The 253,359-nt window shown below is 42.8% G+C and overlaps 2 protein-coding genes and 1 pseudogene across 12 annotated transcripts; 1 reads left to right on the top strand and 2 right to left on the bottom strand.

Moving 5' to 3' along the window:
- Positions 1-29,118: 29,118 nt before the first annotated feature.
- Positions 29,119-108,895, bottom strand: LOC135254198 (peroxidasin). Of its 2 annotated transcripts, XM_064334226.1 has the most exons (23): positions 108,579-108,895; positions 84,417-84,488; positions 82,638-82,709; positions 77,003-77,074; positions 73,510-73,581; positions 72,109-72,180; positions 70,090-70,259; positions 67,737-67,854; positions 67,079-67,248; positions 64,568-64,840; positions 64,087-64,203; positions 57,542-57,700; positions 55,835-55,947; positions 55,071-55,227; positions 52,787-52,895; positions 49,463-49,620; positions 45,390-46,896; positions 44,487-44,621; positions 43,457-43,665; positions 37,613-37,733; positions 35,673-35,805; positions 33,962-34,075; positions 29,119-32,949 (listed from the first exon to the last, which is right to left on the bottom strand). In XM_064334226.1, the coding sequence occupies exons 1-23, from the start codon at positions 108,761-108,763 to the stop codon at positions 32,824-32,826; spliced, it is 4,434 nt and encodes a 1,477-aa protein (XP_064190296.1). In that variant the 5' UTR covers positions 108,764-108,895; the 3' UTR covers positions 29,119-32,823. The 2 variants fall into 2 exon arrangements, with proteins under 2 accessions (XP_064190296.1, XP_064190307.1); XM_064334237.1 differs by lacking the exon at positions 77,003-77,074.
- Positions 61,755-62,748, top strand: LOC135254204 (elongation factor 1-alpha, oocyte form-like; annotated as a pseudogene).
- Positions 108,896-112,403: 3,508 nt separating the features above from the next.
- Positions 112,404-249,280, bottom strand: myt1lb (myelin transcription factor 1-like, b). Of its 10 annotated transcripts, none has more exons than XM_064334158.1 (24): positions 249,015-249,280; positions 207,974-208,106; positions 197,151-197,241; positions 196,859-196,892; positions 182,310-182,372; positions 164,782-165,206; positions 159,373-160,437; positions 153,072-153,209; positions 148,749-148,839; positions 146,309-146,416; positions 143,403-143,617; positions 140,276-140,526; positions 137,014-137,238; positions 134,399-134,520; positions 133,813-133,875; positions 133,205-133,273; positions 130,032-130,094; positions 129,323-129,406; positions 123,596-123,817; positions 123,237-123,328; positions 121,154-121,257; positions 119,624-119,767; positions 116,701-116,763; positions 112,404-115,066 (listed from the first exon to the last, which is right to left on the bottom strand). In XM_064334158.1, exons 3-24 carry the CDS (start codon positions 197,239-197,241, stop codon positions 114,926-114,928), a joined length of 3,873 nt encoding a protein of 1,290 aa, XP_064190228.1. In that variant the 5' UTR covers positions 207,974-208,106; positions 249,015-249,280; the 3' UTR covers positions 112,404-114,925. The 10 variants fall into 10 exon arrangements, 6 of the variants coding, with proteins under 6 accessions (XP_064190228.1, XP_064190219.1, XP_064190264.1 ...); XM_064334149.1 differs by lacking the exon at positions 249,015-249,280 and adding an exon at positions 248,484-248,630; XM_064334194.1 differs by lacking the exon at positions 249,015-249,280 and adding an exon at positions 248,484-248,630 and having other exon boundaries at positions 119,720-119,767.
- Positions 249,281-253,359: the final 4,079 nt, after the last annotated feature.

The following is a 253,359-nucleotide window of genomic DNA, read 5'->3' as shown; positions in this document are numbered from 1 at the left end:
GTATTAAAGACATTTAACAAGCTCATTTTCTCCAAGACCACATTTTTGCTTTCACCATTCATACTGCAGCAGTTCCAACAACAATGTTTTGTATTTCCATTTATAGCTACAGTATTTTCAGTGCAATCTGTTTAAGAATCAGTTATAGTGACTATTTGTAGTTGTCTATGTAGTATTCTGCATGAGAGAAATCTCGGTTCTCAGATCTCTTAGTGGTATTTCCATGCAGTACTATACAATTCAAAACAATGCAGGTCTATAATCGCTTTATAAGTTAACTTCCCCCTCTGCATACAATTTGTTCTGTCCTTGTCTTCCTCATTCATTTACTTATTGTGACACTATAACATCCAACTGCTTCTGATTTAGATAAAAAGGGGCTTCAAAAAAACAACAGCAGGAAGCCATTTGAAACCATTGTTCAACAACACAGTTAGCTAGTTACAACAACATTGTTCAGTTAACAGTTTAATTGTTGCTATTATTATTATTATTATTATTATTAATAACATGCCGAATGAACCCACAACATCATCGAAATGTGGTTGAGGACCTTCTTAAATTTCTCTGAAGTTCCATTCTAATCCAAATGCTCTATCTTCTTTGATCTCAGTGTAGCAGCTGATGCTATTCATCACTCTGTCCAAACTGATAGATTTAAAGTTGGGTCTCTAGAACTGTACTGCTTGTTCTCTTCTTACTTGTCTTACAGAACATTCTCAGTCTCAGTTGGTGATTATGTGTCCTTATCAGCAATAGAAATTATTACAAGTGGTGTTCCTCAAGGATCCATCCAAGGATCCTCAAGGATCCATCCAAGAGGTCATTACAAAAGAATAGCTAAGAGACAGATGTATTTCAGCTTTTATGTACTATATTTATGGATTTTAAGTTGGTCAAACGTTTACATACACTTTGTTAATATTTGGTGCTATTGCCTTTTAATTGCTTAACTTGAATCAAATGCTTGGGTAGCCTTCCACAAGCTTCTCACAATACTCACCGGAATTTTTGACCATTTCTCCTGACAGAACTGGTGTAACTCAGTCAGGTTTGTGGGCCTCTTTCCTCAGACATGCCTTTTCAGTTCAGTCCACAAATTTTCTATGGGATTCAGGTCAGGGCGTTGTGATGGCCACTCCAATACTTTCACTTTGTTGTCTTTAAGCCATTTTGTTACAACTTTGGAGGTATGCTTAGGATCATTGTCCTGCTGGAAGACTTTGTTGCAACCAAGTTTTAATTTTCTAGCTGATATCTTAAGGTGTTGCTTCAGTATTTCTTGATAATCCTCCTTCCGTATGATACCATCTATTTTCTGAAGTGCACCAGTCCCTTTTCCAGCAAAACACCCCCACGACATGATGCTGCCACCCCTATGCTTCACAGTTAGGATGGTGTTCTTCAGATTAAAAGCTCAATTTTTGTTTCATCTGACCAGAGAACACCAAAAGGCTAGATCTTTGTCTTGGTGATGTTCAGCAGAACATCACTGCGGGCTGCAGAGAGGAAGTGGAGGAAATCCCGATCCTCTGATGACCTGACTGCATGTCATACCTTGCTGGTGACTTTCACATCTGCCCTCACATCAGCTAAAGCCTCATTTTTCCAATCTAAGATCAGTACATGTGTCTCTAACCCACACAAACTATTCTCCACCTTCTCTTCCCTCCTCATTCCTCCTCCACCCCCATCTCCCTCTTCCCTTTTCGCAGATGACTTTCTGGCCGCCTTTGAAGGAAAGGTGGCTACAATCTGGAACTCCTTTGCCCCAACCCCCCGGGACAAACCCACAGCTACACTGACCTCCTTTGAGATGCTGGAGGACTCTGATGTACTGCAACTCATAACTTCTCATCGTGCAACCACCTGTCCACTTGACCCCATCCCATCTACAGTCCTCCAATCCATTTCCAGCAAGATCCTTCCCCATCTGTCCTCCATTGTTAATTCCTCTCTTACCTCTTGTCATGTCCCCGCTGATTTTAAGATGGCTCGCGTTACCCCACTCCTCAAGAAACCCACCTCAGACCCCTCTGATGTAATGAATTATCGACCCGTATCGCTTCTACCCTTTCTGTCCAAAACCCTTGAGCGAGCAGTACTTAAACAACTAACCTCTTTTCTCCATCAGAAGAAACACAACCTGCACAACCTGCTAGACCCTCACCAGTCTGGCTTCCGATCTGGGCAGAGACACTCCTGGTTGCGCTTCTGGTTGTGACGGAGGCACTCGCCACTGCAAGAGCCTCACACCTCTCCTCTGTCCTGATCCTTCTTGACCTGTCTGCAGCATTCGACACCTTCAACCACAAAATACTCCTCTCCACCTTGGCTGAGATGGGCATTGCTGGGACTGCCCTGTCTTGGTTCGCTTCCTATCTTGCAGATAGGTCCTACCAGGTCACCTGGATGGGGTCTGCCTCTGCTTCTCATCCCCTTGTTACGGGAGTACCGCAGGGATCTGTACTGGGTCCTCTGCTGTTCTCCATATACACCAAATCTCTTGGTTCAGTTATTAATTCACATGACTTCTCCTATCATTGTTATGCAGATGACACGCAACGCTTCCTTTCTTTCCCGCCCTCAGCCTCACAGGTCGATGATAAGATATCTTCCTGCCTGGCTGACATCTCCACCTGGATGGCTAGCCACCACCTGAAGCTCAACCTCAACAAAACTGAGCTGCTCTTCTTCCCATACAAGACCTCCTTACTACGTGAGCTCTCAATCATGGTTGATGGCACCACAGTGACTGCCTCTCACTCTGCTAAGAGCCTGGGGGTGGTCCTGGATGACCAACTGGACCTCAAGGAGCACATCAAGGCAACATCACCCTGCAGATTCCTTCTGTACAACATCAGAAGGGTTCGACCATACCTGACCACGCACTCTACCCAGCTGCTCGTCCAGGCTACGGTGACCTCCCGCCTTAATTACTGCAACTCTCTCCTTGCAAGCCTGCCAGCTTGTGCCATACAGCCACTACAGATGATTCAAAATGCCGCCCACGTCACTCCTCTGCTGCGATCACTCCACTGGCTACCGGTCGCTGTCAGGATCTGGTTCAAAGCCCTGACCCTCACCTACACTGCAGTCAACAGGACAGCCTCTATCTACTTGCAGGACATGATTCAATCCTATATGCCTGCTCGACCACTCCACTCTGTCATTACATCCATTTCTGGAATCTTCCAGACTGTATAAAGAGATATTCAACTTGGTGTATGTAAACTTTTGACCCACTGGAATTCTGATATAGTGAATCTGAAATAAATCTGTCTCTAATCGATTGTTTTAAAATGACCTCTTATGTGAACAAAATAGATGCCCTAGTTGACTTGCCAAAAGAAATGTATGGTAACATGAAATATGCAGGGTTGTGAAAAACTGAGTTTAAATGTATTTAGCCTAGGTGTTTGTGAACTTTTGGCCTCAACTAATATAGGATAGTAGGATTATCTGACTGGTGGACTCATGGTTATTAGCTAGCTAAAGCTAGCCCATATGAGCTGAGAGAAGTGAATTGTGTATGCTCTCGCCTTAATTTGTTATGTCAGGAGGTAGCCTGACAGCTGTGCCGGATTCACTGGGGGATTGATTATTGGAGTCTGGGTGCACATGCAGATCGGGGCGTAAGCCGATTCGCCGGTCGCGGGAGTTGGGGGTGTGGCGCAGCTGTTTTGTGTTTGTCCTAACAACCTTGCAGGGATAAGGAGGCAGGTGAGAGGGAGAACACGAGAGACGTCGGGGTGGATGTTTGGATCCTCAGATGAGGATTTTTCCTTCCTTCTTTTGTTATTGTTATTTCTGTTTCTCTTTGTTTGTTTGAGCTGTCTCCCATCCTGGTGGTGGGCTGGCGGTCCCGGATGCTGCAATGGTGCCACGAGGAGCGAGCTGCGCCCAGACCAAGTGGAAAACGTGGTGGGATCCGGGGAGGAGCGGACCAGGACCGGAGACACCAGGACCGGAGCCGGCGCCGACTCGCTCTCCAGCTGCAGGGCGCAGCAGGGACTCTGCGTGGTAACCAGTAGAATTTCAAGAACGTGCAGCGGACGGCAGAGTGGTCCGGGGCGCCACCCAGCAGCCCAGAGACTGACGTGGACAGTGGGAGACAGTAGACCTTTGGGGGTTTTATTTTTTTCTTTATTTTTTTTTTGGATGTAGAGTGGCCCAGCATTGAGGCGTGGGCCAACTACATCCTTTCTTTGATTTTGATTGTTTGTGGTGTGTGTGTGTGTGGGAGTGAGAGGTGTGAGTATGTGTGAGACCCCGCCTGTGTTAGTGGCTCCCCCCGTGAGACGGCAGGGTGAGGTCTCCCCCCTCCGGAAGCGGGGCTGAGGCGCAGGGGGGCCAGAGTGGGTACACTTTTTTTTTTTTTTTTTTTTTGCTGAGTGAGCATGTGAGGGGAACCCCAGCTGCTTAAGTGTGTGGCGTGTGAGGGGTGTCGCTCTTACCTGCGTCAGGGCTCTGTGGAAGGGAAGGGGAGGGCCAGAGTGGGGGAGTGCTAGAGGAAGCCGGGGGGAAGAAGGAAGGGCGGGGTTGGTGCGAGATTGTGGCGTGCTCTGTTTTTTGAATTAACTGTTAAATAAGTTTCCCTTTTACCTGCCTTGTCCTGATCTCCTGGTGGTGGGTGGGTTCCTGGAAAAAAAACATTGTTAGGTGGCGGGAGGCAGCGCGGGGCTGCTCCTGACTCCCGACAGTTACTTTGTAAAATGTCGGACCCACAGCAAATTCTTAGGCAATTGTGCTAGCCAGCCAACTGCCAAACATAACTGAATTTAGTTAGCTAATAATGGGAACTATCTAAAGTTACCAAGTGCTGACCAGCCACCTGGTTGCTGTTAGGTTTGCCACCAAGGTGACCTTATCACTCCAGCACTAACCCAGGTGAAAATGCACCACTGCACCATTTTTTCCCCCTTCCGTTCCTTTGGCCACATGCTTTTTAGATAGAGCCCGCGAAGAAAAGAAAGTCAGGTCCAGAAACATCCTAAACACTTTTTAGGATAACAAATACAGGCAGACAAGCATGGACTGGGTAGAAGTAACCAGAGACACAGATTGCTAGTGCATCATAGTAATGGTCAAACATGGTTGTTTTATTATATTTTCAAGGTGAAACCACCTTTATCCAAAAAAAAAGCTACAGCAAAAATGTACAGAATTAACCTCTTCATCACAGGAAACATTATTTATGTTATTTATTTTTGAGTTACTGTGTCTTTGTGTAAAAGAACGGCATGCACACAAAGTGGTTTCATGTAAATAATAAAACGAGAAGTGATAAGCCATCCAGGAAAAGGGGTCCAAGGAAAGGGAATCTGAGCGTTTAGGGATTCCCCCTTCAGTTTTCTTTCCTTTCTGAAACTTCCATTTATAATATTCAACAACTGTTGGTTTCCAGTTAAACCTACTTGTGAAACTCATCTGGACATTACTGGAGGTTACGATGCTTTGTTATACATTAAACTGAAAGATCATTCATTCGCGCTTTAATTTTTAAATTTATTTTTGTTGGGAGACGAAAGCCTCTGTAACATATGTGTGCTTGTTCCTCACCATTGTTTTTCCCATCATAACTGTCTTTTCAATGGGAATGATTCAAGCATGTTCAGATGAAGCACATAAATCATGCGTGAAAAAATGCCCAGACACAATAAAGATAAAGCAGCACCTGTGTGTAAATAATTGTACACACACAAACAAAAAGACACACACACACACATTAAGAAATTATTTTAAGATGAATACCTTCATAATACCATGATATTGATTTTTGTTTTCCCAACTGAAAATATTCAGATCTTGATTGCTGTATTAACTTTTAAACTGCAGAAAAATTGATGATTATCATAATTTCTGAACCGATAGGATCCTTGTGGCAGGGTTCTATCTGGGAGAGGAAACTGGGGCAATCAGACCACTGTTGTGTTACTAATCAGTCCAAGTGAAACTAACATCCATTATACCACACTGTAGACAAGATCTTGGCGAAGATATACATGTAAAAATCTTGTTGTTCAAACTAGTTTTCCTGGTGACAGCCGCTAGGAAACACGTATAACGCTAGTAGGTTACCTTGCTGTGGCATACTATTCTAGGGGATTCACAATCCAAAATGTGGAGCATGTCTCCTTTGCACCGTAATAACAAAAAACACCCATTCGTAAAACAAAAATGCTATATACCACACATGATCTTGGTGAAGACTTACATAAATCTTGATGTTCAAACTAGTTTTTCTGGGGAAACCCCTCAGGACACTGGCAGCAAAGTAATGAATAATTATCTGTTTTTAACAGTCAATTCTAGCTATTATGTATTATTTGTAATTATATTTGTCCTGTATCATCAACAAAGTAGAAATTGTGCCACTTTATTCTGTGATACTTGTAATTTATTGTTTAATGTTGTTGCACTGAACCAAAGTGTAATAGTATTCTAAGTGTGAGAACACCAAAGCTTTTTTGCCTTGCTGAATTTGATTTACATTTTTAACATCTATTTTATTGCAAGACTTCTTTCCCATTTTTGCTAAAGTTGTATTTGCATACTGTTATTAGTAGCATATAATTTGTAATTACTAGTGCTCACGAGGCACCAAGGTGGATTTTACTAAACACCTGAAAATGGCCTTTTATGCAACATCTGTTTAATGACTTCTTAGAAGAAAATTTTCTAATTTGCCTGGTAGCTGATTTACAATGATGGGAAATCCTCAAGGACAGGGAATTATCTCTAAACTCGTGGGCTGTGTCCGAATCAGACTCCTAACTACCGTGTTCTCAAAATGTGTGCTGTCTAAGCATACTGTGGTCTAAGCATACTGTTTAGTGTGTATGTTTAGTAGATCTATGTGATGTGCAGTATACAAATGAATGAATAATAATAATAATAATAATAAATATCCTCCACACCATTTTCCAACTGTACCGTGGAAGTGTTTTAATGTTCCACCCTTGTGTGGCAATGCTCATGAAGGAAAATGTCAGTGAAGCTCATTTTAAAAATGAAGCTGCATGCCATATTTATGGGACCAAAATGGTTGTTTACTCCTGAATAGTATGTTCCCAAATATGCTCAGCATAACCCCAGAAATAAGTACGTCATCCCGGGAATTTAAGTGCAACATATTTACAGGACATTTTGTCTACTTGGTAGCTGTCTCATCCAGTGTGTTCAGCCTGCCTACTCAATGGTGGGCAAGTGTGCTGATCTCTCAAAATCATGGTGAATCTGCATGACATGCTCAAACGATTTTATATGAAAGATTATGCTTTGAGCTTTGTTGCTTAATCACTGAAACAGCATGTAATTATTTTGAACCAGCCAAAGCTTCTAAATATTTGGAATTTTAGACTTATTTGGCTCCCTCTAGCGGTTTTGCCTGATGAAAGTAATTAAATGAATCCTTGTCATCAGAGCTTAGAGGTCCAGGAAACAGGATTGAAATTGTGGTTATATTCCCCAGAAGTGAGAATTTATTGTCTTCCTAATATTTCTTTCAAGCTTTTAACCAAATTATAACCATTAAATTGTAATAAACACTATTATATTGTTGGGCAGAGTTGGCCTGTATCCTGCGCTCATTAGCATTCATATTTGTGAGACATGTTTTATGTAAACCATTCTACATTGCTAGCTAAGTTAGAGCTGGTTATAGCAGTAACCTTACACTACCAGACAAAATGAATGAAAACAACATAAACTAGGCTTTGCCATCATATACTGTAGTTAAACCTGAAGATCATTCAATGTGTAATAACGTTGAAAACTAAGCTTCTGTACACTAACTATAGTAGTCTAAAACTACAAACATTACACCTAAATAAAGAAAGTCTTTGATTCCAGATCAAAGCTATTTAATTAACGCTAGCAAATGGTAGGCCTACTTATCGATCCACCACGTTCTGCAACAAGTTCCAAATGAAAATGGGCACTGCAAATACTAACATTACAAGTTATTGTAATAGTGCAGTGCCTGTGGGCTCCAGAAATAAAATCCATTTCTTGTAAGTCTCTTCATGTTTGTTAAAAGAAAAAAGCATATTGCTTTCTCCTCATTCAGAGAAAGGGCAATGATTGCGCATTTTCAACTTAGCTTATCTTACCCACACATACGTGGTAAGAGCATCATTTACAAATTACAAATAGAAAAGATTTCACTGGTTTAATTTACTTGTGCTCTATTAACATTTATCATTTGCATTTTTTTTTAAATCAGGTGGTAACTGTGCACTGACTCTTGAAAAGTAGTATGTCCTTTTCTGATCCTAGAGAGAACTTCAATAAGAGAAAAGACAGAATCAGGAACTTAAACAATTAAATCAATTAAACCCCTGTCCTTAATGCGAAATCTCCACATTGCGAAATTAACACCATATGGGGGTTTACTTTTTGAACAGTTTTATCATCACAAATTCATTCAATGAGCAACATTATTGTGACTCTACAATGAGCCTTGATTGCAATGTGCAAAAACCATTTTTGAACATTTAGAAGCAACCGTATGCCATTGCTGACACATTGTGTTCTGCTGTTAAACAATTCTTTGATAGGTGTGTTTTATTGTTTGTCAACTTTCTGCCGAAGCTATCCAGTAGTGTGTTTCCTCAAGGTTAGTTAATTTCCCCTTACAGCCACAACTAATTTTAGAGAAGGAACTTCCATGTAGATTCTGGCCATATTGCAGGGGAGACAAAATGGCCCTTGGAAGAAAAAAAAAATCAAACCAAATGAAATAAAGTTCAGTCAAGTAATATCTAACTTAAGTGATATACGCAAAAATAAGCATACCAAGTAGCTACAACCATCAGGATTGGAAAATGACTTCTTGAGAACAGACAGAACATATTTAGAACATATTTTTCTGTATGAGTAATTTTTGGCTTGACTGTACATACACAGAAAATATTCTGCTCACACAACACCAACAAGCAATTTTAGGATAATTTTAAACATGTTTAAACATACACATTTGGTATTGCACCCATATCAGCCCTTTCTGGATAAGATTTGACACCTCTGTTCTAGATTGATATCAGACATACTTTTCTTTTTCTGTGCTGCTATTATTTACCACCAGGTGTCACTGTTGATGAAGAGGATGTTTAAAAAATGCACCAAGTTTGGTAAGCTTTCCCAAATCTTTTAGGAAGTCTCTCTTTTGTTTTCATTGAAAGACTAGAACAGTGTTAGAGATTGGCTGTCTGAAATGGCTTACTCGCCTACTATTGAGTATACAAGACACCTGTATACTCAATAGTAGGCCAGTAAGCTCTATTGATTCTCTAGAGGTTAATGTTGATCTATGCATCTGCTGAGGTATTTTAACTTCTAAAATAGCTTGTGAAAAGTATTTCTGTCATATTAAGCTTATCTTTTCAGACACCTCTGTTGTAGCTGGGCATATGTTTTAGGCCAGCACTATGACAACTAATTAACGAATCATGGTCTTGAAGATCTTGATAAGTAGGATCAGGTGTCTAGGTGCTGGGCTAAAACAAAAATCTGCACCCACATCTGCAATTTTTGTATAAGATAGGATACCCCTGAGCTAGAACACAGCTTATCTTACAGATAAATGGGTTGAAACAGGGGTGCTCTTTGTATTTTTAGTAGCCCCTCCCCCATAAGAAATGTCTGCATTAATAAGACACAATGTTTAGGGTTAGATGCGGAGCTCTGCTTCGATCAGGCTTGTTTATTGTTTTGTCAGAACACGAATCAAAGAATAGAACCTGTTTCCTTGCCAACATCACAGGAAATGAGCACTGTGAAGCTAATCATATTTAATGACATTTTCACCAGTCAAAATCAAAGCAAGCACCCAAGACACGTGCGCTACAGGTTTCTGAGAGCAGAGCAACAGCCTCACGGCAATAACACAGATTTTCATCACCATGGACTATCAAATGTGTGTAGGATGCAAAGCTCAGTCCAGCGTTTGATGCCGTTGGCAACATGATGTTTCGCTGCGCTTGCTGCTTTTAAAAAGGCACTGTTTTTTTGTTCTGCCCTACACCCACTAAAATGGGAGAACAGGATGTTTTTGAAGGACACGGTTTCAGAAATCCAGCAACATTGCGAAGCCTTGAGCCGCCGCCAGTCTTGGCAGCAGCAGACGCAGGGATGTTTTCAAAACAATTTTTTTTTCACAGCATCTGTAATTTTAATCCTTTCATTCTTCAGGCCAGTGATGGGATGAATGTGAGCAGTTTAGTTTCATCATCGTCCCCACTTGTAAGGGGGGGGGGGGCTTGCTGGCAGGGTCATGAGGACCGGACATGAATACCAGAATCATAACAATAGGTCTCACTAATTTTCCCATTTTTGGCATACAATACGTACCTTTGAACACTATAGGTCAGACAGTTTCACTGTACATATTAGCAGGCCTTTTTGTTCTTACACATAATCAGACAAACCTGGAAATGATAAGAGGCACATAAACCCTCTCTTTAGCACACAGTAGATATATATGCGCCACCTCAGGCAGAGAGCTTTGAAGTTTACACCTTACAAGCAGATGCCAATGAAGGACCCTTTCTGACCGCGCCGGTTCTGACCCTGGTCACGGTAAAGCTGACTCAGTGGGGCCCTGACCTGGGGCTCTGGGACACGGGGCCCCTCAAATCCCAGCGACAAAAATGACGGCCTCCCGCCCCTCTGCGGACAGCCGGACCGAGATCCGGTTACCTTCAGCGACCCCCTCGCCGCTCCCCGCTCCAGCCCTCCGGCTCCACGGCTCATATAAGCACAGGAAACCCCACACGACCCAGACAGGCGATAAAGGCCCGAGCGCTCTGCTCCTTCTGCAGGGAGGAATGCGGCGGAAACGGCACGCTGGGGAAGGCAGCAGCGCGTCATCCGTGCCCTAGTTTCCCCGAACGCGCTCGACAAAAACACAAAATGGAGAGCGGAGAGGCTCCAAAAATGAGAATCGTCGATAGTCGCCAAAGAGTTGTCATTTTTCCGCCAACTCTGGCCTGGATTTATAAGAAGAGTCAAGAAGACAGAGCGCAGAGGTGGTGACCCCCCTCCATCCCAGCCTCCTCCCGCATCAGGAAGCACTATAGGTACGTGATTGACCGGTTGACCTGGCAGCACGAGGCCTGTTGCTGGAACATCTGTTCTCTAATGATTTGGGCTGTGGAGTCTCCAGAGCACTGCTCAAATCAACTAATCACCAGAATGGCTTTGCCGTTCGACAGCTTCTGTTCATGGGCGTGCATGTGTGTGCGTGTGTCTGTGTGTGTGTCCTCATCTTTCCCAAGAAATATGATGCAGAATCAATGTGTTTCAGCCCCCCCCCCCCCATTTCCTGTTGAAGAATACAGCGGTCATGGCACACAATCACATTTGTGGATGCGAATGTATCACATTTCGGGAGTGAGAGGCGGAAATTGGCAAGATCCTGCCCAACAGCCAGGGCTCAGGAAGAAAGGGACACCATCTTTGATGCACGCTGGTAGATAGCCCAGATGATGATGTCACACCTCTTGAGATCTCAGAGCTGATGGTCTTCCCATGACCGAATAACGGCGGCTCAAACGGAGAGTGCACGCTCTGAACAGAAAATGCCTCACAATACATGTTCTCAGCCAAAACCAGCCATTCCTGCTGGAATCATGGCCATTCGCTTTCAGCCAAGAATTTTTATAAGACTGGGGAGGATGGGGTGGAGTGGGTGTGATTATTCTTCAACAGTCAAATACTTCAAATATTATTCACCCGTTCTACTTTATTTCATTAACATCAGGCACATTAATAACAGCCAAAAACTAACATAATATATGACTTGATATTGTTATTAATAAATTCATATACATGATTCAATATGTTATATTAAATTATGTTCATATTATTAGTAATTATAAGAGTGATTTAAGAAGCACACTATATTTGTTTTTAAAGTTCTCTCAAAACTTGGTTAAGATGCAAGTTATGTCCTCTACATGTTTTAATATCTTAAATGACTTTTATTACTAGGTCAATAAAAATCCTACTAGGCAGTGGATAAAATCATATAATCCATTTAGTAGTATTTTTCAGCATGGTCGAACCAAAATTTGCCTTTAGCCACAAAACCTCTCGCAAGTTACTCTACTCATCCAAATGAGAGCCACCGCCCCCACCCACTGGTGGGTGACAGAAGTTAATGAACGTTCACCTCAGGGGTAGTCTGGATGAACGCATGTACTTTCTGTGGCAAAAGGGAGGAGCTTCCCAGCGGCAGCTTCCCTATTGGTTAATCGAACTGTCTGTCTCAGTGTGCCGGTTTTCCCTCCCCCCCGACACTCCCACTGTTCCGTGTGTGCTGCAAGTCCCAACTGAAACACAACAGCGAAACGGACAAAGCTATCGAGCTAACCCAAATTATCTGCTAAAAACAGAATTATGGACAAATTTAAATTTAATTGTTATATCACAGACTTGCCGAATACATGGCGTGACTTCGTTGAAGGACCTTCAGCGTGTATGTTTGGATTCCCTGTTATCGAACAGAGATGTACTCGCTTGCAGAGGTGGGTAACCCGGCTTCAAAGAGTAAAAAGACTGACCATGCATTTGCTCCAGCACCATGCACTAAACCAGCTGATTCTAATTAGCATAACTCTTCAGCATGATGGGAGAACTAATTATTGTGATCAGCTGGTTTAGTGCATGGTGCTGGAGCAAATGCATGGTCAGTCTTTTTACTCTTTGAAGCCGGGTTACCCACCTCTGCTCGCTTGCTTGCCTACAGGATTTGGCAAAAGTTTAATTTTTCAATCGTGGCCTACGGTATGCAGTCTGCTATCAAATAAATACTCAGAAAAATGGCCAGAGGAAGCAATGGTTTTGATTGTTTGCCCATTACAATCAATACAATCATTTTCCCCAAATAGTGGCAAACTGATGCGGATCTGTGGAAAAATTTGCCTCCGGTAATGTTTTCCGGTGCACGTTTCAGACCACGCTTGGCCAAAACACTCTGATTGGTAGGATAAATACAACTATCCCGGGAAGGTTGCCTCCTTCGTTTATGCCTAGAACGTCAAGGCATTGGCCAGGCTCTGTTGAACGAAGTGAAAAAAGAGCCTGGCTCGCGAGGCTACCTCAGGGTTTACATGGTTGCTATGCCTTTATTTTATTAATGAGGTAATCCACCGATAAGCAACAATGCATCAGCAGCAGCAAGTGAACAGTAAAGTAGCCCTATCATTTTGCTGTAATTTCAGCAAAGCCATAATTTCAGAGAGATGCCAAAGCCTGAACTGCCATCACAATGAATGATTACTCCCTCCAAACATATCTAATGAAAGAATAGAAAAATATTTTGTCCTTTTTCAACCTGTGCTCTTCTAATCATGGAAAGGGGTCAAGAGGACAAGATAAAAAATGCCATAAAGCAGGGCAGAAATTCAGAACGTGAACCGAAAGTCAAAAGATAAAAAGGCATTGTAGTGAACTGGGAAAACCTTTCAAAAGAAATGGCTTTCACAGGAACTGTAACAGATCATGCCCAATTAATCATTCTCCAGGCGATTTGCTCTTGGGAAGACGAATCAGAGTAACCCATGGCTAGTAAAAAAATAAAAAAAATAAAAATAATCACAGTCTTTTTTTAAAGATTAAAACAGGCAATGGCGCAGACTTAAACTACAACAAAATAATTACCACTGTTTCTTTGAGCCAATCGTCCTCCAGTGTCTGACATTTGTGTTGTTTATTGATCATAATATTTATACAGCCGTTGGCAAAAGAAAGCAATTAATTTGAATGAAAAGTCAAAAATGAGATGGCATGCTCAACATGAGTAAATTAAAACAGGATTTCTTAATATTATTAACCTGTGTGGCACAAAATTATTTTGATCAGAACGCCAAAACATTATTTGCAGCTTATTTCATCCTGCTTCTGTCATGAATGGCATAATAAAATTATGAACAACATACATTTATTGTGTTATTATTCTGAGTTGTCAAATTGTGGCAAAAATAGTTGGATTTCAAAAAAAGATGACGGGTAGCCTATATGAAAATGATACTAGGCTAGTTGTTTGTATAAATATGGTCAGTGGAACAAGCAAACCAAATAGATATTTTAGGAATTTAGACATCTTGCCTGGATGGACATTTTCAGTCCCAAAAAGAAGAAATGCCAAGAAAAAAGAGAATATTTATATTTATAATATTTATATAATATAGGCCTACACTGTGAAATAAAAAAAAAAGTCAGTTGCTAAACATTTTATAATTAGCTTTTACATGCTAATTGCAGGCTGCAGCACCACAGCTAACAAGTCAATAGGAACATTGCTTACAGCTGGCTAGATCTTTGGACACTTGCTGTGGCATTAACACAGCAGAAAAAATAACTAGCATTTAAATGTCTCAGTCCATCGCTAAATTAATTACAGCAGGTGCTATTGTATATATTTATTGTACCTGCTGTAATGAAACTTTGGCTGCAAACACCGAAGTCACGTGTTCAGTGAAACACTGCATGTTGCGCCAAAAAGGCAGCTGGACTAGTTATCAGACTAGCCAGCCTATGGATCATACTTTACTGGTTCCACGACACAGGAGGTGCTACTGAGCCGATATTCGTGGAATTACACGCTATTATGTGCAGGCGGGTGTAGTGCAAGAGCTGCAGCTGCCAGCCTTCTGTCAGTGGTGTGGGTGCGGTGCTGTGGCTATCCGTTACCTTAACCTTTTTCACGCTGGGGCCATCCTGTGACTGTTTTTAACAAAAGTTAGAAATTTTTGATTTTGAAGAATGGCTGCCTCCCCTGTTGTCTTTCCTTTCTTTAATTTGCATTTAGGTGTCCCAGTTGGTCAATCCATAGCTCAGATAGGCAAGCAAGTTAAGGCGTTAAGGATAATTAAATCCAAGCGGTCACTTGCTACCTGCCATTAATGCTTTCATTGATTGGCTACTTCATATCACTCACCACAAACCAAAACACATTTTTAATCAATTGCAAATTACTATTGTTTACTGTACTGTCATCGGCTTATATTTATGATTTCTTGTTGTTGCCATTTTGTATTTATCTTTTGCTATTTTGTTGGGGCCCTTTTTGTCGTGGGGCCCTGGGCATGTGCCCAGCTGGCCCGTGTGCCAATCCATCCTTGGCCACAGCAGCTTTGACTCCACTCCATGCCACGCTATAGTCAACACGGGCTCGCTCTGACCTTCGGCTGCCGAGCACGCTGGATCTGTTGTCTCTCATCTTTCAAGAGGGCCCTCGTAAAGGCGATAAGAGCCCTTTATGAGCACGAGGGTGGGTATAGAGTAGGCTAGAGGTTAAACCAGAGATCCGTTCAGATCCCATTTTCAAGGGCAAGTGAGATACCATCTTCCAAATGGCTTGGTGCTTCCTTTAAGCGGTTTACAGAGCTGGCTGTTCACCACAACCTTTAGAAAGAAATGGCTCCCACCTACTTTATGACAAGCCCTGAGATTCATATCAGCTTAATTATAACCCACTGCACATGACATAGGGCAGATCTCTTAGTATCCAAAATTCCACATCCATCACCACTAATGCAATATTGCATGAATCAGTTCTTGTTCTCATCCTGAAGCAATTGTCTTTCGTACATGGGCCAGGAAAATGGTGTTCCAAGAACTGTTCCTATGTCATTTAAAACAGCTACCATGAACCACACATTTCACGTTTGAAAAACTGATCTGATTGCCAGTTGGAGTAGTACATATGTCAGACATGTAATTCACCATTTGGCCATTCTCAGCCATAGGAAGCTTCAAAGTTCTCAGCCAGCATAGCCTAGAGAAAAGACAGAGCAGGAACTGGGGGGTTACTATCTGAGGGTGAATCTGTGTGTCTGTGTGTGTGTGTGTGTTAGAGAGGGTGTACATGCCCCTGCCCCCTCCTCTTTTTCACCAGTTAAATATGCTGCTTTCTTTTAGTTTTTAGTTTGGGCAACTTGGAAGGAGGTAGTTTAGTAACAGTTGGAAGTGGGCATCTGAGTCCTGCATCTGAGTCCTGCATCTGCCATTCTACATTTCACCTCTGGTTCTTTTGGACTATTCCGCTGTCTTTTGGTTTTTGCACCTTGGATTACTTTGGAACAAAAGTTGTGTCTTCTCTCATTCATTATCTGTATGACTGTCCATGTCTGTAACCTTTGTTAATTGTTTTAAGGTGCTTGAACCTTCTTTAGATTAGATGTGAATATTTGTTGTCACTTATAAACTTCTTAATTTTCACATGGTTTTGAGTTGTACGTTTTGATAAAGATTGATACAAACAGTTTGCTCTGTCTATCAATTAATTTGGCAATTTGATTGATAATTTATATCTTTGATAATAATTACCAAATTAAATCAAATAAAAATATTTTTTATTTTGGGTAAGTGATGCATTTTCACTATTGATGCACCTGTGTTCGGGATTCAGAGTGCCGGACATCAACGAGAGTGTTAACGGTTAGAACTGCTGGGTTCTGAAAATTAAACATATTTCAATTAATCCTCATCCTTGTTGACACATAGCTGTCCTTAATTTCAACCACGGAGGGAGGGTTTCAGTCAGCAGGGCATTCATTGTCTCACCATGGGTTTGTGGCTCGTCAGTTGATTGAGCAGCTATGGGTGGTCTGTTCCAAATTTGCTTATCAAAATGGCAGTGTTGATTAGCTGGTGGACTACAGAGAGAAAAGATGCCTGCCTTCCCCCTAACCTGGCTACACTGACCACGTTTCGGAGCATGCTTGTTTGTATGTTTCCCAACCGACAGGATGTTGCAGTGATGTTACAGTACTATAAATGCAACTAGGCTTTCCAAATTTGGGAGAAAAGGAAAAAGAAAAACATGGTACAAAATTTTGTTAAAAAATACCCTGAAAACATGTGCTTGCGCCTAGGTTTTTTTTCGGACATGAGCACAGTGTGAACTGAGGTTCTGTTTTAAGCTGTGCCAATTTTCTTTATAGCAAAATCTCTTAGTCAATGACTAAATCCCTCCTGACAACCACAGAAAACAATAACAAGAACATAAACAATCACAAACAATGTCTAAAGGAAGTGACTTGACTGCACATGAGAGGTAAGCATTTGAAAAACTGCCCCCTTCCTCAAGCTGTGCCTCAGTTTCCTGGGGAGAGGGAAGAACATGTGCAGACAGGGACCTTCTGCTTCTGGTACAGCCTCCGCTCCCAACTGCACGTGCGTCTGCAACAAAGACTCAACCTTATGAAAAGTACAGCAGTTCAAACCATCATATATTGCCCTGTCAAGTGCTGCACACCTTCACATGCACTGGCTGTATCTTATTTTCTAAAGGTTTTTTGGAGAAACTCTGGTGTTGATATTGACCTGCAAAGCAGCCTGTTTTCCATTCACCACCAGAGGTCCCTCATCTGCACTCAAGTTGAAAAAAATGACCAGAATACTCTCTTCTCTCTTTAATATTTACTGAAATGTTTTTTTCTGTGGGGGAAAAATCCACCCCTGGGGGCACACTTTTAAAAGCGTTCTGCTGAGAGAAGCAATTTCTCACTGTAGCGCTCTCTTCCCTGGAGTGGTTCTGAGGTACAGTGAACCATGTCATTTGCGAGCAGGGTGTTCGCAGAAGTCAGCCAGGACACAGGAAGGGGGTCAGCTTTTGAACGCCTGGACAATTTGTGAATGCATGAATAATTTTCACAGTTACTCAAAGCAAACTTTGGGGGGGGGGGGTCATTCCATCATGCAAATTCCGTTTCTCCTGAAACCCTTAGTTTGGAACATTTAAGGGACAGCTCACAAGATCCAGCTACTTTTTGTGCTTTGGCCCACCTGCTTCTAATTTGTCAGTCAGGCCCAATTACTGCTGACCCCCACTTTATCCAGCCGTGGTTCCCCGGTGGATCCATGGCACTTCCTAGCCATTAGTCCAACGAGGCCGCAAACGCAGCTTTGCCGCCTTGACCGAAAGCCTCTGGGATGTAGCAGGTGCAAGGCATACCCAAGAGGGCCTGCTGCAGACTGATCCAATCCAAAGGGTTCACCAGACAGAAAACAGCTGCAGTGGCTTAGGCAACAGAGGGACCCATCAAGAACCACACTGCACCTGGGAGCCGAGTCAAGGCGTCCATTCACAGCAAAGTGGAGTGCCGGGCCATGGGAATAAGAGAATATTGCCAGGTTTTGTTCCCTGCCAGTTAGCAAGGATATCCAGCCCTGTGATCTTTGACTCCATTGGCTGCTGGATGTTACTACCCTGTGCCAGTTGGAAAGCAGTGAATAGAAAAAATCGAACAGGCCCCTGAATTTATGTGTGTGTTCAAGCGACTTGATCCTGGAAACATTTAGCAGGCATCCTGTATCATTATGTTCTCCATTCCCATTTTTCTATGATTTACAATTCAGTTATTTGGTAGATGCTTTTAGCCAAAGTGGCTTACAAGTGACTTAGCTTGGCTGTAATCTTTGCTTGATGAAGCTACACTCCAGACTTGGGTCAAATACATATTTGTTTTGGATTCAAATAATTTTCTACACTTTACTGATCTTGTCTGGTATATTGGAACCAATGAAATGCTCTCAAAAAGTGCAAACCCCACCTTTTGTCCTATTGGCAGGCTCAATTACACCAGACAAGATCAGTAGTGTAGAAAATTATTTGAATTCAAAACAAATATTTGACCCAGATCTGCTACACTCCATCCACTCAACACAGAGGCTATCCACACTCTGTTCTGCACAGGGGATCATGTCACTGGCCATCATTTTCCCATCTGTAACTCCTAAAATAGATTACACAGGACATACATTCTGAAAAATTATAGCATCTGAAAAGCTCTGCCGGGCACAACGTACTCCGAAACATATGCCATCCTCTTTTCCTTCAGGATTTGATGTATATAAGGCTATACTCTACCAATATAGATGACTATTTGCTATATACACACCCTGTGAGGGCAACTGGCCTCATGGAGGGTTTGACATATTAAAATCAGAATAAAACCATGTACATGTGTATGTATTTGAATTTACTATTTTTGGTTCATGCTGTGCCAGTGCCACGAGCACCAAATTATTTATCAACAAAAACAGGAAGAGGCAAATAACAGTCCCTGTCTCATTACAAGTGCCAATGGAAAAAATGACAATTTCCCAGTCTATTTTCCACGGAAATGGAAGACTGTTCCAAAAAGGCTTTGTGTGGGTCCTAGACTCATTCCACAACAGAGAAGCCTGTAAGCAGAGGCAGCATTGGCTAATAGAGGAAAGAGAACAGACAGTTCTGACAGCAAAGGCCCTACAGGTCTTTTCCTTTTTCCTATGCTACAACATTGCAACTAACATCAAGGATCCATTAGAATAATAGAACAGAGCACCCATCTTCTTAATTGCTCCCCTTTCTCAGTGCCAGGACCTGTGAACAAAGGCTAAGAGGCCTCATGTGGTGGGGTTTTAAGGCCCTCTCCGGTCTGCTAGCCCCGTGCAGAGAGCCAAGCCCAGAGGAGTGTGGGGGGCCAGCGGGGGTGGATGTACAATTGGGAATGTCCCACGCACAACAGGCCCACCAGATGGGCAGGAACTCCACAGCACATGGCCTAATTGTGAGACTTGGCAGAGGTCCCAGACAAATCCCAAAGAAAAACATCTCAAGCAAAGGGACCGTTTTCCCTTCTTGAGCCGACGTGACATTAATACAATCTTCCCCCTTTGTCTTGGGGTTAGGGGGTAGTGCCCCACAATCTTGCCCATAACAGCTCACTTTGCAGAATGCTAAAAATTTGTGTGAGACAGTGTATTCTTTAGTCAGTCACAATAACCATCTCATCAGCACTAAAGAAACAAGTTCTTCAATGTCAGAGCTTTCAGAGGTGAATGGACACTTAACAGATGTTTCAATGGAAATATGGCCCCAACAGGCAAACAACCACTGTCAGGCTTACAGAAACAAGTTTCTTTCCTGTCTAACTTTATCTTAACCCTGTATCGTTTACTCAAATATTTTTAATTCCAAAGTCATCATAGTTCTCCTAGACAAAAAGACAGAACAGTCAACCATACATTATACATTCAAATGTATAACAGCAGATGAACACAACTGATTTGAGGCAACATCTGCTTGTGCCTGTAAAGCACAATTGAAGATGGTGCTGCCATCTTCACACCAGTTTGCAAGTTGGGTTTACACACAGATCAGTCAGAGGAAGAACTGCATGTGTAGCTCAACAGATAACCGCTGAATGAAACCCACCCACCCTTATTTTGGGATATTATGGCTCATTGTGCATCACCCTGTGAGGGTGCCAGCCACAACTGGCACTGGTATAATCTGGATTCGATACCAGACCATGGGGCCCATTGATGGACCACAACAATGGCTTGACAGAATGAACCACCTGGCAGCCCCAGGAACGGTGCCTTGACATGGTTTGTGGTTATGTTTGAGTGTGTCATTGTGGGGTTCAACAGATTAAATACCTCACACAAGTATCTTCAAAGTTCACTTCACCAGGCCATCATAGGTCTCAATATCTTGGTGAACTTTTAATTCTCACAAAAATATGGACTACCTTTGAGCAAAGGTGTTATAATGCACGTTAACTTAATCACCATGTCACTATTTCTTGTGGGGCTTTACCCAGCCAAAGAAAAAGTTATCACAATGCTACTACAAGTCACTACAAGGCAGCAACATTGGGAAAAAGTTTTGTGGTTGCTGGGTTGCGATCAACCAAGCGTAACAGACTCCGCCCCTTCTGGCATCATGTATGAAAACCCTGCATTTAATGGAAGGCTTGGCTGTTTGGCCTATTAAGACCATTTTGTGACAGTGAGAACTTCTTAAGATACTTGGCAGTGAGGAGATTATTTCAGTCTCTGACTGCACCCTGCTGGGGTGGACCATTCTTCAGAGAAGATTAGCTCTTTCTCCTTAATGACTTTGCACTCGCTCCCTCACAACCTAAATGATGGTAGTATCTGATGGATCACCCAAACAAATTGCTTCCATTCAGCTGACCCAGATTTCTTTTTATCACAGGATATGTTCTGTTTAGGCAATCAGGATCAATGACCTAAGGACATTGCCTTGGCTTTTAAATTCAGTTAGATTCACAGCTAACATACTGTAGGATTGGGTTATGATCTGAAGATACACTACATTATCAAACGTTTTTGTGGACACCCATTCTAATTAGTGGTTTCGGTTATTTCAGCCACACCCATTGCTATCAGGTGCATAACATTAAGCACACAGCCATGCAATCTCAATGGGTTGTACTGAAGAGCTCAGTGACTTTCAACGTGGCACTGTCATAGAATCCCAGCTTTCCAGCAAGTCAGTTTGTCAAATTTCTGCACTGCTAGAGCTGCTTCAGTCAACTGTAAGTGCTGTTGTTGTGAAGTGGAAATGTATAGGAGCAACAACGGTGAAGTGTGTTGCCCGTAAAAATAACCTGTCCTCAGCTGCAACACTTACTACAGAGTTTCACACTACCTCTGGAAACAACATCAGCACAAGAACTGGTCGTCAAGAGCTTCATGAAATGGGTTTCCAGGGCCAACTGTACACAAGCCTAAAATCATCATGTGCAATGGCAAGCGTCGGCTGAAGTGGTGTAAAGCAGACTGCCACTGGACTCAGTGGAGCAGTGGAAACGTGTTCTCTGGAGTGATGAATCGCGCTTCAGTATCTGGCAGCAAATAAATCTTGGTTTGATGGAATGCATAATGCCAAATGTACTGGCCCAAATATTGCCAACTGTAACTTTTGGTGGAGGAGGAATAATGGCATGGGGCTGTTTTTCATGGTTTGGGCTAAGCCCCTTAGTTCCAGAGAAGGGAAATCTTGATGCTACCGCATACAATGACAATCTAGAGAATTATGCGTTTCCAACTTTGGGGCAACAGATTGGGGTTTGCAACAAATGGTTTGCTGAGTTTGGTGGTGAAGAACTTGACTGGCCTGCAGAGCCCTGACCTCTACCACATCAAACAACTTTGGGACTAATTGGTATGCCGACTGTGAGCCAGGCCTTACGCCCAACATCAGTGCCAAACCTCAATGCTCTTGTGGCTGAATGGAAGTGAATCCCTGCAGCTATGTTCCAAAATATACTGGAAAGCCTTCCCAGAAGAGTGGAGGCTGTTATAGCAGCAGAAAGGGGCTCCACCTTCATATTAATGCACATGGTTTTGGAAGGAGATGTTCAATAAGTACATATTAGTGTCTAGATACTTTTGGAAATGTAGTGTAAATCTGAAGAAAAACACATTTCCAACATACAAAAATGCCAAGTTACTCACACATACACTCACACTGTCTATAACTCATTAATTCAAAATAGTAAAATCTAGGCCTGCCATTAAAAGCATTGATATAAAAATTAGGCCAAGTTACAAGATACAGTGTGGGCTCTTAGCTCACACAAATTAAACAAACTGTTTCCCAAAGGAATGCTACCCACTGTTTCCTTAAAAAAAATGTCACTCGTCCAAAGGTTCCATTGGCAAACGCACTACCCAGCTAGTGGCAGCTACTCCACTCCACAAGTTTTTTTATTTTTTTTAAATGTGTGTACTTCTATATATGTCCATTGTGTGCATGTATCCATTTTTATTGGCTGGTGTAGCTAAATGTCCAATGGGGAAATGTATTCTTTGTGGGCCAGGAAGATGATGTAATCAGCAAATTAGGAATTTTTATTGGGGTTTTATTGTTCAGATGTGTGAAGTTGTTTGTGAATTCTGTCTGTTGACATGAGGTCAGAAGGTACAGAAATTAAGGTTTTTAAGAGCTGAGAGTCTGTGGTCATCTGCAGCAATCCCTAAAAAGTGCCAAACTTTCGGTGGTGTATAGGTATGTGCCAAGGCATACCTTGACAGGATGGCATACGTGCCATCCCAATCTAATGCAGTAGTAACCAACCTTGTTCCTAGAGATCTACCATCCTGAAGGTTTTCATTCCAACCCTAAAAAAGCACACCTCATTCAACAGCTAGACATCTTGTTAAGCTGCTAATCAGTAGTCAGGTATGCAAAATTAGTGTTGGAATTAAAACCTACAGCATGGTAGATCTCCAGGAACAGGGTTGGTCACCACTAATCTAATGGAACAAATACTGTATGTTATGCATGAAGCCATGTCTATTACTACAAAGGCTGGGTTTCTATGTCTATGCAAACAATCCTTTTCAACCTTTGTTCACAAAAATAAAGTTTCCGCAGGTAAATATCTAATGAATTTACTTATCCGCATGCTGATTGGGACATTTTGAATTGCATGCTTGCATACAGCGTATTTGTATATTTTATAGTATTAACTGCGAAGTACTGGCACATCCAAGTATGTGGGGGTGCAGAACAGAATATATTGCTTGGATATGGCCTGCCAGGAACTTTATTATAGTATTCTTTAAAAACCAATCAATAGTTTGGTAAACAAATAGTTTGGTAAATTATTTTGATAAAACTAATATTCTATACAAACATTTGTCAATCATTGCCTTCTTCTGTGGAATCTGAATAAGTTGTAATACATAGCAATGGCTTCTGGGAACAACAAGTGAAGGCAAAGAGCTTGTCAATGCATACTGCAATTCTGTCATCTCAAATATGTGAGAATGCATCCAAGAATTTTTCATGCATTCTCATGCACTTGAATTTTAGGCCAGTACTTGGTTCATATGCAAACTTCCATACTTCTATTAATTCTAGATAGGATGCAAACATGTGTTACAGCCTCTTCTCGAATTACCATGGTGGGACTGCAACTGATGATTTAATTCAAACAATGATACTACATATTGAATATGGCCTTTGGGGCCATATATAGGATTGTTTGTTTGTTTGTTTGCTGAACAGGTTACCCTACAGGGTTGGAGTCCTGATCTATGTGGCCACTCCTGGCACTACGATCTTTACTTCACTCTAGTGTGTTTTTTCTGCACCTCTGCAACTTGAACTGATGCACTTGTTGTACGTCGCTCTGGATAAGAGCGTGTGCTAAATGCCTGTAATGTAATGTAATGTAATGCAAGACTCAATGACGTATGAACTTTTACTGATTTTCTCTATTGGCATTGTTTTTGTGGATTGTTTTAAATAGTTTGTTATTCACGTTCATATAAATGTGCTTAGTATATGTCATGCAGTCTCCTAAGAGACCTTTATTTTAAGCATGATTAAAAGATGAATCTATCAGGTTGTTCTGTTCCCTTCTCTTCAAGGAATTGCTGAGGGAATGGGTTGCCATGACACAGCATGTCAGACATTATAATTGAGCTATTTTTTTCAACAATAACGAAATGGAGATATATTGCGTAGTTTGTGCAGCTACGTGCTGCAACAAATGACTGCCTCGCAGCCCCCAGCGGGAGCCGAGCATGTTTTTCTCATAGCAACACTGGAAACAAGGCAGGCATTCCTGCAAATGGTGAGCAAAGAATTTGCTCCGTGGAGAACTTGTCATCTAAATTAAATTCTGGGGATGATTAACAGCATAACTACCGGTGAATGCCGCGCAGCTGTAATACCCGCTACCTCGTTTCACACCGGCTGCCAGGTCTGGAACAACGCTCGGCACACTTACACAGCCCAGCACCCTCCTTTACCAATACCAGTAGGACCAATAGATTCAAGAACTCACTTGCCCCTGCTGCTGTTGGCCTTTTGAATAACCTTATGTAATTCTATGTTTTTTTGTGTGAATTGTTTGTGTGTTGATTGTCGATGATGATTGTATTTACTGCTGGCTGTGCAACAAATTACTCCTCGGGGATAATAAAGATTACCTTACCTTAACCTCCTTCACAATGTAAACACACAGTTTTAGTGGTATAACAGCACAGTAAAAAACACATTTCTGACCCAGGGTTGGACAGTCTGGCTAAAAACTTATGAGAGCTGTAGAGCTTCAAACATCTCTTTAGGATCATATCACAGCAAGAATGAAAAACTCCTGCCTTCTTACCTTACCCATTTGTACGTTGCTGGAAATGATGTTGGTCTGGCCTTCACCACCATGTCCACTGCTGGGAATGTGCAGCAAACAAGGAGCCGGCTCAAAAAACAAAATCACCAATATGGGTTAGTCAGCTGATATTCAGCCAATTTAGAATTTTCTCGCTTCCTTGACTGTGGTCTGGTCTCCATTTGTTCTCCAAGTATTTGCCCCCTTCCTGATTTACTCTGTTATTGCATATTTATCACACTGAATGGTTTCAAATCTTTTGACAAAATTTAATATTGAAAAAAAAGGAAACTGAGTAACACCAAAACAATTTTTTTCATTCATTAAAAAACATGATCAAACACCCATGCCACGTGCAAAAGTAATTGCTGTCTTAATTACACAACCAAATAACCAAATTTAATTGATTAGATTCAGCTGATTGAACACAGCCAGGCTTGATTGCAGCAAGCCTTGTTGAATCTAAACCTCACTCGAATTCAACCTTACCAGAGTGAAGTAGTCACCACAAATCTTCGACACACACTCTATGCCATAATCAAAGGAAATTCCAAAGGAGATGAGTTTAAATATATCAGGCTGGAAAGGGTTACAAAGCCATTTATAAGGCTCTGGGACTCCATTGAACCACAGTGAGAGCCCTTATCTTCAAATGGAGAACATCTGGAACAGTGGTGAATCTTCCCTGGAGCAACTGGCATGAAAGATTTCTCCTAGGGTGCAGTGATAACTCACCCATGAAGGCACAAAAAATCCCAGAGCATCCAAAGAAGTGCAGGCCTCTCTAGCCTCAGGCAAGGTCAGTGTTCATGACTCCACAATAAGAAAGAGAATGGGCAAAAAATTGATTAATGGGAGAGTAGCAAGGTGGAAACCACTACTAACCAAGAGATACATCAGTACCCTTCTCACATTTGTAAAAAGGCACCTGGATGATCCCCAAGTCTTTTGGGATGATGTTCTGTGGACAGGCAAATTTTAAGTTGAACCTTTTTGGATGAAAAGGGTTCCATTAGGTCTGGTGTAAAGCAATTACAGCATTTCACTGAAAGGACATCATACCAGCAGTCAAATATGGTGGTGGTAGTGTGATAGTGTTGGGATACTTTGCTGCCTCGAGACCTGGACAACTTGCCATTATTGAAGGAACCATGAATTCTGTATCAGACAATTCTCTAGGACAAGGGGAATGTCTGGCCATCTGTACGTGAGATGAAGCTGAAGCGTAATTTGTTATGCAGCAAGACAATGATCCAAAACAAAAAAGCAAGTCCACATCTGAGTGGCTGAAAAGAAATAAAATTAAAGTTTTGAAGTGGCCTAGTCAAAGTCCTGACTTGAACCTAATAGATATGATGTGGCAGGACCTGAGACCTAACAATTTGTCTGAATTAAAGCAGTTCTGCAAAAAAGAGTGGGCTAAAATTCCTCCACAGCGATGAGATGGACTGATATCAAATTATGGGAAGCATTTGCTGGCAGTTATTGCTGCTAAATGGTGCAACTAATTATTAAGTTTAAGGGGGCAATGACTTTTTCACATGGGTGATACTGTATAGGTGTTCAGTAACTTTTTTCAATAAATTACAATTAAAAAATATGTTTTGTGTTTACTCAGGTTCCCTGTATAATATAACATTTTGTCTAAAGATCTTAAACCATTCAGTGTCACAAATATTTTATACAGATTTTCTTTTATACTTTCTGCATTTACTTACCTAGCACAGATATCCGGGGCACATTTGATATATTTTTATTTCATTTACAGTACGTCACTCAGTATTTACTAATTTGTTATTTAAGCAAAACAAACTTGGACAGACAAAAAGACTTGGTTGATTCAGCTATTCTTCATTTCATCGTGACATACAGCATTGGTGTTAAATATCTGCATAAACAACTAAATGAGAGAAAGGTTAAGCAACGCTGTGAATTTCTCCATCCAAATGGTAATATTTCAGGCACCTAGGACATCTGGTGAATGTGTTCTGTCTGTGTACACAAATTGTGGGGGAAATCCAGACAAAGCCAACAATGACAGAGATGCAACTTGTTTCCTGATTCCGCTCGGCATGTTTGTTTATCTGTTTCAAGCAGGATACTGCAATGCTGATTGAATGTAGATTACAGCACCTGTGTAAAAATATCAGACGTCAAGTGTAAAACTGGCAAAAGACCACGGCAAAGACTTAAGATAAAGCCCACATGCTTTTAATGCGAGACAAGGCAATTTGAAGAAAAGTAAAGTTTTAATTTCAGATTGCTTAAATAATTTTCACCATCAGTGTGCCATGTAAATTGGCTGCAGTCATAGCTCCAGATTCATCCCATCAGCACTTTGTGTGAAATCCAGACATGAACCAAAGACTGCCTTGATGATGATCACCATTCAATTACTATTACTTACTATTCTACAAATGAACCAAAATATGTATCTCATGTCGTCATTGACGTGTGCATGTCTGTCCGCAGATGTATGGAATCCCATGTTTGTAGGAAACTACATTAGGTCACTTTTTTCCCACTACAACTAATTTACTTTCATGTTAGGAAGAAATAGATTTAATAATCTGGCTCATCTGTTAGAAAGTAGGTCGTCATCCAAGTCTAAACATTGCCAATCAATAATCCAATTTAAAGCTACTAATCCACAGTTTAACACCCAATTTCAAAGTTATCCCAAATGTCCCATCTCAACCGAACAATTATCCAGTTGCCAATTCATTAAGTCACGCATCAGACTTTCAATCCAGGGCATTTTTCTTCTTCTCTGACCTCAATTTCCTCCAGAACATTCCATTTGAGGGGAAGTAAGTATTTCTCTCCCTGTCCAAATGAACATACTTCTGTATTTGGAGACAGTTAGTGGGCTGGTGGGAGTGAATATGTATCATTCCACAGACAATTCAAAACAAACTGGGAAGGCTGAAAGCAGCCTGGCACGCAACCTCAAGTGACAACCACCAGTGGTGCAATTCCATATCTGATGCACTGCGTTGAGCCGCCAAATGAGGTCATTCAGATTCATGGTGAATGATGTGGAAAAGGCGCTCACCCAGCATGCACCGGACCTCATATGTCCTGCAGTTCAGTACAATGCTAGCAGCAGAAGCAGGGAACAACAGCAAGACCACAGGTACAATACTGCTGAACAAATCAAAACACTCCCAAAAAGTAGACAGTTTTGCAGACTTTAGGTAAACCATTAACACAACAAAAAATTACTTCTATGGTGGATTAGAAAGACTAAATTTCTTAACCTCTCTGTGTCTCCCTATACTCGGATCAAAAAAACCAACAACTTATATAGCATGCTAACAAATGGCAATGTGCATGTTCACAAAGACAATACCTACAACCGGTTGGCACAGCTTAGAATCTGCTAGGTACCACTTTTTACTTTCTGGAGCGTTCATCACACAAGAAAAGCACAGACGGATGCAAACCTAAACTGGAGGACCATTAGCTCACAGACCCTTCCTATTAACAGGCTTTGCAATGACTTTCAGCCATTCATTATCAGTTCTAGCCAAGCAAAACAAGATGACATTTGCCATTCATTTATCTGGACGTTAAACATGTCTGCTGAAATCTCTCACATGGAAGTAAACACCGATGTGAAAACCATACATTAGCCTTTTTTTTATGACAAGCGTTCAAAATTTCAATGAGTATAAAAGTAATGTAAGGCAGGTGGTATACTAGATCCACCCACTTTCTCATTGATAAAACAAAATATTATATTTATATATTGTTATAATCACCACTTTATTACAACTCCTAATATTACATGAAATTCCCGTTATCCATTTTTGTATCAGGGGTGACAAATCCAAACGTCCGAAAGGTAATTTTTTGGCATCCTCTTCTTTTCTAACAGCAAAATAAAAATAAAAAAATCCTCAAAACATGGTATAAATCTTACAAGAACATACATTATACACAGAGGTCGAAGCTGTTGTATTCGATACTATGTTTACAATGTACCCGATTACTGGATTAATCAACCCAATAATCACCATGCACCATGCAATAATCACCATGCAGCATGAAGCACAAAGACACTGAAGGGTAGGTTTGTAGGGCACCATTTGCACAATACCCTTCTATACCCAGGCTCACAGCCCAGTGGAAACAACTTTCAAGGGCAACGCATTCACGCATGCACAAAGAACAAAAGGCACAGTAGTTTTTTCATATTTTATTTAAAATGTGGCCTATTTAATTTGGTTGAGAGGCATACATTACAGTGCAAACATTTCTTTGGCAAACGTAACGGTTCGTACAATACAAAAGGTCAGCGAGGTTTCTGCTGCTGAACGCTTGCTCTGAAACAGTGTAGGTAGAGCGTGGTCAGGCCGGCAGAGCAGTGCGTTTCCCTTGACGGTGGGGCAAAGGGTTTCGGGGCTTGAGACGAGGGGTTTAGATCACAAAGGGGGGTGTGTACAAATATTCAGAGAAGACATACGACCGAAAGAAAGGATTGCCTCCTCCTCCATCTCCCTCTCCCACCAGTACATGGTTTATTGAGAGGAACGAGGAGCGCAGAAAAAGAAGCCGTGCGATTGAAAATTAGACAAATCTGGTCCGTGCTCGCTTCGACATACAGCATGCACTCTGGTGAAAGGTGAGCGAGCACGAGTCTGTCTAATCCAGGAAGGCTGCCCAATTAGGAAAGGGGAAAAGTATGTCAGTCCAATCGAGAAAGGCAAACAAAGTATCTGTCCAATCGGGAAACTACTTTATTCAGAAACTGCTAAATGAGTCAACACAACAGAGCTCGAAAAATTACAAGGAAGGTGGAATACCACTAATGCTGGAGGAAATGAAATAAAATGGGGAGGATGGGTCAGGTTGTCTTTATGCATCAAAGGCCAAATCAATGCGCCTTAATCACCTAATGCTCTTTATTGTATTCTTTGAAGTTGTTTTCTTTTTTTTTTTCTTGGAACCTGAACTGCTCCCCTAACACCTGCAATGCTTGTCTAATATATACTGCATGTTACACATTCTGACCTCTGGCCTTGTTTGAGTGATGCCAAATGCAGTGAGAAAAGAAGTTACAGTAACTCTTAACCACTAATGAGTGCAGCCAGCAGTCACAGTACAGCTGAATGTCATTTAAAAAAAAAAAGAAAAAAAGAAACATCAACAACAACAATTAACAGCAGTCAAACACTTCAAATGGAAACTGCAGCTCTACGGACTCATTCACACAGCACAGTGCATTCCCACAGTGACTCCGAGCAGACGAGCGAAGCTTCGCCGCGGGCGGGAGCGCGTTCTCCACACGCAGCAGACGCCCTCCTCGTCCGGATCACCGTGTTCAGTGTTGGGGCAAAATAATTCAGTATGAACAGGTAGTTCCGTGAAAAAGAATCTGCGAATATTGCTACGATGCCTCAAAATAAGCAATGTGCTGCATCTTCAGCAACGCATGACTTCTTTTGGCGAACCATTTGCCTTTTCTCTATGCCAGCGGGCTTTCTGGAAACAAAAATATTTGTGTAAAAAAAGAAAAATTAAAAAGGGGAAAACAAAACAAACAAAAAAAAAAAGCAAATGAGCAAAGAGAAGCGATGGACGTCACCCATCATATGGCTTTCATTAGCTTGTAATTGAGGGTTGAGGGGATTGAACTTTGCAGTTGCATAGGATAACGTCACCGGCACTTGAATGTTGCCGCAGGCTCAACAATGAGAGACAAATACCTCACCCTGAAGTAAAGTGTGATGAATATGGATTCGTTCAGGAGAAAAAAAAAAGGCAGTACATGCAGGCCTTGAATCCTGTGCTTTCAAAACTTTGACTTTAAAAACATAATTTCTACTGGGACTGTACTTTTCTCTCACAAACATGGCTTGGCGAGATGACTTTGGTGATGCAAGCTGAACTGAAAACACGGGCAAACATTTGATTGGGAGTCAATGTATCATGACAGAATCCACATTTCATGAGAAAAGGTTACAATGTTTTAAGTGTTTCAAGGAGGGGGGGGTTAGCTGTGTCTTTCTAGGGCACTGTCCAGACTAGGGAGATGGACGTCCTGAGGATGTGACTCACTCACAGGGTCGTGAGAACTCTGAGAACTGCAGCTGAGTCACTGTGGGTTTGACACTATAACCCAAAAGCTCTGGAGGCAAAGACAAGCTCAGTAGCAATGGGAGAGCAAGGCTTCACCAACCTGAATGGGTGAAGCTATACATCATTGACTCTGCGATCTGAGCCAATCGTGGCGTTTCGTTAAAGAGACCCAAATCTCAATCGACTGAAACACATTAGTTAGCTGTTGCCAGGAGTCCTGTGAGGTGACACGTGATTGGTTGCACCTCAGCCCATTCAGCGAGGTATCCTTCTGACACCAACAGCCAATTGGGCGGCTGCAATCCGCTTAGGCAAGTAGCACAGTTCCCTGCAGTTTACAAGGTGGTGGCTGGCTGTGCCCTCTCAAACTGAGGCGGGAAGAAAAAAAAAACGAAAAAAAAAACAAACAGTTCTGTCAGGAAACCGATGGCACGCGTTGGCTGCACCCATCCCGCGGCTTGTGAGCCCTCGCTCTCCCATCTGTGATGTCCTGAGGCAGTCTTGTTGCTGAGGTATGGCCAAAAATCCTTCAATGCAGATGCGAAAAAAGTCCCGTCCCAGATCAAGAGAGGAGCTGTGACTCAACTCCCTCAGACCTCTGGAATGGCTGTCGGGTTACTGCTGAAAACTCAAACTTTGGCACGCGAGTGGAAAAAAAAAGCTTTGAGCCAAAGGGGGAGAGACTGAACCATTACATCAGTAAATAACCGCATTCCTGTGTTCTTTTTTAAATGCAAATAAAAATGGAGGGAAGACAGGTGGGGGGTGGGGTGTGGGGTTCGCCTCTCCAAACTCGGTGGGTCGTCGAGTCAGGTCACGCAAAATGGGAGGTGCCACCCCCGCCCCCCCCCAAAAAACTTTTAAAACTGCTTAAGTGACACATAAAAATGAGCAAGAAAATAAAAATAAAACCAAAAGAAAAAACAAATCACAATACCAGGTGTTAGTTAACCAACAGTTGCCATTGGAGAATACACATTAGGTAATCAGTAGACTTTTTTTTTTTGCATTACAAAAGTGATTTTTTAAAGTCTTCACATTATCTTCATATGTAAGCAGGTAATACAAAGGGGAAATATATATTTATAATATGATATAAAGCACCATGAAAGTTTAGTAAAAGCTGAAGTAACTCTATTCATTTTATTTATAAAATGTCTTCAGAGTAATTAAAAAAATTCTCTCAAATGTGATTTAAGATTAAAAGGCACATATTGAATGTATATATGAAGCTTTGCATATCGTAAAAAAACAAAACAAAATAGAAACAATACTTTTAAGGTTGTATTTAGTAACTAAATTGTTAATGGGAGGGAAAGTAGCACCAGTTTTTTTTTTTCGTCATCTCTAACCTGAGAAAGCCTTGTAACACAACATGGCCGAAGGTGGTCTTATCTACTTCCCTTTCACACTCGCTGTAGTGGGATTCCTTCTTCTTCGGACCAAGCGTTTGGGGTGCTGCGCAGCAAAAATGATGCGTGCTGGAGGACACTTCGTGGCTTCCACACACACACACATTTGTGCCTCGATGGAGGGGGGGCCGAGGGGGTCCTACGCACACCTGTTTGGAAGCTGACATCTCACGCGTTCCTGTTTTAGCTGACTGGAAACCCAGGTAGTCTTAGGCCGGTAGCCTTAGGGCCAGGCGAATCAAGATGAAACCAAACCGAAAAAAGGAATAAAAAAAACCAAATAAAAACATGGAAGACTTAAAAAAAAAAAAAAAATGGGGAAGTGTTTCGCTGGAGACCAGAGTGCCAGCGGGGTCTTTGTGGAATACTGAGCGCGGGAGGTGGGCGGGGTTTCGTTACGCTCCGCGGTGGACGCGTGCCGGCTGGGTCAGGCACATGGGACAGCACGCTCCTTTTAGCTTCACGGGCTTGGGGCACGTCGCCGGGGGACAGGTCTCCACGAAACACGTCACCTGGGCGTCCTGGGCGATGGGGAAACAAGGGCGGGGAGGCGGGTAGAGGAGGCTTGTTACTAAGGTCAAGATTTCTAGAACATTCTGAGCCCACAGCAATCACTTCGCATAAATTTGACGAGGAACGGAACTCCATAAAGGGGAGCGCACAACACACTTACGAATGCGAGTACGTTTCCGCTGATCCGACCCATTGAGACGTAGCCTTACAGACGTTCAAACGTGGAATTAAAATGGAATGTTTCTCTATACGTGGAGTCAAACTACCGCAGCATTCGTAACAGTGCTGTGTCTACTTTAACAGGTATGAACGTCTGTGGTAAATGTGTAAAGATGGCACAAGAACGCAAGCTGCTGAATCGGCGTGCTAGAAGAAGGCTTTATTTGTCACGTGCATATACATGTACATGCAGTGAAGTGCGTCCTCTGCATTTAACCCATCCTAATTACTTGGGGGCAGTGGGCAGCCACAGTGCCGCGCCCGGGGACCAACTACAGCTCCGAGGCCAGTGCCTTGGTCAAGGGCAACGGCAGGAGTACACTTAGGGGCAATTTTAGACTCTCCAATTAACCTAACCTGCATGTCTTTGGACTGTGGGAGGAAACCGGAGTGCCCGGAGGAAACCCACGCGGACACGGGGAGAACATGCAAACTCCGCGCAGAAAGGTCCAGGTGGGGCTCGAACCCAAGACCTTCTTGCTGTGACATTACAGGCATTTAGCAGACGCTCTTATCCAGAGCGACTTACACAACTTTTACATAGCATTTTACATTGTATCCATTTATACAGCTGGATATATACTGAAGCAATTCCAGTTAAGTACCTTGCTCAAGGGTACAACGGCAGTGTCCTTACCCGGGAATCGAACCTGCGACCTTTCGGTTACAAGCCCAGTTCCTTACCCACTGTGCTACACTCCGCTGTGAGGTAGCAGTGCTGCCCTCTGCGCCACCGTAGCGCCCCGGCTAAAGGGCCCGGCCCGGTGGCGGGTGGCGGATGGCGGCGGCGGCGGTACGTACCCGGCACTCGCACGTGGTGCAGGCGTTCTTCTTCCACCTCTCTGTGCTGGAGCGTTCCCGCCCCTCCTCGTCTGTGCAGTCTGTTTTGCTCAGACGGGCTTCAAGTCTTTTAATCTGTTGGAAGGTTGGAGGGAAAGGGGGGGGGGGGGGGGGGGGAGAGATCAAAGGAGGCAGTGAGACACTCGACAGATTAGACCCCCTGGAAGACCCGTCTTGACACCTGAACCAATTAGGATTTCACACAAACGCCAAAGGAACAAAATCATGCATTGTGTGGGCACGCCCTCCCGAAAAAAGCCGTTCCCCTGCCCCCCTGAGCATAACGCGAGTCATTTGGCCGAGGCAGACTTCATTAAACCTGCTCATGCGACATCCTGTAAGCTTTCAAAGCGCAAAAAAAACTGAGAGATGATGGAAAAAGTATTCTTGGAAATTAGGAGTTGATGAAATCCTTAGCCCCTCGCTGAGAATTGGCCCACGGCAGTGCTCAACTCCGTAAACCTTCAAAATTTGTACCGTGCGATCTGATAAGACTGGATATCCTGTCTGATCTGCGCTCACGTTAAAAACCTGTGTCAACAGACAGGCCAGGGATCCTGCCTCGAAAAGCTTTCGCTCTGCAGTATGTGGGCATGTCCTGACCTGCAGTCAACAACAGAGGCTGAGGAGACTCACTTTGCTACAAACTACGACCTCACTTCCTGTCTTGTCCTCCACTCCGCCCCCACCACCCCAAGGGAGTACCACAGAACTGCTTGGGGGTTTGGGGGGGGGTGGGGGGGTGGGGCGGTTGAGGGAGACAACAATGCTAAGCACAACAGATGGGGTAAATGCTTACTGTGAACTTGAAATAGAGTACATTATTACGTGTGTGTGTGTGTACGTGCGCGAAGAGAGAGAGAGAGACAGAGAGAAAGACAGAGTGCGCAGGGCTGGGTAACTGTTTGTGTGCAGGAGCGTTGTGCCCCGAGGCCGTCGTTTCCACGTCCTCTTTGTGCAGGTGTGAGACTGAGCACCTGACCACACTCACCCTTGGCCGACTTAGTGACCCTGTCCTAATCTTTGCATTTCCCTGCCTTGTAGTGTAGACATCCAGGCAGAAATGAGACTATATAAAATCAGGAGCTAAAGCATGCTGCCAAAGTGGATTATGTGCATTTTATTTACAGGCTAATGCTGGAAACACTGGGTACATTTGGTTTAGAGGCCATGCAGTGTAAATACAAGTATGTGGGGTGGGAGACTATTCTATAATAAACTATTATAAGCTAAATGGTTTAAAAAATAATAAAAAACTCACTTCAGAACTGACCAATTGCAGTTAGCCTTCACTGCTTCCCCCGAGATGAGCATGTGAATCACATTATATGTCTGAAACATTAGGCTTGTTAATAAAAGCATGAGTCACAAGGGGTCCTGGTATATCATTAACATGCCAGACTTTGCTTTGTTAGGCACACTGCACAGATCAGAAGACCTGTAACTGGCTGTTTTTAAATACCTTTTATTCCTCCGTTTTGTGTTCTCTCAAAATTTCGACTGCCTCATCTCTAAACTCTATTATCGTCCCTTCCTTTGACGCGATGGAGGGACAGTGCCTCCCTGCCCACGCACTCCTAAAGTGTGTGCAGCCAGTCTGTTCTGTGACGGGCGGACAGCACTCGGGCATTGCTGCTCTTGGATTGGACGAGGCAGTAGGTAGGCAGCTCACCTGCTTTCGTAAGCTTGAGATAGTCTTCTGCATGTCTACTACAAAGTCTTGGAAGTCATTCAGCGCGGGTTCAGTGCTTGGTTTTGTGGCGAGAGTGACGTTTGCAAGCCTTTCGCTGGGTTCTTCTGCAGTGCTGTTAAAGAAAAGGGCACAAGTCAGGCAATGCAGCGATTCTGGTTTTTGATATTTTTCTCACCACTCCCAAAGCCCCCCCCACCCCGGAACCCCAACCCCCACATGCTTTAGGTTTCACAGGGTTTCAAAACCCAATCCTGGACAGCTGCAGCGTCTGCTGGTTTTCCGTGCGTTTCGACCGCAGCGATTCATTCAGGTCACTGAATCGTTAAAGAATCCACACGCCTTGTTCTTAAGCCCTTAAAGGGGAATTCCACCGTAGTATGGGAGGATTTGCTGTCCATCTGATTAAAATGAGCTCTCAACCAGCTCTCTGCCTGTAGTGAGTGCAGAGATAGCCCCAATCTAACAGCACATGCTCCAGGTACCTGCTCTGCCAAAGACTACACTTACAGCCCATGGGCGAATGTGAGACAGTGCCACTCACCGGATGCCACTCCTACTAAATACAAACGGATTGCACTGCATTGGTTTACCTAGGATTTGAATAACTGATTTATGCTGATGACTCATAGCAAGCTATTTTAGACACGGTCAGACACGGAATATTTCGTTGTCATAACACATCCAGCAAGAATAGACATTTTTGCAGAATACCGGTGGTGAGAGAGAATGGGGGAGAGAGGATGAAGGCATTAAGCCAGGCAAGGAGGAACTGAACGATAGACATCACTGACATTCCCTCATACGAGAGGTGATACAGATATTTTCCACATCTGCACGTTTCAATAAATTATCTGACATAAATATATAAATATAAAAGCTTGGCTCTTCACTCATTGCTGCTTTTTGTTGCTTTTCTAAACCATGCATCAGCAGCAACAATACCTGCTTGACTTGTCAATTTTGAGAAATAAAGACAATTGAGAAATCAATTTGCAGTAGCCTATTACCAGTTCTACTGCCAGTTAAAAACAAAATGTTTTCAGTGTAGGGTTTTAGTCAATACACATGTAGTAAACTGTCAACAAGGTTTGGGTCAGTTACCTCAATTTGCACGGTCATTCTACCGCAAACATGGACTTGAATGTTTGCCTAGTCTCTGCATTGTTCCTTTTAAAACACATACTTCTTGAAGCTAAGTAGCTCAATGTTTATAGTAGGTACGGGTAGTTATGTACAAACAGAAATTAACATTAACTCACTGCACTTCAAATAATATTACTGCAAGTAATAGATAGATTGTACTGGCAGCAATATGTTGACAGTAGCCTACATGTTGCTATATAATGTGTGTATGGTAGATGGCATAGTGGTAGTAATGTGATGCTGAAACATAACAATGGTGTTCTATTATATGTTGGCGTTACCTAGCATGGCATACTGCAGCAGCAGCAAAACACAACTAGCAATGAGCTAGTTAGCCACCAGAATAAAACATGGTGAAGCTTGATAGCTAGCAATATAACTAACAATAGTACACATTTGTACTATCTCGTCAAAAAAGGTCAGAGTCCACTACACGAGCTAGCTCAGAAACTGCTGTTTTAACTGAAAAATATGGTTTACAGTTGAAACAGCAGCTACCCTTAATCTCTTTTTGACATGAGCTCGGTCAACGAGTTTGGTCTGCTCTCCTGTAGCTTTTCACTCCAACCCAAACAAAGCACACCTCATTCAACAGCTACAGTTCTTGTTGAGCTACTAATTAGAAGAATAAGGTGTGCCAAATTAGTGTTGAAATGAAAACCTACAGGACTGTAGATCTCCAGGGACAGGATTGGCCAGCCCTAATTTAGGGCATATAGGTTAAAGTACTGTAATTAAGGTACACACGCAGGGTGGCTGAAACTGCGGCGCATTACCTGCGTTTTTCCCGCCTCTTGGCGCGACTGGCCGGGTTTTCCTCAGCGTAGCTGTGCTCTGCCGACCTCCGTCCTCTGAAGTGGAAGGACAGGGCATTGAACTGGCCCTTCGTCCGGCAGTCTGCGGAGACCAGAGACAGGAGCGGGTCAAGACAGAACGGTGCCCAATTTCATCAGCTTGCCCTGCCGCGCGGTTTCCCTGAAGCTACAAAACCAGACAGCGGAACAGACAGAAAGAAATTCACAGAGGAAGAACCACCCCCCCACCGCCCACCCCCCCAAAGGAAAGGATTCCTGTTCTGTGTCAAACTGGCTGTGGCGGACTGAAAATCAGCACACGTCTGAGAGGCAGCTAATGTCTTATCGTGTCTGTCAAATTACTAATAGATTACACAAATAAATGAAGAAAGGGCCAGAGGTAATGGAAGCCCACCTCCATCCCTCACACTAATGCTGTGGCGTATCAGCTCCCAAAGACTGGCCAAAGTCCTGCTGCCGAGCTTCGCACTTAACCAAACCGTGCAGATGGCAACCTGTCTGTCCTGCCCCCGTTGCTGTGGCAATGCAGAAGGAAGAACACCTTGCTGGGAAGAGGGGAGCGGTCAGGCATCTGGGTCAAGAGTCCAGCCCTCGCAATCAGGCAGATGAAAGGCCAGCCCACAGGGCCCTGTCATTAGCCGACAGTTTGGACGGGGCCACAAGGAGGGCGGGACCTCAGGACAGTGCTGCCACACACTGCGAAGGCCCTAATTAAAGCTGGGAGGTGGGGGTGTTCTTTGGGGTGTAGTGCCATTTAACGCAATTAAAACCAATGGCAAAAAAAATCTACAGAAGTCTCGGCCTTCAGAACGCGGGTCTTGGTTTGCCAGTGATTTACGAACAAGCCAGGCGAAAATGTTTCTTGTAAAAACACTGTAAAAATTTAAAAAAAATGTACTCCTCTCATTTTTCCACCTCAGAGAAATGAAAAGAAAATAAGCTTAACTGTGATATCAAGCTCCTCTGTTCCGCTCCCCAGAGATTAATACGGCAAATTAGAATCTGTCCTCAAATCGTTGGCCTTTGGGGGAAATGAGGCATTAAGACATTGTCCGTCTTCCTGTCCTTTCAGCGATCTGTGCGCAGACAGGATATTCAGTGTTTATTAGCTTTGGTTTTCTCATGTTCGTCTCTGAAAGACAGCATGAACCCGGGGTCTGAATATTAAAGGATTGGGGGGGGGGGGGTAGATAACGTACAGCCGAATGAGCCAATAAGCTCTGTTTATTAAACGTGCGGTTGAGCCCTGTATTTCACGGCAGGAGCGTTCCATCTGGGTCCTGAGCACCTGGGCATTCCCCAGCCTAGTCAAAGCAGCCGTGACTTCCCCATGAGGAATTTAGACCTCGCCTCAACGGCAGCGCGAACAGGCGCGGGTATTCATTTTTATAACTGTGCCCCCCCCCGCCTGCCCCGCTTACTGCGGGAACGCCAGGATCATTACAAAAGTGGCTCAATACACACAAATCCAAATCCATTTTTAATAAGCTCCAATTGAGAAGGCAGCTTACTTTCTGTTCGCTGTATGTGAGCTTTCATCAAGCGCAGTGCTGTGCCCCTCAGTACTAAAAATGATTTAAGGGTGAGGTTTGAAAAGTGGCCGCTGGAGAGCTTTAACTTGCACACACAAAAACGTTTTTCTTTTTTTCTCCAATGGCATGTATTCCATGGTATCTGAGCACTATGAACTAAGAAGTACAGATTTATACATGGTTCACCACAAGCTGTACTTTGTGTACACAAGCAGGAACAGATTTCATGTTTCTTCTTACATGAAAAATAATGAATGAATAGAAAAAACACCATTTAGCACTTAAATCTAAATAAATCCCCCTTTCTAATAATTTACAACAGAAAATGAAGGGACACAAGGCTTATGGTGGGTAACTGCAGTGTTAGCAAACTTAGCATTAGTAGCTTTAAAGCTATTTGGCAGTCAAGATTATATTGAACTGGAATCCCTGCCACTGTAGGCACATCCAGCTTGTTCAGCAAAACCCTTCATCCTCCAGTACATCCAAGACCGGAGGTGCCACTGGAGGGTGGTAGGAGGCCACAAATGCTTTTCACATGCTTCTCTCATTCGATTTGTTTTCTTATGTCGTGCTTTCTCAAAGAGGAACATATTTCACAAAGTGCATTCCCAGTTCGTTCATGGCTGCCTTCAAACTGACTCCACAAGCTGTTCTATACCCAAACTCCCACTGTATTGATTCCCAATGCGTGGTTATTGTTACATATGGTAGTAACAATTAAAAAAAGTTCAATCGCCAACTTTCATTTATGACTTGAGAATGCAGAAATGATACTGCTGTGGTATCAGTTGAAAAGTGATGGCCAAAAATTAAATTAATTGCAAGTATTTCTTGAAAAAATGTTAATCAAATACATATAGCAATAACCGTTCAAAAACAGTAATACCAATATTTTCATATGACAAGAGAACAGTTCTAGGGAGGGGAAAACTCATTCTGACATCTTTTTTTATGGCACGTTTCTCGTCAGTGCCTAACCCAATCTCATGAACAGCTCGGCAACAGACAGAATGTGTTTTATTTGGGGAGTAAATGGGAAATTGTCTGTAATCACCCAAACTCACAGAGGGTTTGTGTTCTCACCCTGGCAACCCAGAGGAAGCTGGGACTGGCCTTGAATGCCTAGCAGGGTTAAAAATCAAAAACCCCTAGGCACGCCATCCAATTAAAGGCAGGCGCACAATGCGTCATCTTCAGTACGAACGCTCGCCCTTCCCTTACCCTTTAGTGTTGCGCCCTGGAATGAAAACAAGCACGAAACCGTGCAGACCCACGGCGCACCTGTACAAAGTGTCATGAGTAAAACTTGGCGAACTATATAGCTAGCTAGCTATGGCATGTCCTCGCCTCTGTAACGTTATTTGTTGTCCTCCGTGTGTCCATACATCTGTATCGGTGGTACGCGCTAAGTAGGTTAACTAAAGTAGGCGAAACGCTAACGTGTTAGGGTTAGCTAAAGTAACGTTAGGCGATAAAGCTGTGCTAAAAAATCTCGTGCCGTTCAAAGTGATTTTGGGAGATGCACCTGCACATGCGTCCTACTAAACGAAGCACCACCTGTGCATGCGCCCCACAGGTCGTCCGTGAGTGAGTGAGGGAGTGAATGAGTGAGTGACCACAATTTGCCATGCATAGCCCACGGGGGCAGTTCCTGCACGCTGTGGGAAAAAAGCCGTTCCTTATGGTGTCGGTGGTGTACAATACGCTTGTAACGGGGGAGGGGAACTCACAGCGATACATCTGTTTAACATGCTTCCGCGCGTGCGGGGAAACAGCGCTTTCCTATCTGGGCTAACGGAAAGAGTTTGGCCGCGTGCAAAGCCGCAGGAACATCAGGTTAGTCGCGGGAGGGGGGGGCAGGGTGGCACTGACAACGGGCTCAGGTTCTCGTGGAATGTAAACCACGGGGTCTCTGGCGAGACCCCCTGTCCGCCCCTCACCCGTGTAATCCCCTCTTATTTGGGGTCGCAGAAACAATTCCGCCTGACCTCTAAAAAAAGACATCTATGAACACCCACTCCCAAATGAGCTCATGGATATACAGTTACGACAGAAATCTTGCCAAATCGACTGAGATTAAGGGGAGGGCGAGCACAAAGAGAAAGGTGAGGGCGTGCACAAACAGGAGAAAGCTCAAAGTTTCATATTACAACTGTGTGACCTGGCTGGATTACTGATGACATGATGAAACGCATTGTAAGTCTGCTATATGACTGTATCCAGCCCATGCAGTAAGGAAACCCTTCTTTTCTTCCTTGTGCTGGACAACATTCCTCTCTATAAAATCTGCAGATTTTGACCCACAACTGTTCATATGTTAAGCTGTGCAGTCCCATGTTAACGGTAATCTATTGGATTTCATCAATTTAGTGATGTGAGAGGAATGGAACTGCAATATTTTTGCAGTAACAATGATCCAACTAATCATATCTTGCCACAAAATACTACTATTCTACTAATTTGCGGTGGAATTTAAGACTACGATACTGTTCAGTGAAAATAAACTATTAAATAAGATAAAAGATAAAAAATAAAGCTGACTGAGTGAGCTGACTGCAAACATTTGTTTCCAGCTTGGATGCACTTCTTCTGTCCATTGTAGGAAAATGAATGTCACATAATGAAGCTTTACAGCTTTTTGCCACCATGAGGATCTAATTCCCCATCACTCACACAAACAATGAATTAATTCATGTTGGGAAATACAGGGGTTGGACAAAATAATGGAAACACAACATGAAAAGCGACTCTGAAGAAACGCAATCACAACTACAAAGGCAGCTACACAGGTGAGCCCCATTAAACTGAATGTCAACTAAGATTATGTGTCAGTTATAAAAAAAAGGTCTGACAATCAGCACTTTGATATGCGAGTTCCCAAAGCAACATGAGGCTTCACAAAGTTGCTATTTGAGGCAGGCCCGCCATTTGGAACCTGCTTGTGTTCAAGGTTAACGTACAAAGACGAATAACCTGGAGCACGAAACCTGGACCCCACGGATGAATGGAAAAAAGTAACAAGTCTGGTAAGTTGTCCTTTGCTCTTTCTCCTACACTTGGACACGTTTACATTTAGAAAAAGCCAAAGGAAGCCTTCAACTCGCAATGTCTGTTTCCAGCTGTTCCACATGGTGGCGGATCTGTAATGGTACGGGCAGCTATCCGTCTTGGGCCAATGGGATTGTACTGCATGGTCACAGCCAATGGCCAAGCACTATGTCGTTTTCTAAAACAGGAGCACCCTATGGTGCAGACACTGTTCCCTTGTGATTGAGCCGTTATAGGAAGTTCTTGAGTGTGGAGCGCAATGGAGAGTTTCACCTCTTTCATCCCTCAAACACCTGGAGGCTTTCCTTCTTAAATGGTACTGTATCCCACTACGCAGTTCAGAACTCGCATGACAGCATTCCAAGAAGGATTGAAGCTGTTCTGAAGAGTTCCTTAAGAGTTACTTGATATTCGTATTATTAGGCATTTCATAATTTGTTCAACCCGTGTACTGTAGTTATTTTACTTTTTCTGTTTACTATTTTTTTATCATAAATTTGGCGCCCTCCCTAATTTGGAATGTCCAATTGCCTGCACCCGCAGTCGCATACATGTGCGAATTCCATTACATTACATCACAGGCATTTAGCAGACACTCTTATCCAGAGCGACTTACATTGTACCCAATTATACAGCTGGACATATATTGGAGCAATGCAGGTTAAGTACCATGCTCAAGGTGTCCTACCGGGGAATCAAACCTGCGACCTTTAGGTTACAAGACCAACTCCTTAGCCATTATACTAAACTGCCGCCCACTGAATCCATGCTGATTCAGGAGTGAAGACATCCAGCGTTCTCTTCCGAAAAACACGGTGCTTCTTTTCAGACTACAGACTACAGCTGAGTACGCACAGAGTCCATGGGCACCTGAATGACCAGTAAGGGTAGCTAGACAGTGCTGAACATGGACTCCTAACCGACTGTAGCCTCCCAAACTGCATGGGCGACATGAAATCGCCAATTTTGCGTCGCCCGCAGTTGGCACTGGAATGGGGTGGAACTGACCCGAGACCGCGGGGCTCCTCCGGGTGCTACAGCCTGGTGCCTCAACCGTTTTCACATATCTTTGTGTTACACTTGATTGATTTCAAATTTCACAGAAAGTGAAAAAGTGAAAACTGAAAAAGTTCATTGTTAGCATTGTGAACACAGAGATTTGTGAAAAGACGTAGTTGCGTGTTCGGGGGGGGGGCGGCGAGGGGGGAGGGAGCATTCTCACCCTCGCAGCAGTCCTGCCACATGCGCAGGTCCATCTTGGGAACGTCGTCGCAGCTGCCGTAGCCGTGGGGGTACTCGGCCACGAGGAAAACGTCGGACTGCACGCGCGTGATGTTGTCCCCGTTGTCGCAGAGCACTCTGGTCAGCGACGTCTGCTTCAGCTGCGTCAGCTGCGCCGGGCTGAACACCCCGGGGTTCTCGTACCAGAACCTGTTGCGTCGCGGAAAAGGGGGTGGGCGGGGGGGACAGTCAGCGTATTTATTTAAGGGTGGGAAGACCGCATATAGCGTCCTGAGTTGGGTGTTCTACATGAAGGCCTAGAACAGAGGTTCCTCATCCCTGGACCTGGAGAACCACAGGATCTGCTGGGCTTTGTTTTCACCTCAAAATCAGCAGCCAGTTTAGAGCCCAGCAGCTTCGTTCATTTAACTGCAGAATAAAAACCAGCAAACCCTGTGGCTCCGGAGGAACCGGGCAGGAGATGATGTATTTAAATGTCACGGGACAGAACGAACGCTGATAAAGCTTATAAGAGCCTTCTAGGGCTCTGAAACGACTCAAAGCCTTGCTTAGGTAATGCCATTACATCTACTGAATGGAATCTCTCGCTTTGGGTTGGGATGGATGGTGAGGTAGCTCTCTACTTGCTACATGACCTCTGCATTTCAGCAGGAGGGAGAGAGGGGGGTCTTTCTGGTGTGTATGTCTGGGCCGCGTCTCCATGCTTGTTCGCATGCGTCTGTGCGTGTGTGTGTGTGTACATGTGCATGCACTTGCATTTACGCGTAAAAGTGCAAGAAACTGTGCGTTGGTGCAAGAAATGTGTGGACAAGTACATGTATGAGTATACATAGGTGAGCATGCATTTATGTGTATGTACATGTGTACTTTGTGAGTGTATGTGTGTGTGTGTGTGTGTGTGTGTGTGTGTGCATGAGTGTGTTTGTGTGGGGTGATGTGTGTATGTGTGCGGTAAGTGCTTGCTTCCTATGTCGGCGGGGTAGGGTAGGGGTGGGGCTACATGGTCATACCTGTCACCGTCCCGCAGCCGTTTGAACTGGGTGGCCAGCAGGCACATGAGCGTGGGCCCCAGCCTGCTGCCGGGCACCACGTCCTCAGCCATCAGCGCCGGGAACAGGTCGATGTTCAGGGGCGTGCCGTACAGCCTGCAACCGCAACGCTGGTCAGTGAACACGGCACTGAACACTCAGCCGCCCTCGCTCAGTCTCTCAGCCGTCTCAGTCTCTTGCTCAGTCTCTCGCCTTCTATACAGCCTGCCGTCCTCACACACCTGCTCACACACTTCTGTGTACCCCTTCTCACAATTTAACACACACGCGCACGCGCTCCACCGCGCCCTTTCACAGGCATACACACACAGCTTCATGCAGGCACACATAGGCTACCTCATAGGCACAGTGATACACACACGTACTGTATGCACGCCCAGCCAAACAGACTCAATAAGTCTCAATGATCAACGCAATAGCCATTCATTACATTATTAGTAACCATTAGCTATCACCCTTCCTACATTTGAATAACAGTGGACTGTTGCAGTTAAGAAGGTTGCTCATTGTTAATGTCAATTAGTAATCACCTTGAGTAGCTTTCTACCTCCCTGATAAGCAGAACATAGTACAATGCTTGAGCTCATTTGGCACTAAGCCGTTGTGACTAGACAAATATATTTTTTACACAATTCACTTGCACAGCAGACATCTTAAAAAGAGCGTCTTACACAACTTACATCTTAAGGCACTACCCACTTTTGCAGCTGGGTACTCGTTAATTCAGGTTTAATACTTGCTCAAGGTTTAATATTTGCACTTGGAACAGTGGGAGTACCCCAAACTGTAGTCCGACCCCATGACCCGAGGTACGATCACAGTTCCCGGACCGCTACGGCACCCTTACGCCGGGACGGGGCTCACCTCCGCAGCTTGTCCCTGACGCCGGCGTCCCGGATCTCGTTCCTCAGGTCCTCGAAGGTGTGGGCGGACGTGAGGTTGCAGAAGACGCGGTAGTCGTTGTAGGGCGGGATGCCGTGGTCGCGCCCCCTCTGGATGTTCATGGCGGCCAGGTCGAGCGCCACGGCGTGCGCCATGGAGAAGAGGCGCTCGGTCAGCTCGGTGTTGAGCAGCTGCGAGGTGACGCGCATCTTCCCGGCCACGCCGAACAGGCCGCGGAGCAGCGGGTCGATGCCGCCCTCGTTGACGATGCGGAAGGGCGAGAAGAAGGCCTTGTGCAGCGAGATGTGGCCCTGCGGGATGGGCTGGAAGCTCTCGTCCAGCCGGTACAGGACGGGGTTGATGAGCGTGTGGCCGAAGCGGAAGGCGGCCGTGGCGAAGGCGTTGACGATGCCGGCGTTGACGTTGGGGTCGTAGCCCCGGTACTCGCCCAGCAGCTTGGCGCCCGCCTCGCCCAGGATCTTGGGCAGCCAGTGGCTGTAGGTGATGTGCTGCATCTGGGCGCCCACGATCTTGCGGGCCTCGTGGTAGATGGTGTCGCCGTCCCAGTGCGGGTTGAGCCGCAGGAGCTCGGTGGCCACGCGGTTGTGCTCGCGGAACCAGAGCGTGTGCATGGCGGTCAGGCCCAGCTGCTCGTTGGCGCGGTGGTCGCCGGCCAGGAAGCAGGGGATGGGGCTCTCGTTCTCGTCGCGCATGCACTCGGTGGGCGGGCCCGTGGCGAAGGGGAGGAGGGGCTTGCCCGAGCGCTGGACGATGCCCTGCCTGAGCAGCCCCCGCTGGCTGGCCAGGTCGCGGATCTCCTCCGACTCGTGGGACGAGCTGCCGTAGACGTTGGAGGCGTCGATGTAGGAGGTGAGCTGGTTGATCTGCTCGCGCGGGTAGACCGAGTTCATGAGCAGCGAGGTCATGCCGCTCCCGCACACGGGGCTGGAGCGGACGAAGAACATGCAGCGCGCCCCGCCGCTCCGGGCCTGCCGCGGGTCGCCCGGCGGGAACACGATGGGGAAGCACGGCGGGTCGTTGGTGCAGACGGCGCTGCAGAGCTGCCCGTCCGAGAAGCGCGACTGGCTGAGCGCCGCCACCGTGGCGTCCAGGTCGTGGTCCAGGAACTGGCCCCACTGCATCAGCATGTGCGTGTAGCGGTCGTCCGGGGTGATGGTCTCCGTGCCGATCATCGACGTGGAGACCAGGCGGGGGAGGGGCAGCTGGACGCCGTTGTGCTGGCGCTCGGTGGCGCCGCGAGGCAGGTTGAAGCCGTTGTCGTAGACGGACTTGACCAGGCGCTCGAAGGCGGTCAGCGAGGCGCCCCACATGGGGTGCTGCAGGTTGTTGCAGGTGCCGTCGTGGCTGCGGTACTTCTGGTGGAAGCAGATGTCGGAGCAGTTGTTGAAGCGCCGGTGCGCCGTGCAGCCCGACAGGTTGGCGATCATGTCCAGGAAGCGGGGGGACACCAGGTCGTTGTAGCGGAAAGCTGGGTTGAGGGGGTGTGAAGGGAGACAGTGTTTCAGAACGAGACGCTTCAGCCAAAAGGAAATTGAGAATTCCTGAATTCATCTAGGAATTCATCTTGCATCTTCCTATTCCTTGCCCCACAGCACTTATAGAATTACTTTAGGACTGTCTGCATGCTTTCTGGTTTTGTATTGGATGTTAGCTGCACAACTGATGAGTTTTATGTGTTATTAAGCATTTGATTTGTATTATATTTTGCATTATTACTGTTCTTGGTTGGCATACAGGAACTTCTAATTTAATCATTTTGCACACATCTTTTGTTTGTCTGGCGAAGTGGCTCACAGATCTCAGTTGGATGCACTTATGTCCTCTTGTGTTGCAAGTTGTTCTAGATAAGACCTTCTGCTAAATGAAAGCAATGCTATTCAATGTAAATGTAGAACTGAGTCCATCTGAGTTGCTTTCCCTTACTCAAGACCTTTATTGCTTCTCGTGTGAAAACCATTCAGGCCAGCTGCATAATCCGATTTTCATGGTGTGTATCACTATAAAACCATCACTGAATTCAAATGTCACAAAAACTAAGCTAAACTGTTATAAATGGTTTCCCTGCTAATATAACTGAAATATTATCATACAGTATGAACCGATGCATGTTTCTAAAGAAGTGGCCCTTGGTGCTGTGACTGTCTCATGGTCCGGAATGTAGCCCTGTCAAGGTCAGTTCTGACAGTGGCCTGCAGGGGGACCCGCATTTTGGTATAACCTCTTCATTGTCATCACGCAAGAGTGGCTACTCCAGTCGGCTGAGCCCTTGTGCTATAGCTGCACAGCTCATCTCAGCTGGTGGATGACAAAAACTGAAGAGGCAGAGGCTCGAACAGTCCTCAGCTATTTAGGCAGGCTAAGTACAGTACAACACGCGAGCCAAGCAAATCTAAACCCGCCCTGAATTTAGCGAGGTCCAACAAGACGAGCAGCCTATAACTTCAGAATTACGAGCAGAGGAGAGAAACCCTCCTCGCGTGTCACAACAAAACGTGAGCCTTGGAAACATGGGAGCGCGAGGCAGGATACGCGGGCCCGTTCTAAAACTTCCTGTCAGCAGTCAGCTGGCTGATGAATTGCTTCTGTCATTCAGTCATTGGATCTAGCCAAACACAACACTGGGGCGTGAATTGGTATAAGTGGGGGTGGGGGGAGGGGGGTGGTTTTGGGGGGGGGGGGGGTGCTCAGAGGGAGGAAAAGGAAAAAAAACCCAAGGGATGGAAAGATAATCCGAACGGGCCACGTCGTTTTGCTGACGGGCCAAAAAAAAAGGCTCTCTGCTTTCTGTCAGGGCCCACCGCAACAATAAACGGCCCGGCTGTTGTCATAACCAGCGAAAACACGGCTCCCGCTCAACAGAGGCCCAGACCGCCAGCCAGCCAGCCAGCCAGCCAGCCAGCCAGTCCAGTCAGCCAGCCAGCCAGCCAGCCAGTCAGCCAGCCAGCCAGCCAGCCAGCCAGCCAGTCCGGTCAGCTCCCTGCAAAACAATGCGCCCTGTTCGCTAAACCCTTCCTCCTGCCGCCGCCCTGCTGGGTTTCACGGTGGCTGAAATTTGCCCCCCGTCGCTTCAATATGTTTATGTGCGAATGGGGGTGGGGGGGAAGGAAATAAATAAAACAGGAGAGAAAACAATGCCATTACTGTGTGTTTTAAACTGCATGTACTGGGCTGTTAACGGACTACTGTGCCAGTTAATTTCTATGGCACTTAAACTGTGGTTTGGGTTCCTGGCTCGTTTTCCAACATAATACAGAAACTCATTCAGTCCTGTACATTCAACCAACGTGCCGCAGTGCCACTGGCCATTATAACGTCTTTAAGCATGATGGTTTATTAGCTGAGAATGGGTCCTTGTGCATTTCTAATTTCAGACTCCCAATGGGAAATCGTCTTGGATGTCAAACATCCAATTGAATTAAAAGTTTGGAGCCATGTGCGTAGCATGTGCCTTCAATCTCTCAATTGCAATTTGGTTCAGATAGAACTTAACTTAATCATGATGGTGTTAACCGACAACCTAGACCACAATGAGTTATTTGATTGGCTGTGCCTCCTGTCTGTTGTGTTCCAGATGGTGGAAAAGCATGCAAGTACTAACTGCATGCAGCACTATGTTTGTTACCATGTGGGTAGCCGCACCATCATGTCTCCTTAGAGCTTAGATGGCTGTGCTTATGTTGCCTTGCAAGCACCAAGGAAGGGACTGAACCAAAATGTCTGCTGATGTTTTCTTTCTTGATTTCTGCACAATTATATTTTCACTATGCTAGCAATGTGAAACAAATATACAGTATACTTTAAAATAGAACAGCTTTATCTCTGGAAGGCGTATTGCCCTATTTCCTAATTTCAGACTACTGAAGTAAAAGACAATATGGAAACACATACAAGTCTAATTTTTATCATTTTGTCATTAAATATTTTTTTTCTTTCCATAATTCTGCATGAAATCAGTGATATGCGTAAGTTAAGGACAAACATTCACAGAACCCCAGGCCTAGCGTGTTACTGTCAGTGCGTCCCCTGTCGCTCACCTGTCCCGTTGGTGTCCACAGTCAGGCCTTGGTTGACGTGCCTCTGGATGAGGAGGAGGGTCTGCTCGAAGATCTCGCCAGCGCGGGCCTGCTCCACGGTGTACGGGTCCCTGGGGTAGCGGAATAGGGCCAGCAGCTCTCCGGGGGTGCGGGGTTGACTGGACATGGGGGTAGCATGAGAGGGGTGGGGGGGAGGGGGGTAAGAGAAGAGGGAGATCAACAGTGAGACACGTAGTAGGAGGAGGTAGGAAGGGGTGTAGTAGTGTGAGAAAGTAAGCGAGAAATAGAGGTATGGAGTGAGTGAGAGAGAAGATAACAGATGCAGAGGAAAAGAGTAATAGGGAAGAAGAGGATGGAGAGAGGGACAGGGAAAGAGACAGCGCCAACGGAGGGGAATAAGGGCAGGAGGTAAGATAGGAGACGTTATGCCTGCTCATCTAATGCAAATATCTCCCTCAGACAAGGACTCAGAAAACCTGCTCTGTTCTGGTTCCAGACCGTATTTTGTAAAGAACTCATTTTCTCCTTAAACACCATCCACTCAGTCCTCCACACGCACTGCCTTTCTTCACGTGCGTGTGCTACTTCTGCAGGCCAGAGAGAGAGACAGACAGCCAGCAAACCCGTTTGCCAACACACAGTGCCTTTCCTTCCTTTAAGATAAAGGCCCTGCCAAAACAACACAGATTTCAACTCCCTCCGTACAGCCTTCCCAAGCCTAGAGCCAGCTTAAGGCCGGACTATTTTGGAACAATAGGAACCATTCCTTGACTTAACTGGCCCACAAAGAAACAGAATCCCTGGCAACCTCCACGCAGACAGTCGAGCTATCTCTGACACTAGCAGCGGGAGACCGCAACTTCACAAATATGTGCGGAGCCAGCATGTTCGTGGCGAAACATGGTTTTCAACCAATCGTGGAGTTTTTCTGTAGAAGGAAAAGTCCTTTGGTTGGACAGCACACAATAGCAACACCAATGACGTAATGCATATTCCCATCAAACATTCAACAGGCTTAACCACTGAGATAACACAACCGACTGCCCAATCAACATGAAGGTAACAGAGGGCTAATATCTCAGGTAGCTTGCAGACCATGAAACCTTAAGAGTGATAGCCATACACATGGCCCACAAGATAAACTAAAGTATACATTTCCTGTTTGGTCCCGCTTACAACAAAACAAATTCCATATCCAAACTCAGGGCTCTTGTGCACTTGTTTTTGCATTACCCTAAATGGCCAGAAGGTCATTGTGGAAAAACAGCATGGTGACAGCTGTGTAATTTATCAGGTAGCTTTGACGCAGCTTTTTAAGTATGTGAAGCACAGTGGTGGTGCTGGTGCTGGTGCTGCCAAAGTCAACAGCGTTTGGGCACTCTGACAGGCTGGAACACTGGTGGCATGGGTCCAGTGGAGTGTTTTCAGGCCCACCACAAAGGGACCAAAATGGCTGTCAAATAAACTCAGAAAAACACTGGCCACTGTAGGTGACAACATCTCCTTCACAGCCTGCATAACTTTGCAATCACTTCTGACCATCTGTGCAGCGTTCCACCCAAGATTCTGTAAGTTTGATATTATTACACCCAACTTCATCCATCCATCCATCCATCCATCCATCCATCCATCCATCAATTTTCAAAACCACTTGCACCTGGTCAGGGTGGGGGGGGGTTGGAGCCTATCACTGGCATCAGGAATTAGTTGAAAGGCAGGAATGGTCACCAATCCACTGCAGGGCACGCTCACCATTCACTCCCACATTTAGGCCTCAAGGCCAATTTAGACTCTCCAATTAGCCTAACCTGCATGTTTTCAGACTGTGGGACAAAATCGAAGTATCTGGAGGAAACTCACGCGGACATAGGGAGAACACGCAAACTCCAGAGAAAGTCCATCAGCTAGGATTCAAATTAGGTACCTTCTTGCCGTGAGGTGACAGCGCTACTAGTTGCATTATTACACCCAACTAAAAAACCAAAACAAGCTTGCCAATGACACATTTTCACATAAGAGTTCTAGGGTTCTATCAGCTGATCAGTTTTAACATAAACTTAATATTGTTCTAAGTCCCCTGTCACAGGGTTGTATTCTACTGCATCTGTGTTAGTGTTCCTAGAGTTTACCATGTTGCATAGCAAAAAGTATTTCTGCATCAATAGTAAGATTTTGACAAAATGATATCTCGTCAGCTTTGAAGCCCTCTTCACACACCCCGCCTGGGACGGCTTCTTATCCGTCCCTCCGAGGCAAGGCTTTCATTTCCACCCCTACTCCTCCCTGTCTCAACCTCCCGTCATGTTTACATGGTTGCCCTGGTTACGGCAACAACCCATTTTGACAGGTTGGGTGATTGAGCCAGTGCTGTGCTGGCTGGAGCCACAGAGGTCAAGGAAGCCCTTGAGGACACGTGCTCAGAGAAAACCCGAGGAGGTCAGCTGGGGTGAACCTTGGCTTCCAGACAATCAGCGGCGACTTCCAGACAAATCAGATTAGAGGCAAATTCATTAGAGCAGGATGAATCTTTTGGTAGGGGGAAGGGGGGGGGGTGGTCAAGTGAAAGGAATTCTCCCTGGGATGCAAGAATGAACCGACTGTCTAGTACGCTGTGTTTGATGTAAGTGTCCTGAGTGGATTTCAGAGACGGATGAATTATTGTACGTCCAGAACTTCCTCCTGGACATGGCTAGCACTGCATCACACCCAGACGGGACCCAGGCAACACTGATTTCAATTCCAGAGAATGGACAGAGGCACAGAGAGAGACAGAAATACCTGCAACTCTTAATAATCTGTCATACTGCAAAGCCTCGGTTAGATTACTCCAGAAATGTCCTGAATTGGGAAACCACAGGGAACAGATAGCGATCTCCTGTGTCTGCCATCACACAGAGGCACATGTAAATGTTGACACCCTAAGCCCAAAATCCTTAAACTTATTATCATATAAATTAAGAGCTCGGAATAAGAAAACATTTTTAAAAAATCAATTAATCTAGCATGGAAAAGAGTTTTGTAACAAGAGAAGACCCCGCAGATCTCGCCTACTGACTTAAAAATGATGAGATAATTTTAAAAAATTACCATAGAAGCAAAAAAATATATCTTTTCAAAATAAAAGTCAAAGTGTAATCCACAAGTGAGGCCTCCAAATCCTGGTCCCTGACAGGCTGACCGCTGCTTGTCACCATGCTACCCAAGCGCAGCTGGTAAAAGCCAAATCGACACTAGCCCTTCTGCCTCTTCAACAACGCAAGCCCTCATTGGAGATTCCTCTGAGCTGACGCGGCACGGCGGCGTTCAGCGGCGGGGGAGGCCTACCCGTCGAACAGGTGCCGGCGGGTGGAGTCGATGGCGCTATCGACGCTGCGGATGGCCTCTTCGAGGGACGTGGCCACAAACACGTCCCCGGTCCTGCTCACCTGAGGGACTTAAAGAGACGCTCTGGTTACCATCCGTCACGGTGCGGTCGTCAACCATATTTAAATAGCTTCTTTTTTTTTTAAAACAGAAATTGAATCTTTTTTTCCATCTTGAAAGAGTTTCTGTGTTAATGTTAACATGCACTGTGTTGATTAAAGATAAATTGCAGTTCATATCCTCCATTTCAGCACCTCACTCACCCTCACCCATTGCATAGGAGGCATACTCATATATTCATACCAACTGCCACAACTATTAACTTATGACATCATTACTATAGCAGACGTCTTCACTCTGGGTGACTCACATTCCTCATGGTGCCACTTTATATTCCTTAAGCAGTTGTAAGTACACTGCGCAAGAGTACAACAGCAGAACCCAAAAAAGGATGTGCAAGCTTCACAGCATTCACCAAAGCATTTACATGGCCACTAATCTCTCCTCATGTCTATATATCAGAAGGGGAAGTACTAAACTGCAGAGGTGCAGTAGCAAAATATTTCCTCTGACAAACCACGCTGTAAGCTCCGATATAAGGGACTGCCAAGACCGAACGAATTCTGTTGCAGTTTTGTTCGGAATTTTCCAGAAGCAGATATTTGTCTCTGCTGCACTGCTCCGATCCTACTGGGCGCAACGCTCGCTTCTGCAGACAAACTCCTCGCCGCTCGTACCGCTGCAATCTGACCCGGAGGCTCCCTGCCAGCGGCGCTCATTTGCGGCTGGTAACGGGCTGGAAACCGGCCACTAAGGGGCCAGTGCTGGCGGTGAATGGCCTGTCAAACACAGCCCCCCCCCCCCTCCCCGGCCTCCATGCTATGCTCACTTCAGGTCTCCACCAAGCCCGCCTCCACCAGGGACCGTGTCCAAGTTCCCCAGCTTGCCACTGAAAACAGGCGGCTCTGGACAATGGAAGTATATTAAAGAGCGAGGCCTGTCCAAAAATAACCCATTGTGACACGACGGGGTCCCCGTTTACCTCCCTCCCCCCACCCTTTCTCTGTGGAACGGGTAGAGCGTGCAACGCTGTAGGGCACGGTGCTGAGTGGCGCAGCTGCCTCTGCATGAGACCTGGAACGCTGCCCGGACTGGCGTGGGAAGTTGGGCGCCGTGCCAACCCGTGACAAACGCGGCTTTACCGAAATCGAAGGCTCTCATGACCTCTCACGCCACAGACACAGCGACTTGAATCTGGCTAAAGCTACAGCGCACAGTGCGACTGCAGGTAAACCCTCTGCGACCAGGTTTTAAAAGGTTCTGCGACCGTTCACAAGTATCTGTGTACAGCCTGAGGACAAAGTGAGCTACTGCTCCACAGCTGAATTACACACAGTTATGTGTTTGTGTTACATGTAATCTCAGAACCGGAAATGGAAGAAAGATAAATTTAAGCAATGAATGAAATTAGATTTGCAATAAAACTCCTTTCCAATTCAATTCCAATTTCCAATGGTTATAACAAAATATTTAAACAGACGTTTTTCTTTTAAAAAAACAACAACCACTTTTTCAATTATTCAGACAGTTGTCAAACTGTTATTTATAAACTGTTTTTAAAAGGGCTGACCAGCAGATGCTGGTAGAGCCCTCATTTAGGAGTCAAACCCATGATGCATTTCAAACCCATTTTGTGAACCTCTAAACCACCTATTCACGAGAACTGAAATTTTCAACCGTTTTGAGGCATACTGTACAGAATGTAAACTGATTCCAATGATTTCTCAATGATACTGCAACCTTGGATTTACAGTTTCAAACTGCTAGCCAGAATATTTAGTAGTTAAAAGCATTGTATAACATGGTGGGGATTGCATATCCCGGTCTGACTGGTCCTTGATTGTTGTTTTCTGAACTTTTCACCCTGGGAATATAAACAGCTGGGCCTGTGGCAACCAAACTATATCGAAGGGCCTTGAGCTCAGGAGGAAACATTTCCTTAGCCCTTTATTTTCTCATAGGAACACCCTAGCTGCCCGGTAAGTATAGTGATAAGAGAAGAGGAAAGGCATGACTCAAAGGGAAAGTCATAATAACAGTTCAATCACTTCTTGCACACAAACTGAAATGTAAGGACAAAAGGAGAGGATTATCAAGACGTTACTGAGCGTTCCTACTCAACAGGATGACAGAGCCCCTTGCTGTGTCCAAGGGTTCGAGTGGGGGCCCGGTGGCCGCTGCTTACCCTGGACGGTCAGGACCATGCTGGCCGAGGAGTAGCCGATGCTGTTGCGGGCGACGCACTCGTAGCGCCCGCCGTCCGCCAGCCCGGTGTCCCTCACCTCCAGGAAGCCCTCCGGGCTGATGTGGAACTTCCCGCTCTCAGTCACCTGAACACCATCCTGGGGCAGGGCCAAAGACGGAGGCGGAGCGGGGCGGGGAGGAGTCAAACAAGGAAGGATAAGAGAATGATGACGGCACAATCCAATCCAGCGCCCAATCAGAGCTCTGGATCTGCTTTCCACCCCCCCCCTCCCCCCTCCCCATTTTATTTTCCTTGACATGACCCATTTGAAGATTGTTCAAACTCACATCCCTGCCAAATTCACGTTGGCTTTCACTGAATATAAATTCCACTATATCCAGGATTCAGTCAAACTCAGTTTACTCTTAATTACGACTGAAAACTGAGAAATGTAAAAAAATAAAAGAAATGGTTTCCCAGTCTCCACTGATTTATTGCAGTCAGGTTATATTGACCCAAGTTAAACCGGGTAAAGCTAAAGCCAAACGAATCTGTGAGATCAACAACTTCCTGGAAAAAAAGACACGAAAGAAAATGAAAATGTTCCAAATTCAAACAGTTAACCCTCCCCCTCACACACGTGCGTGCACATCTCCCGCGGAAACCAGCTGCAGACAAGTCACTAGTCTGAGTAACGAGCACGGTCCCCATCTGGAGGGGGCGGGCAGGAGGTTGCCGCGGCGACTGAGTGACAGGTGTCTAACCTTATTCCACGTGATGACAGGCTCGGGTTCTCCCTGAGCGCTGCACGGAATCTGCGTGTCCGTGCCAGACTCCACCGTCATGTCCCTTGGAGCATTTGTGAAAACAGGCGTTACTGATGATTTAAAAACATGTGTTAATGATTACATTAAGGCTCGCAGTGAATCATTTTCAGTGACTTTTTTTTTTTTTTGTCTTTTTTGTCATCCAAATGCCTCAAGCTTGTTTCAGAAACAGATTTGCACGACCCGAGGTTCTGTTCTGCGATCTTAATATGTCGGCTCCGTTGAAACAGCTGACCAATAACAAGAAGAAACACAAACATTGAGTTTTTTCTTCATCTCAGGTAGCATTTAGCGAGTGAACTTTCCTTGCATTCACCGATTTGTACCAGAACTTCACAGCAGGATCTCAGGTGTTTGAGTAAATTCTTAAAAATTGCCCCAACCACACTGTTCCCCCCCCCAGCCCCTCTCCAAATCCCACTGCAACACCTCTGGCCGAAAGGCAAATGACATTCAACCCCCAGCCCCCGCCCCCCACCCCCCCACCGAGCCATTAAACCAGGTCTGGCTGCAGTGTACTCATTATTGCATGACAGATCAAAACAGATTTGAAATAACCCCAGCTGATATCAAAAACATTGTTACTCCTAAACCCTTTTGTCGTTATTGTAGCTGCAGATTTTCGTGGTCACTTTTTCACAAATGTTTCATGAAATCCGGTGAATGCATTAAATCAGGGGAAGGCAGCTGCGGTGGAGGTTTATGAGTCAAACAAAAATCGCCTGAGGATTTTCTGCTCTGAAGGCAGCTATTACTCAGCCTGTGTTTTAGCATTGTGCTAATGGTTAATGACCATTACTACATGGAAAACATCATGTCATCAGGGAATTACAGAGTGACAAGCTCTGACAAGAAAGTGGGACCTGTAATTTAACTGGAGAAATAAAGAGGGAGACCAGGACACCTTTCTGCAATTTGCGCTCTTTATACACACTAGCCATAATTTACAGCTTCCATGTGTGTAATGAAAAATTAGCTGAAGGGCTCAAGGTGGTTGTAGTGGCCCCCTGCTCACCATTTCAGTGTGCCCCTCCTTTTCAGGAAATGTTTAAGTGTCATAAAAATACATGAACAGAGAGTTGATTCAAATCCACACGTAGCAATGTAATACATGTAAAACAGAAGTCTAATTATGGGAAGATGGACTCCCATTACACAAGAATTTTGTTAAAACCCCCCAAAATGTTACTGAACCACACACTCACAAATATATAAAGAGCTAATACCCTTTATACGAGTCATCAGGCCTACCTTTATAATGGGCTATTATGTTCAATCATGATATTGGCAAAATAGGATTGGTGACGGTAAAAAAGTACATTGCCATTGTGCTGCTGTATATAATGAACAGCCAATGGTGTGCTTGGATAGTCAATGGCTAGAATTAAATGGGGGTATTATTGACTCAAAAATAAATAAATAAATAAATAAAACTGATCTACAAATAATGTAGCGGATCCATAAAAGACATTGTAACTGATCCATGGATAAATGTAGATGATCCACAAATAAATGCAGTCGATCCACTGCATTTATTTGTGAATAAGTTACATTTATTTATTTATTATTGAAACAATAATACCCCAAATAGAACTACAGCATGGTGTGAACAGGAAGTGGGATGGAGGAAACAGGAAACGGTACCTCTCTGCTGGATTGCGAGCTGAACAGCAGTCCTGACGGTGCCCACAGGGCTAACAGCCTGGCACTCATACTGGCCCTGGTCGTGGGGCGCCACGAGGGCAATGCGTAGGGTGCCTGTGGAGAGGACCACGTGGCGACGGTCCGCGGGAAGAGGACTCCCTGTAGCAGAGGAGAGATGGCCGTCAGTATGCCCACCGACCCGTTCTGCTCATTCTTGGTCAGTGAGACCACTACGGAGACGGTTACAGACATCCACACCACATTACCTTCACCCCAAAATTTCAAGATCCCTGCAACTCCACCTTTTGTAGTGTTCAGGAAACCAGGTGAAACAAAATACAACATGGGATTAAGATGCAGGAATTAACACTAACCTTGCTTTCTAATGTCAGATTAGAAAGCAAGGTATTCCTGTCCTGAATTCCTGAATGCCGGAAGTCATTCAATTCCAACAGAAAGAGGGCGATAAGATGTGATTCTGCCGGTGTCACTGGCAGTGGTGCGAATTGCGCACTATTAGTTCACGTAAAAAACAATTTAACTTCCACTGCATATCGCTGTGTACATCCAGTGCGGAAACCAATCCCATGAAAGGAGGAAGGTCTTCTAGAACCAGACCTGCCATTCAAAATGGTGGTGAAATTAATCCTCACAGTCCCAAAATTTACAAGATACAGAGACCTCAAAGAAAAAAAATGTGGCATATATGAAGATCAGTAACATTGTGGGCTTCCCTGATGAATCTGCTTTTTACCATGATGTTCTTTTCATACATTTCATAGCCATACAGAAGCCACCATCGTTCATAGTTTGTCTCAATTTCTTCAGCTACTGATTCTTCCATAACTATTTTACTTAACAAGTTGTGTTCCAGCTTGCATAGCTAGCTAGCTTGTGACTAACACCAGAAGGAAACACCCACCTTACAAACTTCACTGCTGTCATTTTCAATACCAGTGCTACGTACCTGCAACACTACGTGGCAAAACGCTTTCAGTGTGAATCCAGCATAAGTGGAGAAGCGCTCACAAACCAGGCAGGAAAATGCATCTCACACCATTACAGAAGTGTCAGAACCATTCACTTTTGGAACAAGCCCTTGGCCTGTAGGCTTCTTTAGGCGTGCTCCACACATGCATTTGTTGAGAACATAATGAATGATGATTCATATGACCATATCACATTTCTCCACTGCTCAGTAGTCCACTGCCTGCACTCTTTGCAACACATTTATATTTTACATTTCTTATCCAGAGTGACTCAGAGCTACATACATTCTATTCAGACAGCTGGACATTTACTGAAATAATTCCGGTTAAAGTACCATGCTCAACAACTGCAATGCCCAACCTTGGAATCAAACCTACAACTGGTATAATGAGTGGCTTGTGCACTACAACCTGATTACAGTAGGGCTGTCAAAAAATATTCTAAGTTCGAAAACTATTCGAAAATCTTTTTTTTTTTTTTAAGTTCGAACCTAAATTTGAACATTCGAATTATAGTTTTGGATCCATGAATATACAGGCTTTAATTTCATGCGGCGAATCATGTTCATGCACGCAAAGTTAATTTCCTGTGCTAACGTTACTTCCTCTGTCAACCAAAAAACATTCTTCCCTGGACCCAGAGCAAGTGGATCGTCTGGTTTTCCTTGCCAATAACCTCCGGTGATACTTTCAGCTCCATGGACACCTAACGTTACTGGTCAGCTAGCCTCGCGAGCCAGTCTCTTTTTTTCCACTTCGTTCAACAGGTCTGGTCAGCTAACAATAGGCTAAATAATGTACCCATGGCAGGCTATGTTTCCTTTCTGTTCTGAAAAATTTGATAAAATTGGATGATGAAAGAAGTTAAACAAACTAAACAGAGTAAGTCATTTATTTTGTTTTAGGCTACAGGTATTAGCCGTTTGAATAGTTTTTGTGTTAATAAATAAACAGGGATTTCCTATAAACAATCATTTCCCTATTATTGTGATTAATAAATGCCGAGTTGTGGCAAATTACATCCAAGAGAAAGTGCTTTATTCATTTGCGCGTTAGGCCATAGAAACTGCAGGGGGCTCATTTATAAAATGAACTTGCGGGCATACGCGAAGTGAAGACCTGACGTAGAGCCACAACCGTTTCCACGGTCAAATCAAGTCATGTTGAAATTTTATAAATCACTACTTTGACGTGATTTTCTACATACGCGCCACAAAGTTGATCTAAAATACGTTTTATAAATGAGGCCCCAGATGTAGTAACCTAGTATGAAGGTTCAACGATGTCCTCTATTCTACAGCCCGCTTGTGGAAAATAACGCGCAGGCCAGTTTAGAGGGAGCGTCACGTGCATATTGCGCCCGACAATAAGCGGCTCATTTTTGTGAATTATAGGCAAATGATATTCGAATATATTCGAACTCTAACTAATTACAAAAGCTAATATTCAAACTCAATTTCATGGCACTTTTGACAGCCTTAGTGTCCTGCTGTAGAGTAATCAACAGACCGTTCTTGATTAACGTGCCTGCTGAAGCCCTTGATTGAAATTTGCAGTCACCAGTCTCATTTAGTATGCTTGTAAGATCACCTGTTAAATTAGACTAATGCACAGACATCACAGGCAAGGAGTATGTGCTTCTGACCACATCTGTTGATGGCCTTTGTTGATGACATCTTTCCCTCCATAATGACATAATCTTTGATACTGTTTCTCATGAAACATCAGTAAGTTGAGCTGACTCCATAACTGAACCTCCTGCCAAAAGTGCCCCTCTGAGGTTTCGTCTTTTAGCCATGCTAGCCATAATTATAGGTCACCAGGCCTACCCAGCATTTTTGTACATGACCCAGAGTATGCTGGGATGTTAACTGTGTAACTAACAGAGGAACCATACCAAAAAAAAAAGTAACTACTAATAATATAATTATAAAACCATCACCAATAAAAATAACTATGGAACTAATGAACAATAACTAATACACTATTATTGCTGCATTAGTCAAGTGTATTGCAGCATTAGTCAGTAGTTCATGGTTGATTTTGAGGTACGTTTTGGATCATTATTCAGAATATGGTGCAAATGTAAAAAGGTTGCAAATGTACTCAATCAACCATACTATACATGTAGATTAGGTTTTGGATTCAATACAGACATAAATTTAATTACTTTATATAAATCTGGATGATCTCAGCATGCAGTGCATGTAGAAGACCTGATAACTTCTTTATCTGAATATGGCCCTAACCAGAATTCCGAATAATGATCCTTATTCTGGTTAGGGGCACATTCAGATATGCACATTACATGTGTCATGAAAGCAATAACCCAATCTTAGTAATGTATAGATGGGTATCTGCACATACCTTTTGTGTCCTTCATTCAATGCTAAGGGATGGTGTCCTAGTAATTCTTCTATGAGCATGAAGTGTTTAAAATTTGTCAGGTGTGAACCACTGGTAATATTTTGTTTCTACACCTTAAAGTTAGGAATGTTCATGTTAATGCATTAACTTGCGCCATTTATTTTTAACGATTAACATACATTTTCTTATTTGGGCTTAATCGAATGAGTTAATGTTGATAGCCCTACTTAAAATATATTACTTTCAGGGTCTTCCGCCTGCGTGTAATTTCTGTGGTTCGACAAGCCTCTTCAGCCTTACAAAAATCACAATTTTCAAGGTTTTCAGTTGTACACGTTTTACACAATGTTTAATTATTTTAAACATTGTGAGGGTTTTGCGTTTGCCACAACATTTTTACAGTAAACTAGTTGGCTGACATTAAGACCCAAGACAGCTTGCGAATCTGCACGTGTAGACTGACTGTTTAAACGTTTTTAAGGTGTTTACATGACTTTCATTTTGTGGATTATTAACAACACATACAATGCATCTTATTCAGATTCTGTATAGTTGAAATAAGGGCTTAAGTTGTTTCTGTTTTTTTGGAATAAGGAGTTTACATGGGCTGTAACAGGAATACTTGAGTTTTCAGAAATAGATTGGAATAATGATGTGCATGTCATCGTAGTCAATGTCTTCACTAACTCTGAGACATTAGCTTCTAGGATGTGTTGATATTTGTGGTTCTTTCTGTTACCTGGTTAAAGGCAGCAGCTGTGACTGAGTGATTGTGTAACACTTAAACAAAACAAAGTAACCTGGGTAAAGAAAAAGATTCACATTAACAACATGGTCATATTCCTGCGTTTTTGGACTAACTGACGGCAAAGCGTGAGCGTGGTGTCACCATTGACATTATCCACAGGACGTTTGAGATCAACAAATACTGTGTCACCATTATCGATGTCCCTGGTCACAAAGACTTTGAGTACATGATCAGTGGCACATCATGACTGTGCTGTGCTGATAGTGGCTGCTGGAATAGGTGAGTCTGCGACCGGCATTTCCAATAAAGGAAAGACCCATGAGCATGGACTCCTGGTAGTAAAAAACAAGATAGATTCCACACCCACCTCCATTTTCCTCCCTACAGCAAGAAGAATTTTAAAACCAACATCACACCTACATCACAAAGACTGGCTATAACCCAGCAACTGCTGCCTTTGTGCCCATCTCTAGTAAGTATGGAGATAACAAGCCGGAGGCCAGCAGCAATACGACCAGGTTCTAGGAATGGAAGTGCGATTGCAAGAAGGGAAGTCCCAGCCGCACCGCCTGGCTTGAGGCCCAGGAATCCATCCTGACCCTTGCCCCTTCCCAACAAGTCCCTGTGTCTGCCCCTGCAGGACGTCTACAAAATAGGCATTGGAGGTATTGGAACTGGACCATGTAGAGACAGTTTTATTGAAGCCAGGTATGGTAGTGACCTTTGTTCCTGCCAACATGACTAATGAGGTGAAGTCAGTGAAAATGCACCCTGGCTGAAGCGCTGCCCTATGGAAATGTTGGCTTCAACATGAAGAACATCTCTGTCAAGGAAATTTGCCGTGTCAACGTAGATGGAGATGGTAAGAGCAAACCTCAGAGAGAGCTGGGAGCTGTACCTCGCAGGTCATCATCCTGAACCATCCTGGACAGACCTGACAGCATTACAGCCCTATGTTGGATTGCTACACTGCCTGAAAGTTCCTTGAGCTCAAGGAGAAGATAGACTGTCGTTCTGGAAAGAAGCTGAAGTCTGGAGACGCTGCCACTGCCAACATGGTCCCTCAAAAGCCCATGTGTGTGGACAGTAGAGATGGAGAGAGATGCCCCTATTTGTATTTGTAAGTGTGAGCGGCGTAAACCGAAAGTGGATGGGGTTTAACACAGAAGCTGTATTAAATGCCAAAAATGTCAGATTTTTACAATTATAATCACTGGCACTGCTATTGTTGAGATATTAAAGCATTAGTCATGATTTTACAATGACATCGAAGAACGATAGCCTCGCTCTGGCCTATATAGTGTTAAAGGAAACTCTCTCTCGCTGTCCCTCCGCTGTTGTGTTTCTAATTGAGAAACTTGGTGCTGACTTCTGAGTGAATCGCATCAAAGAGATGGGAAAATAGATCCAAATCTGAATAATATTTGAAATATTCTGGTGGATACATTCGGGGAGAACGGATTATACGAGTGTTGCCGAATATGGTATTTGTATTCGGCACAATCCCTAGTGGAGAGCTTCTCTGAATACCTCCCTGTTGGTTGCTTTGCTGTCTGTGACATGGGACAGACCGTTACGGTTTGTGCCATCAAGGCTGAGGAAATGAAGGCTGCTACCACTGGCAACGTGACAGGCTGTGCAGAAGGAATTCCAGAAGTGCAAAGAAGATCGCAGGAAAGGTTTTCTTCTGACAATTCTTCAATGCAGATCATTTCTGTGTAAGCAACATTGCACATTGGACCGATGTACTACTACTCTGGTGTCAGCTAAACCCTTCAGCAGGTCCTTTGTAGTGATATATGAGTTTTGTTCTGAATACCACACCAGTTCTATCAGATTTTTCTCAGTCCTCCAGATCTTGCCTAGACTTCAACAGTTCCCCATAATTCTTATAGCCATCACTTGCTTTGTAAGAGTCAATTATCTTTATTTTCAAGTACTCAGTCAGCTGCTTGGAGGAGCCCATTGTTGGTGAGAGGTTAGAAGGGTCAGAGTACTTATAAAACTATGAAATTGTCCGCACCAAGCTTAATTTAAGGCTTAACAATCAATCAGTTTGAACACCCCAAAAAGATCAAGATTATAGATAAATGTATAGTCCCTAATTTCCGGCCACATTTTTTCACACTGTTAACTTCAGAAAATAAATAGTAACTGTGCATTAAAATGTACAGAAACTGCATGTTCCAGCCTACAGAGGTTTTGCTATCATTTGCATACCATTGTATATGAATGTTCCTATTTAACCATTCTGTTCATTTAATTTCACAGCAAAAAACAAAACAAAAGAAAAACATGCATGAACATAAAATTAATTGAAAGTATACAACACTGATTGTTTCTAAAATAACAGCCAAATAAAGCAGGGTATTTTAACACAACTGGCCCCAACTCCACACACTACTGGGACAAGTTTGGCACAGAAATGAAAGGTTCCTCACCCCCTCGAGTCCAGGCAATGACCGGCTGGGGATACCCGGTAGCTTCACAGGGAAAGTCCACTGTGTGACCCTCCAGAACCGACTGGTCCTGAGGAGTGACCGTGAACTGAGGAACCGCTGAGGAAGGGAAATGGCAGAGCTTAGTTTTTGTTGTTGTAATGTAGCAATGTCTTCTGTATAGACAAGTGCATAAATCACAGTATCAGAAGGAATGCTGGCTATGCAGTTACTGTCTCGTTAATGATTTTGTTTATCTATTTCGACATAATATTTTTTAAGCTTTATATATTTTTCTTCAGAAAATTTAACTAGACAGGATAGATTATAATCTAGTTAACAATGCCGAAGTTTGTTATGATAAAACAAACACCAACTTTTATGACAGTGTGCAAGTTTGTTCAGACAAGACAAACACGTATTGGCATAGCAGTACTGAGGTTTGTTAAAACAAGACAAACCCTAATCTATGTTATAACCCCACCTTGAACGATGATGTATGCGGTGGCGTGGATGGTGTCCACATTGTTGCTGGCGAAGCAGGTGTACTGGCCCCCATCAGCCTGGTGGACGTTTTGGATGTAGAGCCCCCCCGATGGAGTGATGTTGATGCGGGCGTCGGTGGGCAGAGGGGTCCGGTCGCCCTTGGTCCAGGAGACCCGGGGGTGGGGCTGACCTGTGGCGCTGCACTCCAAAGTGACACTCTCCCCAACCAGTACCTCTGTGTTCTGGGGCTGGATCACGAAACTGGGCCGTGCTGAGGAGGTACAAATGCCCCAATGAGAGAAAGGGAGGAATGGAGGGAGGAATGAATGAAGGGAGGGAGGGATGGAGGGAGGAAGTGTTGTGACACAGGGAGCTGCTTCTGTTTAAGCACTTAATTAATTTGAGATAAACCTCCACCTAAAAGCCTTTTTCAGGGTATATTACACTGTGGGACCAGTGACTGTTAAAGCTAGCCTTAAAAAGTAACTAACAACAATCAACAGCTGTGAAAAATCAGGAATGAATAAAGGAACATTCCATACTTTCACAGATCACGGGGGGACACTCATAAACATGTCACCTTGCGACAATTCATTTCAGACTAGAGAGCAAAAGCTCCAGACATACATACACCACCAACAGTAAATTAGAACTACATTTGCAATACAATGGAATGAAAAGTAAAGCCCTGATTTTCGTTAAGAACTGGAAACATTGTGGCTTTTAAATTTAAGATTCAGCAAGACGTGTTGTCCAGTTTGTTGGATGTGTTTTGTAGATGACAATGTTGACAGTTAAGCGGATTCCAGAATTTGCACGGTTAAGGACACTAGGAGTGTTGCCATACTTTTTCTGTACTATTGCCCTTATGGCACTCTGGATGAAAGCACATGCTAAATTAATGCAATATACTGCAATGGGAAGTGGGCCCAACAGTCTGAAATCCTATCTTCTTGGCTTTCTGGTTTCCGTTTGGTTTCTGAGCTGTGATTCCGATTGTGGTGCTTTGAGTCCTAACCCGAATTGAACCTTAATCGCTTGTTACCTGGGACACTTGCACAGAAGGGAATTCTTTGCACATTTTCAGGAAAATGGAAAGAAAATCACATAAGCATGGGAAGAGAGAACATCTGTTACATCTTACAAAAGAGGCTGGCTCACAGGCAATCTGGCATTTAGACATAAATCAAAGGTTAGAATTGACTGAGGAGCATGGCCAAGTCACTGTGAGATAAGCACAGAAGCAAAGAGATGTGCATTTTAATGAATTTGATATTCAAATATTATGTATATAGTGCAACCTAATAACAATACAACATTTTCTGGTAAGCACTGTCCAAAAATACTGCAAATATTCGCTTACCCTATCAAGAAGAAAAGTGAGAAATATCCATTGGCTGCAATAAGTGCAGCTATAGCCAACAGCTGCCACTTCAAGTAGAGTTCTAAATAGAGTTTATTTAACCTAAAATTAATGTTTTAAGCAGGAATAAAACAGATTGCGGCAATCACAATCTGGTTTCCCCCAAAAATCTGGAAGTACATTTAAAAACTGTGAAATACGTAGGAAATTAATTGTGGTATTAGGTCAACTGAGGACTTCCGGGGGCGTGGCTTTGGCTGCTGACCCTGTGCTTCACTGTCTGTGATACTATGGTGAAGCCAAAGCCACAAAAGTGGACAATAAAGTATATATATATATATATATATATATATATATATATATATATATAATTGTGGTGTTAGGTCAGTTAAAGAGAATTAAAAGAGCAGAATTTTCACCAGAATTTTTCAAGTGATTTTGTGAGCACTTGTCACGAACATATTGTTCTCCTCGCAATGTCTGCGTCGGCCCCCCTGCACCCCTCCGGGTAACCTCAGTTCCCCTGGTTGTTGGAGGAAGATTTAATAGCTATCAAGAATTTATGCATTCCACCTGCAGTATCACTGGAACGCTAGTACACGGAAACACAGCTGCTTGCTCTGTTTTCACAAGTTATATGTTTGGAGCTTGGAGAAGTCCCAGAACAGTGAACTGGAATGTATGGAAAACAACTAATTGAAAACACAAACTGTCATTTTACAGTTTACACATATCTAAAGTTATCACCTGTTTTCCCATGTTCTGCAGAAGGTGCATAGCTTATCACCTAATAATGTTTCTTCAAAGCCCAATGTGTCTGAAAAACCATGATGTCTGAATAAAAATTTTTTAAATTCTTTGTGCGCCACAGGATTAAACTCCTTGGACATAGCTCAGGAGGTAAGACCGATTGTTTGGCAGTCGGAGGGTTGCCGGTTCAAACCCCGCCCTGGGCATGTCGAAGTGTCCTTGAGCAAGACACCTAACCCCTAAGCCCTAACTGCTCTGGTGAATGAGAGGCATCAATTGTAAAGCACTTTGGATAAAAGCGCTATATAAATGCAGTCCATTTACCATTTACATACTACTGTAAATGTCCGCGTGAAATATGACGGAGCGATGTTGAACATGTTCGTTCACACTCACACGGCGCCCCAAAGTATCGCAGGGTGACCTCGCTGGTCTTCACCTCCCCGGCCACGTTCTTGGCCATGCACTGGTACACGCCCTGGTCCGTCTCGCGCGTGTCCTGGATCATCAGCGTTCCGTCTTCAAGTAAGTTCAGGCGAGAGTCATCGCGCATGTTCAGAGCATTGCTAGGGGTGGAGGGGGAGTCACATTAAGAACACACAGAAAACATTACACAAGGAAACTGGGCTTAACAGGAAGGGGGTGAGGTGGGCTGGAAGCACTGGAACTCAACATCATGAACTTCAGGCTTTAAGGGTAATCTTGCTGAATGCTTGGTATTGCACAACCAGCCAAACACTTTCCTCGTGCAATTCTCTCCACTTTCAAAAGTTTATTTTGGAAAAAAAAAGGGTAAAGGCTGATTTCAACTGTACAGACCTATTTTTAGCAGACTTATATGCAAGTGCTAAAATAAGTAAATAAATAAATTAATGAATGAATTAATGAATGAATGAAAAGCAAGGAAGCTAAATCAAAGCTTTACGTGTAAACCTGAGACACTTCAAATCCAATTAAAAACAAAATGGAAGCACTGCAGCAGATCTCAGATCTGGGCTGGAATGGGGCTGCTCCACTGAACCCCAAAACTCCCAGCCTAAGACGAGAGTCTTACTTGTTCCTCAGCCAGATGATCTGGGGTTTGGGGTTGCCCTCGGCCCTGCACGTGAAGTAAACGGTGTTCCCTGAGGTGACGTCCACGTCCTGGGGCTCGGAGGTGATCCTGGGGACCTCTGCGGTGCGGGACAGGAGAGGAGGGAGAGGGGTGTGCGGAGAGGGGGGGAGAAGATGTTTACCAGAGGGGAACAGCGGCGCGGGCGGCCGGTGGCCCGGCTCCAGCGGACGGCGGGGTTATGCGTTTTTGGTGCCAGGGCCGGCGCCAGGGCCAGCTGGAACCGCCCAGGCCCGGTGGAGCCGGGGGGGGGGCTGGCTGCCTGACAGGGAACAGAGGCGTCTCGGCTCCTCACCAAGTCACAGAAAATGCTTTTAAATAATTTTACTGCTGTTAAATTTGCTTTAGTTTGTCCTGAGGTTTGGCCAAATGATGTCATTCTGCATGTTCTGATGAAGTCAGATCTGTGCTGTTTTGATCAGAACAATTATGTCCCCCCGTAATCACCATTTAGAAACAAGTACAGGGTGCTGCTGTCTGAACAGCAAAACCAATGATTATTTACCACAGGTCATAATCCAGGGACAATGAAGTACATGGCATTCCATTCCTTAAAATGCAAGGAGGGTTTTCAAAAGACAAGATTTCCACAGAGAATTAGTCGACCGTTCTCCAAGGCAACTAATTCAGGTTCGTCTCGGTTGACGCAAGGGGTAAATGTTCCGGTCATTCGTTTGCATAAATCACAGGCTGGAAAAATAGCGAATCCTTTCAAATGCGTCGGTGCACGGGGGAGCTCGGGCGGCTAGCACTGTGGGATGATTTCTGCTAGCCCCTGCGCAGGACAGACGCCCCCCCGTGTGCCCCCTCCCACATATGGCGAGCACATTTGAGGACGCTTGAGTCATTTTAGGATTGTCCATAAACCTCCTCTCTCTCCCGCATTCTATGCTTGCACAGATCGCACAGGCCATAACTTTTGTTCCTTTGTGCCAACCTTGACCGCAAAGCTGAAAAGAATTCTAAACAGATCAGACAATGCAACTTTGAGCAACTCAACAAACAGCCCCACGACCTCCTTTACTCTCCTTCTCCACATTAAATCTCCACAGAAAATAATAATTGGGATGTCCTTGTTTGACACACACACACACACACGCACACACACACACGCACACAAACACGCACGCACACGCACACGCACACACACACGCGTGCGCACGCACACGCATACATGCACACACACACACACGTGCGTACACGTGGGGGCACACAGAAATTCAGCTTGCTGGTATTAAATGTAGCACCTTATCGAGCTTGTTTTGACAGCTGTGGACCAGTACGTACTTCTTTCATTTTACAGGGAGAGACTGTAAAGGTTACACAATGTTTAAATTAGACATTCCTTTAGTGTGCCTCCTAGGAGACGTTAGAAGACTCATTATTGAAACCACGCAAACAGCCCATCAAATTAGCAAAGAGGTTTGTGGTTTGTTTCAAGTAGTAACGACTGAATGCAGCGGTTTTCACTTTAAGCCTTTTGCTCAATAAAGTTTTTCCACTGATGCATAAGTTCATAGGGATAATTACAAGATGTAAACTTGAGGGAGTAACGTGAATCCATAATCACGTTCCATAAAGATCCCTGAAAAGTCAGTGGAGTTATACTTCTGCCAATAGGGTCGCCTTGAAATGCCTCCCTGAGGACTTAATCACGGTTTCTAGGTATCTGTAGCTGTTGAAGCAGAGACTACAGGCCAGGTCATAAAGCTGAAGAGCTCAGGGCCTCCTCTACAGGGCTCCACCTGGGAGGCAGCCCTTGATCTTGACTCCCTCCCCCCCTCTTCAACACGAAAGGCTACGGGGTCAGGCTCCTAGGTCCGGATCTTTACCGTAAGGCTCTCCACGTGCACTGCTTTGGCAAATACCGACCGGAACAAATGCCTGAGTGAAATGTAAACTATAATGGCTACATAATACCCAGAGCAAAGGGGGTGTCCACCAAGCGTGTAAATAATTATAAAGTCTCCAGTAGTGCGTCTGTAGGTGTGTGCGCATGCACGTGTGTGAGAGGGCTGCCCTACTTTCCTTATATGTTTGCATTTCATTTCTAAATAAGAGACTTCCACTGTACTGCACTATTTTCCGTTAGTTCATATTGGCAGGCTTTTGAGGAGACAGGTAATCTTTCCTGGAACCAGATATCCACTGGTCCAAATAGGTCTTTTTGATTCCCCAACAAAAATGTCCGTCGTGAAGCATATCGGCCTTTGCAAATGGCACCATGCGATGTAGAGCCCGGTTGATCGGTTGACTGAGTGAGTGCGAGAGAGCCCCTAGAGGGCAGCGCGCTCACCGCAGTTGAGCTCCTGGGCGGTCAGCGTGGCCACGGACCGGCCCTGCAGGCGGGCGGGGTACTCGCAGGTGGCGGCCGCCTGGGCGTTCCCGGACTCGGCGTACTGCTTCAGCAGGTCGGCCAGCCACAGCAGCTCGCAGTCGCAGTTCAGCGTGTTGGAGTCCAGGCGGCTGCGGGTGCAGATAGGGCGGACAGGGTGAGGGTGAGGGTGAGGGACGCCGCGCGCGGCCTGCGGCTCCCGCAGTTCTGACGCTACCGTGCGTTTATTGCCGCATGCCGTTATGAATTTGGGACTTCCGAATGGAGTCGCAAGTCGGGTGCAAAGCAAATTTCTGTAAACAACGAATAAATCCAAGTTAAAAGTTAAACTCCTGCTCTTCTGTTGGTCTGTATGGTCCGTTACACCTTCACAAAAAGACACTGCGAAGTACGCATTCTTTATGTTGGTAATATTAATGCAAATTTACTGTATTCAATTAGCGTATTTTCTGTAGAGAACATGCATGCTTGATGAGCTGATGTAATTCTGTGTGCCCCACAATACAAGATGCACGTATCCTGTCTGTAATAAATAAATAAAGAACAATGAGAGCAGGATGCTATGTAGAAATGGTTAACAAACAGGATACATGGATTACATTACAGGCATTTAGCAGACACTCTTATCCAGAGCGACTTACACAACTTTTATATAACATTTACATTGCATCCAGTTATACAGCTGGATATATACTGAAGCAATGTAGGTTAAGTACCCCTGCTCAAGGGTACAACGGCAGTGTCCTACGAATCTGTGACCTTTTGGTTACAAGACCAGTTCCTTACCCATTATACAACACTGATCTAACGGATGTTACGTTACATTACAGGAGGCAGATGGTCTTATCCAGAGCAGCAAACAGCAGTGGATTATGCCCCAAAACCACATGTATTAGTACTCAGCATGCTGGAGCTGATTTGGGCATGTAGGGGGTCCACAAGGCCATCCCATATTCTCTTTCACCCGATCTAGAGGACTACCCTCCTAGACCAGGACAACCCGGACCAAACCAAAGAGTGAAGCAATAGCAAAAGGATCTGCTGTATCCATTTAAAAGCATTCATTTATGTTACGTTATTACGTTATGCTACCATAACATTACTTTAGCAGACAACTTAGAAGGAAACAAAGGAAATACAAAGGTTTCATGAAGAGACCTTTGTATTTCCTTTGAGACATTTTGCCAATCTAGGCCTTTAATTGTACAGGTTTAAAACACAATCTATAATGTTAGAGAGAACATTTAGCAGGGGGACCAACCCATTCTTGCACCATTTCTCATTCAACTGAAAATATACTTAACTTAACGTGTAAACAAATTTCCCTCGCTCCGCAAACCAACAGATTAAGTATGATATGAGTATATATGAGTTACTCATAACACTGTGCGTCCCACTCTTTCTGCCTCTACAGGAGAACCACGCTGGCCTGGGATCAGAGGAAAGCTGGGAAGTCGCCTCTTGCCTCCGGCGGGATGCTACGGAGTTAGAATATTATAAAAAAGGGCCAAATATTGACTTTTCATTTACTGGTCGTATATACTAAATGGGAGCCTCGGCCTGAGGCCTGTGTGCGGGCCGCCTCAAGCGGCGTTTGCCATCCATTTTGCGTTTATGGTTGAAGAGTGTCAGGCATACTGATGTACATCTCCGCTAGTATTTAATATTCCCCACCGCGCGCTTTGGAATCCTCACTCTCTGGCCAGACCTCTTGGATAACAGCACAGCTGTCGTTGGTTTACACAAAACAGGGAGGAAGCCGGGGGGAGTGAGGGAGTGTGTGTGAGCGAGAGAGAGAGAGAGAGAGAGAGAGAGACCAAGACACCAAGTAATGCAGAACAAAATACATAAAAGTTATAAATTCTGTGGACCAGCCCAGGAATCTGAATTTTTAATATCTTCCGTTTTGGGATCGCAGGCCTGTCTCATTACTGAAACACCCTCCATAAAGACAGCAATAAACAAGCCTTCTCTACTTACAGGCGTTTCATAGACTGCAGATGGGAGAAGGTACCAAGCACAAGATGCGTTATTCTGTTGTTGTGCAAAAACCTGTGGGGGGAAAGGAAAATTTACTTCTGATAATATATTGGCCCATTTCACAACCCAAAACCACAGCACAGGAAAACATATAGTCTCATGCATTTCATAATGATTCTTACACTCATGACGAAAGCACACTGGGTTTCAATGGTTCCAAGGGCAAAACCTGACTCATTTTTTAGATATCTGTATGTAAACAAACTGATATATTTAGGCATGCACAAGTACAATAGGTTACTGACCTATGGAAACAAGTATGTGGCTATTTGCTGCTGAATACACAAACTGACATTCAATGTGGATATCGCTTACAGCGAAGAGAGAAAATCTCTTTTATGCCTGCTCACCAAGTTAATCCGATTTGACATGTGGGTATGTTTTTTTGGAAGACGTTTCTTGAATAGTTTTTTTTATTTAAATCTGGCATTAAGTAACACGATGAGTTCTCAGGCGTGACAGGCTGCATCCGTACGTCACGCGAGGCGTTCCCCTGGAATCTCCTGAATCTCAAAGAATGACGACGCCGTCTGGTTTGGGGTTTTGCGGTTCATGCGGCGAGTGCGGATGAACTCTGAGGGAAAAGGGAGTACGTGCCGGAATGCTAGGGAGGCAAGATTTCCGGAAATCGGAAAGCCGGAAACGAGCGGCGTCGGGGCCGCGCGCGCCTTTGGCTTTTGCTGCGGCGGTAGCCATGGAGACCATTCCCGGCACCTGTGGGAGCGGAATGCCTCCTCCGGGAACCTGCTGTACCTGGAAACCCGGCCTGGCCTGCTCGTAATTCTCCTTGGACACCGGGGCCGTGCACACCTGCGCAGGTGACTGCCCAAAGGGCAGGGGGGGCGTGAGGGGTTGAGGGGCGGCCCGTAAAAGACGCGAGATGGGAAATCGTTCGTGCTGCACGCTGGAAGGTGTGGCGCGAGACGGGAGGGGGCGAAGGTTGCAGCTGCGGCGTACGGAACCCGCCGCCATCGGTAACACGTCTTCGAAACCCCGCATTTCCCCCCAGCCCAATCTATTTTAACAGACTGTAACCACCACCGACAGAAACCTACTTTCAAATCAAAACAACTGGAAAGATCCGGAAACCCAGGAAACTGTTTCTCTTGGACAAACTGCAGATCGGCTGGACCGCAAACGACCGCTGATTTTTTTGCACTCTGCGTTTGAAAGACTCACTCCTCACGTTGTTACAGATTGTTTTCCCCAATGTAAAATAAGCTTCATTTGGATTCCGGTAAATGGTAACGGTGAGTAAAAGTAGTGACAGTTTTTTAATGTTCTGAGAGACCTCAGACAACCTGGAATAAGCAGCGTTCAGTGACCTGCTGAGGTACTCACAGTCTTTCCAGCCTCGGGAGGTGAGTGAAAGACTCTGGCTCTAAGCTCTCAATATTGTTGAAATGGAGGTACCTGCAAGAACAAGAAATATTGATATTTGCAAAAACACCATTGACACATTGACTATTTACCTCTGAAATCACTTGATCTCAGAACAGTTTTTCTCAACACAAACTGGCTGTAACATGAGGCAAGACAGCTAGGCTCCATGACCAAAGACTGAAAACACCAAAACATGTTCACAGTAGAATGTGTCATGTTGAGCGTTTGGCCATTTCCACATTTCATCGACAGAGTCAGATAAAATGTTCCAATTGCAGACTTAAGGGCAGTGGTATTGATAAAAATGCATTTGCACAGGACAGCGGTGCTGTCCTGCGGTCTGATCTTCTGTCCCCACATGGGAATGCCTTTTACAGACCGGCCCCATGGTGGGGGCAAAGCCAACTGCGGACCTGTGTGGAAGCAAATGTGATAAATACAATGAAGCTGTGGAAAGATGGGGAAAAATAGAAGACAGAGCGGTACAGGACAGAACAGAGAGTCAATAAAATGAACTAGCTTAAATATTTGTCGAGCTTAGCTACAGCAGCAGGTTCTTTTGCCTAAATATTTGTAAGCACAGCAGCAGCACCAGGAACGTCTGCGTCCTTTCTCTCTGCTGAAGGGAACAAACTTTTGGGCAGCTATCTGAATGGTTTGGCTGTTTTGTGTTCCACAGAAAGAGAAAAAACACTAATGTGCTGATGCAGGAACGCATCTTCTTATCTTTATTCTAAGTGCCTCTTCAGTCTGAAGGGGATCTGTAGCTAAAATCAGAACCCAATCTCTCTGGCGATTTCTACTCGACAAGACCTTTGCATAAGCTGCCAGACAGAGCCTTGGACGAGCGTAACTGAGACTAGGTGCATCTTATGTGAAAGAGAGAATGTGCCATTTTCTACAGTAACACAGAAATATGACATTCGTAACCATATAGTACCTACAAACTTATGAATCCCAAGTGTATCTTCTAGGTTCAGTTGGGCATAGAGAGGGAAGCTGAGGCTATACAAATACAGAATTGAAAAATAAATGTTTTTGTCTAATGTGTCAGAGGACGGCATACTTCTGAGAATTTACTCGGATGTTATGTCAATAATTTGCTTAAATCTTTCCTGGAACATGAGCATTTCTTGAACAATGGTTCATTGGAAGGACAAAAAAAAATTAAAAAAGGATATTGCCTACACCTTTTCCACAGGTAAATGACAGGCCAAAATAACATCAAGCTCATTATAATTCAATTAAAATGGGTGTGTGTGTGGGGGTGAACAATGTGGCACTAATTTTGCAGATAGTGAAGATCATAGCTAGTTTCCTTGGTGAAATTTCAATAATTAAATCTGTGGGAGGGGTGACGGCCTATATGTTAAAGAGCTGGTGTGTTAAGTATGCATACTGTATTTCTGCCTGACACACAATTTGGATATTTATGGCTGAACCTCAATAAAATCACACACGGCCATTATAGGAGGAAAAACTTGTACTCGGAACGTGTCACACTAATGAAGCGTTGTTTCTGTGAGGGTATCTAAATTCAAAACAGCTGGATAGCAGCAGCCTTCTTTTTTATGAATAGTCACTTGTTCAGGACGTAATGTGGGTTATTGATAAACTGAAGCCATTTTGCCAGGGTTAACCACCTTTTACTTACTGTGTTACTGTGGCAGGAAATCACCTTTGCCCACTATTTGTTTAGACAACCACATGCTAGCGTAGCTCTGAGGAAGTAGGAGAGGTGTGATGTCATTTCAGCCATGTGTCATAAAAAACACACCCTTTCTACATCCTGGAATACTGCAGGCTGATACTTAATTACATAAAGCCTACATTTGTTTATTTGTTTGACTGTTTGCTTGTACAATCATACAGACAAGAGCACAGACAAGCACGAGTCCTCCGAAGCAACTCCGATCACTGCTTCTCATCACACCGCGGTGCACAAGCCAGGCTCATACAGACTGGCTCTGAACAAAGGCAGTTCATGCGCAGCTTAACAGGCAGACCTGTGAGCGCCCGACTGACCTGCTAGAGCCACTTCTCCATTGGCCTGTGAGGCTGCTTGCCATATTTGGCACAGGCACAGTTTGCAATGGATACCTGCCCACTGGACCCATGTGAGCACTAAAACTGTGTTTTAAAAGGGCCACTCAGCAGCTTTATTTACTTATTTATTTATTCATCATTATTAGAATTATTATTATTATTGTTGTTGTCATTATTGTTATTATTACTATTATTATATTACACATGCACACACACATCACTCCTGTTAAACACATTCTTGATTTCAAACAGTATAGTTTACATCCATGCAAATTTCTTCAATGCAACCTTTGAATTAACAATAATATCAAGTCTTGACACATTATAACGTCACATTTCTTGGCATTATTCCAGGTTTTATAAAAGCCAAAAATACAAAAGATTCTAATTTTGTTAAACATTTTATAGTATTTTGATTAATCAGCAAGAAAGCAGCTTCTTTGCAAAACTACATTAAGTCCTGGCATGCAATTAATACCCTGCTGTGACTTTGTTCTGTATGGGAGTCTGATACACTGACTGACACAAAAAATGGGTTTAGAAACAGATAAATCTCTTTGGAGACAAAAGAATAATAGGTGACCAAGTATGTGCAATTTGTGTAAAGAAAAAAGAAAATGTTTTTGTTTAAAGTGTTCTACCTCATTTAAGTAGAAAGCTACAGTAAATATACTGACCTACAATTACAAACTATAAAAGTCAAAATAAAGTGTGTCTGCTGTTTGACCTCAATAAAAAATACACCCAAGCAATGGAAGATACCTGCAGTCTTCACAAAGCAAACACTACTGAATCTTCCCTAGTCATGTGGAGAACACCTATCGCAGAACAACAACTCCATCACATACAAGTCTAGATCGTTTCAGTAGCTTGCCAAAGTAATTAGTTTGGGTCTTATAGGAGGGGACATTTCTAATTAACCATGTTTCTTTGCTTAGCTTTAATGCAACGTTTTAACAACCAAACTCACATCTGAAATTTCAACAAGAGGCAAGCGGACGAAACTGCGGGACGCAAACGAGAAGCCATAAAAGAGGTGAGGTGAGGAGGGGAGGATAGTAGGGGGTAGACTAAGCACATTTACATGAACAAAGGACTGAGGCCACTACTGTCGTGTGATAGTTCCATGCTGTAGCCGCTGCCCCCCGCCCAGCTTCTCGATGACGAGGCAGCGCTCTCGAAGCCATGGCAACGGGGCATCGGGACATGCTGGGCATGCGGGGGGATGTGGGGGGCGGGGGGCAGTGCTAGCACATGGGAGCGAGGTGCAGGGAGGGGCAGGGGATGCACTCACGACATGCACAGTGGCAAGGTGACACAAGGCGCTCAGGGTTCGAGTGGGAAGGGACAGGTATTAGCACTTGGGAGGTGGGGTGGTGGGAAGGAGGAGGAGTAGGTCACTTACAGTTGTTCTAGAGACACAAGTCCCTTAAATGCTTGTCTGTCAATTGACTGGATTTCATTCTTGTACAAATAGCTGAAAGAAGAAATAATCAGTAATATTAGTAAACACACAGGGTATGAATTCGGGAGGGAGAGCTAAATTAACTGCTCTGCTAACACATTCTGCTAACAAACAATTTACTTCTTATGGCCAGGACATGTGACCTGCGACACAAACATTTATAGTTCTAATTATGTGGCCATTGTTTAGGATGCTCTTCAGCTCCGTTTGGACAGCTATTTAAATCAGCCGCCTGGAAGTTAGAGATTTTTAGTAGCAAATACAATAACAGTTTCACAGAAATCACGTTTATGAGCACATTTTGAACATAATTTTTAGACACTTACTGCAAGGGTTTAGACTCACAAAAGCAGTGTTCCAAACCAAATGTTAGCCAAACAAGGCATCACAGCTCAATCATATTTAATTACAAGCTTGTTAATCTTACAGGTCCATAAAAAATACTTAACAGTTTAAAAAGCTCACACTTAGCATTCAACATATATGTTAAATATAAACATTAAAGAGTACGGACAAAAATAAGAGCATACAAAATTTTAAATATTTACTAAAGCCCAGTTTATCAATAATGGTTTTCAGGAAAACTCTCTGTTTTTACTTTTGTCCTGTAAGAGCAAAGAGCATCAAAGCTGGGAAATTAATCCTCACCTGTGCGTGAGGAGAACATTGTACTAATGATACGTAAGGCCTTGTTTCTGCAATAATTTTCTTTACACCCTCCCAAAAGATTCGGCTGAATTGCTCACCAGCAACCATGGCAAGCTCCTTAAGCATCATTCACTGACATGTTATAGAGAGTGATGCCCATACTGCAAACTTATGAGATCTGCTTGGATGAACAGCTGCCCAGAGTTATCGAGTGGTCAGGCATTAAGAAAAGGCTCGGAAGTGCTCGGTTCAGTGTAAAAAGTGTAAAGCGTCAACATGACTGGCCATATGTGCTCCAACCAAAAGTATGATCCATTTGTGGAGCAGTTACCAGAATTCCTGTTTCTCATGAGGGAGGGAATGCTTTTGTGCAAACCCGAAGAGGCTTCTTGTGGACCCATCTGTCCATATTGCACTTCAAGGCTTTCATTCCCCATAATTGGTTCTGGAGAGCCAAAGGTCTGTGGTTTGTGTTGTTGCTCAGCACTTAATTAGTCAATTAAGGCAGTTGATTACATAGTTAAATCACTCCGACTCATTTCAGTGGGTCAGAATTTGTTGCTGATTGCAAAGTGAAAACTAAATCAAGCAGATTCCATGGATCTCCAGGACGAAAGTTGACAAACTGCTTCAGGCATTTAATTTACAGAATTTCCTGTCAAATACCAATTGGATTTGATTCAACTGAATATTGGTTTTCCATACAAAAAATATTCCTCCTTCGGACATAACATCCCCTGATGTAATGCAAATCTGGTTTATGGAGTTCCTATGGATTTGGTTTGAATCTTTCACTGCCCAAAGACACAACAGAACAAATACTGGTGACAACATTAAGTGGGCTTCTGGGTTAAATTGATATTGATCCAGGCTGACTAGTCAAGTGACTAGATAAGAGGATGTATAATAATATGCAACGTAAGTGCCTTGCTATGTAACAACAGTAACAAGCAATTAGCTATTAACAACCCTGGTTCATTGTAGTCAGATTTTGAGTATACACTGCAATCTAGGAGATCGGTCATGGTGGAAGCAGTTATGTCAGGGGTCACATGACAGCCGTAAAAAGACACTGATCGCAGCTCAGTGCAGGGGAAGCCAGGGAGTGAGGCAAGGCACGGCCCAACCGGCAATGACAGGGCAGCAGGTAATGATCACAGGGGTGGGTTTTAGTCCCTTACTTGAGGTTAGCTCCAAGCTAAGAGCACCTTGCCTTATAATTCAGCTATTCAAATGAGCCAGCCATTTTCTAATTATAGCATCTCCGGGGGCGGAAGCAGTGGAGATTAAGGGGAAGGGTCTAAAACAGCACCCTGAAAGGCCAGTCTAAATGCAAACACAGACAACTTCCTTTTCTACCAACAGGAACGCTCCTATCAATTGACAGGCAAGTGCAGGAACCTTTATTTGCCTGCGATATTTGAATTGTTCAAGAAAAGGCGGCACCAAAAATCGTTGAAAGGATACTATTAAAAGGGACATGCTCAATATAGCTGGAAGACAAACTGACCTGGGCTGCTGTGTAAATGTGTACCTGTGACATCATTTGCACTTCAAGGCTTCAGCTGCCAAGAATGTGGGAGGGAGGACCTACTTTGTTTAAAGGACTCCTGTGGGCAAATGTCAAGCCATTACATTTTCTGACCGCAATCCTGAAGAGTTCATCTTCATTATTATGCTGCTTGTTTAGTGAAGTTACATTTTTTTCTCCCTTTTAAAATTCCTCTATTCGTTAGTGAGTGATGAGACATGGGTGTTCAACTAACTGAAATCCTGGGATGACACTACAGCCAATGAGGTACTGCCCATCTGGCCACAGGATGCTCTGGCATGACCCAAATTCCACAACAGACTATGGGTCCCCACCCACGCACTAGAAGAGACCCTTAACACAACTTAAGTAAGCCACAAGGCAGATTTTTACATTTAAGCAATAAAATCCCAATTAAACACAAGCGTAAACTAAATGCTGGATGTTGACATAGGAATTATATTATTTTTGACAGTTCTCCATTTTTCCCAAACCTTGATACAGCAGTGAGATTCTTGATAATTTATGACATTTGGAAAAAGACAAATCTACTGATGTTAGCTAACAGGCATATGAAAGTATCAGAGATCCATGTTCACCACTCAGACACGTAGCTGAACGATGCTTATACAGCTCACAGAATTTAAAATAAATTGTATCAAAATACAGGATATATTGTGTCCTCCAAAATGATTCATGCCCTCAATAAAGATGACTAAAGTATTACCATCCTGATAGGGGGAAACCAGGTTGTTGGCCAAAATGCCATGGTCTTATGCTGGAGTTCATAATTCCACTAACTTTGACAAGAGCCTAAGGATGAACAGATACAAAACAGCCCCATAACATCAACGATTCTCCACTATATTTCACTGTAGGCGCAAAGTACTTCTCAAAATTAACATTCCTCTTCTGACACAAAGTCCATGGTTTGTGTGCATGGCCAAAAAGCTCAATTCTGCTCTTACCTGACCTAAACATCCAGCCTCAATCAAAGCACTTGGGGCAACATAGCTCAGGAGATAAGACCGATTAGCTGGCAGTCAGAGGATTGCCGGTTCAAACCCCGCCCTGGGCGTGTCGAAGTGTCCTTGAGCAAGACACCTAACCCCTAACCCCTAACTACTCTGGCGAATGATAGGCATCAATTGTAAAGCGCTTTGGATAAAAGCGCTATATAAATGCAGTCCATTTACCATTTACCACTTTCTGTCCCCAAGAAGCAACAAGTTTATGTAGATATTTTACCGTGTCCCTTGAATATTTCTGCCTCCAAAACAATCTGCCTCACTGTGCGTAGGGCCGACATGCACTTGTGTCCTCTTCCAAAGCATGTTTAAATCTGTTCCAATGATTTTAAACATCATAATTATTGACCTAATAGTGGAGATTTATCTTCAGTACTTTATAACAATATCCAGACATGCATGGATCAACAACCCTTTGTCTTTCTTCTGGGAGTTATTTGCCTTTTCTCATAGTGATGGATGAAACAGGAACAAACAGTTCCCCAAGACCAAGATGAACTTAAAGTAGCATGCCAAGGCAGATTTATTCTTGTTGGATAAAAATATTAAACAAAATCATTTTTTTCTCATCTTTATCAAGGAAATGACTTTGGAGGGCATTGTATATTCTTGCACACTATTGTTCATTCACCTGCTGTCTATACCAGCTTATACAGTACTAGACAAATGCCCTTGACTAATACCTTTCTGTGCATGCTCAAAAGAAGTCTGTACCCTGCATATTCACTTCCTGGTAGCTTGGTAAAACTTTGGCAGACGTTTCTAGAGAACGGCAAATATCCAGCCAATGCATCTTTAAAGCACATGTTATAAACTGGTGTGCACTGCAATAAGCAAAATCAGCAGAGTGAAGTTTTATGAATGTATGAATACAGTTCCTTGGACCCCTGCAGTGAAATGAGAGGGTGGTGGGCTGATGTGAATCAGTCATCTTGTTCTGCAGACCTGAAAGAGGAAGGCGAGGCCGAGGGTGACAAAGTCTTTAAGTTGAAAGGAAGAAGGCAGAAAGCAGCCGTTTCAGACACACCGATCGCACGTAAATGTAAACACAGACAGAGCTCCAACCACCTCAGAGGTCTCAGAAAGGGGTTGTGACTAACAAAAGGAAGGACGAGCCAATATGAGCAAGGGGAAAAAAGCTGTTACAGCCATTTCCATTACCCCTGGTGCAAGAAGATGTGTTTTTATACGGAAGAATTCAGAAATTAAGAGTGCCCGATTTACCTCAAAAGCACCACTGAGTTTCCTACTGCACACAACAAAAAACAGTAGCTGTAATTTAGGCTAAACAGTTTCTCTGTGAATGTTCAAGGAATGTTAATTTTTCACACATAAGAACAAAACCTCCCAATTTTCCTCACTGTTTAGTTTGTTACATTCCTATAGTGGGAGCGGGTCTGGCCTGTACATTGTTTTACCAGGGCGTCTTTCTTTCAATATTCCGTCAAGAAGCTTAGTTCAACCAAAGCAATCAGAGGGTCAAACATGAACCCAAAATGGCTTTGTCTATCATACATCATACATTTTGCCCTGCATTGACATATTTGTTTTCCTTCAACTTGACAGTAATGAACAGCGATGACCACTAGTATTATACAATAATACCTATTCTGTTAACATATTTTATTTTAGGAGCTAATTATTGTCCCCCCCCCCAAAAAAAAAAAAAAACATAAATAAAAGAATGTCACTTTGTCCTTAAGCTGAAATGGATTGTTATGACCATACATTGCACTGACAATTCTGTATTAACAGAAATCAGCTGTGACATCCAGTCTGCATTGACAAAAGTGAAAAGTTGCCCACAGAGTGTATTTGGGACAAATATTCTTTGTTTATGAGATTGTTGCTAGGAAACATAATCAGGCAATTTTGCAGTACTGAGGAAAAGTTAATTGTGGAAAAATATAAAAAGGCTGCCTCACATTGTAGCATTCACAGGAGGGCACAAAATAATGAGGTGCTAGTTGAATTCATCTAAACACAGAAGTGGCACAGACGTCAGTGCATGTGTTTACTTGTATTTGAAGCCACCCGACGAGTATCCCTTTATCCACCTCTGAATTCCTGCTTTTTGCTGAGGCCCTCTCTGTGAACCAGGGGAGCGCGAGCGACATACACGGAGTTGAAAAGTTGTTTCGCAACGCTGCTTCACTTGCTTTCCGAAAAACTGCTTTTAATCAGGGCGACGTGGCTGACAACCCCAAAGATTAATTGCTAGCAGACAGGAGCTAGGTTGCATCTTGTTTGTGGAATTAATCTGCTTTGACGAAAATACCCTTCCTCCTCCTCGCTGGCTTCAACAGCAGACAGGAGAGTGGCCGCTTTAATCAAGGAGAAAAACAATGCTCGTTTTTTGTACACTCACAGATATTTCAGGTTTTCTAGATCTTCAAAGGCACTTCTTGGGATTCTTCTTATTTGATTATTATTCAGGAGCCTTGAAATAAAAAAAGAAGGTTAATGAGGCCTGTTGCTCATGTGAAAAGAAACATTGCAGATCTAAACAGCACAGTATTTATTTACTTGGTGAAATCATACCAGTGAGTCTGCTGGTATGCATTGTCATACAGGGTACAACGTGGTACGAAAGCCAATATAAAAACCTTGTATACAAACACACTGTCGTGCAGCGGTCTACAGCGCCGCAGAACTTAGCCCAGAGGAGCTCTCAATTTAATTCCTGAACTCTGACGCAAACTGCTCTGCGCTGTTAATGGCTATGAAAACAACTGGATAATCTGGAAAACATAAAAAAACATCACTTATGTGTTTTTCTTTTTTCTTTTCAAAAATGCTCCAAGGACTGTTGCATGCAAGTATCCCTGATTAGACTCAAAAACCATATTTGCAGAAACTGTGTGAATTACAGATGAATAGCCCTAAATAAAATGAGAAGAACCTAAAATGAGGTCTCACCGGTAATCCGAATCGGTCTCCAGTGTTTAGCCACAATTAATAACACCCAAATCGACTTCAATTTGAGATGAAAACACATAGAAAGCCATAGAAAGGACACCAGATGGGAATCTAGCAACCATGTGTTTTAGTTTGCCCTCTTTGCTATTGAGCAGTACTGAACCAGGTGTCCCTCGTAAGAGCTTCTATATTCTATATAGATCCTAAGGGATTTTCCAGCTAAATAACAGGGCTGCACAATGTATTATTTTTTATTGCCATTGTGATATGAATTTCCACAATACATGCAGCCCTTTTCAGTGTGTTCTGGATAAGAGCGACTGCAAAATGTAATGTAATGTAAAATAATTATATATTTATAATATAATAATATAAATAATAAAATGCAACTGCTGGTGCCCACAACAGTTTGATGGGACGCCACCACATTGACGCACTCTGCTGAGCACTGGGCGTGGTATTCAGAAACTGATAGATTGATCTGATCTAACTGATCCTGCAGATTAAATTCTAGCTGACATCACTCTCCAGATGGAGGCAGGGCAGCCGAAGGGGCTTTCTCACAAGTGAGATCCTCATACAGCAAAACTGAACGTCTGGGGATGAGGTCTTCTGGTCCTGGGCTTGGGCCTGCTGGCTTCCGTTTTCACCTCCAATTTGGCAGCCAATTCAGACCCAGCGAGCCAGGAGGGCGGCAGAGGGGTGCCAAATTTAATTATGAACATGGTAGATGGGCTCAGGCGCAGTGTATCCTAATTCTACTCCTAATCGTAATACTGAACACTCGTTATCGGTGCAGTTATGTGCCCTACAGTCCTGACTGTGCCAGCATCAAAATGTAGCCTAGTGTTTTCAAAATAAATAAATAAATGAATGAGCTGGATATTACAACTGTAAGTTACAGATATGCCAGTGAAATACTGTTGTGCTGTAGGGTGGACTATGATTTAACCCTTTCTGAGCGAAAGCCTACTTACAGGTCAGTAATGTGATAGATGGTACTGTGTGACCTACATGTGTGAACCTATGACAGAGCGGAACATAAATCCTTCGCTCCATCAACAGGAGTCCGAATGGCTTTCTGCAAAACCAAACGTGCGCCCTGAAATTGAACGCCACATTCCAAGTTCCTAGAGGCAACTTGTGCAAATTCGTAAACTGAAATGACACTGCTCTAGTTTGTGAACTGAAAACCAAAAAAAAAGTCTAAGCTGATGATGATACTTACAGTGTGTTGAGATTTTTTAGTCTTCTGAAGGAGCCAGGTAGGAGATCCTTTATTTTGTTGAACCGCAGATCTCTGGGAATGAAAAAAACATACATGAATAAATCAAACATAATCTGCACACAATCAACAACATGAGAACTGCTTAGGATGCAGATGCTATCGTGGAGACTAACGGTGGGGGCATCGTCAGTACCACCGCAAACATGCGTCACCCCACAGACACGAGGCCTGTCACCGGTGGATTCCTGACAACAGTCGCGCTGCACAGCTGCAGGCCGAGTCTAATCACAGGTATGACAAAGGGCAGCTCTGTTTTGTTGCTGAAGGCACAATAACTCAGGCATTGACCAGCCACCGCAACATTCAAGTTCCAGTCTTCAAAGATTCCCAGTGCCTGAGTCACATAAGCGGTTTACAGCCCAACTGCAGCAATGGCAAAAAAGTTACAGTCAAAACAATGATAGCATTATCTTTGAGGACACGCAAGATACAAGCGTAAACCACAGGCTCCGCTGCATGAGCTCTGATCATCAAATGTCCTATCATCTTGAATGCTGACTAACGCTTAAACACAAGTTAGCGGTCCGGTCCATGTAAACATCAGATGACTGAGCAACAGGCTCGTGCATTTGACTACAGGCCAGTGCAGTTCTGCTAAGAAATGGATGGTAGAAAGTGGGCCTAGGTGTGGTTGAAGTGCCATCTCTCAGAATGTCTTTTGGGTTGGACAATTACAACAACCTTGTGAAATCATGGAATACAGCAAAAGCTTGGTTTCCAGTCCCCTTATCATGAAGAAACAGTTCACATTTTATTCACTAAACTCTTAAATTCTCTAATGTTACTCTATTAAATTAAACATGTTCTGCTTTGAACCACAGAAACAATATCTCTAAGGACCATCCATGAAAACTACATTCTCTTCCATTTTTTTCCACGAAGATTTTGAAGTACGCTTGAATGAATTAGGCTAATTTACAGACAAGCCACATTTGTTGCTCATTCCATGTTTATGGGTACCCAGGGAAGCAATCCGCCAAAAAGTACATAGCATGTGGGCCTTATTATATTACAGAATACTTTGTGATGTCATTTCCTTTCTTGTGGAGGCAGTAGGGACAGCTGTGCGTGTTCCTGCTTCGCGTTTCCCTTGATTTTCGGGAAGCAGCTGTTCACCATTTTCTTCTGTCTCACAGAATGAATATCTTGAAATTGTAAACACAGTTTCAAATGACAGTCTCAGCACACCAAGCGAACTGTGGCAACATTGAGCAACAGCTTGCCCCTCGCCTGAAAAGCATGATTAAGGGCTCTGAGTGATGGAACAGTTCATGCTACGGCCCAAATTAGATTTGGACAAGAACTGAGGAGGGGAGTCCCACAGGGAAACATATAATGGCACCTATTGTGTTTGTCAATGCAGGAGTGTTTCCAGGCCTCAAACATTACCACCACCACCAATACAATAGCAACAGCAAGCAACACCACCACCACTACAACAGCAACGCCACTACCACCACCGCTACAACAGCAACACCACTACCACCACCACAACTACAACAGCAACACCACTACCACCACCACAACTACAACAGCAACACCACAACCACCACCACCACTACAACAGCAACACCACTACCACCACCACAACTACAACAGCAACACCACTACCACCACCACCACAACAGCAACACCACAACCACCACCACAACTACAACAGCAACACCACAACCACCACCACCACCACCACAACAGCAACACCACTGCCACCACCACCACTACAACATCACTACCACCACCACTACAACAGCAACACCACCACCACCACCACAACTGCAACACCACTACCACCACCACCCCCATCACTACTAGAACAAAAGCAAGAACACCACACTACCACCATCACTACAACCGCCACTGCCACCACCACTACAACCGCAACAGCACTAACACGACCACAACAGAAACAAAGCAAACACGCAGCAAACACATGCACACGGCACAACACAGCACCCACCACCACACAACAGCAACAGCAATCAACGTGACCAGCATTGGACAGCACTGCCACCACCACTACAAAAGCACCAACACCACCACAACAGTGTGACTGCAACAGCAACAGCACTGGCAGCAACATCAAAAGTTTGAGCTTGTCCTGGTCTCAAAAGCTTCCAAATGGCCGCATTATAGGAGTGTCTTCCAGCTGTATCCCAACAACAGGGAAATGCTACAGTCAAAACACGAGTAATTAACATTAATCAGTCTCTACTGCAGGGGCTGGGGTCAGTAGACTTCCAGGTCCTTCCAGGTATTTCCCACCTCATCAGGGAAGTGCCTCGTGCTTAATATGGCTAATACAGCAGTTACGGCTTCTTAGGAGGCAAGAGGACTACCACACAAAATTATTTTTAGCATATCATTGATGTTGTATGGGCCTATTGTAGGGATGCCAGATTCCCAGTTTGGACCGGAATGTCCATCTTTCAAAGTATTTGTACAGGTCCAGTGTTTTGTCCAGTCTGATTAATTCATTGAAATTTGATCAATAGTTCATAATTAATTTCTTCCATCTCTCTTTTTACTCCCCCCCCCCATTCCGCAAACAGTTCCAACAGCAGTTCCCCCTCAACCCACCAAGTCCTCGATCTGTTTTAACAAATTCTAAATCTGGCAACCCAAGCATATTGGCACATTTTGCACAAATCCCAGGTCTGGCACATTGCAAATGTATGAGACACATTCCACAGACCACTGAACAGGATTTGAAAGTTGTGATGTTTGTAAGGCCAGGACTAATTAGACAAGTTAAACATATTTATAATACTGTGGTTGCACTTGCATTTTAAAAACTGAGAATATTTTCTCAGTATAAAAAATCTTTGCGCCATTATTTATGGTCTTCTGCACAGTGAAAAATTCCTGCAAAGCAAACAAAAATACATTGCATCCAAAACCTCAAACAAAGTCCTGCATAGGCCTACAGCAAGCCTGACACATATCACTGGAATTCATTGAAAACTGAGGTGACACTGTTGTGATGGAGTAAAAGGAAAGGATGCTGACATGCTTTTTAATCAAAAAAACAGATTGACCACAACAACCTCCTCCATGTTCACTCCTCACCAGGGTGCAATTAAATCAAAGGCAGATCTTTTTCAGAGCACGTTATTCTCCTGAGCTTAGCTCATCCCTTGCAGGGAGATTCCCAAAAGCCCATGAGAATGCAGCGAGAGGGGAAAAGTTGTTCCTGCCTCTATTTTCTTTCTGGGGACACCAAGCCAAGACTTGTTTTGGTTACATTCTGTTCAGCGGGCTGCTAGTGAAACTGAATGGCGCTCTGAGGTTCCTTCCCTCCCCGCTGCCGGCGTTCCCACGTGGCAGACGGCCGGGAGACGGAGGGCCTGCCTCCCGCAAAAGTCGGGGCTTCCGGCGAGGCCGTGAAACTGGAACCCCAATGGCGCTGCAGAGGCATGCTGGGACACAGGCTGGCCACCTCTGGGCATTTCCACTGAAGTTCAGGGGCCCGCGCGCGCTGGTTCAGGCAAAGCCTAAGGTGCGAGTGCGGGTGCGGGTGCGGGTGGAGGGGTGGGGGGAGGGGTATGGGGGGTGCGGCTTTCTACATTCTGTGGAGATGGGGGCACCTCTGCCTGGAATTTCGTCTGGGATCGCGGCACCGAGATAAATCCATACGGCGCAAACTGGCTTCTGTTGCCGGGGCTGAGCCCTCTGCGGTTAACTGGCCCCTTGACTCCCGGGAGGGAGCTCTGTGGCCACCGTGCTGTGGAGCTACGGAATTTACCTCAAGAACGGCTTCAGCTCTCAGCTGCTTAACTGCAAAATGAGCAAAAAGACGGTGGCGTAATCACAAAAAGCACATTTCAATGAAAGGGAAAAGTCACTCAAAAGCATGACACAGCAACATCAATGATTGCTGAAACACCACCAGGCCCACTATTGCAGTGAATTCTCAAAGCAAAGCTCGGATTTTCAGTACATTTTAATCATAGAGGAAAGGCAAAGTAAGTTGATGGGAGTGACTTCAGCGTTTAGATTCAATTTCAGCTTCATATTGGATTCTCAACAGTTCCCAGGCCAGGCAGTGGGCTGCACGGCCTTGCGGGACTGGCCAATGTCACCTCCCACACCCAAACATGAGTGGGTCCACAGGGCTTTGCATTGGCCTCATGCCGGTCTCATTCTTCGACCCGGCTTAAAAAGTGTCACAGAACAGACGACTAAGGAATTGCCCAAAGTTCCTCTGGGGACATTCAACTCTGCTGAAAAGGATTAAAATGAACTGGAATTCTGTTCTGAGGTCATTTTCTTCTTGGCATTCGATTTGCGAAAGAATAAAGCATTTTGAAATGAGTACCATTTGTAATAACAACAATGTTCAGAGTAGTGGTGGGGGCGCAGGACTGGGAGAAGAACTAGTTCAGGTCTAGAATGTCTGGAGGGAACTCCTTTAGGTTGTATTACTCAAAAACCTCAGGTAATAGGCTACATAAAAGTAAAAGCTAAGCCTTTCACCACATTACACCCACCATTGACTCCTCTGAATGAATGCCGCCATTGTTCTGACCTCAGCTCTCTTATTCAGTCACGCATACCCTATATGTGTGCGTGCGCCATGTGTGTGTGCACAGATGTAGTGTGTCACAGTGAACTGGTTTCCCAACTGCACAGATCACCTCGCACTCTAACACATGGCCCAGTGAGATCAATCCCATGATGCAATGAGCCAACTTCAGCCCAGACTAAAGAACGCTGAAGTAATGTCACAGTGTTACTGCGCACTGTGGCAATGCAGCAACAGGGGCATGATTCGTCTGCCAGCCACACAGTTCGCAAATGCAAAACGACATATCTGAGAGCTCCAGCAGAGAGCATCACACACGAGATGCGGCTGAACTGCATGCATAAACTAGGGACATTCTGACCACAGGGTTCCCCCAACTACAACATCATGTAATCCCTGACGGATCTATTTATAACAGCAGCAAAGGCATCTGTAGATAGCTCCATGGTGAGAGTGATGTGACCAATGAACTGCTCACGGTGTAATACAGGAACAAACAAGGAATTCATCCTATAAACACCGCAGGACTGTGTTTAGAATTCCAGAGCTAAGATCTTTTCATCAGAGGAGGTCGTTAGGGCAGTATGGAGGCAGCTTGTGCCCGTTCAGTGATTCTGAAGATTTCAGCATTCATTGATTCAGTCCATTAACTCATGTCCTGTGCTTTTATTCTCCTCATTCAAAAGTGTTTTCAACAATTCAGTCAAAACAAACACGTTTCTTTTTTTTTGTTCACATTTTCCTCTCCAATATGCTAACCGTCCATTATCGGAGCCATACAGAGTGCCAAACTGTGGAAAGCAGTAATAAAAACATCTTAAGCAATCTTTAACAAGTCATTCACTGTAGGAACCTGATATGTCTCAATACACGCAAATAGACTAAAAAAACTTCCACTTCAAGAAAAGATCTATGCGCTTCTAAACTTTTCTTGAAGTACAAGTTTTTTCAGTCAATCGTGCGTCTTGGAATGGTATGTGTGCCCTGCGATAAATTGGCAACCTGTCCAGGGTGTATTCCTGCCTCTCGCCCAATGCATGTGGTGGTATAGGCTCCAGCACCTCCGTGACCAGGATAAGCAGGTGTAGACAATGGATATCCATTGGATGGATGTCTTGGCTCTGAGTTTATGCAAAACTTTCATGCAACCATTTTTAATCAGTGTTTATATGTTGATATAAAGTACACACATACGCATAGCCACTTCAAGGGATAGGAAATGACCATGATACAAAATGCATTAAACTGGAACTTTTGAATTCTGTGATTATTTACAGCACCAGACAAAGCAAGACCTGCACATTGTCTTCTAGAGAGAGACTTGAGGACCATCCAATAACAAACTGGATAGTGACAGAGTTTAACTCTAGCTTTAATTGATGTCTTAAATACTATTTGCTTAGTGAGCCCATATGCTTTTTATAGAGAAATGCATCTGGAAAAATACAGCCGAAATTGTTACCCTTCCTGGGTTCTTATACTTTCAGCACTAGTCCTGAAAAGCAAAAAAAAATGCCCCTAAGGATAAAGTGAGTCAGCTGCAATTCAACACTAACAAGCGCAGACACATGCTTGTATAATGTGTTGATACAGATAGGTCTATCTGTTAAATTTGCCTGTCTGTGGGTACGTGTGGTTTAGACTAGTCTGTGCGTACGTGTGGTTTAGACTACATAACGAATCGCTAAGAAACTGACAAATCACGAGGCCTGAAAGAGAGACATTAGCAACAGAACAATTATTTCTGTCTGAGACAGAAATAGAAAGAGACCAAACCTTGTATCTGAAAAATGCTTAAGTTATTGGAGTATAAAAGTGCTGGGGGTACAAGCTACGAGCCAGCCAGCTTCACACAGACAGACTACCCCAAGCTAAATCAGCGTATTTGGTCTGATAAAGTCTCATAGCACCATTTTTGTTTTCAGTTATCTTGTAGCGTGAACCCCAGCACTCTACAGGAGTTGTTAGACTATTAAAGCAAACACGTTTGAAATAATGTTTTCTTTGCTGTCTGATCGCACTCACTGATCCTTTAACGCGACTGAAATGCTTTCATGCACAGTACCATTCTCTGAGCTCACGTCACTTGCAAATTGATTTATCTACGTCTAATTTATCTCTCTGGTAAGTTGTACTGGAAAACCGACATACCATCAATAATATGAAATGTATATTATCACTGTATCGCCCAGCCCTATTTCAAATGCTGAAATGAATCAAAAGCATGTTTAATTCTTTCAGAACAAAGGCATGTGACAGCACATGGGAGAATTGGCCTTTTGCCTTGGCCTACAGCTTTGGATAGACACACTTTTTCAGCAGCTAGCCTATTGCTACTGTGTTCAGTAAAAATGTATGTGCCATTATAGTAAACCCATGATTAGACTTAACAATGCCCTTTACAAATAGCCAGCAACTAGCTGGGCTTACAATTTCACTTGGGCCATTAAAACAACAAATATGTACACACAGCATCTTAAAGCAGTATCTCCAGCTCACATGACATTTTCTAAAATACTCCAAACTGCAGAACAGTCACAGAAGTCACAAAGACATTAATTAAATGATTTTCTTTTTCCCTGAAAAAATATCAGCCTTCAGCACTCTGTACATGCTAGGTTGGCCACGTTTATTCCGTGCAACTATGTATGAAGAAATTAGTATACAGCCCTTCAATTTCTTCCAGCTACCAGCAATGCTAGATTAAATAGACTGAATCTGTCACAGACTTTCTTTGTAACAGTTTCAGTTGTGACGTTCATTCCATGACAACCAGTCAACACTGCCCTCATAAATAAAGCCTGCCCACATGAGCAAACTCCTGCTCCTTTTCCCACTGTCTCTTAGGCCAAGCAATGTGCAGGTGAATGGTTAAAGTGCAGCGATTCAGATAACAGCAAGGCTCACTGTATCACACAACTCTGCCTTAAGCACACCAGCAGCCGTTTTGGCTATAGGTGGGAGCTAACCAGCATAAAGGAAAGAGCCTCTCTCAGACTTAAACCACAGTGGTCCAATCTCCAGGTCTTAGGCTAGCCCGGTTGGCACCCCGGCCTGGTTCTGCTTGATAAGGCATCAGCTCCAGCAGTGAAGCAGTAAGTGCTATACACAAGGGCAGTAGGACTGTAAACCACAATGCATGGCTCCTTCCTTAGCCCTGTGAGGTTTTTCACCATCTTAGTTATATAGGCTACATACTCTATAACTGTCTGTGTCATTGTTTAGCTTGCGAAAGTAGTATTGTGTTGAACTGTTTAGAAATCTGTCTTTTTGTCTACAAACCTTAAATTTATGTAAAATTATGTTAGTTTGCAAGATCATTTAAAAAGTGTAGGTCGTTTTCATATTGAACAGAACCCATGATAAATGCATGTCATTTACAGTATGCACTGAGGTCAAAACCCAGCTGGGAACTCCAGTTTATAAGTAGCAATGTGAGTTTAGCAAACTGGTACTTCCTCATTGGTATAAAAGGCCCAATGAAGGAACTCACTTCCAGGCATAGACAAGGGCACACAGGATCTCAAAAGAGGCAAAAATATCAGGATGTTTGCCAACTAAAGATGATCTCACAAAGTGTTAATACCCTCCAGTTTTCCAGGCATGTCCGGTGTGTGAGTCGAAGCGCTGCTGTGACGACGTGACAAGCCTAATTGCTGCAAAGGGAAACATCAAAGCTCTGGGGGGAGGGGGCAAATCGGAATGTTCCATACATCGCTGCCCTCTTCTGCAACCCACATCAGTGCATGTTACTGTCCACAGTGTGCTGCTGCTTTTCATCCAATACAAAAAAAAAAGTCTGTGGAATTCATGCTCCTGTTATCTAGAGTGTCATTTCAAGTTTCAGCACGAAAAGCCCTGCATGGCAGCAGGCTCCCTGGCCGTGGGGCAGCATGCTTAAATGTCATAGCCTTGAGGGGCAAAATTAAGGGGCACCAATTTAGGGGGAAAGATTTGCCTGATCATTTAGGCTTGTTATAGCTACAGTACCTTTTTGTTGACAAAGTCTAAATTCACTGCCATGGGGTTCTCTAATCACAGCCTATAATAGGCTGCATTTTGCTCTTAATTTCAGTGTTTTGATGCTCTTGGAAGCAGCCAACATGCCACTGGATGGAGGGGGGGGGACGCTCTGATAACATCTTGGTGCCTTGGTTTCTGCGCAGCAGGAGGCCTCAGGGTTAACCCGCAAAGACAATCGCTCCTAAATCAGGCGGATGACAGTGAACACTCTGTGGTGTTGGATAATAGTGTGCAATTTACCTGCACGGAGTCAGAAAGCTAAAAATGAAGAAATTGAACAGCTCTGATTCATCAGGTTACTGGTTTTACAGCATGACAACACAATGTGCGCCTGAAAATCTGATTTTTGTAAATGTATAAAGATATAAAAATGTAAAAGCCAATTTTCAATGACAATTTTTGTAAAGTAATCTTCAATCTTGAAAATATGTATGATCCCTCGTTATCACAGCCTACCCCAATAAATTCAATATATTTTCAGTGGAATGCAAATGGGCCAGTAAAATTGGACTGAAAGAATTTAGCTAATTTGGCACTGTTATACACACAAACAACTTGCACAGTTAATCTGTTTAACAATTTAGAAAAGGAATGTTCTGGAAAACCCATCACCAACAAGGGAGTAAAAATATAAGTTCTTACACACGGTATAGCTTAAACATTTTTGTTACACGTGGAATGACAACCTGTAGTGAAGATCTGAAAAGAAATTTTCAACATAAGTTTCTGTTCTTCACAAAAGCTAATTTCTACAAATACAGGTCCAAAATCAAAAATGCAGGTAGCACTAGCCATATCAGTATAACCCATACTTATCTGATTGAAAAACAGACAATAAAAACACAGTGAAAATGTATACAGCTTGATTGGTAATTTGGTTCAATTCAGGGGCCTTCCTGACTAGCCAATCAGGGACAACAATTCCTAACAGGAAATGCCATTACACAATGCCCACAGTGATAAGAATGCATGCTATGGCAACGCTGCCACTGTGTACCGTCACTAGGTGTAAGTGAAAAATGCAATTTTCATTTGCACTGGCTGCTTTTCACTTGGAAGCACCAGAGTTGGTTCTGGAGAGTCTGATGTGGAAAAAATATGTTTAATGCAAATGGGCTCATTTAATGGTTCAAATTTAACTGAGAACACTGCCTTCCTGAATTGTTCTCACAATGCAGAACAGCATGCAGTCTAACTGCCCAATGATTTTTAATACCTTTTGCACTGTTATGATTTCTCTTTCTTCTCTCATTATATGGGGAATTTTCTTTTGACTGGATCACACTGATTTTACTCGTTCTGACAGTAGCTGTGTTTCCAGCCACAGTCAGAATGATCAAAATTAGAGTGATCCAGTCAAAAGAAAATTCCCCATATAATGAGAGAAGAAAGAGAAATCAGCCATAACGATCAGGAGTCACAATGTTCATTCTTTAGAGTGAGTCTTCCTGGTGTCACAGTGCACAGAGAAATATCATAGATTCCAAAGCCTCACAGCAAATGGCTCCCAAATCATATATAAAATCTGAAGATCAATGTTCAATGAACAGCTAAATACTTTGTTACTAGTTATGGCGAACACAAAAATGAAAGTAAAAGTATGATTTATTTATTTTAATAAAGCCTCCACTGCACATGTAGCCTATTAAAAAGTAATGCTATTGTTGCATACCTAGAGTACCCATAAATGAGAAGACATTTTGTGTTTAAACAATTTCAAATTACAAATCTTCACTTGTCTATAGTATATCTTATTTTATTTGTCTACATCAAAATAGAAGAATAATAGAATAATTCAATAGTTTAGTATAACGTGGTTGCAGTCCCACACTGAATAATAACAGACTCATTAAGACACGGCACCAGGTGCATTGCCCTATCTGAAAGATTATTTATGTTGACACATGCCTGAGGAAGATATCCAAAGAACTCAGAATTTTTGTGTCTTTCTGTGTCACAATCAACGAGAACACGGATATAGGTCACAACCTTCCTGGAGGCAGAATAGCACCAACCAACACCAAGACGGAGAGATAAATCTGCAGCTCATTTATATCAGTCTGCAGGAATCCTGCAGGAGTCCTCAATAGGATATGGATCTCTCCCCCCCCCCCCCCCCAAAGTAAAATGGGAATCCTTCAGCTTTGAAGAAAGAGAGAAACCCAAAACCATATGGAACAGAGTATGAAGACAAGAGCCATCAAAACACAGACAGTACTAATGCAAGTGTGCTTTGGAAAAAAAGTTGGGAGGCACTCCAGAATAATCTTCAAAAGGCTTTTGTTTCCGCACCAATGAATCTTACATCACTAGAGCCAGACACCACAAATAGGCCTTGCCTTTTTCAAGAGCTATAAAATAGCTAGAATCACATCTACACAGAGACCAATTAACTCTTAACAGACTATGAGTGAGAACATGTAAAACTGCAGAAAAAGCATCAGTGAGAATGGACATAATTATCTGTTTTTTCTACTTGTTTTGTCCCTGTTTTTTTAAATTTAATTAGATACCCATTAGTTCAACTGAACTACACTTCCTGGGTTCATATGCAAATACATTACAGATTCATCCCAATCTAAGTAACACATAGTAATTACATGAAGAAGGCAACTTGCAAAATGTAACGTCCCTGTGAGGACATTGGTCAACCAAAGTAACTTATGTCGCAAAATTAGGCCCACGTGTTTTTTAAGGACCTTCCAAGTACAGTTTTCACATTTAAAAGGGCCTTATACGTAAAATCACATTTTGACAAGCTTCAACAAGACTGTCATTACATTAACAAGACATTTATATGATTGAAAGCATAACATTTAACAGTGAGATTTTGTAAATTGGAGAGCAACACCGATGTCACACAACACAGGAAATGCATTTCTATAGGAAAAAGGTTCTTAAAATACATATAATAAATCAAAAGCAAGCACATTCAAGCCCTGTTTGCACAATTCATCAAAACCAAACACTATAACGTTATCAGTAACCTGATTCATGGGAACTACGAAGAACTGAAGATACAGTTTGTGATGCCAGCAGATCTTGTAAACCATCTCACACATAATATTTATTTATTTTTTTTGGGCTTTTCAGCTTTATTGGACAGAACAGTGTAGAGAGACAGGAAGAACAGGGGAAGAGAGAGGGAGAGGCGTGTGACAAAGGTAGCGCAGTCGGGATTCAAACCGCCGACGTCGCAGCTCGTAATGCGCATGTGGACAGTGCTCTACAGGTTACGTCACGAGACACCCCTACACATAATATTTTAAAGATAATATGTGGATTTAAATAAGATAAAACAGAGAACCCTGCATATTGCAGTATAAGTTTGCAACTGAGAGTTTCTTTAAACAATGCAATGAAGACCACAGATGCTCTACACTGACCAGCTCTATATTCAAACAATAGAGCCTGAATTAAGCATCCTACCTAGTTGAAACAAGACTGTGTAAACGACAACTCATCCATAGCACATTGCTGTCATTAACACAATACTTGAGCCTCCAGGATCACAGTTCTTGCCTAATCCTTGAGTGAATCCACAAAATGCAACACAAACATAACCGCTCTTGCCACAGCAGAATAGACAGTTCACAAAGGGGGAAAGCATGTGAAAGGTCTGGTCTGGTGTTTATTACAAAATCCATGTGATAATTATGACTTCTTTTGAATCATATAGCCTAGTATCTTTGCAATATAGGTGGGCATATTTAAAGACTGATTTACAGGTGAAATTAGCATCCTATATATAAACAACACATAATTTGTCTGCGGTTATCAATTTATTGTTTTTAAGTAATCCAACTCAATTTAAGGTTTGTCTAAAAACTTTAAGCAAACAGCAGAATAAGTTGTGATTCCACATGATTATTTAAAAGTAGTCCATCAGCAAGTTTCAATAACAGCATTTTCAGATGATCAACATCACAGGTTATCTTTAACTTATCCACTGTGGTAACATTACGTGTTACGTTCATGCATCAGTCTCAGAACCAGACACGGTGAGGGGTGTGGCACAGTCCACAGGACAACTTATGAGCCATATTTGCATGCCTGTGTGGGAAGGGGTTCAATCCCTGCCATGACACCTTCTGATCTGTGATCCCTCCTCCATCTGTAGCCCTGTCTGCTGTCTCCCTGGCTGAATAATGAAAAAAATAAAAAATAAAATACACAAGTAGGGCAGACGGTTTGCCAAATTCAATTTTGTAAATCAATGACCCCTTTGACGGGGCATTTTTAGATTCTCAAATGGTAAACAGGAAGGAACGAGGAAGTCGCTCGCTTGCTCGTCAAGTTATTTTCTCCATTTAAAACAATGCAGCCTGTCAACGAAGTCAAACTGACACATGAGCCTGACCATTCTGTAATTCTGTCTGCCAACAACATCAAACTGTCAACAAACATTTGTCAGTCTGATGACATAGGCAGAGGGAATTAGCCTACAAAATGTTCAAGCTCATATAGAGGACAGAAGGCAGTCACAGTAAATCCAGTCTCAATGCAAAAAAAAAAAAATAATAATAAAAATGATTGCATTTGTTTATCATATATTTTATAAACTTAATTTCTATCAATTGGTCAGTGCAATGTTCCAAAAGTCCAATGTTGCACCTGTGCAAATTGGCAGGCTCCAGACAGCTCCTCATGTACCACTGAACACTAAACAAAGCCCTGATCTGTAGTTATATTTTTACTGTACAAAAGAAATGACATCATAAGAAGGACATCCTCCATCCAGTCACACCACACAGTCATTTCCCTCCAATCTTACAAATAACAGAATAGAATAATTATGCACTTTTAAATGGTGGATATTACAATTAAAAAAAATGTATATCCAAGTATACACATCTAAATACAAGCTACAAAAAACAGTGAGTTTCGTCGGAAGCAAAGGTGCTTCAGATAGAGCTTGATATTTAGCCTACATGAAGAGGTGGTTGCCAAATCAGCTTTTGGTAACCCAAATGGACAAGACAAGGTACTACTGTGTCAATTTGAGCATGTATTTTTTTTAAATGAAACCTTGGAAGTCCATCTGGGCTGATATTCTCTGTGAGAAACCCTGTTCTATTACCTCTACAAACAGTTGCATCAATTTTTTTGGTTTGAGTTATTATATAGCAAGTGAGCTAGTAACTACTGAAAAAAAATTGTTTTTAATCTTGTGATGCTATTTCAGCCAATACAACACATGCACATTCTTATATGTAAAAATAGTATTTCTTTCCAGTGTCCAGCAGCTGGCTACTATGAACACATATTATTGGTGAAGCACATCTGAACTGCCCTTGCTTAGCAGGTATAGACCAATGTGTGGAGCTGACAATTGCAGGACTGAAGCATTTCTCGATGACGTGGCTGGCAGGAAAAATTAAGAAGAATAATCTGATTAAAAATAAATAAAGACAATGTAGCAGAAAGAAAGAAATAAAGGAAGAAACAAAAGATAACCAAGATTTTGTACTTTATTGTGTGGCTATGTGAAGTTGTGTCGGAGTACTTTGGGTTTACATGGGGTTAAAGCGCAAGAAAGTAAGAGCAGTGGCTGTCGTCATTGCAGTTACCTACAATGTGGTGCTGTCTGGGTATGGGGTACATTCCGCCAACTGGTAACTTGGGGGATAGTACCCAAATATCTTATATGACTCATCACCACAAAGTGTCGCTATAGAAAATACTTCAGAGAAACACTCTCTACCATATGGATTAGTCTAGCTGAGGTTTTATTTACATTTCAGCTTCAAAAACAACCTTGGAAGTGGGATGCTGTATTCCTGCAGCCTGACCAGAACGGATGACCATTGTGATGCAGTGCCGCTGGGCAGTTCTGCACAGCTGACTTAATGATCCACTGTCAGCTGCAGTCACCTTATCACAGGTTTTTGACTTAGGCTACTTGTATTTAGGCAGGATGGACAACCTATGTGACATGGCTGCTACATAGCAGTAGGATGCCAACGCAAAAGGTTGTGATTATACACCTTGCTGAGGGGACGGGAGTTTTAAATTAAAATAAATGATGCGGAAATGGTGGGGGGTTCATAGGTGCCCTAACCAGTTAATGCTATGTAATGCTGTCTAAAAAGTTGTGCAAGTCACTCTGGATAAGAGCGTCTGCTAAAACGCTCATAATAATGCAATGTAATTTAATGCAAAGCTCTAGGTCTTGAGGCAGTGGATTGAATCCTAGCCATGCCAGGCCAATTGGAGTCCTCTGGAGTGAAGCACGCTTTGCTATATGCTCAGAAAGGGAGGGCTACAGTGGGAAGGGTTCTCCACCTCATTGCACAAAAACCAGGGCATGAATTGTAAAAAAATTGCCTATTAGCAGGTACTCATATCAGCAAAATGTAGAAGCGCCAGTACGGTCCGTTTTGGTACTACCCATTTTTGAGCTAAGCTTTGAAAAATAGAAGAAAAAAAAAACATGCGGAATCATGAGCGCAATCTCACGAACGCAAAAACATTATGTGTCTTTTTGTACTACCATAAGGCGTTAGAGGTTAGGACTAATAGCTACGACTAGGGATGACAAATTATTTCACAGATCGCATAATGTACCAAATCGATTTCTAGCATGGGGAAGAATCTAGCCTATAGGCTATTTAGAACACACCTTGACCAGGCTGCACCTGTCGTTGTATGGAAAACAAATGCATTTATAGGCTAACAACACACATCAATACCCAAGTTTTCCCTTCATAATAAAGTATTAATGCTTAACTTATTGTGTCAATAAATAAAGTCAGTGTGCAATATTAAACAAAAACAAATTCTCAACCCACAAGTGTTGCGTGCCCGCAAAACCAACATACCACAGCTGGCCTGAACATAGGCTACTCAATTCTGATCGCATATTGCATATTTTGAAACAAGTGTTTGCATTACAATTCACTGAGGTAGTAATTTCACCTCAGGAAATTTCCCTCAGTCCAGGGCATTCAAACTGCAAAATACTCAGCCTCTCGGACATATACTGCTTTTTGTTGGTATGTTGACATACTATACTTTTTGTTGGTATGTTGTTGTATACAACAACATACCAACAAAAAGTAGGCCTATAGCCTAATTGTAATAAAAACATGCATTTCCAAAATATAGGCTACTGCACGCATTTCAAGCAAAAGCCATCTAATCACTCATTTGTGTGAAGAAATTCAAAAGAGGGAAAGAAAAAAAAAAAGTGAGGAAGTCACAGATTATGCTGATAGCAAATGAAAAGACGACGTCATGCTTGCTCCAGACCGTGAATGAGGCTTCATCAAACCAGAACTGCACCGGGCACCCGTATAGCGATAGGCCAAAAAGACACTGGCAAACTGCCACTGCCATCTCCATCAGCCATGCCACTGTGATGCGTGCTATGCTAACATGCACCACGCACAGCAGGTAGCTGGATCAACAGGCACCATCATTTAAATAGGCAATTTAGAAACCAGTGAATTGACCAATAAAGATGGAAGGGAAGGCTCATCGATGAAGACAGCCACAGACTAATAAGATCACCAAAATCAATAAATTAGATTACAATTAAGTGTGGACATGTAACATAAAAAATAAATATAAATTTTACATTGTTAAAGCATTTGAAATCAATACCAAATTAAAGAGGAGCAACGGGATTTTGACTCCAAATTAAACTATGCAATAGGCAAATATCCTCTTACATTCATCTCAAGACACATGCTGGGTAAAACAGGGACATTAACAAGACTAGTCTAATCCCTTGCTTATATTCTTCAAGAGAAATATTTGTAAACTTCTGAAGGAGTGAACTCGCTTGAAAATGTTTGAAGAAGTGAACCAAGCATTCATAAAGATGCTACATGGCTTAGCCTGAGCACTTGTAAAACTTATTTTACAGATCCATAGTGAAGTGAAATACTCCACAATAGTAAAAGTCAGAAAATATGATTGCAGCAATGAGTAGACACAGTCATATAGCTGCGCGTAATTTACGTGTGTGCGCACAGCACTAATAAACAACTTTTTACACACCACTTAGAGTCTGAGCACTGTCCACCAGACAAAAGGCCCAGTGTTGGTGCACTTTTCCGGGACAATCCCGTCATGCAACACAGGAGCAACGTTGGGGCAACCTTGGAACGCGGCAGAAAACTCTCCCCTCTGCCATCGGAACAGGAAGAGGCCAGGGGTGTTCCTTTCAACAACTATCTCTGCCCGAATCTCCCTGTGCAAATTAGCAAAGCTTTAGGGATTTCTGGCTTTGCATTCCACAATACCACAGAGAATGAATGCCTGACAAAGCCTGACTGCAGCAAATTCCACACAATGGCACCTCTCTTTCTCCCCCTCCCCAGAGCAGAGACTTGCCTTTTCTCTCTCTATCTTTTTTTTTTTTTTTTCATTGGGCTGCCCACTTTGGAAACCCAAAAACGAAAAAAGGAGAGAAATAAATGAAAATGATTGGGGGGGGGGAGGCAGCAGCCAGCCCCGTCCCAGGTAATTAAAGTGACCCCGTCTGCCCTGCCCCCCTGCTCGTGGGCCCTGTGACCTCGGCCACAAATCAATCTCTCATTAGCAAATGGCTCCCCGCCTCCCCCCCAGCTGCTCCCCAGTTTAAACGTCTGGCCTGGGGGCTGCCAGTCCCCCGCTCGTTAGCGAGTCATTTGGGCATCGGAATGACGGCCGTGCACCCCAATCTGTGCCCCGAACAGGGATGAGGTCTATATTGTTGGCAGTTCTGTTTGTGGTCCCCGACCGTGACACCGCGTTGGGGGCCACCTTTATTTTAGCAGCAAACAAATGACGCAAACAAAGCCAACAAACAGAGCGGCAGTCGTAGAGCAATCGGCGCGACTCAAATCTGCTGCATCGGGCAGCAGGCGGGCACATTTCTGTTTTCGGATGCCAAGGAGGGCCAAAGACCACGGAACTGCAGAGCGCTGGGAGCTCTCGGATGGAGCGTGTTCATTCTCTCATCTCCGATTCCGCTTCTGACTGAAAAGGCACTGTTCTTATTGCCCGGAACTCTACAGCCAGCTCTTGTGTCCTTTGTCCCTAGTGATGAAACGTCGCTGTTGCAGGAGCTGGTCCCATTAACACTGGTAATATGCTGTCGTTAAAATTATCGCTTGCATTAGGCTACTTTGTGCGGCTTAGTGAGGAATCCTGCGGTCAACATATCAGCTTCTTCCAGTCACAGCCAGTCATTCTTCATGAAGGCAAATTCATCAGAGGATATCTGGAAACTAACTGCAAAACCCACTGCTTGGAAAATTCATGATATCCAAGCAAAACCAGATTAAAAGATAAATCAAGGTTGGATATAATAAATTATTTTTGTTTTTTTTACATTAAGGGCAAATTCACACTTTCTCGATGGGTTACCACCACACACATATAAATTAAATTCTAAACTTTAAAAAGGAAGTCACATCATGCTATGCACCCCCAGAACAAAGTAGGGAAACTACCTCAAGCTTTAGTTCCCCCCCCCCGCCACCATATCCTTGGAAACAGGGGTATGTTTTTGACTAATGTTTTGCAAGCACAGCAAATTATTTAAAAAAATAATCCCCCCAAACTATACAGTTCACATGAGCATCTCTATGTGTTGCCATAGCACTTTCAATGTGTTTAGAATCAGACTTGATCTTTGCTACTAGCAGAGACCTACAGCATGTAGAATGTAATAAAATATGGTCTGTGCTTCAATTTGGGCAGACCGAGAGGCACAAGGCAAGGCATTATACATACTTATACACACTGCACAAAGCATACAAGGGGTCATCGGCTGTTTTTTCAGGCTCCTCAACAATATGGTCTACACATGACCTCCATAAATCAGTATTTAAGAAAGTTCTGGAAATGACCACATTATAGCTACAAATTATGTGCTGTAGTCTTTAATCTCATCCAACCCAAACAATTCTCAGTCTCAGAGAGTAAAGCAGAGAGGTCAGTTTTGCCTGCAGCTGGATTCTAAGAAAAGTTAAGACAGTGTATCCTTAAAAACACCGATACCAAGGAGCAGATGACGACTCACGTAGGAGATTCACGTCTGTATCAAAATTAAACTAAGAGTGAACGTAATCGCTTCTCCAGCTACGGAAATCCCAAAGCGGGAGCGTCAGTGAGGGAAATAATTTACCGTTATGGATAAAGCAGAGCCCTCGGAGAAAACAGCTGAAAGAATAATGAAGAAAACAAAAGTGGAGCAAAAAAAAAAAAAAAAGACTTCCATGTCGCTGTGTAAGAAATGAAAATATTAAATTTCAGAACAGACGTCCTTCTCAGACTCCACTGGTGGGAACAGAGATTCTCTCCATCCAGATGGGAAACTGAAGCTGAGGCAAAGACTGCTATGCTGTGGCCACCAACTAACTGAAGGCTTCCTCTTTCCAAGAAGAAAAGAGCAGAAATGGCACTGGCAATTCGGTTTAGATCGGGCCGAGTGGACCTTGACCCTGGAGAGCCCCGGTTTCTCCCAGCTCTTCATTCCAGCTGCAAGCTCACTGATCGGATCGCTTTTAAAAAAGGAGAGCAGGACAGTCCATCCTCATTTTGCATTTTCTGCTTTATACACACCGGACTGAACCCCCACCCGTGCGAAAAATCGCACTTGCCCGAGAATCGGCTGCCCGACGGACAGCTCCACGTCTCGTCACTATTCTAGCCCTTGAAAAAAAAAAAAAGGCTTGAAATCCTGGTGATTGCAGCTCACCTGGAAAGAAGCCGAGTTGACCTCGTTTGAATTACAATACCAACCGAAAATCAAAAAAACGCAGTGTTAACCGATGCCTGGGTCGACATCACAGCTGGCCTCCAAGAGTTGGCCAGGATTAAACCCGCACCTGCGATTCACAAGAGACAAGCTGCAAAGGCACGACTATATTTACTACAGAGTGCTCGCTCTAAGATAGACCCTTGGTTTCCACTGGTCTGTCACAGCTGTTCGTGTGAGCATCTAAAATGACCGAATATGGCCGCACGCATTTCAGCTTACTGAGTTACTGTTTCCTAAGGCTAATGTTTATCCCAGATTTCCTGTTTTTTTTTTCCCTTGTTGGCAATACGCAAACTCATTCACAAGACGCAATGTCCTTCATCAGCTCTGCAAGCACGCATTCTCCTCCAAAGGAGGACTGCACCAGCTGAGCTGTGTATCTGGAGGAGTATAGCCTACTTCTTGCAACAGACAAAAGGAGACTCCAGTAGATTCACTGACTAGAATAATAACTCTTGCAAAACAAAACCGCAATACCCCCAGTCACACTGTCCCACAGGGCTGCTAACCACTGTCAGCACTGGTACTGTAGGTTCATGAATCAAGACCATGGGACACATACTGCACACTGCATACTCAGTCCATTTCAAAAGAGATCTCAACAAAAATATTTGGTAAACTTGATATTCAGCCCAGGAGTTAAAAGGACTGTTCTTTTACAGTAAATATCATCATCAGATCATGCTACCTAGCATGTAGGTGTGCACCAATTGATCGACTGCGGAATCGGTTGGTTTTTGCTCCATAACACGCAATCGGTGACCGGAAGATTCATTTTTATTTTGGCCGATCTGTACTCCGGTTTTAAGATGTAACAAATGTGAGCAGAGTCCATGCGCAAGCTGCATTAGAAAGCTTCTGCAATATCTTTCCCAAAATGATAGCTGTCTGAAAACTAAACAAAGCACGTGAAGCCGACATTAAAGATTTTTCTTTTTTCAACCTGGGTCTTATTTTCATAATATTTTTTTATCAATCCATCGATTCAGATAGTATTTTACGTAACTGCTTCATTGTCAAGTTTTGGCTTTTTAGACATTTTTTTCTCTACGACAGCAGCTTCACCACAACACACAGATTTTATTTTGTTCTTTGTCAGTGCGTTCTGGTGGCCATCAAACTGAAGAGGAATAATTAGCTAGTGCAACATGTTCAGGATCTGGATTTTCAACATTATCTATTAAAAAGGTAATCCACGTTAAAGGTAAAACATGTTGACTCTTGCAACTTTTGAGGAGTTTACTGTGAAATCGACTCTTCTGCAGCGACTGCGGCAGATGTCATTCTGTCCATTGTTGCATTGAAACGTATCCTAAGATAAAGGTGCAGATCATGGCGTGAAGCCGTCAAAACGCACTTTTCTGTTGAGAAAATTTTCAGTCATATTGAATCAGAGCTCAGTCAGTGTGGCTGCAACAACAATATAACAATAATGCTGTTAATAATAATAATAATAATAATAATAATAATAATAATGAACGTATCTGAATGTATTAGTAACTTAAAGAGCAAATAAACAATATTATGTTTTCTTTGTTACCTGTTACTTTTAAAATATTATTTATTAAACTTTGAAAATTGACTATCTGAATCCGAAATGTCTGATTTGGCTTTTTAATAACCGGACAACCGGAATCGGCCATAAAAATTCATGATCGGTGCACCCCTAATAATTTGGCTAACAAAGCTCCAGAACAGCCGGCTGTCATCATCTTTTTGTCATTGTGTTTGCAAAAAAATATTGCTGGCCTGGGTTAATATGCTGTAAGATCTCCTAACATAACATAACATAATGACGAGAACAGGCCATTCAGCCCAACAGTGCTAACATTCTAGCCTGAGGCATAGCTTATCAATGGTTAAGAAGGGTGAAATGGAACACGACTAGAGGTGCATAGAGAGAGGGAGACAGAGAGAAAGAAAGGCGAACAGACAGAGGGAGGGAGAAAAAGAGAAAGGGGGCAGGACATTTGACTAAATGTCTTCCAGGGAACATGTACCGCCTTGGAACATCTGATTTCACTCCGGTGATGAGGAATTTCCACGTCAGAGTCGAGACGGCAGCCAGGGCAGAACAAAGAATGCAGGGCGACTCAGACCCGGGGGTTAGCGAGCGTGAAGGCTGACTCCAAGAACTGAGCGCTTAAGGCTGACTCCAAGAACTGAGCGCTTAACCAGCCCACAGGCAGACATTTACAGTCACTCCCGCCACCAGCAGGCTTCAGTCAGAATCAATACGGCCTCAAGCACAGAGGCCGAGAAAAGCAAAGTTTTAATTTATTGCAGGCTTTAGCAGGTTAAGTGCAGGGGGGAGTAGCACAGAGAAAGACAAAGGAAGCTGCTATGTCGTACAGTTCACAGAGGTGGTCCGCAAAAACTTTCAGGTTAACTGCTATTATAGGAAGGCCACCCCTGGAAGCATTTTTCACTTTACCTGCAAAGCGTTCTCTGCGGAATCACGAGCAGCTCCTGTTCACCTGCACAATGAGCAGGAGTCAGAAATATGACTGCTGCAGTAAATCACCATGCTTTCTGCTGCGAGACCCTTACTTTTCTCCCCGATCAGGCTGCATTAGCGTTGAGAAGCAGGAATGTGCGGAAAATTTACACAGGAATAATTACAGGCCAAGACGTATGACGACTGAGTGAATTCGTGTTCCAACATGACGTTTTGGGGGTGGGGGGGCCAGCAAAGCGACAGGTGGTTGCCTTAAACCGTGAAAGCATTAAAAGCTCACTGACTGAAAGCATACTTTGCTGTTTGTCCATAGCCCTCTACTGTGATTGATTGAGAACCATCCAGCACTAAAAAAATTAAAAATACAAAAAGGCAAAACTCAAAACAATAAAAAAAAAAATGCTTTTGGTACAGGGCTGTTGCATTAATGGTGCTTTGGCCTCATTCGCACGGCTGCTTTGTGGACGGCGTGGCCGTCGTATGTCACTAGTCCCCAAAACTCTTAATTTTGAACACACTGCACACATCATCGGGGCTGAGTCGTTCCTTTGTGTCCCCCAGCTGGGTCTGAATGGAGTTCTTTATTTGCATAGATGCTTACAAGAACACATGTTGCAGTCACACGGGTTTATTAGGAACAGTGGGCACATGGATGGCCAGATTCTGGGTATGCTTTCCCGCTTAAGAATCAATTCCATGCCAAACCACTTGGGATTCCAATTCCAGGTCCCAGGTGTTGGCCACAGTCATTGGGGTGACCTCCCAACATGCTCCTGGAGTTTTTGAGTGCCTCTAGCCTCACAGGTGTAGTTGAAGAAAACTCTTCCTTTCTGGGAGCAAAAATATCATAGTCCTGAACACCAGTTTGACCTTTTACAGGCTGTCTAGGCAAAGGGACCATTTGCCTCCCCTCATTTTCTCTTTATTGAGCTGCATATTGCACAGAAAACTATGCTATGGATGTTCACAAAATTCCACAAAGCCTTAGTACCAAGCTGCATATGTCAACATTACCTGGATTTTCAAGTTCAGTCTGTACCCCCTTAAGGCCTTTGCATACAAGTCAACTACAGACAATGAGACACTGTTGCTCAATCATTCAAACCATTACTACTACTACTAATAATAATAACAACACCAACAACAACAATAAGGTACATTTTCCAACTCTATCATGGCTCGTCATTTGCTGGGAGAACTCTTGAAAGAAGTGTGCTGGCTATAGGATCTTTGCTCAGTCAAAAGAGAAGCCCTCAGGCATCAAATTTTATCAACCGAGAAAAATAAAAACGTTCTGTCGCAAGAGCTTAACTCCAGACTAAGCAAAATTGGCACCTGAGGCTCGGGAATAAAAGTTAAAAGGAACATCTCCCTAAACACGGTGTAGCAAAATTAAGGCTGCTAAATTGTGGCAGTTTGGGGAAACGACTAAAAGTCAGAGTAAATATAACATTTATTCACTACAATAGTTGAGAGGAGCACCCTTCCCGCAAATATCAGCCTCTTCGCAAGCGAATGAATCTTGAAAGCTTTGTATAGGCTAATTACAAAGACGAGATATTTGGAAGGGATGCTGCCTGGAGTTGAGGTGGTTCGTAACAATTCCAGTTCCCACGCGGGAGGAAAGGTCAAGCGAAGCAGTGAATTTGGCACACAAAGCTCACACACACGTTAATTAGCGTTTTTCCTGAAGGCTAATGACTTGCACCCTCTGAAGCGTTTAACAACCAAAGCGGGCGTCGAGTCGACAAAATTGCAGGTGACAATGCTACTCAGAACCCGCTATAAGTTCCAAATTGCATTACATTCAATTGCATTGTGCGAATTCCCATACTGAAATCTGTGCGGCGACACGGATGGTTTTGTGGTTCCTTTCAATCTAACTTCAGTAGGCTAGATGGCTCAGATTCGCCAAGTTCGCTACGCTTCTGGGAAACAAAGGCATGGCAACGAGTAGGAAAAAATCTCTTCAGAGAAGTAGTGATCAGCATGAACTATACCCATGACGTTTGTGCAAAAATAACGATCTGCAGCACATAATGCATAGAATGTATTCCCATTAGATTAAATGCATCCACAATAGAAACTATCTAGATTATTAGCCTGCTTACTACACTCGTTGCCATGTCGTTAGCCGAGTATAGCTACCCCCTAAATTATGCTGTCAGTTGTAACATTTCTCGCAAGCACAACTTTGTCACAAGGTTTAAAATAGAAATTACCAATATTTTGAACAATCAGGAAACACGATTGCAGTCGTTCAAACTCCCCATTGCATTCATTTCGTTGTCCACCCCTACAACACACCCGTAGCTAACTTTTCAAGGACAGTAGGCTACTTACAGGATGGTCGTTTGAGGAGAAACGGCAGGTACAGTCTCCAGCATTAAATGCATACATCTGACGGTGGTACGAAAGCACAAACAGCGGCTCGGGCACGAAAGCACGGGCTGTGGGCCACTGGCGATCAGAACAACTCCAAATGTTAGTAATAAAGAGGAAAGGGTTCGGCCGGTCCACAGCGCCATTGCAAGCTAGTCAACCGTGCTGAGAACACACCGCCAGCAACTCCTAGCGCCCACCAACTAGCTAGCATCTGATGTTCTAAAACTTGGAATTCAGGAGCACAGAACCCACTCCCTCATTGTACCAAGAACTAGGGCAGTGTTACAGACTCTGATTGAAAGAGGCGTGGGCCAATCAAAACACTTCTTTTCATTTTCAAAAGAATGCCGGTTATGTTCTGGTGAGGTTTTGACATGGTTCATCTACCTATAATTAACCACAGAGTTGCAATTAGTTTGAGTGACTCCTGTTAACCTCTTCGATTTAGGATACTGATCCATTGGTATAGCTGAGAAACTAAATTTACGTATTAACATTGAAAAATAGTAAAAATATCCACACTAGTTTTTGTCTAGTCAGTTTTTGTTCAGTGTAATTAACAGTGTCACAGAAAACAGTGATGTGGCGACATAGTTACTGAGAGGCACTGCACTGTAAAGTTTTTTATTTTTTTATTTTTATTTTTAACATTAACTGATGTCCATAATCATATATGAATCAGAATGGTTAAAATGTTTCCCAAAATAGTGCTATCAAGCCTGCTATGACGGACATTTTATAAATTACTTACCATAATGTAGTCATATTCCTATTTAGCCATTCACAATATTTGCTGAATAATTGAACAATCTTCAATCCATGGCCTAAATTATACAAAAGCTATATCCCAAGCCTCACAGGTGGCTGGGCTGTGGTCAAATGGTACACACCTGTGCACAATAAGGCTCCCAAAAGTGCCTGTGTTCCAGAACAACATTTATCTACAGGAGTGTTCATCTAGTTCATTATATTTCACAAGTTGTTTTATGGAAATCGCCTGGAGTTCAAGGAATCAAGTAACCATATTATATAAAGTATTATGAAAACGCTTCAGTACATATACAGATTCAGTGAACACGCACACACACACACACATGCCCACACACACACACACACACACACACACACACACACACACACAAATGACGTAAATGAGTAAAATATATTTATATAAATGGTACTGCATGTGAGACATTTCAATGTTCCAGTATTAATTACTTAACATGTATCTCATCTCAGACATGCTGAACTAATCTTTGCAAATTATTCATATGGGTGAACAATTGTTTCAGTGATGTCAACACAGCAAGATGTTTCCTATATACAAAACCTTCTAGAAATATGGCAACCAGACGAAGATTCTGGCGGTCAAAATGTTGTTCTGATTCACTTTATTAAATACTTTTGGGAGTATTACGACATTGTGCGAGTATGCATCGTTTCACTAAAGTTCAGACTATGGTCTAAGGTGTACCACAGTTCAGAGAGCACCTACAATTTGGCATTTTCTCCTATGTTTGTCATTTATGCATATCATACAGCTGGCCTTCATGAAACCACTGAACCATTGTTGTATCTTCCTGTCATTCGAGACTGATGAGGTAAGAGTCACAAATAACCCCTGCTGGGACTGAAAAAAGAATAAGATATTTAAGAGGCCAAAATTAATCCCTGCAGTCTACATAACAGTGCCATGAGCACATTGGTAGTTTGCACTAAATTGACATGCCTCCAGCGCTTTACTTACTGGTAAACAGCATATAAATGGAAAAAAACCTCTCATGCTTCCAAGTTGTAGTACAGTTCCTAGAATGGTAGGTAAACCATCCAAATTATAGGATACACCCCATACCTATAACCACTATGTTGTTTTTCATGTTGCAAAAATAATATCAGTTAATCTTTCTTATAGACAGAGTTTTTGTCTCAGACTGTCAAATAATAAACTCTTATGAGCAGTTAAAACATATATGCCACTGTTTCAAGATGTAACTGAGTAATTACTGTGATATTTGAAGTGCTTCGCTCTTTCAAGCCTGGGGTGTGTGACTGCACACACGTATACCTGTTTTCCATTTCACAGCTACTGCCAACCAAAACCATGACTGAATGTGCCTCTGATGTAAATGTCATGGCAAAGGAACCCCTGGCAAATAAATGACCTCTCTTTTCATGCCCCCATCGCCCCCTACATTGCTTTAACTGTAGTCCCAATTCACGTTTTCTTGCAACAAAGTAACATGACCTCTTTCACACTTAACCGTGGATGTATTTAGAAATTTCCCAAGTGATACAAAACTACAACCCTAATAAGGGATTTGTGATGCTGAATTTACTCATATATTCTGTGAAGTATTAATTGTGTGGAAATGAATTTTACATATTTTACCTGCTTTCCAACAGTGAGGGATGAGACAAAAAGTACAAATAGCAACATTAATTACTTTTAAATATATTATTTATATTTTTAAAAATAAATTTCCCAATGCTCTTCCTTTCTGAGAGTGTACATATTCAACTATTATCTCTGCAACATCCCATCTCTCATGTAATGTTGTCAGTCTTTTATTTAGAAATCTACACTGCCCTCTGCTGGACTGTTTTTGTGTCTGTGTGCATCTTGTATATGGATGTGCTGGCAGGTTCTAGGTGGCAAAAAGGCTGATTATGGATATTCATTATGTGTTTCAGGAAGCGAGCCGTGGTACAGGGACAAGCACTCACCTGAAGCCAGGTTCAAGGAAAATATGTTTTTCTTTTTTTAAATCATGTTCATTCTGGACATAGCATGGAGTTGTAAGTAGCCATTGAAGAACTCCCGTATAACTTTATACCTTTGTGATGTAATGTATTGATTTCCACAGTACCCAAGGCAACAGGGTGATACCCTCCCAAGTATGAGCCATAAGTAGTGTGCATTCTATGCTAAAACTCTATATGGCCCTGACCACCATCTTACCTTCCATAAAGGTGGCTTTCTACTTCGGTCTCCACAAGGCAAACAGCACCAGGCTAGGAAGTGGTCATACCCCTGTGTACTTATGTATCAGCATGACATTAAATATCAATAAAATGAGGGCTCCACACAAAGCAGTGTCACAATGGCAGAGTCAGACTTACATAGGAATTAACAGGGTTAATTCCTATGTAAGTACACCTCATTGCACAGTGAATAAATGGAATATCTGATTACCCACATTCAACAGGAACATTTATAGCAAGTTTAGGCTTGGGTTAAAGTTTGAGCCAGAAATGAAACCAGATAAATACTCAATACTTAGTATGTTACATAACATGTTTTATGGCCCAAAACACAGTGTTTGAGTTCAGGTCCCAGGATGTGAGGAGATCTCAACGGAACAGCCTCATACACAAATCATGTGGGAGAAGGCCAAAAGGTCACCATTTTTTAACAGCTAATGAAGTCACCCATGGCCTTTGGGAACTACATATCTTAAAAGGGCACCAGGGCAGGTCTCTGGGGAGGAACCAAACCTTCTCCCCACTTTACTGATATAATTTTACATTGAAATATTTTTTGACTTTGAAATACATTTAGGATTTTCTATGAAAAAATGCACAAAGGTTTATGAAAATCAACCTAAGACAAAGTTTTTAGTTTGGTGCATATACCAATCAATTTAATCAATGACCTTTACACGGTCAAGTATTAAATAGGTATTATTTGCATCCCTTTTCTTGCTTTTCTGTATTATCCTACCTACTGTTAAAATGGTGCTATTAAAAGTGCTAGGAAATTAACTGAGAGACCAACAGCACAGCTATCTGGCAACACAATTTTTCTTTATTCAGAGTAAGATGTGTCAACATCCAGCATGACAAAAATTGTACAAAGTTCACAATTTAAAAATGAAATATCACAGCAACTTGTGATCTCACACATTTATAGCAAAATTAAAATGTCAACAAATCCATGCCGTGTAGTACAAAAATAAATCAAACTTCAGTTCCACAGAGAGCACAATAGTTTATACAAAATCCTGTCTTCATTAATGATTACTTAAATCAACTTCAAAAATGAGTAAGTTAGAATAAATAAACTCTGATGAATTCACAATAATTTATATGAAAATTCAGCATTCTAATATGTGACACCTTTTTGCGTTCCCTATGTAAATAGTCACAGATTACTTTTTTGATTTGATATTATGTACCAACAGCAGATCAGCAGCAGGTTTGTGCTTAAAATCCCCTTCCATTGTACTGATAACGATAATTAATTCAAAAACCGATACTAGCTATTACTCTACTGAAAGCGTTACTATATTGGCAAAAAGCTGCAGACACGATGCTGTGTAAAACGGCATATGCAGTCATGGAGAATGTAGCCCTAAAAACGGACATAAAGTACAATATATGTGATCAGGTGAACAACAAGCACCTTTGCGTTAGCTTTCAAAAGGCAGTTTTGAACATGGTAGCTACAACTAAGCACAACAGAAAATTGGGGGAGAGGTGGGGGTGGGGGAGGGGTGGGCTTAACAGATATTAGACCACAATACCCGACCCCCACCTCCCTCCCTCGAAGTTAAACTACAGAGTTCATTCCCCAGCGATTGAGTCTGTTAGGAAAACTGGAGTCATCTTGTTTTTTAATCATCATGTTCCCCCATTTTTAATTAGTTCTTTTTATCATTTTGTACAGTGATTAGTTATAAATAAAGTGCTGCTGGGATTCTTCTTGTTCAAATAATATACCAAAAAGAAAAGATCAAATAAACATATTCATTCATAATGGATATTATTACTGATAGTATTATTATTAATATCGTTTTTTGATTTTAAATTCCCTGTAGTTTCCATCAATGATACTGTTTTAATTGCCCACAGTGGCTCCCAACAGTTATTGGTTCCAATTGTGTGCCAAAGGGACACCTGGACATTGCACACTTCCACATGTTAGGATACTGTATATCTATAGGACAAGTGCAAATAGTCTACTGGCACATATGTGGGGACAATGACCCTGTTCGTCCCGCTCTCATAAACTATATATATATTTTTTCTTTACAAAACCATTTTCCTTATGTTAGGCTTCCAGGTACTGCTTTAGTTTCTGTAAAAACATCAAAACATGGAAACAAAGGTGTTCTTGTGCAAAAAATGTACGTAAAGAAAGTCAACTGATAAAGCCTCTCTCATATTCTAAACTGAATGTCCATGTTTCATTTTTTTTACTTTTTTGTATTAAAAGATTTATATAAAAATTAATATTTTACATATAGTAAAAAGATTCGTTGTTCACTATGTTTATAAATAAGAAATTGCATATACCCAAACTGTTTATGTAGATTGCATCCCATATCTATAAATATGCGATTTATTCATTATATATTGCTAAAACATTGTCCAATTCTAGCTACTGAAGATTTAAGATTGAAAAGAACTAACGCTAAAGCTAGAATGACGCCTAGATTTTCTATTGCCGTTGAACATCACCGTCTCGTTGATTGAATGACAATGGGTTATTTAACAACACAGAATGCTTAAATTTTTTTAGTCATAAAATAGTCCTTTCTAGATATTGGGATTTCCACCATTAGGTTTCCGTGTCATGATGTTTACATTAAAACTGTAACATTCATACATCTATTCGGTTTCTTTAAATTCTTAAGTCCATCATCTTTTTTAAATGCCCCCACCTACCACTGCCAACATTTTTTTTTAACAAAAGACAAGGATTTTCTCAAGCATCATTCAAAAATAAAGAATTTTACAACCAAGTCTTGCTATTTAACAATCTGCACAGAAAGAAAAAAAAAATCAAAGCATTTTTTAAAATTCCATAAAATCATCCAACGAGGAGAAAAGATAATTCAAAAGTGGTCTTCCTATTTTTCTTTTTTGATTGTTTTTTTTTTTTTTGCTGTCCAGTTCAGCTCTTGAATCTAAAATGGTTTGTCAATAAGCATTAAAAAGAACTTATATGTTCTCTATTGTCCAGCTCACTTTTGAGAAATATACACTAAAAATGTCCATACATTAGCAGCTATAAACAGTACATCGCACTATGTCAGCTCATATGAAAACGTACAAAATGTGAATGTTTTCAAAAACTATTCTGCTGTCAACTATTTCCAAAGCAAGACAAAAAAAGAAAAATCATTATGAAGGTTTTCGATAAGCATAACACTTTTTTTTAAAGAAGGGAAATTAATATTTAACACTGTCTGATAAAGTACAGCAGCAAACCATGAGGCCTCTCTTATTTTACGTTTTCTCTCTCCTTTTTTAAATTGTGTTCGCTGTCCTTTGCGGACCAGTTCTGTTGTGATGTCAGCGGGCTACACTTGGATCCCTTGTACCGCTTGTTTTATGTTTTCCAATAGGGCCTTGTTCTCCGGACTCTGGTACTGATCCTGGTTTGTATACATGTCTGTCAATGTGGTCACGTAAGCGTCAAAGTTTTGCTCGTTTATCGGCTCCTGTGGAACATCGGAAAACACAAAGGTCATAATTAGGTGAAGCTCCTTAGTGGACGATAATCAGATTAGACATATGACTGTAACATTTTGGCTATCATCCTTTAAGCTGCTAACAGTAGCCTTTAACATTAGACACACACACACACATACACACACAGGGCTACAGAAAAGTCACTTATAACAGCAAGCAAATAAGGTGTCACATATCATTGAAGGTTATATCTACTCCAGAAAGGCTTATATAAATATATTTATTTTAAAAAAGAAAAATAGCCTGCATGTGAGACTTTATTTTTAATCTTTAAAGGGAAAGCACTACAGGAGTTGTAGTTTTAGAGAAGGGTGAACCACAGAATAAGGTGTCATGCAATGAGATTCACACTGAGGGGGAGAATGACTGCACACACTACTATGGAAACAAAACTGGGTCATGCTAAGTTATGCACCTTAACACCTTGGCACTACTTACAGGCCATTCCTGGATGGTTTTGGGGAAGGTAACTTGTTCATTTCAAAAAATATTTTTTGACTGATAAAAGTCAATTATTGCAGGCTCTTTTTGTGATAAGAATTGTAAATCCCTGATTAGCCTCCAAACTACACATACAGTAAAAACCTTCATTATATACATAACTTTCACTATCATAATTTCAGTACATTGGGGTTTAGCCTTGTACATTTGTTCAGTTAAAAAAAATAGTTCCAAAATAAGCTAAATTTCCCCTCATGAAACCACATTAAACCAGGGGAAATAGCAAAGATAAAATGAAAAAAGAACAATATCAGGCAGTCTTCATTTACTCTACATATAAACATTTCTCCTCAACGACTAACGCACTTTAAATAAGCGTGCGTCTACATAATACAACTGAGTCTAAGTTGTACCCAGGCAAAGCTGAAAAATTTTATCCTAGCAAATGCATTTTCTCTTTTAAAACAAGCTTTTTCCATTCGAATAGATGTTGATAATGTGAGTGTAAAAGGGTTCATTCGGGGTGTGGGAAAGATGGGGAGAGAAACAGAAAAACAGGGAGGAAAAGATAAATCCGTGCAAACAAACACAGGAGGAAGTGGATGAGGGAGTCCAGTGGTGATGCAGTTCTGTGTTTGTCTGTGGACGTCGGTCTACACGTGCTTACTGTGCGAGAGAAAGCCACACTGTTGCTGTGACGTGAATGGTGGATAGGATAACTTGTTTCCTTTAAAAGAAGCCTGGTGTCACGAGTGTATAACCTGTTACGGTACATCACTTTAAAGAGTACGCCATGCTTGTACCTCAGGGCTCTAATTGGTTACTCAGTCATGATCAATTTTAGCTACAGTGGCACTTAAATGAAGCTTCTGCTGAGCTTTCAGTTCTGAAATGTCTTGGTACTGTATGTGTCTGACAATTATCTTGACAAATGCTGTTCGTTAGCCCTCACTCAAACAGATACATCGAGCAGGTTTAGCTGAAATGTGTGTGTGTGTGTGTAACTGTATGCTAAAACAGAAACTGAACAGTTTTGGGCATAGAGTACATGTGTGTACCAGACACATTAGAATGCATAAATAAAGAGAGAGATTCAAAGGGAAAAAGAAGGCGTATAAAGAAAAAAAAAGAGACAATCAGACTATGAAAATTATTCTCTTACTCTCTGATGCAACTGCAAACAGCTGTTATTTCTAATGGGCACCTCTTTGTGTGGCAGCGGTTTCTAAGGGGGAAAGGCGCAAAACAGAGTGCTATTAGCCTGCTGTGCAGAAGGGTTGCTTTATCCACATCTCAGAGGGTTGGGGTGGGTGGGGCAGAGTTGGGTTATCGGGGTGATATTTTAAGCAACAACCTCTAGGGGGCACTGTTGCACGCAGAGTACCAAGAGCATCTGAACAAAAAAACCAAACGAGATCTGTGAAGAGATACAGAAACAAAGAAACACACAAAAGGCAAATGAAGGAGACTCGACTCAGCACTGAAATCTGTCTGAGAGGGCGTGGTGCGGGGGAGCCCATGCCTGAATCCAGCTCATTGGTATGTCGGCTCTATCTCGCCCTGAAAAGTGAGTCGGTCCTTTTTTCTCCTGGCGTGAGCTGAGCAAGCCAACAAACAGGTCAACATAGATAAAAATGAAGCGCTTTTGGATGGCGTAGTTGGGAAACGGCATACTTTTTTTTCAGACATCATTCCTCAACCCGATTAGACTACATTTTAAAAAATGGCACTGCTTGTTTTACTGGGTTTTTTTTTTCCACAGTAAACGAAAGTTGGGACTGCACTGTTTTGGTGCTTTCTCAGTTTTGATGGCATTTCGATATATAGCACCGAGCCAAATCAGTTACCGATGGCATAATGAGAGAGAGACCCAATTTGGAGAAGTTAGGTTGTTCCCCATTTATGGTAGTGTACAAACTGATTACCTCCATTAGCAAACTCCTTGCGCAGGCAAGAAACCTCAGTCCGCGGGTAAGACCCCGGCCAATTATGGAATACAAATTACTGCACTACACACTGCTAAATTATGTATTAATGGAGAAAGGACTGCAGAAAGTTGAGCATTAAGGTAATTTATGTCTTCAGTACATCCAGAGATGTTTAGCAGTTGCACTGCAATCCCACCCATAGTATCCCTGTTCACACTGACTTGGTGTTGCTGTGGTTACTGTCCATTCTGTGGGGGAGACTCGCATCCTTATCTATTTGCTCGGAACCTGCCATGCTAATATTTTTTCCACTGTTTTCTTTGTTTCTGAATTTGAGGAAATATAAGGAAAAAAATAAAATGAATGCTTATGGAAAAAAGCTGTTTTGTCTCTCATGCCTTCAAGGGTAATAGTTACATACAGAATAGCAATTACAAAACATAACACAACATTGCATGTGCTATGAAAATCCGTGAAAAATTCGCAACAGACAAATTGGTCTTAAATTAGTTGGTTTTGGATTTTCCTGAGGATGCACATACCACACAATCTTCAATTGAGTTCAATTCATTTTGAACCTTTGGAAATGCTACACACAGGGATTTGCTGTGATGAAAAGAATTTAGTGATTAAATATTTGCAACGCTGGCTGTTGTTCCTGACACTTCAGCTCCCCACAGAGCTGCAGCAATGTGCTCCCTGTCATGGAGGAGGCACAAATGCTTTCTTGTATATTTAAGCCCACGGCCCAAGATGGACTCCTGACTGCCAGTACAGGCTTCTGCAGTGATTCCCCTGGATTGGCAGATCTTGGCTCATATTGTAGCATGGCCCAGGCAGGTACACAGTAAAATGCTCAGTGTTAATTCAACTGTAACAGTGTTAAATCAGCTATTAACAAATAACATCTTGTTCCACATTCCAGAATGGGACCCAATGTAACCTGTTAAGAGTTGAATTAACACTATTAGAGCTGAATTAACACCGGAAGATTTATAGTGTAGGGTTTCAGCGGGCAGGGCGTTCTCCTAGCTAACCGTGGCTCCCCCTGCAGTCTACTGGTGCCAGCTGTGTGTGAGGGCTGAGGTCAGTCCTCTACCACACCGGCTGTGTGACCCAGCTGGTGGATTGCAGACTAAAATGAACTGGAAAATCAGTACACGTGTTTCACAGGATTTTCAAACCAATGTACACTTTTACATAATTCCAAAAAGAAGAATTTTACAGAGATGGTCAAATTTAATGTGTTAGACATGCATGAAAAATTTTTTTGTGTACTTTTCACACCTATCATAGAGGGTTCCATTAAAAACTAAAAAAGTTTTCCCTCTGGAGACAAGCCAAAGAATTCTGTAGGCCACTGACCCACTTTCAAAACAATAGTCCCTATATCCTTAAACACCTACCCACCTTCAAAATGAAAGTACATAAAATTGGCACAAGGGTGTTGAATCATGCATGCTAATATGGACCCATTCCATATCGCCACGTTCCTGTACTTTCTACCAATTACTTTTTGTGGCTATCTTTCTTTGTGATTTTTCCCTAAATGAAGAGTTGCATATTTAAGCAAGGAATACTGTTTTCAAATAAGTACACATCATTTCTAAATGAATGTCCACGACTGCTTAAGTTGAAATGTTCTGTAGGTTGTGAACAAAAAATATGGCCGTAACTTAAATTTGTTACTGAAAGTTAAGCCACTGATTGCAATATGTGAGCTAGTTCAGTGGATCTCTTCAAGGCAAGGCCTGTTTAAGCACTACAAAAAAGGGACCTAGGCCACTTCCCCCTGCTTTCTGCTGGATGTGACAACAGCCTCATATTTCACTCTCATCTCTTCAACACAGCAAGATCTCTGCATGTAGAAATCAACCCACACTTCCTAAAAATGAATCTCATCGGTATACATCTCCCTCCCCCCTCAGGTATACTGTCAATGTAAAGTGGCTACTTTAGGTTACACCCACTTCCAATTAACATTTTAATTACTTTAATTAATAGAGAGAGATTTGCACACTCATCACATTGACTGTTACTTATTCAGCATGCAACAATCAAGAGCAGGGCCTGGAGCCTCATGTCAACGAAAAGCCATGTGCTATGTTCTGTTACGTTCCATAACTTGCCCAGTTTGCGTTCCTTGATGGCCCTTACCATATGTGGGAGCTGGATATTAGCTAAACTGTTTATCAGTGACTGGCTGAGGTTGGCCAGCTCATGCAGGAGAGATTCATTTTGCTGTTCAATCACCTTGTTTTCTTCCTCTATTGACTTCAGATTAGTCTCCATTGTGGTAATCTACAAAGGGCATAAACACAAGAAAATGAACTCATTCAAGACCATGATACAGGCTACATACACCACAGGGCACCAACATTCCACACACTTACAAAAGTATAAAATGTTAACATGCAACACTGTAAGACAGTTGTTTGACCTCTGGTACTCCCACTATATGAAATAATTACACTATTCTTCCAGAGAAATGATTGTCCGTAATTAAAAAAAAATTGTATAGGTATATGGTGTTGTTAGCAACAGGAAAACAGGGAAAATGAAACGCTCATAGACCAGGAGACAAAGTCTGCTTATTATACTAGACTGCATAGGCTACATTCGGATCAGTTCGATGTCGCATCCTCTCCCCTGTATCTGTCTTAACTCCCGGGATCTGCAAAGCTCGTTTAATCCTCCGATTTGGACGTGCGCCGCTGCTCCGAATCGCAATCAGTCTGACGCGGAACGATTCCCGCCCTGGAACGTTCTTAAGAGGAGCGTTTCTTTTCCTCCTTCTCCTGCCTCTAAAACCGTGAACGGGGAGTTATTTCTGTTTCGCATTCTCTTTCATGCCTTTTAAAAAAATGTATTTATTTAGCCGTAACACGTCCCCGCCGCCTCTCCGTGCTGAAACCGCGCCGATGAGCCTTTTTTTTTTTTAATCGCGGGGCTTTTGAAACGTCGCGTCGGTTTCTCTCTAACGGCTCTACTGCTGAGGTTTGACGCTGCGCTCCCGTTTCCAGTGCGAGAGACGAAGTGCTACGCTCCGCAGCGAGGCCCCCCACAGGGGAAGCTGCATTATAATTAGGGCTGTCCCACTTTTTAAGAGACCACCTTTTCCAAGACGCAAAGGGTGCTGGGACGCTTCCCGCCGCCGTTTCCTGTCGCTATTGGAGCTTGTCACTTGCAAAGAGTAAGCCGATTTTGTAGTTCTATTTTACCCGTCATGCTTCCTGGGCACTCTTCCTCAGACAGGTTTATCCCCTGAGAGAATAACTCTCTCATTTAACTTTATGTATTTTTCATCCTCACATATGTACATAGAGAGTGAGATTTGTAGTCATTCTCATATGAGTGGGAGAGTTCAGGACTGTGCTGTATAGGGTAGTTAAGCTAAATGTACTGTGCAAATGTACTGTGCAGCTGAACATGACATCAGTTATTGGAAACAACACAGTGCAAAGTAGAACAAACCTGACCCCAGGATGTCAGCCAAACTTGCTTCTAAGAAGTACTTTGGGGGAAATAATATCCCAGAAGTAATGAATGTGCTTGGATTCCAACAATATTGTTATGAGAAACGCAAAGGTGTATGCTATTTCACACACGTACACATACAAAAGTAACAAAGAGTGTAGGGCATTAATAACATTATGCCCAAAGCGCTTGAACTCTTGAACCTCGTACCTGTGTTCTAAGTTTTATCATATCTGCCTCCACTTGTGAATTAGATTCATTTAAATCTTTGATTTCTTCATCCAGCTGTTTGATTTCTTCATCATTCTCTATCCCTAGAAGATGAGAGAAACATGCATTGTGACATTCCAGAAAGATATGAGAGTGTGGGGGATCGGTTTATATAAGGCATTTGCAGCAATAACACGTGATGGTGACTCCCTCTTGAGTGCCCACACCACTTCATCATTACGAGGAGGAATCTCACAAGCACACGAGGCACACATACAAACAAGATGCACACACATGCACTCTCATGAGTCTGCCCACACACAAACACACACATACAAACAAGATGCACACACATGCACTCTCATGAGTCTGCCCACACACAAACACATACAGTACACACACACGCACACACATACAAACAAGATGCACACACATGCACTCTCATGAGTCTGCCCACACTCAAACACATACAGTACACACACACGCACACACATACAAACAAGATGCACACACATGCACTCTCATGAGTCTGCCCACACACAAACACATACAGTACACACACACGCACACACATACAAACAAGATGCACACACATGCACTCATGAGTCTGCCCACACACAAACACATTTTCACATGTACATCAGATATCTGCATGCACACTCAAATACAGTAGATGGCCACGCACACACACATACAAGCATGATTATTGTACTGTACATACATACATACAGTACAGGCCAAATGTATTAGGCTGCCAGTGTTTTTTTTTTTTTTTTTTTTAAAGCCTTAGGTAGAGAATTCAGTTAATATCTGCACATTTATTCAATAACAATAACAATATGTTTTTGTTATTTCTACCTACAATAACACAGAAAGAGTTTTACTTAAAAATAATTTCAGATATGAGTATGGCTGTCCTCAAAATAGCCTCCTTTGGCTTTAATTACAATTAAACAAATTATTGGAAGTCTATCCAATCATTTTGCAAATGGGGGGTAGGAGGGTGGTGAAGGCATTGTTAAATTGACTGAAACCTTATCTAACATAACATTTTTTTAAAACCATGGGTAGCCTAACACCATTAGCATGTAATGTCAGTAAATAGGCACTAAAGTTGCAAGAAATATGGCAAAGACGAAGGTGTTAGTCTTACAGTAGACGTGTGGGGCCAAGTAAACACATTGTGTCAAGGTTATTCCGAGGCAGAAATGAGAAAGAAGCTTAAGATTTCCAGGTGCAGTGTTCAGTACACACTCAGTCCAGCTGATGGGCAGTAATGTTAACTGGAGAAGACCAGGAAGATCAAGAGGCAGTAGACAAATATCTTGTGGTGTCTAGCAAAAGAAATCATTGTAAAATTGCACCATGACTACTGGAAGAACTCAATGCAGCTAGAGAGAAACCAGTTCCCCAGACTACAGTGAAACGGCAACTATGATCTGCTGGTCTAAAAGTATGTGCATCTGCCTTTTCCCAGTCTTTTTGGTCTAGTGTTGATGGTGCTTGGCCCACTGGAGTCTTTTTCTTATTGTTAACAGCACATAGCAAGGGCTTTTTTGCAGATACACATCCTTGAAAAATCCATATCAGACAACCTCTAATATATACACACAAGCTCCTACATGCACACAACTCACAGGACTCAATGAACCTGGTTCCTTTTTATACAAGGAGAAATCAATGTGTTACATAAAAATGTCACCTCTGTATGTGTGCATGTTTCAATTTTGGTTGATGATTCATCTGATTAATGAGTTTCACTGTATGTGATTAACATAATACTTGTTTACATGCTACTTTATTGTTTACGGACTGCCAGTATACTACATATACTGGCAGTATTTAAATAAGTGGGGGAAAGTGTAGCCGTGCATTGGGTTAATGAAACACAGTAAGTGCTAATTATGATTTGGGGGTTCCTGATTGTGAGCTTCTGATTGCCAGGCAATCATAACCTCTTTGTTTTTTTTATTTTTTGCCTTTTCTGCAGGCTGGCTCTGCACATGGCAGACATTTTCTATAAATTCCTCATTTTGATTGGTTCCCATTGTGAAGGGGTTTTGAAGGGAGGCGCAGTGATTACCATTGCTGGCCCGTTGTTTTATCGTTAGCATTTCCACTCCTGACATTCTGGCTTTCTTCATGGCGGATGTGGCCCGGGGACACCCCGATAAACTGCCAAAGAAACCGCATTTTTATATTCAGTTCACATGTATGACGCAAACACACAAAGTACATTGTACACAGGCATACATACAGAATTGTGGGTTGGAAACAAGACCTTCCGGTAAGGGTGCGACTGTATTTTTCTCTACACACAGGGACCCCTTCCATGTAAGTGGCACAGGGCAAATGCACATTATGCACTCTCCCCTTGGAAGGAGGAGAGTGCATTGTGTGTCTCCTATGTATTGCTGGAAAGGGGAGGAGGTCAGAACTCACCTCCTGTGGGTCAGGAAGCTCCCACTGACGTGACCCGACCCATCGCAGCCTGGCGTTGGACAGGACATGCCATCCGTCTTCCCCGATTTCCAGGTGAACTGGGAGCCGTTCATGTAGCCGTCCTTCTGCCGTTTGGCCGCCAGGGGGCAGCCCGATGCGCTTCGGTGGGATGCGTATTTCCCCGTCACATGACCCTGCCCATCGCAGCCCGGTACTGGACACCTGCAAACAAAAGATTGGGTGACCCCCACCCAGGAATCAGGTTATTGACCTTTGGACTTGTACTTGTATAACCATGAGAATATACTGTAAATGGTTCACCTGCGTCCTCACCAGAAACTGCTTTATCGTTGTACATCTGTCAAGCAACACACATGGGTACAAACAATGCACAACAGTGATTGGTCAGATATGTATTTGTTGTTGTATGTGCTCTAAACTGGAAATTGGAAACCCCATTTCCATCTAAACAGATTCTATTACTGTACAAAAATCAAACATGACATTATACCTGAATAAAATGATCTGGAAGTTGTTTTACTTTAATATCATTCATTTAATTTGCATTAAATACAAAATGAAAACAATCCAAAATTAAAGAACTATACTAAAACGAAACAGGAAATTATATCACGTTAAGCAATCCAGTCAGAAGGGATTAGTTGCCGCAAGATGAACCTTGTCTAAACTAGAATACTGCAGTGATTGTATCTCACCTGCTGACACTGTCCATGAAGAGATTTTAAGCTTTTCAAGGCGTGTGAAATAGACACATGACTCAAGCCTAGGACTCACTGGAGTGTTCAAGCCTTTAAGAGTACACAGTTCCTTGAGTAGATATATGTGTGTAGCTTGTGCGTAGCATACTTTGTCTCGGCTGTTACTATAATTTCAACAGTTACGATGATGATGATGATGATGATGATAATTACTCTGATAAAGATTATCAATATACTTATCACTTTACAACTATTCAAAGAATAGCACTGCTTGTGTTATGTCACTTCAGAATTTTGAAGGCAGCCTAGTTTGTCTGCTATTATTATTATTGCTGTACTGATAATGGGGTGACATTGATGATGACGAAGATGATGGTAATTATGATAAAGATCCCCATCATACTGATTACCTTACAGCTTTTCATTAGTGGAATACATGCTATGCTTTCTGCCTTCGCTATGCTGCTTAAAATTGTACAATTAAAACACTGCAGAGTAAACATCCTTGGAGATAAACAGAAAATGTATGTGCCAGGAGATGGGCAGAAACAGTGGCATCAAAAATAGGGCGGATTTCCACCCACAGTGTGCCTGCACAAAGCGTAAGTATTTCTGGCAGTAAAATATCTATTATTCTTCAGAGCCTAGGGTAAATATTGGATCAGAACAAAATCCTTTTCTGTTCATAATTAAATGGAAATAGTTGCCATCTTCAGTATTATTCATTTATCTTTTCACATGTCAATGAAAAAAACAAAACGTGGAATAAAAAATGCACATGAAAAAAATCATTAATTAAATCTAGGTTAAACTGAAGAATGTGCAACCGGTTTATACCCCTGCAGGTCATTCTGAAGATCCAGGGGCTGAATTAAATGAATGCATACATATGGGACTTAAAATGAAGAACAGAGGGAGGCCTTTCAAATAAGGTATTGAAATTTATTTTCAGGCAAATCACAAATCACTTATGAATGAAAAAACACACTGTAGTGCCTGTACTAAACTACAGCTTCCAACATACAGAAATGGTAGAATAAATAACATTGGTGGTAGAATCACTGCATTGCATGTTTTCATGATCTGTTCAAATCAATACGGCTAAGCAACGCTACAACCGTGTGCAGTTAGTGGTGAAAGGTAGGAAACTTGAAATTGTCATTGGATAACAGAACAGAAGCTGTTATATAGCAAAGCTTCTGGTAGATAAATCTTGTTTTAACAGGAACACTGCTGAATTCCACCGCAGGAGATAAGTAACAGAAATACTCAGACTTCAGGTTGTTTTGATATATGCACATTTCTCGGGTGGGAACTCTCTCATTGTCAAGTTCAACAACAGCCTTTCTTGTTTGAAAGGAAGATCCCTTTTTTTATACAAAGCTTCTACAATTTGTACAGTGTGGTCTACAGATTGGTGAGGTTTAAAAACTGTGCTCACCCCAAAAATGTAAACTTGGCATTTGTTTATGTTGTACCACAGATAGTGTATGTTTCTTCCATCCCCTGTATTTCCATGCCTAAAAGGTCTAGTTGTTAACAGGTCTACACTTTAACCTCATATTCACTATCACATATTAAACCCAATGTGCTGGCATACAGAGCCAAAACAACAGAAACTGTGCTGTCCAAGTACTTACTGTACAGAATGCGCTGTATATACTACATATATACTGTATCATGGAGGTGAACCATAAGACACTGACCCTGTCTATGATCAGGTGTTCAAATTAGATTTTCATTCTGTGTGTGCAAAACAGAGATGCTACAACTGAGCACCTTGAGCAGCAATGTTCAAATTAAGTTCAAACCTCGCACTTGGCCATGCCCTTAGAAAGAGAGGAAAAAATACATAGAAGTCTGTCAGCACACGACATCATTCAATGGAACTGACAAACTGACGATAAGGCACAATAGTCAGTGCAAAGGACTATCAGTTGCAAGCAGTTCGTGTTTTGACGTGACTGATAAATGATTCTGTTGTTCTAAGGGCAGCAATGATAACCTGTAACAATGCGCTTAGACAGGAAATAACTGCATAATACGTGATACAATATTACCTTTATTTTATAATTACTTCAGTAAAATCTTTCTTTATAACTTTTTCAGCCACAAGTGCTGTAAAGAAAATATGTATGTTATATTTTTAAGGAATTTACAATGCTGGACTCGTGGAGAGGATGATTTTTAAAAAATGCTTCTCCAGGCTGTAAGGGCAGAGACAACTGAGGTCTTAACAAGCAAATACACTTTCAAAATGCTTTTTTCAAACTTCTCGGACAGTTCACAAAGGGGCACTGCTGCTCCAAGGGGCAACTGACAAGGGACTGTCTGCTCCTACTAGCTACGTAAAGTAGCAAAAGCTATTCTGTCTGTGAGTCACTGTAGACGTCTAGCCAGCCAATTCCACAGCAGTTTAGTGAAATGGTAAAGGCCGTAGAAAAAACCCTATCCTGTTGAAGCAGAGAGTGCATCACTGGGCCATTTTAGATCCCTGATCTCAGATTTGATCAATTTTAATTGTTTTAATTGATGCTTGTTATTATCTCTTTTATGCTCTTATTTCTTTTATTTCCTATACCTCTTGTAATCTCGGCGCATTGAGAAAGAGGGTTCCTACCCTCAATTGTCACCGAAAATCTTAAATAAAGTTTGAAAAAAAGTTTTTTCAGCAAAAAAGGAGCTCTTTTTGCACTTGAGAGCAAATATAACATATGAGTATATAGAAGAAAGGCCAATAACAGAGACAGCACATTCAGTGGTCTGCCACCAAGAACGTATCTAAGATTCTGGGCTGGACTTGTGTAGATGGTAGTGGTGGTGTATGCAATAATTTGGGCCATTTGTCTCCACCATGTGACCTGCAGGGATTTAAACTTGTATTTCAATGACTATCCTCAAGGGGTCCCCATAGGCTCTCCAATGGCAAAGTTAAGGGACTACTCAAACTATTGAGTTTCTAACTGAGACACTTTTAAACAATGAGCTGATCTAATATGGGGAGAGTCAGGAAACGAAAGTGAACATGGATGTAAGTTTAAATGCTACAGAAAGCATGTCTTTGAGCCAATGGTCCTCACTCCTGGTCCTGGAGAGTCTCAGGGTCTGCCTGCTTTCACTGTTACTCAGAACTTGAGTAGCACAGCAATTGATCAGTTTTAGCAGCTGATTACACAGATACTGTAACTCAAGTCATCTGGTTTCTTGTGTCTGAATTTGTCACTGATCTTAAGTAAAAAAACAAAAACCAGCAGACTCTGTGGCTCTCCAGGGCTAGAACTGAGTACCACTGCAGAAAAAGACAAATGCATCCATGTGCAGCAGGGATGTTCAATCTTATCCAAAAAGGGCCGGTGTGTCTCCTGGTTTTTGTTTTAGCATAGCACTAAGACGCCCGATTCTACTTAAATTCTTGATTGAAGACCATGATTAGTTAATTAGTTGAACTTAAAATCATTTTGAATCTTCTCACTGATTAAAAGCTGGATGTAGCTGTTATTGCTACATTATATTCTGTCGGGTTTACAATGTGTAGACATGTAGCTAGTTAGCTATTATTACTGGCTGGGCAGCCAGGACTGTGATGATGATGAGCGACACCCTGTAAGCTAGCTAGCTAGTCATAAATGCTAGATGCAGTAAAATAAAAACATACAGTCTGTAAAGTAGCTTCACCTGTAACGCTGATGTGAGCCAGCTAATGTTACAGTACACAGCATCACCGCTGTAGCGTCACTAGCAATGATAATCTGATACCAGTTCAGCATGCCCCAACCAATTAATGTGTCCAACGTGTTACAACATCTTGTGCTGATCCCAATTAATTTTTCTCCTAGTTCATTCGCAGACTTTTGGATACCTTATAAGTTAAACATTTTAAAGCTGTTCCTAATTAATTGGATGTTTCCCCTTATCCGTCTCTACTGTGCTGTTCATCTTTCTAGTTTTACACTGTGCTGTATCCAACCCACGCTTGGGACTCCCTTATACTGTGTCACTTCCTGTTTTAAAACACAATCACGTTTTTTTAGTTGTTTACAATATTAACATTGTGAAATTGAGTCCAGTTGTAATTATGTGCCACTTTTTCCTAAAATGCTACATCATTACTAAATCATTTTCCCACATATTATGTCATACGTTATGCTAATCCAGCAATTTATCTTCAAGTGTTCAGAAAGCATGTGTACTCCCCAATGACCTAAAATCCAAAAACTTAGAGTCCATAAATTTGAATTTAATTTACTATAAGCCTTCTGCTGGATGCTTATCTAACTGGCATGTCAAGAGCTGTTGCAAGCTTGTCCCAAGCAAATGCGTAGAATATACTTTTACACAGATAATAAATTCACATGTGGTATTGATTAAATACCTCTGCTTTATCACTCAAACATCATAATGCCAAACCTGACTGCTTCCTAGAGAAAAAAAAAAGTGAAGAGAAGTGTTGAGCAAACAAATGGCAAACAAACAGGAGGTTTTTATATTGAGTTGGAGAGTTGGGGTTGGGTAGGGATGGAGCCCAGTGCTAATTTTCAGAGAGGAGTTGATAGTGCGGGCCTGGCTCTGGAGGCCTGAGTGTGGATTTTATTCCCAGCACAAGTGAGAGATTGATGAAAATGTGGAAGAATTGCCTCAGTGTATTGGGCGACACATCCAAAATTAAATTAAACTCTTTCCACCGTCTCTGAGTTACGCTTCGGCCAAATTTTTCTGCAGCCCAATTAAGGTACTGCCAGTGCAACAAACCCCACCCCGCAACCCAGGGGCCTCCATACTCCTATGGCCCAAATTGTACCTCCAAATTATGACTGGAGAGGGTGTGAGGCTTCCACCGGAAACTCATTGATATGCTCTGCCAAATTGGGGACAGTGTCGCTTACGTTCTTTGTCTGTGATCCACCCTTTTTCAATGTAGACCTGAAAACAGGCTGGTCAAAAAAATGCTGAAAACAGCAGATAAAACAAAAATTGATCCTCTGGGAAGTGGCCCCATGGGGCACCGTACCTGATAGGCTCCTGTTCCTCCTTATCCTCTTTGCTGTGCGTTATCTTAATGCCGCTCTTCCTCGCTCTGGGACACCCTGATAGGCTGCGGAGGCAAATATCCCATAAGCCACTGCACACATTACCCGGCCTGTGTGTGCATGTATGTAAGTGAGAGAAGGCTGGATATCCTGCAAAGGGGAAATCTGGCAAATTGTTTTGGCCTTTTTCAATAACAGTGCACAAAGAATGATACCATTGTAAATGTACGCCTTTAAGAAGGGAAAGAAAATTCCATTTCTGGCACATCATCTTTAACGTAAGAGCTAATTAACATTAGCAGTGTAATTCATCACCTAATACAATAACGAGGTGTGGTGTTCTGCAAATGACTAACAATAGTAGCAAACATGACACCAACCCTGACACACAATTAGCACGGAATCAGTGAACTATTTATTAACAGTTTATTTTTATCTTATCGTCACAATTTCATGCCACTTCACAGATGCGGAATAAATTTGCATCTAAATTGTCAACGTTAATATGGTATATTAATATATTAATATCCATCCTATATATTGCAGAATTACACATTTTTTCTGACAGATTTTCACTAGTTATCAGGTAACTCACAGTCAGGTAACTCAGCCAAATGTGCCACTGAAGAAGCTTGGCAAAATTGGCTTGGCAACTGTAACTGACTTTTTCCTCGAAACACGAATGCTTACCTTCTGTGTGAGGCATAGTTCCCAGTAATATGTCCCGAACCGTCGCACCCGGGGGTCGGGCACCTGGGACAGAAAAACCACTGAGTTGGCATGACGTAATGCTTTTTTATTTCGGTTTTAGCCCAATTTCTTCAGGAGAGTACACAGAGGCACGTACTCGTTTCCAAACCACGTGAAGTCAAGATGCTGCTTCTTTTCACTCTGTAGCCTGCATGTGCAGCTTGTGCAGGCAGATATTTGTCAGTCGGTGTGTGCATATGCTTTATTGTGAATGAGCTATAACCTGGCCTGGTCAGCTTTGTGCATCAGTCTGTTTCTTTGAAATCAAGTTTTATTTATTTAAAAAAAAGAAATTGGCAGCCAACTTGCGGCTGAACATGTCCTATTCCCAGTCTGATTTGGAATGTCCAGTTAGCTATTTGCAACCTCTGCCATGTTTTTGCTTGTTCATCTGCAAATTCATTGGTTCTCCTCCAAAATACGTTGTGTCACCAGTCTGCTTCATTTTACACTGCAGCCTGCAGTCAAAGGAAGACCGGCCATACAGTCGAGGCCGAAAGTTTACATACACCTAGGCTAAAGATATTCAAACTCAGTTTTTCACAATTCCGCACATTTCATGTTACCATTAATTTCTTTTGGCAAGTCAGTTAGGGCATTGACTTTGATCACATCAGGTTTTATTTCAGCTTTATTTTAATTAACTATATCAGAATTCCAGTGGGTCAAAAGTTTACATATAGCAAGTTGACTCTCTGGAAGATTCCAGAAATTGATGTAATGACATTTTAGAAGCTTCTGATTGGCCAGTTGTCATAATTAGGAGTTAATTGGCACCTGTGGCTATATTTAAGGGCCTACTTTTAGAGCCACTTTTTGCCCTTGATACCATGGGAAAATCCAAGCAACTCAGCCAAGACCTCAGAAAAAAAATTGTGAACCTCCACAAGTCTGGTTCCCCCTTCGGAGCAATTTCCAAACAACTGAAGGTACCACGAGCATCTGTACAAACAATTGTATGCAAATATAAAAATCTTGGGACCTCACAGACACTGCATTGTTCAGGAAGGAGGCACAAATTAACTCCCAGGGCTGAATGAACTTTGATCTGAAAGGTTCAATTGAACCCCAAGACAACAACAAAGGAACTGGTGAAGGAGTTGGAGGCATCAGGTACCAAAGTGTCTGCATCCACCAATAAGAGAATCCTACATTGCCGTGGCCTGAAAGGCTGTCGCCCAAGGAAGAAGCCCCTACTTCAAGACCGGCATAAAAAAGCCAGAATGAAGGATGAAGACCTAGTCTTTTGGAGGAGTGTTCTCTGGTCAGATTAAACAAAAATTGAAAAGTTTGGCCATAATGATCAGCGCTATGTCTGGAGAAAAATGGGTGAGGCTTTTAATCCAAAGAACACCATCCCAACTGTGAAGCATGGGGGTGGCAGCATCATGGTTGCGGGGGTGTTTTGCTGGAAAAGGGACTGGTGCACTTCAAAAAATAGATGGCATCATGAGGAAGGAGGATTATCTAAAAATACTGGAGCAACACCTGAAGACATCAGCTAGAAAGTAAAAACTTGGTCGCAACTGGATCTTCCAGCAGGACAATGATCCTAAGCATACCGCCAAAGTTGTAACAAAATGGCTTAAAGACAAAAAAGTATTGGAATGGCCATCACAAAGCCCTGACCTGAATCCCATAGAAAATTTGTGGACTGAACTGAAAAAGCATGTCTGAGCAAGGAGGCCCACAAACCTGACTGAGTTACACCAGTTCTGTCAGGACGAATGGGCAAAAATTCCAGCAAAGTATTGTGAGAAGCTTGTGGAAGGCTACGCAATTAAAAGGCAATGCACCAAATACTAAAAAAGTGTATGTAAACTTTTGACCCACTGAAAATCTGATATAGTACATAAAAGCTTAAATAAATCTGTCTCTTAGCTATCATTTTGAAATGGCTTCTTATGGAAATAAAGTATATACCCTAATTGACTTAACACAGGAGATGTATGGTAACATGAAATGTGTGGAGTTGTGAAAAATTGAGTTTGAATGTCGTTAGCCTAGGCGTCTGTAAACTTTTGGCCTCTACTGTATAGCTTTGGCACACAGTCCGGGGGCGCCCAATCAACCAACAAGGGTCACTAGAGAGCAGCCCTAACCAAATGAACCCTCCTAGACCCTGGGCAATGCAGTCACCAATTGTGCCTCATCTGGTGCTACTGGTCACAGGCAGCAATGGCATGTCTGGATTCAATTTGATCTGAAACCTAGGGGCTCATCCATGCACCACAATGTGGGGGCTTAACGAATGAGCCACCCAGCAGCCCATCAGCTTTCTGTTTCACCCCCTTTTTAACAATCTGACATTGCCAATCACATCTGTAGGCCCAATCCATGCCTGCAAAGTCATTTGTCAATTTTAGTTCAGACTAGCGGGTGCATTCTCTAAAGTGCCATAGAGCTAACTAGCTAAGCAAACAGAAGAATACTAACTGGGAGACGTGGCCAGGAAGATACTATGCTGACTTAAACCCTCCCTTCCCAGGTGACGCAACAGCGAATTGCACATCATCCCATGGGATTCTCATCCACAGCAGCCACAGCTCATGTTGGATGACTAGATTCTGGACTGAGAGGTCAGTCACTGTACCAAGTACTTTTTCACTAAGCATCTGCAATCTTAGCTTGGAGTATTTATAGGTATTTTTTCACTCCAATAAAATCTGATATTTACAGAGCTCTTCAACACTACTTACAAAGATTATACCAGTGTATTTCCTATTATCCTGTTATTAACTATGAATAATTACTGTCTATGCAAAATGAGAAAAAATATGGAGAAAATTGATCTGTTCTTTACGCTATGAACTTCATATTTGATTTAAACAGGAATATACCAAAAATCTGCAATATGCATAAGCTATAATAATACATTATTATTCAATATTCTTATGACTAACACCAGTACTCTTCTATTAATGTTATTATTATTATCATCATCACCATTGTTTTTCCATTGTCTTTAAAGATTTCATATATTTATTAACTTGTTCATTCACAAGACCTTAAAATTTGACCTGAGCAAGCCTTTGGTTATACAGTATCTGGCTCCATGCCCTTTAGCCAGCATAGTGAGGGAATAAACAGAACATATTCATCTCAGGCCTTACTTGAGTTCCTGCGTGTTGGTGGCCATCATGCTTCGAATGCTTTTGTCGGCTAAAGGGCAGCCAGAGAGACTGGAATATACAGCAGGACACGATCGTTAGAGGAGAGCAATCAAACAGGATGACCCACTGAAACACCACACACCGACACACACACACACACACACACACACGGAGAAGAAGACTGTAAATGCAAGAAAGCCGTGGTGCAAGTGCAGGGGGTACTGGGGTCAATCTAAAAGAGCAGTTAACCCTCTGAATAATCACGTTCAAAGATACTACACAGTTCAATGGGGAGGAGGATGTCATTTACACATACGACTTTCCCCTTTGTTTTACAACTTAGTGAACTTCCTGCACTGGCCTGCTAAAAAAAGGGCTGGCCTATAGTTAATACACAGAAGGATACATTTAAAAAAACGAGAGGTTAGCCCATCAACATTTTCCACAGCTTATTACTGCATGCTTCCAATTAATCAAAAAGCGATGCCCTGCAGTACTCAAAGGGTTAACATGGAGACTGTTCGCTACTGTTTGACAGCATTGTTGAGGTAAGCTGAAAACAATAAATTTAATAGACTGAATCCACCATGAGAAAAATGAAGTCACACCTTCTATGTGAGGCGTAATTACCAGTCACGTGACCACTTCCATCACACCCTGGTGTTGGACATCTGTCACCGAAAAAAGTAGATAAAATAAAACCAAACAAAATAGAAGAAAAACAAACAAAAAATACAGCCAAAAGAGTGAATAGGTTTTTAAAACTTTTGTGTTTTGTTTCCCTTGTGTTTTGTTCAATGTTTTCATTGTTTCCAGTTTAGCTTCACTGTCTGCAAAAGGTTTTTTCTTTTTTTTTTCTTTTTTAACACAACCTTGGGAGAAGCTGCAACATGGACAGATAAAAATGAGAATGATGTTTTCTTACGATAATCGCCGAAAGAAAAAGACAAAGCCAGAATACATTCGCTAACAACTCCAGGTCAAATGAAAGACTGCCAGAAAGTTATGCTGCATACGTAGCATGCCAGTGATGCCAGGGAGAGAAATCATTGGATCCTCTGAAGCAGAAAGACAGTGAGGGAAGGAAAAGAAAGGAAAGAAACAAACATATGGACAAAGGGGTGGGGTCAGGGTTGAAGAGGTGGGCCGGGGGTGGGTTGGAAGGGAGCAGACAGCACCTCCTCTTAATCTTACGTTATCAGATCCTTTTTGCTCTCCTTGCACTGGACATATTTTGGCTTCGGACTGGGGACGGTGACATCACTGGGATACTGTCTGTCGTCCAGAATGTCCTGGAAGGGATCCAAGTCGTCGGGCTGTGATGGGGGAGAGAGGGGTGAGAGGCAGGGAACTAGATGTCCTTATTCCACCTGCTCCAGTTGAAAATACACCTCAGACAGATGAACAGTGTACAGCATCACTGACCTCCATCACTGTGGTAGTCTTGACCTGGGCCTAAATTAAGGTTGGCATGTCTGCTAGCTCTGATTTAAAACAGTGACTTTCACTCTGGATGGAACTCAGTCAATGTGGTTTGAGGTCCGAACAATGAAGAGATATTGGCCACTACAGAAATGTCCTTCAGGGCAAGAGTTGAGAAATCCTTTGGGGTACCAACCTGAAGCAAGTCAGACATTTTCAAATGTAATGATGTATGAACTTCTGAATGCCCTCATGTTTTGGAGAGGCAGTCTGCAGCTTCCACATGTTATCAGTGATCCTCTTATCCCCATACCTGTAGCCATGACCCGCATCTGAGCGCTTACCTCTCAACCTCAAAACTAACTGAAGTCCTTAATCACAAACCAAGCCGTAAATTTTCTTAATTACAAAAATGTGTAGGCTACCCACAGTTGTAACTGAATGACATAGTAGGTACTGTGGGTTTAGAGTAGAGCTTGACTGTCTACCTTCATTAAATTCAGAGGCAGCACACTGTGTCTGTTACACAACTGACTGTAGTGGGTAAAGACCCATTTTGTAACTCAGAAGTTGCCAGTTCAAATCGTTCTCTTGCTAGGCAGCATAGAGTTGGTTCTAAACCGGTTTGAGAAGTACTACCATTAGACAGACATTGGAAATAAATTGATAAACAAAACACTTTTGCACATCCAATGAATGAATCAAATACTAGTGGTGCTTCGTCAGGGTGAGATGAAGTTGTTGCTTTGACTGAAAGTATCTTTACAACTTATCTCCGAGACACAAAAGCCTTCCCTATAAAACCGTCTATTCTGTGGGACATGCTAGATTTGTCATCAAAATTCGTTTCCATTTTACTCTTCCCATTGTAATAGAGGGCTTCTCTTTTCCTCGATCGTCGCTGTTCTGTAATATAAGCGCTCCCATCAATCAGTCTCCGTGGGAAGAATTGAGCCATCGTTAGCGCAAGTCAAATTATTATCCAGATCTTCAGAGAGCGATTTATCAGCCCTGGTAGCGCGTGAGAGCCGCACGCGCCCGGATTGCCTCAGAAGTCTCCCAGCCTAAAACACAATGCCTGCCGAAACGCACTCAATCTTTATGCTAATGGCAAAACCCTCAATTGACTGTCAAACGGCGCCTATCAATCATTGCTTTCTGAAAAGTTGTTTGAAAGGGAGTGAAATTAATCTGCCGACTGCACCGTATCAAGGATATTTGGGTCTCTTTTAGGCGGAATGTGTTTGTACCAGACATCAATGGAAAAGCTTATGCGTGGTGCAAACTGGATGATATAGTCACACATTCTGTGATCACTATCGTGCGCTAATGCATTTGATGTGTGGATTATTTTTCACAATTACTCGGATCTGACACTACGGAGCACCTGAAATTTCATTAGGCAAATTAGACCTCACTTCTATAAGGTGGAGGTGCTGTCAAGAGTTCGGCCGTTTTTACTAAATGGCAGCCAAACAACGGTAGTTTTAGCAGGCATGGAATCGTGGCATTATTGTATTAGCCCCCCACCTTTCACCATGCCCATGAATCACCAGTCTCCAGACTAAATTAGCCTACTGCTCGAGTGCCGCAAGATGATTTTAATCTGCATTTGCAGTACAAGCATTGTGCACTAGATGGCGCTCCAGTTAAATTAAAGGGCCTACTTCAGATCAACCAGCAGAGGACCCATTGCGGGCTGTGGCCTCAGTTCACTTGAAATTCTCATTTTAACCATGTACAGTTATGCCGAAAAACAGACCTGCCTGAAATACATTCGATATTCTTTTATCATGCAGGAGCATGAAGAACAATGTGGTAATGCTCAGCTAGCCAGTCCATTAGTGACCAGTTATTTGTGAGCTGAAAAATCCATCTCATTACAAGGCAATGCAAATCGATTGGATGTTCTCACAGTATGGTGTTTTGCATAATTCATAATGGAAAACAACAACAAACAGACACCAACAAAAAATAAGAATGCGCCGAGTAGATTATCACATAAAGAATATTCCGGATTATTCCTCCGTACGGAAATTTGATACAAATTAAAATGGCAAAGAAAGGCACACAAGGACGCATCTAACAACACAATATGCTACTTTTAAGTGTACCTCGGAGACTGACTTTGAAAATGACTTTGAATCGAATACAATTTTTAAATATGAAAAAATACATATTTGGAAAAAGCATACCAGTATTACAGCTGGAAGGCAGGTGACTCTTTCGAGAGCCTTTTACAGAAGATAGCTTCGAAGCATGAGGAACAGGTTTATGTGGCTCTCTTCACGATCGCCATCAGTGCTGCCCAGGGCCCAAGTTAAAAAGGGCTGGGTTTCTTTGGGGGGGGGGGGCTGTGCGGACGGCAGGCGGTGCGGTGCGGGTACCTCTTTGGGGTCGTCCTCGTCGATGCGCTTGATTTTGGTGTAGTCGACGGGCAGGTCCCAGCAGTCGGCCTCGCTCATCTGGTAGCAGCGGCTGTTGAGGAGGGCCTGGCGTTGGGGAGACATGGGCTCCAGGGGCGTGAGCACGGCGCAGCTGCTCTCCCGCCCGCCCCGCTGCTTCATGCTCAGGTCCAGAGTGCCGTTCTCGTCCACTTCCAGGTCGGGGTTCTGAGAGAAAGAGAGAGCGGGAGAGCCGCTGAGTCCCCCTCTCTGCTCTTAGCTCCTCTCTCTCCTGTTCTTTCCCGCTGTCTCTTTTGCTTTCCAGCTGTGCTTTCTCTAGTCTCTGCTCTCTCTCTTTATTCCCCGCTGTGCTCCACTGCAATCTCTATATGCACAATTCACTGTCTCTGTCCGTTTTCTCCACTCCAGTCTACACGCTTCTTTCTCCGCTTTCTTTTCCCCCCTCCCTCCATTCAGCAGTCTACATTCACTCTCTCATTCTCTCTATTCCACTCTCCACTCAATCTCTATTCTGGAAGGTCATTCTGGAATCATCCTCAGCAGTTCAAGGACCTTGCCCAGGCCTTGGACTACAGTGGTTCCATAGGTGGCTCCATCCTCTCCTTTTACTCAGCCAGTTAAAAGCCTGCTTCCTAAGGCCGACAGCCAATCAACAACTCGCCTTCTGAAGTCACAACCATTCAACAGCCTGCTCACTGAAGGGGTCCAAGACCTTGCAAAACGTCTGTTCTCATACCAGGATGTCATGCCAGATCGAGGCTTCTTGCCCTCTCCTTTCTATGGCAGACCCGTCTGTCATAGCTGTAGGTATTGTTTTCACAAAGGAAAGGCTGGCTTTGATATTGTAAAAATAAGCATTAACGAACAGCATTTAGACAAATCGCCTCTGTCCCCCCAGACGTGATTAGCTCTGGCTGGTCTTGCCCAGATGACAAAGGGGACGGATGTCAGGAGAGCGAATCTGCACGGACAGTGTGGCTTTCTCACGCAGCACTAGAGGTGGCCTGTCACTGCGGTATCCCAGGGCCAAACCCACCGCCGAAGAAGCCTTGTCTCTCACATCAGGAGGGTTCGATTAGACAGCCAGACCTGTGGCCTAGGCGACGCAACGACGACACAGGGGGACGCCCTTATTGGCGGGGACTGTCTGTGCTGATTTAGACTGCCGCTGATCAACTGGCCACATTTGGTGTAGTGCCCTCTTCCGAGACGGGGGCCACGTACTCAGCGAGCAGAGACGGTTGGAACTGTCCCCACGGGTTTCCTGTGCAAAACGATTAAATTAGAAGTGAAAGAAGAGCCCCCCCTGCCATCCTGTCGCCACCTCCACCCTTCTGGGGCGCTCTCTGGGGGAACATCACCTACCTCGGCACTGCATTACCTCCGCTGTCCTCCTCCCCTCTAAAAATAACCCCCTCTCTCTCTCCCGCCCATCCCTCCCACCCGTCCCTTCATCTCCAAGCTGAGACTCCCTGCACAGCTCAGCCAACAGGCAAATTGAGGGAGTGAGAAAAAGAGTGATGAGAAAGAGAGAAAGGCTGAAACGGAAAGCGAGAGACACATTGTCTTCTCAGTTGTTATGTTTATGATGATGTTTAATATCCTTCGGTGATCATTGATAGTGGCTCAGTTTATTGCTATTGCTTTGGCAAGACCGTGTTCTTGTGGCTATGCCAAAGGAGCATTTTTAAATCCGCATTTGAATTTGGAAGAACAAGAGGGACAGAGGAGTGCTAGACAGTTAAAAAGAGAGATCAAAGACAGAAACAGAAAGAGAAAAACGAAGACTAACGAAGAGGTGGGCACACAAATACAAAAGATAGACAAAAAGAGAGTGACTGAGACAGACAGACAGAAGGTGATGCTGAAAGAACAGCATAGAGAGAGACAGAGAGAGAGAGGGTAAACCGGGAGAATGAGTTAACTGAATTCAATTAAACCTAAGGGAGGGATGCGGGATAGAACTCTCCGGAAGGCCCGATGCTTCCTACTCCCTACTCTCGCAGTGAGTAACAACAGTGGTGGGGGGGGGGGGGGGCTCTACTGGGGACGAAGCCCCTGTCTCTCCAGGGGACATTTCCACCTCTGCTCTACTGGGGACGAAGCCCCTGTCTCTCCAGGGGACATTTCCACCCTCTGCTCTACTGGGGACGAAGCCCCTGTCTCTCCAGGGGACATTTCCACCCTCTGCTCTACTGGGGACGAAGCCCCTGTCTCTCCAGGGGACATTTCCACCCTCTGCTCCATTCTGCTCAGGGGAAGAAAGGAAATTATGCCTCTCATGCACAAACACACACACACATACACACACACACACATCACTGCCAACATCAGAGCCAGGCGGTCATTTTTATGCATTTACAGGATCAGCTTATTTCAGGCTGATAATACGCGGATATGCTGCTTTATCTCTCATAAATGACATATTTGGCTCACCGCGTGCTGCCACTGTTCCTCCCCCCATCCCGCCGCCTCTCCTATCTGATCCTGAAAAATGGCTCCTCAGAGGTCCGCAGTTAAAATACAGTTAAAAGCAATCCTTTTTAAAGACTGCCTGTCTGAGGCCCCTATCATCGGGACTTTATCATTATTTGCATTACCCAGCATGACGACAATCGCGGAAACAGAGCCCTTTATCAGCGCGCGGCACGACTGCAGCTGAGATACGTTTCCGAGCGATTCCGTGTTTCGGGCGGCTAAGCTAACCGGCGCTTAGCCGCAGGTTTGCCAGGGTCATTCTGCGTTTGGCTCCGTTTGACGAGCCCCTCTCTCACGACCGCCCCCCTCCCTCCCAGTACCTCTCGCCCCCTCTCCCAAATCCTAAAAAAGTTCCGATAACAGGGTTCTGATAACATGGCTGGCTGTACGTAACAGCGATACTGCTGCCATCTAAGCCCCTCCCACTTCACCACCCATAATCCACTCCCTGGCCAATCAAAAGATCCCACCCCACCCTGGCACACGCTACCCAGCTCAGAGCTGGGACAACATACAATCCACAGGGTCCTTCAAACTGCATCTCAACTACAAAGCGTGAGAGAGGGAACAAAACAAATAGAGAGAAGTGAAGAGTGATGGTATTTTTTTGGCGGGTGTAGTCAACATCACCTGTGTATTTATTACTATACCACTTGAGCAACAAAAGCTTGCAATACAAACATAGCACATATGAACTGGAACTGAAGAAAGGAAAACAGAGTGTGGGAAGGTGTGGAAGACAGAGGGAGAGGGAAGGAAGGCGTACCCGCGGACAGTGGTCCTGTGGCTTGCCGCCCATGTTTTGGGGCATCTCGCGGCAGCGGGTGGACAGGTTGAGGATGGCGGTAGCGGCCATGTGGGCCGCCTCCATGTCGTGCGTGTAGTCGAAGCTGCTCTTGCTGCAGGTGCTGCTGGCGCTGCTGCCCCCTCCTCCACAGCTCAGGCTGCTGCTGCTGCTGCTGGGGGCGTAACTGCTGCTGCTGCTGGCCGAGCTGGAGCTCTTACAGTAGCGCTTAGCTGCAGGGACAAGGACAGGGGCACACGCACACATGCGTGCATGCGGATGTGCGCACATTCATGCGCGCACACATATGTGGAGATGTGCGCACACATGCATGCATGCACGCACACACACACACACACACACATACCCATACACACACACACACACACACAGACACACACACACAAAATGTATAATTACAGGAGAAGAAGATTTCACACAAAATCTCAGCTGTAAGATGGAGTGAGATGAACAGAACGGTTCAGTACAGAACATAACACCGACAGAGAGACAGAAGGCAGATTAACTGAGAAAGTTAAATCAACAGACACAAAATAAATACACAGCAATAAAAATGACACACAGATAAATGCATAGACAGACAGACAGACAGACACACACACATACGTACATATGTGTGTATATATACACAAACGCTGTAGATAGATAGATAGATAGATAGATAGCCGAAGAGACAGATGAACAAAGAAGCTGCGCCGAGACTGAAATTAGGGTGAAAGAGAAGCGCGCTATGGCGGCGAGACGGCAAGCCGCAGCCGCCGTGACGAGCTTCAGAGTGTCAGCGTCTGCAATCCACAGCACAAGCTCGCAGCGCTCTGCCTATTAAAAAGCACCTCCGCGCGGTGCAGAGCGGGGGTGGGTTACCGCCGCAGAGCGCGGCAAGTAACCGCCGGCAGGGGAAGGGCAACATCTGAGTCATCGGCTCACAACTACAGGGCCGTGAAAAAGTGTTTGCCCCCTTCCCAATTTCCTCTATTATTGCATATTTGTCACACTGAATGGTTTCAGATTTTTAGACACATCAATATTAGGGAAATGGAAATTGAGTAAATGCAAAACTCATTTTTAAATGATCATTTAATTTATTTAGTAAAAAAAAAAAGTAATAAAACACGCATATCACCCATGTAAAAAACATAACTGCCCCTTTAGTTACTCAATCAACCAACTGAGTAAATTTGAAATTTAATTGATAGTTAGATTCAGCTTATTGAACACAGACAGGCTTGACTGCAGACAGCCCTACTGAATCTAAACACAAAGTTTCTATAAGCACACTATGCCACAATCAAAAAAAATTCCAAAATAGATTTTTTTTTTTAAGTTGTTGAAATATATCTGCCTGGAAAGGGTTACAAAACCATTTCTACAGCTCTGGGAAAACAAACTATAGTTAGAGTCATTATCTCCAAATGGAGAACACTTAGAACAGTGGTGAATCTTCCCAGGAGTGGCCAGCCTGCCACAATTTCTCCAAGGGCTCAGCTACAACTCATCAAGGAAGGCACAAAAAGATACCAGAAAAAGATCCAAAGAACAGGCCTCTCTAGCCTCAGTTAATGTCAGTGTTCATGACTCCACAATAAGAAAGAGACAAAAATGAAATTCATGGAAGAATAGCATGGCAGAAACAACTGCTAGCCAAGAGGAACATCAATGCTCGTCTGACATTTGCAAAAAAGCACCTGGATGACCCCAAGCTTTTTTCGATAATGTTCCGTGGACAGATTAGTTAAAAAAGGGGCCTTTTTGGATGACACAGGTCCCATTATGTTTGGTGTAAAGCAAGTACATCATTTCACAGTAAGAACATCAATCCAACAGTCAAACATGGTGGTAGTGTGATGGTGTGGGAATGGTTTGCTGTCTTGGGACCTGGAAAACTTGCTAATATTGAAGAAGCGAAAAAAAAAAAAAATTCTGCTCTGTACCGAAAAATTATAAAAGAGAATGTCCGGTTATCTGTATATGAGTTGAAGCTGAAGCGTAATTGGGTTATGCAGCAAGACAATGATCCAAAACGCAAAAGCAAGTCCACATATGAATGGCTGAAAAGAAGCTAAATTAAAGTTTTGGAGTGGCCTAGTCAAAGCCCTGACTTGAACCCAATAGAGATGCTGTGACAGGACCTGAAACGAGCAGTTCATGCTCGAAAACCGACTAATTTGTCTGAATTAAAGCAGTTCTGCAAAGAACAGTGGGCCAAAATTTCTCCACAGCAATGTGGAAGACTGATTTCAAATTATAGTGTTTGGTTGCATTTATTGGTGCAACCAGTTATTAAGTTTAAGGGGGCAATTACATTCACATGGATGATATGGGTGTTAGGTAACTTTTGAATTAAATAATAAAACATAAAAAAAGTGTTTTCTGTGTACGTAGGTTCCCTAATATTACATTTTTTCTAAAGATCTGAAACCATTCAGTGTGCAATATATGCAATACTAGAGGAAATGAGGAAAAGGGAAAATACTTTTTCACGGCCCTGTATAAACCTACCTTTTCACATAGTCTCCAGTGGATTATCAGACTGCTAGGAAGGAGGAAGCCTCAGACTCAAAGAACTGACTCTCAGACGGGCGTATAATGTTCTTGCTCCTTTCAGAATGAAACAATAACTTAAGGCAATCCTTACATTCTGTTTTCTAGAGGATTCCTTATCTGGCATTGTTCTTTCAATAAATGGTAGCCTGTATTTCAAGTGCATGCTACTCTGAACACTGAGAGCGCTACGACTGTTAGTTGAGATCCTTTGTATTCTGAGACAGTTCTCCGCAGTAGGCAAACCTGCACATATCTTATAGGCCCCATAACCCTGTGAAGCAGCTCCCTTAACCGAAGTACACAGAGCAGGAGCAAGTAACTGGATCGCAATGGGATGAGCTATAAACTGTGCTGCCAAATGGAGGATGCAGTTACTATCATTTTGTTATTAGGAGCTTGCTCTGCATATTTAATGGTTTCTCCACCGTAAAATATGTTAAAATATGTTAAACCTGAGAGAGAGAAAGAGAGAGAGAGAGAGAAGAGAGTGAGTGAGGGGGCAGTATACTAAGGGGGAGTAAAGGGGGGGTGTGGGCATCAGTACCATCATATCCCTTGGGTGAGACATCCCTGCCCTGGACCTTGGGTGCGATGGCCCGTTTCCCATAGACGTGGTGGTTGTCGTAGTTGTTATAGTCAAAGGTGGTCTTGGAGTACTTCTCTAGCTCCTTGGCCAGGTTGGAGCGTGGGGTGCTGGTGGAGATGTTGTTCTTGTAGCCATACTGTGGGATCTCCAGCTGCTTCACAAAGCACATGGGCCTGGGAAAGAAACGCTTTATTCAACAACCAGGGGGCGTGTGTCAAGTTGTTGAACGTCTGGTGTTGAAAGGATAGTTCACTTCTCAAAGTTTTCGATATTTCAGTTTTAGTGTGTGTTTTCGATTGGCACAGACAGTTTTTCGTGTGTGATGAAGGATCTTTTTGATGACCTGTTGGCTTTACAGTGGAGGATATCAGGGAGTTCATGGACTAAAGCGAGGAAATATACTTCAAGTAATTGGGTAGAGAAACTTCATGTTTCCAGAGGCTATGAGCAGATACAGTTTATAGGGTTTATTCACAGTTATAAACATAAAAATCCGTTTTTACATTGTGCTGGTACTTCTGTCCTTCTCAGTCCTCAAGCAATGCAAGCTCTTCACTCTCAAGAACTGGTGTAGTAATGCTGATATAGGGAGCTGCACTACAATTACCTCGAGTGCAGTTTGGATGTCCATAGGAAAGATTTTCACCTGAAAATAAGATTAAGCCTGATTTCTTGAAGAAAAATCAGGTAACATACTCATACATAGCTGCTGGAGGCAAAACGACATAGTACAAGCCACTCTAGAGTTACTTGAAGCGCATTTCCTTGCTTTAGACAACAAAGTCCTGAATGCCCTGATACCCACCATTGTAAAGGTGGCAGGTCACCAGACAATTTTGCAAATCATTACACACAAAAACTGCGCCAAACAAAAACATGCCACATTTTTTTGTCTTGTACTGTAATATTGTGAATAATACTTTTTTTTTTAAATATAGGTTTAGGTAGAGGCTATGAATAACCCCTCAGGGTTTTTCTGCATTTCCCTGCATTATATAAAGCTTTCTGTTTTCTTTTTTTAATTCTGCAAATAAATAAACAAAACTGAAATAATATCCAAAACTCCAAAAAGTGAACTATCCCTTTAAATTAAAGGGGAATTACACTTTAAAACACATATGGGCTTATTTTATTCCTAATTTTCTTCTAATGAATGTGTCGACCTTCATTTTTCGATTAGGTATTTCATTGTGTTAATATTTTACGATGTTTTGTTGCTTAACTTTACAAATTCAGGAAGTAGACCTAGGCAGCATATCATTGTGGGACTTACGGACTTACGGAAACCGTACTACTATGTGGACTTGCGCTAAAAAGAAGAAAAAAAACAGGTCCTTGTTTCTAACGTTGGACATTTAAAACAAAATAACTAATCGAAAAAAATGAAAGTCGACACATTCATTAGAAGGACAATATAAGCAAAATAAGCCCATGTGTGTTTGAAAGTGCAATTCCCCTTTAACAGCACATCAGATGGACAATGCATTCTGAAGTTGTGTTACTTGTTTATAGTCATATCAACATTCCATTGTTACAAAGTGGCCACTTCACTTCTTCCTCTGTGACATTAAGTTGTTAAAACATTTTTTAATTCAACATTTTTCTTCATTCTCCTCACAAGTTCATCCCTTTCTCTCACAAGCTTCCTATAATACAGCTGACTGCTTCTGAAACATTCTGCAATCAGAATGTTGCATGAGGAGGCCAAATAACTGGTAAAATTTTGTAATAGTCAATGACATCTTTCTCGTTCAAGATAAGAAAAGACTCTGAAAATATGTTTTTCCATTTTTTTCCCATAATTATGACAAACTTGTAACCTGCTTAAAATAACGTGCTGCAGTGCTAGGGACATTGAAACTCTGTCATCTGTGTTAAAAAAGTGGCAAAACCTGGAAGGACACTGAGCCAACTGTGAAAGTCATTGAGCAACTGACATGCAAAACAGAAACAAGCATCACAGGTCTGCTTAACAAAAGTGCTCTCATGACCACTTATTTCTCTCTCTCCATGTCTGTGTGTGTTTCTGTGATTTCTGAAACCGGAAACAATCAGGTGCTGGGTCTGCCATAGCCTATTCAAATAACACATTTCATTTATAAATCGCTTTTCTTACACAGTGCTCAAAGCACTTTCCAAATAAGAACTCAACTTCAAACTAGGACAGAGTAAAGATGAACCAAAAGTCTAATAATAGCTGAAATAATGAAATAAATAAAATGGAAAATAAAATAGGGGTTTCCCTCCCTTGGAGTACAAAAATCGCATAGTCATGACACTGGCTCTCCCAATGAAGCCATGGTAGGGACAGTACCCCTGTAACTTAAGGCCCATTTCTACTAATGAATGTTACAATAGCAATAACGATAGCATTATTGCTAGAAAAGGCAATGACTATCGCTACGGGATTATACAAATCTTTCCAATTTAACTGAAAAAGGTTCTATAGGAGTGAACTAGAACAAGCATAATGAACACTGCTCAGGTTGCCCCATATAAGACATCCATATGAAGATAACGATGGCAATACAAATTATATGAATTAATGAAAGAGCCTACCCTAAAATATTAACTGTACAAACTATGATAATGTCCTGACCATATCATCCTCAGAGAACGCATCTCCAATGAAAACAGCTGACCAATCACTGCTGTTCACTGTCTGTAGTCACAAGAAGCCTGTTGTTTGACAGTTGCACAGTGACAGAATATTCTTGTGTGGATACATGTCAATCCATGGTGAGAACAGTTTGTTAGGGTGTACTTTAGCTTATATAAAGTGGCTACCTGCTGGTGGGCTAACATACAGAATCACTAATAGAGTAGAGTGGACAGACGCTAGGTCACAGCAGGGGCAGCGGTACCTCAGTACACGGTCCGAAGCCTGGTTGGACTTGCTCCCGTCGCAGTTCTGATGCTTCTCCTGGGCCTTGGCCAGTTTCTCCGCCGCGGCGATGGGGCACCCCGAGAGGCTGCAATGGCATTACGTGAAATTCAGTGCCCCTGCGTACGGGGCAGCAGTCAACTTGACACGCTGCAGGTACAGCACGCTCCTGAGCCCTCCGAGCGAGTACTCTGGGCGCAGGACCGAGACGCCCCTGGAACTCACAAGTTGTGGTTTAAGAGCACAGAAGTGGCACAAGAGCTGAGTGGTATCAAAACAGGGATGGCGAAATGTCATTCGGGCATTCATTGAGTAAGATCAAAATTTTGTTCTTCCTTGATAAAGTTATTTTAGAAATATTTTCCTTTTGCATGTTTGTTGTATTGGACTGTTCATACAGGTTTGTGTGGAGATGTGCTTGTGTGGCTTGCAGGGAGAGAAAGGTGGTATGATTCAGAGGGGCCTGTGTGATCGGCTCTGAGGTGCAATCAGTTGTTCTCTCTCTCTCTCTCTCTCTGTCTCTCTTTCTGTTCAATTTCAATTCAATTTCAAATAATGCTTTATTGGCATGACAGAATATGACAATATTGTCAAGGCATAACACTGAAACTAAATTACATCTGTAAAATGAATACATAATAATATAAAAACAATAATGAATAAATAAAAATAAATAAAGAAATAAATAAAAACTAATATAAATAAAGAACAGAAATAAGCAGGCAAGTCAAATTAATTATTATTAATAATAATAACAATAATAATAATAATAATAATAATGATTATAAAAATGTATAATGATAAATGTAAATCTGTGTCACTGCAGTCAGTTTTGCATGTTCAATTTCTATCCTGCAGTATGTACAGGAGCTTTTCCATGTCTTTTTTGAAATTCGGGGGGTTGACTCACACTTTTTAATAAAATGCTTACTTTACTTGATGTATTGAACAGTTCATTAGAAAGTGTAACTCTGTCTCCGTTACCCCACGAACACCCTGGGAGCACAGCTTGTTCTCTCTGCGCAGTCAGTATGCCTGTGACGACCAGCCTCTATGGCCAGACTGTGCTCTCTGAGTCTGCACATTGTCAATGTTTACCTCAGTTATCAGTCACCCTGGTCAAATATTCTTCCAGGGTGTACTGTCATTTGAGGGCCAAATAGCATCCAACCTTATATTAAATCTGAGTGGTTTCATTCCTATAGGTGATGAAATTTTTCTTTTTCTTCAGCGATTTAAAAAAAAAAATTTAAACTAATTTGGTTTGGTCTAATTTTAGCTTCACATGGAGAGGTTCAGCTGGATGGAAACCATCTATCTACCCTTATCGCTCTCCCCCACTCTGTTTCTTTTTCGCTTCCTTTTGCTATGACTGACAGACTTTCAGTTGGGTTTCCATGACGATGGAATAAAGAGACACAATTATTCTATATGTTTTCTCTACAGAGCCCCCAAACAGCTGTGATGTGCAGTCGGTCCCTCCAGAGATGCTCCATATACTACCGCCTGCAGCGGTGTGCGTGTGTGTGTATGTATGTGTGTGTGTTAGTGTGTGTATGTGTGTGTGTGGTGGCAGTGTGCTACAACGGCTATGGACTCCTCCTGAAAGTGTGTGAGAGCTGCAGGATCTGCTCTGTACACACCCTCACACTGAGGTGTCAGGGAGGTGCTAATGGCTGCTGCTAGGCCCAGAGTCACACAGCATCTGCTGCATATGACAGCCTTCCCCTAATCACAACTTCCACCACCCTCCTTCACAAAGCTAAAAACAGCATTTTGCACTTTCTAGCTCTTCCTGTTTTTCAAATCTGTTTGACCATAGTGTTCTGATCTGAATGGTTGTTATCCTTTGAATCTAGAGACTTCTGAATACACTGAGTAGGAATGTAGTTATCGGTGTATTAAAAGGTGCCATATTAACCCAATCCCAAATCATAAAGCCGCGCCACACATTTTTAGTTGAGCAACATTTTAAAGCATTTCTTGGTGAAATGCAAAAGGTTGTATAAATTAATAAAACAGATGACACCTCCTTACCCACCTTTTCCTTTCCAAATATTTCTATTACAACATCAAATATTTGAAATTTTATAGGCAACCAAGGTGCAAACCCCCTCCCCTCGAAATACACAGCAGCTCTTGTAAAATAAATGATGAGAGGCAGTGGCCTAACTTTACAGCGGCCTTCGCAGTGAATAAATCATAACCCAAATGGGAAAACGTGGAGGACGTGGGGGCTGGCTTCAGAAAGGACCGCCTAACCAGGAACAAAAGAAAAAGGAGAATGAAACAAAATGGCCGAAACAGAATGCTTGACGTAAAGAAAGGAAACAAGCCCAGTCCCAAACATTAAGGGACGCGTCGTGGGCCTAACGGGCGAGTGGGTGAGTGGCTGGGAATGGGCAGAGGTGCGCACTCACCTCCGGTGGGAGTTCCTGTTGCTATTGACATGGCCTCGTCCCGTGCAGCCAGGTGTAGGGCACTTAAGAACATTTTCATACATTGCAAGAACTTCACGGACAGAGAGCGAAAGACAGGGAAAGTTAGGAGTCCCGAGCCGGTTACCGCTTAGCATTGATTAGTTAAAGACAGCTCTATCATCATAATTAACTCTTTCAGCAGGACGTGACATCAGAGGCAGGATGATGAGAGAGCCAGGACATGCAGGCTGACAGTCAACGACAGCAAGGCACCTCAACCACTCAACAGACACACCATAAATTAGCAGGCCATGCTAGAGACAAGTAAGGTGTTATTTCAATGTCTGTATTGAAGGTTAATTAAAGGGATCCTACAGTGCTTTTAATAAAAAAAAGCGCAAGGACCTTCATGGACAATTTTCAAAGTTTAGAATCAGCCCCTAATTTGTAATCATAATTGTAGGCCTGTCTTATCACTGTCAATTTCTCACACACCTCAAGAGCGTGTACACTAGCAGGTATGTCTTCTAAAACCTGCTAGCTGAGCTATGTAATTATTGTATCGGAGGACAGCACAAATGGCGTGGCTGGTATTTTCAGATTACAGAATCAAGGCAGGGGGACACCATACTGGCCAAAACCTATGCTCCCAGGGAGATGGTATAACTACAACCCCCCCCCTTTAATAAAAAAGAAAAAAAAAAAGACCAAAAAAAAACCTAAAGCACCTTCAAAGTTTTTCAGGCCATGTAATTTGGAATTGCCATGATTTGAACACAAATATTGTCTGTTTACCCATATTGCCATACCACAAAATTTTCCCCCTTTTTTGGGACTCCAATTAGATTAATTATCTATGAGAGTGTGGGCCAGGAGAGACCTGCTTGTCAAGGACGTGGAAAGCAAAGAGTTGATGCAGCTTCATCATTATCGCCTGCTTAAACTCTGCCCGGGTTCGGACTTACTCTCAGAGCAAAACGCATTTAATTGGATGAAGCCTGTCAGGAAAACAACTGTATTACTGGTAACTGGGCAACCATCACACATCAAAAACACTGCAGGGGAAGGCCACCAATTTGGGTGGTGTCTTGACAATGGGAGACACGTGATGGATTTTAAGGATGTGGACACTCAGTGAAATCCTTTAAATCCTACAGGCATGGTAATTACTGCTAAAGATTAAATTCATTTTCATTTTCACCTAAGTCTCCTTACAAGGGTAAACATTTTGACAGGAAAACAAATATGGTATACAATATGGTTTTGAATCCAAAAGATATTTATAGCTTCAAAAAAAAAAAAAAAAAAAAAAAAAAAAATATATATATATATATATATATATATATAAATCTACATATATTGCTTTTTTTTTAGATGTTTCCATACATATCAAAATCAAAATTAAATGAAGACATCATGTTAATAATGTGTCTGCTTAGTGAGACAAATGCACTAAAGAAAGACCTGCTTTGCATTTCATTAGGGCTGTTTCTGTGTGACGAATATGGTTTGCCCCATGCAGTGCTGAGAAGTCCTTTCTGGGGAAGTTTATTGACCACAAATCGACGGGGAGAAGCTTGATCGGTGGCTGCTCTGTGGCAGATAATGCATTTTTAAGCACAAGCCTGTCGATATTTCTCAACACCCTTTACAGGTCACCTTCGCATGCCATTAAAACAGAGCAGAATCAGAAGTGTGTGTGCGTGTCTGCTTATGTGTATACCTGCTCTTGTGCGTGAAGTGTTAACTGTGAATCCTGAATGCACGTAGTATAAAAAGGGACAGGTGTGCTTTGTTAGGCTGTGTGAACATACACACACAGGGCCTGATTTACTAAGACCTTCAGCATATTGCCAGCAGCCATACCATCATGCACATCTGCCAAATGGCTGAAGCTAAGCAAGTGTGGGCTTGGTTAGTACTTGGATAGGTGACCCCCTGAGAAAACTAAGTTGCAGCGGGAAATATTGTAGGTGGGCCAACAAGGCGACTGTTTTCCCTCTGGTTGAATAAACCCCAATGCTCCAGTTCAGTGATGGGGACACTGTGCTGTAGGATATGCTGTCTTTCGGATTAGATATTAAACCGACGTCCTGACTCACTGTGGTCATTAACAATCCCATGACATTCATCACAAAGAGTAGTGGGTTCCCTTGTGAAATTTCCAACATGGCTCTCTCAACCTGCCTCCTAATCATCCCCTGGTTTAATTGGCTAAAATTGTTCTCACCCTCTCCACCTCAGCTGATGTGTGGTAAGCGTTCTGGTGCAAAACGCCTGCCATCACTCAGGTGGGTGCTACACATTGGTGGTGGCTGAGTTGAGTTTCCCCTCATCACTGTAAAGTGTTTTGAGAATCTGGAAATGTGCTATATAAATGCAAAGTTTCAATCATTCATAAATAATACCTTTTAGCACACGCATAACTAATAACACAACCAACGACTGGGGCAAAACAAATAAATGACCAATCATTGATCATGTTATTGGTTTTGTGTGTGCTACAAGGTCTTAGTAAATCAGGCCCATAGTGCAGAAGTGAGCAGTCTCGTTATGAACCATACCTACGTATGGTACAATCATGTTGGATTAGACATTTTACTCTAGTTCCCACTCATTTATCTAGAATTTCTGCTCAGTTCTCCAAATAACTCCCAGTCACCTTTGTGTGTTTATCCAACTGTACAATGTCCAGTAGCGATGGGAGAGTGAGGCATTTTGGAATTGACCCAGTCATAATGATTTTCTGTTGAAAACATTCTTCTGATTGGATTCAAAGTCAGTGATTGACAGCATATAGTATGACCAGCCATCGTGGGGTTGAGGAATCCCCGCTATCTCATTGCCAGGAATGTGTCCCTGTATTGCTCATATCTGCTGTTTCTCATAAACCTAGGGTGAATCTCTGCAAAAATACCAATATTTTTAGCATCACTAACATTCATCTTATAGTTTAATAATGGCAAAAGAGAGAAACCTTGGGAAAAGAAATGGTCGTACTAAGGTTCAAAGAAACCAGTGAACACTTGAATAACCACTACAGAAGGCCATGTCAACCTCTGGAGCTTCATAAGACTGTGATTAGTTCCCTTGGTTGAGTCTTTTGCTCAGTGAGCTAATCGCATCCTCTTGTGCAGCTCAAAACCTAAAGCAGACCTATTAATGCTGCACTGTATATGTCCAGCCATGCCTCTTTCCTGGATTACACTTTTCCAGAGATGAAGTGCAGGGGCATGTGGTTTATAACCAGTTTTAATCATTAGAAATGCAGCATTTGAGGGATCACATGCACCACATGGCTTGGGGCTATGCAAATTCTTCTGAAGCAGATCTTCAGAGAAAATTCTGTGATCACACCAGGTGCTTTGATTGCGGGCGTAGGAGGAAATGAATCTTCACTTGGGGCCTTTTTTCTGGTACTTTAAAGGGGGCAACATGAGAGTAGACCTGACCAAGGCATCCGAACGGGGCCGAAAGTTTGCCACAGTCCCCGGTGCGCGCACAGCGGGAGAGAGGCTTGCTCCCAGAAATTGTTTTGGGGCGTTAACATTTACCGCCACCGCTGCACTTAATTTGCTCCGCAAAAACTGAGGAATTAGTGTTTGTTTCCGTCGATTTCATCTGACAGGAAAGGAATCTGTATATCGTGTAGCCGAGGGAGGATTCATTGCTCAGCGCTGATGGGGAGACTGCTAAAAGAACCAGCACATTGAATATCAATGTGAAAATGAGAATACACGATCTGTCAAAACACGGCCAATATTAAGGTTGAAAGGTCGAAATGTGCTGTGTGAGTAAACGTGTCCTCTGGCTGATGGAGAAGGCTGGGGAAATGTGATTTTTTGCAATGCAGAGGCTGTGATGACTTAAGCCCCGCAGTGGGTGGAGCTCCGTGTGTTGTCACTAAGTCACACGAACCGAATTAAAAGGCTCAGCTCCGCTTAGCAGAACACAACGGTTCATTCAGATAAGTGAGTCACTGACAAGACACATAACAGCACCACCCATATTGAAGGCTGTCGGTAGCAGCTAAAAGGTAGCAGCCCATGCACTTGACAACACAAAAGGACGGCAGGCACGGATGTAAGCAAGTGGTTTATGATTTACACAAAAACAGCCAGAAAGACAAGCCTCATGCGCAGAGACAAAAGAGCAACAGCGGAAGAAACCACGGACAAAAATCCACGCTTCAGAATAGCGGAGCGCAGGCCGAAACACCAACGTTCAGAAAAAATAAAAATAAAATGTGAGCATGCACAGGAATGTCACATCTTCCAAGAACAAAAAAAACAAACAAACAAAAAAAGAAGACTTTTTGCTTACTTTCTGGTGGCACCCTGTCTTTGTGGGGACACCCCGACAGGCTCCGGTGGTGGGGGTACAACCCCGTCACATGTCCGGTCCCGTCGCACCCTGGCGTTGGACACCGGCTCTCCTTTTTCTCCATCCGTGAGGAGGAATCTGTAGGCGCACAGAGCAGAGCATGCTGGGAGACTGCCAGGCAGAGGAAAAAAAAAAAAAAAAAATCAGAAACAGAAACACCCTCTGGTGGTCACTAAAGCTTATCACCATGGCAACCTTATCAGCAGGAACAGAGTGCGCTGAGATGAGAGTTCACTGCAGCCCTGTGGGACCTTGGGGGTTGGGTTTGGGGGGTGGGGGGGCGGTGAGCAGGTTCGACTGGGTAAGGTGAGAAAGAAGTGTGAGGTGAGGTGAGGCGTCACCATGGAAACTGAGCACCGGGCTCCCTCACAGAAGCGCTGGGGCTTTCGTACCTTTTGTTCCCGAAACCCCCGCTCCTTCCAACCCCCACATTTTCACCGAGGCCACATCAGGACAGATGAGAGGAGTCTGAGACGGTGCCGCCCTGACAGGAGTTCTGTCTGTGCGACTTTACCGCGTGGCCGTCAAAGCCGGTTTATGTATGAATCGCTGTAGTGACCCAACTACCTGCTGCGAAAATGTGAAAGCTTCCGTTTCACACTCACTTGGTGGGAACAACACTATATCTGCCGTTGCGGACCACAGGTCGTCGATACTAACCAGATGGCCTGCTTCGTATTTTTAGCACTTGGTAGTTCAGCCTCCGCATACTTATTTGCTTGCTCGTGATGCGAATATTCATGAAGGTGGCACAGTCAAAGACAGGTCATGCAGAAGAGCACCAGAATTTCCTTTCACCAAGATTCTGGAATCTACGTGAAGAAGAGTCATAGAGCATGGATGGGACAGGGGAGTTTGCCATCTGGTTTGATGACAGAGCATGCGTCCAAGCCTTTTTTCTGTGATGAGTGTTTGCTTACTACTGACTGAAGGCCCTCTGGTGGCCGTCTCCTTTTCTGCACTTTTCCCCCGAAGTAGCTGAATTTCAGTGAGGAAAAAAGCAATTTCATATTTGGCAAAAAAAAAGGCACGGCAGCTATGAGATAACAGAAAAATAACACAGCCAGCGCAAGGGGCTTATCGAAAGCTTTCCAAACGCATTCAAGCGTCACTATCTCCATCTCTTCCACGCCTGGTTTTTGCCCCACGGACAAATTTCATGAGCATATTAGGAGTCTAATCCCAACAGCACCATAAGCGGGGGGGAGGGGGTGTTCAGTTTTTAGAAAGCAGGCGTTTTCTGACCGTTCCTGACAGAAAGACCCGGAGGTGAACCTGGGGGTTGGCTCCTATTACCAGCACCTCAAAGGGCTTGTGTTATTGCTCAGTGGTAGAGAGAGGTTATTGTCTTTCCCTGAGTCCCTGACCTCCACCAGCGTCACAGGCGTTCTGGTTTCCTCACAGCATGTGTGGCTATTGTGAATCTAGCTGTCTCTGTATAGTACAGAGCACATGACTGTTTGAAAGACCCATTTTTAGCAGTCATGGCAGTTGAAACCCCGCTGTTTAAGGTTAAGTAGGCACTGTGCAAATTTTTCTAAGAATATACAAAAGATTTCAGCTACAATGGAAAAGTGTGTTCTCAGGAAGCTTGTGGAATAATTAATTCCCTGCAGAATGATGATATGACTCATTCCTCACCTTTGCGGTAAATGTTCTGTGATGCCACCACACACACACACACACACACACGCACACCTATTCACAAATACACACGCATACACACACACACATACACACACAGGCACACGTTCACAAAGACACACACATGCACATGCACACGCACACACAGGCATACAGGCTCACATTTACAAACACACACACGCACACGCACACACTTTCACACGCAGGCATACAGGCTCACATTTACAAACACACACGCGCACACACGCACACACACAAGGTGGTTGACGTTTGACTTTGGAGGTGATCCTGCAGTCACAACACTAATGCCACCTAATTGCAATTCACCCTCTTTCTCTTCCCTATTGATCGGGCTGCGGCTGAGACCCCCTCAGTGAGACGGAAGGCAGCTCCACCCCCAAAACTGTGGTTCCAGACCATTCTCCAGACGGCAAGGCAGACTGCTACTCATCAGCCTCTGCCAAAGAAAGACCACTGATTAAAATTTAAAATGGGGTGTAACCTGCTACTTCTGCCATTTAGCTCGGAATCAAAATACCAGCAGGCTGTGGGGGGAGGGGGGCAGTCAAGTAAACGCACAAACTAGAAGGGTGGAGCACACCACAGGTCAGAAAGAACTACAGGGAATTATGGGATTGGGGTGCAGATGTAAGGTCTGATATGTCTCACATTTCATACCATTATTTTACACCACTACTCACCAATCTATTTTCAGGAAATGCATACTGTGGGCCATTTAAACTCTGAATATTGCTGTCTTACCACCTGCACTTGCACCCTGCTGATAAACGTGTGCACTCCTCCAATGCGCTCACCCGTGATATGGAGCTAAAATAGCAGAGGTTCAGGAGAGGGACACACCTCAAACACTCCCCTTCCACTTGTTCCCTATTAGAAACCTTCCTGCCCACCACACCTGTTCTTGTTCGTTCTTGTTTACATGCCCCACCCTCCCACCTCTCTTGCTTTGTATCTCTCCGTTTTTCTCCCTCTCTCTTTCTACTACAGGGCCAGTGGTGGTTCACCGAGCCCGGGAGGTATGGTGAATCCTCCGCCAAATTCTTCCCCGCACTGCAGACTCATCACCTATAGTACTATTTTTTGCTTTCATTCACAAACACCTGCTCAGTAAACATACTGCTTGCATTCATTTGATGGTGTGGTCCTTAGCTTGTGAACCACTATTTTGTACACAATAAGACATACAGTATAGAACAGGATCACTAGTGCCAGTTGGTTGGAATAGAGGCAAATCTCTCCCTGATAACAACTGGTAACTTGTAGCTGCTGATAAGCAGCCAGTAAGGCTCTTAAACTTTAGCTACTTACCTCCCGCCTGCCCTGCCTATGCTTAACACGTTCGTTTAAATAAGAATCACCTGTTAGCAGACTTGTTGGGTTAACGTTAAATAATTTAGGGGCCTTTCCTGCATCAAACTGCAGCATTCGGTCACAGAGCAACCCGTAATTCTGAACCCCAGGGACTCGCGCTCCGGTTTTTAAGAAACCACGAACGCTCAAAATGTCACTTTTGAAAAGGCAGGAGCTAATGTTCCCCCTTGCTGTTTACAAAAATACCGGCAGGTATGGACAAAAAAAAAAAAAAAAAAGAAATGAGAAAAGGAAAGAAGAGAGAAGAGAAAGCCGTGTGCTCCGCCCCTCCCTCACGTGAGCGCACGCTTGGTTTAGCCGTTTGAATTTCAAACCGGCGCGCTTTCTCCGCTTTCTCTCCGGCAGAGGGAAACCGGCCAAGCGGAATGCATATTAGAAGGCAATAGATATCGATTGTGGCTCCGGACAGATCGCGCTTTGCATAGCAAATGGCTTCCATTACCTTACCATCTCGGGATAATTAATGTGCAGTCAGTGGCCCCGTCGTCCGTTATCGGTCATTCTGATACTGCTCAATTTCCATCTCGCCATCTCCGCTTCTTTAGGCGAGAGGGGCCTTCTTCAATAACTGTCACGCCATTATAATTTTATAAATCATGAAGCCGCCGGTTTCTGTGCCACGCACCGTCCCCCCCCTCGCCCCCTCCCCCCCCCCACCCCCCATGCTAAATCGTCCCTCCGCCTGGAGCGTCGCCCCGCTACCGCGGAACGAGATGCTATCGCTGCGCCGCGGTCATTAAGAGAGCAGGGACGCGTCGCAGGCGTTCAGATGAGTTTAAATGGGATCCCTTGGTCTGCGCCGCTCTTGTTCAGGTGAGGACGCTGCTCGTATGTGCTCAACCTTCTTCTTTTTTGGCGCCGTGTTGCATTTCCTGGAGGGAGCGCTAAGTGCTTAAAACTGACCCACCGTCTGCCCCGGGGAGTCACGCACTGGGAAGCGCTACGGAGCCGCCTCGTAATTACAGTTATGGTCACACGGTTTCTGTGGTTACCGACACCTGTCCTGTCCTTTGGACAAACACAGGAGTCAGCACAGCTGGGACACCGGTTTGATCGCTAAACCTCCTGCGTGTGTGTGTGTGTGTGTGTGTGTGTGTTTGCACGTTGGCGTGAGACATTGGTGTGTGTTTGCACATTGGTGTGAGACTGTGCCTGTATGTTCCCCTGTGTGTACCTGTGCAGGTGTGTATGTGTGTTTGTTCATGTGTATGTATCTGTGAATATGTGTGAGCCTGTGGGTGCACATATCTGTGTTTGTTAAAGCAAGTACGTGTGTGTGTGTGTGTGTGTGATACTAGACTGAATTAGCGATTGTTCCAATATTTAATCTCAAAATCTCTGCTTCATTACCAAGGCCAGCATCCCAATGCACAATAATGAAGAAAATAATGAAGAAAAATTCACTGTTGTATTCTGTCTTATCAATATTCATGATGGAGATCCTAAGAAAAACCCTGCATAAAATAATGGATAATTCATTAATAATATGCACTTTCATGCCTGCAGTGAGAGCAGTTCTTTTTTCTTCCTTTTCAGCAGGTCACTATTCACACAGAAATAACAGCACCTATACACCAGACTTCAGGGAGGTGGGGTATAGTCAATTATGAAAACGTACGATTCTAATGTCAACACATATAAAACACTCATCCCTAGTGCGTATTTGTACACGGTGTGCTTTTGTATCTGTGTGCATTTGTACATGAATGTGGGTGTTTTGTGTTTGTGTGTGTGTGTGTGTGTGTGTCTGTGTGTGTGTGTGTGTGTGTGCTTGTATTTGAACATGGGTGAGTGTTTGTGCATGGGTGTGTGTGTGTGTGTGTATCTGTGTGTATGCCTCTATATGTGTGCCTGTACGGAGGAGGAGGTGCAGCAAATGGAGCCACTCTGCATTAAAAACACTGCCCTGCTCCTCTACAGTGATCAGTTCTTCCCTGCACAGCTCACAAAGCCCCCTTGGATCAGCATCCCCCCAAACACCAAACAAGCAGACCCCGGTCTCCATATCCTCTCCGAGACCTGATTACACCCTCACAGCGAACCGACGCTGCAGGCTGCCGACTTGCTCAGAACCCCTTTATTCACAGCCGGTGAATGCGCTCGGGTCTGGCACAGCACCATTGGACGCCGCCGTTAGCGCCCCTGCTCTGACTGCCCTCGCTTCCGTCGCCTTTAGCAACAGTCCGCTGCACTGCTCAACCGAAAATACCCCGTCAACTGCAGTACTACAGCACCGGAAAACAGTCGTAACAAACAAACACAGAAAAAACACAATGTTATTTGAAAATGATAACCTCTTCCCCTCCGTGTAACAGTCTTCAAATCTGAATTTGATTTATTGATTTGCTCGTATTTGGATCGGCCAGATGCAGATACGCCATGAGGGGCTAAGTGCTAAAGAGCTAAGTGGCACACAAGCGCAATGTTCTGTTCCAGTAGCTTAGCGGCATCCCTTTTCCGTGGCTTTAAAAACAGGCAGGCTGGAACGTGGCTTGGATCCCAGGGATGGGATTTTCCGTTCTAACAGGCCACGCATTGCCATTACTTACGCCTGACGGGCTTCTGGTGTCGCTACGCTGGCCTATTTTAACGCTCTAAGCGCATGCTGATGTGCTGGTTTCGAAAACTGCCAGAATGGAGGCTTGTCACGGGCTGGGGTCACTGCAAGGTCCTCGATTCTACTAGTTCAAAACCAGTACTGACTGAGGGCACCTTTTCCCCGGTGCACATTTCCAAATAAACCTTGGTGTTTTTATAGACAGCACCACTACGTTCCTCCCAATACTCCTGAATATTTGCACACTAGCAACAAAACAACTCCCTGCTTATAATATACAATACTCAACATTATCTCATTTTCATTGTTAAATAGACTAAAAACAGCATATCTTACTGACTATATATCTTACACTCTCTCAATCTCAATTTTATCTTGCTCACACAAACATGTCAAACATGGAAAAGCACACATTAGCCTAGCCTGAATTCAATAAAAAAAAATTTTCCTTAACTTTCAGTAAAAAGTTACCTTTTTAATTAAATTAATTGTGAATTTAATTCTGATGATCGCTGAACTTGCACAACAAGACAAGAAACACAAACAGCTGCATTAAATCGAGGAGGCGGGAGAAAGGTGACAGATACGACTGAATCCGGGCCTCCGTGCATCGGGGCGGGCGGCGCGCGGTTGGATTCGGGCGCTTACCTTTTGGGTAGTACGGCTTCTTCATGCCGTCGTGCAGCCGGGACTTGCGCTCCTCGGCGCAGGTTTGCCGGGCGCCGTGGACGTCGTGCAGGCGGTGGCCCTCCCGCCTGGAGGCCGCCTCGCTCGCCATCTTGTCGCGCATGGCCTTGGCGCGCTCCGACTCCAGGGCGATGGCCTTCTCCAGCAGGGACAGGTTGCCCTTGGTCATGTCGAACACCTCCTCGGAGCGGTCGGAGGCCACGGAGGTGGTGTCCTCGTCGCGGTAGCCGCCGCCCTCGTGCGCGCAGCTGGAGAAGGCCTTGGAGTGCGGGCTGAGCTGCTCCTCCAGCTTCATCAGGTTGACCATGTCGGAGTAGTTGCGCTCCAGCGCGCCCTGCTGGCAGTCGCCGTAGACGGCCGGCCGCAGGTCCGGCGGCTCGGGGGCGCTCTGGACGTGCGGGGGGGTCTGGGCCAGCGGCGGCGGGGGCGGGCCGCGGTCGGCCGGCTGCGTCTCGCTCAGCTTGCGCGCCAGGTCGAAGCACTGGTTCCGCAGGCACTCCAGGCTGCTCAGGCACACCTCCTCGTCGCTCTCCTCCACCTGCCCGTTGCTGGTGGGCTTGCCCTGCCCCCCGGCCCCGCCTGCCCCCCGGCCCCCGCCGCCGACCCCGGACCCGCCGTTACAGTCCTCGCTGTCCCCGCCCTCCCCCGCGCCCCCGTCCAGGTAGCCCCGCCCGTTCAGGTTGTCCGAGAGCACAGCGCCGTGGCCTTGCGCCAGCAGCTTCAGCGAGTCCACGGTCTCCCGCACCACGTCGCTCTCCACGTCCAGGCTCAGCTCTCCCTTCCTCCCGCCCTTCTCCTCGTCCTCGTCCTCGTCCTCCTCGTCCTCGTCCTCGGCGCTGTGGGACGAGTTGCTGTTCATTTCCGACTCGGTCATGGCGCGGTAGGCCGCGTCCTCGGCTATCTTGCCCAGGTTCAGCAGCGACTTGGCCACCAGCTCGTCGTAGTTGTCGTACTCGTCATTGTTGTTGTCGTCCTTCTCTGCTCCCTGGCTGGACTTCGCGTAGCTGCCGTTTGTCTGTTTGTCCTCTGTCAAAGAGGAGGGTGGGGGACAAAAGCGAAAGGCTTAATTCAATTGCCGTGATTTTATTTCGACCAGCAAATTGGATTTCCGTCAACGTCGGACATGCTTGGTCTATCTTTATTAGATTTCTTAGGAAATCTTTGCATTGTCCTATCCAATAATAACAACGCTTGCTGTCTTTACCAACTGTTTGTCGACCAAAAATGTGTATGTACACTTAAAGCACAAGGCTGTTCGCAGGCTCCCCTCTTGTGCCCTGTTCCAGAGATGAATTTTACGGCTTTTAAAGAAAGAAGCTGTTCGGCAATAAAACAGCCAGACTTCCCCAGTGAGAACTGCCAAACTTTCAGCTTGTATAAGTAGCTTATGAATGCTCAGGTACAAAAAACAGAAAAATACACATGCAGTTCTCAGATCATAACAAGCTCCTTCTGAACCACATATGAATGCATTGAGCCTCATGCCGTGGCAGTCATTCAAAATGGTTGAATGAGTTTCCCTCAGGTAGGCGATGCCCGACCCTGAATCCTTTCCAACATCATCTGAGGCTGACAGTCCCTCAACCAACCCCTATTTATCAGCCATTTATACAATGAGTTCTTCGGACATTTTTTATTATGTTATATATCCCTTACAGGAACTCGTATGGTGGCCAGATCAGCTACATAAAATTCCCTGAATATCAGAAGCACCTTCTCTTATCATATGCTTCTGACAGCCATTTTTTCTTTGTTGGCTATTGCTGCCATGTTCCAAATGTTAAACCGGCAGCAATGAAAGCCATTAGCATTCCAGTACAGTTTGACAATTTTACAAAGTTCATTTGAAATTAGCTCAAATCTGCCATTTAGGAAATGACAGGTTAGGTAATTGGCTGCCTCAGTGCTTCTGTATTAACTATTTTGGGTGTCTTTCAACCTCAGTGTGTCTCTACTGGGCATCACACATCTCTCGACTGCAAACTAGCTGAACTTTGTTTCGCTGAACTGCAACCCCTATCTCATAACCACAGTGTTTGTCTTTCAACCGCCCTGTCTACTTCAGTTTATATTCTGCACATCTATTGAACAGATTAAATGATTAAAGCAGCGCTCACCTCCAAACATCTAAAATTCTTTCAACATTTAACCGATTAAGTGATTAACGGAATGCTCACCTACAAACACTGAAAATTCTCTCAACATTTTAAAAATTTGAATGTAGTGAAGAACGAAAGGATTTTATTTTGAGGTGCTCCCTTTTCTTCCAGAAACATTATGTAAAGCCTCCAGTTTCTCCTTTGTGGTTTGGTTTGAATTATGAATGCAAATGACTAGACATCCATGGGGATTTAGCAAGTTCCAAGCTACAGTAATGTTCTCAAATATATCATCTCTGATGAAGCTATATTAGCTACCCTGAGAATAGAGAAACAGATCAGCAACAACAATGACAATGAACCCAAAATGAACAAAACCAGCATGCCTCTCCACTGAGCTGTACATACATAGCACATTATTTCTGTAATTTCACTAATACAAAAAATACATATTAAAAAAAACAAATCTCACCTGAAATAACTGTGACAGCGAGTAACGTCAACTCTTCTTTATTTTGGTCACATCAGCTGAATCTTTAATACTATGTTTATCATTAGGTGGAGACAGGCAGGGCTGCTAAAGGTTACTGAACCCCTAATGCCTGTGCTTTCATGCCTCTAGCTCTGGCTGGTTTCCAAACGCCCGTCTCCCACATCTCCACGCTCGAGCTGTCCGGAGCGTGATCGTTTGCGCTAGTGGGAAACGCGCAGCTCGCATAGCCTGCCTGGCAAACGGTCTTAACACCAGGAGCTTCAGAACAATCCGAGTGTCTTTGATTTCAGGAAAGACAAATATAAAAAAGACCTGCCTGGTCAGCCAAACGGCAACGTTTGATTGAGTAGCGCTAATTAGCGACAGTTGAAAGACGTTGCCCTTTCCCAAATCTCAAAGGCTTGATCTGTCAGGATTATTTTCAAAAGCAATACATAAAAAGAGTATTACAACAACAATAGCATTATTATTATTATTATTATTATTATTATTATTCATCCATCCATTATCTATACCCACTTATCCTGGGCAGAGTATTATTATTATTATTATTGAGAATTGTAATAATAATAATAATAATAATAATAATAATAAAAATTATGGATAACTATGATAACATTTCTTATATTATTATTTGAAATAGCAGCACCCGTTTTCCTGACGACACAAAAGCCAGAGTTAATTCTATGCGCAGAATGAGCAGCGGGAGAGGGGAAATGAAGAGGCTTTGGAACGGGAGAGGGAACAGTCACGAATGACCAAGTCCATATTTTGACAGAGGAGGCCCGTTACAGTCACCAGTCGGGAGGGTTTAATTTCGCCGGCTTGAAACATGCCTGGAAGAAGCAATTTGAAGAGCAATCAAGGGACACAAAGGGGATGGGGAGGCGAAACAGATTGAAAGTGCAACGGAGAGATTATGGCCCTGCTGTGACTGGATTAGCGCGGCTGTAATGTGGTTTACCGTTCAGAGACAGAGAGGAAGCCGTTAACCATTCTCCTCTGGTGAGGCTGCTATGGCTTGGCATGTGTGAGACAGATAGGCAGACTCTCTTGGGGGGGGGAGTGCAGGAAGAAAAAGCCTCAAAATTCCGAAAGGTGCAATTCTGTCCTCCAGCCCCAAGATGGTAGTACAATCCACCAGTGAGCTTCAGCAGAGGGAAATCTGATTTGGCAGGAAAACATATCTTCAATTTTAAACTCTGGGGGAGGGGTATTATTTTCTACAAGGTAGAACGGGGTCTAAGGAAGATTAATTTTTCAGAACACATTCCAATGAAAGATGAAATGCAATACTGACTTTATATTACAAGCAACCAACAAGCAAAATAAAGGCCAATTATATGTTCTTGCAATTATAATCTTGCATTATGATGTTGTAATGCTGAAATTCAGTTAAGTAAATAAATAAAAAACTGGTTAGCAACTAAGCAGGATGGGAAAAGTGCTGTGTCAGAAGACGAAGAAGCAACAATTCACACATCTGACAAAAAGAGAAGAGGCTGAAGGCAGCAACACCTGGTGAGAATGCAACAGAAAATAAAGATGAACAAAACCAACTCTGATAGAGCACCTTCCTAATTCTAATGCCTGTGGCTCTCCAGGACCGGGGATGAGGACCCTCACCTAGACAAAAGCCGTGAGAATAAAATCCTTTATCTGGTCATTCTCTGGTCTTTGTTTAGGACAGATGGAACACACACCGATGCCTTGTGTTGTCCAATGAGTTCATATACACGCATTCCTGATGAAGACATAGCAGTGCCTGGTATACTGCCGTAGCTTTATTGTGAGTGGTAAATACCTAATTTCTCTGCACATTGAACTGCAGTTCCTTTAGCAAAATTTCTCCCAAAAGCGAAGCTTAATGTTTGCTCTCTCAGCAGAAAATGTTTTTAAGCCGCCATCTTAACAGGATTCTAACAGATGGCTCTGGGCTGTTGTGTGCCCGACACTGAGGCAGCACTGAAGGTCAAAGCGAACAATCCATATGCACCTCAAATTACCGTGACCGTCTTTAACAGAAAGCTGGCCGCCTGGCTGCTATTTCAGGGGATTTCAGTTTTATCCCAGATTCAAAAAATTTGGCCTCGGAAGGCTTTCCTTTCTGCTCCTGTCCTCAAAAAGAACCAGCATTGAAACGCAAAAATTAATAAAGATGCACAGGCAAAAAGACTGCATCAAAGAAAAGAGAGAAATGCAGCGATACAATTTTTTTTTAAAGCAGAGCAGAGCTCTTTTTTTATAATTTCTTATATATTAAATATGTTTGTTAATTGTTTTTTTTGCCAATAAAAACCTGATGAACATTCCATGCAAAGAGCATGATACATGTAGAGTGTGACACTCAAAATCAGTGGTTTCCCTGTGTTTCACGTGAGTGACCTCAATGACAACTAAAGCTCTCAATTCAAAAATAAACCTCATTCCATCCCTCCTCTCATCAGTGCTGAATTCATTTCCACTCCTTATTCACACTTCAAAAGGCCTTGGAGAGCTTCTCTCTCTATGTCAGGTTTGAGATACGCAGCATTTATTCAGAAATAGAAATAAAAACCTGTCCTTTGCGGGGAAATGTTTCGGTGGAGTTTCAGTTTGAAAGAAACAAGACCAGGTCAAAACCTAGTATGTGGCTGGACCGAACTGACTGACCAATGGTGTAACTTCATCACTCACTCAGCCACATACATTCGCGTTTATAGGGCTGGCCCCGCTGTTGCGGTCCAGCCAATAAACAGTAAATGCTGTTCTGGGCTCAAAGAGGGGAGATATCCTCACCATTCTCCTGGTTCTGCTCCTCGTAGTCCTCCTCCTCTTCTTCCTCCTCTTCTTCTTCTTCCTCCTCTTCCTCCTCTTCTTCCTCCTCTTCCTCGTCACCGTCACCCTCCTCTTCCTCTTCTTCCTCCTCCTCTTCCTCTACCACCTCCTCCTCTGCCTCTTGCCCCTCCCCCCTCTCCACATCTCCCTCCTCCTCTGGCTCTACCTGCTCTTCATTGTCCTCCGAATATTCCTCCTCGTCTTCCTCCTCATCCTCCTCTTCTTCCTCCTCCTTCTCGTATATCTCCTCTGTGCCGTCCGTCTCGTAGCACTCGTCCATGGAAGAGTTGTCCGAACGAGTCAGTAAAGGCTTCCTCTTGGCAACAGGCTCCAGTGGCTGCTTGTCTTGGGTTTTCCTTTTTTTGGCCAATGGGCAGCCATAGACACTGAGAGATAAACAGAAGGGTAAGTAAGGGTTAATGTAAAAATAGCATTTTTACAGCACTTTTCAAAGTACTTTCCAGTGAAGAGGAAGAACAGCTCAACGACCACCATTGTGTAGCACCACCTGGGTCATGCGTGTCAGCCATTTTGCACCCGAAAGCTCACTGCGTCCAGCAGATCAGGTGGACAGGGAAAAAATTATGAAGCCAATTAAACATGGGCATGATTAGGAGATAAGGTTGATGGTGCCAGGTAGGGAATTTGTCCAGGATGCCATGGGAACCCCTACTCTGTCCGACAAGTGCCATGGGATCTTTAATGAGGAGTCAGGACCTCTGTTAAATATTTTACTCGAATGACATCACCTGTGAGCCATGCCTCAGAAACCATGGAGCATGCGAGGCACAGTCCTAGTACAGAGAGCGAAACTTTCTCTCGTGTTGTGTAACATCGGGAATAATTAAATAATCAACCAGACACGCTGCTTCACTTGCTAGCATCGGCCGAAAAGTGAAATCAAAGTTTATTTAACCAACCTTTAATTACTCCCATAATCATCAGCTATTGTAAAATTGTGTTTTAATTGCTGGATAGCTGCATGTACAATTATGTGTAGTTTAATGTGTATTTGTGCTAATTTATTGGAACACAACGCGCCTATTTTCAGTGGTGAAGTCGGCTTGCTCTTTTAGACCTGGAGTGGAAAAAAATTGAATGAAGGGAAATAGTAAGGAAATGAAACAATCACTGTCTTTTCACCGGCACCTCAACAGTAAATAAACAAGTGAAAAAGTGACTCAGATTCGCTCCTGATGAAGCCCATCCTAAACGAAGGAAAGCCTGCGTCTGAATCATCACCATATAAAAACACCCAAATATTTCATTCCTGGCTTGACTGTGTTTCCTTTTTTTATAAAATGCTGACCTAATTACACACAGAACAAAAGGCTGAGTTTGTGAAAAGGAGGATAGAGCCAAAGCCAAAGCATTTCCATTCATTTCATTCTTATATAAATATGAATGCCTTTTGTCATTTGCCAACCAAATGACAAAAGGCCCTGCTGTGGGCTCACACACACACACACACACACACACACACACACAGCGACTATATATTAATTTTCCAAATTGTTCCAGGCATTGATGGTCGATGAAAAAGACGCGAAGCCCGGAGTGGGTAATGATCGGGGGACTTCTGAGGTTCCGTAGAACCAAAACACAATTAATCGCGGCGCGTTGGAGAAGCGGACGGCTAATCTCCCCATCAGAGCGAGGCGCACGTTCTGAGCTGATAATCTTTGCGTCGGCCAAGCCTATCGATCACGGGGTACTGCGAGGCTGGTGCCAGGCCCCGAGAGGGTCTGCTCCGCTCCGCTCTGCTCTGCCGTGAAAACAGAGTCTGCAGGAATATGCAGATTGAAATCCTATTAGCGAAATGCTGTGGGAGATGATGTTTGGGGAACCCGTCAGGCCCGCTTTTGGGCGCCTGTCAGAGCGCTCGCACGCTTAGTTAGGAGTCACCCAGCCGTGAAACGTTCCAGGCTCCTGTTCCTACACACGAAGAATGCTTATCCCGTTTAGCTCAACGACGGACTGGCCCTGATACGCGGTGAAAATGTTCAGCGTTAATTCAACTCTAGCAGTGTTAGTTCTACTCTAACAGATTGACACTGGAAATTTTACTGTGTACCAGCAAATATGCTGCATTCGATTTTAAGAACACTGGAGAAATATGTGTGTGGTTAAGGCGAATTGGATTGGTGTGCCTTCTCGGTCATTCTGAGCCAATTCAGGGCCACGACAAAGCATCATTTTTTCAAAAGGGGAGGGGGGGGGGGTTGGTGTCTGAAAACAGGCAACAGCAACCGCTAAATGTTTTTACTGAAAACGCACACTATTTGTTCAGAATAAAAATGGGCAGTACAGCACTTACAAAGTCAGCCAGGCAGCTGTTGCCGTTTGGCTGCAAGGAGCTGCGTTGCGCCCAGGGCAGATGACACCTGCTGAGCTGATGCGTTTCAAATGTTTTTTATTGATTTAAAAGTGAACGCGTCATGTTTGACATCGTGCCTGTATGTAGCAGGATGTCATCCAGCATCTTAGTCACATCCCAATACTTCCACGCTAAGATTGCGAAGACTAAAGTAAAATGGATTGGTGTGTATGGTTGCATGTATACATGCATGTATTTACTTGTGCGTACCTGTGTATAGTACCCGAATAACAAAAAATGGTTAAACTTATGCAAAGACTTTTCTATTATTCATGTTTAATTGGTATGTGTCTGTTTTAATACACAGATTTTCTTGAATAATTACAGTAGTAGTTACAGTGGCCATATAATTTATTGCTAAAAATAAACTCAATAATGTCTAATTAAAATGGAATTCTGAAATAATAAGCCAAGCATCCTTGACATATAATCCTTCAGAATGAATTTGAAAAACAGCAGATCTGGTGCTACTACCAACTGTAGAAGGCACTGAGTACTACTGCTAATGAATAGATTCCCTGTCCTCTTATGGTTGTGTAGCAGCAGTTTACGTGTGTGCGTGTGTGTGTGTGTGTGTGTGTGTGTGTGTGTGTGTGTGTGTGTGTGTGTGTGTGTGTGTGTGTGTTCATGCATGCCTACATGTGCTCTAACAATCCCTAACCCTGGCTCTAACCCTAAAGGGGAGGGGGTGGGGTGGTTGGGATTGAGGGAAAAGCGCTCGCATCCACCCCTCGGCACACCAGCACCCCAGACCCAAATTATCCAGCCTCCATCAGTCAAGCACCGCCCAACGAGGCGACCTCTGTCCCCCAGGGAAGGGGATTGCTTAATAGCCTGACCTCTGCACCTCGCCATGATTTCATTAGTATAAGCCCCCCATAACGGACAGGGCCTTGGCAGCTTTGACGCTATGGCTATTAGCGCACACGTTTTTGGGTGTTAGCAGCAAGGTGGCGGTGGGGGCCACCCACTCCCTCTGAGGTAGTCACTCCCTGTGATCAATAGCGCCTATGACACCAAGCGCATCAGAAAGCGCATTAAAGCGCCACTCATCCAGCTCTGTTCCTGCGCCCTTCCCAATAAATCAAGGGGTCAGCCCCTGGCAGGAGGCGGGACTGATGGGCAAAGTGGGATGACTGGATTGTGGGTGGGGGGTGTGTCCACTTCCTGTCTGTCTGAGTGGATGGAATTCAACACATCTTACAGGAAAACAGACTTCCTGAATTCTTACTGTCGACACATTAAAGAGGCACTTATAGTGTCAGTGTGTAATTATGAAAAATATTACTAATTATACAATTTAAACTATGCAAGTACTAAGGAGCACTGCATACATGTGCGAGACTGCATGCCTACTGCTACTGTTACCTTGGTTTCCTGTGTACCCTAAAGCACTGCTTGCTATTTTCTACCTATAACCTTGTACTTGCAGCTCTTATGATTTATAATTTATATAGTATTTCATGGCATGTTGGCCCATGTAACTCACTTTGGATAAGTGAGTGTCTGCCAAATAAATAATTGATAATGATATTAATCTGAATATCCAGTCAAAGAAAATGTTCTTTTTGAAGGAAGGATGGCCATGTGCCTCATGAGCAAGGTGGTCATAAACTGTCATGATGTATATTCTACTGTTATACAGTGAGCTCCATAATGTTTGGGACAAAGAAAGATTTTTCCTGAATTGGCTCTGTACTCCACAATTTATGATTTGCAATCAAACAATTCACGTGTGGGTAAATTGCATATTCTCAGCTTTTATTGAAGCATATTTTCAAACATTTTGGTTTCAGACTCATAATGTTTGGTACAAATGGCATCACTGGTGTTTCTGATTGGTAGGGTGCAAGCAATTGCTTGCTTAGTGCAGGTATAAGAGAGCTTTCAAGCATCTAGTTCTGTTTCTAAACCTTTTATTGGAGTGTGTGGGCATTTGCCATTATGAGGACCACAGTTGTCCCAATGAAATTCAAAGAAGCCATTGTGAGGCTGAAAAATAAGAAAAGAATAGTCAGAAACACAGTCCAAACCTTAGGCTTACCAAAATCAGTTGTTTCAAACATCATTAAAAAGAAAGAGAGCACCAGTGAGCTCAGAAACAACAGGCCTGGTAGGACAAGGAACACCTCTGTAGGTGATGACTGAAGAATTCTCACCATAATGAAGAATGTGTGGATGTGTCAGTTACTACTGTCTGCACTTGCAAGCAGAACTACAGAGGCTACACTGCAAGATGCCAACCTCTAGTCCGCCACAAAACAGGATAGCCAGGTTACAGTTTGCTAACATATACCTAAAAGATGATACCAAGATTCACTTGTATCAGAGTAATGGCAAGAGCAAACTGTGGAGGCCAAAAAGAACTGTCCAGATCACTCCCCTCATCTGTGAAACATGGTGGAGGGGGGTGTTATGGTTTGGGCATATTCGGCTGCCACAGATACTGGCTCACTTGCTTTCATTGATGATGTGATGATGTAACTTCTGATAGCAGGAGCAGAATTATGAAGTGTATAGAAGAATCTTATCTGCTCAAGTTCAAGCAAATGCTTCTAAATTCATTGGACAGTGCTTCATCCTACAGCAAGACAATGATTCCAAACACACTACTGAAGCATCAAAGGCATTTGTCAAAGCTAAAAACAGGGAAATCCTTGATTGACCATTGAATCAAAAGGAACATGTGATTCATACGCTTATGTGAACATGTAAAGCACCTAGCCCCCAAAAGAAGCAGGCGCTGAAGATGGCTGCAGTACAGGCCTGGCAGTGCATCACCAGATAACATACTCAGCACCTGGTGATGTCTATGTGTCACAGACTTCAAGCAACCATTGCATTCAAAAGATATGCAACAAAGTACTAAACAGGATTATTTTCATTTACATAATATTAATTTGTCCCAAATATTATGATGTCCTGAAATGGGGGAGCTATGTGCTATAACTTCCACAGGTTGAAGCTAAAATGTATACAAATACCCTTAAGTAAAAGCTGAGAATGTGCACTTTACCCAATTGTTTCATTACAAATCTAAAATTTTGGAGTACAGAGTAAAAATGTATGTCTTTGTCCCAAACATTATGGTGCTCACTGTATGTGCATCAATGCACAGAACCACTGCAAGAATGCATTTCTCAAAGCATTTTTGTGCATTTCAGTTTGAGCTACAAGTAAGTACAGGTAGTTCATATTTCACACATCACTAATTACTCATCACCCAACAATAATGCAGCGAGCATAGTAATGTGGAGCAAAAAACGAATGAATCTAGCACTGCTAGCAGACACCGCTCACAGCACGGCTGCTGGCCTCCCAAGTAGCCCCTGCTAGACTGGAAATCTGGATGCATATCAATGAGAAGGCCTGCTTGCAACAGCAGTGAACCCCGCACAACCCGTCAGGGAGTGGCAGAAAAAAAAACTCTTCGCCAGCTTCTTTTCATCAACCCAACTGATCAGGCATTTCTGGAGCCTGCGATGTGACAGAGCAGGGCATGAGGGAACAGGATGTCATATAGGAAACTGCTCACATCAAATGTAGCAGGTGCGGTGTTTGGTTATTATCACCAACGTTTCTGAAGCCAAACAACAAAATCAAGTGTGCTACATTGTACTGGTCCGTCGCATCATTTACTATAATTCAATGTAAATGATTATTTAGTCTGTGTTAATCATATAGTCTGCAGTGGGGGGAAGGTGTTCATATTGTTGCATCTGTGTTATTTCAGATGGAAAATGGGTTATAATTCTTCGCATTTTGTAAAACTGCATGTTCAGTCTACCTTGAAAGGGGCACTGGTCCCTAGTACCCAAAGTCAACCGATAATATGCAGCTCCAATTCCCAAGCCCCCCCTCCTAGTCACCCCACTGACCTTGGACACTCCTACGCATCCGGCTTGCTGGGCACGGCAATTAAAATTCCACAGGTAATTAACTTGCATTTAAATGAGGAAATACTGCGGGCATTGTGTGCCAATGAAACCGCGCTATTATTAGACTTCTTACAGGAGAGAGGAAATTAGAGGTCTGCGCGAGGCATTCGTCGTTCTAGACTCCGCAATCAAATAAAAACGCGCTCCTATCAAAAAAAAAATATCCATTTCATTTTATAAGAAGGTGCTAATGACAAGGGACTGCAATGAAATGTGTTCAATTAAGAGGAAGCACATGGTCAAAGGAAGAGCTTTTATATGCCAATGCCATATAACAGATTTTAGTCACCGCATAATAATATTCTGCGCCTCCATAATCCTTGACAATAAGGCGTACATACAGGAATGTGACAGTCTCATAGAGCGGTTTTATTAGTTTCAATATTAAGGCATGTTCACCGCGGGGATCGCACTTTCAGCCCGTCATTAGCATCATGTGGTATTTGTCTCCTCGCGCGCTCACCCGCTCGGTGGCACGGGGGATGTGGCAGCCGCTCTTCCGCAGAGCTGTCACGGGAGCAACACCCCTCGCTGTGCCCTATCCAGCAGCATCTGCAGGCACGCGTGGCAGACCGCCGTCTCCATGGTGATATCCTCCAGAAAGCGAGTGGGATTCGCCTTTCCTTGCAGACAGGCGGGGAACCAGTTGGAGAGAGCAGGATGATTTTTGAAACCTGACAGACTTCCCCCAAAGATCCAAACAAAAGAAATGGCTTTTCTGCAGGAGACTCCGGCGGCTACCGCAATTTAGGCGATTTTTCTGTCACGGTGGAAAAAGGGAAATTAGCGAAACAAGACCACTGTTTACGCTTTTGATTCTCTCTATGTGTGTTGCTTACTAAGCGGTAAATAATAAATCACTTGCAAAAACTTCCGTATGTGAAAATAATAATCCACTATTAATTCATACAAAAACGTCAAACTAAAATATAGCCTATGTCTGCTACACATATGTATTTCAGAAAGGGGATCACAGTGACACAATAAATAGCTTCACATTCCATTACAGCATTACCAAAAAAAAAAAAAAGACAGCAAGCTCATCAACGCTGGTAATCTGGTAGACTAGTTTATTCAAGCTGTGACGGTTCTACTGGTTGATGAACTTGGTTATTCGAGACCGGTTCCAGTTCACTGATCTATGGTATTTTTTTTTTAGCCGGGTTCACTGGTTGTCAGCACCTAATATAAGACAGTGCTGGCTTTTAATTGTGTTCGTTATGAGAGACAATAACGCAGCGAGCACAGTAATGTGGAGCAAAAAACGAATGTGGAGAAAAAAACGAATGAATCTAGTATTGCTAGCAGACACCGCTCACAGCACGGCTGCTGGCCTCCCAAGTAGCCCCCGCTAGACTGGAAATCTGGATGCATATCAATGAGAAGGCCTGCTTGCAACAGCAGTGAACCCCGCACAACCCGTCAGGGAGTGGCAGAAAAAAAAACTCTTCGCCAGCTTCTTTTCATCACCCAACTTATCAGGCGTTTCTGGAGCCTGCGATGTGACAGAGCAGGGCACGAGGGAACAGGATGTCATAGAGGAGACTGCTCGCGCAGTATCAGATGTAGCAGGTGCGGTGTGAGGTGAGCAGCATTTTTGTCAGTACTGGCTTAAAAGTGGGAAAACGCAAACACTAGAGTAATGAAGCAAAGGGCAGAGGTCATTTACTGGTATTTATCATTTTACCAAGTGTCTTTTTTAATGGAAATTAACATAAATTAGCATTTGGTTGCTGATAATTAAAAAAAATGTGTCCTCTTGTCATTTATCAGGAAATTCTGTGTCTTAATTCCATCCATACTTAATACTCCATTAAGATGAATTTTCACTATGGCAACTAAGATTAATTACACAGATAGTTGGATTCAAACCCATAACCCTACAGACAAAAGGGCATTGCCAGTAAGCAATTTTGCCATCAGAGTGTGATAGTCAACCTATCCATGAGGTACTGTAGCCTGTGACACGTCCGCAAGGCTATTGTACATACACACATAATCGCATCCCATTGTGCTGGCTCTAATTTGTAAATCATTAAGCATTGGTTGTAGAATTTGGCCTAACAATAGAGCGGGTTGGCACCAGCCACTTCTGGTGTATTTCTACCATATAGGAAGGAATTATATAAACATTGACGGTAACAGTTACGCATCTCAACAGGATTTGTAAGACAATTCACAAAACAGAAGAGAGGAAATCCAGAGAGATTAACGGCGAACGGTGTGAGCCAACTAAAAAAGTAATATGACTCGCCACACAACTCTAACAGGTTCAGATAGAACTTTAAAAAAATCGATATCAGCCAGTATTCCTGTGATTCTGTTCTGTTGAAACACAGCTGTCCTTCTGTTACCCCTGGTCATTTCCCTTGGTCTTGCTACACCTTATAATGTTCAACCCAATGTCTCATTAGAATGTATATGCACTTTCACTGTTCACAAAAATAGAATTAGATGAAATCACAGGCTCTCCATAGAAGGTTATTTGGGGAGATACAAACACAGCATGATGAGACATGGGGAACTCCTACACAACCACATCAAATTTAAAAAATCTTCACAAGCTCCCTAACAGTAAAACAAGACTATAATAACAATTATTATTATTATTATTATTATTATTAATAATAATAATAATAATAATAATAATAATAATAGTTTCATTTTAAAATTATTATATTCATCCAAAATCACTGCTTTCAAAACACTTTTTCAAAGGCAAAAATAAATCATATCCGGAGAGGCCTGAACTGAAACCTCAATATTGAGTATAAAGGGATCATATTTGATGGCAATTATTTGTCTGAAAATACTTACATGATAAACTGTATTTTAAACCAATGCATCGTTTTGCTAGAACATTTTTTGATCTGCACTTCGCAATCTTTTAAATTCCTCATCAAATACTGTATGTATATTTTATCTATTAAACATTCCTGTATGCATGTTTGTGTGCGTGTGTGTGTGTGTGTGTGAACATTTCTACTCTGTGGTAACAAACATGCTGGATGTGTTATTCATGACGCCACCACATAATCTTTACACATACTAGCTTGTAGTGCAATATAGAACTCAAATTGCTTTCTAATGTATGAAACTGCTAATCATCCAATTGTTCTCCCTATCACATGTAAATGTTCTGCCACATGATGACACATTGGTAATAAAAAGAATGTAAATATGTTAGAGATGTTATGACTCTGAATGGATGTCTATACTTGTAGACTTGATCTTCATAACAAAATAGCATGACTCACTGGTAGCAGCTATTAGCTGTACCAATAACAAAGTCTTATCACTTATTATGACAGCATTCTGTGTCTAAATGTGTGATGTTAGAAATGGAATCAATGCTAATTCCAGCAAATGTTAAAAAATCTCGCGCAAGATATCAACAGCAACCAATCCCATCCCCCCCATCCTCGCCCCCCACACCCTTGTTGTGTTTCTGAGTTGATTTGGATTATGTAAATTTTTCCCTGTGTTTAAACCTATACACATACAAAACATTTCCATTAGAGTGCACTGAAAATTTGCAAAAAAAAAAAAGAAGTTCTTAACATTGATGTGATTGTGTTCAGCAGCTGCAGTGGGTGCAGGGCATGCTGTAGGGAAGGGGGCTAAAGGGGGGGTCACGAAGTGCCAAGCCTGAGGTTCGCTCTCGGCGGCTCTGTGTGCCACGCCCGGTGCTCACGACCACATCTTTCATTCCCTTTGAAGTCTTCCCTTCAGCAGCGAAAGGGGGGGGGGTACAGGCAGGCATAAACACCACCTGTTTAGCAGACATTACAAGGTTTGGAGGTAGTCAGCCCTCCCCACCACAAAAAATGCGGCAGCCTGAGGATGCAGCGAGGAATGGCGGGGGGGGGGAGAGAGGGGGGTTCCGCATCAGTGATTTTTAAATTCGTTTGAAACGGGGTATCGTTTATTTATTTATTTTATTACAGCAGTAAATGGCAATCCCGTGGGGTTAGCCGGAAAGTTTCCGCGATTCTGAGCCGCCGCTGCGCTGTGTGACTGAGCGGCTGTTTACCCCGGGCCGAGGGAACTCTCGGTCATTTCTAAGGTGCGCTGAGAAGATACTAGCGTTGGCCCTTTACCCCCGCGAAAATCATCTACCTCCCTCATTTCACCTCCCACACGCAGCTGAATACATTTATTTATTTAACAAAAAAGTGTTTGCAATTAAATATGGAAATTTCAGATATGCCACAGAGGGGGGTTGATGACATGGTTGCGATGGAAGCGGTGGAGGTCGTGCGGGGGGTCAAATTTTGATTGATGCAGCCTTATCTGGATTTCCAAAGGGAGCCACGGAGGGGGTTGGGGCTGTTTTTGAGCCTTTCCCTTTCAGGTGCGATGCTCTCCTCTATTGCCCTAGCAGTACCTGGCTCCGTTCCAGCGCTTTTAGCGAGCGCTATCTGTCAAGCCATGAATAATACAGCCCCCAAGGCTGTCGGCGGAATCCAAATGAGGCGCGCATCAGGAAGAAAGCACTCGACTTTAGCTCCAGAACACGCTCCCGCAAAGACAGGCAATTATTCACCCCCGGCTGCAGCCATGGCAATCAAACACCGTACAAGCCGCCGTGCAAAAAAAAAAAAAAAAAAAGGGGGGGGGGGGGGAGGGATGATTCAAGGGAAAACCAATACAAACACAGCCAAATACGCCATAAAACGTCAATAATTTTTTGCTTTCGACAAAATAAGTGGGAGGCTATTTCTGTCTTCACGTTAATTACCGCTGTTCTGTGATGCAGTCAAGAGAGACAGTGGAGGAGGGAATAAAGATTGAAAAGTAAGTAAATAAATGCTTAATAGGGGCTACATTTAGACTGACATTATCAGACCCGATCCTAAGTCTACGAGGAGCACGTCAAGTAATCATATCATACACCTGCCTGCTGATCAGTGCAACACATTAAGAGAAAGCAGGACCTGCTGATTGGCTCATTTCCCCAGACAGATGAGGGAAGGGAACATAAACTAACATGATCATTTTGTGTGTGACTGCAGCTAACATTACACATGCCTGAATATGCAACAGAACCTCAGAGACAGATATGGACAGACCGGTCAGATGAATGGGTATGATATCGTAACTAGCATGCGCAATTATGTATTTTCTATACTGAGCTCTTTATCATTGATGCAAAAGCAAGCACTAAAATGAAATGAGATGCACTTTATGCTGATAAAATCCCCAAGTATTAAAAATAGACAAACGCCTATCACAAATGTATTTGTTTATTGAAAAGGCTACAGTAATGCAAATAACAATTATAATCATGAAAAGATTCAAATCTTTCAATTTGGCTAGTTTCACGTAACATTCAAATACTCTCTATTGTCTAATGATCCTATGTGACTGAGCAAGTGTGGGGTATATATAGTGTATGTGTGCGTGCATGTGTGGTAGTGTGTGCTGAAATGTGATCATATGGAAGTGTGTACATGTTTGTGTATGGCTGATGACATCATCAAAGCTCTGGAGTTCTAATTGGCTTAATGCGGATATTAAGGAAGCTCATATACAAATCCATGTCCATCAGGGCCAACACAATGAATTGTACAGTAAAGCACTCATTTTGCCAAGTTTGTATTTCCATAAGGACGTCGGTATAATCACTGTAATTCCATTGCCAGCCATGCATGGACAACATATCACCATAGCATGTAATGCCAGGTAATTACTGACACTTGCTAATGATTCATTGCACGTTATTAACAAATGATAAGACAGCTTTTTTTTTTGTTTGTATTTTTATTTATTTTTTTACCTCTTGACACATGAATAATTCAGCTTTCACAGATTTCCTGATGATTTATTCATCGGGTGTCTTGTGCAACCTAGAAGCTGAAATGTCACCCAGACATCTCTGTCAGAGAGCAGACTGGGTGCTTGGGCGCACCGGCCCCTCCCACAGTGTAGGGTTCCTCGTCTGTGTCAGGAGACGGCAGACGGCCTGTTTCCCCTCCCTGCCGTTTCTTGTTGCTGGTGGCCCTCTGGGCGCTAAGGGTAAGGCGAAGAACCACATCTTGTAATGTTACACATACAGGGCTGCTTACACCGCTAACTACGGGGAGAGAAAAGGACCCGGAGTCACATTACGCGCAGTGCCCGTTTGTCTAGTCTTCCTTTGAACATGGCCTTTTCTAATTGGGCTTTACGGTGCTGACCTTTCGGAAGCTGACTGGGGGGGGGGGGGGGGGGGGAGGTAGCCCGTTTATTCAAGTTAACGATGCCGCCGGGCGCTGAGGCGAGGCGCGGGATGGCGGAGCCTCCGCCGCCCTCCCGCCCACAGGGTGCAGCGAGCGGGAAGACGCTCGAGAGTGCAGACCCAAAAGAAACCCCTGCTGCCCCCCCCCCCACCCCCCACAACCCCCAGGGACGCCTCCTGTCGCTCCCTCGTGTCAGCGGTTATTATCGAGAGACTCGTTTAGTGAGCTCCTGACTCCTAAATCTCAATTTTTTTCAATGATCCTTTAAGCACGGCAGGTTAGATGGAGCGTCGAAAAAGGGGTGGTGGTTGGGGGTGGGGGGGGAGCGGTCGCGGTCGCGAGCGAGGGGGACGTACGGCGTCCGGGAGCCTTCTGTCTTTAGCTGAAGGGCCCCCCGCCGCTCTCGTTCCTCTAGTGCTCTTCCCCTGCTCCGTCTGGCCCGCCTCTTGACGTCCGCGGCTCGGAGCCACTCCGCGCCTCGTAACTCCAGAAGCGCGGTGTCTGTTTTTTTCCGACGGCCGCAGGCACTCAGAGCGGAACGGCGGCGAAGAGATGGGGTGTCATTAAGACTGAGCAGGTGGAGGGCCTGGTGGAGGAGCCCCACTCCAGTGAAGAGAGAGGCCGGCCAGGTAAGAGGCCGCGGACGAACACCTCGTATTATCCCTCCTCTCCCTCGACCCGCCGCAGCAACGCGCATCCCCCCCCGGCCCACTCTCATTCCTGCCGTCTCATTTCAATTCGCTGGGGATTCGTCCTCTCCTTTCTTCTTTTGAGGCAAAGGTCCACCGAAGCTGCAATTTGTCTGCGGTGGCTCTCTAATTCCGACAACAGTTTAAAGGGGCGTTCTGACCCAACGACGCAGCGGACAAATTTGTCAATCATTCCCCCCACTGAAAAAAAACTTAAATAGAGCTGAGAGAAAGTAATTATTGAACCTGCCCCGAGAAGGTTGGATTTTATGCTTCGGCAGCTCAACAGAGCAGAAACAGAAATCGAGCAGATTTTTATAAACAATAACAAATTGCCTCAAAGAGAAAGCTTATCGCATATATAGTGAAACTTTAAATGGAACAGAAAAGATGGTCGAACAAAAACACAAGATTCCTGAAGTGTACGTCAATGCCGCACTTTCTCACCACATCCCAAAGGGATGAATGGACAAAAACATTAACACTGAAATAGTGAATGCAAATAAGCTTTATCAACTAAACATATTCCAGAGGGAGCTACAACAACTGTATACTCATTTTAAACCTAATTTCCGGTACAACTTTGGCAAAAATTATATTAGTGAACAACAACACGCACATCGTTAAAATCTCAACTCTAACAATTTTTCTGCATTCTTAACTATTTTCATTTAAAACATTAAATTTTAAGCACCACGTTGTGAATGCAACTTTTAGGCCCCTTAGAAACACACAAATGCATGCGTCGTTAGAGACAATACCTTGCCAAACATAGGCAATTCAGGCACAGTAGATAAAAAAATAAAATAAACAAGTCCCAGGGACTAAGATAAATAAATGGACTTCACTGTGATCGTCCTCTGAATGAATTACCATTGATTTGGATTATTATAATACTGTTAAATTGTATATCATTCCCCTTTTCAATTCTCCTAAATCCATCGTGTACTGTTAGTCCTCTATGGACTGCCGATATGGATATAAATATTATTGCACTATTGAATCTGTATACACTTCAAATTGCAGCGTGGCTGAAGAGGATATTGCTCTCACTCTCACGTGAAGAAAAGAGACAGAAAAAAACCTTAGCACAAGGCTAATTAACATATTAACGATGTTACCTTCTCATGGCTTCTGTCGGAGAGTCAAAACACTTTTAAAAGTATGCAAATGAGATTCGGCGTATTAATTAGCTCACTGAGGGCGAACGAGGAACGAGAGCCCCAATGCGGCAGTCGACTCTGGCGCTGTATTTGTATTGCGCTCTTCCTTTTTTTAGGTAATGATCTCGTGAAATGAAGGTGGTTTGAGAGGCATATCTCACAGGCACAGAGCAACACAAGTGCTGGCGCCTAACTCTCCTCCTCTGTAGAACAACCAAATCCAGAAGTCCAGGGTTGTGGGGGGGCAATCAACATCTATGAACAGTACAATCACAGCAACAATGGCTGCTACTGTATCCCCGCTACATTGGATTCTCAAAAATAGGGGATATGGACAACCAATTTCAACAATCATTTTGAATTTCTCCAAAAGTAAAATAAAAATATAAAATGTTACCAGATGCTTTACCCAAGTGCACCCACAATATCGGCATTAAACGCCAAGCCCTGGGACCTGCAACCGCGCTCGTTATATTGAGCAATCAGAGCGAGTAATTAAACTGTTTCATTAACTTTGTTCATTTCCTGCTGGCCCCCATGCTTTGGCTCTGACACCGCAGATAAAGTGACCAACTAAAACAGCGCCTCTTTCAGTCCCGTATCCTTGGACAAAAGGACGGGAAAAAAAAAAAACGACACAAAAACAACGTACATTTCTACAATAGGGATCGTGCCAAGATAGAATGGAGCAGGTTGAGTGCCAAAAGTGCCACAGCCAATTCCCGGCAGCTCTTATCACTGCAGTCAGTGAGAACTGGCACAGAAGCGCCGCTTTTCAGAAGGCTGACCGTGAGAAGACAAACAGTGAGAACCTCGGAATTACTACAGCTCTTTAATGGGAGGCATCCCAAACGATGAATAAACATTAAAGCTGCGATGATTCATTCAGCCAATACAGCTCCCCGGCAGGTTCCTTGGCACCAGCACATGGGTGTTTACGTGAAATGTAAGGCCTTCCTGCATTATAGAAGCCATTTTCACGCGGAATAATGAGGTAAACACTGGCTCACTCTTCCCCAATTAAATAAACCTTTATTTCTGTCTTTCTAAATTGGATTAGTTGCGATTAAGATCATTTATTTTTAGAAACTCATAAAGAAACACATTAACCGTAAAAACGGGAACATTATGTACCTCGAGAAGAATGGTAAAGCGCTGCCCCTACACATACGCTGAGAAGCGAGGATATGCAAGCGAGCTGCACTCTACGCCACATACAAAAACAGCAGAAAAACAATCAGAAATATTCATGAAGTCTTCCCTTTCATTTTAAACGCTGCCAGGAATATGCTTTGTCTCCAAGAAAGCATCAGCACCATGGTAATCTAATGTTGTGCTGCGGTGTGACGAAATGCCTCACTAATGCAGAGCACAATCTTCCGTCATTTCCACCATCTTTCGTTCCACCATCGTATTTCAGTTAACACGATAGACCTGGAGTTGTCCTTCACAATGGTTTTGCTATCTCCATTGCGAGTACACAGACAACATTCATGAGTATGAACCTTTCTTTAAATGGGGGGGAGGCAAATTAACACGCTTTGTAATGCGACATGGACATTGTTGGGGTCAATTCCGTTTCAATTCCCGCAATAAAGGAAATTAACAAATTCAATTAATGCATTGGAAAATCTTTCATCCTCCAAAAAAATCTCCTGAACATGATGAGCGTTTTTAAAATTCATGAATTGAATTTCAATACATTTTCTAAATTGAATGAGACCCCAGCCTTGATAGATACCGACCTAACACCCTCTAGAAGGCTAGGATGATCAGACCAATAGCACAGTGCTGTACATTGTAACAGGCAGCGGAACAAGCAATGACATGGCTTAGCAGCTGGTCTACGTGAAGAGTGAAAGTTTTGATGTACTGCAGTGTGTCTGGCCAACATGCAACCATTGAGAGGGGGAATGAGGACAAAAATAGACTCAATGATCAACTAAACTATGCATTACACAAAAGGTGGATAATGAAGCGAACAGCACCCATCCAATAATGAGAAGTGAAGCAACCGGCTACATGTAACCTCTCTAAGCACACAAAATATCAAGGAAATAAGACAACTGAACAGGTGCCTTTTAATGAAATAGCTGGCTCTGTAAAACTTTTGAAGACATACAGTACTGTGTAAAAGTCTTAGGCACCTGTAAAAAAAAATGCTGTACAGCTAAGATGTTTTCAAAAATAATGAAATGAAAGGTTATAAATATTGAAAAAATAATATAAAGAGCAGTAAATAGTTAAAAACTAAATAAAATCAGTGTTTGGTGTGACCACCCTTAGCCTTTAAAACTACATCAGTTCTCTTAGGTACATTGTCCTGCAGTTTTATAAAAAAAAATCGGCTGGTAGGTTGTTCCAAGCATTTTGGAGAACTTGCCACAGTTCTTCTGCAGATTTTGGCTGTTTCGCTTGCTTCTGGCTCTCCAGACCCTTGATCAAGTTTTTATCTGAAAAGTAGTCTATTACTTAAAATATTACTTTATTTAACAAAATACAAAAATGTATCTGTAAAATTTCATTTTTTGGGAAATTCATGTTTGGAAATCTCAAATTTGCTCTTTTCTACTGACACACTAATGCAGAAAACAAAAAATAAACACCTAAGACCAAATATATACTATGTATTATATTTAAAAATCTAGGGTGCTTAAGACTTTTGTATTTGTAAAAAGATGTTAAGCCTGTCAATAAAGAAATCTACTAAATTGTTTCAGTTTTAATGAAACTGGTTATCATCTCCAAATAAGGCAACCCTGGGTTATGCGGTTGCAATCACACTGATAATTAAGGGGAAAGCACTTCTGAAGGAAACATACAAAATAGCCTATGGCAGGGCAATGGCTGAACGTGAGCATGAAGACACCCAACACACTGAGGGCACCGGCAACAAGTTATATCATCAGAGACTTTTATTCTGAGGAGACCATGTGGAATTATATAGGCCCTCTGTTCAAATTAAAAGCGTTGAGCTAAATGTTTTGCAAATGAAAATGTGTTGCTCCATAAACCATAGCAGTGTAGTTTCACATAGCATGTAGCTGCCTGTCCAAAACAGAGGGTCTTTTTTGTACACAAGCGGAATGGGGCGTCTTTACCTGCGGTGTCTTGCATATTTGCCGCTAACGTGTCCACTCCCATCACAGCCTGGCGTCGGGCAGCTACAACAACAACAAGACACGAGACTTAACTCCCATTTGCAAAGGTCCTGAGCCACTCACACATACAGTAGGCGGAAGTAATGTTGATCTAAGCACTGCTTAAACAAGGAAAAAGCTAGCAATCTCATTTTTAAACTTCACGTGGTGTGTTGCTTTAAGTCTTCACTGAATAAATTTTCTGCTACTATATAGTCACAAGTGCCTTGAGCAATAATAGATAAGGAACAAGAGACACAATCATACTACTATAATAATAATAATAATAATAATAATAATAATAATAATAATCCTTGGTTCAACACAGGCCACACAATAATCAGTGGGTTATAAAATATATTTCACTACATTAAAATATGAATTGACTTATTTTACTTATTTTAATACTTGATGATATTATGTTATTAATATGGCATCTCCATATGCTGTCTGCATTGGCCAGACTGCAGGTTATTGGTCCCAGAGATTTATCTCAACCCGGGGGCGGTGCACACAGCTCAGCATCATCGGAATTATTGACGTCTCCTCCTCATGTCGGGCTTGATATCGAGCGCTTGATTAATCGCTGTTTTTGGATTAACAGGGAATACAGTGGAGAAGAAGTGAGACCAGAATTTTAATCAAATATTTTTAAGAGGGAAAAAGATGAAAGCAACATCTCTACCAGTTGGGAATGTTGAATGAAGTGTGAAATTGCCTCTAAGGAATAAGAATCTTTCTCCTGAAGGATGTTACCATCTTGCCATTTCATGGACACAAACAGAAACATGCCACATAAATATCCAGTAGCTGAAGGAATGTTTTCTCCAGCACAGGGATCATATGGGAACTGGGGTATTATAGGCATGGATAGACATTATGAATTTTCCAGAGTGAATTTGATAAATAAACTATATATATATATATATATATGATGACATCAAACAAATGTTTATTTCCAGTAAGCTTTGATCAAAAGCATGCTTTTCAGCATCACATATCAAACTGAATTTGCATACAAAACTCTAGATTGCTTTGTTACCCTAACTGATATGTGTGTAAATAAAACAGAAATGTGTATAAATAAAACTTAAATTTGAATTTTCACTACAAAGATATCAAGATGTCTACCAAATTAACTCTTTTGAAGTTTTAGGATTTCTTTGCAAATATACAGAATGTCAGTTTATTGGTAACACTAAGATCAGCTTATAATAAAAGCGCTTAATGCGAGATCTGGAATGAAACAACTAACCTAAATCTGACTGTTAAATGTGTCCATTGACTTCATGTTTAGGCAAAGGACCTGCTCTTCAGGACAGTCATTTCTCATTGCATCCTGTCTGTAGTATCAAATCAGTAGCATTCTTTACAATGAATTATGAACCAAGAGAGAAATCTTTACTCATCTATATTATCATTCACAAGAGGTCAAACCTTTAGTTTAGTCAGTGTATCTAAAGAGTTGCATTATCACATGCAAATAACACACAAAGGGCCAAAACTGCATAAAACTCGCAGGGCAAATTGTGGGCTGACAAGGGTATGCTGGTGTGTTCACAGTCTGCCTGAAATGAATGTCTTATTTACTAAGGTTACAGCTAATTACACAATTAGCAAATGGTACTGCCCACTATTCACATTTTGTGTATGAAGTAGAGCATAAATGTACAGTTAAAATGTACTGTTTAGTGCATAATAAAATGTCCAGTGTTAATTCAACTCTGGCCACAGTGGACTGATATAAACTCTGTAAGAGTTGATTTAATGCAACATTGTGCCGCGTATCTCCCTTGAATGTGGGGAAACTGATGTATCTTCTGATGCCACTCAAGAGTGTATCCAACACTATGCACAGAGCAGAACAAAATGGATATATTTCAGCTGTGGAGACAATTGCTGATTTAATTAATCCAGATGTGTGATAGTGTAATGTTGCAAGGAGCTTGAATTTTGACCGGATGGAATGGGAACGTGTGGGAGGTTCTAGGTCATCTTTTATTTCTGGCAGAAGAGTAATTATTTCTATGGCTGTATGTTTGTCACAGAAGTCACAGGTGTCATGTATTCCATTATTTTTCTCTTTTTTGGCAGTGCTCTGAATTTCACAGTTTTTAGTGCTTTCTGTGAATTTTCAAGTGCTCTTCTTGTAGCTACGGTAACATTGTCAGGGACAACAGGAGCTAAAAGACTCAAACCTCATAACATGTACCAAACATAACTTTAAAAAATAAAAACAAACACACAGTAACCCTGCGTTTTATTATTTTAGTAATGCAAATTGTGCATGCTCTGTATGCTTTGTTTCAAACAGTGCTCTGTTGAAGGAAAAAAGCATGCTCTTTCCCTGATGGACAAACATGATATAATGCATCAGCCTATCAATGCATTTGTTTGCATTATTTAGCCTACTAGCAGCTAGTACTTCAAGTACTTGTTACTGTTGCTACAGCTGTGCATGTTATGTCAATCATTTCCTACTGCTGTGCATGAGATCTATTGGTTAATTTAATAAACACTGATTTCTGCCCCTTTTTCAGTTTTAGTTTTCTGATTTTGAACAACTCTGCTGTGCCTGCTCTGTGTCTTTAGCCAGTATTTTCTGTGACAACCACCCAGCCTTTATTGCTTGGCTTCAAGAATGATTGAATAATAATCTGTACCATTTGATGATTTCTTGCTTGGGAAGTTGAAATGAGATTCTTGTTGCAAAGACGCTCTCCGTACATCTACGTGGACTATACCTGTGTCTCCATCTTGCTTGTGCTTTGATTTACGCCTGCTCTTTAGAAGTGGGGAAATTTCACGTAAAATTTGACCCTTGTAAATTGTGCAAACTTTAGTAAATTCAACAGAATACATGATCAGCCACAGTGTTATCTTTGCCCATTATTTGCAGAATCCTCCCATAAAAGCATTTGCATTAAGGAAAGAAGCAATATTTAATGCAAACAGCAGTAGGTATGCTTTTCTATGAACCCCTGTAGGCATCAATGGGATGTTTCTCCTATCACAGTACATAGGCAAGTTTTTGTGCTTAGTGAGCGCATTGAACCAGGAGGGTACCCAATAAATAATAAATAAACAAAAACAATGCAAAAAGTACATAAAATCTTTTGATAAATTAGTCTTCCATATTATTTTATATCAATGGAGCTGTCATCTTTGCAATTGACATGTTTATCATCTTTAATCACATATGAAAAATAAATAGGCCAACCTAAATAAATAATGAGAATAGCTTCATATATTTAATTGGCTCTAAAATGATTTCTGATTCAATGCTGTAGACCTGATTAATCATCAGCAACATCATCATGCAAAGACAGAAATACTACAACTAATATCATTTTTAATAACAGTAGGCTATTAGTAGCTATGTCAAAATAACAATGTCGTCAAAATAATAATATGACGAAATCAGCATGATTGCATCTTATATTACCAGTAATAATATCAAAATAACAATATAATCAAAAAATATGATGGTGAATTCATGTAATCTAAGGTCAAGGTCTAATACTAAATGTATTCTGATACATCAGTTCGGTGCTGGTAACGCTCTCCGCTTTAGTTTAACCTTTTTCAGCATCGATGAGTGAATCAGTGCCTCGTGGTTGTTCTTGCGCTGGTGTGCCTGTGTAACAGGTACGTGCACTGTAACCAAAAACCATGCCGACCAAATTGAAATTCTTCTGAGGGGCTCATGAAATTGTTTTTATAAAAACGGCGCCTGGTGAGTAATTAGTTCAGTGTGAAGAAATTTTAGAGTTTAAAAGTACTGTCCAAAATAATTTAACTTCAATGGGGTAATTAGCTTTTTGGCACCAGAGGCTTACTAAACTGTAATACCACAAGTAAACACTAGAGTTTACAAGCTTCACAGAGAATGGCAATCCCTGGTTCCCTGGTCTAATTTAAAAAAGAACATTGTACTCATTGACACCTTTGAGGAACTGCAATTCCAGCAATTCAGTGCGCTGTCTATATGTCAACACTTTTGGTTCCTTTAATGAAAACTGTCTTAGAACCTCTGATTTAGGAATAGACAATTGCTCATACTAAACCAAAGGTGAACTAAATGTTTCGTTTTTTTGTTGTCAGTTTAAGCCAAAACAAGAACTGAAGCATAATACATTGCAGATAAATAATGTAGATCGACAGTAGCCTGCCGCTTTCATTTATAACATTTGTACTGATTATAGCCTATTTAACTACATTTTTGCCAATTTTTACAACACCTTAATTGGTAATTAAATAAATGCAACAAAGATAGAAAGAATAAATAAAATGAAAATGAAAAATCCTCAAAGCCGGAAGCTTTCAGAACCAATGCAAGGAAAGTAATAGATGATGCATGCGTATTAGTGAGAAATTCTATTTTCTTAATTATATAATTGTAAATGTACTAATTTTATTAGCAAAGCATGAATATGTTATAAGTGTGAGAGTCTAACTTTAAATAAGATTCAAGCTTCATGCTGTATCCCATATAAACTGTTGTCCTCCTCCTTCCTCAAGCCGCCTCCACCCCCACCTCCCTCTTCTCTCACTTCTCTCTCTGACTTTGTAGCCTGCTTTAACATGAAGGTAGCAGACATCCGCAGTTCCATCACACAATCCCAAGCAGTTTTATATCCTCTCCCTCATTGATGCCCACCCCAGCCTACCCTCTCTCTGTGTTCTCTCTCATGATAAATTCTGCTGTTAAGTGGACCACCTGGGTGACACTCAACTGTTTGTCTCCTTTCCCTCCTCGGACACACAGGTCTACTCATGCATCTAAGCCTGCCTCGTGAGACCTCATCCTGGATGAACAGCTGACACCTGAAGCTAAATCAGGCAAAGACTAAAGCCGCGTTTCCACCAAAAGTACCCAGAACTTTTAGTCCCAGGAACTACTTTACCAGGAACTAAAAGGTTCCTTCAGCCCATGGTTGTCTGCGTTTCCACCGCGGTCTAAAGTCCCGCGAAGATTAGGCAAATTAGCCCACTGACGTATGAAAAAGCGACGTTGTGGTCGGTCCATCTGTCATATGATTTCTTCTGTAACCCCATACTACCACCGAAGTAGCCTACATTATTTTCTAATAACCGGGACAGCCCGGAGGGGTTTATTCCACTTATATACAACGGGTTACCAACAATGACTATATATGGTTACTTTTGTATTTATTGATTTTTATCAATTTAATCACCTGGAATTGAAATATTCTTCTGCAGCCGTTTGGGCATATTTTACCGTTGTCAAGCAAAACTGTCGTTGGTAGTTGAACTTGGACCGTTGTTATGCAACAAATAGGATATAACAGGCCAATAGTCAGATTGTAACTGTTTTATATATCCTCTCAAACACATTCATTATGTTTTTATGCGAACATTCGCTTTCATGTCTTGACATCCGAAGTGACAGAATGCATTCACATTTCCAATATAACTGGCAACAACAGCAGAAAACATGCACACGTTGTAAACAATTTGCTGTTTGATTACTTTCTCATCGTCAATTCTATATAGGCTAATCGCAAAATGACAAGAATAGAATGAAAACTCGGACTTGCGTTAAAATTTAAATTCCTTCGAAGTGTGCCCTCCAGATGCGAACCATGCACCATAAATTAGTCCATAGTCTTCCTGGTCTTTTTGTGGAATTGAAGAATGGCAGAGTAAAATCACGGCAGTCTGAAAAAGCTAAAGGTACGATTACTGGAATTAACCTGTTATTTTACCCTGACAAAAAGTGCGGAAGGTGATTTCCAGTTTGCTTTTACTGTATCACCAATGTGAATTACGCAGAGCTACCACATACCTCACATAACTGTATCAAACGTTTTGAGTCAATTACAACGGGCTAACAAAGAAAATATTCAGCAACCGAATTAATCCGTTTGAATGTTTTGGTACGTAATATGCTGTCCCAGCACGAATGCTTAGCATTTTATAAAACAAATACTAAAGCAAGAAAAGAACAGAAGAGCACACGTTATAATTCCAAGACGTTGGCAGGCTATAACCAAAAGTAGGCTACTGCGCCGCATAACATACAAGTTTGATTTGAAGTTATTATGAAAATAAATCGGTTTGCGCCTGCATATTTTTAAACATGGCGCCTGAAAATAAACACAAAAAAAAGGTGCGAGTACTCGACCAATCAGAAATGTTCAGCGCCGCAAGCTCCACCCAAAAGGTTCCTGTACTTTCGGAAAGTACTACCCCCCGAGCAGGAACTTTTTGGGGGGTAAAATAAAGCCCCCAGAACTAAATTTAGACCCTAGTTCCTGCGGTGGAAACGCACTGAGTTCCTCAAAAGGTTCCTAGTTCCGGGGTAAAGTTCCTGCGGTGGAAACGCGGCTTAAGCTGCTCTATATCCCTGAGTAGAGTAGGTGGTGAAAAAAGGAAGGATTCAGATGTTGCAGTAGAAGAATGTGGAAGCCAAGCTCACTGACGCTATGTTCTCAGTGAAGGTTAGGTTGCTGCCAAGCATCACTCAGAGGTTCATGGCCATCTGGGTGGCAGTCACTATATGCTGTCTAGGGTGATGTGATGTCCTGGAGGAGAGAGGACTTGTATGTAGAAAAGCAATCGGAATTACTGTAAATCTCCTCAAAGATGTTAATGGGGACACTGTTCTTTCTGTTTTACATTTCAACAAAACTACACGCTGTGATGTTAGCTTATGAACTAAATCCATTATTCATATACTGCAGCCTATGAACTGATCTGAATGGCCCTAACTAGCTAGTTATATAGCTAGGTATGTGGGATAGAGCTGGGTAGCTCACTAAGATAATCGTAATATAAGACAATTGGGACTCGGCACACATGATATTGGTAGCCACCCACAGAGATAAAGGAGAGATGAAAAAGTAATTCAACATATTACAGTTACATAATAAGAAAGGATTTCTATAAATGTACTTTGGAAATACAATATTTTTGGCTTAGCTTCATTGTTTCACTGATGATAGAATTTTTTTTTTTTTTTTTTTGCAGCTTTTAGTTCTTGTTCATATTGGTTCAGAGAAACTGATCAAGTCACTTGACTGTGAGGAACCCCTCATTTGCAGGAAAAGTATGAATGTTAGGGTGCTGGAAGTTTGTTGAGTAAATATAAATGGGTTGTGAGATGAGGTTGGTGTATTCCAAAGTCAACAGTATGGAATTTCCTAAGGACGAAATTAACTACTGGAGGACTTAGGAATCACCAGCGATCAGGCCATCCGTGGAAGACATAGAAAGTGATGACAGGATTATTATAAGAGCTGCAAGAAAATCCTGAAGGAGGCAAATTACAGAGGCTACCAGATGTAAACTGCTCATCAGCACGAAGAACAAAAAGGTGAGATTTGAAAAAAAAAACTTTTAATACAAAGATGGGCCTAATGAGTTCTAGAAGTCTTATGGACAGATGAGATAAACCTTTACCAGAGTAATGGAAAGGTGAAAGTGTGGAGAAGAAGAGGGACTGCTCTGGACACTTGGCATACTACTCAATCTGTTAAGCATTGTGGAGGCAGTGTAGTAGCTTGGGCCTGTATGACCTGTATCTAGAGCAATGGTCTTTATTGATGCAACCAGTGATGGCAGCAATAGAATGACTGCTGAAGTGTACAGAAACATGCTGTCCCCCAATAGTCAGAGAAATTCCACCAAATCCATTGGACATATAGCAAGACCACAACCAAAAATTACAGAAAACTTATTGGGAGTAAAAATAGAAGTGTTTGATGTGGCCTAGACAGTCACCAGATTTAAACTCCATTGAACATGCTTTTAACATGCTCCAAAGGAAACGGAAGTCCAAAACCCCTGAAAAAGGCAGAGGTAAAAGCTTGACAGAGCTTCTCGAAGGATCACATCATGATCACGCTACTGATGTCCAATAGTCGCAGACCCAATGCAGTCATCAAATGTAAGGGGAATTTAAAAAAATAGACAATGCAAGTCATTAAATTAGCCAAAACTTTATAATTTGTCTCAATACTTGAAATACGACTCTTGACTCATTGAATGGCATGAGTGGTGACATGTACATGTTGTTCAATGTCTGTTTAAACAAACTACACAAAATAAATGCAGACATTGTGAATTTTTGCCTCATATTCATAGTTTGATTAGAAATACAAATTTGATTAGAACGGAGGAAAAAAAACTATTTGACACACCTGTCCTAATATTTTTGTCTTTAACTGTACTTCTCAGTATTCCAGTTATGGTCATTCAAAAAATTAACTTATGCCGGCAGAACTGACAGATTTCCTTAGGCATTGAGTAAATATATTCAGCTCCCTGTGTTAAAGAGCCTTGATTATGCTCTTTGGTACAGTCATGCCCAAGTGTAGCATTGTGCGTACTCATAACTTAGTTCCGTTCAAAGAACATTTCCTGTTAAGAACGCACACATTCCTGCTAGCAGAAGGAAAGCCATCGCAATGGTGAGCCAGAGATCCATTTTCACGCTGAAGCTGTGAATTGCACGCAAGGATTCACTAATGATGGTATGCACAATGAAACCAAATTCTCCTAGCTCACCGCCATTGGACCAAGCCATAGAAAAAGAAAAAGAAATGAAAAAAGGAAAGAAAGATATAAAGGGAGACAAAAGCATAGAGGCAGAAGAGACTGTCACAGACAAGAGACATAGTGAGACAGAGAAAGAAAGATTTTCAAAGAGAATGTATTCCAAAATGTATTCGCCTGCCCTGACTTGAATTCTACACCTCAATGGCAATTTGCATGTGTACTTCATTTTATTCTTTGCTCGTGGGCTAATTTGAGTTATGTATATATAATCTGACTGTTAAACTCTTCCCTGTCCTTGCAAAGGACAGGGAAGAGTTTGTAATGGTTGTAATGTCTGTGTTTTCTACCACTGTCAAATATATGTGGATTTTAGGTGCTGCACACAAATTGCCCTCTGGGGAAAATAAAGACGCACTGAAACTGAAATGGGAGAGGAGGAGTGGTGTGTGACCTACTGCTCACACAAAATGGAAATGTCTTCTTACACATACATTTAAGTAGAATTTTATATGTACTGTATATATATACACACAATGGCATACAAATGTTTCGGCATCCCTCAGGTCTGGTCAAATTGCATGTTTTGTTGAATCTCTGGCATACATTTTACAAGTTGCGGCCTCCCGATAGTTTTTTTGGTCCTAACGACGTAACTCGCAAAGTATAAGATACTATTCCGAACCGATCCGACTGGTTTACGGGCTCCCGATTGTTTTTTGACGTGTCAGTTTTTTTTTTTTTTTGTTCATCAAGTGTGAAAGGTCATGCATGCCGATTCTGTGTTTCACTTTCCATTGACCAATCAGGAGGTGGCTCCATGTATGACTTTTTTGACCTCTGTGCTTTGCCGACTGTAACATCGTCTTATCTGGTCGGGAGCTCATATAGTCTATGCTATCATGCGACCGGTCACAGTCTGAACCTCATTAGGTGTGAGAGGGCATCCGAACTCCAAACGTTGTAACCCGCGAGAAAATCGTATAATTTATGCCCGCCCATAGTGAAAAGAAGTTAACGCAACCTCTGCATGGTACAAATTTAAACATGATATAATTCCACAAATTTTAAAATGAAATAACTGTGCATTTACTGAGTTTTACAGCTTGATCCATTGATATATTTTTTAAAAAGGTCTCAAAATTTGATTGGCATGTTAGGCCTTCCATTAAGCGAGGTGAAGACATCCTCTGACCCTTCTAACCTCTCAGGGTGTTATGCTTACTCTCAACCATGGGCTCAGGTAGGCAGCTGACCGAGGACTTGAAAACAAAGATAATTGACCCTTAGAAAACAGATAATTGACACCAATGTATTTAGATATATAAGAAGATATGTAAATGCTAGGGATGAACAAAATTGAAATTTTGGCCGATAACTGATAATTAACATGGTCATATCAGCCAATGCCGATACTGATACCATCGTGTTTTTTTAATTAATTGCCATACCATGTGTCTTTCTACCCAGTAGGATTTACCCATTATACTGTAACTAGATGCTTGGTGCAGATGTAGACATCTAAAAACAACATTTTATTATGAATACATTGCCTGAGTAATTACTGAACACTATGCTGCACTCCATGTGTCTGCATTCACTGAAGGAGATAAGCACAAATTACCTCCAACTTAAATGAAGAAAAGATTTATCATTTATTCTGGCTTAACATTTTCAATCATCTTTCCTCTTGGATTTGTTCTACAGGTAGGCCCTTCAAAGCTTCTCTGTAAAATGCTATTACACTGTTGTCTGAAATGAAAAAAATAATTGCACCCCTTCAATAATCACAAAAGCCACTTTATAGAAATCCACAAAAAGTTGTATATATTTAATTTTATTAGGGATGTACCAATTTCAAACTTTTAGCCAAAGCCGATAACAAATTTCCTATTCATGACTGAAAAGCAATAATAATCAATAATTTATGTCCGTTAATTTGGTCTGTATAAAAGATATGTCCATGATGCATCTCTTCAGACTGGAATAATTAACTATCACCACTCTGCGGAACATTTCTATCACTTAAACTCCCCTCTTTCCTGCTACACATGTACCTCCTGTGCCACGTTACATTACCTCCATCTAGCACTTATTGTGTCTTGTATCATTGTCTTGATGTTGTTGCTTGTAATGCTTCCTAGTTTGACTTAGCATAGGTTAGGTCAGAGTATTGTTCACTGTGTGAACTGCACTTAATGTGTTCATGGCTATGAATAACTGTACAAAATGAGTATTGTACCTCATTGGACCTGTGTTTGTAGTTGTTCAAATGACCTTTGGTATGTACATACTGTACGTTGCTTTGGATAAAAGCATCTGTAATGTAATGTAATGTAATGTCCATACCATTATCTAGAGTTTGACGCACTGTAAATGATGAGACATCAAAACATCATAAGGAAAAGAAATCTCTATTTCCCAACATTTTGATCCAGCCAAAACACACCACAGCTTTGCCATACAATTTCTTGAAAGGAACTGTACTGAAGCCATCAGTAGCCTAAACCAAACAACATAAAGGAGTAGCTTTACTCCTTGTAACTAGGCTTGTATGCGAATTGACACTCGTGATAAATGAATTAACAGGGTAATATGGTAATTATTTTTTCTCCTCATTATACTGATTGAATATATATGCGCAGATGTACAAGAACTTACACATTTTGTACAATTAACTTGGCAACCAAGTATAAACATATCCTTTCTGGAGTGTAACTTTTAATTAGCTGTTTACATTACATTACATTTATTTGGCAGATGCTTTTATCCAAAGCGACGTACAATAAGTGCATAGCGCAGGTCATTGGAACAACTGCTAAACACAGGTCCGTTAAGGTACAATACTCATTACGTCACAGTTATTCATAGCCATGAACACATTAAGTTCAGTTTAAAACATCCATTTAAATGATGACTTCTTCCATGAGACATCTGTTGTTATTTGACACTTTGATGTAACACAAAAGGTTGAATAACCATATTCTCTTCAGATAGCAAGATGAAAAAGCACAGGGCCAAGTTACATTAACTAATCTAGGAAACACTGGGTAGCATTGGTTTGGAATAGAGCTTGTTGAATTTGTGTGAGCTAGGATAGGCAATATTGTTTGTTGTAATACTTTTAATGGTAAGCCTATATTTAGCAAGTTTTAATGACTTAGAAACAGTACTTTGTATGTGTAACTTGGCATATGCTGAAAAATTTTTTTCGAGGTATAATTTCTTTTGTACTCTTTGCTATGAGTAACTGATAATAATAATGCATATACATGTATGAACCATAAGATAATGAAATGTAGAGTGAGACATGCATACACATACATACATGCAAACATACAGACATTCTAGCTCAAAGAAACACAGGTGTGGATTCAGTCATTTTTCCATTACTTATAAATGAAAACAATTGTCATATTTTTAAATGATTATGGAAAGTGCTTTTCATGGGTTTTATTGTGTTGGCCTACAGGATGGACCTACTTGTTTGTATGTCGGTAGATGATCTATGGGCCTAGCTAACGTTAGTTGTGGTGTTTGCAAGGTACCTACAGCAGCCGTAGCCTAGTTAAAGTAGTTAAACTGTAGACTAAGTGGTCTTGGTTAGCTTAGGTGGGTAATTCGGTGAATACAAAGCAAATCGTAATGTTGTCATAAATAGAGTTTTCCCCCATTATTAATCCTCTGAAGTGAGCATTTTTCTTTTGAATACTCTCAGCGAGGTAATGTGTCTTGGACTCAATGCATGTGCCAACATCAGCCAGTTGGCCGTTTTCGACCAGAATGTCCGGTTTTCTAATTAATTTGTATATGGTTTGTGGTCCCGACACGATTGGTGCTGGCTAACTGGCCTTGTTCAAGCCTACCTAGTAGCTCTGTTGAAATAAACAATTATTTTTCAATATTTTGATGCATAGCAAATTATTTTATTTGAAGCATCGTTGAAAGAGTCAGGCAAAGATGTGTTCAAACAAGAGACACCAACAACAAATGAAGAGAAACTGAAACCTGTCACCATGGTATTTTGAATGGAAATTAGTCCTTTGATCATTTTGTATTCAATGGTTTTTCCTAGTAGAAGTCAAATAAAACATGTCTGAACATGTAAAATGTTTATAAAATGGTAATAAATCACTTATCATGTCTTTTTATGTACTTTACTTAAGGTAAGGACAGGGTCAGTTGTTTTTTTGAACTCATTCTGTTTGAAGTCAAATGTGCTTTTCATGTTAGCGATTGAATTAAATGATCATCACCAAAAGGTAATAGACAGTATCAACTTGTTAATTTGAAAATGTTGTTGTTCTTGAGCAGGCGATCTCTTAGCAATCATGCAAAAGATGAAATGGGGCACAATCAACTCCCACCCCCCCACTGGTTCACCACACAGTGTTGCTTACACAAAAATCATCATCAGAAGGAAACCTTTCCTGTGATCTCACCAAAGATGTCAGCATATAAGGTATACAACAGATAAGTCAGAAACTTTTTGGAAATAAGTGCTGTGGACTGTTGAATCAAAAAGTCAACTCTTTGAGGACAAAAGCAAAAGATATATTTAGAGAAAACCAGGAGAAGCATAACACCTTGCCAACTGTTACATATGGGGGTGGATCTATTATGGTTTGGGATAGCCAGTGGCACAGGAAATACTGTGCGGATGGAAGGAAGAATGGGTTAAACAAAATGTCAACAAATCCTAGAAGCTAATGTCCCACAGTCAGTGAAGGAAATGAAGATGAAAAGTCTTTGGATATTTCACCAAGATAATCCAAAACATACCTCAGAACTAACCATGAACTACATTAAGAAACAAAAGATTAAGGTTTTGGAATGGCCTTCAGAGTCTCCAGACTTCAATATTACTGAAAATCTGTGGAGCGATCTCAAACATGCAGCACATGTAAGAAGACCTGAGAATTCTAAACAGGAAAGGTTCTGCTAGGGAGGGTGGGAAAAATTCCTAAAGAAAGAATAGAAAGACTGTTAGCAAATGAACCGTCTGGAAGCTGTGATTTCTGCCGAAGGAGGTGTTACTAAGTACTGACTGACAAGGTGCCCAAACCTTTGCACATGGCACATTTGCTGTATTATTTTTTTCAATCTGCTAAATTCATCCCATAAAAAAGCTATTGTGTATTAAAAAAACAGAAATATGTATGAGGTACCCTGCAACGTATTATAAAATGCAAAACATGCAATTTGACCAGGGGTGCCCAAACTTTGCATACCGCTGTATGTATATTCTCCTTTAATCAAGGTGTCGAAAGACATTTCCAATTTGTGTGAACAGTAGGTCCAGGTCAGAGCAGACTGCCGTTTGACTACAAGGCCGACTAATGCATATAGTGCAGTACACACTCATATATTTATATATTATTATATTATTATATATTATTATAATATTCTACTTTAAGTCATGTGGCAATACAATCCGATTTATTGTCTTACCAAATCTGAACTGAGAAGGACTGACCTTGGAGAAACAGGCAGTAGTTTCTGACCTGAAACGTTGACGTCTGTATCAATGTTAAAATCTACACTGTTTGCTCTGGCAATATCTACAAACGCACTTCCTGCCGATAAAGCATCTTGAATTTGATTTTGAATTTGAGAGAGAGAGAGAGAGAGAAGGAGATGAGTGCAGACGCGAGAGCAGAGAACAGAGAGAGGAGGGATATTAATATTTCAATTTATTGCAGTACCCTGACAGAAAAATCCACACATCTATTTCCTGCCAATAAAGGATCTTGAATTTGAATCAGAATTTGACAGAGAGCGATATAGAGATGAGAGAAGAGATGGGAGCCGGAGACCGGGGAGGAACGTGAGGTGGTGCCGGTTTCATTCCCAGCAGCATCGCCTGCAGAGACAGGCTCAGCATGCCATGGAAGGGCACTGCAGCCGTTAGCAGCCAGGGCTCCTCCCCTTCACGCTAATGGGGCCAAAGGTGGGAGCCAGTGAGTTTTATTCAGCCCATTCTCACTCACCTGAACAGCTCTTGTATCGCTGGTTCCACGGCAGCTGAGAGAGAAAGAGATAGAGAAAGTGAGAGAGAGAGAGAGAGAGAATAATAATTACCAGGGCTGCGTAAGTGTTTTTGTCCATACACCATGGAAATGACACACAGCACAAAGAAGTCAAAGCCAGCGGGAGTAAGATGAGGAGACTGTTTAAAAAAAGAGCAGGAGGGATGATGCTTGGGGAGTGGGGAGGAGTAAGAAGGGGAGAGAGAGAGGGAGGAGTGGCAGTGCAGGGGGATACTGGGTTAGGGAAGGTCACCCTGAGCAGGGCCGCTGCAGGTTCCGGGAGATGTACCTCGGATACCTTTGGAGCGTGTGCGATGGCGCTTCCCGTCCGCATCCACCTCCATCTGGGAAGAGACATTATTAGGCAGTCAGCGTCCTTATCCTACATGACCAGACTGTCGATGTGTGCTACGGTCCCTACAGTGCACTCTCCTTCTCGCGCTCTCCCTCCCTTCCTTTCTCTCTCCCTCTCGGTTGAATGTAGTTGGATTTATTGACATGACAAGAATACACTTACAGTGCCAAAGCATATGCTGAAAAAATAAATAAATAGATGATAATTCTCTCTCTGTCTCTCTCACGTTCTCTCTCCCTCTCTTTCTGCAATTAATTTTCAAATTAAAGATGCTTTGTTGGCAGAACATATTGTACCATGGGCTTGCCGAAACAACTGAAATACAAATATGTTACCCTACACATATACATTAATGCACAATCTGTGGACATACACAAACACACGTGCAAACGCCGCAGTCCAGATGTGCAACTGCAGCCTTCCTCATAACATTCTGGTTTTTTTTACTTCATGCTTTGGCATATTTAAAACAATATTTATATTTATGTTAATCAGGCCTTGGCCTGCAGTAAAAGAATACAGAATACAGAGAGTAGGACATAGGACATTTTAGTGCTTTTTCAGAATTTTAGCAAAATCTCCAACAACGTTCTGTAACTGTTTTCATATTTTTTCCAAATGTAATGCCCCCCCCCCCCTTTTTCTCAGTAATATGGAATGTCCAGTCATATTTATTAGCAGTCATTGCTGAAACTTTGCTGTTTGGGTGAGAGAAGGTACTCTTCTCTGATGCGTGCTGCCACTTCCTATCGCACCGCAGCTTGCAAATCGAGCTTGCACAGACATGAGATTGAGGATGACATGTTGCGTGCAACTCGACAGGCGGAAGGTGAGGGCGCTTGATTGACCAGATGGTGCTATCATGTCAGCTGACTGAAACCCACCCATCCTTGGGTGATGTTGCAGCCAATTGTACAGGGCCCTACGAGGCTGCTGGCCAAAGTCAGAATTGACACATCTGAATTTCAGAATTTCAGGTTTTCTGAGCAAAGAAGCTTTGCTCAGTGTTCTACCTGTTCCACAAAATCATTGTGAGCATTGGGGACCATGTGAGCATTTCATGTTCACATGCACATCCAATACACACAATGTTATTCGCAGGAAATTCAGACTAAATTGTCATTGCAAAGGGATGAACTCACTGACATGTTTACAGATAATTCAGTATGTCCTTTGTACTGTAATGTTTGTTTTGCTCAAAGACAGGGAATCAAACAAGAAAATAAATTCTCATCTACCTCTTATAACAGATCTGAAAATTGGAGTTTTAATTCAATCTCTGTAAAATATTTGTTATGCGTAAACAACTGACACCAAGTTTTGATGAATTGCACAATCAAATTTCCGACAATAAAATGTTCTGTCTGTCATATGCAATACATTTCCAAACAAATTCTAACACCCAGTTCAGCAGGTGGCGATATTGCACTTTTGTGTTGATTTATGAGTCACTAATAAACAGCAAAGAAGAATTTTCTTCCCTTCCTTTATCACACCCTGCTGTTTCTCTTCCTTCACACATCAGTTTCAAGCAATATTTATGCACCTCATAAAACTGATTAAGCATCTATGTTTCCATGTGACCAGAGCCGCAAAGAAAAATGTGTCATTATGTCACCTCTACTGAAGGTGTAATACTGTTTGGCTAATAATCTGACAGTAACCAGGGAAGTGACTGATGCTTCTGCAGCTTCCTTAGCTACAAGATGGAAGTATATTCATTCAAAAAAAAGTACATACAGTAGTTGCCTTATTTGCAAGCTCCTTACCCGCTAGCTATGATTTTAAAGAATAAACCTGATTTATTCACATAAGAGAGACATCCAAACATACTGACTGTTCTCACATTACAACAGTTTCAATATTAAAAATGACAAAATGAGGCATTGATACCCAACAAAAGAAGTAAATGACAACATTAATATAAATAATGACAATATCGGCATTAGAATTCACACCAATTATAAAACTTAAACAGTGAAATAACATTAATTTCACAATTATGACTACTACTATGACGACAACTAATAATGAATAATATTATAATTATGAATGATTAAATAATTAAATAATATCATTATAATGTATTAGAAGTGGAAGTACAGAAGTGGAAGTAGGAAGTATTCTAATACAGTGAGTAAAGCATTATCTTTAGCAGATCTGGCATTATCTGTAATTCTCACAGTAGTGACAACAGTAGCAGTAACAACGCCAGTAGTCAGGAGTGTTTTATCTTGTGTATATTGTGACCATCAGCTGGACCAAACAATTAAATTTGACTAGTATATCCAACAAATAAATAAATAAATGACAGCAATTTGATTATATTTTAATATGTATTGCAAAATTAGCATTATTATTGCATTGCCATGAAAAGTACAGGTTGGCTAACCCTGATTTACAATAGGCAACCTGAGTTAAAATATTATGAACTACCAGAAATAATTTATAAAATTCTAGACTATGATGACAGAATAAAAACAGTCAAAATCATGTATTTCCCATCTAGATTATGTCTTTTAACCTAACAATGTAATCCCGAACACAACCTTCCCGTTCTGTCAGAACAACCTGGAGAACAAAATAGGCTACGTTTGTCATGAAAAAGCTGTGCAACCAGTTCTGTATCAGTTTGGCAGCCTGAATTCGCATGATCCTTTTAGAGATGCTCTCGGATAGAGGCGAGTGTTGCACATTCTTTATTTACAATCTTCCCCGCTGAGGAAGAAACATGCCCCGCTTGAACAGGAGTGCCAGCAATGCTCAGGTATTTATGAGCTAACTGTGCAATGTGCGGGAACCTCCTGCAGCCTAAGCTTCTCCACCGAACAAGAGGATTCTTGTCAAATTGTTGTGCTGGTCCGTTGCCATACATCATCATATTTTGCTGCGGAAAATTAATCGACTATGGTAATTGAAATGAAAACCTGATTGGTATAACATATTTGCCCCCTTCCAGATTTTCTTTATTATTGCATATTTGTCACATTAAATGGTTTCAGATCTTTAGCTAAAATGTAATATTAGACTAAGGGAACCTGAGTAAACACAAAACAAATAGTAATTTCCTTTATTTCATTAAAAAGTTATCAAACACCTATATCACCCGTATGAAAAAGTAATTGCCCCCAGAGTAACTCAATTAACCAAATTTAATTTATAATTAGATTCAGGTGATTGAACGCAACCAGGCTTGATAGCAGTCAGCCACATTGAATCTAAACCTCACTCATACTGAACCTTACCATCAGAGTGAAGTAGTCACCACAAAGTTTCTACAAGCACACTATGCTATGATCAAAAAGAATTCCAGAGATGATAAAAATGTTGTTGAAATATATCAGTCTGTAAAAGGTTATAAAGAGATTTCTGAGACTCTGGGACTCCACCAAACTACAGCAAATGGCGAACAGTGGTGAATCTTCCCAGGAGTTGCCGGCCTGCCAAAATTTCTCCAAGGACGCAGCAACAACTAATTCAGGCAGTCACAAAAGGTCCCAGAAGAACATCCAAGAACTGCAGGCCTCTCTAACCTCAGCTATGGTCAGTGTTCATGACCCAACAAAAAAAAATTAGACTGGGCAAAAATGGGATTCATGTGAGAGCAGTAAGGCGGAAACCACATCAATGCTCATCTCACAAACAAAAAAAAAGCATCTGGAGGATCCCCAAGCCAGATGCATCAAAAGTGTACATTTTTTGGATGCTGGAATCTGAGAAACTCATGAAGATTACATACAACCATGAATAGGTAAGGGTCTCGATATACCACTCCTTTAGTGCACATCTACTACTTTGTACGCAAGGGATTGGCTGACTTGCTTTCCGAAAGATGGATTGTGCGCATTTTAATAATGCAGACCTAAAATTTAGGAATGGATTTCCAAATCTGTAAGGGAAACTAACACTATTTTGAAACAGTCTACAGGCTTCCTACTGACTCAGCTGGTAAGGGAGTTCACCATCACACAATGCTAGTTTGAGTTTGGGCTATATCATTAGCCTTCTACAGTATGAAGTGAAGTTTACAGTGGGTGGACTCAACTTATTTCAATCCTCCACAGGAAGACAGGCTGTGGTTTCTCTGGTTACTGCTGCTGAATAAGCATTCCCCATAACTAGTTACATGGCAGGTTTCTTTTACACACTAGTTTTCTTTTTTCACTTGTGGATTATTGATTTAATGCTCTTTCAGTGAGACACAGACAACCTTCTTTGGTTGACGCCACAACCAATTATATGGCATACTGCAAGGCTGCTGGCCACGGTCTGCACTGGCAGTCAGGATTTTGTTCCAGACCCAACAGAGTTGTTCCAGAGTTGCAACAGTATAAGCCACCTAGCAGCCCCTGTTTCACAAGTCATATTATTGATGCTCACTTCCGTAAATGTTTGACTCCCTTAATGGCTTAGCTAATCTTTTGTGACAATATACATTAGGTAGTGAAAATATATAAATAATATAATGTGGTCACTACTGCAATTGGCCACTAGAGTCTGCTGCCCATGCAGCATGGGCGATGGGAATCTTACCATCCTTTATTTCCCTCAATACACCAATGACATTATATAAATAAAACAAAAGAATAGTTGGTATTGTTTTTTTTTTTGGTTTCCCTTTCTTATGTTATTATTATTACCAAACCAGCTGGAGAGGCTTCTTCTAAAATTCTCATGCACTATTAAAAGCAGAGTTCACCAGGGATCAGTGCTTGGCCCCCTTCTGTACTTCTTTTACCATACACACCACTGATGACACTCAAATATTCCTCGTCCTCTTCCTCCCACTCCCTGACTCACGGTTCTACAGCATTGTAGCTTGCCTAGCAGAGATTTGTAACTGAAAGTTCAAGATCATCATGGTACTCCCAGTCTCAGATGTGCAATAAGCTTTTGGCCAGACCCTACTTCTGCATCATCCCTCAGTATCTCTTGGTGTTTCCCCTCAAAACGAACCTCTCTATTACTCTTAATAACAAGAGCACCTTCACAGATCACATGCCCTTTGGAGACCTGATGCTGCAGTTAATCTTCCGACAGTGTTAGACTCATTCATTTCCAACTGACTTCTCAACTCCAAGTCCAGGCTTTCGTACTACCCCACTTGGGACTCCTGTAGCTCTGTCTGGGCCTGTCACACTGCGAGTGCTACCATACGCCTTCAGGTCATTCAGAACGATGCCACAAGACTGGTCATAAGCCTACCAAAATGTGCTCCGGTTTCACCTCATCTTGACTTCATTCACCGTCATGAATACTGGGATTCTAAAAATATGAAAACATATTGTGCAATGTTGAAAATTCATAGGAAAATTTCTTCCTGTCCATATTGAACAGAACAGCAGAAAGTTTTGCCACACATAAAGTCACAAAAGCATATGCACAAGCTACACAATCCATGCTATTTAAAGTCTGCACATGATTTTAAACTTAAGGGCAGAGGATGTCTAATCCTGGATAATATTCCCCCTGGGGGAAGTTTGACTATCATGGTGTAGTACAGTTTAGATGTCTGTTTTATTAGACATAATTTATTAAAGCTGTGCTTAAACTTCAAGCCTAATAGAGTAAACCAAGACATTTTTTATGATGGCCATAAATGTTTCAAATGTGAAAATAAATGATCAAAGTGAACAATATGTAATAAATCTCTCTTAATAGCTGTACAAACAGCAGCGTGTTTGGGAGAAAAAAAAAGCCTGGTATACTTGAGCCATTGGGTTTCCATGGTGATCAGCAGACATTCTACCTCGGGAAACGCGAACGACTTATCAGCGGTGGCATGCCTCCCTCCTGATGCCTGCTTCAGACGGCGACATTTGGCGCCAAAGTGAAAACAGAGGCGTGGGACGATGCAGGAGACGGACAGTAAGCCTGCTGCATGATAAAGAGGCTGGATACCTGCAGCATGCTGTGACAGTATGTCCATTTTCCGTATGCTCCCTTTTTTTCTTTTGTTTGGTCCATTCAGAATAATTGCTGAGTGTTCTGACAGAGAACGTGGACCACATTTTCCTTAGCCCTTATTTTAAGTACAGAATTGCAGGCATGGATGCATGACTGTGAATATGAATATACATTCCTGCATCATAGTTATTATTCTTCTTAAGGCTGTTTTCTCTTCAGAAGCGAAGGAAAAAAGCCCATGGGCCCGAACACACACCAGTGGAATGTAGGATTCATTGGGCAGGAGGGATTCAGTTGCGGACAGTGAAGGGGATATCATGCAGGGACATGGGTTTTCAGTTGCAGGGACAGTGGGGGGATTCATGCAGGAGTGAGGGGATTTCAGTTGCAGGACAGTGGGGGATTAGTTGCAGGGACAGTGAAGGGGGATTTCAGTTGCAGGGACAGTGAAGGGGGATTTCAGTTGCAGGGACAGTGGAGGGGGATTTCAGTTGCGGACGGGGGGATTTCTTGCGCGTGGGGGGGATTCAGTTGCAGGGACAGGAGGATTCAGTTGCAGAGTGGGGGATTTCGTGCGGGACAGTGAGGATGTCAGTGCAGGACGTAGGCTTCTCGACCTACATAAATCAAGAGAGAGTTAAGAAAGAGTACTAGCCAACCTTCAATGTTACTCAATCTGATTCTCACTTTCATAATAAAAATATGAAGTCACAGAAAAGAAATTACAATATCCCAGAATTTTAAGGAATATGAGGTCTAGGTAATTATCATGATAAGGGAAGATATAATATTAATATTCCTTTTTGCAGGAATGATGTGTCATAATGTGCTACAACGAATTAGCGTTCAAAGATTTTGTGTTTGTTTTGGAAAATAAATATGAATAAAAATTTGCAGTTGAACTGATTTTTGTATGAGGAAGATTACTGTATATGCATATATGCACATTGTTTTATTTAGAACCGTATACAAATACTGTTCAACTGATTGATTATTGAATCTGTCAATCAATTACTGCTTTATCATTTTGTTTAACCCGCAGTTCCAGGAAACTAAAACATTATTATTAAGGAATGGCATTTTTATCTCAATTTTTAACAGTGTGTATCTTGGAACCAAAAGAGTAGCACAGCATCTCATAAACAAGTTTAGATACATGTCCTGGTATTATCATCACAAAATCCGACACTGGAGATGTATTTTTAGACAAGTGCTATGCTAAATCAAATGCTAAATAAATAAATTTGGAAAAAGAACAGTGAACCTGCTGGAGCGGTGTATAACCTAACCGGGTTTATCATTTTGTTTTGATTGCATCAATTAATCATCACTAATGCGCAGATAACCTAGGCTAGTGTGTAATATTTAGCCTGGCTGTTCATGGGGTAATCAGCAGAACAGCTTCTGCCGTCATGAGAAACAAAATACGTGAGCGAGGCGCTCTGAGTGGCGACGTCGTTTTAGCTTTGCAGCGGCGCTAAGCGCGGGCCCAAGCCATGGAGCTCAGCACAGGAGCTGAAATCAGAACAACATCTTCAGCCTTTTCATCTTCCTGCGCCTTGCTGGATTTTCCCCGGGGTGCAAAGCCAAGTCGACACCAGACTTCACATGTTTTTTTTTTTTCCCCCTCCCCACCATTACCGCTGCGGCTGATGTATATCTGTATGCACGGTGACTGTACCCGTGTTCAGATGCGATGCGTGTGAGGCAGTCTCATGTGGAGCTGACTGAACTGGGGAGAAGAAAAGGAATGGACAGAGTAGGGGGGTTTCATGAATAATTCAGTTAATTAAACCTAACCCGAGAGGAAGCTTCCCTATTGCTTGTTAAGAAAAGTACAATTTCATAATAGCCTCTTTTTCTTGCTATTTATGATGCAAGAGTGATCTCACACTGAATCAAGTGGACAGTTCACAGAAAACAAGGCCTTTATCGCAATGGGGTTGCAACAAGGCGAATGATTCTAAGCACAAAATCCCCAAAAGTTTAATTGTTTATCTTAAACTGAAAGCCAGCAATAAAACAGCTAAACCAGCAGAACCTGCAGTAAAGATATGAAAATATCTTCACCAGAAGTAGAAAAATGTAAATTCAAGAAAAGTAACCATTTAACGTAATATAATATAAAAAATAAAAAAAAACATGGCAAACATCAGACATAACAATATATACAGCAAGTACAGCTTCTCTGGATTGGTCTTGAAAATTCTGGGTCTCTATATAAAAAAACAAAGCAGCTAGATTGTATGGGTGCTCAGAAGCCTTCTGATGATGCTGGCCTCGCTTGCGGAATCGCGTATCTATCACTAATTTAGGGAGCTGAAATTAGGTCACAGCGTCAGCTGCTGCAGCAAAGCGGGGCTCACTGCTGCAAACAGCGAAGCAGCGGAGTTGTCTCTAATGGGAACGGGCCTTGCGTGTTGCCATTGCAGCCTCATTAAGTCCTATTCAGATGACTGTCAGGTGCCGTTTCTAATGGCAAACCAAGACTCGATAACAGCCTCCCTTGAACGAAGTGCTTTTTTCATTTTTTATTTGGGTTTTTTTTTTTTTTTTTGTAAACCTGCCGGAATATAAATTGGGCTGTCTCAGAAATGAGAGATAAAAGGAAAAACCTGCTCATGATCTGAAATGGGTTTTTGGCGGAGTGAGCCGTGGCTACTGGGGTGAGCGATTAGCGTGAAATGCGTTGGCTGGCAAATGAAGGATGGATCACAAGCTTGTCCTCGGCTGAACTTGTCACATGTTCAAGACTCTGGCCCAGTTGCATTTTTTTCCCCCTTGTACATGGACGCGACACAGACTGAATGCTGTCTGTGACTGCGAGAAGCACTGGGCACTGCCATCAGGCAAAGTGTTTTGTACAGCATGTGACGTTCCTGAGAAATACTTTCCCGCATCCTGACAAATACTTGTGTCTATGGCTTCTTCAAAGTTGAATGGTTTACATACAAATTGACAGCTTGAGGTTAGGATTTGCTGTGATTCCTCATAAGAATGTGATGTTTAGGCCTGAACCTTGGTGTCTTCAAGAACGTGTCCTCAAGTGAAGACTGTGAAGTGAAGTGAAGTTCAGAATGGGTTGACTGGGATGAAACAACAATGACCACTGCAACCAAACAGGTCCATGATGTTGAGTATCAGTCTTGATAGAGATGAGTGGAGCTAAGCAAAGAGAATGGGTCACTGGATGGCAGCTGCTCATCACTGACCTCCATGAAAGAACAATAATGATACGCCGGGTCAAAATGAACCCAGCACTCTTCAAATATCTTGCACCAACGTGCTTTCTAACGCATCCCATTTGCTCTTGTGCTTGTGGGGGGGCAGATGCATCTGGTCTGCCATTGCTTGGAGGAAGGTCTATAGGAAAAATGCCATTGCCAACAGGGACATTTCATCACAATGACAGGGGCCTGTTTAGGTACTCCGCCCCTTTCTCTACCTGTGCCTCCTGCCACCCGTCCACAGCATCTGTCCATCATTGTGTAAAAGGCTAAGGTCTGTCACAGCCCCTGCCAGTCACATGGCACAAGAGCTTACCACTTGCCCATCCAGGCAAAGATACTAACCACACTCTTCCTGACACTTCAAGTGGTGTCAGTTTCTGTGCTGGATGTTCATGTTCTCACTGACATATCTGAATGCTGTTACATGTGCAGCCGTGATTCCCATTATAGGGCTGTTGCTGTTTTGCAGCGCAAGAGACTGTTATGCGCCTCAGCAGACCTTCTAGTATGCAAAGAAACATCCAAACATGGAACAACATGGAAAAACAGGCAAACAACAGGTGAATCTGACACAGTACTATTCCAACACGCAGGATATTTTTTTATTAAATGGAAAAGTGAGGTGGGGCCTGCTAAAAAAGAATTAATGAGTAATAGTATATTCTGGCCAAATATTGGGCTAAATCACATGTGGTATTTATAAGCCAATATGCAGATGGTCATGGTTATGGTTCTTTAGATTTTAGAAAACAGAGAAGCCCTGTGGAATTGCCAAAAGCAGTCAGCAAAACAAGGTCTGTGATGTGATAGAAATTTAACTCAAAGGCTAACACTGTGAGATTAATTTTGTGTGTTTGCAGAATATGTCATTCTAAGAATGAAATTAAATGCAAATCTGAACAACATTATATATTATATGACATAAGTATTATAAAAAAAACCCTACTAGTACAAGCCTTCAAAAACTTTATAATAGATGTAGAATTATAATTCTCTGTCAATCACTGTCTAATATGAATCAAAAGGCATTGCTTCAATAGAGAAATATTTCTGTTGATTCAAATACATATTATGTGATGTGGGCCAGATAAGTATTCTTAAGATGCTTGTAAAATTTGAAACCACTCCTGCAGATTACTGAGAATTTTCCACAAAACCAAAAATAAAAAATCATACAAAAAATATTTTCCCCAGGTACATCATTGTGTGTGTGCATGTGTGTCAGAGCCTTTCCTATGCATGGTAGTATTGGCTGTCTGTACTGAACGTATGCTTACGTACTTTCCTTCCTGCCACTTTAAAGTTTTTATACTGTTACTATGTGTGGCTCCCATGCTTGCAAACATGAATTAGTATTCCTGTACATGACAGGCAGGAAGATGCAACCAATGAAACAGCGACTGCATTATAAAATTTTACTGCAAATAGATATTTATGCCATGAATCATCTGTATCACCAAGAAACACTACTGCAAGTCTCCCAACCGGTGTGAAGGACCAGGTGATAACATCTTGTGAGGTCATAGCATGTATGTGTGTGAGAGAGAGGTGGGTGCTGAAGAGCTATACTGAGGTAACCCATACCTGAAATAGTTTTTTGGGGTGCGATTTCTCTTTGGTCCAGACCTTTTATTCCTCCAAGGCCCCCCCGCAACACCAGTGGTTGTTAGTACTCCAAAAAGCGAACGGTTCACCACTTCTCTTCCAAATTCATTTTCTGCAAACAAAAGGAAGGTTGAAATCTGTTAGCAGACCCAAAGTGTGTGTACACAGAATGGCATGTGCGCACGTAATTTAAAAGCTGCTCTCAAGTTAGATGCTAGAGCTGTGTCTAAAGATTTCTTCTCCCTCTCTCTCTCTTTTTCTCTCTCTCTCTCTCGCTTTCTTTCTGCTCCTCAAATCTGTCCCACAGAATAGGTGGAGGAAATGAAGAATCACAGTGGGTAACATGGATCATTAGGCATATTTGTTCGCACTTCCTTTAAAATATGATAGATCAAGCTAATTACCCCCCTCACCAAGACTGTTTCAGAAAATGACAAGCAGCTATCACAGGGGAAGGAAATCCAATTCATTCCGCATTTGGTGTACATTATACACAATGTGACATTTGGTATGACCGGCCCTGCCCTTGCTCCCTATGGTTCACATGGCTTATCTTTCATTTCCTCATCTGTTTCTTAGCTCCAGGCACATGTGAATGCCAATTACAACAAAGCTTAATCTCCAAACAGACACACTAACAGAGACAGACACATTCAGATATATAGCCTTACAGTCAGTGTTCACAGTTTAAATGGAAACCACCCAAAATAAATACACTACATGGCCAAAAGTATGTGGATACGTGACATTCAAAATGAATAGAGAGTTGGTCCACCCTTTGCTGCTATGACAACCTCCACTCTTCTCGGAAGGCTTATACTTGATGCTGGAGCATAGCTGCAGGGATTTGCTTCCATTCAGCCAGAAGAACATGAGTGAGCCACACTGGGCGATTAGGCCTGGCTCGCAGTTGGCTTTCCAATTGATCCCAAAGGTGTTGGATGGGGTTTATGTCAGGGCTCTGCAGGCCAGTCAAGTTCTTCCACACTGTTCTCGACAAAACAATTTCTATATGAACCTTGCTGTGTGCCCAGGGGTATCTTCATGCTAAAACATAAAAGGGCCTCCCCCAAACTGTTGGGGAAGCACAGAATCTTCTAGAATTTGATTTCATGCTGTATCATAAAAATTTGCCCTCACTGGAATGAAGGAGCCTCACCCAAACCACGAAAAAACTGCACTAGACCAAGGGGTGATATGTACATTATGTGATACTTTTGATCATATAGTGTACTTATCGTACTTATCACACTAGAGCAGGAGTTCATCGGCCTTTTCATCTAGAGGCCCCCTATAATGACCACCCTGTTGTTGAAGACTCCCACCTCAATAAAATAGTCAAAAACTTTTATCCAGCACCAACTAGAAAATGAAATTAAAATGATGACGATATTACCAGGTTTATGAAAATCATAAAATCTGAAAGTCTCAGGCAAATGTGCACAATTATTCAATCTGAAATCTGAAAATATAAAAGTGTTTTTTACATTTTACTAAGGGTCACTTGGTACTACTTCAGGGACATTAAGGGTTTCAGTTTGGGAGCTTGTGTACCGGAAGCTACATAGGGTGTTCTTTATAAGTACTTTGTTTAACAAGCCTGAAATACTTAATAAGTGAATATGCAGCCACAGAAATGTTTGTGTTGATACTTGGTGGGAGGTTAAGAGTCTTCAGGAACAATAATTGAGAGTCATGAGACAAATAGTAAAAATGATGATGTTATATGAAGCTGTGAACAAACATACAGGAAAGGTGGATACATTTTTTTTGTTCCTGTCTGAACAAAATGAGAGGGGAGTCAATGATTTTCCCCAACAAAGCCAAAACTCACCAAAGGAAAAATTTGACTTTCAAGACCACCAGCCCTGTATTAGAAATCCAGTAGGTAGGAAACTTTCTGCTATCCTGCTTTGAACAGAAATGGGTGGCTGGCCAGCTTTACTTTGTTACAGTAATTTATCCACGTCATAATATCGACAAGCTATTTTCTGAGCAGCTGGTCATTTTGTTGTCCTGTAAAGAGGCCCGGTATAGCAATCAATGTATCACGATTGAGAATTGAAAATAAATATTTGGTTTATATTTCTACACTTGGTATAATTGTATTAAAACACAAAATGGGCAATAAAATATATCCTAGTCAGGGAGTCAGGTGTGATTCAATCAATCCTTAACCTTCATTTGTAAATAAATGCAAGTGCTACTTTGCATTTATTCACAAACAGTCTGCTATGTTCATTTAATAGGTTCATGAACTTGCAATTTCTGAACTGTAGCAAAAACTACAATTGGCTTTGAATTGTAAGTCACGTTAAGTGCTGACTGAATTCAGGCTGAAAAATAGGAGCTATCCATAACCACAAGGGTAGTGTTACAACCTGGCTCTTGTTTGAAACAAGGAGAGACCACACACAAAATCCAAGGTTAAAAAATAGTTTATTAAACCAAGTCTAAACAACAAAAATATAATACCCAAGCATATGATGGGCAAATAGAATATACCAGGTTTGTGAAGCCATGCATGGATGGGTTTAAAGTGCGATGTAGGGATGTTGTAAAGGTTAAAGGCACAAAAAAAAAAAACTGCAAAAATTGTCTGCTTGGGGAGCAGGCCAGGACAAGAGGAAAAATAGGACAGAAAGCAGCCCTCTCAAAGCCCAAGCAGCCACACCCACAGGTGCTGCCATTTTGCACTGATGAACCAATCAACTCTGAATACCAGCACTTGAAAAGTGAAAAACACAGAGAAGAGCTGGTAGCCAGATGTGTGGTCTGTCTCAATGGCTCATGAGAAAGAATTGAATCTGGGGACAACATGCACATTCAGTCTAAAAGGACAACACAACAGTATAACTACTGTAAAAGACGGGCATGTAGGCTACTCTAACTTAAAAAGGAGAAAAAAAAAGACCGAAAAGAATTGGTACTGATAGTGTCATGGCAAACTTGAAAATACATCTAGTCTAGTGGCATTTGTGTGAACTGCTACTTGAAATCTTGAAGTAATAATCAAAATAACACTACTAATAATACAATAATGATTACGCTTATATTGTGCATCCCCCTCCCACACCCATACATACACAGACACCTCATTAGAGCCAGACGCCTACACGGATACCATTTCAGAATAATTCATATTAATACCCCCACACTAGCATCCATCTCAGTGAAGAACCATTGATCAGGAAGACTGCAAATAAGCTTAGCACCTGACCACTAATGTCCACATTGTCATTTTTTCTTGGTATGCAATGGCAGTGGTCCTTGAAGTCCATGTGCAATAAATCTTTTTTACAAGCACCTGCCCCATACAAACTTAGTTGATTTGCTACAGGGTCACAGTGTAAGCTTTTCAGCAGTCACAAAGAACATGGCCAGTGATGTTTTCTATGATAGACTCAATTCCTTATACCTCCAGTTCTTTATATATTAATATCTAAAATAAATTCCAACAGAAAATTGAAAATGCAATCTGTAACAAGTTTTCTTTCACTACCATAGGCCACAGTAAGTTCTGCCACTATGAACCAGACTATTTTTGTGCTGATCATATGCTGTCTAATTCCTTGTGAGGTATAAAGACTATATGTTTGCTCTCTAAACATAAGAAAGGGTAGGAGACTAAGCCTACCTTCTTGTATTCTGCTGGATAGAAAATTGGATCTGATTTATATTTATTTATTTATTTATTGTTATGTTGTGGATATGCAGACAAAAATTAACACTGACATCCAACTCAAATATGGACAACTAAGGGGCCATGGCTCAAAAGGGAATGTAGAGTGAGAGAATGTAAAGAGCATTAGTGAGGTCGGGCACTGATTGGGTAATTAGGCCTGGCTCACAGTTGGCTTTCCAATTGATGTTGGTGTTGGGTGGGGTTGAGGTCAGGGCTCTGTGCAGGCCAATCAAGTACTTCCTTACTGTTGTCAACAAAACCATTTCTATATGGTTCTTGCTGTGTGCCCGGGGACACTGTCATGCTGAAACAGAAAAGGGCCTTCCCCAAACTGTTGGGGAAGCACAGAATCTTGCAGAATGTGACTGTATGCTGTAGCATTAAGTTTTGCCTTCACTGGCACTAAGGGGCCTAGCCCAAACCATGAAAAACAGCCCCAGACCAAGGGTTGTCCAGATACTTTTGGTCATATAGTGCATGTCTCATTATGTTCACTGTCTGAAAAAAGTAATGCGATTTTCTGCATCAGGCACAGTGCATTGCTATATAGACTCACTCTTCAGAGTCAGACTAATACATACTGTATGAAAAATACAGCAATTGCCTGACTGACTTCTCACTCCTATGTGGATTTATTTGCTAATAAACGAGTGGACTATTACTATTTCTAAACTTTCACAATCTTGAGTTGGAGGGATTCCAATTGGAGCCACTGAATCAATTGGAGCCACTGAATCAATGATGGAACAGTAAATATGGTACTTCAGTGAATAATGTACACAACTAAAACTAGGGTGGGAAACTCCATTCCAGGAGGGTTGGCATATGCAGAGTAGTTCCAACCATTTACTGCACCTTGGCTTATTTAGATAAACAGCTTTATACACCAATGTTGGTTCATTGATTGGTTCTGCAACAGTGTAACATTTTGTATGGGAACCCAAGAACAGTCTATCTAACAGTGAATCTAGCTAAAACTACATAGGCTGTCCCAGCATGCATTTCTCTCCATTAAATTAGTAAACACTGAACCCTTTGAACCCTTACAAGCTATAAGTGCAATACAACTATAGTATGTGTAAAGTTGGAAAATGATAACAATTACATTATAGGTCAATGAATTACCTTAACAGTTGAAACAGTATCTAAAATTTTATTTTGGTCTTACCCAGAAAACAATGAATGTAGTTAGTTTTACTTGTGATTGAATCTAAATTGCATGTTTGGTAACATTTGCTAGCTACTTGGAGGTAAAAGATAGTTAACTTGTATTAGAATATTATTTTGTCCACAGGTAACTAGCTAATTTACTAGTGATTTATATGCACAGCTATATCTGGCTATTAATAGTTCCCTGAAAACATTTTTTAATTCAGATAACAAGCAAAATTAATGTTTTGTATGAAGAGTCATTAATTCCAAACAAATTCTCTAGCTAGGACTCTCTAGCTCATTTCCTCGAACTGACTGACAGTAGTACCAGTGAATGGAAGTTTGGAATGTTACCACAGAATTTCAGAAATAGGCTATTTAGCATCTGCTATATGGAGGATGGGAGGGAGTCAGTGTAAATCCTGCCTTGCAACAATAAATCACAATTCCTAGTTACAAATCACTCCCAAAATTTAAAAAACAAATCTCAAAAATGCGTCACTGGTCACATGGGCAAAGTCAACGGTACAGAGTATGGGTACACTGGGCATGGCTACTAATATTTAAAATTTTTGCTACTAGACGCAAGGAACGCACAGCTCAAAGCCAGTGGCGCAGGTTGGAAATGGATTATGGCTGCATTATGATAAATATATTATCAGTGGGTGTGTTGCTGCTGAATTCACTCGTAGCCAGTCGAATCACCTCTTTTCATTCCCTGGTGTACTGCTAATTTCTGTGGTCTACTATTGGCATCCGCACATTGATTTCATATTGCTTTTGCAAAAAAATCTTTTCATGTAATGAAATTTTCTTCACTTTTGTTTCGTACGTTACTTCTAACTAATAAATGATTCTCGTTTTAACATTTGTTTAACATTGAGAGTAAATATTTTGAAATAAGCCTTCAATAGATATATAATTACAGGAATTAGAGTGATTAGCCTTTTTTACTCCCAAAAAGGTGATGCATTTCATAATCTTTGATGACAAATAAATCAAGTAGAGAAGTAGCAATTGCATTGCTCACTAGCACTGCAGCATTGATGTGAAATTAGATACAGTATTATAACACGTTGCTGTCCCAATAGGTACATTCCGCCATTGATAATTAACTAGCTAACTTGTGCAATAAGAGTGAATGCCAGACCAACATGGTACTTTGTGGGACAAAATCTAAGCAAATAGATTGTCCAAAAGAAACGCAGCCACTTCTGCATCGCTTTTGATGCATTCGTCAACATAGCTCCTTTGTTTGCCATATAAGAGCAAGCTAGCTAGAGCAGTCACCAATGAAGTTGAGTTAGAGATCAGTTTGTTACCTTATCCTTAACCAGTTAGGTATACAAGAGAGAGTATATGTGTCAAGTGTATGCCCACGTCGTGCAAGTGTTGTACATAGTTGAAGCTGCAGGCATCACAAAAAAACAGGATGCAATCGTCTCGATACCTTCCTCCTGTGTCGCCAGATAATTTAGATCATAGATTGCCTGAATGTTAAGGAAGTGGACCCCCTTGTGATTCACATAGGTGAGTGGTTGGTTAGAAGGAGCACATAACTGCACATGTCTGCAATTAGTGTCACTCAAAATTTGCATGGAAATTCTTGTTTAGTTCTTAGCTGGTGAACAGATTATGAAGGAAAAGCAATGTACTCACTGGCATGTCGGACTAGACTTGAACAAACTGACAGTGCTCTGGCTCATGCCAGCAACAAACTAATGGAATGCTGGAATGAACCAGTGGCCAGGAAGGCAAGAACTACTGAGTGCAACTGGGAGTATGCAGTGCTGCCCTCGATGTCAGCTGCAACAATCCCGCAGATCTCCTGCAGCACTGCATGGGATACATACAGCTGTTGTGGGGACTCCATCTCTGTATGTTAACGCTTAAAAATCTGGGTTTTATACCTTCTGTGCCTGCCGTGAGTAATTATGTACTCCATAATGCCCACAAACTGAAATAAAGAATAGTCATCCAAATACACGTATGATCAAAGAAATCGCAGAAACATAACAGAGCTTTTTCAGTCTTACCAAACAGGCTAATCCTTCTCCTGAGCGATTTGTCAAGTCTTCCTCGAACCGTCTCTGCAAATAGCCTCTTTAATTCGCAAATCGCTTAATCATAGCCACTTGTATATTAGGCCAGATGCTGATACATATGTAGGTGTAACCAGTCTAATTAGTCAATTGTTAAGGCTTTTATGAACTTTTTGGGAAATATCCATGTGAATGTTGTTCCTGGTGCATCACGGTGCACACATTCATTTTAATTACAGGCACATAATTAAAATGAAAAGATTGTTTGTGTTCATGATGCACTTATTGTCATTCTTCTCATTAAAGATGGGTGTAAGAAAAAGAAGGGAATACAGTACCCTCAGGACCACAGTTCATAGTATAAGAACAGCCATAAACTATTAAAAGCAGAAATAAATACAGGAATTTAAATGGTAAAAAAGAAATAAATACAGGAAGTAAAATTATTTTAAAAAGGAAAAAGACATTGAACGAGAAATGCAAAGTATGCATTTTTCCTCCTTTTGGGATTTATATCAAATTGGACAGCATATGATCCATAGAAACTTGGCCTTTGAATAGGCTGTGATCATGTGTGCATTGCATGGAAAAAAGCCCCAAAATTAGCAATCCACCCTACGCTGGGCTATGCCATAGATCTGGGCAGAGTAAGCAGATGGCGAGGGCATAAACTGTAGACCAGATGGACCAGAAAATTGCAATGAACTGCACCAAAATTGCAGACAGCTGCTTGACCCACCAACGACTGTCACACCAAGTCAGGAAATTACCAAATGGCTCAGGCGCATCAAAATCCATGACAAAAATACCATTTTGCCAGTGCAATGGCTCACAACATGCCATGCGCCAGCCATAAAATGGAGCCCAAGATGTCACTGTATTCTTTCCCATTTACTTTTGTAACACAATGGATGTTCAATTAGGTTCAATTCACTGTAGTTGTATGGCACTTTTTATACACAGTCAGAGAAACACTTCACAGGAAAACAGGAAATACATTGAAATTGACATAATTTACATTCAATGGCAGCCTCCTCTTTTAACAAGTATGTCAGCAGAATGCAACTGTGAAGTGTTGACCAGAAACAGGCTTAGTAATGCTATATTACAGAATGAAGAAGTCCTTACTCCTAGTAATCAAAATGCTAGTTGTGCTAAGTAAGAAGATCAATACAGACTAACAAGGGGAAGTTCAAGTCATTGGAAGAGGTGTGCACTCTCAGATGCCCATGTGAAACAATAAACCTGCCATACCAACCAATTGCATTTTAGGAAATATTCTGCCTGTTAATCAGATTCCAGAAAGCCAATGCAAGCGAAGTTAACAAAGTTTCTAGATGCTCTCTTTGAGATTGGGCATTTGGAATTGAGTCTAATACCCATCCCTATTCCTTTCTAGTCCTGTAAGACCATTCATCAAAGTTTGGAGGTTATTACTCAATATATCTTCTCTGTGTACTGAATTGATATGATTTAGCAGTATTTTGTCGGTGTAAGAGGAACAATCATATTTTTTTTTAAAGTTACATAAAGCAATTGGTTGGTTTCCAATATGATTTATCGGATGTTTGTACTTTACCTTAATATTTATGTCAGTTTCATTTTGCTATTTGGTGGTCAGCTTGTCAAGGAAAAGCTTGAAACTTATCATCTAGTGGCAGTAGTACAGCTAGCTGGCTTGCTTGTAGCCACTAACCTTGATTCCAGATGCTCAGTCTCTGGATCTGGAAAACTTAGTTCACTGTGCTGTCATAGGTTTTCAGCAATCTGATCGGTGGCAGAAGGTATGATAATGAATTTGGTTGGTGGGGACAGTTTTTACGTTTGCACACCCACATGTACACCCCTTTTAAATCTACTCTTAAAGAGGTTTGTAATATTTATTGCATCTATTGCTTTTAATGCTTCGAAGCCACTATGGCCCCTTTGTTTGAAAACTGCCATTTCAAATTGATTTATTAGCAAAGCACATCCCCAAAGTGAGCCAAGCAACCTAGCGTCACTTGCCAAGCTGATAACTACATACATGCCAGGAGTATAATTACAAGCCTTATGATCCTGGTAGTTTTAGCCACTAGCTAGGTACTGTACTGCAGCAGTGCAATAATATTCTTTGATTAAAATTTTACTTTAGCCTGCCAGCTGAATTTATGTTGGACGTTAGTGACCCTGCGCTGTTAAAAAAAAGTTTCAGGAGATGTTTCCTTGCAATTTATAAGTATTTTTAGGAGGAATAGAGAAATACAAATAAACATTTGAGCCTTACCATTAGCTGTCATACTAAAATATATCTTGAACTATAGGACACACAGAGAGACATGACACTTACAGCCGCCCCTGATCCGCAGCGAGAACCTACAGATAGTAAATACCAGAGAGCTACACGAGCAGTCTAGTAGCCATTAAGAGGGTAGAGGAGTAGCACCACACCCCTTGACCCTTGAACTTCACTAGCCTGCCCCACCACCCCATGTCCCCACCTCTGGTTCAAGTATGGAATCACCTCTGAACAAGAAATATAACGATACTGTGCATAACAATGGATTTTTCCTGTATGTGTTGTGTAAGTTGTAAGCCAGTACAGTGCTTTTTCACTAAAGTTGGTTCAGCTTTGGTCCAGCTCCAACTCAGATCCTGTGTGACTCATCTCCAGAGGGCCATCTGAGAGAAGCAGGAAGCCCTGAAGATCACGACGGAACTTCGACATGACAGGACAGTATACTCTTCCTTCCTTAGACTGAAAATAAACCAATCCGGGCTCGGCGGTAACAAATGGCCATCTGCCCTTTCTCGTCACCTCCAAACATCTGATGTCGCTTTGGAGGAGCAGACAGGTTTGTCAAGTCTGGTCTTTTCATCTACATCCACCCCTGCTCACACCCCCTCCTTGGAAGCAAAGTACAGTAACACCCAATTAGGAAAGTGGTGATTAGAGAGCCAAGCAGCCCCCGTCTCCCCACCTCCCTTTTAGATGAGAGAGAAAGCAGAAAAAGCATCTGCCAGACCTGAGAGGGTTAAAGATTCAGCATCCTAGTAGGGGTGCTACGACCTAGTCAGAAATAAGAACACTGCTTATCTCCTCTAGCACGGTAACTGTGAAAATGGTGAATGGAGAGGGGGAGAGAGCGACAGAGCAGGGTATGAAAGCCAGAGAGAATGGAAGCGAGCTGATGTACAAAAAAAGAGAGGGATGGCCTTTTTTCTTTGCTATTTTGAAAAGGAATGGGGATATTTGGTGCTGATTTTTTGGGGGGCTTTTCAAACCATTGCACTCCCCCCTCCCCACCTCCTAACCCCCTCCCACACCAGAGCCTCTCGCTCAGTGATACTAATTAAAAGCGGTGTACGGAGATAACAGACGAAGTGTTAATGGGGCAGCAGTGAAGTGTGTCGGGAGAATGGAGGGACCCTCCGGGGCTCTGCACACCGCTCATAATCAGTGCCGCGCAGCCGCCACAGCGAACAAGCTCTACCGTAAATCCCCTAATAACCGCCACAGCGAACAAGCTCTACCGTAAATCCCCTAATAACCGCCACAGCGAACAGGCTCTACCGTGAATCCCCTAATAGCCGCCACAGTGAACAGGCTCTACCGTAAATCCCCTAATAGCCGCTACAGCGAACGGGCTCTACCGTAATCCCTAAAGCGCCTTCTGCACCGCGTTCAACAAACAAGCTGAAGTGTCTCTCCGACGGGGCCTGCGGAAGGTGGAAAGTTGGTTCTGTCACGGCACGCGTGTCTTGTGTACTCAGGTTGAATCGTACCCGCGATCCGAGTGCGCGTCTCATGATGTTTTTATATCATGTGGGCTGTCAGTGCTTTTGACAGCTTGCATCATCAGTCTGGGAGTTCTGGTTGGTGTCCCGGTAGGTTTTCGAGGGAGGCCGCTCCTGTCTGGCATTGAGCAGGCACGTTCCTGTTTGTGTTTGCCGGGCCCGTTTGCGTTGCATGGCCACGGGCAGCCTCGTGTTCTGGCCTCAAGGTCCTCCCTAAGTCTGGTCGTTGAATTGGCCGTGCACACGACAGTGACAGTGTGCACCGCCTTCTGACCTCAGCTTTATTTTCAGAAAATCACAACTAAATAAAAGGCCCAAAAGACTCCTCTCATGACTTTACCAGTTACAAATTTAACCAATTTACGAATTGAAGGGTAACATTATCCTCTTCAAGAAAATAGAACACTAGTTCTAATGTAAAAAGGACCTTTTATGTATTCCATTAAACCCTCATCTTACACACAATATAATCCAATCGTATCACAGTATGGTGCAGTATTTCTCTGACTGAGTGCAAGGTGCATAGACTAACAATAGAACAACTGCTGTTGTTTTTATCACTGACCTGAGAATGCTGTGCTGTCCCCTTTTGAAAGAGTAAAGACAGTGTTTGTCATGAGTCCACCATGTACGCTGTTTATAAACAGCCCCACCATGCAAATGCTGGCAGAAACCAAACACGGCCGCTGAGCAGCTACACTGTAAACAGACAGCGTTTCCCACATATTTTCTCCCGTTCTCTGGTCACTGTGAGACGGGGGCTGCCTGACCTACATTCTCCCAGATTCATGTCTGCAGCAGCAGCAGGAAGGGGGGAAAGGTGCAGTTTATCTCTCCGATTCTTTGTCAGTTTGTAATTTCTCATTCTCTCGCCTTTTTTGTCACAACTGTTAAACCCTTACAGCAAATACACATCCCCATCCCCCCAACCCCCTACCTCTGTTCCCTAAACCCTCACCACTGCCACCCACCCTCATCGCATTCACGCACACATGCATGCGCACACACACGCACAAACACACGCACACACCCACATCTACTCCCCCCCCATGCCACCACCTTTCAGATCGCAGAGACTGCCTCTCGAGCCAAAGTGATCATTGACCTGTCATGATGTAAAGGCGGTGATGTCATTATGCATTTATGTAATCTCAGTTCTGTAATTGCGGGGCAAAGAGGGGGTTCACCCTGACTGCGGCGGCAGCCTGTCTTGCCTCCCCCAACCACAGCCCCCCCACCCCACCCCCGCCCCCCATTGCATTAAGCTCCCAGTCAGCCTCCCATCCCCCCCAGTGTGAGTCCACAAGATGAGTCAGGAACTGCTAAATACATCCAACTGCAGTGAACCTGGCTTCTACTCGTGACAGAAGCAGCGGCGGGTGGCTCTAAGCCACGTTATTGGCTGAAAAACAGGCTATATTCACAGGTGAGGGACACCGTAATAGGTAGAACTGCTCCCGTACCACATCTGCTCTGTGTTGGGCGATTTTGGTTTTTGCCTAATTTGCCTTAGATTGGCAGACTGTGTAGAGTGATAAGCATTCAGTCAAAATGAGTCAAAGAGTTTAAAACTCTGTATGTCTTAATCACAGACAAATTTGGTATTTCGTGCATTTTTATAATTTTCTGTTTGCGCTTTGTCTTTAAGAGGATCTAACATGTTCTCCCCTTGATTGAAAGTAATATGAAACCCCCAGTCCAACCTCCTCCCCATTGTACACTGATGCATATGTGAGTTTGCACGCGTCTGTGGGTCCTGCAATGGGTGGACACAGACTGTATTACAAGCAGATCAGGTGGTATGGGAGATGGGAGGGGGAGGGGTTACCCAATAAGACCCCCCTTCCTTCTGCCAGTGTGTACCCAGAGGACAGCGAGATGCAGTTGGCAAGAAAGCTATTGCCAGGCATTCTGATTCATCTGAACTTGATCTGTCTGCCCTGCAGATATTTACAATCTACCACTTAAGGTTGGGAGTCACATTTCCGAACTCAAACAGCCCCACTCAAATAGCGTTTGCAATTCAGATGTACATTCTGTGACTATCATTGTTCTGTGTTCCACTTTAAAACAGTCTGGTTACGGTAAAGGTATAGAACAAAAAATAGAAGAAAAAAAAAAAACCCCTGTGCAACCGAGACGCCTGTTTGCCCTCGTGTGCCCGTCGTCCATTTTGAACGCGGGCCTTTCTAAAATCTGATGAGCTTTCTCCCCCCGTCGCAGGCTTCATGAAAATGTCATCTCCCGGCATCGCAATTACTCACACTCTGGCAATCATGTGCACAATACCAAATGGGCCCGAAAATGCAGGTGAGAACAGCAGCCAGCAATCAGTCACCGGGATTGAGAGCAAAGCCATTTTCTTTCATTTGCCATCGGAGCGACCGCCAAGGCCTTAATTACGGACCCAGCCCAGGATCCCCAGTGACTGAAAGGCTTATTATCACACAGCTCAGCATTAAATCACATTTGTATTGATGAACTGCAGAAAAAATACAACCGAGAAGCCGGGCGTGACCGCAGAAAAGCAAGAAGGGCCACATAAAAATAAAAATTTATAAATAAGAGTCATTGCCACGGATGCAATCTGACAGAAAAGAGCAATAAACAAATTCTCCTTTACAAAAAAAAACTAATTACATTTAGCTAAATTATAAAAAGAGAGGATCCTTGTATCTCTGAAAGTAGCATCTTAAGGTTGTTCAAGAAGTGAAATAATCATGGTATGGTGAGCTTGAGTGTTCTGGGACCTGCAAGCAGCCAGGATGTCTTTAGATGTCATGAAGTGAATCAGTGGTTTCTTTTCTTTTTTATGCTTTTCACACCTTTATCTTGTTTTGGGAATGCCCGATTGTATCCATTGGCAGTACTCACTGCACCAACCTCCGCTATCCGTTCTTTTCACACTGCAGTCTACACGCTTGCACTGAAATGAAGTGGAGGAAGACACTTCTTGTGGGTTTCAGATCGACCAGTAGGTGTCGCTAGTGAGCGATGAGACTGAAACTCCTGCCAACCCTCCCTTACTTGGGCGATGCTAGGGCCACTTGTGCCTCGTCCTGCAGGGGTTGCCAGCCAGAGTCAGCATTGGAATGGTATTCAAGGGAGTTAAAGAGGAGTTCAAGGGTATTGATATTCAGATTTAAAACCAGGTTCTTAATGAAGGTTCATGTACGGCCAATGCATGTGGTAGAACAGTACCAGGAGAGCCCTGTGGTTTCTTTTAACCCTATCTGTTGATATCATTAAGATTCATCTGCCATAAATAGATTTTTTCCCCACACCCATTATTTCCCCAAAGTAATTTCACTTATACATCTAAGCTGCCATGCCTGATGATATTACAGATATTACACAAATGATAGTTTTCCATATTCATATGCCTGTATTGGGTCACTCTGCACCAGGCATCTGTAAATATGAATGATTGATGCAGAAATATAAATTTAGCTCACAATTGAGGTCACACAGCCCTGATGTCGATCAGAAAACTGAACTCCAGCAGAGCGAGGGGCCATTACTGATGTACATTTGAGTGTTAGCTATGCCAAGAACGGTCTGAATCCTCACAACACCCAAGTCTTCAGGCATCACCATATACATAGGCAGCAGTGTAGTATAATGGCTAAGGATTTGATCTTGTAACCTACAGGTCACAGGTTCGATTCCCCGGTAGGACACTGCCGTTGTGCCCCTGAGCAAGGTACTTAACCTGCGTTGCTCCAGTATATATCCAGCTGTATAATTGGATACAATTTAAGTCGCTCTGGATAAGAGCGTCTGCTAAATACCTGTAAACTAAACTAAACATATGCACTGTCAGCTCCTGGTCCCTTGTGATATCTTTCTTGTCTGCTGAGCTGTGATTGTCCGTTGAGAAATTTGTTTTGGGTTTTATTTCTCCTGGCAAATCCACTATTCTTTTTGTAAATTGTACCACCATACGTACCACATGTACCACATTGTGTAACTTTGTTTTATGTCAGTTCCCCCTTGCAAAGGTTTTCGATCTCAATGGTGTTTTCCCTGGATAAATAAAGGTTAAATAATAAAATAAATATTAAAAAATGGCAAAAGGGAGGGTCAGTCACTTATACTTGTAGGTCAAGAGCACTGGGTTTCAGCTAAAAGTTTGTTTCTCTTTGCCTTTTATTTAGCTGTTTTTCTTGTCTTTCCCCTCAATGACTGAGAATACTTTAAGCAGAGCTGAACTCAATAACACATTTTTCACTCACAAAAAAGTTGGTTAGAGTATGATTGGGTCCAGGACAAAAAACAACATCCAGTCAAAATGGTTTGAATTCAATCAATAGTTGTCCTCAACTTTGGGGTAAGGATAAATGGACAGTTTTTTCATTCAACAATTCGGTGATCACTAAATTGTGTGGGGGGAAAAGCCTCTATTGCCTTCAACAATGAGCCAGATTTGGGTTCAACACAGCCTGAATTCAGTGTGTTCGGTTCAGCTGGCGCCTTTAGTACTCTGTTTTGATTTTACATTTCTGTCAAGGACGCCAAACAATTTGCGTCTATGAACACTCGCTCAGTGCCCTTTTCATACCTGCTTCTCAGCTGCACGTCAGACGTTCGCCATATTACTGCTATGGTAAAAGGATTTGCTTAAAGAGCTTTAAAACTATATTCCAGCTTCCCTTTATGAACAACAGTGGTTCAATGACAGGTTGTCACTGGTGTGCTAGTGCCTTTCTAGCAACTGCAATAACTACTGATGTCATTGTAAAAGGTTGGCTGTTTAAGCTATCAACGTATTGCATGCTGATGCATACCTGCAAGGAAATATGGGGAAGAAATCCAACTGTAACTATTTTTCCATCTCTGATCGATGGTAGAATTATTGATAAAGACACAGCCCCTGAATTTGTATTTGAATTGGATGTTTTTTTTTGTTTTTTTTTCAAAAATATCCACATGTGCAAACAAAAAATGAATAAATAAAGCACTAGAGAATGTTTCTCTCATAATGTGTCATATTGAACTTTGTTTTTGCTGCCTGGTACGTCCTGAGTTTCCAGGGAAGTTTCTAGAAAGAGTTTGAGGGAAGCCAGTGGTTGGTTACTCTGGGCATTGATGATTTAACCATTGTGGTCAAGATTTGTATTTCCAATGATCAGAAGGTGAAAGGAGAAAATTGTAGCGGTGCACTTCTAACAAATAGTAAGTAAATAGTATGAAACATTATTACAGTGATCCCAGTCTCTGTAATGCCAGGTCCATTGTAATTTCCATAAAGGAAAATGTGTAACGTTGTATGCATGCGACGCAGAAGCAGACTAAGGCCAACGTAGACTCAGAGCAAAGAAAATCACTCAAGGATGTCCAGAATGGGTTTACGTTGGGACCGAGGAGACCCCACACAGAGCGCACAATGCATTCACAGAGGGACTAAAGATCAGAGCCTTTCTTCGTGTTGGATTCCCATTGCGATTTTACATTTTAGCCTTCAGATAAACCCTTTCCCTCACAGTGTGGCGAAATCGTCCACCGAGCTCCATTTTGATTCCTTACAGCAAATGTTGCTTTTCAGCCCCCCATGCTCACCACTTAGCAGCATTGTGTTTTATGTTCTCCGAGATCCGTATCGTGAGGGGAATTTTAAACCGCTCAGCTTTTCACTGCACAACGTGGAGGAAAATTGATTTTTTTTTTTTTTTTTTTTACAACAATCATCGTTTGTCATTCACAGTCGCTGTGCATTATTCAAATAAGATCTTCACCTCCTGAAGTTCAGGGCCAGCCACTCAAAGCTGCATGCACTTACCCACCTGCCTACCCTCCCACCCCCATCCCTTCCTCCTTCCTTCCCATAATGCACCACTGTAGACTGCAGGAATCGCTCCAGTAATCAGGTAATCACAGACTTTCAAACCTAAAGAGCAGAGTGACCATTTGACACAATGCTGGTGTTTCCATGGACACGATAAACATTCCAATGAGACCCATGTGTCTTGTAACTCTCACACTCTGTTGAAATCTATTGTTCTCTCGCTGTGTGCGTGAAGCCCCCCACCTCTGCAGCTCTGTACTTTCCCTCCAGCATTGACACCAGCAAATACCAGTGATCCTGTTTGCAGTCACATGATCTCTTACCCTGCAGTTTTGACCAATAGGACAAAGGACATAGAACAATAGAACTCCCTATGGCACACTACTTATGTCATGCAAAAGGTTCTGAGCTGAGAAAAATAAAAATTGCTAAATACTCTTTGTGCCAATGCAATCTCACTTTACTTTTTTCTTTTTTTTGGATCACCATTTTTTCCACCCTAATTTGAAATGTCAAATCACAACTTTTGGCCTACACTGGCATTTATCCCTGTAACAGAATTGACAACACTGAAAATAATAAAGAAAAATAATGTCATGCTGGAAAATAATACTGCGCATGAAATACAAATATTTAAGTGTATTCCCTCGTTAATTACCACACTTTTACAGTGCAGTGGTAGAAGCACGCAGATGCACAGCACTGGGACATGAAAATCCCCAGGGATTTATAAAGGGCGCTTTATTTGCACAACGATGCCATGGTTATGTCATACTTGAGGTCAGTTAAGCTCTTGAAATGACAAAGGGATGAAGGCTAAATGTTAAGTTTGCATCTTAAACTGCTGCCTAACAGTGTAGGTTAAGGGCTGTGCACAGTTTTTTTCCTGACCCAAGAGCAGGCTGTCTGCCACTAGAGTATGTGAATTAGATATAGACAGCCATGAGTCAGATGACTGAAATCAAGGCCCGGTGTGCATGATATTGTTTTCTTTTTATTAAACTTTGTTAATTTATTCATTTTGCCAAATTTTTTTCTAGTTTTTTAAATTCCTGTAGTCATTCACACCACAGAGCACAGAGTCACACACCAAAAGACATCAGGTGAGTGCAGCTCGTGGTGACTCATCCAGAGCACACTGTAGAACAGCTGCTAACATGTTGCTCATCCCTCTTGTACATAATACATCAAAATGTATCTTGATGTATTTTGGAAATACAAAAATATATTTCTAAACAAGCATTTTGTTTAGTTCTAAACAGCATAGGCCCATGTGAGAGATGTTTATTAATAACTTCCAGTTACTTTCCTGCATGAATATTTGTCCATCCTGCTACAAGTACAGTGGCAGTGCTGCAATATAGTTCAATGTCTTTAAAAAAACAAAAAAACACATGAAGTAATTGCAGGAATTGTGAATTTAGCCTCAGAATCATTGTTTGATTTGAAATACAAATTTGATTAGTAAAGAGGAAAAACAACCAATTTCAACAACCAACACTTGTTCCAATACTTTTGCATTTAATTGTGTATCACTAAACTCCTTCTACGTCATGTCAAGTCTTGCAAAGCTTGGATATACAATGGTTTACCAGCACAAACTTTCTAACTACAATCAAGCAAGGCTCTACATTTTAGAAGAAAAATAAAATTGATAAGGATCTAGTTTGCCACAGCCACTAGACCAATCTTATACGAAAAGGGCCCGTTTGTTCTAGCCCAGCACTAAGGCATCTGGTTCTACTTTGCAAAGGTCTTGATTGAATCAGGTGCCATAGTGCTGGGCTAAAACAATAACCTGCACCCACACTGGCCCCTTTCGAATAAGATTGGACACCCCTGTAAGAGCCCTGAAATAATAATCTTTGATACTAGCCTTTTGGGTAATCTAGGTTTTGACTATATCAATGTTGCAAATCACAAACATGACTAATTTCATTTTCTTAAATATTTATTAATACCAGTACATAAAATTACGAGCCACTGTATAAAATTTGCAGAATCACATTAAAAATAGACATCCATTTGCTTGGTGCACTGGTCCACACTTTTGAAATTAGTGGGAATAGTGAGCAAACCAAGATAACATAATTTAACATTAACATTTTAACATTAGATGTTTAGTTTGCAATGAAAATTTGACTTTTACATTTTCTATCAGTATCCAAACAGCATACAGACAGATAGGGCTTCCCAGGTCACACGCACCATTTTACTCACACATACCTAAAATGTCCAATTAGCCTAACCTGCATGTCTTTGGACTTTGGGAGTAAACTGAAGAACCCTCAAGAACCATGCAAACACAAAGAAATGCCCCACCCCCAGGATTTGAACCCTTCTTGTGTGAGGCGACCATGACACCCAAAAATGTCCATTTTAAATAATGCACTAATCTTCTTAAAAGATACCATCATTAATCTTAGGTTGTTAGATATCTTAGCTACATACTTACTACTTTGATTTAACAGCCTCATTCATAAATAGACATGTCAGGGCAAACAGATTGCAGCAGAATGAGTTCACATTATCATATCCAGTAAACACAAAAGTTATGAGACCTCATCTCATTTTTGAACGATTAATAATCAACTAGGTGACTAGTGTTAAAAAAACATCACTTTATGTTTTAAATGTACCCTAACATGTTTCAGCTCTCCCTCCTGTGTCAGCATAGCTTCCCATGTGAAAACAAAGCATTCTTGATATTAATATTTATTATAGTTCAAGTATTCTTGAGTATAAAATAGTACCCTTCAGAAAGTATTGTTGCTGTTCGGAGGCACTGGCGGTAGCGCAGAGCCATAATACGTATCACTGCGGTCTACGCGCGTGTCTGTGTGTGTGAGAGAACGTAGACCAGGGCTCTGCTGGACCGTGGACTCTGCAGGAGATAAACAGATGGACAGTTTGAAGCGGTCCTGTGCCTGCCAGTAGGACCCTACGTTTAGCTTGTCTGTGCGCTGAGGACAACACAAGCGGGGGGAAAAACACAAGGCCACGGGCTCTCACTGAGTCACGCCAGCTCACCCGCCCTGACCTCACCAGAACTGATGCAAAGCGAATACTCCGTAGCCGCTTTGGAGAAGAGGTTCCTTATGTGTCTGTTTACTGCTTGAATGTTGAATGCGATTGCGAGATTCAATAAAAATATATATATATATATATAACCGATTTGTGGCAAATAGCGACACAGTATTGCATTCTGGTCAACTGTGAATGCAAGCACAAGAAACAATCCAGTATAATTTGAAAAACAGAGCACGTAATCCAAATCCGAAATAATGTGCTTTTGTGACAATCAAAGAGGATCAGAAAAAACGCTTTTGTTCAAACACATAATATTCGCCCTGAAAGCAATGTAACTGCTGTGATGGTTGGAGTGACTGTGGAATGAAATGGTGTTGTGAAAGATGAAATGGGGAGGGGGGGGGTTCAGGATTGGGAATAAGGGATGGGGGGGGGGGGGGCAGTAACTCCTGGGGTGGGTTTGAGTTTGGGAGTGGGCGCATTAAGGCGTCATTCAATAAAGGAACAAAGCGTTGTTTTGAATGCTTGCAAGCCAACACCGTACTGCCTACCTGACATGAACCTGACCAATGAGAAGAAAGGCAGACAAACCGCACTGTGCTATCGATGCTATACTCAGGTCCAGTATCTGATTGTGAGCTGTGGCTCTGCCGCAGCCTGATTTTCAGAGCTTTGGTGTGGAGCTTCTTTTTTTTTGAAAGGGGGAGTGAGGAGAGGGGGCCCCCCCCCCCCCCCCCCCCTCCTGCTGAGAGAGAGAGCTCTGGAGCCAGGGAAATCTCCCAGGGGGCTCAAGCTTGCCAAGACCTGCCACAGATCAGCAGCCAGACGCACCCCCAAACCAACCCACCCTGGCACGCGTGCGCACACACACACACACACACACACAAATACACACACATAAACACGCACTTTTATGTGCAGTGAATTGTGCTGCGTGTGTACCTCCATGGCTTTCCACTCTCAGTGATGTGTCCTTTCCCCCCAACTTAAGGGAAGCAAACGCACACACACACACACACACACACAATTAATTTGTCTCCCAGTGCTGTACAACAGGGCAGGTGGGTGGATATGGTATGTCATACAATATCGCCAGTAGTTTTATTACTTTGCCCTAAACAGAAAGCGGACACTGAAGGTGAGCGGGCATAATTTGTGTTTGCTCTCGCTTTTGGAGAAACAAATCACACACATCTTTTTATTCCTTTATTAGTCTTACCACTCCCTCATATGGCCCTTTTTGATAACTGGGTGCAATATAGTACAGCAGAACAGTTATGTGTATGCTGCATAATCAAATATTTAACAACAGTTCATTTTGGAAAATGCAAATTAACTAACTGGAACGATTGAAGCCAGGGTGAGACGTTGGTACAAAAACCACCTCAGCTTTGACTCACACCTGCCAAACTCTGTTTTAATTGCTCTGTTGTTAGGCTGTGACTGTTGAACTCACTGTTCTCTCACTTCTATCATCTTCTCTCCTATACCTAATGTTCAGACTTCTTCTAGACTCTTCTCTCTCCCCCTCCTTTGCTCATCCTCCCTACTTAACTCTCCTCTTCCACTTCCTCTCATTCTCATTCCCTGCAGTTTGCCACCTCCCCCCCTCCCTTCCCCCCGTGCACACACGGTCTCCCCCATCTCCCTTGCACCACACTACCGAAAATAATTATTCACCTGCGCAGGACAGCCTTCCTAAAACTAGCCATTTCCAATCACCTTCCTTTTACCCAGAATGCATTGCCTCAGTACGGTGCCTGCGGGCTGAATGTAGGGAGCCCTGCTGGTATGTTGGGCCTGGTTTTCCCCTACCATTGTTAGTACCATCATTATCATCGCCTGCTGTTGTCATCACCATTCAGCTAAGTGCACGTTTTTCTGCTTCCTCTGGCCACCGGGGTGTTTCGTGCTCTTTTAAAAGACAATTTTTAAAATTCTGTTCATTCATGACTCCGAAAGGCTTGGCAGTGGGGGGGGGGACTACCGAAAACCTCCCTATCCCAGTCTCCCTGGAGTGGTGGCATTCTGATTGGCTGCTCCCTGTAAACAAAGACTCTGCCCAGCTCTCTGCAGTCAAGGACATTTTTAATTGCTGCAAGAAGTAGCATATCCTGTGTGGGGGTGGAGGTGGGGGACTCGGGCGGGGGGATTCGCAGTCAGAGTTGGGGGGATAATAATGTTCAATTATCATACAAACTGTTAGCCCTTCCATCCCCAATTTAGCAACAGAGAGAGTTATCTCCTCTCCTGTATTACATGGCCAATCTGAAGTGGACCTGGAATGATGGCGTCAGGTTTTGATGCTACCTGGATGAGGGAGGACCTGTGGTGGAGTCTCGCTTGCGTGGGACGAGATGGTCTGCAACGGAGCTGTGGCTTTCGATAATGAGCCCAAAAAAACGAATGAAAGGTGAGGGAGCGAGGCTCTCGCCAACAGCAGGAATTCCTGTCAGTATTTATGCCTGTGCTATAATGCGTGTCTCCTGCTCCAATGCAAGAGTGGCAATAACATTTGAATTAACGATCTGAAAAAAAAAAAAAACAAACACACATTTTAAGGGTTGTTCGCTACTCGTTAAACGCTTCTTCTGAAAGCTTAGGGAGTGCTTTCTTTATGGCTCGCTCGGTCTCATTCTTTTTTTTTTTTTGCCGCTTTTAAAGATGCAATCTGCGGCAGCCTTTGTTTTTTTCTTTTTTTCTTTGTTCAAAGGGGGAGGCGGACGCTTTGTTTTGCTATGCGCCACGTGTCGCCAGCGTAACCCTCCCTGCTCTCCGTCCGCACCCGCGGAGAGGAGGAGCGAGCAGCCCGCCGCCGCCGCGCGCCTGGCAAAGCCGGCTGCCGCGAGAGGCTGCCTGAACAAAAGAGCCGCGGACGCTGGCGCCTCCCGGGGTTCGGTTCGTCCGCTCTCCGGCCAGGACGTTGATCGTTTCAAGCACGATCCTGTTTTTTTTTTTTTTTTTCTCTCCAATATTACTATTTTTGTCCTAGAGACCCATTAAGGTAGCGTCGGTAATGACTAATTACCGATCTGTAGAAACAAGGCTCTAATCCTTTTTGTCCCCTCGGCCTGCTGGAGGAGAAGGCGCTGGAGATAGCAGCGGGAGTGTAAACACGGGAGGGTTTTCCGTCTCCCCTCGCGAGAAATCACCCAAAAACCATAGCCGAAAGGAGAGCACGGCGCAATGCAGGGGCGGTTGCAGTGCACTGGGGACAAGGGCTGAAGAAGAGCGAAGACTGAGGGTCTGCTGCTAACACCCACATGAGTGGGTAGGAGGCATCTGTACAGGATTCCCTGCCCCAAGGGCCTCGATTTGCACACAGAGCCACAGACAACAAGGAATCCTTGTAGTGTTATTAACTTTCAGCGCTAAAGGCAAACTATGCACGATTTTCAGCCATGCTGTGGTCCTGTGTTTACAACCAAAGAAGCCTCTGTCCACAACCAACACCCACTCACCTAATTATTTTGTATTTGTTTTTATACCTTTTTTTTATTTTTATGTCTCCATTTTTTGATAGCTGTCGCCATGAAGGAAAAGCAATTCCAAGGTTTTTGAACAAGCCCTGTTGACTTGCCTTTTTGCTTTGCTGTGCTTGTGCTTCTTCACTTCTGGCATTGCAGTAGCAAGCTAGCAGAAACCTTCCAAACACATCTTAGAAGAAATACAGAAATACAGGCAGTTGAGCACAAGTTCGGCAGAGATTGCCAGTGCCTCAAAGATATGACTGAGAATAGTTATTTTTACAATATTTGCCTTTAAAGGTAATGTATCTACTTATTTTTATCCTTGATTCTGCTCTAACTTATATTTGTGTTTCTTATGATTATGATTTTTTTCCCTAGTCAGTATCAGGTTTTTCCATCAACTTCAGTTTGGACAAGTTCAAACCAGTATCGAGATGATGCACACTGGTAAGCACAGCTAACTTGTTTAATGCAACACAGCTAACGCAATGCTTAGAGAAATAGGCTATTGCCCAGAACATGAACTTCCCAATATAGTCAGGTCAGGAGAACTCCGGCCCATCTTCCAACGCAGACTGAAGACTGACCCCTTCAGATTGTGCCATGACTCCCCTGAGCTCGTTCAGATATCTTTTTTCTTTCCTTTTCCTTATGGTTAATGTTATAAGTATAGCTGTGTAAAGCTATGTTATCTGCCTAGTGGTTCCCCACATTGTAGGGATGGTGCAATGCAAAGCGCCTGCTATGGTTTATTCATTTAACCTAACTGCAGATTCTTGTATGGAGCATCCAGCCGTGGTGTTTCCCCTCAGAACAGTGTTACGCCCTGTGTTTTGGGATTAAATCTGAACTGTGCCAGCTCTGACTGTGTCTAGGAGTCCTGTTGGGGTCCAGGGAGAGGGAAGGTATCAGGTTTTGTCTGCCCTGTCACACAATAGTGGCTCCTCTGGTAAATCCAAACTGCAGTCTGCTGGAGCCAACAACATCAGGGTTCTACGACGCTCCCATTTTAGGATTGCATTTGCTCCTGAAAACGGAAGTGTGACAGCTGGAAAAATAATTTTTTTTAGCACGTCTACCAACCAGGATGCATTAGGGTGCTCCTCATTTTTTAAGCTTAGGAACACATGTGCTCGCTAAAAAAACATTAGCATCTACGCTAGCTGGTAGAATGTTCCAAAGGACACCGGCGCTAGTGAGCTGCCTCTACAAACTGACAGAGGACATTTCAGTGATAAGACATGCCTGAAAGGACTGGACATTCAAAATCCATGAATAAAATAAAATACAGATTAAAAAGTCACTGTAAATACCCAACTGCCAATATTCCCAGACAGTGATGCCATGGGTCGGGGGAGACGACCGCGTGTGGAGAATTCTGCGGTCACTGGCTGCAGACGCATATCACATTTATGTCTCCAAATGGGACTTTAAGTGTTGCGTCTTGGTGAGCAATTAATCAGTCAGAACAAGGTCCCCTCCGTAAGCCATGGCGCTCACTAAATCTCAGTCAGCATCACCGCTCAAGAGCACTTACAGCCTTCTGCAACAACGGCTTTCAGACAATGCAACGCAGCGTATTCGTGGCCTCAACCTTTTCTTACCGAACTGTCACACGTGGTGTTTTTCTCATGCAACATACAAACATTGAGGGAAAACATGCAAGCTACTCATTGGTAGGTCTGCTCTGCTTCTGGTCCAAAAAGCCGGACAATTAAATCACTGCACCCCACCCAAAAAAATGGTGCTAAAAGCCAGATGTTCAACTAAGAACTGCACAAGTCTTGCAGTCTAAAGATAAACTTCCTCTTCAAACAATATTATTCGCTAATATACTACAACAGGGGTGTCCAGTTTTATCTGAATAGTGCAGGTGTGGTTTTTTTCCCCCCACACTAAGACACCTGACAACCCTGCACTATGGCATTATCAAGATGGAAAGTTCAGTCTTCAAGCAAACAATAGTTCAAAACAAGAATGCTCTGGAATGCCATTCCAGCACCTGTAGTAAATCAATCAATCAATAAACACAGTTCTATCTGAATTTATCTTGTTACCAGTGTAACGGTCACATGAAAAACTTGGTGTTCATAGTTTAATTTCAACTTGGATACTTTCCATTGAAACAACGCATAGTATAACACAAGGAAATCTAACAGTATTGTTGTCTTTTGATTGAGTAGAAATGTTTCTACTTTCACTGGAAGGCATCATGATCAGATCATTGACCAATGGGCTACTAATTCCTGGAAGACAGGTTTTTGTCATTTTCAAATCGGAGGTAGGTAACCAGTATCAAATTTGCCCTCATACAAACTGAGCTCAGCAAACGAGTATGTTGGAATACACACTTGGATAACTGGATTATCAACTGATGTCAATACATTCCTTTTCTGTCAGGACCACTGTCATCAAGTATTATTGACAATAAAGGCAATACAGTTATGTTTGGCGGTATGGCTCTGTTCTGGAGCTCTCCCGCCAACCACGCAGCCCGCGTGGATAAGGCCGGGAGGCCAGCAGCCAAACCCCCCCTAGAGGGGTACACACAGAACAGATCCAGCAGCAAAGCAGTTTTTTAACACACATGAATGGAGCAAATGCAATTTCTTAACACATAAGGATGGAGCAATACAACTTCTTAACACATAGGAATGGAGAATGCAAATTCTTGACGCATGGGGATGGAGCTGGGGTGGTGGAGGGGATTTACGAAGCAACGTGCAGCGCTTGCATGCAGGAGGAGCAGCCGAAAGAGTAGAGGGAGGCTGTTTAAGTAGACCGCCCTGTTAGTGAATGTACTGTGATAGGCGAACATCACTCGGCCGGAGCGCTTGACTCTCGTGACCTGCCAGAACTACGCGATGCTCCATTTTAATAAATAAATTAAAGTGAAATAACAGATTGCTTAATGCTACTTGCCAGCCAGCCAGTTAAAGCACCTTCTCACTAAGGTAACCTGACAAACCACACATCACCACACCCACCCATTACCACATCCAACACTGATGCAAGGTTTATAAGGTTTAGCACAAGTACAAGCACAAGGCTTAGCAGCCCATCCAATTTGGCAACTATTTTGAGCAAACACAGATGGTTTGTACCAATTTTAATTTGGTTGTTCCCCCCTCGATGTACCCAAGCGACACACTTTTCTTATGATACACTGACCAGATCCCAGAGTTCCCCAACCTACTAAATCCAAATTTATCCCAAGCTCACTGCCTCTGCTCAGATTTTGGAAAGGCAAGCAGTAGATGATTCTTGGCTTGCAACCACAGACATTTTAATGAGTTGTTCCACACTTCATTGGGAATGCATGGCTCCCCTTTTAAAAACATTGGTTCTGAATATTATCAGCTGCAAACAGCATAATGGCTAATTATACAGGCAAGGTAGCTCTTGGAAGCTCCCCTGCACCCAAATATATTCATACTAAGACTGTAAAGGCACAAGCTTCTATCTACACTAATACATTCATGACAGGCATCATTTAGGAATCAGTAATATAAAAAAAAAATAGAAGTTCAATTCTTGATGCTGTTTGCAGACAAGGTAGCTGAGATCTTACATCGAGTGATTAGTATACTGCAGGACTTCAGCGTGTGTTGAGTTTGGACAGGTACTGTACGCAAAAACACAGACAGTGCAGCGCTAACAAATGGGTACTCAGGGCTGTAGTACACAGTCGCACAGTTGCAGAGACCCTCCTTGCCAAGCAGTCAGGCAGCATCTGCCGAGCGCCGCTTGACTGCTGCTGACAGGCGCTGTGCTGCAGTCATGCGAAGACGAGGCGCGTCGGGCATTTTGACTGCTAGCTCACCCAGACTGCTGTCACCCGCAAGACTGCTAAGGAAAGTATTTCCTTCTTTTTTTGTGAAAGGGTATTGGTTACCCCACTGAGCACTGGTATTGGTTATTTAGGAGTAAAAGGCTCATATTCGAAGAAAAACAAGCAACGCAAAGATAAGTATTCGCAATTGCGGTAGTCCGTCATAGGTAGTTTATTTGTGAACTCAATGTGGAGATGTAACAGGACATTTTTGAATTGTACTTTACAGAGGAATACAATGTTAATTTCTGTGATCCAAAAATGTTTATTGTAGGCTCTTACACTTTCAGGTAAAAGCAATACATTTTTGTTTTCACCAAGGACACATCCTTAGTAATCATTGTAATCAATTATTTCATTTACTAAATACATTTCTGAGAGATCTATAGTTTATGATGTCCCGTTTAAGATTTGTTTCCATATACGAGTGCATTAAATAGCCACCCCTGCAGCCTTTAGTTGATGTTGGCTCCATTTATAGGGCCTTACCAGCTTTAAAAAAAAATGGTAGCCTATAAGTATAGAGTATTAATTTGGAGGGGCCAGTGGTAACCGGAATAACTCTGGCTGACCCAAATGAAGCTCTACTCCTGGAGTGAGTAGGTCAGATTTGTCAGGATTCATTTTATGTGATAGCATTTTATGTGATAGCAAGTCGTACAATCTGACAATACAAAACACAATTTGTGAAAAACTTTTTCTGAAAATGAAGCGTCAAATTTGAGACGATCAATAAATGCTCATCAAAAGAAACCACAGGTGGGATATCGTTTCATTTTCTTTACATACAAAAAATGTTTTGCTAAAGCAGAGAGGAAGGCTTCATTTGCTGCTCTTCATGTTCTTCAAACATTTGACAAACCGTGAAACAGCACCTGATGTTGCAGACATTTCCAGCTGTACGCAGATAAATAATCGTGTGTATGATCAATATTTATTCAGAATGGTACTGAGGCCATTTCGAATTTAGAGCCTTGCATTGACGTGACAGTTGCCAGATGAAAGTAAGGGACTAACTAATGATGTGTACCATTTCTAGACTGAAAACAACCTTCTGAGTATGCCAACAAAGTATAGCAATGATTTTCAAGGGTTTGAGGACACAGAAACGGAAAGGAAAGCCTTGGAAGAAGTTTTCACGGGCCAGTTATTGCAGTGTTGCGGAAAGTATCCCAAGCACCGAGGGAAAAAAGAAAGGGATTGAAATTAAAACTTAATAAAGTTCGTACTGCAGAGCAAATTCGCTCGTTCTGCTGAGTCATTCCGCGCGAGGCGCCATGTTTAAAAGATGGCTGGCAGTGACGCCTTTCCTTTCTCCATTCCACAGGCTTACCCGTCTGCCCCTCTCTCAGCCTGTGCCGTGTGTTGTCATGGTTGCTGAATTTAAGAGACACAGCTCATATTATTGTCCTTACATGCTAACACTCTAAGAATCTAATCAGTGGTTTCCGGATATTCTATAGCACTGGTAACACATCACAGGTAATCTTTTCCATTTATTTACGCATGTGTGCGTTTGTGTGTGTTACGTCCCCGTGTTTCTGCGCGTGCACGAGCGTGAGCGCGTGTCTCTCCCTCTCTCTCTCTTGTTGTTTTCCCTGCCTCTCTTTCAGAACCCACTGCCATTCGCCATTTCCCACCGTCATTCACAATCATTCTGCTGGTTCCTGCCTACCATCCCACCAATCAGAAGACAACGCCCATTTTAAAATCCCCGCCGGTCATCCCGTATACAGCTGCTGCTGCGCTGCCAATATTCCCTCCATTATTTCCCGTGTTTACATCGTTGGTTGTGTATATCTGTAGTTTGTGTTAACCCCTGGTTGTTTTGTGAATAGTGTACCCGTTCCCCCTGTTTTACCCTGTTTGTAAATGGCTCTTTTGCCCGCTGCATTGAGGCATTGGCACAGGTAAGCCGGAGGCCTCTGTGCACTTTCACGTAGGATTTGTTCGGGGGGTGCAGTCAAATTTAATGCGTGTGTGTCTGCATTTGCGCTTTGCCTTGCATTGAAGTATTAGTATCGAAACTGCGTCCCGTCGGCAGAATAATGTCGGCGAGGCAAAGCGAGTCATTGGCCCATGCTGTGACCGTGCAGCCGGTGCAGGGCCGCATCAGGGGTGCAGTGACACCGGCAGCAAGAACGTGTCAGATCGCAGCACCCTCCGTGCTTAAAATTAGCCCTGTGCCTGAGAAACCTGCGCGGGTGCGAATCGTTACGCAACGGAGGCAAGAAGAACAGAAGGAAAAAAAAAAAATTGGAAAACAGGTAGCATGAGACAGGACCGAAATGGAGAGGGTGAAGCCAAGAGAAACCGGCAACAAGCGTGGTAATTGCGGACAATGGCGGTAGCAGCTTTTGATATCCGTTCACCATGCAGGCGGTTGCATAACAAAGGCACGATGAAAATGTCTAAACGAGAGAGACGAGTAAATACTGTGTTGACTTTCACTTTGAGGCGGAAAATAATAGCATGTTTTCAAAATAAACTTGGCTTAATGTGACAATGTGAGTTTTTAGTGTGTATGTTTTTGCGTCGTCTGTGCATTTTCATTGTCCAATGTGCAAATAGAGTTGAAAACTAATGTAAAGTTAGTTATTTTAGGGTTTTGGACAATGGTCAGCATGGACAATGTGCACCGTGGTAGTCTACCAGTGTCTGGAATTCCACAGGAGGAATAAAACACCACTCTTCCATGAAAGAGTCAATCAATAAAAAGCTTAATTGTCAGAAAAAAAGTCAGAATAAAAGTCAAAATAACCCATAAATGTTCACTGAGAAGGACATGACATATGTGCAGTGTCAGAGTCATGCTTCTTAAGCCACTGGCTGACTGCTCGTGCTTTGTGGAGGGGGCTGCTTTCATCTTGAAAGAAATTCCATTCTGCAGGAAAGTAATACTTTAACATGGTATAATGTGAAGAAGATCACTCAGTAGCATTAAGGTGATCACTCACTGCCATTAAATAATGGTTTGCATCAACCTTGCCTTCTGGTATGTGTACATCCAAACCATGCCCACACAATGCAGTCCACACTATTATCAAATCACTAGAACTCTTAACTGTCGGAATACTGTTGTTTCCTTTTTTCTTCACTACCAACAGAAACCTTTTATTTAAGTCAGTGGTCTTCAACTGGGGAAGCATAGGATCTGCTGGGTTGTTTTCACCTTAAAATCAGTGACCAGTTTATACCTACAAATCCAGGATAGGTGAGTTAACTGTATAATAAACCGCTTTATGATCAATTAAGTGATTAATTAAACTGAGTAACGAGAACCAGGGTAGCTGCCCTGGGTAGCAAAATTACAAGAGCGTCCGCAGCTGGGTGTTTGAGCGTTCACATTATCTTTCGGGCGTGCGATGGCAGAGCACGAGACGGAAGGCTGTTACGCAAGATGGAAATGAGTTTGCCTCAGCTTGCTGTTCCGTGCTATTTTGGAGCACGCCGCTCTGAGACGCGAGGCGGAGCGGGAAATTAGGTCAGGACATCAATGGGGCAGCGCCGTCTCCTAGCAAACAGAGTCTCCCTCCGTTCCCTCTCTCCGTCTCCAGGGCGCGTTCCGAAGGACAGGAAGCGCGCAGGGGCCGAAAGGGCCCGCGTAAAACAATAGGGACCTGAGGCGGGGGTAGCAAGGGGTAGCGCGCGGGAGCTCTCCGACCCGCCGTTCGAAGGATGAGAGGAATCGCGCGGAAAGGACGCGAGGCCCAGAGCTCTCTCGCACGTGCTCTAGGGGTGTTCCCTACGCGAAGGGCCCGGAAATGTGGGCCGTCTGGACCCGCCGCTTGGCAAGGAGAGCGAGGTGGCAGGGGGACAGACGAAGAGAGGAGAGGAGAGGAGAGGAGAAGCGCGGGGGTCGAGAGCGGAGCGAGTGCTGAGGAGGGAGTGTGATTGAGGACAGAGGCAAATCCAGAAAGTAGGGCGATCCCGTTCGTGCACCTGGCGGACAAGCACACCCTCCCTCCTCCACCCCCCCCCCTAACTGCTGACGCGGCACGGTCAGGCCCCGGCTATTTAAAACCCAGTCTTCGTTCTTCCGTGCCCCAAATTCCACCGTTCCCTCACCCCCCTCATCACGTTCCTTTTGCCGGGCCCTGGATTCAGGGTTAAAACAACCGCAAAGGCCGTTAAGAAGGTCGTACGGTTCCTCATGCGGTCGTTGGTGGGGAAAATACAATCCCGCGCCACTGTGCCACTTTTGTTTTAGGAGTGATATTTGGGAATCAATTTCTAGCTGGCCCACAATGCATTTGCGGCCCGCTTGGCAAACTATTAAGACTGAACTTGCTACTTCACTATAAGTCTTAATATGACACATATTGGGAACACAGTTTCGCTCTTACAATTCACTGTCGACAGTTACAGTAAAAACAGCAGGTACAGTATAATATTGTATTTCGCACATATAATGTGTTATATGTGAAATACTAGATGTTACATATTTTGGGAGAAATACTATATACAATGTATTATGATATGTATAATATGGTATTTATCACACCATTTTCTGCCATATATGGTATATCACACAAATCACGTTACATAATATAGCATATAATGCACCTCAGAATGTATCACATTGTATACCAAATTGTCAATCAAGTACAACATATCACACAAAACCCGGTGAGGTCCAACTGTCTGCACAGCCCACGCATAGCAGTGGCAGCAGAATATTTCCCAGCAGCTCTCAGCTATGTTTGCTTCCTTCCGTGCAGCTATCAGTCAGCTAAGACCGGGGAGCCCCCGAAGAGGAAGTGTTAAATGGAAACAGCCTGATGTCGGAGCACCTGCTCGTGCTGTCGCATCGTGTTGTAGCAGATCACGGAGCGGCGCGTCGCCATGGCGAAATGTCACATTTTTGGACTGAACAGGTGGCGCGGAATGTTTCCTCCTCGGTGGGTCGTACACGCTTCGTTCCGCAGACCGCGCTGAAAACACAAACTCACCATTCCTACAACGAGGTTAAAGAATTGATGTTTATTTTGTACAGGCAATTATCTATTGTTGTCTTTAGTGCTGTGGATAGACACATATTCCGTTTTTTTATTATTCATAACTAAATGTGATTCATGAAGGTGCGGGAGAAAGCTTGACAGGTTATTTGTTTTGTTTTGAATGGATTCAGCAATTTCGTTTTACAGCTTCTTGATCCTTGGCTTGCTCTTTTGAGGTAATATAAGGGAGGGATAATTTCAAAAACAATATTTTGTCTCATTTTAAATCACTCTTTCATTTATAATATTTTTGTCTTTTAAAAAACAGGGGGAAATAGCAAGATATTGTGTGAGCAAACCCATTTCCATGGGGTGCTTTGGCCAGCTGTGCTCTTTTTGGAGAAAAATGGCACTATCCATCGCCCTCTAGGAGTTCTCGTCTGGGGAAGTGATCTTCATACTCACCTACAGCGTACTGTCATCAGAAGTTCTCAGGACAAGAGTATGGAATGGAATTGATAGTAGATATCTAGCTGGGCAGACGGGGTTGACGGGGGATTAAATCCAATCAATAGCTAGCCAGGCAGTCAGCGAGGAGCTGGTACAAAAGAATGGTTTGACGTCGCTGAGAAATGCAATCAAGGGTAAGTGCTGGCTCCATTGTTGGCTGAGATGTGGCTTTCTTTCATTGCTTAGATTTGTCTTGATGGGATGCCAATAAGTAGTCAAAAATTGGACCCCAAGCATCAAAACTTTTCATTCACCAAACAAAACTCTTGTTTTATTTTTCTTTTCCTTTTCGTTTTTTTTTACCAGCGCCACATAACTGTACTTATCGAGTGGTGTTTTCATTGCTCTTGTTGCCCTGACCTCTGAGTGGTGAGCCTGTCATATCCACAGAGAAGAAATCGCTCACCTGCTGCGTGCTGCCTGCTGCCTGCTCTGCCCCCCCACACCAGAGAACACCGCTGAAGAATGGGCTTCTGACATCCCTCAGAGACACAAAGGCGCAGTTACCGCCACAACGCGCTACGCCACACGATGCCGCGCAGCACCACGCTACCTCCAAACTTCTCCATGCTATCTTTATACCACGTAAATGGCTCAGATTCGGTCCCTACTTTCCCCCAGCTCTTACAAATGAATGTGAGACTTGAACACAGTTCTGAGTTCAGCCTCAAAATGAACTCACCAACGATGTTTTCTGAAACCTATGGTGTGGATTTAGTTTGGTGAGTTTGAGTGATTGTAAAAAAAAATAGCTCCCTGGGCAACTCCCCTCCCCGTAAACGTAGCGGTCGCAACGAACAAAACGGAAACGCCTACGTTGATTTTTTAGGAACATTTCAAAATTGAGACAAAGCACTGGATTTACATCAAAGCCAACATCACAGCCACGATGCCACGCAAAGACTGCTTCATGACAACAGCAGGTGCATCTGAGTTTGTTATATCCCCTGCGCCCAAACGCCCCCTCTGCCTGTCATTACTCTTCGTCTTTGCGCAGGGTTCTTCTCGCAATATCGAGCACAAAGACCCAACGCAGTTTTGGGCTAGCCTATGCGACGAAAATTGGAAATATGCAGGGAACGGAGAGGCAGAAACGGAGGAGAAACAACTATTCTGGAGGCTCGGCGCACCACATTCCTACTGCATCGTATTCCCAAAGGCACAGCATCCCGTAGCTTAGCATCACTTGCCATTATCAATTATCCATTAGACAGTGTACTATTCGCCCCAATATTGCTGCTGTGAGACTGAGAGGGCTTTACAGTGATCAAAACCGACAAATCTGATTTAAAGACCAGCCATAAATAAGAAGCAGGGGCTCCCACAAATGTGCCTAATGAATAATGGATGGCTGTTTTGTAATCATTTTCCCATATTGCACAGGTTCTCTCGAAAAACCATATTCTTGGGAAACATTTTTCCTGGGATTTTTTTTTTTTTTTTGCGATAAAAAAACTCAGACGGGTTGTTACAGACGGCGAGCCGCAGAGGTTAAAATTCCCGCTGGGATTCTTAAAAATTTGCATTTCCAAAGATTTCGGTGCCTTCAGAACTTCAGAGGCCTGTTTCTGTCTCAGACTCTGGTGGCGGTGGTACTGGGGTACGTATGCATGTTGGGGGAGGGGGGTAGTTTTTATGTACCTCCCATTTTTCATTTTTTGTACATTCCTCCCATTTTCACATTTTTTTAAAGGAGGGTGGGACAGTCCTTGCTTTTATATTTTATGCTTTAAGTAGGCAGTATAGTTCAAACAACATGTACATTTTTCAAAAGAGAAAACTACCAACGAACAATGTTGCTGAACACCTTTGTCAGTATACTCAATACCAAATCCATGTTCTTTGTTTTATGTCACTCCACACCACTGAGGGGCTCATAAACTTGTTGCACAGATTTTTCCAAGCTGCTTTGCAAGCTTTGGATCAGTGACACCAAAATGCCAGGAAATTTCCCGCCAGGAATTTGAGCACGTTTCGTTGTGTAAAATCTCTGTGTGATCAATCATAAAGATGACAATAGTCTTGTCATCTTTATAAGAGATCAGCAACTCTTAGTTCAACAGTATTCATCTCAAAAGTATTCCAGTCCAGACAAGGATGACACCGATTCAGGAAGAGGTGTCCTATCCACGACAGATGAAGTATGCTTGAAACGTACCCCGCGTAAGTACAGTACGCAAATGCAGACGCTTTGGGCTGCGCAAAGTCGATTTCGTGTGACGTTGTGTTCTCAAATGTGTCACCTGAAATTCTTAATGCAATGCAACACAAGCGCGAGCTGTAGTGTCAAGCGTCACAGCGAGGGTCGCTACAGCAGGCCACGACAGGATGAAGCCGTCTATTTCGATTTGTGCCTTCTCCCGCTCAGTCTTTTCACAACTGTCCTGGATCAACCCCTCGAGGCTTAGCTCCACAGGGACATAAGAATGCAAGTTGAGTATGTACAACCGGGCTGTGCTTTTGCAGCGCGTCAGCCCAATCTAGTCATTCACATTCACGTATTTATGTAGGGCATGTTTCCGGTCTTAAATCTAGAAAATTTTGACATCATTTGTGATAGTAAGTGTAAATCTTATGGACAGAAATGCAGCCAAATAAAAGATGAGGAAACTACAAGTAAAAGATGGGGAAACTAGTAACAAGGTAGCTAGCTACCTACCTAGTATTACTAATTTCCCCATCTTTTATTTGGTTACCTTTCTATCCAAATTATTTATCCATAGTTGGGCTAGCAAATGAGCTCAAACCTTTCTTCCTGAAGGAGGAATAAGGCACGATTCAATTTTTCTATTTGGGCTAACCTATTAGAAAGGTCACACCTAAAATCTCCTGTATAACATCCAAACACGATTATATGAACAGGAAAATGAAGTTGAACTTCACCCCCATACCCCGCCCCCCCCCCTGGCCAGTCAACCGTGACGCGACCAACCATGTGGTATTTTGACAGACCAATTACAGACAGGGGAAGATCTGCGTACTTTTTAACACTGTGTCTTTTTGTTCTTCTCTTGTTCAAAACAACCTGTTTCAAACAAAAAGTTCAGTTCCCTTTTGAGTATACTGTGCCATTATTCAGTTGGGTGGAAAGCAGAGGGAGTAACAGAAATGGAAGATATAAAAGATGCAGAAGTGCCATTAGGAATGGACCACCCGGCCCCTGTCCCCCGTCCACGCTTGGAGAACCGCGCACCGCCCGGACTCGACGGAGTGCGTCACACGCCTCGTCTATTTTTCACGTTTTCATGCCTGATCAATCAGGACCGGTGCTGCAGAGCGATCGCTATGCCTGAGGACGCTGAGGTACTCTATACACGGGCCTGCTCTGTTTATATTTGTTTACGCAGTCTGCGTGCTACCATGGGAAACCAATGCGTCTCCGTTCACCGGAGTAAGGACGCGCCGGTAATTTAAATGGATCGAGCGGGGCTTCCGCGCAGGTAGTTCTGCGATACTATCAAACGCGTAAACAACAAAAAAAAATGGAACGTCCTCGGAGCCGGGGAGGGGGAGAGATGAGGCGTTCGAGAGCTCAGGAAGGATGCGTTGTTCCCGTCCTGGAAAGTGCCGGAAACACGTGAGGGTAGCAGAGGACCTTCAGGGAGGTTCATTCATTCTTCTCTGCCCGCGTCTCCCCCCCCCCCCCCCCACCCACTTTATCACATGCTCTCCGTCTCCATTATAACTCATGCAAATTCTTATTTTTTGACATGGCTTGATTGCCACAATAAAGGCCCAGGTGAGCGTGCTCCCAGGTGATGAATGCGGCTCCTGACTTGTTATGCCACAAGGTGACCGCCGACATTAATCACCCGGGCCCGCCGCTCGCGGGATTCCCATTACGCTCCCGTTCAAAAAGTTCTGATTGATTTTTAATTGGCCCTCCTGCACGGGAATAGATCACGCTCTCCACCGCAAGACGGGAATCAGACGCCCGTGACTTCCAGGGGTCGCGGCAGACGTGCCAGAGAGCGCGCGAGGCGGTTTTATTTTCCCGATCCCCAAACTCCTGGCGGGAAACCGTGTCCTCCTGGTGAAAGCTGAACCGACCGCCGTTCCTGCTCCATGTCGATGTGGATCTTTGTTTGTCAAAGGCCGCTGTTTTCTGCTGCACATGCGGTGCCAAAATTTACTCTGGTCTGATTTGAGATCAATCCTGTTGGAGGTTCCGAGTTGTTTTTTTTTTAGTATAATTACAGAAACAGTAGAACGAGAACTGTAGAGCAACAAAACAAAGCAAAAATAAAAAAGAAATATGTATTATAGTACTATATTTAAAATGTATAGTATCATTCATATTTCCCTTCTGGTATTAATATTGTCAGGCTCAGAAGTTCCAACTTGTAATAAAAACAAATAAAAATATTTCAACATAGGGATGAACAAATTAAATGACATTGTTCCTAGTAAACTTCATCGTCCTCATTGCCATGAATTTGCCTAAATTGGGCCTCGTGGAGTTTTTGCTGTTTTTTCTTTCATGAAAATAACAGGGCTGCTGTAAAACATTCGGTATAAGCATCTAGCCCAAACCTCCTCCTGCACTGGCCAGATACGCTGTAGTTCAGTAGCTGGGCCAGTGTGCTGGGTAAGTGCATTTACACACCGCGTGTGTGAAGGGCTTTCTCATCCGTCAGAGTCTCGGCAGACAGCCCCAGTCACATGACACCCCGCCCCCATGTGCTGTCCTGTTTTGTCTTCCCTCGCCAGACTGGATAATGGTATCATTTGAAAAAACCCAAGGGACCTATTAGTTTCAATTCATTGGATCAGTGATCAGTTGGGCCGAGCAACTTAAAGCGTTTAACAGCCCCCCCCCACCCACCCCCACGCCCCAGGCAAAATGTGGTTAAATCTCTAAAGCTGCTAATTTCAGTTTATGACCTAACCTGTCTGATCAGCTCTCCACTCCCCTACTAATGGTGCTCTTTGGTTTCACAGGACCTTAATTGCACACCTAAATTAAAAATGAGTTCATAATGATAAAAATTTGTTCATAATGACCAAAATCTTGTTCTCAAATGAATTTGTGAAATATAAATGAATAATGTACACCTTTGTGATAGAGTGCACAGTGATTGAGGTAAAATCACATAAGGCTTTGTGTGCAGATTTGAATGTGCAATGCCAGATTATGATCAATTAACTTCATTTCTCTATAACAATTGTGACCACGTTTGAACCAGAGACTTGAGTTTGAAAACTACAGTACCCATGGTGCACCACTCTACGACATCAACATACCCATTTCTGGTTAATAGGTTCTATTCCCACAGCCTTTGCTACAAAAATGTAATAAAAGGGATTCTCTCATGTAATACGGCAAAACAATCAGTTAAATATACTTCAACTAAGCAGATTTGACTAATTGCTTGCCTGTATTGAAAAAAATAATAATATAAATACTTTACATTATTTACTGAGTACAGCAAAATATCTGGTCAGTGGTGCCATTTACATAGGAATTTTGCAAGGAAGTACCTATGAATCTTCCCAGTGGTATTCAATTTTAATATATACCAGTGACTGAAACCAGTCTTTTTTTACCCAGTCCCTGTAAGAAAATAAAATCTAGCACAGTTCACTATTGGACCAGCAGAACTCAATGGGAGGTGGTAGACCAATAAAAGCACCCATACAAGGCAGTCTATTTGAATGCAAATGTGCACTTGGCAGTGGCAGACTGTGTATGAGGTTGCACACTACACAGCTCTATTCAAACCAAAGCAAGCTATGTGAGTCAGTGATAATATTAAGCGCACCATGCCTGTGCAGTGGGAACAGACAGCTTCTCCTCCTTGTTGTTATCAATGCTGTGAGATATCTCTGTCTATAGAGGATCTAAAGACATCCCCATGCATGTGCACAATCAGTAATATATAAAGCACATGAGGTACTTGAGTCTATATCGCTCCCTATGATGCAATGATGAAATTTTAAATTAATGCATTGTTTATAATGTACATACCTACATTTATTCTCAATTTTCCCCTATTGTTGTCAGTACCACAGTTGTTCTGAATTCCTATTCTGAAGGCATTTTGGAACAGATATTATTTAAATCCAACGTGACTAATTAAAATAAAGACGTGGTGATAATTACTATGATTATAGTTATTTGTATGGCTTATGAAGATTTCCTTAGCCGCATACGATATATATGATAATGGCAGCATTAACACCGCTGTACTAATACCACTCTTGTGCATCCTTATTAAAGCAAACTGTAGCCTATGCCATGTTTAAACACCTGCGATTGTCAGCTTACTGCTATCACAATATTGATATCTGATATATTGCTAATAATGCTAATCTTTGCGTGCTTCATATTAATATTTTTTCTCCTCCTGCAGTGTGGTACTCTAGAAAGATAAATGCTAGGTTAAACACCCTGCCCTGTTAAGACGCAATTAACTAAGAGTTAATTAATACGGCTGCCATTACGCGTCCTTACTTGGCGACAGCTTCAGCCACCCAAGGCTCTTTTTTCACTTTCAGACCAAGCTTGGTCTTAAATGTCTGCCAGCCCCTCTTGCCTCTTGCCTCTTACAGGTGCAGCGGTGGGGAAATGTGCCTCTGCATATTCTCCCTCCATCTATCTCCATCACTGCTCCACCCATAGGCCCGGGAGAGGCGTGCGCACAGTAAAGCTGTCAGTGCTAATTCAACTCTAACAGAGTTCAAACGAGTCCAACAGGGATGCGGCGCGCTCCGTCAGAGTAAACTCGCTACTCCGCCAGAGTTGATTTAACACTGAACTTTTTTGTTGTGTGAGATAGATGGAAATCAAAGCTATGAGTGGGGCATGGGAGAATACAAACAGTGAACAGCCACACCTTCTCAGCCGAAATATAGTTAAGAAAATTTGCAATCTATTCATTTTATGGTTCTGAGAGCTTAAAAATAAAGAGCTTAATAAATAATAATGTATTAGTGTCAAATATACAGCATATGCATTCATGAATTACATGAATACTTTAATAATACTACTCCTACTTCTAGAATATATGAAAATAAATAGAATTATTATTATTATTATTATTATTATTATTATTATTATTATTATTATTATTAATAATAATAATAATAATAATAATAATAGTAGTAGTAATAGCTGCAGTAGTATTTTCAGTTGTGATTGCTTTTGTTGTTTTCATATCAAGTTTCAAAGTGACAGAATAAGCAAGCACAAAATAAACCAAAAAACTTCTAGACAATTCCCATGACCCTAAACAGACAGGTAAGTAACATCGACGGATCACCTTATTACCCAAATAAGTAGAGAGGAAGAGCACTTTTGTTCCTCAACCCAACTCAGATATTGTATGGGTGGCAAACACTCACTGCAGAAAGTGATGTTTACATCAACTGAACCAGCTTTCACAAAGTGCTAAAAGTGGCATACCTTAACAGCTGCCATTTGTGTACCACGCACGTGGATGTTAAAAATCAACACGCCTAAAGGTCTTCATATCTTTGCCCAGCCAGACATCCACCCTTCCCCTGTATGAAGCTTTCTAGCTCTTCAAAATATGCTTAAAATCCCATACTGCAGGTTGAATACTCATCAGCCATACCAATAAGCAACTCCTCGCTCAAGACAGACCGAGCACAGCACAGTTTGAAAAACAAGTACACAAGATCCAAACAGAGCATATAACAGAGTAACGATGTCAGAAGCTATGAAGCACAAATAGTTCTCCAGATGACCACCTCCACCAGGAAATCTATATGGAACTTTAACCTAGTTTTGGTTTGAAATTGATCTCTTTTAATGAAGAAACAAAATGCCCCACATGCACCTGAGTTTCGAAAACGCTGAAGCTTGCAAATGCGCAAAGTGGGTTGCACTGAAAGGCGATGTATTCCACAAACAGCCTGTGCACTAAAGAGCCTTGCTCCATACCAGCTTTACAATATGTTATACATGCAGCATAGATGCAACTAGGTGAAAGAAAAGGACACATTTGTGAAGCTGTTATTCTACACAGAAAAGGCAAAACAGTATTAGACACCCTTTTGAAAATCCAGACTTCTCTGACACTTTTCTGGCAGGATGTTATTCTGTTCTCTTTCTCTCTGTTTTTCCCTCTCTCTCTGACTCTCTCTCTCTCTCTCTCTCTCTGTCTTTCTCTCTCTGCCTCAACCTTCCATTTTGAGAAATATCTTCCACCGTAAGTAAGTAAACCCTACATTCAGTAAAGCATGCCAAAGCTTCTGAACCACAACAGGCGTAGGAACGTTAAAAAATAACCAAAAAACCCACCAGTTTTTGTTTTGTTTGGTTTGTTCTTAAATGTTGTTTTCTCAACAAACTTTTCACCTGGATGTCTCCTCTCTCTCTGCCAGACCTTGCTGTGAAGTTCGCCCTTCTTCTTCTGTATGATAATTATTTTTACGACTTGAAGGATGGAGTAGGGAGGGAGGGAAGTAAGGGAGGGAGCGGGAGGGGGAGGGGGGGGGTGGAGAAAAGTCGAGATAATGGTTCAAGGCAGGCAACCAATAGGCCCGGAGTACAATGCGAAAAGGAACAGGGGCAACGCCAATGAGACGGAGCGGAGGGAGGCGAGGGGAGGCAGCGATGCAGCCACAACGACAGCGGCAGAGGAGGAGGAGGAGAGAGAGAGAGAGAGTGAGAGAGAGAGAGAGAGAGGGAGGGAGGGAGAGAGGGAGACAGACGGAGGGAGAAGCCAGAGGCTCCGCACACGGAAACCCGCGAGGCGCCCGGAGACGGCCCCCCTCACGAGACCGGCGGCGGACGGGGAGGGGAGCGGGGAGAAGGGAGCGTCTGACTTACCCCTCTCTCTGGCGGCTCGGTGTCCTGCCCTCCAGCCCGCCGGCTTTCCCCCAGACGTCCGTGGACCCCGCGTGGGCAGCCGCGCGGAGGAAGCGCAAAGAGGGAGCCGGAGGAGGAAAAAAAAAAAACACACACACACACACACACGCGCACACACACAGCACGCGCGCACGCACACGCGCGGGACTCGAGGCGCGCGCTAAAACCGGGGCGGCGTGAACGCTGGAGGAGGGAGGGAGGGAGGGAGGGAGGGCTCACGGACGCATTCTCTCCGTTTCTTGTCCTGGGCTGAATCTGCTCTCCTCTCTCCCCGGCTCAGTCTTTCTCTCCCTCTCCCTCTCTCTCGCTCGCTCTCTCTCCCTCTCACGCTCGCTCTCCCTCCCTCTCTCTCTCTCTCTCTCTCTCTCTCATTCTCTCTATCCCTTCCCCACATTTATTCAGAGCCCGAGACAGTCTGCTTCCAGCGTCAGTGGCTCCCAACAGGCCCCGGGTGTCTCTGGAGCATAGCATGTGGAGCGTGCGCGGTGCTGTATTTAATGTAATATCACGGAAAGGCGAATGCACCACATTCGCCGCAGAGCCCCCCTCTCAGCTCAGCCCCTCATTATCTCTCCCTCTTCGACTGGGGGTGTGAGGCTCCATAACAAACCCCCATCCTCCAGTCCCCGTTCATGAACAACATTAATGCAGCTCTAAATGCACCGTGTTAATTAATGCATTTCTTCAGTCAGGGGCCTTTGAGTACCGCAGACGACATAGGAGGATGCAGGAAGAAGCTTGCAATCTAGCACTGAAATCAAACAGAAAATGGACAATATTTCTTCCTTGTTTAAGAAGCCAGTTTTTATTTTTTTTTTTTTTTTTTGCCGCTTTAACATGCATACCTGTTTGACTGTGGCTATAACCTTCCATGGGAGGTGGATACAAGGGCTAAAAAAACAGAGACGTTTACTGGAGGTAATTTCACAAGTACAAAAGACAGACAGACAGACAGACAGACAGATAGATAGATAGATAGATAGATAGACAGACAGTCTCTAAGCTTAATTACATCTGTGTTTAATCATTTTTCATCCGTAAAAATGAAAAGCCAAAAAGTGAATGTTTTGTTTTTTGAGAGGGCCAGGAAGCAAGGGGGTGAAACATGAAGGAGTTTTGTGGAGGAGGACACCCTCCATGTTGGAATATTTACACTAATGTGCAACGGCAGGGACATTAATGTGGTCTGCGGAGCCTCCGCCACAATTAAATTAGAATCTAAATGAATTTCTACGAGGAATTAAGTGTTAATTCATTGCGTTGGTTGTGCCGCCGTAGACGGCAACACATTATGCCAATAATGCATGCCACAGCCACAGTATGTGACTAAATTTAATACGGCAAACACTGTGCAGCACAATGCCACCCACGCAGCGGCTACTTGCCACGTTCTTAGTTACGTCGAGCGACACAAGATGTGGTGTTGACCTGATGTTCTGCAAAGGCGTTTGGGTTGCGCTATCGCCACAGCGGAAAGAATTTTTTTGTCAGTTGTATTTCAAAAATAAACATTGAAATGAATTCAATGTTTTCTCATGTTGAAATAATGATTTAATGGTCAATTAAACAGATTAATTTTGCAAACAAAAAAAAAAAAAAGCTGCCCCTCTCTCCCACTCGAAAAACACACGCAAACCAGTTATTTTTGAGGGCTTGCGTTTGATTTGAAGGATATGCTGTCAACGCAGTGAGCTTGTCATCCGGTATTTGCTTTGTAGCCGGTGAGCCTTTTAAAAGGGAACGTAATTGAGATCTCGCCCCTCTCTCCCACGGAAACCCCATAATCTGGCGCCCGGGCTTAATCACATGCAAATGAAGCGCCGTCCAATGGCTGCGCTGGATTCCAGTTGGAGGAGCCGCGCTTTCTTCAGAAGATACGCCAGAGGAAGAGGAATAATAAATACCACGGCGTAACGGGAAGCCTTAAAGCCGGAAAGCCCAGTAAATATTACCCATTCTATTTCTTCTGTTGAGATGTGTTCTGACGTCAATCAAAATGCACATGATTGAATTTCTATGAAAAGATTATTTAAAAAAAAAAACCTAAGCAAAAGATTTGGATTATTACAATAGTCACAAAGCTTATTTAGCTCTGTGTCTAATTCTTTATGTTTGTATGTATATGAATGCACACACACACACACACACACACACACACACACACACATATATATATATATATATGTACACATACAGTAGAGATGGTCCTATAAGTACAAAAGAACAAACGATACATAACCGAAGACTGAGAAAAGGAAAACATTCTCTGAGCAGCCCGGGTTTTCTTTTGCAGGCAGGACGCAATTTATTCACGCGAGCATATGCTTAATTATCGCGCGGACGCTCTCCTCCGCGCGCGTCGGCTGGCGCGCGGCTTCATTAGCCGCGGCGGAGCGAGTCATTTTCGCGTCGCCTTTTGCGCCGGCGAGAAGCCGGCCTGGGGCGCGCGGTAATTGCTGGCCGCTGCGGACAGCTCCCGGTGCTGAAAAGGACGGCCTAGCGGAGAACTCGGAAAGGCAGGAGCTGGAGCAAAGGCGCTTGCAAGGGGAGTGGAGTGGAGTGGAATGGAGGAGGAGGAGGAGGAGGAGGAGGGGGAGAGAAGCGCTCGCAGTGCTGCAAACGGACAGAAGTGGACGCAAGCCCGTGTAACTGCAAGCCCACAACGGCGGTTGGCTACAAAAAATCCCCTCCATAATCACATTAGCGAGATTAATCAGCGAATTAGCGGCAGTCAAATGTCAGAGTTGTGGGGGGGTTGGGGGGGGAAATCGGGAGAGAGTAATTAACGCCTCTGAACCGTCGGCTGAGCCGCTTCCGTCTTGGGGGGGAAAGAAACGGATATTCCAGCTTTCGCTTAACGGTGGCAGCCCGACGCACGGACTGGAGTGGCCCAGTAAAGTCAGTAAACTAGGTTAATGCCTCAACAGCATCACGAGTTACCCAAAAAATATAAGCTCTCACAAGCTATGGAAGTCTAACATTCCCTAACATGAATAATGTTCAGTTCTCTTTCTGAACCAGAGGGAATGGTTTGCTTCTTTTAAATTCTGACACTCCAGTGAGAGAATAATTGTATTTAGGTATCATAAAATATATAAAAATGCGTTCGCTCTAAGAGCCTCTATGCCAATGTAAAACATCATGCTGCACAATATACATCACATATAAAAAATGTTCAGTTATGCACTATATCCGGATGTGTTATTATTTTCTGAAGCAATGTTGTCACATACAGAGTAAAGAAACTGAACTGAAGCCCAAGCAGACAGACTATAGCTTCAGCGTGTAATCCCAAACACTACGACACAGCAGGAAGAAATGTACAAATGTGTGGTGTCAAGGTTGGGAACCTAGATCAATGGTTCTCCAGTTCTCACCACAGTGATGAACAGAATAACCATGCAAACAGTACTAAACCTCTGCATCTTTGTCTTAAAAACAATTACTCTGTTGCTGCAGTTCTATAAGGACAGCATGCACACACATACCCTCACACAACCTTGCTTGCACACTTTCAAACACACACACACAGACACATGTACACACACAAACATGTAGACAGACACACACACAAGCATGTACACATGTACACACACAGAGGAACATACGCATGTGCACAGACACACACAGTCACATACACACAGACAAGCATGTAGACATGCACAAATACACACGCACACGCGCGCACACACACGCACAGACACACACACACATAAACATACGCACACACACACACACACATCTGGCACAGCCGCTGCATTGGCATTCCCGCCGTCTCTTCCTCTCTCTCCACAGAGCACAGAGCGCCCGGCAGCCTGCCTCGCCCATCCTGGGCTCGGCGACAACAACGCCGCGCTCTGCCAGCAAACAGAGAGCTGGCACCAGCTCACGCCCCGACCGCCACACACACGCACACACACACACACACACACACACCCGGCTCTGATCCCGCTAGCCTGGAGCGAGAAGCCCCCCCCCCCCCCAAAGAAGAGGAACTGCACACATTAACAAGAGGAAACACTCAGTGCTAAAGAGAAGCGGAGGACGCCCACCCAAACAGCAAGCGAGCGGGTGAGGGTGGGGGTGTCTGGGTGCCCAGTGCAGGGAGCACCTCTGCAGTGGCAGGAAACTGAAGCAGACAGGACTGGATGTGGACTTGGAGGGATGTGGAGCAGCAGGCCGGCAGGCCTTGGGGGCGGGGGGGGTCGAGGTCTGTCGTTCTTCCGCCACATCCATCCTCCAGCACGTACACCCCCCTCCCCCCCCCCCCCAGCTTCCCTACATGGACCCACCCTCCCCAACATCC

Source organism: Anguilla rostrata, chromosome 1, assembly GCF_018555375.3.
Source record: "Anguilla rostrata isolate EN2019 chromosome 1, ASM1855537v3, whole genome shotgun sequence".
Taxonomy (NCBI): domain Eukaryota; kingdom Metazoa; phylum Chordata; class Actinopteri; order Anguilliformes; family Anguillidae; genus Anguilla; species Anguilla rostrata.
The sequence above is the reverse complement of the archived record's forward strand: the minus strand, read 5'-3'. Positions and strand labels throughout refer to the sequence as shown.

What these genes read in the sequence shown, in the direction of transcription:
- LOC135254198 (XM_064334226.1), bottom strand. Translation starts at nt 108,763, where the DNA reads ATGGCGCTGTGGACCGGCCGAACCCTTTCCTCTTTATTACTAACATTT. An exon ending in TCTCCTCAAACGACCATCCT is followed by an intron (nt 84,489 to 108,578) that starts GTAAGTAGCCTA and finishes TTTCATTCCCAG; the next exon opens with AGATCTGCGGTTCAACAAAA. An exon ending in CATGGTCCTGACCGTCCAGG is followed by an intron (nt 52,896 to 55,070) that starts GTAAGCAGCGGC and finishes CGTCTCTTTAAG; the next exon opens with TCCCTCAGGTGAGCAGGACC.
- myt1lb (XM_064334158.1), bottom strand. Translation starts at nt 197,241, where the DNA reads ATGGAGGTGGATGCGGACGGGAAGCGCCATCGCACACGCTCCAAAGGT. An exon ending in AACAGGAACTCCCACCGGAG is followed by an intron (nt 146,417 to 148,748) that starts GTGAGTGCGCAC and finishes ATGCCATTGCAG; the next exon opens with CCTCTCGGGGTGCCCCATCG. An exon ending in ACCAACACGCAGGAACTCAA is followed by an intron (nt 130,095 to 133,204) that starts GTAAGGCCTGAG and finishes TTTCTGTCCCAG; the next exon opens with GTGCCCGACCCCCGGGTGCG.